Source organism: Tiliqua scincoides, chromosome 1 (genome assembly GCF_035046505.1).
Source record: "Tiliqua scincoides isolate rTilSci1 chromosome 1, rTilSci1.hap2, whole genome shotgun sequence".
In the NCBI taxonomy this organism is placed as follows: Eukaryota; Metazoa; Chordata; class Lepidosauria; order Squamata; family Scincidae; genus Tiliqua; species Tiliqua scincoides.
Genome location: NC_089821.1, coordinates 177,462,963 through 177,666,125, shown reverse-complemented (window position 1 = coordinate 177,666,125; position 203,163 = coordinate 177,462,963). Strand labels below are relative to the sequence as shown.

The 203,163-nt window shown below is 42.7% G+C and overlaps 1 protein-coding gene and 1 pseudogene across 2 annotated transcripts; one reads left to right on the top strand and one right to left on the bottom strand.

Annotated features, from left to right (window-relative positions):
- Nucleotides 1-60,936: 60,936 nt before the first annotated feature.
- Nucleotides 60,937-61,053, top strand: LOC136638457 (5S ribosomal RNA; annotated as a pseudogene).
- A 21,349-nt stretch (nucleotides 61,054-82,402) lies between these two features.
- Nucleotides 82,403-198,458, bottom strand: LOC136637824 (regulating synaptic membrane exocytosis protein 3-like). 2 transcript variants are annotated; one of them, XM_066612434.1, is made up of 12 exons: nucleotides 198,406-198,458; nucleotides 176,092-176,163; nucleotides 165,238-165,350; nucleotides 159,046-159,075; nucleotides 142,556-142,668; nucleotides 132,195-132,361; nucleotides 111,410-111,645; nucleotides 92,109-92,250; nucleotides 89,499-89,611; nucleotides 86,918-87,019; nucleotides 84,191-84,330; nucleotides 82,403-82,621 (listed from the first exon to the last, which is right to left on the bottom strand). In XM_066612434.1, the coding sequence occupies exons 1-12, from the start codon at nucleotides 198,456-198,458 to the stop codon at nucleotides 82,403-82,405; spliced, it is 1,500 nt and encodes a 499-aa protein (XP_066468531.1). The 2 variants fall into 2 exon arrangements, with proteins under 2 accessions (XP_066468531.1, XP_066468532.1); XM_066612435.1 differs by lacking the exons at nucleotides 111,410-111,645; nucleotides 132,195-132,361; nucleotides 142,556-142,668; ... (2 more) ...; nucleotides 176,092-176,163; nucleotides 198,406-198,458 and adding an exon at nucleotides 152,421-152,453 and having other exon boundaries at nucleotides 92,109-92,248.
- Between the last annotated feature and the right edge of the window lie 4,705 nt (nucleotides 198,459-203,163).

Here is a 203,163-nt window from a genome sequence, read left to right as displayed (position 1 = left end):
AAATCTATCTATCTTTTCTAGGTGTTATTTACATTTTCCCCCTACAAACAAATTATATTCTAATTTAGTAGAATGATGTTATTTTTCAGATCATTATTCAGAGCATCACATGGTTTGAACTAGTTGTTAATCAATAAACCAATAGATCCAATGTTATAAGGACTCCCACTTCCTTGTTTTATGACCAGCATCTTTATATCTAATTTTGTTTATTGTTTTATTATTTAATCTCTGAAGATTCAAGGCAGCTAACAACATGAATAAAAACTACAATAAAATTTAAAAAAAGAACAACAGAGCAGTCAATAAAAACAACCAATGCTCAGGAGAGAGAGAGGAAGAGAGAGAGAGAGAGAGAAATCTGACCCAACTTTGGAGTGGATGGATGGGGTAAAGTTAGCCATTACCTGGGTTCTCCTCCTCTAGCAAGGCGGCTTCTCTGGATCCAGCAATGTGCCTCCCTTCCTTGGGGTTGTTGCTGGAGCCTTTGGCCTCTAGCCCCAGTGCTTTTTCCTCATCATTAGCCCAATACAGGCCTTTTGAAGAACTACAAATTTCTGTGTAGGCTCCTTCACACTCTCCTTCCCCCATGAAACCCAGAACAAGCATCTTCACTGCTATGGTAATGGAACTGCTGATCTTATCAGTATTATAAGCCACTCAGGGTGTTCCTGAGTGGCTCCCATCACCAGCTGCTGTGGAACACATCCAAGGAAGGCTGGTAAGTGCTGGACAGGGCAAACTGGATCAAAGCATCTCCCACCAGTGCAGGGTTCCCCCTGCACTACAACAACACTAGTATCCCAAAACCCAGTGGGCAGAGCTGGGAGAGTGCAATTTCATCCATTCCATCCTACCAGGTCTCACTGATACAAGCCAGATTGGTCTGCTCCTCAAGACAAGAGCCCTGACAGCCAAGATTTTATTATTGATCATATTGGCATTAAGCAACAGTATTAACTTCTGTTATTAACTCATTTCTGCCCAGCCCACAGGTGTACCCATTTGATCCCTGTTGTGTATATGCAACATTGTGCAGAAATGGCTTAAGGTCTGGCTGCCACAAAGTGGCAAGCCTACCATTTCCCAGAATGGTACGTCCCTCTCTCACCGCCATATCTTCCTCTGTCTGTCATCCTATGAATGGTGAGAAGCACACATTGCAGAAAAGACATCTCTTCCTCAATCACAAAAAAACTCCTGAGCAGGAAGAAAAAGGAAGATAATGATGAGATGCAGAAAGGAGCCACAACAACACACCTCTTTTCTGAGGCAAAAGCAGTGACAGTTGCCAAGCAACAAAGATTCAGACTAGCAAACAATCACGTACAGGTCATTCATATTTGTAAGGGCACCAAAAATATGCTGAAATTTTACATCTCATGAATAAGTTGTAGGCAGATATTAACAATGATGTAAATGTATTAGCACAGCCTAAAAAGGATTCAGCCTCTCCAATTTTCCTGTCAGCTCATAATAATAAGTGTTTGTAGTGTGTGATATAGGCAAATTTAAGGTTACACATGATTAAGTGCTGCCCGTTAATGGTACCCTAAAATTTACCTGAGATGAACCATCTCACTCTGATTATTGCTAGGGCCAATGCTGTGTCCTTGAAAGTAGCAGTAATCCTCTAAACCAGTGGTTTTCAAACTGGTGGGTCACAACCCACCAGCCTGAGAATCCCTGTCCTTTTCCCCTTAAGGGTTGGGGGTAGGGGGAAAGTAGCAACACGATCCCCAACTGCGGGGGAAGGGGATGCTTTTGTCTATACTTACTTGCTGCCAGGGTGCAGGAAGCCCCACGGAGCACTCTGCAGGACTCCCTGAGGCTTGTAGAATGTTAAAAAAAGATCGCAATCCACTTCCGGTTTAGTGGTTGCAACAGGGAAGTGGGTTGCAATAATTTTTTTTAACATTCTACAAGTCGTGGGGAGCCCTGCAGTGCACTCTGCAGCGTTCTCCAAACCCCCTGGGTGCCGGCAGCAAGTAAGTAATGTAAAAAACAGCCCTCCCTCCTTCACAGTGGAGTGATCCTGGGGGTCGTATCGTTGCTTACCATCCTGCCCCCACAAAGACTTACCCTGGTTCTCCTGGAAAGTTTGAAAACCAGTGCCCTAATCAAAAGGTTACCTTGAACTAGAGTGCTTAGCACTGTAGGACTGATGACACTGGAGCCCCCTGTGAGTTCCTGAAGCGTCATGCTGTAGCGTGGCCAAGCAAAATCACTCCTGTTCCTCCTCTGGCTTCTCCCAGCTGTCATTGGTAGTATTAGTGACCCCTCTGTAATGAAATCATAATGTGAGGTGGAGCTCTTAATGACTTTCAACATCAAGAGTTATTTAGGAACTGAAGAATGAATCTCTTGACTAAAATATGCAACTTGTTCCTTAAAACAGCCACGGGGCCAGAAGATTGAAGGATAGCAAATGTCACACCAATTTTTTAAAAGGGAAGGAGAGAGAACCCTGGTAATTATAGGCCAGTCAGCCTGACGTCTGTTCCAGGTAAGATGGTGGAATGCCTCATCAAAGATGAAATCTTAAAACACATAGATGAACAAGCCTTGCTGAGGGAGAATCAGCATGGCTTCTGTAAAGTAAGTCTTGCCTCACGAACCTTTTAGAATCTTTGAAAAGGTCAACAGGCATGTGAATGTGGGAGAACCTGTGGATATTATATATCTGGACTTTCAGAAGGCGTTTGACATGGTACCTCACCAAAGGCTGCTGAGAAAACTCCAGTCAGAGAATTAGATGGTAGGTCCTCTCCTGGATTAGGAACTGGTTGAGGTTCAGGAAGCAGAGAGTGGGTGTCAGTGGTCAATTTTCACAATGGAGAAAGGTGGAAAGTGGAGGTCCCCCAGGATCTGTCCTGGGACCTGTACTTTTCAACCTGTTCATAAATGACCTGGAGACATGGTTGAGCAGTGAGGTGGCCAAGTTTGCAGGTGACATCAAACTTTTCCAAGTGGTAACCAGAAAAGATTGTGAAGAGCTCCAGAAGGATCTCTCCAAACTGGGAGACTGGGCAGCAAAATGGCAGATGTGTTTCAATGTAAGTAAGTGTAAAGTAATGCACATTGGGGCAAAGAATCAAAACTTCACATATAGGCTAATGGGTTCTGAGCTGACTGAAACAGATCAGGAGAGAGATCTTGGGGTGGTGGTGGACAGCTCAATGAAAGTGTCAACCCAATGTGCGATGGCAGTGAAGAGGGCTAAGTCCATGCTTGGGATCATTAGGAAAGGCATTGATAATAAGACAGCCAATATTGTAATGCCGTTGTACAAATCAATAGTAAGGCCTCTCCTGGAGTACTGTGACCAGTTCTGGTCATCGCGTGTCAAAAAGGATATAGTGGAGATGGAAAAGGTGCAAAAGAGAGCAACCAAAATGATTACTGGGCTGGGGCACCTTCCCTATGAGGAAAGGCTACAGTGTTTGGGCCTCTTCAGTCTAGAAAAGAGGCACCTGAGGGGGGACATGATTGAGACATACAAAATCATGCAGGGGATGGATAGAGAGATGCTCTTTTCCCTCTCACATAACACCAGAACCAGGGGACATCCACGAAAACTGAGTATTGGGAGAGTTAGGACAGACAGAAGAATATATTTCTTTACCCAGTGTGTAATTAGTTTGTGGAACTCCTTGCCACAGGATGTAGTGATGGCATCTTGTCTGGATGCCTTTAAGAAAGGATTGGACATATTTCTGGAGGAAAAGTTCATTATGGGTTACAAGTCATAGTAGTTATGTGTAAGCTCTTGGTTTTAGAGGCAAGCTGCCTCTGATTGCCAGATGCAGGGGCAGGCACCAGGACGCAGGTTGTGTCTGTTGTCTTGTGTGCTCCCTTGGGCATTTGGTGGGCCACTGTGAGATACATGAAGCTAGACTAGATGGGCCCTTGGTCTGATGCAGCAGGCCTCTTCTTTATAACATGCATAGTCCACAGCTGTGAAAAACTGTACTAGGCTATTAAGTACTTCATCTTTGATAGATATAGATAATGGCTCAAATCAGGCATCATGCCAAACTATGGCATGTGCTAATCACAGTTAAGGGCACACCCCGTGGTTTGACCTTCCAAAAGTAGAGCAGACAAATCAAGGCTTTAGAGCTGCTTGCCACTATCATTTTTTCATATGTTCAGTACACAGTTTCATATATCCATAAGCTGATTTCTGTTCCCATGGTACAGCCAACTGTTGAGGCCCAGCAATGGCCATCATTGTGGCGTGTCAATGTTTGTGAATTCAGAAATAAAAGCAAACCACACTGTGATTTTACGAATCAGTTTCAAGCTATGGGTTGATACCCTGTTTTGAAATGACAGATTCAGATGTACAAACATGGTTAAAACCATGTTTAAAACATGGTTAAAAATGACAATGGTACACAGCCAAAGTAAATTGTTGTGTATTGAAATCTGTTGAAGCTAGTAGAAAAGCAGAATCTTTGGGTTATTTCTTGGTGTAATTACAATGGTTTATGAGCAGGTTGGAAAATTATCTGAACAAATGAAGCAAATAAACTCCTCTCTGACAAGCATGCAAACAAAGAAAGTATGGAGGGGATGGAAAAAAGAATGGATCAAATGTCAGATGAAACTAAAGAATTGGAGATTTTTGTCATGAGACAGGAGATGGAAAAAGCAGCATTTATTATCAGAAGTCAGAATTTTAGGGAAGAAAAAAGAGGGAACTCTCAGAGAGTTTGAAGAAGAAGAAGAATCTTTGGATTAAATCCAAAAAGAACCGAATGGAGAAAACGAAAGAAGAAAAGAGAGGGATCAAGAAATACAAGAGAGTCAAGAAGAAGAAGTGGAAGGAGCAGTGGAAGGAGCAAGAAGGAAACTACCAACAAGACAGAGAACAAAGAAAGTACTAAGAGAGAAAGTGAAAATGGCTGAACAACAAGTGGAAATTTTCTTTGTAGATATTAATGGACTGAATTCTCCTCAGAAGGGAAGAGAATTCCATTAATTATATCAAATCAAAGCAGATGTAAATGAAAACAAATTTGGAACACAAATATTAAGATAACTAAAGTGGTATTAAGATAACTAAAGCGGTATCTTTTTAAAGAGAACTTATATAAAATGTTATATAGATTTTATAAATGGTATTTAATTCCAGAGAAAATAGCAAAAAGGTACCCTGGGTCGTCAAATAACTGTTGGATATGTAAAGAGATTGAGGGAACTTTTTATTATATGTGGTGGATATGTGGAAAAGCAAAGAAATATTGGAAAATGATATATAAACTGTTACAAGAGATATTGAATTGTGTAGTACCATTCAAACCGAAAATGTGACATCAGAAATTAAAGACCAATATAAGAAACTTACCTCCACACCCGCAATAAAGACACGAGACTTCGGCTTGGATGAAAATGGGCCACTTTTATTGAACTTCAACTGCAGCAGGGCAAATAACTCTGAACATCAATCGTGCGGGGCCATATGGGGGAAGCGGTCCTAGCCGCCTGCCTCCCCCTACGTTCTCACTGGGCGTACCACCTGGCTCGAGGCCCCAGCTGTCAATTGCCAGCTTAGGCCTTTCACCGCCACCCCCAAAGGGGCAAGGCAGCCGGACTTCAGGTTAGCCGGCCGAGCCATGCCATCCTGTCAGTCCAGGCCAGGGGTCTGCCTGCCTGCCTCCTGGAGCCGGTCAAGCATCATGGGAGCGGTTCAGACTTACCCCTAACCCTGCTGCCTTGGATAGACACCAAGCCAAGTCCCTACCTACCCAGCCCCGCACGTACCCTGCCATAGGGGAGGACAGCCTAGCGCTTGTCCTCACCGCTCCCCAGAAGGAGAAACTCCTTCAAGCCCTGCTGCAGGTCTGACAAAAACAAATCATTGCCAACAGGTGACAGAGGCACCCCATCGCTGTGGAACAGGGCAGGCTCCTTAAACACAATAGCCGGGTGCCTGATAACTGCCCCACCCTGCTCAACCACTACCCTCCCCAGGTAATCATTAACTCTTTTTCTAGTAACATCTATCCTGCGCACACTACATGCCCCCTGCCACACGCGCCGTGGGAGGAGATTCAACCAGAGGATAGCCATCCCCGGGAACCAGCTACGAAGAATCGAGAACTCCCTACGTGCCTGGAGCCAAGGACATCGAAGTCCTCTGGCCCAGGTCATTCTCCCCTAGATGTACTATGATTACCTGAGGAGGGGGATGCCGGTCCAGATAATGCAGCAGCATAGGCATAAACTGGCCCCAACACATGCCCCTTCTGGCAACCCAGGAGACACTGGCAAAACCCCCCAGTCCCAACTGGGAGCCAAAGCTGCTGGACACTGCTCTTTTCCAGGCCCAAAAGATAATCGAATGTCCGCAGATCAGGACCCTCACCGGAGGCAACCAACGCAGACCTGAAACAGAAAAGGCAACACAAGCCGTTGAAACAACAAAACACAAGATGCCCGCAGGCAACACTACCAGGGACTCCCAACTTACAGCCCCCACACTGCACCAAGGCTGGCAACGCCAGTCAACACACCCCCCCACCACAGGGGGAGCCCGTAACAACTGCCAGCCAGGCCCCACCGACCCGCAGGCCTAACGCACATAGTACCGAAAGGCACCGGAGCGCCACCGGCCGATCTTTTTAATGGCCCCCGCCGGGAAGCCAAGCCTGGCTGCCGTTGAAGCCGCACCAATCCGAAAGGAGTGCAGGCCGAACAGGTCGGGCGCCACGCCGCGTCCCTGCAGGGCAGCATGAAACACAGCCCTAAACTGATAAATGGTCAACGGAGAGGCATTTTCATGACGAAAAAGGGGGCCCGCACCCTGCGACGCCACCCTGCGGTAAGCGATAATCGCATGTGCAGGGCAGATCTCGACAGTAGCCGCCCTCTTCAAATGGACCCACTGTCCTTTACCTCGTTGATCTGTCTTAGAATGCCTTAAAAATAAAGAAACATGATTAGATCCCAACACACAATCACCCCACCACAGGGCTCTATCCCCAGGCTTAAACTTGGAAATGGACAGCACCTCACTGGGACGAAAAGCCCCCCAAAATAAAACCAGACAACAAGCCTTAAACAACAGTGCCTCGTACTGAGACGTACAGAGCGCTTCAAAATCGGCACAAAGGGCCTTCAACATACCAGGAGTGACAGGTTGATGGACGTCAGGGGGTCTGGGGCAACTCCTTCTCAACCCCTCCAGCATTCTCCTGATCCGAAAATCAGAAGTGCTATCAACCCAACCTAAAGCCCTAGCCTGAAACGAGAGGGCAGCTAAATAGACAGCGATCAAACACACTGACAGGTCCCTATCCCTGAGGGTGATGATGAACCTCATCAGGTGATCCACCGGCAGAGGCCACGTGTCTGCAAGACGCTGCTGCTTGCAGAAAACCACAAACTCTTGAATCTTCCTGGCATAACTAACCCTGGTGGCTGTCGCTAGAGAAGCCCAGATCATGTCCTGGGTGGTTCTGAGCCAAGGCTCCACAGCCATAGGGGCATTGGGTCTGGGTCCAGCCGCGCCTCCGGTGCCAGCTGCCAAAAACGCTCCTCCTGAAAACGAGAAAAAGCATTGGCAATGCTGTTCCGCACCCCAGGCACATGCCTAGCTGAAAAAAGGACCTTAATTGATAGGCACTGGAGAACAAATGCTCTCACCAAGCACATAACCCTAGGTGACTTAGATGTCTGACTATTAATAATTCTGACCACCGCTTGGTTGTCACACCAGAAGCGGACAGAAGAATTGGCAAACTCCTCGGCCCACACATGCACAGCAACTAGGATGGGAAAAAACTCAAGGAACGTGAGGTCCCAAGTGATGCCAGCCTGCACCCACTCAACAGGCCAACGGGCAGCGCACCATCTGCCTCTAAAATAAATCCCAAACCCGTGGCCCCCGGCCACATCAGATTGGACCTGGAGCTCAGCCTCAACCAAATACCTCGACCTCCAAAAAGACACCCCATTGAACTGGTCGAGGAAAGCGAGCCATACCACTATGTCTTCCCGAAGGGACCGCGAGACACGCACGCGGTGAGATGGCCTACGTAACCCTGCCATTGCTTCACACATACGCGTAAGGAAGGCCCTGCCTGGAGCCACCACCCGACAAGCGAAGTTGAGGTGCCCCACGAGCACCTGCAACTCCCTGAGGGTAAGTTTTTTGGCTGCAAAAGCCTGCCGAAGCAAGCCAGACAGCTTGACCAGCTTTGCCTCTGGGAGCCTACTACACTGATTAACGGTGTCCAACTCTATGCCGAGGTAGGTCAACCTGGCTACAGGGCCCTCGGTCTTGTCATGTGCCAGGGGAAAACCCAGTTGCTCACACAGCGTCACAAACGACTCAAGAAACAGTTCGCATGTTCCAGTACCTGCTGGTCCCATAAATAAAAAGTCATCAAGATAATGCGCAGTGGTCACATGACCAGTCCAAAATTGGACTGCCCACTCCAGAAAGGTACGGAAACATTCGAAATAGGCACAGGATATCGCACAACCCATCGGCAAAGCCCTATCAATGTAGTAGGCACCCTCGAAGCAAAAACCAGGTGGCAAAAATCATCCGGGTGGACAGGCAACAGGCGAAATGCTGACTCAATGTCCGCCTTTGCCATCAAGGCCCCAACGCCACATGACCGCAACCTCCCCACGGCCTGGTCCAGAGAGGTGTACCTGACCGAACACAGTTCGCCAGGGATGTCGTCGTTCACAGATGAGTCCTCTGGGAAAGACAGGTGATGGATCAATCAAAATTCCCCTGGGGCCTTTTTGGGAACTACCCCGAGAGGGGAGACCCGCAGGTTGGGAATAGGCGGGGTTGAAAAAGGACCAACCACCCTGCCCAGGTCCAACTCCTTACAAATCTTCCTTCTAACAATGTGCTCTAACCCTTTAACAGAACGCAAATTCTCAGCTAGCACAGGCGCAACGGGCCGCACCGCCGGAATTCGAAAACCCTTCGAAAACCCCTCCACCAAACGACCGGCAGCAACTCTGTCCGGGTAAACTCTTAACCAAGAACACAGCTGTGGCAACTTAATCGGTGTTGGCCCCCTTTCCATCTGAAGAATTGAAGGGGGCGCCCCGCCCCTGCGGCCTCGGCCTGCCTGCCGCCCAGGGGCCTGTCTTGGCCCGCCCAATTTTGGGCAAGAGGACACGGGATGCTTTGCTCTGCACAAGCCACAGGCGTGCAAGAAAGTGCAGTTGTTTCTTCTGCACTTTCCTGACGCATTGTACTCGAAGCAGGTTCTCAGGTTCTGAACCCACTGAGCACCGCTAGGTGCCTTGCCAGGTTCAGCCTTATTCCTGGTGATAAGATGCCCACTATCAGAGTGGTCACCCCATGCCAGCCTGGATGGCAGGACTAGCTGCATCCACAATTCCAATTGTGGGATGCGCCAGTCCAGCGCAGGATCGTGTGATGCGCGTATGTGAAAATGGTGGTCATACGCCACCCAAGCACTACCCGTATAGTCCCTGAAAGCCCTGTGTACTATGCCCAAGTATTTGAACAGAGCCTGGGCGCGATTGGGATACATCTGGAGTAAGACCGAGGCATAGATGACATATCCATTTAGCCAATTGGCCCAGTTCTTGTCTATTTTATGCCTCCGAACAGACTCCTGATCCCTAACTGGTTCCCCTACCTTCAGCACCGGCTCAGGCTCCATCTGTAAAAGGCTGAATACATCCACGTACTCAACTTGCCAGATTTTCTCTTTCACAGACAGAGCCAAATGTCTCCCAAGAGGAAGAGCAATGTCCCCATAAGACACCCGGGGGTGCTCACCTGCATCAAAACAGCCCCCCATCTGCATCCCAGGGGCAGCCAAAGGACCCAAAATTGACCCATAGGGGCAAACCCAGCATGCCCTGTGCACCAGGTGCCCAGGCTGAAGGTGGGGGGGCGCCAACCCCAGCAGCAGCTGCCAGGGCCTGCGCACCCCCACCCAGCGCCCCCTGTTGGTAAGGACCCCATGGGTAATAAGGGTTAGCAGTCCCCCACTGAGACCAAGGCAACCATTGTGAAGCAAGGGCCGCTGAAGGGAAAGCAAAGCCCTCCCTTTCATCCCAGACAGTGCCAACATTGTTGCCCACATCCTGCACTGCCTCACCTGAAGGACCTACAGCCGGCTGCCCGCCACTGGGAACGGCCTGCGAGGCACCCGTAATCTCCACCTCTGGCACCTGGGCAACCGGGGCAGGAGGCTCTGAGCCGCTCGCCCCACCTGGCTCCTGCACACGCCTCCTGGAAGGTAAAATCTCTCTCAGTCTGGCACCACGCCCCTTCCGAGTTGACCTATGCAGCGGGGTAAAAACACCCGAGACCCCACCATCATCACCCTTCCCCGCCCTCCTCAGGGCCTTCTCCTTTTCCCGGGCATCAAAACGGGCAAGCACAGCCCAAAGCTCATCGGCCTCACCCTCAGATGAGGAGGTGGGAAGGGAAGACAGGCTGGTAGACAGTGCTGGGGGAGAGGTAGCGGCTGTGGTGCATGTCGGCACCAACGACGTGGGCAAGTGTAGCTGGGAGGTCCTGGAGGCCAAATTTAGGCTTTTAGGCAGGAAGCTGAAAGCCAGGACCTCAAAGGTAGCGTTCTCTGAAGTGCTACCTGTTCCACGCGCAGGGCCAGCTAGGCAGGCGGAGATCAGGGGTCTCAATGCGTGGATGAGACGGTGGTGTAGGGAGGAGGGGTTTAGATTCGTTAGGCACTGGGGAACATTTTGGGACAAGCGGGGCCTGTACAAGAGGGACGGGCTCCATTTGAACCAGAATGGAACCAGACTGCTGGCGCATAACATTAAAAAGGTGGCAGAGCAGCTTTTAAACTGATCCCTGGGGGAAGGCCGACAGGAGCCGAGGGGCATCCGGTTCGGGACTCCTCATCCCTATGGGATGAGGATGGGGAGGTTAGAGAACAACAAGACAAAGGCAGGGTAGGAGAAGAAATTGGGAAAGGTAGGGTGATGGGATGTGATAGACGGTTTGGCACAATGAGAGGATGCAGGGACAAAGGAGCGAATAAGCAGCCCATCCTGGGGCATTCCGTGTATAAATGCTTTTATGCGAATGCCCGAAGACTACGAGCAAAGGTGGGAGAACTGGAATGTCTGGTGACAAGGGAAAATATTGACATAGTGGGCATAACGGAAACCTGGTGGAATGCGGAGAATCAGTGGGATACCGCAATCCCGGGCTATAAACTCTACAGGAGGGACAGGCAGGGGCGTGTTGGAGGTGGGGTGGCCCTTTATGTTAAGGAAGGGATAGAATCCAGCAAAGTAGAGATTGAAGGTGGGTCCGACTCCACCGTAGAATCTCTGTGGGTTAAATTACCAGGCTTGAGCAGCGATGTAATACTGGGGGTGTGCTATCGTCCTCCAGACCAGAAATCTGATGGTCTGATGGTCAGATGGCTAGTCACGGAGCCCACCAGAGGACAGGTGACTCTGGATTTAATTTTGTGCGGTACGCAGGACCTGGTTAGAGATGTAAACGTTACTGAGCCAGTGGGGAACAGTGATCATGCTGCGATCCGTTTTGACGTGCACGTTGGGGGAAGAATACCAGGCAAATCTCTAACAAAAACCCTTGACTTCCGACGGGCGGACTTCCCTCAAATGAGGAGGCTGGTTAGAAGGAGGTTGAAAGGGAGGGTAAAAAGTGTCCAGTCTCTCCAGAGTGCATGGAGGCTGCTTAAAACAACAGTAATAGAGGCCCAGCAGAGGTGTATACCGCAAAGAAAGAAGGGTTCCACTAAATCCAGGAGAGTGCACGCATGGCTAACCAGCCAAGTTAGAGAGGCTGTGAAGGGCAAGGAAGCTTCCTTCCGTAAATGGAAGTCTTGCCCTAATGAAGAGAATAAAAAGGAACATAAACTGTGGCAAAAGAAATGTAAGAAGGTGATAGGGGAGGCCAAGCGAGACTATGAGGAACGCATGGCCAGCAACATTAAGGGGAATAATAAAAGCTTCTTCAAATATGTTAGAAGCAGGAAACCCGCCAGAGAAGCGGTTGGCCCTCTGGATGGTGAGGGAGGGAAAGGGGAGATAAAAGGAGACTTAGAGATGGCAGAGAAATTAAATGAGTTCTTTGCATCTGTCTTCACGGCAGAAGACCTCGGGCAGATACCGCTGCCCGAACGGCCCCTCCTAACCGAGGAGTTAAGTCAGATAGAGGTTAAAAGAGAAGATGTTTCAGACCTCATTGATAAATTAAAGATCAATAAGTCACCGGGCCCTGATGGCATCCACCCAAGGGTTATTAAGGAATTGAAGAATGAAGTTGCAGATCTCTTGACTAAGGTATGCAACTTGTCCCTCAAAACGGCCACGGTACCAGAAGATTGGAGGATAGCAAATGTCACGCCTATTTTTAAAAAGGGAAAGAGGGGGGACCCGGGAAACTATAGGCCGGTCAGCCTAACATCCATACCGGGTAAGATGGTGGAATGCCTCATCAAAGATAGGATCTCAAAACACATAGACGAACAGGCCTTGCTGAGGGAGAGTCAGCATGGCTTCTGTAAGGGTAAGTCTTGCCTCACCAACCTTATAGAATTCTTTGAAAAGGTCAACAGGCATGTGGATGCGGGAGAACCCGTGGACATTATATATCTGGACTTTCAGAAGGCGTTTGACACGGTCCCTCACCAAAGGCTACTGAAAAAACTCCACAGTCAGGGAATTAGAGGACAGGTCCTCTCGTGGATTGAGAACTGGTTGGAGGCCAGGAAGCAGAGAGTGGGTGTCAATGGGCAATTTTCACAATGGAGAGAGGTGAAAAGCGGTGTGCCCCAAGGATCTGTCCTGGGACCGGTGCTTTTCAACCTCTTCATAAATGACCTGGAGACAGGGTTGAGCAGTGAAGTGGCTAAGTTTGCAGATGACACCAAACTTAAGACCAGAAGTGATTGTGAGGAGCTCCAGAAGGATCTCTCCAGACTGGCAGAATGGGCAGCAAAATGGCAGATGCGCTTCAATGTCAGTAAGTGTAAAGTCATGCACATTGGGGCAAAAAATCAAAACTTTAGATATAGGCTGATGGGTTCTGAGCTGTCTGTGACAGATCAGGAGAGAGATCTTGGGATGGTGGTGGACAGGTCGATGAAAGTGTCGACCCAATGTGCGGTGGCAGTGAAGAAGGCCAATTCTATGCTTGGGATCATTAGGAAGGGTATTGAGAACAAAACGGTTAGTATTATAATGCCGTTGTACAAATCGATGGTAAGGCCACACCTGGAGTATTGTGTCCAGTTCTGGTCGCCGCATCTCAAAAAAGACATAGTGGAAATGGAAAAGGTGCAAAAGAGAGCGACTAAGATGATTACGGGGCTGGGGCACCTTCCTTATGAGGAAAGGCTACGGCGTTTGGGCCTCTTCAGCCTAGAAAAGAGACGCTTGAGGGGGGACATGATTGAGACATACAAAATTATGCAGGGGATGGACAGAGTGGATAGGGAGATGCTCTTTACACTCTCACATAATACCAGAACCAGGGGACATCCACTAAAATTGAGTGTTGGGCGGGTTAGGACAGACAAAAGAAAATATTTCTTTACTCAGCGCGTGGTCGGTCTGTGGAACTCCTTGCCACAGGATGTGGTGCTGGCGTCTAGCCTAGACGCCTTTAAAAGGGAATTGGACGAGTTTCTGGAGGAAAAATCCATTATGGGGTACAAGCCATGATGTGTATGCGCAACCTCCTGATTTTAGGAATGGGTTAAGTCAGAATGCCAGATGTAGGGGAGGGCACCAGGATGAGGTCTCTTGTTATCTGGTGTGCTCCCTGGGGCATTTGGTGGGCCGCTGTGAGATACAGGAAGCTGGACTAGATGGGCCTATGGCCTGATCCAGTGGGGCTGTTCTTATGTTCTTATGTTCTTATGTTCTAGGATGGCAGAGAGACTTCTGTGCCAGCAGCCCACAGGATGCAGTGGCGGGCCTTGTGGACCACCAGCACATCACATGAATAGGATTGGGTTGTTTATCTCTAACATTAAAATTTCTATTTTTAAATGGAATCACATCCTTTGCACACACACACACACACACACACACACACACACTTTTGGATATGTTCTAGAAGAACATAGGTCAGGGCAGAGCCTGCCACCAATTTTACCAGGATTCCAGGTCAAGATCTGAAATCATGCTACAGGGAGCCTTGATGAACCTAAACCGGTTTAGGTCTTTTCTGGTCTGGTCTGGATGGGTGGCTGTCTGGAAACCTCATGCATGAGTTCCATCATAGCAGAAAGGTGGGCTACAATGTAATTTTACCCCTGAACAACTGGAAGGGCTACTGGGAGACTGTGTTTTCCTTTATCCCCTGCAATCTTATTTTCCCCAAGTTGACTTATATGAAGCTATAACACAATTTGGTCTGAGAAGATTTTTCTCTCTCCCTTATCCCAAACAATACAAAGTCAATAGTCATAGCACTGAAAGGGCAAACAGCTCTTTCTCAACCACACTATGAAAAGGCCAGAAGGGTTGGTTAATATCAACTCCATGTCAGCAGGGCATACCGATGCAATCAACCATATAGAGGAGGATGTATCAAAAATGCACCTATATCTATTTTAGAGAATAGAGTGAGGTGACTCAGTTTTTAAGATGCTTTACAAAACACAAGCTTAGCTCTGACAAATGGGAGATGAAGCAGTAAACCTGGGATTGAGTCGCAAATGGCTAGTAGTTAACAGACTTGTGCACATCAACCACCATTCAGGAAAAGTGATTCATGTGCAGAACTCAGCTTTCTATGTGTGGATAATCCTTCTGGGACTAACTGCATGTTGCAAAGCAGTGCTGCACTGGAACACATGCATGATACACATTTGGTGGGAGATAATCATTGTGGGCAGAAATCCTAACCCACTTTCCAGCACTGGCATAGCTGTGTCAATGGGGCAAGTGCTGCATCCTGCAGTTGGGTGGCCTCCTCAAGGTAATGGAATGTTCCCTTACCATGAAGCTGCATTGCCCTTACCTCAGTGCTGGAAAGTCAGTTCGGATTGCGCCCTATATTGGATGTAACTCCCACTAAGTTCAACGCATTGACTCCCATCTACATAGGAGTGCAGCTTCAGCTGTGTTTAGGTTTTGCACACACTCAAGAAAGAAAAATCCCTTCATTTATTGAAAGCAAATAATACACAAGAATAACAGTGATGGAGAGCTGCCCTTTCCCACAGTTTTCCTAAGACAGCTTTCTAGATAGCGGTTGGTGGGTTGTGAGGATTTTTTCTTGAGGATGGATGAGACTTGCATCCCAAGTTAATAATATGCTTTGTGCTTGTTTCTATGTAGTGATTTTAGTGCTGGATCTGAACACAGAATTCTACTGCATGTGGGCGAACCCTTCAGCACCACACCAAAACTTCAGAAGACATTTCCTGAACAAGCAAGTACCATATGGTTGGGAAGACGCTTGTGCCATTGTGGCAGCTTGGGTTGTGTAGACAGCCCAGCAAGAAGTGGCTACATTGTGTTGCTCCTTCTGCCAGGAAAACAGATGGGTGACCAACACAGGCGGAGTCCAAGGCATGTGATACTGGAGCACATCCAATTGCCATAGAAAGCATGTGAGAGAACACTGTAATAAAGTTGTCATTCAACGCCTTGCTTTCTAATCTTTGAATTGATAGTTGAGCTATGACTGAGCTATGACTGAGCTATGATAGTTGAGTATGTGGCTCTTAGCAGGGCTGGCCTTAGGGGCCGAGTGACCCAACTGGAAACATTTTTTGCAGGGCTCCAGGTTCACAGCCAAGGTCTGTAGATTCTTATAAATAAAATGTATCATAGACTTTATATCTCTATGGTAGAATGGAAAGCAATTAAAATGTGCGCTTAAAAAGTGCATGTGAATTAATGGATCTAAGCACATTTTCATATAAAATTGCATACCTATTTTATATAAAACTGCACACCTGTTGTTTAAGTAGATAATAGTAATTGTTTACTTAAAAACCTACAAGTAAACAAACAAAATGCGTAGATTACCTTTGAAAATAGTTACAAAACCACTTTTTTTTTAGTAACTGTGAAACGATTTAGTCAAAATATTAATTTTATTTTTTCTTTTCACCCTTGTGCTGGGCCCAGTTGGGACCAATTAGTCCAATTGGCTTAAAGCCGGCCCTGGCTCAGAGGAAGCCATTTTTATATTTTAGATTGTTTCTGTTTGCCTATTCCAGACAGAATATTTCTCAAGGCTGTTTGACCTATAGATTATAATTTCCAATTTTCCCAGGCAGTGAATGCTGTAGGGTTCCAAACCAGTTCTACTTTCCTGTCAAGAAAGAGTGTCCTCAGAAGCCCTTCTCCATGTCCTGCCCTGCTCTGTTCCTCGCCCCCCACTTCAGAATGAGGCATGTGGTGATGAGAGAGTGGGTCTTTTCCTGAGTTGTAGCAACTGAGGCATCTGAAATGCCCTTCCCAGGGGGACTTGCCTTGTGCTGAGTCTTATATCTTCTCAACTCTTGGTATAGGAACACTTTATTTGCCTCTTAAGATGTTTTAGACATGTCAGTGTTTGTAATCTATGTTGTTTTTAAGCTCATTCTCTTGTTGGTGGTCTTATTGTCAGTATGGGCCTTGTTTTGACAATGAATGTGAAAACAGGTGTGCTAGATGCATTTCTATTATTATTATTATTTATTTATTTATTTATTTATTTTATTAATTTATACCCCGCCTTTTTGCCCAAATAAGTAAACTACTTTAAACTACTATATACTATACTATATATACAAACTACTATAAACTACTGTACACATTCAGTTCCCCCCCCCCCATTCAATTGTACTTTGGTGTTGTCCAATACACATGTGCACATCTAGGTGGTTCTGGGTGCACAAAAAATATGTATGTGGTCCAGAGCAGGTTAATGCCAAGCAAGCATCAGATCTACAAGGGTCTAATAAGAGGTTCACACTTTGGTTCTTTGGAACTCTCTCTCTCTCTCTCTCTCTCTCTCACACACACACACACACACACACACACACAGAAAAACCTGTAGTAAAATTCCACAAGTGTCGGCACCATGCGCTGCCACAGTCAAAATAATGCCACAGTCCTTATGACTCCTTTTCTTATTATGGGTGGCTGGAATTAATTGTCTTCTTCCCAGTTCCCTAACTGGAAGTTTACTTTTGGGTCTTCTGAGGGCCCAATCCTATCCATTTTTTCAGGGCCGGTGCAGCTATACCAATGGGGCGTGCGCTGCATCCTGTGGTGGGGGGACAGTCACATAGGCTTCCTCAAGGTATGGGAACTTTTGTTTTCTTACCTCTGGGTTGCATTGTGGTTGCACTGGAGGTGGAAAGTTGGATAGGATTGGGCCCTGAATCATCTTGTATGAGTGGGCCCCTGGAGCCTATCCCTGTCTAATTTGAAACCATACTATGGATACTTCCAAAAGGGATGTGTGACACTATGGACTTGCTGTCCTGAACAGGTTACTTTTAGAAAAAGTGTTTCCATGGTAACCCTGACACATAAAAGTCCATTATTTCCAGAGTGTCATTTTTAGGACTTGGTTGCAGTTGCCATAACAGCAAATGCAGCATAAATATTTTTATTGAAGTTCAGTGCAGATATTGCAAAGACAGAAACCCAAAACATTTCCATTACATGCAGTATCTGGGGAACACAGCGAGTGATAAAGACCTGCCAAAAAGTAGTTTGACGAAATCTACATTAGGCTACAGCTTAACAAACCCTGGTCTATTTTAATCCATCAAGATGGTAATGCACACAATTTAGCAATGTTCCATGGTTGACTTGGGACACAGAGATGCTTTTAATAAAAACACAGGATTGTACAGGTGATGATAGCATTTATAACTCAAGATGGGATAGGACCTGTGCAATAGCTCACGACAGAGCCTATGTTTTAGACTGAACTACTGTAACATAGGGCACAATCCTAACCCACTTTCCAGCACTGACATAAGGGCAATGCAGCTCCGAGGTAAGGAAATAAACATTCCCTTACTTTGAGGAAGCCTCCACGAGTGCCACCCAACTGCAAATGCAGCAGAAGCCCCCTTGGCACTGCTATGCCAGTGCTGGAAAGTTGGTTAGCATTTGGGCCATAATAACTTACAGCGCAACCCTAACTGCATGCAAGTCCCTTGCACCAGTCTTGGAGGGTTTGCACCTCCTCATGAGCAAGCCGCGCCAGTACAAAGGTGCACTGGCACACGGAAGCTGAATCCAGCCTCAGTGGCAGCTTGTTGGGTGAGCCTTGCGTCGGCCCAGCTGGGCCAACGCAAGGCTCTGGGGTGGGTGGGGAGAAGGAGGAAGGGATGTGTTCTGGGGTGAGGAGAGGGTGGGCAGTGGGCGTCCCTGGGGGCAGGTGGGTGGACAGTGGGAGGCAGGGCTGGGCTTCAAGCTGCTCTGCTCTCCTTGGATTTGCGCACCTCAGGCGGTGGTACAAGTCCGAGGAGACCAATTGGGGCCAGTTTCCCCATGCCTCTGGCTGAGTCACTTTGGGCACCTATCCTGTGCTGGACACAGTGCAAGCCACTTGGCTTGCCTGTTCCAGTGCAGGATAGGATTGCACCTTCAGTCTTACTTCACCCACTAATCCAGAGGTTTGCAAACTGGGCATTGTGATGCCCTGGGGCTCCCAGGATGTCAGAAGTCACAGACCGGCTGAGCTGCTTGACAGTACAAGCGCGGCAGATTATTGGGCAGAGGCTTTGCTCCATGAGCTGAAGGCTATACACACTTTGTTTGTGCCCACATGCCCTGGGGGGGGGGGTTCACAGAGATTTTTAGGGTGTTTCTCCAGGCAGGAACCTGGAAGTAAGTGCCAATGACATTAGCGCATCACACTTTGTTGCATCATTGGCACTTCCTTCCAGGTTTGGTGACGGGCAGCTGCAGGAGCTGGGCATTGCCAGCCTAGTAAGTTTGGGAAGCATTGCACTAATCCATTAGGTGACAGTAGGCAAGCCATAGTCTCCCAACCTCAAGCCCCACCTGTAGTATGGATAAGATTACCGAGATAATATATGTGAAGTGCTATGCAAAATCAATGAGCACCATGAAACTGCTACGATGTCTAGAAAGGAAGATTTCCGCTGGTGCAGCTTTTTGGGTCTCCTATTCAAATTGAAATTCTCTTATTCAAACAAGAAAAGACTTGGAGAAGCACAAAAGTCAGCTGTCCCAACCACTCTAAGAGCACTAAGGAAAAAGTTTAAAACTCCCTCTGACTGGCTCCTATAATGTTCCCAGATTACTGTAGTATATCAACACTGTAAAAACTAGGCCCCAAAGTCTGGCTGATGCTGATCCATGATGCTCAGCTCAGTTTGACTTGGCTTAGCTCTCTACAGCTATAACTATAACTGGAACTATTCTTATGTTGTTGTTCCTCATGAAATAATAATGAGAGACAGCTTGGAGTCTAAACTCTTGGATTTGTTCTTGCTTTTGAAATTAAAGAAACATTAGAAGAATACAATCATGGGGTCTTGGAATATGCATGGCCATCATCATAATGCAAAATGTAGAACAATGAGCTCAACATGTATAAACCAAAGAAAGTTAAACACAAATCATATTAAAATAATAGGACTAAGTCCTGCTTAGTTGTCAGATCTTTAGCACCGGGACCCACTTTTTAGAAGGAGAATCTGTCAGGACCCACCGGAAGTGATGTCATGACCAGAAGTGACATCATCAAGCAAGAAAATTTTTAACGATTCTAGACTGCAATCCTACCCACACTTACCCAGGAGTAAGTTCTATTTACTATCACTGTTAAAAGCATACAAATAGTAGCCTGTTCCACGTACAGATCTGTAACATTTCCCCAGATGCAGTCACATACAATGGTAGCATCAAATCTAATATATTAAAAATAAGATATTGAAATGAATGGGGACCCACCTGAAATTGGTTCATGACCCACCTAGTGTGTCCCAACTCACAGTTTGAGAAACACTGGACTAAGGAAAAACCGAAATGGCTTTGCCTGCTTTGGTGTCTTCAGCAAAGGCCTCGTGTTCCAATATCAGCAGGACAGTCTTTTCACAACATCGATCTAAACATGATTACCTTTTAGTATTTATGATTATATAACAACCACCACCACCTGCTAACTGCTGCAGATCAAGTAGCTGTTAAAGAGAAAGATCTGAAAGTTTAAACATGCACCAGATCAGATTGCATTTTGCTTTTTAAAAGGATGTTTTTTGGTCCTCATCGTTATAGAAGAGACAGCATAATAATCAAATGTGTAACTGAACCAAGAAGCAGGACCATTAGGGATGCAAGGCAGTGGTTCCCAAACTTTTTTCATTTGTGTACCTCTTCGCAGCCCATTTCCATAAATTGCATCCCTCATATTAGCAAAATGTTTGTAATTAATATAGTTTATGTTATTTCAAATTTATATTTCCAACTACCGATCCATATAACTGATCCACAAATTGAGGATCTGAAACTAGCAGTCAGGGCCTAGGAGAGGGGGGTAAAGGGGGTACGTAATTTATACCCAGGCCCAGGGTCAGAAAGGGGGCCCAGAAAGTTACTAGGATGTTACATGTTCCAGTTTCACCCAGACTCACTGCCCATGCAGGATGCTGGGGACATTACTATGGGCACATGGCGGCAACTACTGTCGCAAACCATTCACACCAGGTTCATTAATGCATACATTTCTTAACAGTGTCACATCTGTGAGGAAACAGACCTGCTAAAGAAGCTCTTTGGCTTGTGGATCCGCTAACCATGAAGGAGTGTAGAGGAGCTCAGCAACACAGCTGCAGGACTGCGGCTGCTACATAAGTCAGTTTTGGTGTACACGGGACACTTTCCATTCTAGTGTGAGCCTAAATACAACGATAGTCATCTCCTGCAATGATTTTCTATATTTGAAAGATTTTAGGGAGACTTGGGGGTGTGTTTGGTTTTCCATTTTATGTATCTGGCTGCCGACACTGGGCAGGCAGCTAGACCTGAGGTCTGCACTGGGAACACAGGTAGACCTAGGCTCCAAATGCTATTCTGGCTGTTGCCACTTTCCCCCTGACTGTTTTGCCACCATTCTGCCCATCCCAATCACCACTTTCCCCTCTGTTACACCCCCTCCCTCTTTGGGCCCAAAAGAAACTTTGTACCCTGTGATAAAATTCCTCTCAGAGGCCCTGCTAGCAGTTGCTGGGATGTTCGCTGTCAGCTAGTTGCCTTCCTTTCTGCCTTGCCAGTCCTCCAAGGCATTCTAATACAGACCTGCCTTTTCCTGCCATTCTTTTTTGAGTACCTCTAAGTACCTCTGCCGTGGGGGTATCTGTACCCCAGGTTGGGAACCACTGGTCTAAGGCAAGACTTCCTATTTCCACTCTTCTGTGCATTTTGGGAATCTTGACAGTAACTGAGAAAGGGTTGACATGGAGAAAGCAGGCCACTAGAGGATGTAAAATGTGGGTGTTTATGTCACGTGGATTTATGGGAGAGTCCAGCCATTGGGAGAAATAGGAACATAAAAATCCTTTGCTAGTTGCTGTTTCTGCCTTGTTCATAGTCATAGGCTAAATTTATATCTCTAAAAGTGTAGGCTAAAACTGGTCACAGCAGGATGACAGGTCTTCTGTCTCTTTAATAGTTGCACCATCCAGCAGGAGTCAGGAGTCAGGGGCATTTTCCACCCATTGGGCCCTTAGTTGCTGGCTCCCAATGGCTCTTAAATCAAAAAGTGCTTCATTTACTGCAGTTGTTGGCGTTGTCTTCAGGAATTCTGTGACAGATGCCAAATGTTCTCAAAATTCCTGTGTCAGCAAAATCTTTCAGGCACAAGATACCAGAATGACAACAATCAAGCAACAAGACAATCCCAGTCAGCAACCAGAAAAATGAAAACATTATAGTTAAAGGAAAACTGAAGCTTAATTCATGCTTGTGAGTAGTATGCTCGTGGTTTGAGCACATTAATAAAACATTTTTTTAAAAAGCAAAGAGAGAATCATGAGAGCAAAGCTATGATTTTACCATAGGAGACTTGCAGCCCAATCCTATTCTCCCTGGCGATGCGAACTACAGTTGTGCTGAAATGGTCGCCACTGTATCCAGTGGGGTGCAGACTTGAGAAGTCCCGTTTTGGGCTTCCAAGCATGACACGGGGCACAGAATCTGGTGTAGGAGCCCTCCACCAGTCCAAGCCCCCTCCAAGGCTGGCCCCTCCTCCTGTTCCCCCCTTCTCAACCCAGAACACACTGTTTTTGCATTCCCCACCCCTTTACAGCACATTTGTGACACCAAGTGCCAGCACTGGGCTGTGGCACCAGCACTGATGCCCAATAGGACCTGGCCCTTAGTATCAGTTTGAACACATTTCTTGAGTATATCAATTTTCCAGAATGGGATAATTAAAATTTTTTTTTAAAAAAGCTAGCACACATCACAAATGAAAAGTTACTTTTTTTATACATCAAAGCTATGAATGCAAATGTCTAGAGAAAATGTCACTCCTCCACTGTTACATGTTCAATATTTTATTTCCTTTTATTTTAGTGTGAGGAGACACGACTACAGGACTGATGGCAATAGATCCACAGGCCACAAAGGCCACATTTTGGATTAAGCCATGCAATCACTCCTTCCTAAATTGAACTATTGAGTCCAGAGTTCCAAATTGAAATGCAGGCTTGTTTATTCCTTCAATTCAAATTGAATTTGTGCCTTCAAAATTCTGATGAAGTCTACCAGCTCCAGATTCTGCTGGACCAGCAGATTTGGCATCTTGTGATCATAAGCACTAGGAACTCCTGAGTTTGGTAAAAACAACTTTTAAAAACTAAAGCTTTTGCACTTCCAACGGTCCTCATCGACTTGACTTAAACAGTACCCATAGGATTCAATGGGACAAAAATCTATAAATACCCTGGGATTCAGAACTTCATATTGTTTGTTCCCCACTCCATCCCTCAACCTGCCTTGCTGTCTGTGGATTGCAAATTCACTAGTACTTGTTAAGCCATCCCCATTCCAGCTGCCCCTTGCCTGATTGGCTACTGGCAGAGTTCTTTTCCTCACCTATCCCAGGCTGTCTCAGAGGTGTGATGTGTAGCCAGATGGTCATTTAGATAGAGGTGTGGTGTTTAGCCAGCAGTAAATACTGGCAGGCATAGTGTAGGACAGGGAATAGGGAACAGGTTTGCTGTTTACATGGCAGCCAGCGAAGAGGAGATTCAGCAGTCAATCTCTTTCAAGAGTTCTTGTTGCAAAGAATATCCACTTCTGTTCTAAAAAGTTGTTCTGCCTTTCTACACCAGCTGTACAAAAGCACATCTGTTCCAATCTATCAGCTTCCTCAGCCTGTCAGTCCTTGGTAGGTAGTGTGCAGTTGCAATTTCTGGGCACCTCATCACAAGATGTTCTTCTAGCACAAATTTCAGAGATATTTCCTGGAAAATCAATAACATAAGGGCAAGATTGCATTCTGGAATGTGATACCAGAGAAGGTCACCTGTATATTTTAATACTTAGCATTTGTAAGGTACTTTTTGAGCATGCAAAGCACTTCACACATTATGTTGTCCTTAAAACAACCTGTTCAGTAACTAGTACTATCCGCTTAGTGCAGCTGGGGAGCCAAGGCAGAAATGGAGTGGCTTACCAAGGAGATCATTCACAGCAGCAGTGCAGTTGTAACTAGGAAAGTCCTGAGTGGCAGCATAGGCTCTTAGCCATCACACTACATCAGCTCCTATCTAGCTGTGATACATGCACACATGCTGAAAACCTAACATTGAGAAGAAGTAGAGTGCCTAAGGCCACCTGCTGAATTCATGACAGAGGCAAGATAAAAGATTTTAAACTGTTACTATTTGCTTATTTCACCGATGCCAATTAAAAGAACATTTAACCTGGACTCTGGGTCTGCATATCGTCATGTCCAGTTTTTTCCAATTAAAAAAAAAAATGGAATTCCAGCCATACATTCTGCTATTTTGTCATCTTACTTTTTGCACTGAACATCATAAGACGACCATGATGAACATATTCATTTTCTTTTGCATATTGATAATCCCCCCACTTATAAATAAGAAAAACTACTACACTGCAGAAGACAAAGACTGCATGTGAACTACTATATGCCCATAAATAATAACAGCTATTGCCTCACAGAGTTATAAAAATATTCTGATAGACTGAGCAGCTTAAATGGCCAAAGAAGGTACTTTTATTAGCTGAACTAACTGCACAAAGCCAGTTTTAACGAGATCACAAAAGATTTGATCTCTAGTGAAAAGGCCTGCTACCAACTGTAGGATTTAAATCCCATTTTATCTGCAATTAAGCTTCTGCTTGTTTCAATACTTTTCTGACTCATTGGCTTATCCACTCAGTTCATTTCCAAGTGGTTGAGTATTATAGGGATACAGGAAAAAGAATCAAGCACCCTCTTCCATGCCAGTCTCCTTAGGCCCAGTGGCGTCGCTAGGAGGGTGAGGGGGGTGCGGTCTGCACCGGGTGATGCACACGGGGGGGGTGACGCACACGTGGAGGGTGACACGCTAAAATTGCAGTGGTGAGGAGTAACCCCATCATATTATATACCATTGGATGTGGAATTTCGAGCAGAATGCAATGCAAAAACCCAGAGTGAAACATCTCTTTTCTATCAAAAGTTATGGCCAAAAAACCGGAGAACAAAAATGCATGGATCCCTATGGAAAGTAAAAGTGAGTCACACGTTTACTCGTGAGTAGGCGAACTTGCCTTAGTCCATCAGAAAGGGCAAGCTGAGAGGAATCCAACAGCACCAGAATGGTCCTGATCCAATGAATGCAGCCCCCAAAAACACCTGAAAAGGAAGTCCCTCCCTCCAAGCAGATGAATGTATTGAGCCCTATGGAAAGCGAAACTGAGCCTCATGGTCCAGTCTACTCGTGAGTAAGCAAACGTGCCTTGGCTGGTGTAGAAGATCAGGTGAAGGAGAGTGCAAGGCTACCAGAATGGTCCTGATCCTATGCACCTGCAGCTAAACAAGTGCTACAGAAGGCAGCCTCCCCCCCAAAAAAGGATCAAAACAGGCTTCAGCTGATAAGGTGAACCTTTTTGAGACTTGCAAAGCCAGCTGGATCCTGACAGTGATCTGGTTTAAACAGAAGTTCTTAAATTGAACTGGACACTGGGGTAGGGCTGAAAACCTTACTGGTTTTGGAGGGGGGTGTTATTGCAGGCAGGCTACAGAGGAAATTCACTTGGTGGACCAGGCTGGCTTCTGCTTATTTAATTATTTGTTTTACTTTAATTATTTATTCTTATTTATTTTAATTTGCCTGATGGTGTCACTTCCACCATGACATCACTTCTGGTGGGTCTTGGACAGACTGTCATTCTAAAAAGTGGGTCCCAGTGCTAGTGCTGCAATAAGGTGTTAGTAATTTGACGCCCAGAGGGTGTGTGTGTGTGACACCACTATTATTATTATTATTATTAATAGTATTTATATACCGCTTTTCAACTAAAAGTTCACAAAGTGGTTTACAGAGAAAAATCAAATAACTAAATGGCTCCCTGTCCCAAAAGGGCTCACAATCTAAAAAGATGCAAAGGAATACCAGCAGACAGCCACTAGAACAGACACTGCTAGGGTGAGATGGGCCAGTTACTCTCCCCCTGTTAAAAAAGGAGCACTCACTTGAAAAAGTGCCTCTTACCCAATTAGCAGGGGTTACCACTAGTGACCCAAATCACTAAAATCACAGCTTGGAGGAATAATACCATCATGTTATATATCAATCATTGCATAATTTCATGCAGAATGTGTTCTATTTTTGTTCTATCAAAAGGTACAGCCAAAAAACCAGTGGGGGCGGAGTGGTGATGTACCCACCACTCGGGGTGTTACCCCGCCCACTGCATGGGGGATGACACGCTGGCATCCCGTACCGGGTGACGCGAACCCTAGTGATGCCACAGCTTAGGCCTATGTATTAAAAATACAATAAAATAAAATAAACACCGGTCAATAGAGGTTAAAAATGGGTAAGCACACATCTAGTCATCATTTTTGGTGTGATTGTTTAGCTGAGTCCATAGAAATTGGATCTGAAGTGGAATATAATTGCAGCCTGTGCAACAAAGAAATTCTTGGACTGTATTTTACAATGAATATGTCATCTCAGATAATACTGCTTCTGAGGATAGCACTTTCATTCTTCCAGTGTTTTGTATATTGATGATGATGATGAATTTCTACAGCAGGATCAATATGCATAGAACTGTGCAGAATAAAAATAAGAAGACAGGGTCTTGCTCTGAGAAACCTACAATCTGAAATCTGACAATGGGGATTCAACTGAAAGGCCCATTCATAAGGCTAATTGGAAGCATCATGCCAGACAGCAGATTGCTGGAGGGAGTTCACTTCTGCCTGCCTACCTGACTCCATTGCTCTTCGCTCTCCTCCTCCCACTTCCTTGATTGGAAAAGGAAGAGGGGGACAGAGTAGAAGAGACAGTGTGGAGGACAGGAGAGTGGTGGGTGGGTGGCACTGATGCCCTAGTCCCCCTTTCTTCCACACTTTCTCTTCCAGTTTGTCTCCTCTCTTCTTTTTTGAACTCAAGCAATATGAGGACCAGAGGCTGGCACATTATCAGGGAAAGGGGAGCAACATTTGGCACACTCCCTTGGGCATCAAGACAGCTTGGGCTGGCCCTGGAGTGCAGGGATGAAGGTAGCGGAAAGAGGAAGGAAATATCTGGGTAAAAACAAGGGTACCCTTGTAACATTCCAATTTGTTTAAATGGGATATAAATAGGAGGCAGCATTCATATGTGTCCTGATATGTGTCCTATATCAGAAATACTGAGAATGGTTTGCTAGTTCAAACACCAGAGTGAGGTTTGAAATTGTCAGCATCTTTGGTAGTAATATAATGATTTTATTCTTTAACCTAATACCAGCCCAATCCTAACCCCCCCCCCCAGCCACCACCAATACAGCACCAAAAAGGCTACCACTGCATCCTGCAAGAGAGTATGGACTGGGAGACTTGGGAGAGGTAAGGGACAATATTGTCCCTTACCTCCCAGTAAGCTCCTCGACTTGGACCTGTGCCATCTCTTTAGCTCACAGAGGTCTGAGGAGAGAAAGTGGGCAAGGAGGTTGTTAACCGTGGGGATAGGATCTGGCACAAGCTGTCACTGCTGGATCCAGCCCCTTCCACAGTCTCTTGCCCCATTCCTCCTCCTTCACACCCAGTTTTATCCCCTCCTCACACATTGCCATCCCACTCCCACTGCTTACTTCCAAGTGATGGCAGCTGCTTTGTGTTATAAGGCCATTTACAACAACTGGGAAACACACCCTATCCCTGGAACACCAGGCCCAGCAGCAGGGGAGGGGAATAGGACTGGGCTTTAGAAAATCATTTTTCAGCAGCAGACATCTCAGGAAGGTGTCCTAGTTGGGATTTAGAGACTGAAAATATTTCTACTTGAAGTTCTTGTTTACCAGCTTAGATGAAGATTATAGCTGACCCCCAAAACAGAGGTTAGATTAAAACAAATGTAACCTAGCAGGTAATTTTAATGTAAATCCCCACTGGTATAGTTTTTGACCTGTTTCCTGATTAAATTGCCTGTAGTGTATGAAATTACTTTTTAAAAATGCAAAGCAGTCCATTAGCGACATCCATCTTATCTCCCTGACATTTTCTGCCCTACATTTTGAATTGTCTTTTTCAGTCTAGCAAGGCAGTCTTTTATCATCTTCAAGTACAATGATAAGACCTTTGTTTGTTTGCCTGACATTTGAGGAAACCCTTCCTTTTTGACGGAAAATATTTGTAGTTTACATTTTGAAAATGAGTGTGTCATTTGACTAGCTCAATGATGTCTTCAACAAATTGAGCTTGTTACTGTCATAAATTGAGCTTGTTCAGTGAGCACAGAAAATCATGTTTAATATATGAAGTGCAAAACTTGAAAGATGGTTTTCACACTTACTCTAGATATTGACTTTATATAATGCGAGTACAAGCTTTACTTTGGTTGGAAAAGATGTTATTTTAAAACGCCTTTCTTCCAGTCTCAAATGGCCACTGTCCATCCTTGACTCTGATTTCTGACTCTCTCCAGCTTTCAAGCTCAAAGTAACTCATGTTTAAGTTGTTCATGCATCAACATTTGCAGGCAGCATAGCTCTGACTAGTTCCTGTTGATGGTAAAACCTCACATTTTGCCATAAGCTTGCAGCATGCATAGTAACTTTGGCAATTCTTGTTTTGGTTTGGTGAAAAAATAGCCACATCATCTGCAAAATGGCTAACAGTCCAATCCTATCAGGCCTACCACCCCCGCTCTAGCCTTAATGCCTGCTCCAGGTGTTGTAAAAAGTGTCATAAGGCACTCTGGCACAGATGGTAATGCTGCAGTGCCCACACTGAAGACAGCACTGGTTGGTGCTGCACCTCAGCACCGAGAAGACATGACAGGGACTGCTGGGTGGTATTGCCATTGGTTAGATGTAAGGTTGTTTGGGCAGGGAAAGGCAGGAGGGAAGGCAGAACTAGGCAGAGGGAGAGTGGACCAGAGGGAGGATCGGGCCAGGGAGGGAGTGGAGATACTGGCAGAGGCTGCTGTCAAATCCTAAACTTCCTCCTGAGCTGCAGAAACTAACATAGGTTTTCTCGGTTCTGCGCCTGCTAAATAGCAGGCGCAGATCCGAGTAGACCCATTGGGGCTGCCAGGGCTTGACACGAGATAAGAGAACAGAGGTTCCCTTACCCTGAGGAGACCTCCAGGAGCTTCCCTGGCCCCATCGCTATTTCAGCCCCACTGTCTCCTGGGCACCAGGGAAGCATAAGATTGGGTCATAATTCTCAAAAAAGCACTTGCAATCAGGAGTACTTGAATTTCTACACTTAATTAATAGTGAAGAACTCTAGGGATAGTAAGGAGAAAATGCAAGGGGGAAAGGGGGCATCCCTGTTTGGTCCCTTTCATAGGAATTCCTCTGAGTTGTATGCATTGACTTTAATTAAAGTCATTTATTTATTTATTAATTAAATAAATAAACTTTAATTAGAATGAGGGAAAGACAACAATTATATAGTTGTAAGATTATGTGTAAAATATTTCTGCCCATGCTTACCCTAGTAAGGAGTTCTCTGAGATACGTTCATACCACCATGTCAGATACATGTAAGAATTGTTGGGATTTTTATAACTGCATAATATTTTAATAAATATAAAGTTTTAAAAATTTTACTGTCCCAAACTTTGGACCTAGAGAGCTTATTTGCCAAACCCAGTTTTTGAAGTGTGAGTCACGAACCTGATCAGTGGAGAAGAGACTTTTTCAGAATTAAACACAAAATGGATCCATGGAGTCATTTCAGCAGGGTCAGGGAGTCCATTTTGGCCAGTGAAACTACTCCTACAGCTGCTGTATTCCCCTGGCCTCCTACTAATACCAAATGGGTCCCAAGAAAGCAGATTATTTTATCTTGGCAGGGTAGTAAGCCTCATGCAGGCAGCAGACTCTCGTTCTAGCAGAGTGGCATTCAAACCTAGCTACAAAAACTTCCAGAATCTTATTGTATATTCCTAGGAAAGTTGCTTAAAACAGTACCAGAGCATGAAAGCTGATGTTTTATCAGCTAGAAATGGTGTACTTGGAGAATACTCTGCATTAACTGGTATAAATTAATTCCAAACATGGTGCTCTCAAACAGCTGGTACTCAGGATAATTATATAACTCAGTACAGGCATCCCCAGTTTCCACATGGGATGTGTTTCTGTCCCCAACCCCATGGATATCAGAAACTGCAGATATGGGGGGACCTTATCTCCACACTATGTCATGCTTCCTGCCCCTGTGCTCCCTGCACCCATTACTTTCATTTCTCTGCATTAAACTCATGTGAAGCAATTATGTCTCTTGCTTAACCAAACGCTTTTAGACAGACAAGCAGGCAGTGGAGACTAGAGAGGTAGTAGGAAGTTAACAATCTGCCTGCCTGCTTGTCTGTCTAAAAGCAGAAACCTTCTAGCATTTGGTTAAAGCAAAAGACATAATTGCTTCACACAAGTGTCATGCAAATAAACAAAGAGAATGGACATGGGGAAGGCCATGGGAACCACAGATAACCAGATCCACAGATACTGGATCCAGATACTTGGTGATGCCTGTGTCTGCAAATTAATGTCACAAAGCCCAAGCGCAGTTTTTTTAAAAGAGAAACTGAGGGGGGAGGGACAGTTTAAGCAGAAATGCAGCAGAAACAGGGGTTGGTGAGGGTGCTTGACTGTTTTCTGGCCAGCCATTTCTGCATTTTGCTTTTGCCCATAAGGTTACAAATACAAGCAAATAATAAACACACTATGAAAAGATAATGCTGTTTGTGGATGGGTGATCTGAAGTGGAGAAACTGGCATGGAAAACCTTAAACATTCTAAACTCCTCAGATGGATACAGATGGATTTTCATGTAATTAGCTGATCATACTAAGAAAACTGCTATTAAATAGGACCAGTTGCATCATATAATAATATGCTACAATGTCAAATAACATTATCACTACACCTCTTCAAATATTATTTCATCGCTTTTTAAAAAAAACTCTTCAAAGAATAAGATGTTATTCTCTGAAGAGATGCTGTTAACTTTCATTAGTACTGGATGTGCCTCAGATGTTTTAGACTGTGAACAGTGATAATTGAATTTGGGGATAGCACTATGTGATTTTCTGTGGCAAACCTGAGAATGCTTGACACATCTTGAAAGATGGGAAAGGAGCCATTTGCTGAGATGGCACTCATCATGCCTGCAATCCATGGGGAGGCATTCGTATTAACTCAGAAAAGGCTGTTTTAAGCTGCCTTCGTTGCCAAAATGAAGTTGCCAAGAGAGAGATATTTTAAGCTCTTGATGCTGAATCTTTCATGATGTGCTGCTTGTCGTTGATATATGCTTTATTTGCCTGTTACAACATCTTATTTGATTAGCTTTTCTTCTTTTATATCAAGGCAGACCTCTAAACTGGGCCAGTAGCCCTACTGCAGTGACATGCTATCTCACTCTATTCATGGAAATGGACTGATACTCCAATAAATTAATTTTCAGATTTTGCTCTGCTTGACTATATTTGACTGTTTTGGTCTTTCATTGCTTATTTGTCTTGTATGAAGCAGAAAGTCCAATCCCCAATATGATACGGAACTATGGGACTTCTGGGGACTTCCATATTACCATGAGAGAAGGTGTTCCAGATTTTGCTGCAGGCAACTATTGTGATGCACCCAGGCACCTCCTTTTTGTGGTTCAAAGAAACAGAAGTATCATGGTAACACTCTTTATTTGTGTTCATTCTTTGGCCCACTGCAGTAGCACTAATGCTGTACCTAGCGGTGGGTGATGAGTTTGGCTTCCCCCTTAATCTCACTGTGATAGACATTGCCAAGCAGTCCCCATTTTCTGGATTCTTCCTTATGATCTGAAGTTTAGGGTGCTTTCTGTTCACAAATCCTTTTAGGAAAACCTCTTTGCAGCATCAATGCAGTGAAAAGCTGGAATATGTTGTTGGGAGAATATGTTGGCACTACTTAGGGTCTGACCAGTCACTACAACGCATCTTAGAAAAACCAAAACCTTCAAATTATGGGAATTCAATAACTCTGTCTAAGGAACATGTTCTTCTGTGCTTATTGATATGTCATCAATTTGTACACTATATAGTATATACCTTTTGATTGTCTGCTATTTCTTTCTCAAAGCAATTCAACTTCTTGGGATCACTCAGCTCTGGATGTATAGTGCGCATACTTCTGGATTCATAACTGGACCTCAGGTTAGGACACTAGCACTTGCCACCATCTCCTCATAATGAAAACTGCAACAGTTCATTTCAGAGTCAGATATGATGTGGTTTGTTTCATGCTTTTTCATGCGTCATTCATGCTTTTATCAGATTTGTGATATGTTCTGCAAGGGACAACCCAGGGCCTAGGAAAGTTGGGTAAAGGGGGTAATTTGTACCCAGACCCAGGGTCAGAAAGGGGGCCCAGGAGCCAAAGGAGGGGGCCCAGAAAGTTCCTGGGACCTGACATTTTCCTATCTTACCTGAACTAACTGCCAGCGCATAATGCTGGGGCACAACCATGTGCATGCAGTGTTAACTGCTGCTGCAAGCTATATACACCAGGCCCAGGAAAGCATCCATGACCCTCCTTAATGCATTGTCAAATCTGGGAGGAAACTGGCCTGCTACAGTAGCTCTTTGGCTTGTGGATCCCATAACCATGAAGGAGTGTATAGAAGCTCAGGGGAACCAGCTGTGGGGTTACAGCTACTGCAGAAGTTCATTTTGATTCATTCTAGTGTGAGCTTAAGTACAATAACGTTAATATTCTGCAATCCATTTTCTATATTTCAAAATTTTTAGAGAGACTTAGGAGTGTGTTTGGTTTTCGCCACATGGTTGGGTAGACTTGAACTCTGCATCAACAAGTGTACTAGACTTGAGCTCCAAAGACTATTGTGGCTGTCAGCACCCTCCCCTGACCTATTCCCCCCCATTCTGCCTGCTCCCTTTCCTCTTTGGGAAGGGACCCAGAAGAAACTTTGTACCCCCTGCTAAAATTCCTCTCATATGCCCTGGGACAACCTTTGAAGACTGTATGGGGTTTTCAGCTTCTGCAGAATTCATCAGCTCAACTCTAAAGGGGTCACCAGAAAAAGTTACATTAGTGCTCCAGGATCCGCACTGGACTCCTGTTGCTTCCTGAGCATAAATCTCATGGTGATCTTTCAGATCAATTGAGGCTGCAATCCTATGTACGCTTTCCTGGAAGTAAGCACCACTGAACACAATGGGTTTTACTTCTGAGTAGACATGCATATGATTGTGCTGTGAGGGAATAGCTTCCTTTGTGTACCATCAATGGACCAAGTTCAGGCAATGGGGCAAATAGTCATTCTAGATGGCTTTCTGGCAATTATAGAATGGCATCCCTTCAAACAAATCCACACGCTATGTGTGGTCATGTTAATTGAACTGGTTTTCAGTGGTCAGGTCTATACTGGGGGAGAGAGCTACAGAAGAACCTCTGGATATTTGGATAACCTGAATATAGACCAGATCTGCAATTCCTGGGTCTGCATCCTTCCCTTTGATTTCAGTTTCCATGCCACTATATCTTCCTTGTCCCCGAGTATTATAGCACCTAATTCGCTCCCTCTTGCCCAAGACCCTTGGTGCCTCTGGCTACCTCTGTAGATTTACTGTTCAGGATAGGTGACCCATCTACCTTGTGACAGGCTGACCTGCTAAGATTTATTATTTGTTGGTATGTAATTTAAAAAAAAACCAACAACCATGATATTTTATATAGAGTTATGTAATACATTTGTTTGATTATGGAGTGCTGTAACCCAATAATAACACTTTGTACAAGTAGTTAATGCATGCTGCTTACTATTGTGGTTGAAACTTATTAAGTTTACCAGATATACCCTTCTCTGCATTTTTCAAAACCAAATCTTTCTCCTTCTTCCTTCCCCTCTTTACCATTAAATCAGAAAAGTTGACACAAATCAATTTGCTAAAACCTTTCTATATCTTACCTGGCATTTGTTACCAGTGGAATTGGAGGATGCAAAATTTAGCGATCAATCCATCCCCCCTCTACCAAAATGGATTAAATCTGTAAAAAGCCAACCAGGTTCAAAGAGTTCATTACACACAGCAATCAGCAAAGCGTTCTGTAGTCTGACCCTGAAGCATGGTCAATTCCATTATCTTCTGGCTCTCTATTATTTTCCTCACCAAGGTAATGATTTCCTGGGCTGCTGAGAATGGAAACTTTCACTGAACCTACTTATATTAGTCCTTCAGCTGGGGTAAATCTATTCAGTGGAATGTTACTGAAATGAAAATCAGAGTTATAAAAAAATTAGAAAGATTTACACAGAAGTACTGTGATCCCAGATTCAATGGCTCCATGGTCATTGGGTCATTTTGCATACTGCCACTACAAGGTGGTGGCCTGGAGTGAGGTTTGCTGCCTAACAAATGATATCCTGAAGTGAGTAGCAGCACCTTCACCAGTCACCAAAGTTGGGCAGTTGCCAGGGATTAAACTAGGGACCTTCTGCCTGCAAAGCATGTGCTCTGCCACTGAGATGTGCTCTGCACATCTCCAAAGTATTCATACTGATTTATAGAGGGGCATTATTATATCTTTACACTGTGTTCTGTCCCCTGCCTAACAACTTGTTTGTTACTGTATACCTTTTACTAAACTTTGGCAAATTCATATGGGGAAAATCCACAATGATTATGACAACATTTTGAAAGAAAGAAATCAGCATTTTAGGCTTTAAGTGATACAAGATAAATGGGGTTCCCCAGTGTGCTGTACCATGCACATATCCAAACTAACTTTTGTCTGCTTTTTGTTGCCTCACAGTCTGTTGTAGGCTGTTATAGACTTCGGACACTTCAGTAATTGCATAGATCTCTAGAGTTTGCCACAACATCACTTTTGGGACTGCTTTTCAATAATGTAAGCATGCATATTATTGGAAGCTAGTGTGTTGCATATGCACTTATGTATACAACAGGGCACATGACCAGTAGCGGACCTCCCCAGCCCCATGTCCCGGGGCAAAGGTTCACAATGGCTCCCCCGTGGGATGTTGCCACCCCCCGTGTGCAAATCCCCACCACTTACCTGGCGCTCATGGAGCCTCGTGTGACTTCAAGAAGTGTCAGGGAAGCCTCTCTGAGGTTACACGATACTTTAAACTGTGCTTCCAGAAAATCAGAAGTACAGTTTCTGACCCCATTGGGAGCCTCAGAGAGGCCTCTACAGGGTCCTAAAGGGGCTCAAAGCTCCATACCCGGGGCATTTGCCCCACAGAATGAATGGGAGGTCCACCACTGCACATGACCGATACCTAAAACCATGAATTTGTGGCACAAGTACATAGACATGAGGTTGCCTGAATGAAACTAGCCTGGTAGGATTTATACTAATGAAAAGATATGTATTAATCATTGATGAGGGGTATTAGCAAATACTGATAGGATCATTCTTATTCAATTACTTATGGGCACACTCATAAACAGAATATTAAAAGACTGGATCCACTAGAATCAATCCCGCCAGTTTTTTGCATCAGTAAATTGCTTACCTGTAGAGTATGTCTGTCAGTTCTGTGCTTTTGAGAGCAAACTAATCTGGAAGGAGAGCCAGGGACACTGGCTTTCGTTGAGGCTTCTTTGATGTGGATACTCTCCCTCTTTCTCTCTGATACTTCCCATGAGTACTCAGCCAAAGTGACTGCATTGCTTAGGGAGATTTGGGGACTTCAAACAACCTTTTCCGGGTTGTGTTTCACAAAACTACAAGCTGACTTTTCATGGCAGCATAGCCTTTACATACAGAGTTATATTATCTCTTGGCAAAGATGTCTGCTTTAGAGTTTCCATGAACTATGAGAAACCTCCATGTAGTCCAAGTACCCAGTGTTTAGGTCCTCCATCCCAGGGATTCTCCCTCTCCAAGGCAGCACTGGAACTGTCAGTCTGGGACTAAAATTCCTCTATTGTGTCCCTGGACATCTCATCCTCCTGGCAGTTCATTCTCTCAGCCCCTGAGCTGAGTAAAGTAAGATCTAATGCTAGAATGAAGCAGAGAGACACGACCATCTCAAATTACATACCTGAAAGTGACATACCATTAAAGGGTAAGCAAATTGTCAGATAGATAGATAGATAGATAGATAGATAGATAGATAGATAGATAGATAGATAGATAGATAGATGCCATTTAGGTTTTCTTTCTCAGGTGCTGAAATATCTTGGGTTGGGTAGCATGAACTCAGTAGGTGAAGCTGCATCTTAATTACAGCAAGACAGATCTATAGAGCAGCAGAAACAAGAAAGATCTTGGTGCTAAACTAAGGCAGTAAGAAATATTCTGTCAGGCCACCTGAAATGCAGCAGATGGATGGGTACTGCAAGCTCTGATGTGGAGGAATTTTGGTTTGGAATTGGAAAAGAGAAAAAATTTTCTTTGCACTTTTGGCACCCTCAGGAACATGATATCTTGCCCAGGACCACGTTGCCCTGAACTTTGCAACAGTTCTGATTTATAACGAGGTCTTCAGCCTGCAAAACCAAATACACTGCTAAATCCATTTTAAATCAACCATATGAACATTTCCTGCTAAAATTTATTCAGTATCTTTGCATTTGCCTCTGCAAACCAGGCCTTTGCACCCTTTCTTTAAATCTTTTTGATAACTGGATTAATTGTGTTGTAAGGTGCTTCCTTAACAACCAGCAACTAATCCATTCCCACTGCACTATAAATAGTTCAATTTCATTAAGAATGACTAACAGAAATGCAGTCGTTCCCCCCCTTCGTTGTAGAAGCTTCCACCTACATGCAGTTTTTTTCTCGCCTTTTAAATTGCTTACACAGAATTTTCCCCTCATATCATTAAACTGTTTGTTGCAATTTTTCAGCCAAGTTGAGCTCTTAAAGCCTGGAAATGTTAGCTATTTTTTATCTACTCTATATGATCTGTCCCAAACCTGAATTCCTCCAATGCATTATTTAAATGCATCCCCCCCCCATCATCTGATTGTCTTTTCAGTAAGAGAGCACAGTATGTTTTCTATCTGTAATGGAAAAGGCACCACATACAATTTCTTTCAACACAGCCTCAAAATGTAATTTAATGTGTCATGAAGTGTATATAATTCAGCTGAGCCAAACATCAGATTGCTTGCATTTCCCATGACTTGCAAACCTAATAAATATAAAGATGGTGGAGTTGAGATCACTCATCCTTATGGAACTGGAACAGCTCCAGATGTTCTTAATTGTGAAGGGTTTTAATGTAATTATGTTTTTAATGCTGATTTTATGTTTACTGTATTTCCCCACACTGTTGTAAGCCACCTTGAGTTTCTTCGGAGAGAAAGACGGTGTAGAAATACAGTAAACAAACAAGATGTTGATGTTGTTGGCAACCTTCAGTCTCGAGAGACTATGGTATCGTGCTCTGAAAGGTGGTTTTGGAACATCGTCTAGTGCGGCTGAAAAGGCCAATTCGGGAGTGACAATCCCTTCCACACTGGGAGCAAGTGCAGTCTGTCCCTGGTCTGTCTCCCTGGCTATGGGCCTTCCTTCTTTGCCTCTTAGCCTCAGACTGTTGGCCAAGTGTCTCTTCAAACTGGGAAAGGCCATGCTGCACAGCCTGCCTACAAGCTTGTTGAGGTCCACTCCTAAGGCCTTCAGATCCCTCTTGCAGATGTCCTTGTATCGCAGCTGTGGTCTACCTGTAGGGTGCTTTCCTTGCACGAGTTCTCCGTAGAGGAGATCCTTTGGGATCCGGCCATCATCCATTCTCACGACATGACCGAGCCAACGCAGGCGTCTCTGTTTCAGCAGTGCATACATGCTAGGGATTGCAGCACATTCCAGGACTGTGTTGTTAGGAACTTTGTCCTGCCAGGTGATGCCGAGAATGGTCGGAGGCAGCGCATGTGGAAAGCGTTCAGTTTCCTCTCCTGTTGTGAGCGAACAAACAAACAGCCACAGTTTTCAGTAAGACCATGCTAACTCCAATGGTGCTGCCATGGTCAAGGCTCTTGCCTGTCACATTGACTACACAATGTGATGATACCGTAATGTTTGGAACAAGAATAAGGTCTGCTGGATCAGACCAAGGTCCATCTTGTCCAGTATTTGGTTTCCCACAGTTTCTGGTCAGATGCTTCTTGGAACATGCCACAAGCAGGACTTGTAGGCAAACAGGCTACTCTCTCTGGTGCTTCTCAGCAGCTGGTACTCAAAGCTCAATGAAGCCTCTGAAACTGAAGGGAGCATGTGGCCATCATGACTGGGTGCACTGATAGATTCATCTTCCATTAATTTAAGTAATCCCCTTTGAAAGGTCTCAATTTTAAAGCCACCCCGAAATAGCTTTGTGTGTGTTCTTGTGCAGGCTGGTGCAGTGACCTAGACCAGGCTGATTACAGTACAGGTCACCAGCATGCATACAACAGCCTCAGTTCCTGGAAATCAGGATGGGATGATCATCTGAGAAATCTGCAAAAATCAGTCCGAAATATGTTCCAGATGAAAGAGGGAAGTAAGGTAAGAACATAAGTACAGCCTCACTGGATCAGGCCATAGGCCCATCTAGTCCAGCTTCCTATATCTCACAGCGGCCCACCAAATACCCCAGGGAGCACACCAGATAACAGGAGACCTCATCCTGGTGCCCTCCCTTGCATCTGGCATTCTGACACAGCCCATTTCTAAAATCAGGAGGTTGCACATACGCATCAGGCCTTGTAACCCATAATGGATTTTTCTTCCAGAAACTTGTCCCCTTTTAAAGGCATCCGGGCCAGTTGCCATCACCACATCCTGTGGCAAGGAGTTCCACAGACTGATCACACGCTGAGTAAAGAAATATTTTCTTTTGTCTGTCTTAACTCTCCCAACACTCAATTTTAGTGGATGTCCCCTGGTTCTGGTGTTATGTGAGGGTGCAAAGAGCATCTCTCTATCCACTTTATTCTTCCCATGCATAATTTTGTATGTCTCAATCATGTCCCCCCTCAGGCGTCTCTTTTCTAGACTGAAGAGGCCCCAACACCGTAGCCTTTCCTCATAAGGAAGGTGCCCCAGCCCAGTAATCATCTTAGTTGCCCTCTTTTGCACCTTTTCCATTTCCACTGTATCCTTTTGAGATGTGGCGACCAGAACTGGACACAATACTCCAGGTGTGGCCTTACCATAGATTTGTACAACGGCATTATAATATTAGCTATTTTGTTCTCAATACCTTTTCTAATGATCCCAAGCATAGAATTGGCCTTCTTTACTGCCGCCGCACACTGGGTTGACACTTTCATCGACTTGTCTACTTGTCTACCCCCCCCCCAAGATCCCCCCAAGATCTCTCTCCTGATCTGTCACAGACAGCTCAGAACCCATTAGCCTATATGTGAAGTTTTGATTTTTTGCCCCAATGTGCATGACTTTACACTTACTTACATTGAAACGCATCTGCCAGAAGGTAAGGACCCTCTATATTATCTTTTTTTATTAATTAAGTATTTTATTTATTTATTACAGATACAGGTGAGGAAAATGGGTTAGACTTTGGGCAGGTACTACACAGGTTACACATAAGGATATGACCCTAGACTACAACATGCATTATTCAAAAAAAAAAAAAAAAAAAAGCAATCAAACGACTGAAAAATAATAACCTTCAATACAAAAGCTATCATATTTGCCATTATAAAAATTTAAATTTATCTAAACACTCGATATTGTTTAACTAAAATTATCTATCCAATCATAAAAAGGCTCCCAATATTTTCTTACTCTACCTAAATCTCTCTCTTTCATTCTTTCTGTTAAAACTTCCATTTCTGCTATTTCATAAATTTTGTCTATTAAATTTTCTCTAGTTGGCAGATTTCTGTAGATTTCTAATTTTGCGCAAACAATATTCTTGCCGCTGTAACAATATGTACAATAAGGTATTTTCTATATTGGTCTTTAATTTCTTATGTCACATTTACAAGATATATTTCTGGTTTGAATGGTAATACACAATTCGACATCTCTTGCAAGAATTTATGTATCATTTTCTAGTATTTCTTTGCTTTTTCACATGTCCACCACATGTGATAAAAGGTTCCTTCAACCTCTTCACATTTCCAACACTTATTTGATGACCCAGAATACATTTTTGCTAATTTTTCTGGAGTTAAATACCATCTATAAAACATTTTATATAAATTCTCTTTAAAAGACACTGCTTTAGTTATCTTAATATTTATATTCCAAATTTGTTTCCAGTCATCCATTGATGTATTATATCCAAATTTTTTTTGCCCAGCACACCATTGCTTTAAATATTTCGTCCTCCATTCTTCTCTCCAGGAGAAAATTGTACATTTTTAAAATATATTTCCCCTCATCAATCAAAAATATTTTATCAAAACTTATATATCTTCTTCATAAAAACCTATTTTTAGGTCTTCTCGTAATCTTGTTCTTATTTGCATTTCATTCCACCAGTCCAATTTTATTCCTTTCTCTCCTAACTCAAACTTACTTAAGATCTCGCCTTTAATATTCAACAGATCGTTATATGATTTATTTTGGTCTTTTTTAATCCAGTTCGGATTAGTTGCTATTTCAAGCGGTTTTATCCATCTGGGTAATTTAGCGCATGTATTTTATCTGTTCCCATATCCAAATTAAAGATCTTCTTAAAATGTGTTGTCTAAAATATCCATGCTGTTTGACTTTATCATAAAACAGGAATGCGTGCCAGCCTATTTGTAAATCATGTGCTTCTAAAATTAAAATTATGGAATTTGGTATGAGTCCCCTGTCTTTTATCCAGTTTAGGGCTGCCACTTGATAATATAATTCCCTGTCTGGTAATCCAAATCCTGCTCTTTTTTTATCCTCTTGAAGTAATTTCCATCTTATTCTCGGTTTTTGACCTTGCCAGACGAATTTTGTCGTAATTTTATTCATTTCTTCAAAAAAAGTTCTCTTCAAAATAATTGGAATAGTCTGGAATAAAAACATTAATTTTGGTAATATTTTCATTTTCAATAGAGCTATTCTTCCCATTAGGGATAATTGCAGTTTATTATATTTCTCCAAATTTTTTTTATTTCTTTCATTAATTTAATATAGTTGTCTTCCATTTAATGTACTTGTCTTTTTGGTAATCATAATTCCTAGATATTTTACTTTGTTATTTGTAGTCCAAATTCTTTCAATCGTTCTATATCATTGTCTTTTATATTTTTAAGTATCATTTTGGTCTTCTGGTAATTTATTTTTAAACCTGCCACTTCCCCATATTCTTTTAAGTCTTCTATCAAAAATTCTATGGAGTTAAGTGGATCTTCCAAGCTAAATACCAAATCATCTGCAAACGCTTGTAATTTGTATTCTTCACTTTTAATTTTAAGCGGTTTCATCCTGTTCTCTTATTCAACATTTCTAGTGTCAAAATAAACAACAGTGGTGAAAGTGGACAACCTTGTCTTACTCCTTGTTGAATGTTGATCTGTCTCATCAATTCTCCATTTAATCTTATTTTTGCTTTTTGATCTGAATATATTCCTTGTATCATCTTAATAAATTTTGAACCAAAATGTAATTCTTGAAGACAGTTAATCATAAAGTTCCAATGTAAATTGTCAAAGGCTTTCTGAGCGTCTAAAAACACTAGGGCTAATTTCTTATCTGGATGCGCTTCAAAAAATTCCAATATGTTTATTATAGTTCTCACATTGTTTTTCAATTGTCTTTTTGGTAAAAAAAAACCAGTTTGATCTTCTTTAATTATTTGATATAATATATTTTTTTATCTTGTAGCTAAAATTGAAGCAAAAATTTTATAATCTCTATTTAAAAGCGAAATAGGTCTATAGTTTTTAATTTCTTTTTCATCTGTGTCTGATTTATGTATCAAAGTAATTGTTCCTTCCTTCCATGAGATTGGTATTTCTCCAGTCTCCCATATATCATCAATCACTTTTTTGAATGGCAGCAACAGTACTTCTTCAAATTTCTTATAATATTCGGCTGGTAATCCATCAGGGCCTGGCATTTTTTGGAATTTTGCCTTTTGATTGCTTCTGTTATTTCATTTATAGTAATTGTATTTTCCAACAGATTATTTTGATCAGCTGAAATTTTAATGCTATTATTTTTATTCAGATATTCTGTTTGTTTTTGGTGTTCTATATTTTTTCTAAACTTCTGAGGAGAGTTCAGTCCATTAATATTTACAGAAAAAAAATTTCACTTGTTCAGCCATTTTCACTTAGAAATTTTTTTTGCCTTTCTTGATATTTTCCTTGTTCTCTGTCTTGTTTGTATTTTCCTTCTTCCTCCCACTGCTCCTTCTGCTTCTTCTTCTTGGCTGTCTTCTATATTTTGATCCATCTCATTCTTTCTTTTTTTCTTTTCTCCATTCTGTTCTTTTTGAGTTTGATCTGAAAATTTTTCTTCTTCTTGAGCGGATGTACTCTCTTTCTCTGAGAGTTCCCTGTTTTGTTCTCCTAGGCTTTCTCCATATTGTGATAAAAATTGTTGAGCTTTCATCATTGAATTTATATTAAATCTTTTCTCTTTATAAACAAACAGAAGGCCTTCTGGAATTTGCCAATGATATTTCGCACTATTTCTTCTTAGTATTGCAGCAAAATTTCTATAAGGTGTTCTTTTTTGGCGAACTTTCCAGGGAACTTCTCTCAAAACTCTCACTTGCTCTCCCTCCACTACTCTTTGTTTTTCCTCCAATCTTTTAAATATATTATCCCTTGAAGTTCTTTTCGTAAACTTTAGCACTATCTCTCTTGGCTTATTATTCAATCTTGCATATCTAGAATTGACTCTGTATGCCGTATCTATTATCTCTTTAATCTGATCCTCCTCCAGTTCCAACTCCATTGTCAACCATTCTTCTATTCAACTTCTGGTGTCTTCTGAAGATTTTTATTTAAGGTTCTGCATTCTGATGATAAATGCTGCTTTTTCCATCTCCTGTCTTATTACAGAAGTCTCTAGTTCATTGTTTTCCTTTGGCATTTGATCCATTCTCTTTTCCATCTCCTCCATACTTTTATTTGTTTTCTTCATATCTCTCTTTAAATTCTTGACATTCTGTTTATTTTTTGTAATCTGATCCTGCATACTTGTCAGGGAGGAGTTTATTTGCTTCATTTGTTCAGAGAGTTTGCCTATGTTTTCTTTCATCCTTGTTGGCATCCTTCAGTCTTGGAAGACCATGGTGTCACGCTCTGAATGGTGGCTCTGGAACAGAGTGTCCTCTCCAGTGCGCGAAGCCTGGGTAAAGTAGGTATGGAGGATAGGCTGTTACCCATGCAGCAAATCCCCCCTCTCCACGTCGCTGAAATGGTCCAATGGAAAGGCAGAAGCCAATACGGTTGGTTCCAGCGGCGTCGCAGGAGTTGCCAGAACGTGACTGTGTTCAGCCATGAACTGCCTCAGGGACTCCGGCTCCAGATTTTGCCTCGAGGTTGACTCCTGAAGCCTTTTCCACAACTGGATGTAGCCACAAGGCAGTGGAGGTTTGGGATCAGAGTTTTCCTTCTCTCAGATGAGCTGCCTTCCCAGGCTGACGAGTCCCATCTACCCGGTGGCTGTTTAGTCGCCTCTTACGACAAGTACAGCCAAACTGAGGGCCTATTCTTATCCCCAGCCCCCAGGGGAATCAATCCCAACTCAAATCAATGTGTCTTTAAAAGCTCTGTCTCAGGTCTCTAGCTATAACAACAAAAATGAATAGTTCCAGCAGTTAAAAAATCCACCAAGTCTTATTTTCTTGCTTCACCTTCTTATAAGGCTAATCCCCAAGTTTTATAATTTGAGTCATCCAAGTCTTATATCCAAAAAGGGTGGAACAGTAGTCCAATTCAAGTCAATAACACTGTCAAATCAAGTGAATATCTCTTTAAATACTCAGTCCTGAATCCAGCTTCAAGCCTCTTGCAATACAGGCCTAAATCCAGTTCCAAGCCTTTTGCAACAAAAACGAAAGTAGAATTATTTCAACTGTTAAAAGTTAGATGTTTATTCCTTTTCCATGCATACCATTACAACAGGGTGATCTTTTATCTTCCCTTATTTATTTAGTCTTATCTTTCGTCTTTTCTTCCAATCACCCTTATTACAAAAAGGAAAAAAAATGCTCCAGCAGGGGCTTCTATACATCGAAGTTCGCTGCTTTCCCTTCTGGGTGGCTGCCAGCCAACGTAAATAATCTTAAAGTTATCTTTCCCTCCTTCCAACTTCTTGATTGCAATTCTTTTATAGCCTTTTAATGAACTGACTACTCATGGTTTAAAACCTTTGTTCGCTCTCATGTTGTATCTAGTGGGCTGTGGGGGGGGAGTCACCAGCTATCCGAATCTCTCCAAGATGGTGACTGGGATGTGATGTGATCCAACATAGAGCAAAATCGGGATATCTCTGAAACTGCTGTCTCTAGAGATAGTCCCAATTCACGCTCTCAGCCTTTGTTCCTTCTTCTTGGCAACGAAGAGTCCCTCATTACTGAGGTCCTCTGGAAAACACATCTATTTAGCAGTTTCCCCGGGAGTCCTCCCAGGTTCCCTGCTACTGCACTCCACCTCCCAGGACCCTCTATATTCTCTTTGTAGTGAAGAGTCACATGAAATGTGAAACTCTTGCAAATATCTTCAGTTTGATTTTCCCAGAGTCACTTCACAATACGCTCAGCCTCTTATCTTAAATTAGGAAAAATGGATGGAGGACAGTTGTAGCATCATTGTGGTTTAAGCCTTTATCTAAGTGAGTCAACACTGCTTGGTATTCAGAAGGCACCTGCATTCTTGGCCTGATGTTCACTTTGAGTGTGTCTATATAAGATATTTGATTCTGCACATCATCACACATAAGAAGGCTTAGAAATGGTAGATGTGATGGTATGTCTGAATCATGTGTTCGGAAAAATGCTATAATAACAATATATATTTATATACTGCCTTTCTGGCCATTGGATTCCTCCTTTGGCTTTATTCAAGGCAAATTATATGGGCAGGCTTTCTCTAAACCCTCGAAGGGTTAACAATGAAGTTCCATCTTCTGGATAGCTTCTGGTGATCTTGATTAGGTGACTTTCAGACCTTCAGATGATATCTTTGGGCATAGTGGCAGCTCTACCCTCTAGACCAGACTTCCTGCCAATAATGGGGGAGAACCAGTCACCTGTGAGATACCAGTTACTCTGCCATTTGATACAAAAATACTATTACATGGTCAACATTTTATTTCTCTTTATTCTGTTTAATTCCAAATGTGCAGGAAACATGCATTTAAACATTTGTACTGTGTGCTAGGTGGCTGTCTGGAGAGCAAAGGCCAGACCAGCAACATGATTCTTAAAAGGGACTGATGACAAGAGGCCAGAGATCTGAAGGCTTCACATTTCATTTAAACCATATAACCCCCCCGCCCCATTAATCCAAGTAATCCATAGAGACTTCACGCTTTTCTCTGTTTCCTTTCAATGCTGATTTATACAGATGCACCACTGCCCCATGTTTTCCCCTGTGGGGTGCATGCTACTTGTGTTTTAAAAAGGGCTACCAGTAACAATACAGCACTTCCCGCCTTAATGTGGAAATGAAATGCAGTATGTAAATAGGGGGTGGGGAGGGAAATCACAATATTCAGTGAAGTGCGAAAGCAGAGCTGCAAAGCCATTTTCATGAATAAATGAGTCTGCACACCTGCCTGGCACTAAGGGACGACTGTGTGAAACCAACCGACATTGAAAATGGGCAATGCCAGGCAGATAGGCAGTGCTGTGGAGTTTCCTTTTCCTGTGTTCTCAGACCCTTATCAACAGGATCAGGATTGGGATACTTTACAAACCTGACACCTTCCCAAATATCATGCTACACAGGAACAAGCAAATAGCATTACCTCAGTGTTAACAGTGAAATTTCCAAACAGCAACTAAAATGGTGCATCAACGCTTACTGTCTATTTTCAATTGATATTTAATGCCTCATGGGAAGAATTTAACTGAGCATTCAAACTAAACTTTGCTGAGCATCTAATTTCTGATGATATATTTCTATCTAGCAGTCTCTGCCAGATGCCCTGAAGTGGAACTGAAAGGCTATTCTTTAGCTGACAAGTGGTTTTTTTTCTCTTTGAAATTATTATTACAAAACAGGCCAAATCTTCATTTTAGTCCATTTTTGTATGGACAGTTGAAATAAATTGCCAAACATTTGAGAGTTGGGGCCAGGTTCTGTACTGAGAGAAATAACTCACAATGTATCTCACTAAGACAGAATTATTCTTTCAGCCCTAACCAATACCTTCAGAAAATCACCGCTAGTATATACTGTAGGTAGGGAATTCAGCCAACTTGCTCTGCTTGCCATGTATACTGGATAAAACGTAGGCTGGGCTTGTTTCTGCTGGTGCAGCCTTATTGAAAATTATGAGCTTGGATCTAGACAACAGATTAAACTCCAGACTGAAGGAACATTTCTGATTCGCCATGGGTAAGTGTCTGTATAGTAAATTTAAAAAGAAAAGAAAAATGTGGGCTTCCTGCCTCACAGGAATTCTGGGAAAGACTACAGCTACAGTAGCCTCCATCTAGAGACCTCTGTATGCTTCGTTGATTGAACAGGAAACATAATTCATTTCAGTGCAGAAAGGGGAAACTGATATATTCACTTTGATCTCTTTCATTTATTAAAATGAACAGAGACTCCTTTTAGGCTGAGGAGTTCTGAATGAGAAGCATCATTCCTATATCTGTAAGAAATTGCTTTCCACAAGGACATGAAGGGCACTGTTGTCTTCGATGGCTCCACATCAGACCCCTTTGACATCCAAAGCGGAGTGAAACAGGGCTGTGTTCTTGCACCAACCTTGTTTGCGATTTTCTTCGCTGTCCTGCTGAAGCATACCTTTGGAACTGCAACAGAAGGCATCTATCTCTGGACCAGATCAGACGGAAAGTTCTTCAACCTCTCCAGACTGAGAGCAAAGTCCAAAGTCCAGCTGAAATGTCTGCGTGACTTCCTCTTTGCCGACGATGCAGCTGTCACTAACCACTCTGTCAAAGATCTCCAGCAGCTCATGGATCGTTTTAGCAAGGCCTGACAAGATTTTGGACTGACAATCAGCCTGAAGAAAACACAGGCCGTGGTTCAGGATGTGGACTCACCTCCCTGCATTACAATCTCTGCGCATGAACTGGAGGTTGCCCACGACTTTGTGTACCTTGGCTCAACAATCTCTGACACTCTTTGTCTTGATACCGAGCTAAACAAACGCATCGGTAAAGCAGCTACCACGTTTTCCAGACTCACAAAGAGAGTCTGGTCCAACAAGAAGCTGACGGAACATACTACGATCCAGGTCTACAGAGCTTGCGTCCTGAGTACACTTTTGTACTGCAGCGAGTCATGGACTCTTCACTCACAACAGGAGAGGAAACTGAACGCTTTCCACATGTGCTGCCTCTGACGCATTCTCAGCATCACCTGGCAGGACAAAGTTCCAAACAACACAGTCCTGGAACGTGCTGGAATCCCTAGCATGTATGCACTGCTGCAACAGAGATGCCTGCGTTGGCTCGGTCACGTCATTAGAATGGATGATGGCCGGATCCCAAAGGATCTCCTCTATGGAGAACTCGTGCAAGGAAAGCATCCTACAGGTAGACCACAGCTGTGATACAAGGACATCTGCAAGAGGGATCTGAAGGCCTTAGGAGTGGACCTCAACAAGTGGGAAACCCTGGCCTCTGAGCGGCCCACTTGTGCAGCATGGCCTTTCCCAGTTTGAAGAGACACTTGGCTAACAGACTGAGGCAAAGAGGCAAAGAAGGAAGGCCCATTGCCAGGGAGACAGACCAGGGACAGACTGCACTTGCTCCCAGTGTGGAAGGGATTGTCACTCCTGAATTGGCCTTTTCAGCCACAATAGACGCTGTTCCAGAACCACCATTCAGAGCGTGATACCACAGTCTTTCGAGACTGAAGGTTGCCAACAAGAAATTGCTGGATTTGGGACTTCAGATACAGCCAACAAGTCATCAGTTTATTTCACTTTATTGTATATGGTTGAACTGTGGAAGGGCATGCAGTCCCCTCATACAGGTTCAGTGGCTACTACAGAACAATTTGAGTAGCACTACAATAAGTCTCTGTAGCCGCCAAATACTAACCCCTTGTCTTGGGCCTGATATACCCTTTTTGTCCTGACAGTTTTAACCCAGCAAAAGAGTTGATGTAGATCTGACTATGCCCATAAGGACCATTGAATGGTCAAAGAGGTAAGTACATTTTTTCTTTACTTACTTCTCCTGGCTGGCCTGGCCACCAGCCAGCCCACAGGATGCAGCAGCCAGTGCATCAGCGGTCCTGCACTATGCAGGCCAGCGGAGAATAGTATTGGGCCATAAAAGAAAAAAACACTCAACATACCCAACATCTGAGGGGCAGCCCAGTTCTAACCAGCACCAGTGCAGTGGGGCCAATTGGCCCATGCTGAATCCTGTGCTGATTAGGAGCAGGCTGGAGGTCTACTTGGGGTAATTTGTGCCCTTACCGTGGGAAAAGCCTGAACTTGCCCAATGGAGCAACTTGAATCTGTTCACACCCAAGAAGCCTATGTCAGGAGAAAAGTCTCAGGAAACTACCATCACACTCAAAATCAGATTCCATCAGAAAACTGCAGAAAATTAAGATTAAAAACGCACATGTACATTTATTTTCAGCAATCCAACATCAGCTTCAGATGCCTGCCGTTTGTCTTGCTAGAACAGCATGAGTTCATCCTGAAATGCAGAATATCTGCAAACTTTGGATAGAAACTAGGAGGGAAAGTCATATTTAAGGGTCTTCTTTCACCAGTTTGCCCTAGAGAAGAGAGGTCTGGTTGTACAAGCTGTTTAGTAGTATAACCCTGGATGCAATCCTTCTAATGATTCAGTGGAAGGGATTTTTAATCAGAGATCAATCAAATCTCTGGTTGATCAGTTGACTGAATAGAACCAATTTAAAATCAATTTAAGCTTGGACGCTGATTTTAAAGTGATAGTAGAGGCAGCAAGCACAAAATTAAGTGTACTTTTCTTTTGTTTCCCCTGAAACAAAGATAGTCAAATAAGTAACTCCGACTTAGTAACTGCTATGGCCTTATCAACAGTTACCAGTGTGCTGAAGTCTTCAACATCCCCTAACATACTGCAGTACTTGCACAATTAATTAGCAGGAGAGGTTGCTACTGGCACTCAAATCCAGGATCCTCCATTATAAAAGCAAGGGCTGTGTCATTGATCTACAGGGAGTTCTCTATTAGCTTTGGCAGCAGGCTCTCTATTATCCTTAACCCAGATTTTGCAAAAATCCATTCCTTCTTGCACTTTGCAGTGACAAAACCCTCAATACTGAAAAGGGGGTCTGTCATATACTTAAAGAGACATCACTAGCAGTAAATGGCTGCAGAGAACACAGAAGCTTGCCGAGTATATTCTCTTTCATTTAATACCAGTGTTAAAACAGAATTCTTAAGCCTCCCCATAGAGTCCTTGCCGGATAGACCAACCCTATCACAACTCCCCCTGATGATTCTGATGTGCCACTGCATTCTGCAGGGGGAGGTGGGCAGTCCTAGAAGTCACCTCCAGGAAAGGGAACATCCAGGGGTAAGCCTCCAGTCCCAGTGATTCAGTTGGTGAAAATCCAAGTGGCCCCAGGAAGGCAGATCCTCAGGTCACTTGCGCCAGCCCAGGAGGATCGCAAACATGCCGTAAAGCATGTTTGTGCCTCTGAGGGAGTAAGCTGTGGCAGTGCACAGGGGTGGGCTAGCCCACAGAGGCCACATCCAACCTCCATGGCAACAGTAGCAGGCTGAGCTCGGCTGGCACAGGGGTCTGGGAGGGCATGGGGAAGGCAGGAAGTGGGCGTTCCTGGGGGCAGGCGGAAAGTGGGAGTTGGGGCCAGGACCCGGCAGTTATGCTGGATCCTAGCCCCGTTCCCGTGCAGCTCTGGGCTGCTCCATTCTGCTCAGATATGTGCCACCTCATCAGGTGGTGCAGATCCAAGTAGACTCATTGAGTTTGCTGCTGCTTTACCTGGGGTAAGGGGAAAAGTTTCCCCTTGCTTCGGGCTGAGCCGCATTCAGCCCCAGCCTTTCACTGGATTCAGCGCAGGCCTCCTGGCCTGCCCGTTCCAGTGCAAGTTAGGATTGTGTTGTGAGGCTGGGAAGGTGGATAGGATACTGGTGGTGCCACTGCTGCCAATCCCAGTGGTATTCCTGGAGGGGGGCAAAACGCTACGTTTTTCAGGCACAGCAATGCCTGTGTAAAGCACACCCTCCCCCTTGCTTTCAGAGCCAGTCACGGCTGCAAAAGTGCAGAGCTCATACTGTGCTCTGGGTGGCAATTGTCCAGTGCTGAGCTCAGTGCTGACTGGGGCTTGGGCTGACACCGGTGCTCTTTCCTCTTTGGGTGTCACGGATGTGCCTCATGGCACGTTTGCAACACCCATGCTGGCACTGGAGCTCAGTGCTGGCACCGGCCCATGATGGGACTTCCTCCATTGCTCTAGTCTAGCCACAAAAATTTAGGAAGAGGAGCAGTGGGGCTCCTTGCCTGGCTTGAGAAGATTCACATTTCTAAAAAGAGCAAGAACAGTCTGGTTGGAGAATGGTGTGGGGAAGGGAGGCTGTAGCCAAGTCACAGGCTTACACAAGAGAACACAGAGTGGAACTGAGAAAATGAATTTTTTTTAAAAAAGATACCAGGTCTTACAAGCAATTAAGGATGGAAGGAAAAGAGGAAGCAAGTTAGGAACAAGTTAATTTTGCTCTATAATGACTTAAAGCCTGTTTGTAGCCAGGGCACTAATTAAATTGAGGTGAAAATGACGCCTGGCTTCTCATTGTCTGTCACTACTTCTATGGGTAGGTATTTTGTGTCTAAAATGAAATTGTTCATACTGGTAATAAAATTACAAAATTTGAGAATAGTCCCTTCTCCCTGGCCAGCTGATGGAGCATCAACATACAAGGAGGGCATGACAGGTTGCTGGAAACTGTGAGCCTTTCCTAAAAAATGTGAATTGTATCCTTCATCTAATGTTACCTTGCAGCAAAATCCTATGCATGGTTCAGTGGGACTTACTTCCTGCATCAGATTGCAGTCTTAATCATTTTCCTTGGTTTGGTTTATACCTTGTGAAGATGACCTAGGTATCTTTCAGGTGACACACAACAACAAAATGTAAGTGTACAGTACCACTATAAAATTTTATAAAAAATTTACTTCCAACTCCACCATGAGGGAATTCTTCTTCTCTCTCTTTAACTGAAAATATCAGCCTAGATGCTAGTTTTGTGATGCTACAGTCAAGCTTGGCAAACTGGAGGATGCTTTGGTACTGCTGTGCAAAGTCTTTGGCCCCAGAAGGAAGGTGGGAGAGATGACTGGAGACTCTTCTATGATTAACAGTGGAGTGAGGGGGTAACATAATGTTGGGGATGTGTTCAGAGGGCTGTAGCCCCACTATGAAAAACGTGCCAAAGTTTGAAATCCTATCCCACTTGCAGCAAACCATTCCCTCTCATGGATACAGTGGTGTAGCTATGGGGGGGTGCAAAGCACTAAGTTTTGCGCAGAGCCCCACTGTCTGCAAGCTGCCCCTCCCCTTTCACTTCAGAGCCTCCCACCACCAGGAATGGCTCCAAAAGGGAGAGGCTGCTTGCATACTGTGGTGAGGCTCCCTGAAAAACTTAGTATTTTGCACCCCCTATAGCTACACTACTGCATGGATGCAGGTGGTCAGTCTGCAATTTGATTTTTAATTTTGGCTCTAAAATATGTGATTAGGGTAGATTCCCCCTTCAAAATGAATAGGAGTTGGAGCCTCTTTGGGCCAGAAAACTTCCTAGCACAGCTGCAATTTTAATGCCTTGTCTGGTAGAAATTGTAATGAGCCATCCTGGGTCCTGTCTGGTGTTTTCTTGTGTTCATGGAAGAGGACTTAGCTGTGAGGGTAGAGAAATTGCATGAGGTTCAGCATGGAAAGGCTGAGCCCTGAACAATGAGCTTGTTATATGGGCTGTCTGGTTGTCAAAATATAGGAGGTGATGCTGCTGCTCAGATATAGTGAGTGGCTTTCTTGTCTGACTATATAAGATACTTGAAACATTCTGTAGCAAGGGTCACCGCAGTTGGTGTAGCAATTACAAGCTTGTAATTATGAGGGGTTGGGGAAGCCTAGTGACACAGGCGAATGCAGAGTGAAATGGAGGAAATAATTAAAGAGCACATAGTCCTTGTGAGTATACTTGTGGAGTTAGAGGCTTTTCGCTTTCAGGGTGAGTGGGGGAAGAGGCAAATTGAGAAAAAGCTGAGGCCAAACCTGGGGAATGTCTTAGGCTTTTAAAAATGTGTGTTAAGTGTTCATTGAAGTCAATAGCCTACTGTATCATTAATAGCATTGCGATTCAGAACAGAAGAACAAAGGTGAAGGAACCCAAGTTGTTCTGATCAAGAATTGAAGGCTGCAGTCCTGTCTACACCAATGCTTCTCTGGTCCCTACTGCTGCAGTTCTCTAGTATCAAGAAAAAAAACATGCACTGCCATGACCTCAACCTCCTGCTCACTGCACAGCCCTGGCAGAACAAGGATGATCATGCAGTGGCACCAGCAAGAACCAACTGAGGTCTTGTTAGCAGGTAGGTGGTCAGCAGAGGCAGCAGGAGAGCCCTCGGTGCAAGCAGGATGCCCCCACCACCATCAATAAGCTACTGCCAGATCAGCACCTTGTAGTGGAGGAAGATGGCCTCTACCAGGCAGCAACGGCAATTATGCTGCTACTGATTTGAGAGAAGCAGCGATGGTGGCAGAAGCAGGAGCAACAGCCAGGGCACCACCGAGGTGGGGATGGGAAGGGAAACATCCTCTCTTCTCCAGCAGTGGCAGCTGCTGCCCACCACTGGTCCTGAGAGGAGTAGTCATAGCAATGGCGAATGCTGTGTAGCAGCAGATGGTGGAGTTGTGTCAAGGCAGTGGCAAAAGTGTTGGATGGCTGCAGGACTCACCATGTGTTGTTGGTGAGGCTGACAGTAGGGAGGGGAGTTGCTGTCCAAAGACCACTTTATGGCTGGCAAGCAGAACTGCAGTCACTTGGATCAGACGGGTGAAAGTGATGTCAATAAACTTCATTGAAGGCAGGTGGTTTAAATAAATTGGGGGAGACTCTTCCTTATAGACTTTCTGCTAAAATCTCATTACAAGAAGCCCTGTGGATATCAAGCACCTTAGCACTGTCTTTCCAAGTGAACAAGCATGGTAGTTAAGGTGCGGGCAATACAAGTGAGTCAATGAGGAAGAGGGAGCAGGTGGTGTGTAAGTTGTATCATGCTAATCATAATGGAAACAGACTAATAACTGAGAGGATTACTCTGGAGGAAAAGAAGGGGGTGATGAGTCCTGGGAAGACTTGGATCATTTATGACTTTTTGTTGTTGGCAACCTTCAGTCTCGGAAGACTATGGTATCGTGCTCTGGATGGTGGTTCTGGAACAGCGTCTAGTGTGGCTGAAAAGGCCAATTCGGGAGTGACAATCCCTTCCACACTGGGAGCAAGTATAGTGTGTCCCTGGTCTGTCTTCCCTGCTATGGGCCTTCCTTCTTTGCCTCTTTGCCTCAGACTGTTGGCCAAGTGTCTCTTCAAACTGGGAAAGGCCATGCTGCACAGCCTGCCTCCAAGCGGGCCGCTCAGAGGCCAGGGTTTCCCACCTGTTGAGGTCCACACCTAAGGCCTTCAGATCCCTCTTGCAGATGTCCTTGTATCACAGCTGTGGTCTACCTGTAGGATGCTTTCCTTGCACGAGTTCTCCATAGAGGAGATCCTTTGGGATCCGGCCATCATCCATTCTCACGACGTGACCGAACCAACGCAGGCATCTCTGTTGCAGCAGTGCATACATGCTAGGGATTCCAGCTCGTTCCAGGACTCTGTTGTTTGGAACTTTGTCCTGCCAGGTGATGCCGAGGATGCGTCGGAAGCAGCGCATGTGGAATGCGTTCAGTTTCCTCTCCTGTTGTGAGCGAAGAGTCCATGACTCACTGCAGTACAGAAGTGTACTCAGGACGCAAGCTCTATAGACCTGGATCTTGGTATGTTCCGTCAGCTTCTTGTTGGACCAGACTCTCTTTGTGAGTCTGGAAAACGTGGTAGCTGCTTTACTGATGCGTTTGTTTAGCTCGGTATCGAGAGAAAGAGTGTCGGAGATCGTTGAGCCAAGGTACACAAAGTCATGGACAACCTCCAGTTCATGTGCAGAGATTGTAATGCAGGGAGGTGAGTCCACATCCTGAACCATGACCTGTGTTTTCTTAAGGCTGATCGTCAGTCCAAAATCTTGTCAGGCCTTGTTAAAACGATCCATGAGCTGCTGGAGATCTTTGGCAGAGTGGGTAGTGACAGCTGCATCGTCAGCAAAGAGGAAGTCACGCAGACATTTCAGCTGAACTTTGGACTTTGCTTTCAGTCTGTAGAGGTTGAAGAGCTTTCCGTCTGATCTGGTCCGGAGATAGATGCCTTCTGCTGCAGTCCCAAAGGCATGCTTCAGCAGGACAGCGAAGAAAATCCCAAACAAGGTTGGTGCAAGAACACAGCCCTGCTTCACTCCGCTTCGGATGTCAAAGGGGTCTGATGTGGAGCCATCGAAGACAACAGTGCCTTTCATGTCCTTGTGGAAATATCTGATGATGCTGAGGAGCCTGGGTGGACATCCAATCTTGGGGAGAATCTTGAAGAGGCCGTCCCTGCTGACCAGGTCGAAAGCCTTCATGAGATCTATGAAGGCTATAAAGAGTGGCTGTTGTTGTTCCCTGCATTTCTCCTGCAGTTGTCTAAGGGAGAATACCATATCAGTGGTGGACCTGTTGGCTCGGAATCCGCACTGCGATTCTGGATAGACGCTCTCTGCAAGTACCTGGAGCCTCTTTAGTGCAACTCGGGCAAACAGCTTTCCTACTACGCTAAGGAGAGAGATGCCGCGGTAGTTGTTGCAGTCACCCCTGTCGCCTTTGTTCTTGTACAGCGTGATGATGTTTGCATCCCTCATGTCTTGAGGTACTCCACCTTCTCTCTAGCAAAGACAGAGGATTTCATGCAGCTCAGTGACGATGATCTCTTTGCAGCACTTTAGGACTTCAGCAGGATGCTGTCTTTTCCTGGTGCCTTGCCAAAGGCAAGGGAGTCCAGGGCCACGTGAAGTTCTTCTAGGGTTGGTTCACTGTCAAGCTCCTCCAGCACAGGCTGGCACTCAATGTTGTTCAGCGCTTCTTCGGTGACTACATTTTCTCTGGAATATAGCTCAGAGTAGTGCTGCACCCAGCGTTCCATCTGCTGCGCCCGATCCTGGATGACCTCGCCTGTGGCAGACTTCAGAGGGGCAATTTTCTTCTGTGTTGGACCTAGGGCCTGCTTGATACCATCATACATCCCCTTGATGTTGCCCGTGTCAGCTGCTATCTGTATCTGGGAACAGAGCTGGAGCCAGTAGTCATTAGCACATCTCCTGGCAGCCTGCTGGACTTTGCTGCGAGCAGCTCGGAGGACCTGCAGGTTGCACTCACTGGGACAGGCCTTGTATGCTGCTTGAGCTCTCCTCTTTTCCTCAATGACTGGTGTCAACTCCTCAGAGTGGGCTTCAAACCAGTCTGCCGTCTTGTTGGTCTTCTTGCCGAATAAGGACAAGGCGGTGTTGTAAACGGTATTCCTGAAATGTTCCCATCTGTTGGATGCGTTTGCATCGGCCGGGCCTGGAAGAGATTCCTCAAGTGCTCATGCAAATTCCTCCACTTTCCTCTGATCCCGGATCTTGCTGGTATCAATGCGAGGTCTTCCTTCCTTTTTTGTGTGATACAGTCGCTTTGCTTGCAGATTCACTCTGCTGCACACCAGGGAGTGGTCAGTGTCGCAGGCAGCATCTTGATAACTGCGTGTGATCTTGATGCTGGGAAGGCTGGAGCGTCTGGAGAGAATCAGGTCTAGCTGGTGCCAGTGCTTTGATCTTGGGTGTCTCCAAGAGACTCTATGTTGGGGCTTTGTGTTGAAGAACGTGTTGCTGACACAGAGACCGTGATGACAGCAAAACTCTAGCAGGCGTTGACCATTTTCATTCATCTTCTTTCATTCATTTATGACTTACTGTCAGGATTAGTGGCTACTCATGCATTTTATGGTGTGCAAATTAATTAAGCACTGGCATATGATAAAATAAGACTCTGTAATGATGAATTGCCAATGTACACAGAAAATAACAGACCTTTTTGATTTGGAAGTGGCTATAACATTAATTGTGTTCTGAATAATTGAAAAATGATATCGCATGCATCCTTTCTTAGATTTTTCTGCCTCTTATTTTGGAAAACAAACCAATAGTTTAAGTAGAAAAATAACCACTTTTTATAATAATAATCTTTTTTCTCCATAGTTCAGATATTTTTTTCTCCATAGTTGCCAGAATGAAAGCTCTCTCACTGTGCAGAGAGAATTGGACTGCAAATATATGGGTCCAAATCCCAGCTTAGCTCTGCACTCATGTCATTATCTTAGGATGCAGTCTTATGCACACTTACTGCGAGAGATCAAAAAGATTCTAAAGTGCTCTGCATGTTAATGCTTTTTTTAATTCAGCCTGACTCTCCATGCAGTGATACAGATGTGCCAGCGCGGTGCCTGCTGAATGCTGCCTGGAGGGTTGGCATCTGGAGGCTTCCTTGGGTAAGGGAACATTTGTTTCCTTGCCCCAGGATAAGCTTGTGCTGGGCCGCCAGGTCTACTTGGGTCTGTGCCAGCTCTAGAACTCATGCAGGTCTGCTTGGAGCCAGATCAGTGGATCAAGGACAGGAAGAGGGTTAAGATTCAATGGACACCTGCTGGCCCTGAACCTTCCTTTCTGGTACCAATCCACTCTCCTCCCCACTCTCACCAGTACCTCATTCTCCCCACCCCTTACTACCCTCCCATCCCCCTGAGCACACTTACTACAGCCAGCAGGTGTCCACTGTGTATGGTGTGCGAAAATGGTCACTTGCTGCTTGAGAAGTGGCTAGGACATGTGCTTCAATGTCTCGCCTTTCACAGCAGCCAGAAAGCACCAAACACTCCAGCTGCATTAGGCACCCATAGTATTGGGCTGTTATTTATTAACTTCATCAGCCAAAGGGCATAGGAAGCAAAAATATATGACAAAATATCTCAAACAAGATAAAAACAGAAAACATTATAATGATCATTGATGTTATCACAGGGGCATAATTACAGTAAACGGCTACAGGTCTGTTTCACTCACCATTAATTTTGGCTCTTTATACATTTTATATAACCAATTATTTTCACACCAAGAAGCTCTTAGCAAAACTACTGTAGTCAGCCAATTGTATCCCTGTATACTTTCTACTACACTATTATGGGAAGTTATTGCAGTTATAGAAATATGTTGTACTTGTAGAGGGGAAAAAAAACAGATTATTACTAATTAAGTTGTGGGTCATGTGTCTGTTTGGAAACCTTATGTCTATTCTTTAAGATCATACCCCTTTGCTGCATGATAGTTGTTGAATCTGTCACTGAATCACCTTTGAAGCTAGTCATTGAGTCTCTTTTATACTGTGAGGTAGTATTGTCAAGTACCTCTCTGCCTGCTCTTATGTACAGCTCTGCCTTCATTCAGTGTAGGAGCAGTGTGTGAACTGTTATTGAAAAGGCAAGCGATGTCAGGTTGGCATTCTTAATCGGAAGACATTGGTTTGATTCTGCTTAGTCCAGTTTAGACCTTGGGTCTCCAGCTCCAGCTCTCTTGTGTCGATGGCTTCAACCGAAAGCTGAGACATAAAGTGCAGCAAACAGAAAATACTGCTCTGTTGACCCAGCAAAGGCAGAAGAAGAAGCATGTAGAATTTATACCAGACCTAATCAACACAGACTTCATACCAGCTGCCAATTACAGCCCCCCTTTTTTTGCATGAAGTGATCTTTGAGGTCTAAGATCTCACATGATGTGTCATAGGATATAACCTAGCCTTAGGTATTAAGTTTTCTGTTTCTAGTCCCAGAGCCCCTGGCAGATGCAAAACTCCCAAATAATCTCAGATCAATCTCAGGAGTTAGTGGTCAGTTGTTCTCCCAGACTTCTCAAGAGGTATGGCCCTTCCAACAGATGCCCTCACATTGGTGGCATCCAAAGATTGAGGTTGCAGAATTATAATACATTTGGGAGGAGTGAATTTGCAAGCAGTTTTGACTTTTGGTTTGCCTACAGTTGGTTTCTCACAGTGAAATTGAAGTCTCTCTGTGAGTTGCAGAGCTGACAAGTCACAGATTCTTCAGATGACTGAGAAAATTGGATCAGTTGGTTGCCGTAATAAGCCCCAAAGTACTCAAAGCTCTATCCATACCAATTCCATTTGACATTTTTTCCTTTTGACTTTTTTCAGTTTTGTCATTTGGAATAGTGCACCAAAGAATAGTACATTTGCATTTTGGCAGTATGGAGTATTTAAACTCACTTTGCAACAGAACTCCGTCTGCTGCTAAATAGAACTAAGCACAAGCTCTGTTTACCAAGAGGAGAGCAAATGTTCCTCCTCAAACCAGTATAGCACCTTCTCTAGTGGCTGATTGAGGATGTTTCTTTTGCATCTTTTGTTAGCTGCTAAGTCCTTCTGAAACTGGGAACTATGTGCTTATTTAAGGAACTATGTGTTATTTTAGCTACTTAAACCATTTTGTGAACTTCTTGTTGAAAAGCAATATATAAATTTTCTGAACAATAGTATAGCAAAATAGGCATACATGCAAAAATACTCACATCCAGAGCATACAGATTTTATATTCTGAATTGGCTTAAACCTAGGCACTTTGAGAGGTAGTGAAAACCTTTGAAGGCTCTGGAACAGTAGCTTCACCTGACACTGTATCTGCTATTAAAGTTCCTAATTCGGACCAATTTTTATTAGGCAGGTTATTTCTCCATGAACTCCATACAATGAATGGAGAGGGTGGGTTTATAGCTTCATTTTTTTTTAAAGATGGAAACATCACCAAGCACTGACATTTCCCCATGATTCTTCCAGTGTTATTCAGTCCTCTAAATGTGCTCCCATGACCCCTGCCCAAATAATTAGTGGCCTTTTTCTAAGAAAGAGTAACCATGCAAATGCACATTAGAAACATATCATCAAGGCCTGTATACCAATGAAGCAGAATTACCTATGACTAACTAGTGCATGATTTCTTGCCCACTTCTGTCAATGATTAAAATCAGCAGGAAAATCCACAGTAACCACAGAAGTCTATGACTGAAGAAGCCATAGTGTATCCCATAGGGAGGGTATGTTAGCCCAGAAAAAGGGGGATAGGATCTTGGAATGTGCTGCTGTTGCCAGAATCCTCCCCCCACCCCTCCTCACCCTAATCCTATCCCCAAATGCCCCTGCCACCACTTTACTTTGTCCAGCAAAGCACCCAGGAGCCACTGGCATGTGTGAGGATTCTTCTACCACTGTTGCTCTGAAGTGCACAGTGGTGGCACACAGCTCTCATACCACTGGAATGTGGCAGCAGATTGCAAGATTCACTGCCCTTGGCCCTGAATAAGATTGGGCCTTGTGAAACAAGTCAGGTTTGAACCATTATTCTTCTCCTGCAAAGCTTTTTCTCACAACTTCTCAATGTGACATGTCTATCACTCTTTTGCAAGTGCTTAAGTCTAATGACAAAAACATGTAACTGTAAATCATGGGAAGAAGTAATTGGATTATCTGCAGTAATATATACGGCTGCAGATGTTTTCAGAAAAATGAAATTTATGATTTCCTTTGTGATCGATGTTGTGCTCTTTAAATTAAGTAACAGAGTGTTTTACCATTACTCCTTTAATTATTCATTTGCAAGTAATAAGAAGGGTAATAAACTGATTTAAAATAAATTTGGTTTCTGATGAGAGGGGGGAAAAAGAAATCCTGAAATTATAAACTTGCTTTCTGCTGTAACTTTTTTCTAGTGTAGTCAGGAATGTCTCCAGGCACTCATGCTAGCAGAAGAAGCATGTATAGTTCATTGAAGCTCCAGTTCACAGCAACCTTTTACTTCCTTCTCTTCCAGCTGTGCTCTCATTTAGGTGGGCACTGGTGTCATGTAGCCAAGACACTGGAAATGTATTCATTTCCAGTTTGATTTGAATGGCGGAAGTACTGCAATAATGGTAGCTGCCTTCTAAGACCTCCTATGTCAGCTGGAGTTGGTAGGGTTGGGAGTTACTTCTGTGTAACATGGGGCTCAGGGCCCAATCCTATACAACTTTCGAGCACTGGTGCAGCCACAATGGAGCCCTGAGGTATGGAAACAAATGTTTCCATACCTTGAGGAGATCTCTGTGACTGCCTCTTCACCACAGGATGCAGTGCATACCTTATTAGCACAGCTACACTGGCACTGGAAAATTGGATGGGATTGGAACCTCAGGCTACAATCCTATGCGCACTTTCCTGGGAGCAAGCCCCTTGAACACAATGGGACTGACTTTCGAGTAGACCCGTTTAGGATTGGGCTGTCAGTCAGCTATAGGTACACATCCTGTGCTGGAGGGGGGAATCATTGAAACATATTCATTGAAACACATTCATGTCACAATTTGCTAATGTGAAAACAGTGTGTGTGTGTGTGTGTGTATGTGCTAATCTAGCCCATCACAGAAGAAAATGAATGAATGAATGCTCTTGACAATTGAGCTACTGAGGCTCAGCTGAAGGGTGTGACTTACAGGAAAAGGGGGGGAGCTTAAGGTTAAGAGTAAATATTAATACTTTTGTCTTCCTCATACTGCATAATCCGTCATTTATGAGCAATCTGCTGGTCCTAGACATGATTTATAGTCTTATATTGTGTTTGCAATGATTTTAAAGCATCCGTCCATCATGTAGCATAGGGCAATAACAGAGAATGTGCTTTTTGTTTGTATTTTTCATCTCCCTCTTTGAGTTGGAGCTTTGATAGTGCCTCTATTTCCTGTGTGAGTTTTATTGCTGACATTAATCTTTGCAACGAGCTTGATGGAAAAGCACGGATCTCCCATAGTTACAGGCAAAATAGATATTTCAAGAAAAAGTGGATTTTAAGAAATCTCCATTGACTCAAGAAATAACTAGTAGTCCAAAAGGTTGTGCCAAGATCATTACCTCATAAGGTACGCAAGATTTGATCCTTTAAATAAGGAAATGAAGGAGGCATTTCACAGAACCTTTCACCCTCCACCAAAGCAGCCACTTTTTGTACAAACAAGACAGCAACTGTTACCCTGCACATGCCTGATCTCGTCTGATCTTGGAAGCTAAGCAGGGTCAGGCCTGGTTAGTACTTGGATGGGAGACCGCCTGGGAATACCGGGTGCTGTAGGCTTATACCATAGTCTTTCGAGACTGAAGGTTGCCAACCAACCATTGACTCCATTGGGCCTGAGGAGAAGAAGCGCAGGGAGGCAAAATCCCTGGGGCCTGGGCTTCTGGGGGTCTGGACCATGACAAAACAAACTATATAGTAATAAATTTATTACAAAATAGATGAAAATTTAGGAATGGGGGGGCAATCAGGCATCTTGCCACAGGTCCAATGCCAGCTCTCAGCAGTCCTGCATATATGTGAAGTCCACGTATATGCAGAGGATTGTTCGGAAACTTCTGGATCTAAAAGGAGGGAACAAACATTCCACAAGAGGAATGCTCCAGCTCACAACTAAGAGGAGATATGGGGAGTCCCTGGCTCACAACTGACACTTTTCAAGCCAGTCCACACTGTATTCCTGCTAAAGGAATGTTGCCTGAAATGGAATCCCTGTTGATGTGGAAAAGTCACCATTGATGAGGAAAAGTCATAATATGATGATGTACTGATGTAGACAGTACAACAAGGAAGGGAATGCCATTTTCAAGGCATTATTACAAGCAGCACTCTTAGCCGTTATGCTATACAGTGGTATGGCTGAAATCCTACGCACACTTGCCTGGAAGTAGGACCTAATGAACACAATGAAGCCCACTTCCAAGTAGTCCTGTATAAGATTGAACTGAAAGACCTATATTCTTCACTTGGATCTCACAATTCATGGGCATGTATAGACATGCATGCATCAAACTAAAAATAATTTTTTACTCTCCAGGCAAGCCCGTTTCTTGCCCAGCTGCTGCCTGCCTACTCAGTTTACACTGACTGGTTAACCCACTCAACAAGGGAAGGGAAGGCTCTCTTCCAACTGCTACAGAATCATTTTCCTGTACTTATGCAAAAGTACACATATACACGTGTGTTTCCTGCCAACCAGTTTGCACCTTGATTGCCTTCTATGGTTCCACCATGCTGGCCATTTCTGCTAGATTCCCCACTTTCACAAAAACTTACGAGACTCAGCCCATTTGGACAGGACAGCTTTTTCTGTGATTTCAAATTTTATTTGGTGACTTTTTCAAAAGATATCACAAACAGATATCAGGTCTCTGCTTAAGATGTCACTTTGCTTAGCTAAATAGTAATTGTTGGTTAGGGTATGTTTGGCAGGCATTATAAATAATTCAAATAGAAAAATGGACACCCCCACGCACCCACTCCCCAGGTTCTTCAAGACATACAGCACAAAATTAGCAATAGCATTTGCAAAAGCTCTGTTTTGAAGCCTAGTTCCTCAGTGAGACTTGTGGGTTCCTTGCTGCTATTTATACAGAGGTGCAGCTTCGGTGCATGTGTTATGTCACAGTAGCTCCTTGTCTCAAAGCTCTCTGTTACTTATTTCACTTCTGTCTGAAACTTTCCCAAGCAACAAAACAAACTACATATCCTTGATTGATAAGGTGTATAAAGTTTATCATTCACCTAGGAGATGGCAAGAAGCGGTGTGGTGGTTTCTTACTTCCTCAGCCTTCATGAAATGAATTATAAACAGTGGGACTGGGACATGCCTGCTCTAAGTATGTATTCCAGCCTGGAAAAGGGTCATCTGGGAATCACCCTCTAAGGTGCACTGGAATTGTGGGCGAACAGAGTGGTGAATGGTGTGTGTGCAGCTGATGTGATGGATGGCACAAACATGGGGAGTTTGTGTATAACCCTACACATACCTGTGTGGATATAAGAGTATTTCATCCACAATGGGAACACATTTTATTACATGTGCAGCAGTTAGCAATTGCTTTAGTCCCAACTAGCCTTCAGCAACTTACAAATACAGTTTCTCTAGTCTAGGCAGTCGCCCTACTGGATTGGAAGAAAGAGTGCTAGGATCCAAAGTGCTCCCTCAGGGCAGAGCTTTAGTATTCTTAGATAGATGATGATGTAGACGAGTGTCCATTATTAATGGCTCTTTGAGACATACTGTAAGAACACCTTATTCAAGGAAATGGCTGATGCAAGATGATTTCAATTAAAAACCAAGAGAAAAGCATGGAAGTGCCCAATACTTGAACACACAATATTAGTAGTAGATACCAATCAACTGCAATGCTAACATATGCTAGCATTTGGCAGGTTTCTGAGCACATTTTAGCAGACCATTATGTGAAATGCTGCAGAGGAGCATCTTCCCCTTTTACAGCGTGAACCACAACTGAGAATACATTGAGCCCTATGGAAAGTGAAACTGAGCCACATGTGCAAGTTTACTTGCAAGTAGATGAACATGCCTCAGTTCTTATTGAAGGCCAGGTGAAGGGAAATGCAAGGCCACCAGAATGGTCCCAGTCTGAAGAATGTGGAGCTTAACAAACACTCCAGAAAGCAGTTTCCCTGCCATAGTTAAAAGGATAAAAGCAGAGGTGTGAGCGGCTGGTAAAGTGAAACTTTTATTTTAAGTCTCATAAAGCTAGGTGGGTCCTGACTGAGTGTTGTTTTAAGAAGTGGGTCCCAGTGCTGAAAAGTTTGGGAACCACTGCTGTACACATTTACCTGGGTGTAAGTCCTATTGTACTTAATATGACTTACATCTGAGTAGACATGCATAGGCTTCTCAATAGTTCTCAAACTTTTAGCACTGGGACCCACTTTTTAGAATGACAATCTGTCCAGGACCCATTGGAAGTGATGTCATGGCCAGAAGTGACACCATCAAGCAAATTAAAATAAATAATTATAAATAATTAAATTGGTTGGTTGGCAACCTTCAGTCTCAAAAGACACAGCATCCGGTATTCCCAAGCAATCTCCCATCCAAGTACTAACCAAGCCTGACCCTGCTTAGCTTCCGAGATCAGATGAGATCAGGCATGTAAGGGGGAGCCAGTCCTGTTTTGCCAAGTGAATCTACTCTGAAGTAAGTCCTATTGTGTTCAATGGGGCTTACTCTCAGGAAAGTGTGGGTAGGACTGCAGCCTGAGAGCCCAATCCTATGCATGTCTACTCTGAAGTAAGTCCCATAGTGGTCAACGGAGCTTACTCTGTAGCCTGCCTACAATAACCACCCCCAAAATGAATCAGTGAGATTTCCAGCCCTCCCAGTGCCCAGTTTAAAGTTCTTCTATTTCAGGCACAGCAGAATAAAGACCCACCTGGCTTTGCAAGTGCAAAATAGAAAACTTTCCCCTTACCATTCAAGCCTCTTTTTTTTCTTTTTTTTTGGGGGGGGGAGGGGGAAGGCTGCCTTCTGTTGCACTCCAGCTCCATCGGATCAGGACCCTTCTGGTGTCCTCACATTCCCCTTTGCCTGACCTGACCACCAGCCAAGAGACGCCTGCCTACTCATGAGTAAATGTGACTGTGAGGCTGCTTTGCTTTCCATGGGGCTCTATAGACTGGGAGGGAAGCAGCTGGGAGGGAGGAACCTCCTTCTTGGTGTTTTTGGGGGCTGCATTCATTGGATGAGGACCATTCTAACGTCCTTGGAGCCTCTCAGCCTGCCTCGATTAAGGCAAATCTGCCTACTTGTGAGTAAATACAGCCATGTGGCTTCATTTCCAGCTCAGACTCGCAGCTGGGAGGGGGAGCTTTTCGAGTGTTTTTTGGGGGGGACTGCATTCATTGGATTGGGACCATTCTGGTGTTGTTGGATTCCTCTCAACCTGCCCTTTCTGGCGGACTATGGCAAGTCTGCCTACTCACGAGTAAACACGTGATATGGCTCACTTTCACTTTCCATAGAGCTCCATGCATTTTTTCCTTCCGGTTTTTTGGCCGTAACATTTGAACGTAACAGTTCTGTTTTTTGCACTGCACTCTGCTAGCCATTCCACATCCCACGGTGTATGGCATGACATGGTAGCTCCTAATCCCACGATGTTAGCGCGTCCTCCCCCAGGGCACGTCACTTGGTGCAGCCTGCACCCCCTGCACCCCCCTAGCGACGCCAGTGTTCCTGAGAGCAGGCCCCATTGAAAAAACTAGGACTCGCTTCTGAGTAGACCTGGTTAGGATTGTGCCCTAAGAAAAATATTGGTCCTTGAGATACATTTGTATGCATTTTCTGTCACTTTTGTAGGCATAATCTGTTGGAATTTTTTATCTGTATTATCAATCATCTTATTCCTAAAGCAATAAAGCAATCTTACTTAATGCACCAACAGATTTTACTTTGAATGGGGCAGGTTTTTTTTTCCTGAAAAATTGTTTTACCGTAAATTAAGCAGATAAAATTGTAGCATTTTGCAGAAAATTCACTGTGTTCTATGATGAAGGGTTAAAGAGAGGAAGCGAGAGAGAGAGAGAGAGAGAGAGAGAGAGAGAGAGAGAGAGAGACACTGAAAACTCCTAGGGATAAGAAATGTTACTGATTCAAATTGTTCCTGCCATTATGCTAGAATGACATCCTCTGGGTCATTGAAAGGAAAGTTTGTATGAAATGTAACAGCAACAATATCAAGCCAATTCCTTTTGATTATCATATTGTTTGTTCCTATACTGCTCTGTAATTTACTTCAATTTGAACTCCTGCAGCGTCTATATTTGGTATTAAGGGAGAAAATATTTTACCTCAGCATCACAATTTCAGTTACATTAAGCCCTGAATGTTCATGTTTGAAAAGTTCTTTCTTTGAGAGCTCAGGGAACACACCTCTCAGCCTTTTCTTTTGCCACGGGCCATTATCAAACCCAAAGAACTCAGGAAACTAGCATTGTTTGCTGGGAAGGTTGGATGGGGGAATAATTACTCAGGACATCCAGTTCTGGGAACTAATACTGGTCAATGTACCCTTTGGCACATTCATTTTTCACCGTTTTAGGTGGTGAAAGAGCTTCAGGTCTCCTTTTCTCTTTTCCTGTGGCCAATATTAAAAGTTTCTCTTGGCCCAATTCTATCCAACTTTCCAACACTAATACGGCCACACCAAGGTAAGAGAACAAATGTTCCCTTACCTTGAGGAGGCTTCCTTGATGCCCCCCTCCCCCACACACACAATGCAGAAGGCACCCTGTTAGCACAGCTGCATCAGCCCTGGAAAGTTGGATGGGACTGGGGCTTCTGTCTACTGTTAACTGCATACATCTTTTACATCTTGTAAGTGGAAGATGGTACATATTTGCTGTACTCTAAAAAAAAACAAAACTGGCAAGGTGGTCTCCATGATAAACACAATTTCAGATGTTTGGGGTTTTTAGTGTCTGCTTTGAGACAAGCTATTATTGACACCTTGTAAGTTACTTGATGCTCCAAAAAAGACTATCATATGGTTCTCAAACTTTTCAGTACTTTGTCCACTGTGGTGGGCCATGGCGTGGTGCTGCTGGAATGCTTTTGGGATGCCCTGGAGGCATCTTCTGGGTTTCACTGGGCAGGCAATTCACTCTGTTGGCCTCCACAGGTCTCAAAATGGTCTGCAGAAGTGATCAGAACTGACTTCTGGTCAAACTAGTTGTGTTGGCAAACTGAAAATCACTTCCTTTTGCTTCTGTGTGCCATTCCAAGGCCAACAGAATGTGTCACTAGCTCAGCATGACGCAGAAGAGGCCTCTGGGACCTCCTAAAAGCATTCCAGAACCACCAGGAGCATCATGTCATGCCAGTGGGTTGCAACCCACAGTTTGGGAAACGCTGGCCTATCATATATTTCTAAATAAAAACAGTCTATTCCCAGAATTCTGTCATATTCTTCCAACATTCCATCATACTCTAGTGCAGTGGTTCCCAAACCTTTTAGACCACTGTTTCTTTGGTTTCATAAACTCATCCCCAGTGACTCCTACCTACCCTATAAAAAGCATGATTCAGAACAATGAGATACAACCTGCTAACAGCCCAATCCTATGTTGGATTGGGCTGCCACACGGAAGTTTTTGTGACAGAGGAACAGAGTTCTGTTGTTGCAAAATGGCTGCTGATAGCATGCAGAGCATTCTGTCAGGGGCCATCTGATGGCAACAGTGCTGCAAAAGGTGGCAGTGTACCACATTCATTGCCAGTGTGTGCTGTGCCTGTCAGACCAGATAAGGCAGTGGTGGGGGAAGAATGGGAGTCAGCGAGGCTGTGGGAAGGGGTACATCTGGTTGCAATGTCCTATTCCCTCTGGGACAATAGCTACTCTTCTAGGTCCTATCCTCTCTTTTCTCAGCTTCCTTGCTCCTTTTTTCTCCTTAGACTTGAGCCAGCTGGCACAGGTCTAAGGAAACCCATTGTGCAGACAGAGGCTTATGAAAGGGTTAGGGCATGATTCCCCTTTCCTCTCTGAAGGGCCCCCTAGATACAGCACACTCTTTTTTAGTCCAGCTGCACCACTGGGGGGAGGGAAGGAGAGGATAAGATTGTGCTCTAAGGAAGATAATAACAATAAAATTCCAAATAGTGTGTTGGAATATTTGCGATAATGCTTCCTCCTCTTGTCCTCTTGAATTAATTACGCATTTATTCAAAATCTAGTTAAAACTTTTTTGTTTAAAGTATCAAAATCTTATAGTCATTTAGCAAGAATCTTAGATAGCACATTAGAGCCTAATCCTGTGGGTATGCTGTACAGCAAGAACTTGTGGTCCAGTGGTGCAGCAGGTTTTTCGGTAGACATGAAAGGTGACACATTAGGCCTCACTGCTGAGGTGAACAATAACTCCATGGAAAGGTAGTACAAGAGGGGGAAGCATTTTTGCAAATATCCCAACACACTGTAACGGTGTGCCTTTTAGGCTTATAACTGCCTGTAGGCATTAGTTATAACAAGGCCATGTTGGGTCAACCATTCTCCTTAAATAAACACAGGTCAGACACAGCAGATTGGCAGTGGAAAAAAACAAAAACTTGTGGAAGGATTACAGGCATGAAGCTCTGCCAAGTGGATAGCAAGGAATATGAGAAACATTTGCCTATGTAACCGTAAGCGAAGGGTCAGAAGTGGAAAGAGGATAGGAGGATGCTTCTGAGGCCAAGCGGATGCAACCTGTGTCGTGTGTCACCAAAGCTATTCACAGCCCAGCTGGAGACAGAGCAAGTCTCAAGGGCAGAGAGGGAAGTCCTTACATAATAATGGAAACAGGGCTGCATTAATCCTGAATCTTCATATATTTGCATACAAGAGTGCAAAAGGCATTGTATGAAGATGCTTGAGACTTGTACAAAAGTACACACACGCACAGAAGAATTCTCCTGCTTGGCAAAGCAAGGACATGTTTCCAATGTGGCTGCCCAAACTCAGGGAATGTGCCCCTGTATTGCTGAGGCAACTTAGTGATGAGCTTTGTCTTCCCACACCACACTGCCAGAGCACAAAGCACCGTCTTACTGCCTCAGTAATGCAACAACACTTGCCTCCTTCTCTACTTCCCTCTTCCTTTCCGTCAGTGCTGATGCTATGTTGACAAATCTGATTGACTGTGTAACATTTTGAGTCACACTTAGGGATGATGTTGGTGTTACTGTATATGACAGAACTCATTTTTGCCCACTATCAGATTTCTAACCAGCTGGGATCACTCTGTATGGGGGAAGAAAATGGCATCAGAGAGAGAGAGAGAATAAAATGGCTGCGAGTAGTCATGAAAAAGCTATTAAAGGAAGGTTGGGGTGGGGTTATATAATATTTGCCCCAATGCCCTTTTAATCCTGGATTACCTTGTAAGGGAAAATACAGTGTAGGCCTGGGTGCCACATATTATTGACAGGGACTGTGTGCCTGTAACTACCAGCTTCATGGTATGGAGATACTGTTAGGGAGAAAGCAGCACTGGCTGAACTTTTGTCTGTCAGAGGCACAGAGCTTCTGTTGATGCCAGACAGTATAAAATCAAATTTTGAGAATGGATTCCTTTCTTTTGTAAGTGCACTTTTATACACGCAGGAATATACATGTTCTTATTTATTTACAAAGAAAAAGGTGTTGCGCCCCATGATTTGCCTTCCTGACCAGTTGCCCTGGCAAATATAATGCACTGATTGGCAGCAGGGCCAAAATGATGCAGGGACATTCACTTCCTTCTTGTGTATGCTGTCAAATATCATTTTTCAGACCCAAATGCAGCAAATGCTTCAGAAACCTAGGCTGGCATCTAAATTGTAATTTGCCAGGAATAACTTGGCCCAAGAACTGAACATTTTTTTCCCCCAGGTATATGCTCCTTCAAAATGTGATATTTCTCCCCTTCCCACTACTGCTAAAATCCACTTGAATTCTCATGTGCAGTTGACAATGAATCTATCCAAATTCCAGCTTTCAGCGGTTTCCTAGGCAACTAGCAGTTGGCACAAAAAAGCCTGTAAACAGAATAAACCAAAACACCTCTTTGCAATTTGCCCGTCCCTCTTTTCAACCTTTTTGCAAAACTTGTACAGCTATAAACTAGAAATGGTATCAAATGAGAATGCCAGTGCTGCTCATTTCTCATTAACTCTTGCACAGAGCTGAGAGAGATTTTTCTTCCCCTGAAGAAATCATTACAAGCTGTTCTCCCCAACCCTGGACCCAAAAGCGAACTTAGTTTACTGCCAAGTGATCCAACTGTGACTATGGCACAGAATCTCAGAGTTGTGCCAGCATGGCATCCGCTCCTGACCAGGTGCCTTCATTGCTGGCTATGCTTAAAAACACACAACAATTTCTGTGTCACCTTTCTGAGCTTCTCACACCACTCTCTTTATCAGAGGGTACAAAGTTTCTTCAGGGCCCCTTCCCAAAGGAGGAGGGGCAGGATGTGGGCAGGCAGAACATGAGGCAAAATAGGGCAGGGGGAGGGTGCTGACAGCCATAATAGTCTTTGGAGCCCAGTCTTCTTGATGCAGAGCCCAGGTCTACCCTACCATGCAGTACTGGCAGCTAGATAAAGTAATATGGAAAACCAAACACACTCCTAAATGGATTGCAGAAAATTAGCATCATGGTATTTAGGCTCACACTAGAATGGACCAAAATAAACTTCTGCAGCAGCAGTAGCCCCACAGCTAGGTCCCCTGAGCTTCTATACACTTTTTCATGGTTATGGGGTCCATAAACCAAAGAGCTACTGTAGCAGGCCAGTTTCCTCCCAGATTTGAAAATGTGTTAAGGAGGGTCATGGATGCTTTCCTGGGCCCAGTGTGTATAGCTTGCAGCAGAAGTTAACTCTGCACACACGTGGTTGTGCCCCAGCATCATGCACTGGCAGCGAATTCAAGTGAGATAGGAAAATGTCAGATTCCAGGAACTTTCTGGACCCCCTCCTTTGGCTCCTGGGCCCCCTTTCTGACCCTGGGCCTGGGTACAAATTACCCACTTCCCCTAGGCCCTGCTGACTGCAAATCCTCTCTTTTGAATTATTTCTTAAAGTTCATATATTCCAGGACTCGGCTATTGTGACTCAGGCCTAGTTCTCCAGTTGTCAGCCCTCCAGAATTGGCCTGGAATCTTCAGCCTTCTGCATCAATCTCCAGGGGACTGTTGAGAACAATCCTGATAATTCTGAAAAGCCTCCAGAAATTTGTAACACTACATCACGGTGAAGAAAAAAGTCTCCAGGAATTGCTTCAAACAGGGCTGGCAACCCCAGGTGATGTACGCTCATGTAGCAGAAAAAGGTGGCCAAATGGGCTACACCACTTCATACTGTGGTGGGGGTGAGAATGCCAAAGGTGGCACAGCTGCTGCCTGAAACAGTAAAGATCCACTGCCCTGCCAGCATTTGCCTTATCCTCACTTCCCCATTTAACTGGTGCTTGAGATAGCACCTAAATTTCCCCCGCCTTGTCCTCGTTTGACTATTTAAAGGCGCAGTCTGGTGAGCAAGGAGAGGGGAGAGCAGCAATCTTGGTGCACCCCCTGGCTCTTTCTTACCTTGACCTCTACCTCCTCCTGCATATGCCTGCATGGCTCTGTTCAGACAAACAGTTTGTTTGAATGGAGATGGCCAGGAACAAGTGGGGGATAGTGGGGGGGTTAAGGTAAGGAGGAAAAGGAGTGCTCCAGGCCCTTGTTGCCCACCTGGCTTCAATTGAACAGGCAAGGAAGTGGTGAAGAAGGAGCAATTCTGTTTTGACTGATTGTGGAAGGGTAGCAATCAGAACTGGATTGCCATGGCACCCTGCTCCCTGTCCCCCTCCCCCCAGCAACCACTTCTGCAACTGCTTGAGACTGTGGCGCGGGAGGAAGAAGTGGGTCGCCAGTACCCCAAATCTCCTCTCACATGCTCTCAGTCACCAAGAACAATGTATTGGAATGCAGGAGGAAGTGGCTGGGTGGATGGCAGACCACAGGTGAGCAATGCTCTGCTGCCGGTGGGGTGGCATCTCTAGTCAGTTTGCCGCTTCCTCCAGCTTACCAGTTGAGGTGGCTGCCACAGACATGGGTGAGTCATGTCCTGGCCAACCCTGGGGAATGCCATGTTTGAACATCCCTCAGGTTAAAAGCATTTGGCAATTGGGACAAAAATCCACAACTCAGTGAGCAAGGAGTAAGGCATCTTTAGCATTATTTGAAGGGTAAGCATTCAAAAATGCTCTCTCCCGCCTTATAATCTGAAGTGCTCCCTTCATTCTTCGGTCTTATTTTGCTGCATATGTAGATCAATCCTGTCAGTAGATTCAGACATAACACGAACTTGGTAGTAAGGAATTATTTATGGATTTTTGGGGTGCTCCCATTCAGTGTTGCTGTTCTTACTGATGGGAATTCAATACCTTTCAGATATCTTTTTTATAAAGGTTTTTCTCCAACTTATTTACCTTATTTTTTTTCCTCACAGGACCCCAGAAAAGTAGTTCTTGTAGAATGCACCAGGCCTCTTCAGTAAGTTAAATGTTAACAGCTAGGCTTTCCTATCATACAACCCACCATACACTGCAACTCTCCACACACTTACTTGGGCGTAAGTCACATTAAACACAGCCGGACATGTCTGAATAAGCATGCATAGAATTGGGCAGTACAAAAGAGAAGAAACCCTCATCTTTTGTTGTTTATGGCTTGAAGACAGAACTAAGTTGCATGCACAGGTGGGTCAGTATGGCTGTTGAAGTTTCCTAATGGCTTGATGATTCTAGTACTGTCTGAATATCTACATAGGCAGTTTCATTTCTAGCCTCAAAAAAACCTCTAGCTCTTACCCAATATATATTAGCACAGCAGGAATAGCCAGACTCTTCACTGCAAATTGGTGCCATTGTAACTGAAGATGTAATACCTTGGAAGCAATTTGGGTTACCAGTTGGCTTGGAGGGGGGGGAGAAGCAACCTAGTCTGACCTATTTTCTTTCCTTTTATTAGAGGTTTGATCTGCAAAAATCAGCAGGTGACGTTTTTCATCACACATAACTCAACATTTATGTATTTCTATTTCTTTATTTAAGAGACTCGTGCTCCACTTCCATTTTGAAATTTTATTTATTGTGTACATTCATACCCTGCCTTGTGCTCCAGGCAACTTAAAAGAGGCAAAGCAACAGTATAAAATGCACCATGCAGTGGCAAAGAGAATAGTTTTTTAAAGCAACCAATATTTTAACAGCACAAAACGTAAACATGCAACCAGCAAACAAAGACAGAAACATGATATCATTTGCAGGGACCAAAACCTGGGAGCATAAATCAAACAAGGGAGGTCTAAGCTAAAATGTGTTTTACAAACAATGAAAAACAGCCAGGGGGAGGATGATGGGTGCTTCACAGGGAGTTCCACTGCCCGGATGCTGTGTGCTCCTGAAAAGCCACTTTCATTCCCACCAGTAATACTTTGGTGAGTGGTAGGACCCTTCAGAGAGCCTCCTCAACTGAATGCAGGCCCAAGGAAGCTTTTGGGTAGTTTTCCCACAAAACGTGGTGAGAACTCACATGATGCAGTACAGAGTATTGTAGCATGGAAAGCTCTTGAGTGAAAGCATCATTGTAGCACTCACTTAGAGATGATGATGATGATGATGATGATGATGATGAATAGGCATTATTATTAACAGTATTTATATACTGCTTTTCAACGGAAAGTTCACAAAGCGATTTACAGAGAAAATCAAACAAGCAACTAATGGTTTCCTGTCCCAAAAGGGCTCACAATCTAAAAAGATGCACAAGAACACCAGCAGACAGCCACTAGAAAAGACAATGCTGGGGTGAGAAGGGCCAGTTACTCTTGCCCTGCTAAATAGAAGAAGAGCACCCACTTAAAAAGTGCCTCTTACCCAGTTAGCAGGATATGCAGTAGAAACACTTGCCCTGCTGAGAGCACGTTGCCCATTGTATCACCAGGGCTGCCTCCTTCCAATCAAAAGGTCCCTTCAGAAAAGTGACCCTTGCGGAAGCACAGAGTGAAGCCCCTCCATGGACTCTGATACTAACTGTCCAACGTTCAGTTCTGCGTATAAGAGTTTTTCTCCTTTGAGAGATTAAGAGAGCAATATGATGTTCTAATGTCTGCTTACTGGCAATATTTAATAATAATACAGGTATTTATGTACCGCCTTTCTTGGTCTTTATTCAAGACTTTATTCAAGGCGGTTTACATAGGCAGGCTTATTTAAATCCCCGTAGGGATTTTTATAATTGAAAGAAGGCTCTATCTTTCTAGAGCCACAACAATTCAGATGTTTTGTTCTGCTCTGGCCTCCATCCTGGCCTCCATCCTCCCACGCTCAGAGCAGATGGAATAGCTTGGTTTCAGCTTGTCAGCTGCTTCAAGGTCGCACGGTGCCAGTGGCCTCGAACTGGCGACCTTGTGGATGTTATCTTCAGGCAAATGGAGGCTCTACCCTCTAGACCAGACCTCCTGCCACAATTGTGGCATCTATTAGTGTCCAAAGGTGGCATCTGATAGTGTCGTTGGCACTATCAGCTTCACAGCCCCCCCCCCCCACTTTTAGGCATATTTATACAGTGCACTGAAAATAAAAAGTTGGTAATTTTTAAAAATAAATACTTATGATTATGCAATAGGTATGATATACATATGCTTCAAGCTGAGAGGAATTCTGGACTGCCCTATCCTGAAAAATCAATGGAATGCGGTACTCAAGACTGTACCTGCAATAACCGTGGATCTTAGACTAATACAGCAAAAAAATATTTTTAGGTTATATTGGACAGAAATTATATCTGAAAGACTGCTGCAATGAACCTAGATGCTGCCAATGTAGGAATCTGAATGCTTTTCTTTCATATATGTTGTAGGCATGTCCCACTATTTTAAGTTTTTGGGAAGAAGCAATTATTACAAAAATATTACAATAAAGAAGTATTACAACAACCTGTGATATTTACTGATATGTATGTTATCTTAAATTTTTTACCTGTTACCTGGAGTTCAACACCGGCTCAATGGAAATTGACTCTTTGCGCCCTCATGATGGCCAAAGGACTTATAGTACTTAATTGGAAGGAAAGAAGCCCACCAACTGGTGCACAATTGATAAATGATCTCTTGTGTTTATTGGTTTTCGAGTGAATGTCATATCAACGTCAGTTGCATAAAGATATATTTGAAACTTATCTGGAGGCCATCCCTCAATAAAAGATCTTAAGTTGGGTGAAGTATGTAGATATTTCTTTTATTTAATATTTTGATTGCTTATATATCCCACTCTCCCCCCTTTTCAACATGCAATTTCTAAGGATCAGATTTATGCAATGTTCCTTCCCCCTCACACACACACATAAAATTTTAAAAAAGTATTAAAAATGAATAAATGGTTGCCTTGAGCAGTGTTATTCAAATGATGAACTAATGTTCAATGGAATGATGTCAGTTACTTCACTTAAAAACAAAACAACTCTGGATGGCAATCATGTGCCTGCAATAAGCACCTTGTGACTGTTCCTTTGAAAATGTGATGGCATTATGCTGGGGAAACTATGTTGTCCTTCCTAAATCTCACAAAATGAGTCTCTGGTGTCACCTTGTGGCAAGGATCAGGAAATGCTACCTTGGATTGCCTTCATAGGATGGCTGTTCTTGGTCATTCCAATGGGTTTATATTTAACAGACCCTAGAAATACTTGTTGAACAAAACATTAACTGGATTTAGAAGCAAACTCAATGGAATTAATTTCCAAATAATTGTGCTAAGGAGAGAAATACTTCATTTTAATCATAGTGAAAAAAAGAATCATCTTTACAGAGGGGAACGAATTGTGCAAACTGGGCCTATTTGCACAGTGACACTTAATATGGGTGGCTAACATCAAACAAGGATTCCGAAAAGGATCTTCACCAATTGATCACTGCGCGGTTTTAGCTCATCTGATTGACAAGTACACAAGGCTAAAAAATCAAAAATTATATGTTGCTTTTCTGGATCTTAAAGGAGCCTTTGACTCCGTTAATAGATCGCTGCTATGGGACAAACTAGTTAAACTCAATATAGACCCTAGACTTCTAAATCTTATTCAGAAACTTTATACAGGCACCACCTGCCAAATTAAATTTACATCTTCGGGGAAATTGACCCCCAAAATTCAGGTCGAAAAGGGAGTGAAACAGGGGTGCATTTTAGCACCCACTCTTTTTAATCTTTTTCTACACAATTTTAGCCCCCTTTTGCTTCAGATAGATGGACATTTTTCCAAACTAGGTTCAATGCATATTCCAGCATTGCTTTATGCAGATGATGCAGTGCTGGTATCCTGTACACCTATTGGACTTAAGCGACTTTTAAATAGAACTTCTGACTATCTGAAATGTAACAAACTTGAACTGAACTCTCAGAAAACCAAAGTTATGGTCTTTTCAAAATCATGGAGTCCAGGCACTTGGTCTATTGGAGGGGAGAAACTGGAACAGGTCAAAAGCTTTAAATACATTGGAATTCACTTCCACTACAATCTTTGCTGGGGTATCAAAAATTGGTTACCAACTTGGCCCGTGTCACTTTGCTGAGCACCAATATATTCTTTTTTAGTCAGGGCAATCGTTATATACCAGCTGCTCTCAAGGTATTTAATGCCAAGGTATCGGCACAGCTCCTGTATGGGTGCCCTATCTGGATTAGCTCTATAAATCACACCCTTGAGAGTATCCAAGCAAAATTTTTGAGGGCTATTCTGGGTTTACCTAAATCTGTACCATACTCTGCATTATGTTTGGAGACCGGACAATCGCTCTTAGTATCAAGAGCATGGCTTTTAACCATACGCTATTGGCTCCAATTACATTATAATGTGAAACCAGGCAGCTTCCTATCCAGAATGCTATCTGAGTCTGGTTCTTCTAAATGGTATAGCCAAATTAAATCAAAAATCGAATCAATTGGTTTTTCATTGGATTTTTTAAGTTTCTATCCATTCCCTGGAGTTTATCAAAGGGTAAAGCAAAGAATGCTAGACATTGAGGCACAAAACCTCTTTGAACTTGCTTCTAGAATTTGCTCCCCTCTTAATTTCTCTATCCCGCTAAAGTATGGGCAGGTGGCTCCTTATCTGAGTATTCTGATTAACCCTTCTGAACGTCGTGCAATCTCTTTGGTAAGATTCAATGTGTTTCCATCCAAGGTCACAGAAGGCAGATATTGGCAAATACCATATAAAGAACGCCTCTGCCCTTGTAATTTGGGAAATGTTGAATCAATCATACACATTCTTTTTTATTGTCCTCGGCACACTAGATCCCGCCACACTTACATGACTCCACTTCTCAGCAAAATGAATGGGCTTTCGGATGAGGCAAAACTGAAGTGTTTCCTAAATGACTGCTCACCAGATGTGCTAGAGGGAATTTCTAAATTTTTACTTTCGGTGATTTCTAAGCCTTCTTAATGTAATTTGTCAAAAATGTTGATATTTTATGTTGAACTGTAAATGTTTTATTAGTAATTTAGTATCTTAACTCCATCTTTGATAAACGGGATTAGGACTAATTATGTTTGCTTTTATGATTTCTCTATCTATGCCTAATAAAGGTTTATTCATTCATTCATTCATTCAACTACCCAAATAGTCTTTTCCCAGCTCTTATTCACAGAAATGCTGGCATAAAAGCAGCTGTGGCAGCACAGAGCAAAGGGAGATCTGTTTCTTCCCTTCCTTCAATTGCCTTGATTGCTGCCTCTGCCATTGATATAAGGAAGAAGGTAGTTGAAGGGTCAGTGGAACAGTTTGGAAGTCCCAGGGTCATTTTTAGAAGTCTTGGAAGAGCTCAGAAAATGATCCAAGTTTTTTTTTCCCCAAAATATTTTTTTAAGAATTCATTTTTGAGTTAATCTGAAGCGAGTTGGAAGAGACTTATGCATTCCTACTTTTATCATTGATGTTGCAAATCCTCTTTCAATATTCTCCTTGTCTGAGGGTACTTATTGGATTGTTACAGAACCTTTCACTGTTTGCAATTTATGAAAGTGTTCACTACTCACTGACAGAAATAATAATAATAATAATAATAATAATAATAATAATTATTATTATTATTATTATTATTATTATTATTATTATTCAGTATTTATATACTGCTTTTCAACTAAAAGTTCACAAAGCGATTTACAGAGAAAAATCAAATAACTAAATGGCTCCCTGTCCCAAAAGGGCTCACAATCTAAAAAGATGCAAATGAATACGAGCAGACAGCCACTAGAACACTAGACACTGCTGGGGGGAGGTGGGCCAGTTACTCTCCCCCTGCTAAAAAGAGGAGCACCCACTTGAAAAAGTGCCTCTTACCCAATTAGCAGGGGTTTTAGATACTAAAATTTTAGATACTATGGTGAGTGAAAACACTGAGTAAAGATGAAAAGGTACACTCATCTGCTTCACTGTGTTATGAACACTTCTGTGGATGACTTTTTTTTTGAAATAAATTCAAAAGCTTTCTATCTTATGTGTACTCCTATTGTTTTGCTAAATAATGAGTCACTAAAGTTGGTTTTTGTGTTTATAGGTTCAAACAGTCAGTTGTTGTTACCCACCAAAAGACAAACAGAAGTTAATAGGTTATTGCAATACCTATGAAAAGTCACATATAAATTCAGCATTGTAAGTATTGATACTGTAGTGACATTTATCCATCTTGTTTGTCACAAGTGCAATTTATAAAAAAATGTTGAGTAAAGATCAAGATTATAAAAGTGACTGCTGTCAACATCTAAAAAAAAGGTCCAGTAAGTCCAGTAACTTCATACATGTACTCTCTCTCTCTCTCTCAGAGGTCTGGTCTAGACGGGCAGGAGGTCTGGTCTAGAGGATAGAGCCTCCGTTAGCCCAAAGATAACATCAGAAGGTCGCCAGTTCAAGGACATCGGCAGCTCCCTGAACGGCTGAGAATGGCGAGACCTTGAAGCAGCTGACAAGCCGAGCTGAGTGATTCCACCTGCTCTTGGTGTGAGCAAGAAGCATCTTGGCTGCCTTCCATGTGAGAGATGGAGCTGCTTGTCAGCCTGCGTGGGAGAACTGAGGCCAGAAGTGAGACCAAACCAGGAAGATCCATTCTGAAATGTTGGTTCTTGAAAGAGAGAACCTCTATGATTGTAAAAATCCCCTTGAGGGATTTAGAAACGCCTGCCTATGTAAACCGCCTTGAATAAAGTCAGAGGAGTAATCGATGCAAATCCTCTTAATCCGAATAGTTAGTTATGGCTGCAATCCTAACCAGTTTCCTGAGAGTAAGCCCCATTGAACAAAACAAGACTTACTTCTGAGTAGACCTGGTTAGGATTGTGCCCTAAATTGCATATTCCTAGCTTTTAACTCTACTTTAAAGAACTTAAGACTTAACATATGCAAAGTATACCTAATATCACCATATTTGTGATAGTGCATATCAGCAGACTTTAATTTTATTAGACTTAAAATCCACTTTTAATTTCAACTGGTAACATATGAGTCAATTTAAATTATTTTCTGCATCTGTCCATCTTTTCCTTTTCTCCCGAGAATGACTAGATGCAGAAGAGGATATCAGGGCTTCTCTGGTTGTGCAGAAGAGAGTTACAGCAAGTGCAGTTTCTCAGGTTAAGATAAGAAAAGTTGCTGGTGAAATTACATCTGATATGCAACTATTGTAGGAACTCTGCATCACTTTTCTCCACACAAGACATAGGGCAGACACCTGTGCCTGAAGTGATCTTTTCAGGTAGGTACTCTAAAGAACCAAGTCAAATAGAAGCGATATGGGATGGAGTTCTAGAATACTGTCAGTCTAGAGTACTGTCAAATAAAAACGTAACAAATTCCTGGATTTGAGTTCTTAAGGAACTCACATGAAATTGCTGTTGTTTTAACAAAAGTATGTAATCTTTCCTTTAAATGGGGTCTAAGTTGTCAGTTATTAACTAGAAAAGAGATCTTGGAATCATGGTTCAAATTCTGTGCTAGGGGTCATTAGGAAAGGGATCAAGAATAAGACAGCCAATATGGTAATGTCCCCATACGCATCTATGGTGCAGTAACATTTTAAATACTCCATATAGTTCTGGCCGCCACACCTCAAGTGCTTGGTGCTTCTTAGCTTGGACAAAAGGTGATTATGGGAAACATGATGAGCTCTCTTGGAGGAGGGTTGCAGTGGTGAGAGTTCTTTGAAAGAAAAGAGAGAGATCATTTTAAATAAAAAAAATGTATTCAGAAGGCAGGAAAGACCAAGCAGCTAACAGAATTGACAGGTAGTATAGAAGCTATGAGCTAACTAATGATTTTCAGATTGCAAAATCACCATACTGGATACAAATGGTCAGCCATTCCACTGATTCATTTCCTGAGTGCGTGTCCTGCTGAGTAGCCCAATTTTTTGGGGGGGGGGCAGGATTCTGCCTCCCCTGCAATGTATCTGTAGCTGATCAATAAACATTGCTTTGCCTTCCTTACTAGCTGCTTGCTGTCTCTCACTTTGTTCTGCCTTCTATTGCTTCTGCTCCTATTTGTGTTCCTGCTGCAGACTTCAGGCCATTTTCATGGCTATCTTTTCCTGAACCAGAAGAAAGCATCTATATGTGAAGGAGGAGACGGTGACTTGCAACTGCAGGGTTGAATGCACTGTTCAATTACCTCTAGCTTTAGTTCCATTTCAGTGGGAGAAACACGAGTAGACACGGGAATGATGAAGAGATACAATGAAAGAGGAAGGTGACAGAGTATAGAGTCAAAATGAAGAACGTATTGAACAGGGCATTTGAGGTCTTGTCTTGTATGCATTATAGTTGTAGGAAGAGGTAAAAAGCCTCACAGTGCAGTTGACTTGCATAGAAGCTGTATAGTTTTCCTTTGGGACCTTAGAACCCTTCACCCTTAAGCCTTATTACCCCTTGAGTTGGAGTCCAGAGAAGGAGCAAGGCAGGGTATACATCCTGACACAGTTCTGCTGTGAGAGGATTCAGGTCTGTGAAGACAACTTTCACACATGCCGAATACAAAACAACAACTACACGTAACATGAAAAGGAAATTTTATTAAACATGTCTACATAACATGAGCTGGAAGTTCATTTAAAAGCACAGGGGAATGTTAAGACACGTGGTCAAAATAGAAAGGTACTACCGAATTCATAATTAGTTCATTTGTTTTGTGGCCACTAGAAGACAGAAGAGAATCTCGTAGTGCACCAATGCTTCAGTTCTTCCTGCTCAGCAGGTCGAGCAGTAATCAATCTGTGCGCCATGGAAACATGGGCAGTATAGTTCTGGCAATGTTAAATAATAATAAATAGTTCACTTGGTGCAGGCAGTTATGTCTATGAAGGAAAACCTAATTGTGTACACAGTTTCTACATGTGTTACAGCCCCACAGTAGGAATTTACACCAAAATATTTATTAGAAGGAATTTGGTCCGTACTACGTCACGTTTTCCATACGGTAAAAAATAAAGTCCATCTATAGACATTTAGCCCCAGACTGACTGACACAGCCTGGCTAAAACCTGCAAAATGTCTATAAGAAAAAATGGATGGCTTAGATTTCTTGGTTATTTCGTTTGAGTAATTACGAGCAAACTGTACAAGTACATGCAACATACGACCTGGCCTATGTGGAACTAACATACATTATTAAATAATCTCTTTTGTTTGTTTCTTTTTTCTTCCATTTTACTTTTTTTTTTTTTTACAAAAACGTGCATGCAGCTTTGAACAGTTCCAAGTCATGCTGCTCTATTTTGTGAGATCACAAAATTAATGACCCATAAAAGGAGGGAGAACTTCTCAATGCACCTGCACATTCTGCAGTTTTTAGCACATTTACAGAAAAACACAAGGGATTTCAAGTCCAAGAAGAACCAAAAGGAACAAAATGCAAGTTGGTTTCTGTTTTACTGCATTTCCCCCACCCCACCCCCACCCAAAAGAAAGATTACCTTTTGTTAAAAAAAATCAAGCTTTGTGCTTGCCTCAGTCTCAAAGAAATGTAAACTAAAATTTGATAAAAACATTAGTAAGTGCAGAATATTTCAACTGGAATTTCCAGTGAAAAACCAAACAACTTATACCATGCTCTAACCAGGGCAGACAAGTGTGTCCAAAGAGACACATATCAGAGAAGCCTGGGTACGGCTGAAAGTGTGGGATGCTCAACTCCATTCCTGGCCAACATTTGGGAAGTCAATTATACATTTATACACATGAAGGGAAGAGACTTTTTGGGTCTACATTGCAGCTTGGACTGCCAATGCTGAAATGAAAACCAAAACTGTTTCTTTTCTTTTTTAAATCCGGTTTTCAGCCTTAGCGGTTGTTGCAAATCTCCTTCATGCAAAATCTCCATGAAACATAAACAAGTGTTTTGTAATGCAAATATCTTTGCTTTTCACAATGACAAATTTTGATAAACATAAATAAAAAGCTAAAGTAATCCATAGATTGGTCTTTAATTTTGGTTCTCCAAGTGAATTAAAACTATGGAGAATCTAAATGTGGAAACAATGAGAGTATTATTGGCATCATGTAATTCTGACAGGTGAACACTTTAGGAGATGCTTACAGAGATGTACTTCAGCCCTTTTTGGTTTGGTTTAGAAAAAGAAAGGAAGGGTCTCTGTTAGCATCATGAAGACTTACAAAACTGGCAGAATAACACAGCAAAAACAAGTGGAAATAACACATACAGAAACACCAGGAAGTTAACACTGTTTGTGGTCTCTTGTGAAAAAGATGGGGGGGGGGGAAGGGAAAGAGTGAGCAGTTTGTGGAAAGAGTGAGCAGTTCCAGTTTAATCTAAACAATCTCTCCTCATTATGATATATTAGAAGTCATCGGGGACATTTTGCTAGATGGATTGGCTGTATTTTGATATACTGCTTTGTTCGGTCAGTTTGAACCACCTTTTAACAAACAACTCAGACATATTTTTGGATAAACTACTACAGGCAAAACTGAAGTGATTGTCTCTTTCAAAAAAAAATGCTCCTCGTTGTTGTAAATAGCTTTTTTCCCATTGTTATCCTGGGTGGTAACGGCTTTATTAGAGAGCACCTGCTGCTATGTTCACTAAGATCGAATGCAGGGAGGCCCAGATGAACTTTCCAGAGATGACTGGGAAGCCCTGCGAGTCAGAGGAGTCAGCGTTGGATCCACCAGGGAGGAAGGTGGAAATAATTTATACCAGCCTATTACCACACTAGACAAATCAAGTTCTTCCAGTAGGATCTGTGCAACTCCCATGAAGCATTTGTGATCCATTCGGCCATAGTCTCCCCAGACTATTACCTGCAAGTAAGGACAACAGATAGAATCAACACATATCCATTGTTACACACTCTCCACTTCCAAGAGGTAAGAAGTTCTACAGGTAACATTAGTTTCTTCTGGATCAGGGGTGGGCAAACATTTAGGTAGGAGGGCCACATAATCTCTGACACTATGGCTTGAGAAAAAAAATTAATTTAAATTTCAAATTTGAATAAATTTACATAAATGAACACATTACAGACAGAACTTATATGAATGAATGAATGAATGAATTTTACTGAGCTTATTTATAATACACATGAGAACTATAATACATGCATGTAGAACCACATGAGAACTATGAACTGTTTGCCACACACTTCTTGCACAGTGAAAACATACAGACCAAGCCAGAAACACATAAGTTGTTCAGAGGCAATTGGGGGGTGGCGGGTTTAAAATAATGCTCAGGGAAAAACTTTGGAGACTATAAAAGGCCTTACTCTAACTCAGCCTGCACCTTGCGTCTGGAAGTTGCAGGCCGGCACGGGCTCCAACAGTCTTCAACGGGCCAGAGGCTCATTGGAGACTGGGAGCTCCCTGTGGGCCAAATTGGGGGAGCCCAAGGGCTGCAAACAGCCCCTGGGCAGGCGTTTGCCTAGCCCTGTTCTGGATGATCAGAGCACCAGAGACTTATGGCAGCTTTGAAATATTTCCTTTTTTTACAAATATAAAAGTAGAGGCTATTGGAAGCAAACAGAATTCTATAATGTAGTTAATTAGTAAGTAAGTAAGCAAGCAAGCAAGCAAAATAAATAAATGCAACAGCGCAACAGCTAATTCTGCATTCAGTTTCCAAAGAGAAAAATTGTATTCCGAGGATGCTTCAGCATTAGCCAACTCATAGTTCTGTATGCTTCTGACCTCAGTTTTCTATAATACAAATGCCTCAAACATGTAAGTATGTAAGTGGTTCTCACAGACTACAATACTATACATGTCTACTCCACTGTGTTTAATGGACCTAATTCCCTGCGTGGTTATACAGCAGTTGTGGTACAGCTCCACTGTATCCTGTGGGGGAGTTGTGCATGCTGGAGGTCTCTCTGGAGTAAGCCCCACCAGCTGCTAGAGGTCAACTCAGACCTGCACCAGCTCAATTGCTGGCACAAGTCCATGTTGACTCAGGAGGGCAGATCAGGGCCACAAACGGGGTCAGGATTTGGCATGTGCCACCACCACTTCATCCACCCCCTTCCAATGCCCTCCTCCCCACCCCATCACCACCCTGTTCTACCCACACCTCCACTGTTCTGTCCTCTTCTCATCCTGTTCCATTCCCTGCATGAGCTTACCTGTTCTGGTGGGTCTTTGAGGATCCACTGGCATAAGCAGGAAGACTATGGCATTCCCACTGGTGCTCTGGCAGCTAGTGCTTCTGGCTTCTTTGCAGTAGCCACTGCCAGCGGAACACATGGCCCAATCCTATTGGGCTGCCCCTTACACATAAGTGTGTCTAAGATTCCAGCCTCAGAATGATTTGGATTAATCATACCCGTGCAGTCTAGCATTTTTTAATTAGAGGCTGTAATAAGATTAAATACTGACCTGAAGGACTTTACCCTGTGGACTTTCATCAAAAACCAGTGTCTGTTGGTATAAAGGGTCCAGGGTTTTCCTTGCAATCCTTGTCTTCTTCTTGGCTATACAAGCCCCATTTTCCAACAGATACACTTTGACATACGGTGCTGTGAAATAGCAATAATATCCGTCTTAAACTACTCATTTTCTTGTTTTCAGGATATTTATTTCAGAATAAGAAAAATGTAAAGAAAAGGTAAAAAGAAAAATTACTCAAGCAATTTTTTTTAAATAGTAAGGAATGGGCATGAGGAATGAAAGGATAGCCATTGATTATTTTCTGATATAAACAGCTGGCCCACATCTAGGTGCATGAATTCAATTACATGCATCCAACAATCAAAGAGGGAGAGAGGAAAGGCAGAGCCAGAGCTCTGAAGCTGCTGATAGATTTGTGTGGATGAGTGCAGAGGAGTTAGCTGGCGAGAAAAAACCTGAAGCTGGTTTGCAGTTGCCTGTGAAATCTTGCAAAGTACAAAAGGCTGGCAGCCAGGATGATGACTACACTATGGAGTCATGGAGAAATGAAGGGTTCTATGAGTCTTTCTCACGGAACAATACTTGCAAAAGTATTAAGACTAGACTGCCTGTGTAAACCGCCTTGAATCTATGAGAAAGGTGGTACATAAATACTGTAATAAATCAGATCTGGTTACAGTGGTTCATGCCTTGGTGACATCCCATTTAGACTACTATAACATGCTCTATGTGGGGTTTCCCCTGAAGATGATCTGGAAATTGCAACTAGTACAGAACACCGTGGCCCATGTGGTCGCGGGGGCTTGATGGCTTGACGGTTGAGCTGCTGCCCCAGTGACTACACTGGCTGCCCATTTGTTTCCCGGCCCAACTCAAAGTGCTGGTAAATACCTTTGAAGCTCTATACAGCCTGGTACCACAGTATCTGAGGGAATGCTTACTCCTATATAATCCTGAGTGTGCTGTTGCCTGGGGAAGAGAGGGGTGCCGTGGCAAGAAACGGCCTTCTCTTGTGTGGTACCACTTAGAACTCACTACCAGAAATCTAAAATCTGCCCCTTCAATAGAGAGCTTCCAGTTAGGCCTAAATACATTTTTATTCACATTAGCTTTCAGGGGTTCGTAAGTGTGGGAAACTCCTGATTGTCTTTTATTTTGCCTGTTTTTATTGTGCATTCACATGCTTGTTTTAGCTTGTGTGTTATTTTTTACTTGTCACCACTTACGGGTTTTTAGAACCACTGTATAATACTACTTGCTATGCTAGCTTTAAATGATGTTCTGGAATTGAACTGTTCATTTTAAAATTTTATTCTATATTATATGTATTAAGTTTTGTAAGCTGCCTTGAGATTTGGGAAAGGTGGGGTATAAATGTTTTAAATAAGTGAACAAATAAAATAAAATAATTCACTCTTTGTTTTCATAAAGGTCTCCTTACATTTGGAAGCTCCTCCCACTGTTTGTATGTTGTTATATGTGGGTGTAGTTTGAAAAACATGCCCCTAGAAACTTGTGAATGTGTTCGCCGCTTTCTATGAGCTACAATTACTGTCTTTGTTTTGAGGACTACAAGAAAGGCTTGGTGTAAGTTGCCTACTCCTGATGGCTCCAAATGTACAATAATTTATTTTTTTGATACAGTTCAAGTTGGGTCTATTTATAGAATAGGAAGGAATACATAAGAGAAGCTGGATTTCTTACAAGTGTTTATTGTTTTAGTAGAAAAGAACTCAGCTAGAAAATGATTTTTTTCCCCCAGTAGAGGAGTCTGAAAATAGTAGTTTTCAATACACCAGTGATTCTGTTTATGAGTTTTTGTGCGCCTAGCCAGGAGACTACTACTTATTGGATTGCTTGCAGCACCATTGTGCCATTATTCTATTGCCTACCCTGCACAACCCTCATTCCTTTGCTTTCCTTTTGTCTTGTATACATCTGGTGCAAGTTTTTTTTAGGAATCTACCTGCATTGCAGTAAAAGATTCTTTCTAAAGTTTTGATGGAATCATTTGGAACCTTTTATCAAGTTTTAAAGACTTCACACCACACCCCTAATGTTAAACTGTTACACTTGAACACCATCCCTCCATCTCCTTCTTTCCTTGTTCTTGCTTCCCCTCCACCATCTTCTCTCCTTGAGCTAGCTGTGGGGAAGGATGTCATCGTCCCACAGCTGTCCTAGGTGGCTCAACTTTTCTGAGCGCCTTAATGTGGCACATGGCATGGCCAGCGCCACAAACCTATAAGACAGCACTAGGCTGGGAAAGAAGGACAGCACAAGATGCAGGATTGGCTCCAAGTTTGTGGGAATCCTTGAAAGGTGACCTCTCCTGCCATGATGAGCCACCCAATGGTAGGCATAATAGTGAATGTAGGTCTCTTCAGGTGGACAGCAGCAGCAACTGTTGACAGAACTGGTACCAATGTAAGGGAGGGGGATTCACACAGTTAGTGTCTGCCAGCTGTTGACTCGACCCAGCCATCCAGGGGGGTCAGGGGAGATCAGCAGTAGGATCCCCCCAGGGTACTTGACTCCTGGCAACTGCCTGAGTGTGCTTTCTCCTGTCACTAGACCTGACAAGGTGAAACTTTTGGGCAATTCTGGCATACAACACTACACTATCAAAAATAATGTAAGGAAATTATCTGGACATCATCAAGCCAAATTAGTGTACACTTTGAATTTTCCTTCATCCTGTAGGGTTTTTCTTACCTGGGGTAGATTTAGAACCAGGCTTTTGTGTGAGGCCTCGAGCTCTGATGACTTCTACTTCTAGCTGGCCTTTCTTATCCACCATTCCAATTTGAATATCACCTAAAAGAGAGGGATATTAGCATTAATCAGTATAACCATGATTATTCAAGGGAAGATAAATTTATTTTATGGTTTTCTGAATGTGAACATTTATTTATTTGTACAATTCCATTCTGGCCTTCCTATGATTCAAGGGATTTGACAAAAACAGGCACAGATTGATTCCTTTATACAAACATAAATATCATAGTCATGTGAGGAATGAATGCTATCTGATGCCTACACGAGAAAAACATAATATTACATAATTATATGCTTATAATAATACATATGCTTATTACATAATAAACATAATCAGGATAATATTGTCAAAAAAAGATATTTTTCTCAATGCCTTTAAGCCTCTGGACCCAGCAGGCCTCAATGGTTACAGAACATCAGGGTCATAATAGAAAAAGACACAGTCTGTCCACTCATAGATTTAACTTCTTGAACTAAACATAATGAATAGGCCTCCTCAGTAGATCTCAGAAGATGAGACCATCTTGTGAAGAGATGCATTCTGCTATGTAAGAACTAAAAAGTACAGATGAATTACAATCAGTACCCTGAATTGTGCCTGGAACCCGACTGCTAGCCAGTGCAATTTTCTGGAGAATATATTAAGGCAGTGTTTCCCAAACATTTTAGCACCAGGACCCACTTTTTTAGAATGACAATGTCAGGAGCCACCAGAAGTCAGGACCCACTAGAAGTGATGTCATTAACCTGAAAGTGATATCATGGCCAGAAGTGACATCATCAATATGAAAATTTTGAACATCCCATATGACAAAATCAAATTAAGTAACTAAATTAAAAGTTTACAATAAGTATATGTGCAAAAAATTATTTAAAAATAAAGAACAACCCCTCCCAAGCTGTTGCTGATCTGTTTAAAAAAAAATCCCCCCAAAATCCCTAAGGCTCCAATCCTATCCACACTTATCTGGGAGTAAGCCTGGTTGACTATTGTTGTTTAAAAAAGTATACATAGTAGCCTGTTCAAAGTACGGATCTGTAACATTTCCCCAAATGCAGTCACGTACCATGTCAAGTCTAATATATTAAAAATAACATACACATTGAAATGAATGGGGACCCACCTGAAATTGCCTTGCAGCCCACCTAGTGGGTCCCAACCCAGTTTGAGAGACACTGCATTAAGGAGGAGCCTGTCTGGCTCTGCAGAAGTCTGTAGGGGTGTGCACCAACTAAAGCTTCTGAACAAACTTCAAAGGCAGCACCATTCCATAGTAGTCAGTTCCAAGGAGGATGGTAGTGTCCAGGTTCACTCACGGAACTGGGATGACCTGACTCAAACCATCCCATTTGAGGGATGTGGCTGCAGGAAACACTGCATCAACCACAGCCAAGGCTAGAAGTTGCATCAGGAGCTTAGTGCCAGGTGCTTTAGTAGTCATGGCAACAGGGAAGCCTGAGGCAATCCAGGAACTAAAGTGGGATGAGTCAGAACCTATACAAGTTACTGGGAGCACCATAAGAGCCCATTTGGACATCTGTGAGGAGAAGGATGGATGGGCAGAAGACTGAGGGATCTGGCACTTGGTGGCTAGATAGTCCTGGGAAGCCACCTGATGAGGATGAAATGGGTGAAGCTTTAAACCCCTCGCCTTGCAAGACTGTTCTATAGCTCCATAGAGAGCCTGTGGGGCAGATTTCTTCACCTATTTGAGACCCTCCTTTCTTTCATTGGTGCCTCCTCCTTCTATCTGCCTTGCTGGCTCATGGAGATAAGCTAGGAGGAGGTGTGGAACTGGCCATCTTCTCACCCCCATGCGACAGTGGTAAGGAAGTGGACAGGTAGCTGGATCTTAGTTTTCCAGGAAGGGCCCAGCCAGCACACCACAGTCAAAGCCCAAAGCTGACCTCCTTTTAGTTTACCTGGAAACTAATCTCATTGAGCTATCAGAGACTGACTTCCTAATGAAGAAGTATTTAAGATGAGAGTCTTAGATTTGCCAAACTGTAGATCAGTTTGTTTTTTTTAAAGGAATAATCAAAGACATTGTTGAATATGGGAGGCTTCTGGAGTTTGAAATTCTGGACTTTTGAGTAGATCTGTATCTTAAAGCAGGAAATGGTATGCATTCTTTCATTATTATGCAATCGTGTTCCATTTAGAAGACAGGAAACTTCAAGAGCAAGAGAGCCTATAGTAAACCAAACACAATTTCGGGAACTTTGCACAACCATGGACAAGGAGGACACATGGATGACATTAATTCAAATTTAATTTTTGGTGCCTACCAGGCATCAGCAGGGGGTGCCATAGCACAGACATTTTTCTACTTAGGACAAACATTCAGATCTCAAGTCTCAGCATCTTACAGGGCAAGCCTCTTATGTCTCCTCAAAAGTAAGCCCCACTGAGTTTGATGAGACTTAGGCTCCAATCTTGGGGAAAATATAGCCTATGAAATATGCTGCATCATAAAACAGTGATTGGGATATCATATTAAGAACAAAGCACCCTTACCCATGGCAGGCGTTGCTAAGGTCTGCCGACCCACTAGTTGGGCAGGCCCAAGCCCATCAAGGAAATCGCTGAACTGACTGTCAGCACCCAGCCGAACTCCAGGAAATATGAGGCTGTAGTAAAAAAAAATGTCACAAATAATTCTTAGTGGCTTTTTATGATCTGCATGCTCCTGCTTCTCCAAATCCATACCTTGAAGAATTTGCAAATGCTAAATGAAATGAAGAAACAGAATCACATAGGTGCTGTGTTCTTGAACATCATCTGATCACAGATCTGGGCTTTATTAATTTCAGCAATTCTTAGGGAGATAATTATTATGATACCAAGAAAGAGATTAACAGTGTAGTCCTGCGGTTTTCAAACCCACAGTAAGTTTGAATCCCACAGTAAGTCTTTGCGGGGCGGGGGGGGGAGGCAGCAGCACAATCCCCAAGATCACGCCACTCAGGGGGGCTGCAGGGGCTTGGTGCACTTGCCCGAGCCCCCTGCGGGTGCGGGGAGCCCTGCATGACCTTCAGCAGGGCTCCCCGGGTCAGGGAAGGTGACAGCGGAGCGATCGTGCCCCGCTCCGCTAAACCGGAAGCGGTGCGTGATCGTTCCACGTTCCCATTTGACCGGGCTGCAGGGACTGGGGTGCACCCTCCAGTCCCTGCAGCAGCTGTACCTGGATGGGGAGAACCGGGCGCGAACGCCTACAGGGCTCCTTGGGTCAGGGAAAGTGAGAGTGGGGTGATCGCGCTCCGTTTCCCACGCTGCCTCCTCCCTGCCTCCTGGCTACCCCCGCCCCTTAAGGGGAAAGGGACCAGGACCCTCAGGCTTAGTAGTCTTTTAGGATGAAAGGGAGCAATACCAGAACACCAGAATACCAGACTTCTGCTCAAGCTAAGTCAGATATAGTGTATTCTCCTCCTCACTGGAACCTCCCCATAATACTTGGCATATTTAATATACATGTTGAATAATGCACTTCTGAGGAGTGTAATAGAGAAGAGTAACACACTCAGGATCAAGGGTAATCAAATATGATATCTGAAGTCTGCAGCAAATTTTAGTATTTAATTGTATGCTATACTCTTAATTTGCATATTGTTTTCATGGGCTATAGATGAGACTAGATGACTGGGTAAATGAGAGCATGTTCAGATTTTAATTTTTCCAAAATGGGAAAAAATCAATATGAATTTTCAGGTGAATAATCATTCACAGATGCCATACTACCCTGAAGGTTTTGTATCCATGCACATGTTTGATTGCAAATGATTCTGTAAGTCCTTGAATTAGTGAGAATCAGATTCACTTCATTGCTCCTTGTTCTAATGTTCTGCAAAGTACATCTGCCCTATTTATTGTTAGCTGTGAACCACACAACTTTCAATTATTTGAAATAAACTCCTGAGATAGATACACTTTTAAAAGTCAGAAAGGGGAAACGAAGGTGGAAGCAGCAGCAATGGATCCTATATAGATGGGGACAGATAGGAGAAAGAATGTAACACTTCTTGACTTAGAAACTTTACCACTTAAAATCTCAGATGAATGGGAGATCTGGTTTCTCAGTACTGTGAAAAATATACTCCATATGTCATCTGAAGTAATTACTTCATATTCTCTTTACAGCTACAGCTAAGGTGCCCAAGGCCAGGCAGGTTTACTAAAGCTCAAATTACAGCTTGGTACCAGGAATAGAATGGAAGAGTGGACACGACCCAACAGTAAGGGAAGCACTTAGGTTTGGCCCATTAAGGGGTGGGGGGAGGGGGACTGCAGCAATGCGATCCCCAGGACCATGCTGCTGCTAGAAAAAAGGGAGGGGGTTCCTGGCTTACCTGAAGCCAGCAACAGTGGCAGGAAGCCTTGCGGACACCTCCACAGGGCTCCCAAGCCTTGAAAATAAAAAAGCAAGAGGAAGCCACTTCCAGTTTCTGATCGCAAAACTGGAAGTGATTCCCAATCACATTTTTTTCCCAAGACTTGGGGAGCCCTGCAGAGGTTTCTGTGAGGCTCCCCACACCCCCTGGACACTGTTTACTTCAGGTAAGCCAGGAACCCCCTCCCTTTTTGGCAGCTCTGCCAAAGTGACTGAAGCTATATCGAGTAGGTGGAGCGAAGCAGTTGGAGGTCTCATCAGGGAAAGGGAACTTTCATTCCCTTCCCCCAGGGAAAGCCCAAGCCCCACATTGGGGTTTCTAAAGTCTACACTGGCAAAGACTTGAGAGACTCCATGTCAGGCCTTCTGGCCTGACATGGAGTTCATGATATGGCAGAGCAGAACGTCACCAATCCCTGCTCACTGTATACATGTTTTATGGCATGTTTATGGCACCCAGCACCGGTGCTAAGGCACTGAGTCCTGGTCCTAGGCCAGTTTAGCATTGGGCCCTTAGTCTGTGTTAGCCTTACTGTTTCTGAGGAGAATCAGTTAGTCCTTGCTGCAGCCTGACTCCTCAGCCACCACCTGTTGTACACCACCTGTTGTAGCAGCTCAAACAGAAGCAGAGTTGCTCACTCAATGAATACTGAGCACCCTGTATTGAACCAGCAGCCAGCACAAATGTCCTGTTCACTGAATGAATAAAGGAGCCCTAGTTATACAATGCATCAACTTACTTTCCCTCTGAGCTGTAACTGTTGATGCTGCCATCAGTTGACTCTCGACTTGGCTGCCGAACCATGCGACTTCTCATTTCTGCGGCCATGCCTGTTTCTGTGCTTCTCTGTATCGTGCTTTTTAGCTTCTTGTTGCCTGTCTCTAAGAGAGCAAAACAAAACCAAAAACGAGAGAGAGAGAGACAGAGTGCGAGCTATAACAGCAATAAACATGTCTTTAAAAATGCGTTGCCACCTGGATCAAAGTGAATACCACTGGTATTTATAAAGATACATGTTTTAACAATGTTATGGACATTTATGTTTGTTCTGTATGTTGAAGAATGTTGTCTGATGTTTGACCAAGACAGTACCATCAATTTGAGCACTCCAATCACCATGAAGAAAAAATATTTATGGTCCAATTCTCTCATGAATTTATCAGCTTTCTTTTCAGAAAATAATATTAATTCTACTAAGCACCTGAAGAATTTATGACATTTTCTACATACTATTTTGCTATGTAGAACTTTTGAAACAAGTTTGCTGCCTCTTATCTTTTTTCACTTAATATCTCTTTTTATGAGAGGAAGGAACACAACAGTTCCCATTAGGTAGTCTTAGTCAGACTATCACATAATCTTACAAGCATTTCGGATACCATGTTAATGTTGTCAGCACAGACAAATCAACTACCAAGATTTCTAACACTTTGTGTAAGTTTTTAGTAGTTTATAGCATGAGTAAATCCTCCACCAACTGAAATCAATGGCAAAACCTTCATTCATTTTAATGGAGCAAGATCGTACCCATAGTTTCCTATGTTTCTACGCTGGAATACTGGCTTCTAGTGAATCCTGAAGCTCATTAGAAGGTTCAGGAATTCCCCTAATCAGAAGTTCAGTAAGGATAGACATGCATCTCTGAAAGAAAAATTGTCCATGACCATAAGCGTGTTGGGTGTCTATAAGATGCTCTTTCCATTTTGTACGGTATTGATGTGTCCAATCAGGCCTAGTCTGCACAAAATGAGTGTGCGACTTATGCCCCAGAATCTTATGCACAACACAGGGATTCGACGTTACTGAGCATTGGGTACCCATTCCCTTTGTTAGGTACATTCTGGTGAGAAGTTGGCTGATGATTCCTCAATGAGAACTAACGGTTGCAAGATAGTTAGCAATCTCTGTGTGTGTTTAATGAGTGTCAGAGCTTGAAGAAGGTTGACCATGCTCCAGGTAAGGGAACGCTGATGAAGGGTTTGTGTGTGTGTGTGTGTGTGTGTGTGTGTGTGTGTGTGTGTGTGTGTGTGTGTGTGTGTGTGTGTGTGTGTGAAAGAGAGAGAGGTATGCAGTTTTTAGCTCCTCATCCCCATCAAATCCTTTGGCTGCACAACTATGCCATGGGTGGGTTGACACTGCTGTCTTCATATATACATGTGAGAGGATGATGAGAGATAGGTCAGAGGATGAGGTATTCCACTGGTAATGGTTCCCTTGAATCTGACTGGCAGTAGAACATAAGGTCAGCTCATTAGTAAATAAGTACATTAGTTTGTCACCTTAACAATCTGTATTCTCCTGCTCTGAAATTTTGCAAACAGAAATTATAATGCATACTTCAAATACATGTACTGAAAATTGTTTTTCACAGATATCGGCTCACTGAGAGGTACATTTCATTCTGTTTATCAGCTCAATTAATTTGATGACAGATATGTGAAAGGCCTTTCAAAACACTTGATAATATGTCACCTGAGCATGTCATTAGCAATCCTGCATATCCACAATCAATGTTCACGACGTTGATATGAGTTACGCTGATTTCTGTGCATTTAAGAGGACATATGCTACACATCCATCAAACACCACTGGTTGTTTGGATACAATGCAGTGGCCCCAATGTTCTAGTTGTGGTTGCCTCACTGATGTAAAGCATTTGAACTGCTGTGATTAATAATTTGAAAGTAAGATGCAGAGCCACCTTCAGCTTCAGGGTTCTGAATATCAGCACAGCATTGTAAATATGAAGTAAAAAAGAACCTATAGAGATATAAAGCCCATTACATTCAGAAATCTAAACATAATTGCAGATCCACAGTAATCGTACATAAAGAACACAGAGCCTAAAAGGGTCATATGTCTGAGCCTTCAGGTCTCTGAACATACCAATATTTGAGCTGCAGATCATATAAAACCACAGTATTCTTCCAGTTTTTTAAGCAGTATTGTATTAAAATAAATTTCAAATTGTTTGTTCCTATGACAGTGGTTAGTTTCTGGTTATTTCTGGTACATTATGTAAGGAACATGAAAGTGAACAAGAAACTCTTGTAGGGAGTGCACAAGAACGTTCACGCTCTCTCTCTCTCGCTACGCTAGGACGTCAGGACTCATCAGCAGACCAAGAGAACTTTTTCACCTCAAGAGAACTGGCATGCAAGAAATGGATTGCCAAACGGAGTGAACGCATAACAGAGATATTGAAAAGGGATTCACTGCTAGGTTAAGAATTAGAATTGACTGATGGATATTAAAAGATGGAAAACTACATTGGCTGGTCTCTTCCAGAAAATGGTGAGGACCATTTACAGGGAAAATGTTTACTACTACAAATAAAAGTTATGTTCATGCATATGCACTCTTGTATGTTACTTAAAATGTACAAAAGTAAAAAAGTAAAAAATAAAAGATAAAAAGTCTGTGTATATGCTCCCTTGGCCTTCTTTTGTGTTACTCTGCTCTCAGGCATCCAACTTCAGAGCTTTCATGCTACATTTAACTGTTACATAAGAGATGGTATGAAATGAATGGTGACAGTTGCAGAAATTCTAAAAAAGATTATAAAGAAAGATACATTTCCATGCGTTAATCATAGGTTACACTAGTATTACTTTGCTGGAATATCTATTGTTCTGTCACATATCGAAGAGTTAGAGTTATATATTACATTTTAGAAGAATAAATATTCATAAGGAAAGTACCAAATATTACAGTCTAAAACAATACTATGCTAGTATTGTATTGGCAACCTTCAGTCTCGAAAGACTATGGTATCGCGCTCTGAAAGGTGATTCTGGCACAGCGTCTAGTGTGGCTGAAAAGGCCAATCCGGGAGTGACAATCCCTTCCACACTGGGAGCAAGTGCAGTCTGTCCCTGGTCTGTCTCCCTGGCTATGGGCCTTCCCTCTTTGCCTCAGACTGCTGGCAAAGTGTCTCTTCAAACTGGGAAAGGCCATGCTGCACAGCCTGCCTCCAAGCGGACCACTCAGAGGCCAGGGTTTCCCACTTGTTGAGGTCCATCCCTAAGGCCTTCAGATCCCTCTTGCAGATGTCCTTGTATCGCATATGCTAGTATACAAAGCAATTTACAAACAAATTTCCAAATAAAATAACAGCTTTTAAGAACACAAACTTTATGACCAAATTTATGTGCCCATTCTGTGGTTACTACCTGATATGAAACAGGTTATCAAGATCTGTGGGTCAATATTGTTGACTACCACACAGAGGACCTTAAATGCCCCACAACAAGCCAACTGCCAGTACAGTAGTTACAAAACAAGAAGATGCCATCATGATTCTGAAGGTTGATTGAAAAAGTAATATTCTTTTTCAGGAACCTGACAAGTATATAAGCTCATCTAATTCTTAACAGAAGGTTTTGACCATTGTCACCACTTAGGATGATATATCCATCGATCCAATACTTGAGGCATTTATATTAGTAGAAAATGGATAACAGGTAAAAATAAGAGTGATACTGTGTAATCTGTAGCCACAGGAGCCTAAAGTAGGACATGAAGAATGCCAAGTTTAGGTCCATAAATGGCTAATTGAACATAATGTGTGACCTTTTCATGGGACATTTTCCAAAGTGGGTGCTGCTGAGCAATTTTCTCCTCACACTGGAAGCTAACTTTAAGTAAAATCGCAAAGACCTATCTTGATCTGCTACTTCAGACACCACAATAGAAAACTGCTTTGGGTGTTCAATGGTCCTCATACGCCACCAGGTAAATTAGGCTCTTCTTGTGGTTCCAGCTGATGGTGGTATGAGGGAACGATGCCCACTTAACCCACATGCTATGTATGATCTTGTGAAATGCTTAGGGATCTGTGGTCACAGGTGGTTGAGCATGTTAGCTTTGCCTTCAGCTCTATGTGCTTGTGGAATTTTACAAATTCAGTAATTGATCATATATCCAAGCTACATGGCTCTCCCAAAGCCACAGGAATTCTGACCATGAAACATTTAGTAATGAAGGTGTGGAAAACCAAGGACCTCCCAGATATTCAAACATGAGTGGCAGAAATGCTAAATTTGGCACATAAGATTCAATTTGCTTATAAAAGTCAGCAGGCAGGCTCTGGAAACTTTTGAGAATATATAGAAATAATTCTAAGAACGTTTCGGCTAATGGTTATACAGGAGAACAGGTTCATTGTGTGTGATGACTACATGTCTCCTCCTGTTTTTTCCTTTCCTTTTTTGCACATAAAATATTTTATCTTGTCCAATTACTTCTTCACATTCTGAAACCTACTTTCTTCCTGTCATATGGAGGCTAATGATTTGGTTGAAGAATTGCTGCTCTTTTATGCTCTTATTACCACTTTAGTTTCTTTGCAGAATTTAGTAGTTGGAGACCTTGCTGTATGCCTCGTTGGGAAGGAGGGAATAATTCTTCTTCACTGTATTCTGAGATCTGTATTTGATTGGTTTTGTATAGGCTAAAATGTATTACAATGATTGACAGAAAATGGGTGTTTGTTACAAATGTAATGATAGGTGCAACCACCATGATGAAACCAGGTGACATTCCATGTTTAAACTGGGTCCTCACTTGCTGTATGTGCAGAATTTGCTAGCAAAATGTCACTCAGTCGATTGATTCCTGATGTGCCTACTCTGAATGCGCACATGAGATAACCAGGTTTAAATGAGATGCACTGACAACCTCAGTACACAGAATATGGAACCCCACATGCTTGCCATCATGTTTAAATCACACCTTACAGGTCAGAACAAATGAGGGATTAAGGGCCTGTAGGGGCCCACCCCTGGAGGGGCCTGGAGCAGGCTTGTTCCACCCCCAGGGAGACCTTAGATTGGCTGGAGGGGGTTCTAGCATCCTTTTCCTCCTCTCTAGCAGAGCTGCCAGACCTGGCCTAGGAGCAGGAGCTGTTTACCTCACAGCTCCCTGCTTTGCACTGACCACCTCTCATCCCTGGCCTCCCTGTTTTATGGAGCAAGCCCGCCCCCTTTGGCCCCTCCCCTTCCTCCAGGTGGGGCAGAAAAGGCCTTTCATGTTCCTGGCTTGTTTCCTTCAGTGCTCCTTGTTTGTCCTGCCAGCCCCCTCTGGCTAGTTGGGGTGAGCCAACCTTCTTTCCCCCTTCAATGGCAGGGAAGTCTCCTCACCCTGGGCATGGGGTGCCTGCTCTAGGGTAAGTCAGCGGTCAGGGCATCTGGGAGGGACCCTGACAGGGCCTAAACCTAAACAGTGCTCTCCAGCTTACTGCTGGTGCACACTGTCACCAACATGTCATAAGGCATGTTTGCAAGGTTTAGCACTGACCTGGTGCTGGGCTAGCAGAGAGATAAGTGGGGGCAAGGGGGAGATGGGGAGGAGGTATTCAGGGCATGGGGAGGCATAGGGAGGGCAGGGAGAAGGTGAGCAGGAGGTGTTCCGGGAGGAGGGAGTGGGGTGGGAGGAGCGCGGGACTGGTGTAACTCAGCTCCACTGGATCCTGAGGTTCATGTCAGGCTGTGCGGCCCAATATGTAGGCTCTTGGCTGCTGTAGAATTAAGTAGCCCCACTACTTGCCTTACCCGGGGAAAAGGGACGAATGTCCCCTTCCCCCGAGGAGCTGCCAATGGCACTCAGGATGCCGTGGCAGCCATTTGTATGTTGCACATTTTCTCTGCAGAAAATCATCCCCTAAATTGTGATTTATACTGAAGCACCTACTGGAGGAAGACAAGGAGAAGCCCAAGCACAGTATTCAAGGACACATTGAATGTTATGCCTGAAACCAAGTAGACAAATGGGCCTGGCTTTCTTTTTTCAAAGAAGGCTGTCTTCTAGAAGCAAATCTACACAGCACTCTGTGAACTGCCACTTCCTCTTAGATGCTGTTCAGTGACAGTGATCATAGACGCATTTCTACTCCACTTCACCAGACACGGTTGTTCCTATTTCTTCTAGTTATAAAGTATTAAGGTGCCAAAGTATCATGTTGCTGACAGTCTTTTCTCTCACATCTAGAGTGACAGAATACAAAATACTCTAAACAAGACCTTGGATCAGCATGCGCATTCAACAACAGGCATTTTGCTTCACTCAGGACATGACCATGAACTCTGTTAAATGCGGACTGGTTTAATAAAGCTGACTCTTTCATGAGACCGACTCCAGCTAGGATAGAATAGTTGTGTGACTATTTTGCAGACATCTGTTTTTTCTCTCATCCTGGTGCCCATTAAGGGAACAGGAAAGAATGGCTAATGGCAAGAGATTTAGTGCACGGCTGTCGTGCTTACAGCAAAGGCTGTCCAACTATAAATTGTTATGATGTTGTTGTGCCAGATAATTTCCAGAATGAAACTAGTATTGCTTAACATTATGACACTGGCAGAGTGCCAACACAGCTGCCACTGAGTAGCAGAGAGGAAGATGATATCTGAATGGAACAGAAACTATTTGACAGGTTTTTACCAGAAAGGGCACCCAGTAAACTAAATGGAAATATTTGCATTCTACTTTTCAGTACATTTCAGACTCCTCCAATTCCACCACCCCATCGCTGGTAACCTACTGATCATTTTAACAGCTACTTTTCTTTCTGTTAGTACAGGTATCCCCCGCTTTCTGACGGTTTGTTTTCCAACGATCTGCTCTTTCAGCACATTTCAATTATTCCAGGAACCCATTCATTCAGTGCATGCCCCGTTCTTTCCACCCCTCTCTGCTGTTCTAAAGGTTAAAATTGCCCTCCCCATGTTGATGTGCATATGACATTGTGAGTCAAACTTTTGGTATGTGTGTGTGTGTGTGTGAGAGAGAGAGGAGCACATGCCAACTTTAGCTCCGGGTCTATTCTGATTCTCAAAGGCGTTAATGAAAGTCCATTTGTAGAAATCTTTGTGTGACAGCAGGAATTTGAAAGATAAAAAAGGCACTTGCAGTTTGCTAGCTAGAAAAGCATTGGAAGCAACATTTTTAAACTAAAAAAGACTGGGTTCTGCTTTTCAAATGTTTCCGCTTTTCAACACTGCTCCAGTCCGTAACCTGTCAAATGAGGGGGGACGTCTGTATTGTAAACGTAAAGTCTTCCTCAGGCAAAGCCTCAACTGTCGTTAATGTTTAGACAGTTATTTTAAAAGTTTGAAACAGCAGCTTACAATTGGAATGAAGACATGTTTATGAATGGCAGTGTAAGTTGGGCAGTGCAATCCTAACTTGCATGGGAACAGGCAGGCCAGCAGGCAGGCCTGTGCTGTATCCAGTGTAAGTTTGGGGCTGGCTGAGGTTCAGCCCAAGGCAAGGGCAAACTTTTCCCCTTACCCTAAGGAGAGTCACAGTGGCCCCAATGGATCTACCCAGATCTGCACCACCTGATGAGGTGGCGAGGATTCAAGCAGAATGAAGAAGCCTGGAACTGCTCCGCACTGCCTGGGAACAGGGGCTAGGATCTAGCATAACCACCAGGTCCTAGTCCTGTCTCCTGCTCCCCGCTGGGAGGGAGGGCAATAAGGTGGCAGATTGGGGGTGCCCTTCACCACAAATCCATCACCACCACTACTGACTCCTTTCAGCCCGCCATAGATGCAACCCATTTCTGCCCTGATCTATTTCTGCTTGCTAAAAGTGAGTGGAAAGTGGATCACCCACCTCCTGACTGTGCTCCTCAAGTGGGTTCTTCAAACATGGAAGCAGGATTTCTGGTTTGATTGACAGGGACTGCATGAATGAACTAGCTCCTTCAAAGAAAAACACAGATGTCCTGCACTTCTGCAACTGAGGAAATCATGCAAGGAGTGTGGTGAGTGGCCACTATTTTATTTTTTTATTGTGCAGAGGTGGAGAACCAAGGCAGCACTGGGTGGCATTCCAGGGTCACAATGTCACTGCCCATGACCTTACCATCTACTGAGCTTAGGAAAGGAGCCAGCATAAGACTCGAGGAAAGTCGACACATGATTTCCAAGACTGCTTCAGTGCTGATGTTCACTATCAAATATCTTATCAGGGACAGATATGAGCACTATGTTTGCTTGGGCTTCTCAGTTCACTAACTTACTACTGTTAAAAAGATCAATTACTACAAGTGAAAAGGGCATCTAACTACCAGGCACTGCCATGACTACTCTGACAGATAGCACAAGCACTCTAAAGGCATTCAGGGTTACTATTACACCAAGAGGAATTTCTGCAGTTTTACCAGAATTGTTTGGTCCCATTTACTTTTGGTTCTGAGTTCCCTCAGCTACACACTGCAGCAATAAGACTTTTGTTAGCAGCAGCTTATAAAAGAGAATATACATGGAAATCCTATTCTTCTCCCATACCATATTTGTCAGATTTTGTTTTCAAAGTTCTCTCATCTGAGCAACAACAGCAGCTATTGACCTATTTTCATTTGAGAAATAGGATGTTGTCATTTTGATTGAAATATTAAATATAGGTGAGGGACCATAGCTCAGTGGTAAAACTCATGCTTTGCAAGCAGACGATCCCAGTTCAGTCCCTGGTGTATCTAGGCAGAGTTAACTGTTTCAAGAAAGATGGGTGACTAGTTTGATCCAATATATAGCAGCTTTCTAGACAAGAGGGGTTCCTAATCATTTTATGATTACAGACCCTCCAATGGATTGCCCAATATGTCCCCATACCCCCTTTGCCAGACATCTTCATCACCATTCCTATTCAGTACCAGTATGATTTCAAAAGACGTCAATAGCTTGGTTTTACTTTACATACAGATACATCAGAACACCTCAATCTGTATTGATAATAGTAATAGTTAAGAATAGTTAAGAATAACAACAATTTTTTTTTTTTTTACATTGTTCAGAGATGGAGTCCTATAACCCCATCATTTGGTTCCCATACCCCCAAGAGACATGGTGAGGGTTGGTGCCACTTGGGAAAAGAAATCATGGTTACACCTCCATGGACCTCATCCCATATCAGATCAGACAGAATCCTTAGTAATGTTTTTTGTACTAATATTATTAATCAATCATAATTCCTGTATGCCAGTGAATGTAATGGCAATAGTAGTGACAAAAAGTAGCAAAATTAAAATTACACCTTTAAATTACAATATCATAGACATATTTAGGATCAAGCTGCACATATATCTAGTAAGAGGATGCATGCCATCTTTCACTTTAAAATAAATGGTTTCCTTGTTACATTTCACACATCTTATTACTTAATAGATTGCTTTGAGAAAACAAGAGCTCTTGAATATTCAGTGTTGAAAATTATTTGCTAAATTTAAAAACTGTTATAAACTATTCTGTATTTTTAATCATTGATTCTAAACATTGATTTATTAAGGGCACAATCCTATGCATGTCTACTCAATAGTAAGTCCTATTGTGTTTGTGGCTTACTCTAAGGAAAGTGTGGATAGGATTGCAGCCTAACTCAATGTTTTTAACCATTTTCTAACACTGGTATGTTTTCATACCACCAGTAACAAATGCAGTCATTTTGGTGCCACCCCTCCCTGGGGTGTCATCCTGTTCAGTCCTTCCTACCCCCTAGAGACACCCCGATAAATCCTTTGGTTAAGAATCATTGGTATTCTTGGAACAGAATTTACATTCTTAAAGTAGACATGATTGCAATAACAGTTTGATGGTGATGAAGCCACACTTCTGGTTTGATATATTGTAGAGGCTACATCAAGTTGCCCATTCTAGTGGAAGTGAAAAGAACCTTTGTACATGCAAAAGCCGATCAACATTTTAATCTCCCCAACCACACAAATGCAAGTGCAAGCCACAGAACATCAGAAGGAGCCTCAGGCCAAACAGCAGTTCAACAGGGTAAGCTGTTCAACAATACTCAACTTTAGTGGAGAATCTGTAGAAGAACTAGAACTCAACAGGATTTATTTTAAGAATACCAAAATATTTCGTTAGGAGGTACAAATAAAGAGACAGAATGTGTATATATTTGCCTGCTGGCTTCAAAGAAATAAAAACGCCTCTCAAAGAGTGCACATCAGTAGCATAGCTGGTCATAGCACTAGGTTTTGCAGGTGTCTGAACCGCACCTTGCAAGGAACATTCTGGTACTCCCCTGTTTTCCTCTCACAAACTGGAATAGCTCTGAAGGGGAGGGGAGGGGCTGTTTGCAAGCAGGGCCTCTGGGAGGAATTTTATCAGGGGGTATGAAGTTTCTTTTGGGCCCCTTTGCAAAGCAGGAGGGGTGAAACAAAGCTGGGGAGGGTGGTGATGGGCAGGCAGAATGGGGGCAGGGAGGAGTGAAAAGGGTGGAGGAAGGGTGGAGACAGCTGGAAAAGTCTTTGGGAGCCCGGGTCTACACACCCATGTGGCATCTGCAGCTAGATACAGTACTATGGAAAACCAAACACACTCCTAAGTCTTTCTAAAATCTTTTAAATATAGAAAATCATTGCAGAAAATTAGCATCATCATATTTAGACTCCAACTAGAATGGAAAGTGTCCTGTGCCGACCAAAATGCTTCTGTAGCAGCTGTAGTCCTGCAGCTGTGTCCCTGAGCTCCTATACCCCCCTTCATGATAAGCAGAACTGCAAGTCAAAGTGCTACTGCTGCAGGCCAGTTTCCTCCCAGATTTGACACTGTGTTTAGGAGTGTCCTGTATGCATTCCTCAGCCCAGCATATATGGCTTGCCAGTAGCTGCAGCCACACACCCATGGTAGTGTCCCCAGTATCCTGTGTGGGCAACAAGTCTGAGTAGATAGGAAAATGTAAGATCCCAGGAAATTTCTGGGGCCCCTCCTCTGGCTCCTGGGCCCCCATTTGACCCTGGGCCCGGGTACAAATCCTCCCTTTACCCCCCCCCCCCCGGCTCTGTTTGCAAGGAGTGGTTCAGCTGCCAGCAAAACTTAGCGCTGTGACCCCCTCCAGCTTTGCTACTGGTGCACGTTTTACAGAAATGAGAGGCCCTTTTACCAAACCATCTTCAAACAAACTCTTTTTGCTTAGGATGGCAGGGAAGCTTTCAGCTTCTGCACGTGTTTTGCTTTGATTCACTTAGAATTCAGTCCTGTTAGATAATCCATTCCAAGTACTGTGGAGTATCTATTTTTTCTTACTGGTGCCAAAGGCAGCTTCCCTCCTGCTGCAAATACAATCTGGGCCAGCTCCAACTTCAGTCAGTAACATGGAAGAAGGTAAAATGTTACAAAGTCTTCATCCCCCCCTCAATGGTCCCCTTACAGCAGTTGTTCATAAGTTACTGTTTACAAAACAATGCACATGCAACAAAAAGCCAGATTAACATAATGACCAGTTTAACCCTAAGAAGAATATCTTCTTACCACACCCAGAGCTTTTATTCATGTTTTAGGGACAGGAGCTGCTACAGCAGAGCTGGACTAACAGTTACACAGGCACAATGTGCCTACAGCTAAGCGATCTTTCTGTGCTGGACTTTATGAACATTCTCCACAGCTCAGAACATGTTGTTTGTTTTTTCCTCACATATCAGGGAAACAGAGGCCATGTTCTCTGCTGTCAGGAAAAGTAAAGTACCATTAGTCATTAGAATAATATTACAACATGCAACCAGCAGCACCAAGGAAAAAATTTTGTCTGTATATTTTGTGTATTTTCAAAATGTTATACCACACTCTCTGCTATAAATATGATATCCAAAGCAGCAAACATATGAAGTCGTCTTGATTGGATGGCAACCTTCAGTCTCAAAAGACTATGGTATAAGCCTACAGCACCCGGTATTCCCAGACGGTCTCCCATCCAAGTACTAACCAGGCCTGACCCTGCTTAGCTTCCGAGATCAGACGAGATCAGGCATTTATACCAAGTCAATTCAGTATGCCTAACTTGACTAGCGGCAGCTCTCCTGGGCTGGGAAATTTGATACATGTGAAGATACCAGGTATATTTGAGACCCCCCACATGCCAAGCATGTGTTTACCAACTGAGTCAGAGCCCCTTTCCTTGCTCCAGGCACAGATGACAAGGTTGGGTTGAAAGTAGTAAATGGCTATTGCCACTGAGTGGATATAAGAGAAAGGGGAGCCCTTTGCATTCAGTGGCTGGCCTTGTTGGAGCACCAAGAAGGGGGCAGCTTACACAGCAACATGCAGGTCTACTGCTAGAGACTGGCCAGCAGAGCCACATGTGGCTACAGACAGCTGATGCCATTGGCTCATGCCAGACAATACTGGCCACTTACAAGCTATCTGCCAGCTTCTGTGAACCGACCCTTGCTTAGGCAGCCTCTACCAGGTGTTTGCTTGCAGGAGGGGCTCCTAGCCCTCTCAGCTAGTCCTCCAGGGGTGGCAAGGATGACTGCTTTCCACTTCACCTTACTAGTCACTGCTGGCCTATAAAGGTCAACTTCCTTAGATTCTGAAGACCCCAATGCCCACTTCTGCAATAATCATAAAAGGATGCCACTCCAGAACAATAAGAGTGTATTTACTGGGCAGTGACAGATTTGCTGTTTTTAAAGGTTTTTCCTACAGCCATTCACTGAAAGCACAAAGTAATACAATCTTGAAAATGCCTCTTGGTATCCCTCTACTCCATCCAAGTCAATTACATAATAAAGCTAACCTAGAGAGCTGCTAAGGATTCACAGTTCCAAAGGGCTTCTCTACTCCAGGGTGCCTCTTTAGTCCCACATGGATAGATCTGCAGCAATCACCATCTCATAGCTAAACAATAAGCTCAACAAATAAAAACAGCAAGGCAGGGAGAAAACAGATGAGAAACTATGGCTCAGCCAAAGATAAAACCTGAAGAAACAAAAACAAAACATGAACTTAAGAGTGCAGTCCTGACCCCAGAGTTGGGCTGGAACAAGTTCCTTGCACCGGCCAAAGAGGGTTGAAAATGTGCCGTAAAACACATCTGCGCCTACTTGTGAATTGGCTGGGCTGGTGCATGGACATGCGCCAGCCTGTGGAGGTTGAATCCAGCCTCCATGCTGACTCGGGGAGGGAGCTTAGCGTTGGCTGAGCTTGGCTGATGCAAGGCTCTGGGGTGGGTGGGGAGGAGGCGGGAGGGAGGTGGTCCCGACCAGAAGCGGGGTTGGACCTGGCTCTTATGCTGGATCCCAACCCCCATTCTCAAGCAGTGCAGAGCAGTTTCAAGCCACTCCGCTCTCCTTGAACTAATGCCACCTCAGGAAGTGGCGCAAGTCTGAGGAGACCCTTTGGGGCTGCAGTGGCTTACCTGGGGGTAAGGGGAAGAGTTTCCCCTTACCTCTGGCTGAACCACTTCGGGGTCCTATCTTGCACTGGATACAGTGCAGGCCTGCTGGCCTGCCTGTTCCAGCGCAAGATAGGACTGCGCTGTAAATGTGCAATGAATAGGTCCTTTAAAAGTGCTCAGCTTTGTCTGGCTCATGGTCTTGTACATCAGCAAAACATATACTTGCTCTAAAAGACCCAGCTGCTAAAACCTACTTTCCCCAAATAATTCTAATACAGGAGCCTGGATGTATGTGTGTGCATTTTCACGGAAGAACTGACAACTGAGAGAGACTGATTCTTCCTCCAAATGTCCCTGGGCAGTTTTCAGTTCTTTCCACAAGTTAGTTTCTGAAATTGGAAGTGACCCTAGGTGCAGAAAATCTGCCTTAGAGGGTTATGGGACCACATTTGCAGAGGACTACTGAGGAGTGGGGGTTTAAGTACACTTCTCTCTCATTCCCCTGCAGCATCCTTCTTGAGGTTAGGATACCATGTTTGTTGGGATTGTCAAGTCTGCTCCTCTGGAACTAGTTTTCTGGGGTTTGTTCCTATTGCCACACCAGTAATTATGGGAAAAGGAACAATGTGGATACAGATATAGTTATGATGTTTTCCCTTCCTGAATAAATGTCCCCCAGTCATTTCAGAGCAGGGGAGGGTGGGCAGCGGGCGTTCCCGGGGACAGGTAGGCAGGGGCAGGAGGGAGGCCAGGATCCGGCAGTTACACCAGATCCTAGCCTGGTTCCTGGGTGGGATGGAGCAGCTCCTAGCTCTCTTCAATAGCTCCTAGCTGCTCCATCCTGCTTAGATCTGTGCCACTTCGTTAGGTGGCACAGATCTGAGTAGACTCATTGGGGCCGCTGCAGCGTGATACAGAGTAAGGGGAAACATTTCCCTTTGCCTCAGGCTGCACTGCTTTTGGCCCCACTCTTGCGCTGGATGCAGCACAGGCCCACTGGCCTGCCTGTTTCCTGTGCAAGTTAGGACTGTACCCTTATACCCTTCCCTCCCATTGGCCAGTGCCTATCTGATTTTCCCCAAAGAGAAGGCTAGGTACATAAGCTATCAATGCAACTACTACTTGTACCTGTTTGGTTAAAAAAAAAAAAAGTGTGAGGTTTGGCCTGAGCAAGATATCTGCAACCTCCCTTCAATAGAGATCACACATGAGCAATTTCAGGATCAACCAAAGCAAAAAATAAAATAAAATAAAATACAGTGTGTTTAAGTGAGACAAACTGTGCACTTATGTCCAGTTGATTTCCTTGGAGCCTAGGCATCCTTCTGTGAATGGTATCCATAAACTGCAGTGTCCCTCTGCTGGCCAGAGAGAAGCTGATTCATCAGCTGACAGCACAGCTGGAGACCCAGATGTAGACCAAGATCCAAGAATAACTTTTTGACTCTTCCTCATGGAGTGAGGCTACCAATTCCCTTCCTCCAGGTAGTAGCCACTTTCACTGTCTAGTATGCCAATCCCGAAACTCATGATAGCATTTCCAACATCCTTCATTGAAGCTCAGAGCAGATGTTGGGAACATGAAAAACCTTGGTAGGTAAATGCAAGGCCTCTTACGCACTTAGAACATCCTAAATTGTTTGGGACCAACTACCTTAAGAACAATCTCTTCCTTGACCAAACAATGAGATCTTTAGTCTAATCCCTGCTCAGTGTGCCGCTTCTATCAGCTGGTGGTAACTCAAGCCGCTTCAGTGATGATGATGCCTACCCTGTGCCCTTCCACTGGAGGTTTGTTAGGATCCCTCACTGAGTGACCATCTGACAGACTGTTTTGTTCAGGCAGGAAGATACTGTCTGTTGGTTTTAAGTTTTGTTGTGGTGGTTATATTTCTGGCTTCTTTTGTTTAGAATCACATTTGTTTTAATTGCATTCCAGTGATTTTTTTCACTTTTATTGAACACCATGTTGAGCATTTTTTTTAAAAAAAAACAGTCTATAAATTAATAATATAAAATAAAATAACTCTGCTTTCCAGTCAGGGAGAAGAAGGATAACATATGAATGTCAAGTGTCTGGCTTTCATAGATTGAGTGTCCCATCCTCCTTCTGGGTTAACAATATTATTTTTGCCAAATGCCTCTATTTTCTTGGTTCATAGCATTTAGCAGTATTTTATATTTCAGCATTCAAATTCTGCCAGTAATTTATAAGTGAAAAGAATGTAGCTATAACTATGTATGAAAAATATTGTCTATGCTTTTTAATATATATGCAAAATGCAAACTAGCTATAACATAATTCAGTGTAAAGTATCCTTAAGACAGAGTCTAAAAACTTAGGCAGCAATTCTGCAGACAGTCTGTTTAAATCCACTGAAGTAAAATGGGATTTTCAATGAAGATTACAGCTTTACTTAAGAGCAAATCCAATCAATATTAGAAGGATTCATACATGGGCTTGGGTTAGATATTCAAGTACTTTAAATTATTGAGGTAAATCCTTAAACTACCCTAATCTTTCACTGTAATTCCTGGTCACATAATTAGATCTGTTGAAAGGATTACAGGCTTTCAATGACAGGTAAATGAACATAGCAAAATATTTTTACATTCCCTCTAATACTGTATAAGCACTATAGAAAGAAAATGAGATTGAACCCATTATGATGAATTTTCCATTCAAAACATCTGATACCTTGGGATGTTACATTTTTCAGTGGTGGTAACCCAATGCCTACACTGTCACAGAATATACAAACGTACTGCTTCTGTACCACCTCCTGTATTATAGTCTTCCAAAACATGTCCTAAATTTATTGGCTAGAAATAAACCACATACAAGATACAGTTACATTTCCATAAAGAATGCTTCATCACATCCAGAAGGAATTGGAAAAAAAAAAAACACATTGTGGGAGGTGGCTCACATATAAAGTGTAGACTGAAGTTGTGCTCTGTAAAGAATCTAAATGAAGAGAGAAATCTAAACAAGAATCAGAGCTGACCCTTGGAGCAAGGGAGCAGTGGGGGCAAGTAGGCGGAGAGGTGTTCACCCACCAATCTGCTGCCTGGATCAATCACTTCAATTGGCCTCGTGGATGGGCCTGCCCTAGTAAAGGTACCTGTTTACTTCATCCAAATTATGTGCCTTTGACTCAGTCCAAGAGATGCAGGTCAAACTGTGATCATTAGGAACACCTGACTACAAACAGCAAACTGTACCCTTTGTTCACAATTTGATTTTACCAAAGGGACCAACCAACAAAACTGTGTTTTTGTTCAGGATCTGCCACCAACCACCAACTTGAACAGAATATAACAAACAGCTTGGTCATTTGAAGTGTCCTGACTTTGACATGCAGATGCAGTAGTCCACCAGAGTACATACAAACACACACACACAGATTCACAGACCACATGACCCACCTACTGTTTTTGAACATGCAACATGCTGATGTTTAGAACTGTGTGCCATTATAGCACTTCTCTTTCTTGTTTACTATCACACCAGCAAGACTATGTTTTATAAAGACAAAATATAAACATGATCCAAGTTCTAGGGATGTGCAGAAATCTCTTGAGAAATTCCACTTGTCTAATAGAAACTCACTCTGCTTTTATTGAAGTTCTCAGATGTTTGACCCTGGTATGAACCCTGATATTTGCTTTAAATTTCATTTTTTTTTAATTTTTGTTTCCAGCCTAAATCTAGTACAGTCTAAAACTGTAGTAGAAGGAAAAGCTTTTCCTCTGAAATCACTATGATGAAAATAAGCTGGGGGGGGGGGGCACAAAACTTTGAAAATACAGAAATTGCCCAGACTCCAGTGAGAATTTGACTGCAATCCTATTCACACTGGGAGTAGGTCTCTTTGAACTCAGTTGGGCTTCCTAGACATGCACAAGATTGGGTTGTTTGTTACTTATTTCATCAAAAGAAATGATCTCACAGAAAATTGACAAGAAGCACACAATGCAGAATAATAAAAAAGCTCAAATAAAATCAGTTGAGGAGACATTAAGAATGTTCTTGTCATAGACTATCCTGTCTCTAATATTATACATGGTTTTTATGTATTATTAAAACCTTCTTTATAATAATGAAGGGCAACTGTATAGAGAGCTATATATGTGAGAACTTAAAATGAGCATGCACCCTTACATGAATGTTTACAGATTAAAAAAGTACATCTTTACCAGCAGGGAAGAGAATGCAGAGAAGCAATGTAATGAAGATGAGTCTCACTTCATAGACTAGGCTGCAAACACTTTTACTTCCAAGCAAATTCCACTGAAATCAATGAGACATACTTCCAAGTAAATATATCTCAGATTGGGGTGGTACAGCCCAATCCTAGGCATGTTTACTTGGAAGTAAGTCCCACTGTGTTCAGTGGGGCTTACTTCCAAAAAAATGTGCATAGGATTGCAGCCTCCAAGATCTATAAGGTCTCAATTTTACATTGTCTAAAGTTGATCTTCAATGTCCTTAGTAGTAATAGCAATAGCAGTATTTGATCAAGCAAAGACTCCTAAAGTGCACTATAATGTGCGGCTCCTTCCTGAAAGCAAACGGCACCAGCAGGTTTGTGAAATGCCTCTGAAATGCTGACTGAAAATTAAGGCCTTTCATCTCAGTCATTAAACTCAGAATAACTGATTGCTTACTGGATCCATTATGACCATGTATACATTTAATTTTTCCCCCACACCATTTAGAGCATTGCTACTCACCACCACCACTACTACAGTCATTCAGAAATAATTTTAAAATGTGATCAGTGCTCAAGTATAGCTAGGGGCATTATTGAAAATAAAACACAGAGAAGGAATATTTCAGGTAAAACACTTCTTGGTATAAGAACATGTCCGATGTTTCCTATTTATTAATTGATACAAATGCACCATTTATCCCACAGGTTTATTTGAAACCCAGAGTTGTAAGAGGCACTTAATATTATTTAAATAACTTGCAGTGCAATCCTATGCATGTCTACTCAGAAGTAAGTCCTGTTGGGTTGAATGGGGCTTACTTTCAGGAAAGTGTGTATAGGGTTGCAACCTTAATTTGATTTCACCTCACTGATGCCCAAAGAATGGGGATAGGAGGAAGGTTGACTGAAACAAAAAAAAGACAAACAAAAATTAGGTAACGCAAATAAAAAAAAATATTGGACATACCTTCAGACTATGATTATCTTGACCATGAGACTGTTCCAAGTCTGACCGAGCTGTACCCTTACATCAAGTTTTTCTGCCTTTTTAAAAAAGTCAGTTAAGGACGTCTGTTCTCATCAGAATGGAAGGCAAGCCCCCCTCACTGATTTCAACAGAACAGTAATTCTTAAAACATTTCTTCATTCGCTCTGTAGTAGCTCTACTCTGTCTCTAGGCTATGGAGATTAGGCTTTTAAGATTTCTAAAGCAGCAAGAAAGAACAGGAGCTTTAAAAGCATGTACTGTAGCATCATGTTACTCTCTTATAATTCCCTTCACTAATAGCAGGATCCTATGCATGTTTACTCAGAAGTCCCAGTGAGTCCAATGGGGTCTACTGCCAGGTAACTGTACAGAACTGCAGCCTATTTGTCAGGTTTCTTAATATAAAGAAAGGAGTCAGTATTTCTTATTCTCAGAAATGGTACATTTGTTCGAACATATTATGTATTGCACATTAAAATTGCGCAGGTGTAACTTGCAGATCACATTTGAGCACCATCAAGGAACAAAACAAGGTTGTTATGCCATTTATTTTATAATGTATACCTTTGGTGAGACTCATGACTGTACCATGCTTGACAGAACAAACAAAAAACCCTGTGTCAGGAAACTATTTTCCTGGACAACATCTAAACTCTCACGCATATGTTGAAAGAGCCCCGTTCCTACTGAGCATAATTCACTCACCTGTTTGGCTAAGCTGGGACGTGCTTCTGCTTCTTCGAGACACCATGGCAACCACTTTGGCACTAAGACTTGATCGTCTTTTCTTCCCACCTGTTCCAACGGTACCAACTGCTGTGTCTGATTGACTCCCATCATTATGTTCCAGTTTATACACCTCTCCACTCACACTTGTGCTCTTTGTGATGGTTCTCCCTGAAGTCCCCATCCGTCTGCCTTGCATTTTAGGAGTAAAGGTACTATATTTACAAAGTAAAAACATACATGTACATTTAAATTATGCTTATATTTAACAAAGTCTTCAAATCTAAAAAAAATCATAGTAAAATGTTATTGATTTTTTTTTCAGAGTACAATCTTGTTAAATATACTTTCAACTTATTTGATAAAAAATTACAATAATTTTCATATTCCTGAAACCCACATTTTTGTTCCGTTCCTAACTAAACGCAGTGTCCCAGTTTTCATTTATTTTTAAACATTTCTTATTACTGTTTTGTCTAACTTTGTCAAATCCCTCTTGCTAGTGCATTGGAATGAATGGGATTCTATGAGAGATGACCTTCAAAATGAAAGGTACCAGACTGCTACACAATGCTGACAGTCTATGTAATAATTTTTCTTACACACATAAAAATAGTTGTAATATCCAGAACCCCACCATGGTGAGATACAGAATAAGTACTGAACTTGCAGGACCTATGTTCGTGGCAGATCAAGACTCAGAAATATGCTAAAGTGATATTTCTGCAGACTTTGATAATATAAATCATGAATGGTTGATATTTCTGTGGAACATGATGGGCTTTCACGGAACTGATCTTAGTTTCATATTTTTCTGGTAGGGTGGTCTTTGATGAGTAGTGGCTCATCATTTCCCTGGGACCATCACTGCAGGGTACCATCTTCCCTGTTATCTTCCTTCCCATTTGAAGTACAAGCTACAGTGTGAGACCGTATTATGAAGATATGACATTGGATGACATCCATGTTTACTGATGATACACAGCTGTACCTCTAACTTAAGCCAAAAACTGAGACAATATGGGTGCAATCTAAGCATTTACTGGGAAATAAATCACAACTGAATTAGTTGACTTTGATCAAGTTTGGGGTTGCTAGTCCCTTTATGTCAAGGGAATGCAATCAGTTTAAAACAAAATTCTTTAATTTAATAGGGTTATGAAAAAATCAAACTTCCTGAAAACTGAAGTGTGAAAAACAATACATATCAGTAAGCCTATTTTCTTATTTGCACAAGTATCTGAGAGAGAGTTTTTTTAAAAATAAAATTAGTATGCAACCATTGGCAATGACAACTTTATCTCTCTAATCAAATATCTGATACCAAGGACATTCTCTTTGAGAACATCTTGTTTAATCTTGCATACATAAAGATAAATGCTCTAGGGAACTGTTCCATATTACCAAGAGGAGGATTTCTACTCAAATAATAAAGGTACAGAACATTTGGCAGCTACAACTTCTAGTGCCATAGAGATGCTTAATTTTAAAAGAAAAATCAAGGGGATATATTTCTATGAAAAACAAAGAAGAAAATGGCAGCTTGACCAAATTATAAGTTTTATTAAGCTTAAATATTTGTGCCTGTATGCTAAAGTAAATTAATTGGGTTGAACTAACAAATAGAATACAAAGTACTCCTAAGGTAGAGTGACATATTGCCCAATACAGACTGATGGTAGGAGGACTTCCATTACATATATATTTATAATGTGGAATGAATCTATTTATTGACAAGCACAGTATTTATCTTGTATGTCCCTCTTGTTAAACAGTATTAAGCAATCACTCACCAGGATTACACAAAAGGGACCAACAACAAAACACTTCAGACACTTGTCTGTCCATCTACTTGTCCATCTTGGTGTTCTGCTGTGATTTTTATAAACTGGACTTCAATATTACAGGGCTCCTCCAGGTCACTGAGCATGCTCAATCTGCATCAGGCAGTTTTTTTTGGGGGGGGGGGGAGGGTTACACCTAACACTTTTCCCTTTTCATTTAACTCTCAAACTAATCTACTTTGGCGCACTTAGGGCATCTCCTGAGTATGCAGAAATCAGAACCTTGTCTGTAGATGGTCCCACTTCACATACAAATGAATAGTCACTTGACTGCCTGAATTCAATATGAGTATACACATGAGTTCGCTATCACACAGAGATTACAAAGAAGAAGCCGGGATAATTATTCAAAGTCGGGAAGAACAAGCTTCTGCCTGAGAAGTAAAAATTTATTACTACCCTAGGCCCCCCCCCCTTAAAATAGAATCTTAGAATGTTAGAGTTGAAAGGCAGCTTGATGGCCATCTAGCCCAATCCTCTGCTCAGTACAGGTAACTACTGAAGCATCTCTGACAGGTGGACATTCAGCCTCTGCTTCAAGACCTCTAATGAGGGAGAGCTTGCTACTGCATTAAGCTGACTGCATAAAGCTACTAAATAAAGTCATCAGTTCCAGATGGCTCTTACAGTTAGGAAACTTCTTATTGTCTTGCCTAAATCTACTTCCCTGTAGCTCTGACATAGGGGTGGCACATGCCTCTGCACTGCCTGAATCTGCCACCAACTGCTGCCACTGCTCACAAGCACTCACTAGCAGTCCTCCTATGGGGGACCTGTGGGCTAATGAGGAGACACACTTATTATCCCCCCCTTCCCTGTGCAAAGCATGTGCCATGTAGCTTTCTTGGTCCATGCCTCTTCTGTTTCAAATGAACAGATGCAAGGGTGGAGCGGGAAGGCTGTGTGCAACAATCTTCATAAGTACAGAGAAGGGGCAGGCAGGCACCAAATTGCCTTTCGTTGCCAATTTGGTTCTTTGTAAGCACCAAATTGGTGGGGAGAAATGATTCAGAGCTGTGGAAGTGCTGAAGAGAGAAGGAGGTTGCCACTGCTGCAATCCTCTTCTGACTTGTTCCCAGTAAGTCAGAGGAGGATCAGAGTGCCCAGGGGAGCAGCAGACTGGAGAGGGTGGCAAACAGTTGGGCAGGGGACTCTTCCACTTAGTTCTCCCCTTCCAAGGGTGCCACCATGCAAATACTTCAGGTGGCCTCATGGTTGGGCAGTTTCTGTTCCAACTCATTGGTTTAGTTCCTCCCCTAAGGACCATGGAGACTAAGGGCCCAATCCTATTCAACTTTCCAGCACCAGTGCAGCTGCAATGCAGCCCCAAGGAAAGGGAACAAATGTTCCCATACCTTGAGGAGGGCTCTGCGACTGCCTTCCCACCACAGGATGCCCCACTGGCACAGCTGCACCAGCACTAGAAAATTGGACAGAGCCTTTAGTCCTCACCTTCTTCTGTGAGACAGAGCTTCAGAATCAGTAATGCCTCCAGTAGTGTGGAGGATGTATTGCTGGAAAGTCAAGCACAGGGTGAAACACAGGGAGAGCTATAGGAGACACTGTAAATGAGGAGTCAGGAAACCTGGCCCTGTGTTATCCAAAGTTCACTGCTCTCATTGCCTACAATAGCAGTCCATAATACCCAGGATGAAGAGCATAGTAACAAAGCAGCGCTAAAGGAACGAGCATTATGGGAAGATGACTCTCTCATATCATATTCTTTTCCAAGCTAAACATTCCAAGCTCTTTCAATCATTCCTCACATGATTTGGTTTCCAGACCCCTCACTGTCTTTGTTGCCCTCCTCTGAACCAGTTCCAGCTTGTCAATGCCCTTAAAATGTGATACTTGGAACTGGACACAATATTCCAAGTGAGGTCTGACTATGCAGAGTAGAATGGAATTATTACTTCTCATAAAAAGCAATTAGTGTGCAACAACTTAAATCAGTGGTAACATTCAGTCAGCACCTTATAACATTCACCATCACAACAGCCTTTGGGTAAAACTTTATTAAGACATTTTACAGATGGGAGCTAAGAGTGAAAGTTGGTGACTTGTAAAAGATCTCACAGTGAATCAGTGCTTAAGCTGGCATTTAGTCATCTGTGTCCTCCAATGTCCTATAGTGGGGGACTATTCTGAACAAAGCTTGTGAACTAACCAAGTATGACTCTTGAAAAAGGACTAATTCATATATAATAAGCATAGTGAACCCTTCTTATCCTCAGGTTTGGCACCTGTGGATTTGTCCTAATGCAGGTGCTGATCCACGCTGGAGGGCCTCACATGACCTCCTAGACACAACTGGAAGTCCCTTCCGGTCACGTCTGGGAGGTGTTAGAGGCTACAAGGCTGCAGTCCTGGTTGGATTACATGATGGATGAAATTCTGTAACTATATGTCCTACTATCCTAGTATCATTCAAACTGAGACTAAATTGATTTCTTTGGAGACTAAAACTAGGTTAATTAATTGAGATTGCAGTCAATTAATTAAACCCTCAATTAAAAAGGCAATGGCTGTTTGCTCAGGAGATGCTGAACTTGCTTTCTATTTCTAATTGTCACAGGAATTTTTCTCAATCTCCAACTCATATTAAAGCTCTAAATAACAACAAACAAACAACCCCAAAGCCCTTCAGCTAATTTTCGGCAGCACAGTTCACCAAGTCTCTCTTCAATTATTTAAATATTTTCAGCATGATATCCATCTCTCATTGTAATGGGGGTCTACGATAAAAGCACAGTTAAATATTCTGCTTCAATATGCACTATACTAATAATATGAATAAGAAGCCTAAGCCTATGCATGCACTTCTAAGTAAGTCTCACAGTATTCAATGGGGCTTACTCCCAGGTACATGTTTATAGGATTGCAGCCTAAAAGTCTCAAACTCTTATATTTGTTTGGTAGATGATAAACTGCAACCTTGCACTGAGTTTAAAGTACATGTAACCAATGAAATTACAGCATTATGCTGTAGTCCAGAACAGGGGTGCTCAAAGTTTTTGGCAGGAGGGCCACAACATCTCTCTGACACTGTGTTGGGGGCCAGAAAAAAAAAAATTAATTTACATTTCAAATTTGAATAAATTTACATAAATGAATATATTAGAGACTGAAAATGAATGAATTCAATCCAGTTTATGATTCCATTCACACTAATAAGGGGGGGAGATCTTCAAGTCGGTTTGATTCCATTGACCCTAATTGGGGGGGGGGGTCTTCATGCCAGTTTATGATCCCATTCACCCTAATAAGGGGGGGGAGATCCTCATGCTAGTTTATTATCCCATTAACTCTAATAAGAGGGGGAGATCTTCATGCCAGTTTATGATTCCATTCACACACACAAATGGAGGGGGGATCTTCCACACTTTCACACACATACACCCGCTTGCTTGCCTGCCCCCTCACCCTCCCTCCTTCCCTCCCTCGTTTGCCTGGGCGGTATGTGCTCCTGCCTGGCCGCCCACTCACCCGCATAGCTGCCTGCCTGCTCGCCCAGCTGCATGCCTGCCTGCCCACCTAACACCCCTTCCTCGCTAGCAAGGGTGGCATGTGCTGTTGCTGCTGCTGCCTGCCTGCCAGGCCGACCAGCCCTCCCTCTCTCGGAGACATGTGCTGGGGCTGGGCTGGTCTCCCCTCCCTCGCGCTGGATCTCTCTTTCTCCTGCACTCTCCTGGCTCAGGTTGCAGGAAGGGAGGGGAGCCAAGCCCACCTGAGCGGAGCCCAGCCCAGCCCATGGGCAAGGCAGGAAGAGACCAGCTGGCAAGTGCGCAGCGTCTTTTATAGTGGGAAGTAATGCGAGACCTGCAAGTCTCACGTTACCTTCCTACTATAAAAGGCCCTGCGCACACGCTGGGCTTGTCTTTCCTTCGCTGCTACTGAGCTCAGCGGCAGCAAGGGAAAGCAAGGCATGGAGCTCACGGGGTGGGGTGAGGGCCGAGTGTCCACTGGAGATGGGGGCGCCAACCTGGGGGCCGGATGGGGACCCGCAGCAGGCCGCAAGTGGCCCACGGGCCGGGGTTTGGGCACCCCTGGTCCAGAACACCAGGAGCACTTTGTGCACACATGGAATCCCTGATTTTCTTTAGTTTTAAAGGACATTGATTAATTTCATTAATTTCAAAGGACAACTTCACATGCACACAGCTGCCTCTTGGAAGGAGAAGCTGGGAAGACTACATGCAGAGGCATGGTGTTTTGGATCTTGGCTAATTAACTACGGCATTTCAGTTGTATTGATAGCCAGATAGGAACTGCTTAGAACAGTGGTTCTCAAACCCTTACAGAGTATCACTCCCTAAGTCTTTGTGGGGGAGGGGCAAGGGTAGCGACGCAGACCTGAAGATCACGTAGCAAATGGGGGTGAGGGGGAGTGCTTTCACTTATTGTGGGCTTCTGCAAGCAGCAGGAGGAATGGGAAGCCCCACACAGCCCTCCGCAGGGCTCCCCAAGACTTGGAATGGTTCAAAACAGTGCGCACAAACCACCTCCTGGTTGTGACGTGAAACTGAAAGTGATTAGTGTGTGCTGTTTCTGCACATTCCAAGCCTTGGGAAGCCCTGCAAAGGATTGCACAGGGCTTTCCACACCTCCTGCTGCTTGTAGAAGCCCAACGTAAGTGAAAGCACCCCCTTTCGCCCCCATTAGTGACACAATCCTGGGGATCATGTCGCTGCCTCCCCCCTTCCCCCACCCCTTAAAGCAGCTATTTTCAACCACTGTGCCGTGGCACACTGGTGTGCCGTGAGTGGTTCACAGGTGTACCACATAAATTTGGGAGAAGGTCATGTATTAGTAGGGCCAATGGGGGATGTGAGCCCCCCACTGGCAGCCTGGTGTGCCTTGTCAATTGTCAAAAACTTGTCTTGTCAGTGTGCTCTGAGATGAAAAAGGTTGAAAATCTCTGCCTTAAAGGGCTAGGGAAAGCTTTAAACGAACTGGTGGGTTATGACCCACCAGTTTGAGAACCACTGGCTTAGAAGGATCTTAATGGGATAAGGTCATCATTAGGTCATAAACTGAACTGCTTAAATAGCCAAGATCACACATGAAAGCACTGATTTAAAGTTAAACATTTCATGTAGTTTTTCTAATGGTGTACTTAAGTGGTGTGATCTGACTGACTTGGAAGTACATTAAAAGAATATATTACATTCTTTAACAGCTACCAAAATTGGACATTGTACAAAACCAATCTCATCAGTTCACTTTAATGTTGTGAAGATCACATTTAGATATGTAGGTCATTTATATACTATATATATATTATATATCATACACACACACACACACACACTTTAGACAAGAGTAATCAGTATGGTAAACTGCATAGTCTTGGTTTGAAAAAGGTCTATAAGTTGTACATAAAATTGTCACAAAAATGAAAACAAATATATTATTGATCAGCTACTTTCTAAATAAACTTACCTATGTACTCTATGAAAATACATCTTATTCTGTAATGGAAGTAGTCACAATCACCTTCGAAATAATAGTTTTTACTGCGGACTTTCCGGCATGTCAGTATCTTTAATAATTTTGTCCATTGTAGGTTACTGCTACTCCAAATATTTCTTCAGCACAATAAAAAGCCATCAGTAGGTTACTAATCCATGGTCATCCTATCATCAATACAGAAGTTTAATGACTCCAGTCTTTAGACCGAATCACTGATTATCACCAGTGTCAGTTGAAATGCTCTCTGCCTTCTCTGCCAAATAAAGAATCACATACTAATTCTGAGCCCCTAAGGGCCCTTTAGAAGGTAGCTCATGAATACTAATAACTTCAGAACATGTAGTACTCCTGGACCAAAGGGAAAGATAATCACTTCTTTTTAATGAGGACCATAATATTTCTAAAAATAAACTATGCACTGTTATTCAACGTGTGCCACATTTAAGTGTTACCTCACACTGTCCATAGTGAGATTTTTCGTTCACCTTACAAAAATCATTAGCTAAGAAAAATAATTAGCTTGGTGGACAAACCAGCTAAGGCTGCAATTCTAGGCAAACTTACATGAGATCAAGCCCCATTTAACTAGTTGACCTTACTTCTATATAAACATGCCTAGAATTAGGATGCAAGTAGAAATACTTCTTTAAACTGGTTAAATTTTCAGTGGGAGTAGATGTGATTTAATAACAGTTATTGTTATAAAATGTGTTATTACATTCATGGAAGCAATTCAAATGTCCAACAATAAAGTTTATTATTAATAAAAACTCAATCTTAGTGTTCTAGGGCAGGGCTTTCCAAACCTGGGGGCCAGATCTGAGATTTGGGGAAAGCCCTCCACTCCGTGAGCGGAGCTTACTGTTCCACCTCCATGCCAAGTGTACCATTTGGGCACCAGGACGCTCTGGGCAGTTGCATCTGCCCAGACGTCCTGTTGCACAGCCTTCCGGGATGCAGGGCAACAGACACAACTGTTCAGAGTGTCCCGGTGCCCAGATCTACTGAGAATAAACGTGGTGTGGAGGCAAAATGGTAAGCTCCAGTCTAAACAGGAACCACTTTTTTTTGACACACAGCAGTTGTGAGTTTGGCAACCACTGTCTAGGGGAACAAGCAAACAGTAAGCAACTTGAGAGCATCCTGTGAGGAGACTGTGGACATACTGCCATTGTAAAATTTCTTGTGCCAGAGGGCCCAGTGAACCCTGATGCTGATCATGGAGCTATCCCTCAGGTTGAAAGCAGGCAGACAAGGGTTGTGTATAGTAGAAAATAATTTCAACCCAATTTTCTCACATTCTGAAGGTCAAGGTACACATTGCATTAAACACATAATTTAGTTCTGTAAATGCATTGTTTTCATTGTAAAAAAACAACCATGTGGTGGCAAGGATCAGAACTCTGGCATTGGAGAGTTAAATTTTGGGAAGGGGTAGGGAGGGGGTGAGTTTTGTGCTGCTAAAACCAAATAAAGGAATATGTAGGGTGATTTAAGTTTAGGTTCACCTTTGGTTTAGGGTCAACAAGAGATCTTGCAGAAGTTGCAGTTTAGTTGTTAAAACTTGCTGTTGATATACAAGAATGAATTAGCTGAGATTACTATAAACTGTGTGTCTGGCGAGCTGCAGATTTTTTCATGGCTCATCATCAAATTCCATCTTTGCATCTCATTATGGCCCACATAGAAATGCACAGGGTGGGATTTTATGATACATTTTTTTTTCTAACCAATACTGGATTGTTAATTTCTCATATTGCCAAATGTTCTCTTTTGTCTAGTATTCATACGAAGTATTTTTTTCAGCAAGATTTAAAGGGGAAAAGTGTGTTTTCAGAAGCATTACAATGTGGAGTCTAAATGTCTAATGAGAGGTGTTGGAAGATATAAAAATAGATTTTTTTGAATCAGGTCCTACAATAAATACATTTCATGTTCTACTTATTTTCAAAATTTATGTCCAGTGTTCTTTATCTTTGCAAATTTTTGTACCAGGATGACTATCACTTTAAAATAATGTAGACCCTCTGATGAATGCCCTGCTTTTTCCCAAGGGAAACAGGAAGTGATATTTTTATGCCATATAAGGCATTCTTAGGCCTGGGGAAGCCCTCTTGGGAAACCGGAAGTAGCTTTTTTTTTTTTTTTGCCAAAAATAGTCATTCTGAAGCTGCAAAGGCAGCAGGCTTCAGAAAGTCCTCTGGAAGCAATCAGAGCATAGCTTTGGACTCCTCCAGAAGGCTCAGGTGGGGCCAAATCTGGCTCCATGCGGTTCTGAGGGAAAAATCTGCGAGTATGGAGGCCAGGGCCTAGGAGAGGAGGGTAAAGCAGGTAATTTGTACCCGGGCCCAGGGTCAAAAGGGGGGCCCAGGAGCCAAAGGAGGGGGTCCAGAAATTTCCTGGGATCTTACGTTTTCCTATCTACTCAGACTTGTTGCCTGCATGGAATGCTGGGGACACTACTGATGCCACATGGGTTGGTAGACCTGGGCGCCAAAGACTTTTCAGCTGTCTCTGACCTCCCCCACACTGTTTTGCCCCTCCCTGCCCCTATTTCTGCTCGCCCATCACCACCCTCCCCCACTCTGTTTCACCCCTCTCCTTTTGTAAAGGGGTCCAAAAGAAACTTTGTACTCCCTGATAAAATTACTCTCAGAGACCCTGATGGAGGCCCCACCTGTATCATCATTAAATGCATGACAGGAAGGGTAAGGGGCCAAATGGCTAACCACTATCTTGGGACTCAGGAAGAAGAAGCATCAATTTCACAGATAGTTATCAGCACTAAACAAAATTACTTTGCTAATACTGATTTCCAAAATCCTTCATATTCTATATACCTGTTATTAGGCCCAAAGTGTTGGTAATGAAGGGAAGCAGTTTTTGAAACTGAACAGAAGTCTTTCGTCCTGCACATTATAAGTCCACTACCTCACTTCCTTAGCTGTGTTGGTCCAATCAGGAGTTACATCTGAACTACTCTGAACAATGCAAACCCCATACCTAAAATTCAATGAGCTAATCTACAGTAAACAGGCACAGCATATACAGAGAGGCAGGCACACAGGCACTCACACATGCACAAGCACACACCTCTATAATTGCATGCCAATATTTTTTTAATGGTTGTCAGGAATGAAAAGGTGACAAAAATTATGGATGAAGTGAAGGATGGCTAATCTATGTTTCTGTGTAGAATTCTACTGACATTTAGGACACACTGGTGTAAAAGAACTATTTTGGGAAAACGCCGATCACTGTACAGTATATACAAAGTTCCTAAAATATCAGATAACAAGAAAATAAACTTGACATAATGAAGACATCTTTTTCCTGCTTATATATGTCATAATAACCAGCAATGCATAAACATCAGCTAGCCAGAGAATCATCCAGGGCCCCAGGCTATTGAAATCAGGATGAATAGGATACCAGGGGAAACACAGAAGTGAAGGAAGCCAACCTTTACCTCACATCAGCAACAGTATGCCTTCTCCTTTTCTTGTCTTCCATATTCATTTTTTTGTCACTGTGCCCCGTCTTGTCATCTAATTCCCATGATATCCTTCTTTCTTTTTTGCCATCAGTTTTGCAGATCTCTAAGGACTTTGACCTTTCCATAGTCACAACATGCAGGCATGCAAAATTAAATGCAGACAACTCAAAATGAAAATAAGGAACTACAGGTACTAACTCTATAATCACATCACATACCTAAACAGTAAAAAAAGAAATAAGAAAAAAAGGGCAAAGAAATAACTTTGGATTTCAAAAAGAAATGCTACCTGGATAAGTACAAAAACCTTAGTTTGCTACTTGTAAGAAATAATTTGTTATTTTTTATTTCAAGGTTTCGCTACGGAGGTTGATTGATTACACAGGCCTACAAAATTGAGGGTCAGAAAAGTTTTCCCCAGACTTTATGGTGGTTTAATATTAATTTGGGGTGCCGATTCCAAAAATGGCATCCGTTTTGCCCTATCACGTTGTTAGGATGCCGTCCTTCCCGCCAGACCTAGACTTACCTTGCAAGGCGGCCAAGGAGACAAAAGGGGAAGGCAGCTTGGCCAGGCAAGAGGGAGAGCTGCCTGGCTCAGGCATGTCTGCCCGACAGCCTCCCACATCCCCAGCATGTGGGGAGGAACCTTCTGGCAGGGCACCTCTCCCTGACTGGAGCATCTGGTGTTGGGGAGAAGCTGGGAGGCCAGAAGGACCTGACCCAGTAAGAGGTCAGGAAGGAGGGAAAGACAGGGAAGGTAACACCAGGAAGAGAGGCCCTGGGCGGGGTCTCTTTTATGCCCTTCCCAGTAAGGAAGGGGCTGGTCTGGAGGAGGAAGCAGCCTATATAACTGACAGGAGGCCCATGATGAGGGCACAAAGCCAGGACGGGAGAGGCAGGAGGCTGTGTCTCCAACAGCTCCCGCCAAGGACTCAGTCTCAAGGGCTATGCCAGGGAGGAGGACCAGGGTGATTTAAACCCCTCCCCCTGAGCCAACCTGAGGCCTCCTGAAAGGCTTCAGACAGGGACCTTCTCCAAGCAGAAGCTACCTTCTCCCCCAGCCTGCCTGACACCCCTACACACGTCTACACACGTTTTGGAGATACAGTATAGCCTCATTAGTGAATGGATCAAGCAGTTTCCTCATGAGGAAGTCATGGTGTAGGCTTCCTCATGAGGAAGCTGCTTGAACCATTCACTAAAGAGGCTATGCCACGTCTCCAAAACTAGGCGCGATAGGGCAAAACAGATGCCGTTTTTGGAATCGGCACCCCAAATATACCCAGGAATTGGTGTAACGTTTAAGGAAGCAAAATGTGTGTTGGTCTGTGTCATCACTGTGCAATAAAAATGTATTGTTCAGTTTTAATAATTAATTAATTAATTAATTAATTAATTAATTAATTAATTAATTAATTAATTAAGGATTTGCCAATCAGCCACAAGACTGACAACTATTCAAAAGTAGTTAAATTCCTTAGAAGCAGAGTAAGAATTTATCTGAAACAATTGGCTATGTTGTTCGGTACATTTTTTAGAGATAAACAGCTCAGTATCTCTCATGCTAACACTGTCATTCTTATGCATATAGGAAGAGCCTGCTTGATAAAGATATAAAAATAATTAACTTTTTAAAAATACCACAACAATAAGACCATTTCTGAATGTAGAAATTCTTTTTTCAGAACTGAGAAATGCTATTATATTATCAAAATCTTGATACGCAAGGTATAGGTGCATTTTTAAAATTGGCATTTATAGATAAACCACAAGAAAAGCATTGCATCTGTATTTCAAGATACACTCCAGACTTATTTAATCCCTTTCAGTCTTGAAAGAGAACTATCACTGATAAAGCAGAACCTTTTTCTGACACTTTCAATATATTTCTATAAGGGAATCACCCTTTGATCTTTCTATATTAACTTTACTCTAAAGTTATGAGCAATAACCTACAATTCATTACATTGGAGAAGTTCCTATAGTGCCTATGAAGCCCCAATGAGATCAGGAGCCTCAATGGATCCAGTGCTTGTGTTTGAGGGGTGGGAGGCATGAGCACTCCCTTATCTCCAGAGCTCAGGACAACCAGGTGGGTAGACAGGAGCTCCCAGTTGAGATTATGGGCTCTGTGGCCATTTGCTGGGCAAGTAAATCTGGCTCTCGCCTGGACTTGGTGCCCAGATTTACCTAAGAGGTAGACCTGGGCTCCTGGTTGAGCTTATGGCCTCCGTGGCCATTTGCGGGGTGGGTAGACCTGGGCTTCCTCCTGGACATGGAGCCCAGATCTATCTGCCATTCCAACTGAGCTTCATCAGTCACCAATGCCCTGCCCAGTAGGCATTCCCCTGGCTCCTGACTTTCTTCCCTACCGGTGTGACAGTTTGGGGGTGGGTCATACACCCATGGCCCCCCCTTGGACCTGCCCATGAATGAAACACTACTGAGGTGAGCTAGTTAAACCCCAAAATTACTGGTTGTAGCATAAAAATGTGACAATAACAGGGTTCATAACTAGATGAATTAGCCTAACGGCATGATCAATTGTGCTGCTTCATTTACTTGAATCATTTCCTCAGACCTCTACCTATGCTGATGAGTCTCAGGGGGTGGTTTGGGGCAGGGAAAAGGAGATAGGGTCTCAGCGTGTGCAGCTGATGTCAGATCCTCTCCCTCCTGCTCCTTAATCATCCCCTACCCAGCCCACTTCCCATCCTGAACTGCCCTTGATTCCCAAATTGTCTCCAACCCCTCCTACGATGGCAGGGCATCACAACTGTGGGACCTCTCACATTTGCACTGGTGGCCACAATGCGCACAACAGCAGTGTAGCTTTCATGCCGTTGGTTTGGGACTGATGGTGGCAGAGATCATGAGATCTGCCACCTTAAGCCCCAGTTAAAATGGGCCTGTAAACCTCTCTCCCAGCGTCTTCAAGTTCCCATAAAAGCAGTATGTTCAGATTTGTTCTTAGCAATAGTTGCATGATGCTCCAACATTTTTTTTCCTTTGGTCCTAACACTACATTAGAACAGAGGGGAGCAGAAAAATAGAATATTGTTGGTCTGCATCCCATACTTAACAGTGAGTTAAGACAATAGCACTCTTCTATGGGAGACTGCCTGGGAATACCGGGTGCTGTAGGCTTATACCATAGTCTTTCGAGACTGAAGGTTGCCAACCAACTCTTCTAATAAGTAGGAGGAGATTTGAAATGTTGCAACACCTTTTTCACTAACCTTTATTCAGCGTGTCACAAGCTTTTATGTGAATTTTACTAGCTTCAACAAGAGATAAAACACTTTTGATTTTAGTGCTATTAGCTCAGCTGTTGAACAGCTTCCTCATTCTCTTTCACTGGTTCTCAATAGCTGAACATGCAAATTTCAACATGAAAATCTCAGCTCTACTAGGATAGCCCCCTCCCCCACTTTTGGGACAGGCAACAGTGGTGGCAGGAAAATAGTCCCAATAGTCCCTTCATGGGAGAAGCATGGATAGGTAGCTGCAGCTTACAGGAGAACTGAGAACACCCATGGCTGACAATTAACCATGCTTTCATGCCCTCCCTAACCACTGGCTGAGTTGATTTGATGTCCTAAAAGTTAGAGATGTAGCATTTCAATGAAATGTGTTGCCTTCTATTAGACACATTCCTGCCTTGGAATGCCTCTGTGGTAGTTGCCACCTTTGGTGGCATTCTGGTGATGTAATGACATAATGACATAATTACCCCCTTATGGGCACTCACATTGGTTAAAAGGGAAAAAGTCTGCCTCCTTTTTGTGATTTTTGGGTTGCTTTGAGCCTAGTCATCACACACTCTCACCCGGGAGTATCAAAAACACAAAGGCGAGAGCATGCAGTGGCTAGGCCCAAAGCAGCCTGAAAATTGCTGAAGGGAAGTTTGGACAATGTCATGTTGTTCCCTGCAAGTATCACACCCAGGGTGGCCCACTTCCATTGCTTCTACCCTGCGATGCTACCGCTACTATCACTGTCAGTCTTTAGGTCAAAGGCTTAGGATATTACGATAAAGTATTTCATATGAACCTAAAAAATTAAGCTGTGCTATAATACAATTTCAGGTGCAATTTACAAATTTGATACTGAACCCCTAAATCCAGATGGAGTTTTGCTATTGATTTAAATGAGAGGACGTTGGAGCACTGAGTATGTTATAGCTTATTGCAGTTTTGATGGTACTTATCCCCAAATGACTTTTGCAAAATTGAAACTGAGTCAACTAGTACTCTTTCTGTCAGAGCAAGGATGGGATTCCAGTCTGTTCTATTGGCTTATTTCATTTTTGACATCTAGATCTTGGATAACCTTTCAGTTTTCCATGCCCCCTTGTCATCATAGTAACACTGGATAGATTCAGAAAACCATCTGAGCTGGCAATTTATGAGATGGATTTTTATGGGAAGATTAAGGCTCACCATGTCTTGGAAACATAGTATTTTGGTTTCATCAAATGATTATGAGCCTTGACCTTGCTATGTGTGTGAGGTAAGAGTGTGTCTCATGATATATCAGAATATATCAGAATATTGGAATAGTCAGACATCACATGCACATGCACAATCATTTTATGTTGGGTCTGCTATCTTATAGACCAGGGGTGTCCAAACATTTTGGCAGGAGGGCCACATCATCTCTCTGACACTGTGTTGGGGGCCGGGGGAAAAAAGAATTAATTTACATTTAAAATTTGAATAAATTTACATAAATGAATATACTAGAGATGGAACTTATATGAATGAATGAAGGTCTTGCAGTAGCTCAAGGCCTATAATAGGCCTTGCACAAAGCAAGGCCAGCCTTTCCTTCGCTGCCACTGCTGCATCACAGGCATGAAACAGCAAGCAGTGGAGGAAGCCCTCGTCCCACAGCTCAGGTGAGAGGTCGAACAGTTGTCCTCACACTGAGAGCAGTTGCATCAGATCAGCACGGGCTCCAGCAAGTCTCCGGAGGGCCAGAGGCTCATTGGAGACTAGGGCTCCCTGCTGCTGGATTGGAAGCCCCCGAGGGCCACAAGTGGCCCCCGGGCCAGGGTTTGGGCACTCCTATTATAGACCAATCCTAAAGGCAGTGCTGCTGCTGGGTGCAGCAGTGCCAAAGCTGCACCCTGCAGCACCACAGCAGCCACTGGAGGTCTCCTCAGGGAAAGGGAACTTTTGTCCCCTTCCCCTGGGAAAAGCTTCAAGCCCCACAATGGGGCTTCTCAAGCCTGTGCCACCAATTTTGTCAGTGCAAACTTGAGAGACTCTGTGTCGGGCCGGAAGACCCAACACAGAGTTCAGGATCTGGCAGAGCAGAGCTCCACCACTCCTGCCCCCCTACTGACCCACCCTCCCCCGCCCCAGTACACACACCCCCATCCTGAAGCCCTCACCGCCACTCAGAGCTCTTATCTAGCTCCTACCTGACTGGTGCCAGGCCAGCACCAGTGCTGGCACAGGGTGTTGCAAGTGTGTCAAAAGCACGTTTGCAACACCCAGTGCTGGTGCTAGAGGTCAGCGCCGCTGTGGCCTAGCTCAGGATTGGACCCTTAGTCAACATTTCCAGTGGTCTTTTGAATAATATACTTACTCTGAATTGAGTTTTCAAGTTATGATAGTGAGCAATAGTACGGAAATGGGCACACTAAGAACTTTTATCAGCACTCCAGTTGATTAAGGGCATAATAAGTCATGAAGCAGCATAAAAAACCTTTCTAGGATGCTCCAGCACATATTGAGATTATGGTTAATCACATCCTGGAAAATCTTCAAAAGCATATAAATTTAGGAGCCAGAAGGCCAACACCTCAGTATATGGTGAATATATACTGGGAAAAAATCACAAGACTTGCCACAACATGAAAAAAAAATCTCTCAATTACTCTATAAAATAGTGAGGGTCCAATCCTATGGTCCACACTGTGCCTCCACGGTGCGGACCACAGTCGCAAATGTGTCTTAAGGCACGTTTGTGGGCTTACTGCTGGGCTCCCGCTGGAGGTGGCTCAGCTCTGGCCAGTGCTGAGTGTGGGAGGAGGACCCACGGAGCTCTGCTCCGCAGGATCCTCAGCGCTCGTGGAGGCTGCGTGCCTTACACAAGCACCTTTACTTTAGCTGTGCCCAAAGGGCGCCACTAAAGAGAGTAACACCACTGCAGGGCTGCCTCCCTTACCCGGGGGAAGGGGACAAATGTTCCCTACTCCCGAGGTGCCTCCCGCGATAGTGCGGGAGGCGCTGGATGTGGTGGCAGCCCTTGTGGTGCTGCCGAGCGGGGACACCCCAGACAGCTCAGGATTGGGCTGCCCCTTAGGATTGGGCTGTAAATTCATTCTGCTCATATGTAAGGCTAGTTCTGATGGAGATAGTAAGAGGTTTAACAAGACATTAGGATGTGTACCATGATTGTACAGGATACATGTAGCATATATATTATCATTCTCATACAATTGTGGCCCCTTTCTGTTCTGGGAACCAGGACAACTGAACAGTATTTCTGCTATTAGGAGCAATCTCCATGAATGGAAGGAGTGTTCTCCTCATGCAAGAGATTCATGCCCAAGTGGAATGGATTCTTGCATGAATGGAACAGTCCTTCTGTTCATGGAGAGAGCTCCCAACAGAAAAAAAAAAAAACACTAGTCAGCATGATACCCATAGCTTCTGCCCAGGCTTTGCAACCCTTGTTATCACTATTATTGGAGAACAACTTGAAGATGGCTTAGAGGTCCTTTAAATGTTACCTCAGCTATGTGGCAGCTACTTTTCCGTAAGTGGCTCCCATGTGGCTGGTATAATGTTTAAATGACCCAGCTACAAAAGTGGTAGTCAAGTGTGGGAGCCCAACTATAGAATCTGCATTTTGCTGGAAGGGATAACCCTGTTCCATGGGAAAGGCCCCTGGATTTCTCATTTAAACATTACTTCAGTCACATGAAAGCCACTCATGGGAACGTGTTCTCATGCAGCTAAGGTAACTTTTAAAAGCCCAAAAATGTGCCACAAAAGGGGGAAAATGTAGTATCTCCTGAAATAATATAAGATTTTGTAATGCATGTTTACAAAAAAATAGAGGTATGCATTTGATTAATGATAAAGGAACAATTGGATCAAACTGAGCCCATTCAGTTCAACTTTCATTGTGATGAACCAAATATAATGTGCAACACATGGATGTGCATGGTGTTCATTTTTGGAACCCCATTCACCCCATTTTGGAATACCCATTCAGCACTGGGTATGTGTATGGTTGCTTCCCTAGTGCAGTGGAACCAGAGATTCTCTGTGTGCTGTTTTGTGGCAGCTCCCATTTTATTTTCCTCACAGTGCCCCAGACACAACATTGGCACAGAGCATTTGGAGAGAACAATATTATGTGCCACAGACACACAGAGACCTTCAATGGCAGCTGCCATTTTTTCCCTTGGAGTGCCCTGGATTGAAATTGCATCTGGAAATGTGTGGGAAAATGAGATGGTGACTACAAGGAGGCAACTGCACAGAGAACCTTTGTTGCCCACTGAAGCCACCAGTAACACTGAAAGCCAGGAAAATAAGAAAAACACAAAAAAAGCAAAAAGACAAATGGGAGAAATGAAGCAAAGGATGAATGAGTAACTAAACAAAAACATTGCAAAATGAATAACTACCATAGGTACTTGCCTACAGGGCAAGATATTTTTGCCAATAAATCACCTCGCCTTATCTCTGAGGTCACTGGGCAGAGCTTTTCAACTTTTCAAGCAGCACCAGCAAGGAAGAGATAATTAGAGGCCCTTAATCTCCAAGGCAACCAAGGCTGGAAAGCTGCAGCCAAAGTTAACCTTTTCACTGCTCCTGAGACTTCCACTGAATTGAAGCCAGCCTCTTTCTCTAAGTTTACTGATCCTGCTGCAGTCTTGTTCTGTTTTGCAAATGCTTGCATTTTGCAGAGGTCGGTTTTTTAAAACACCAGGATGTCATCCTTGTTTCCATTTGAAACAAAGACCCAGGCTACAATTCAATGCATCATTACTTAAGAATTACACCCAGGGAAAGCAATGGGTCTCCTTCTGAGTAAATAGGGTTGCAACTATGTGGAGCTGCACTTACAGTAATACCTTGTTGCTTGTCTCTCTGCTGTGAATTGAATTGCACACTCCCAGTTATGTGTTATGTTATATGTTGAGCCTCTGGCTTAACACACCAGGCACCTTAAAGAAGGATTTGATTCATGGTTCTCCTGCAGTGCTTCCCATCCTTTTTTGCTTGCATACCCCTTGGCAGCTCATTTCCATACATTTTACCCCTCATATTAGCTAAATGTTAGTAATTAATATTAATATAAGCCCTCATCTCTGCCATATGAAAACCCATACTTCATGTATTCATCACAGTATTTTCTCTTTTTGTCTGTTTGAAGAACAGAAGACTATGCCTTTGCACTGTTTTGCACCAGAAATGTCCTGAGAAATTCTTGGTGATTGATCGCTTTCCATATTATGTTTCAGCATTTTTACTGTGCTGGTTTTCAATCACTGATTCATACATGAATTGATCACCAAAAATTAGCTATTGGTGGGGCTTTCACAGTCAACTAGCTACCTCCATTCCAGCCTTGCTGGCCCTGCAAGGCATTCTGGAGCACTACTTGCCTTTTTCTGCGATTACAGGTTATGCCTCGTTATCCACTGGGGTTCCGTTCCAGAACCCTCAGTGGATTAAAAAATAATAATAATCAGTGGCTACCAAAGCAATGGAAAAATAACTTAAAAGACCCACTTCTGGGTATCTCGCTCCTCCATTGTCACCCCAGAATGCATTGGTATAGACACTATACTGCATGCAGCCACTAGATGGAGTACATAATGGAATTGATTGGAATGAAATTATAATTATTTAACAGCATGAAGGTGGGAAATTGGATTTTGGTGCTTTTTTTCCTTCTTACAAGGCATTTAAAAGTGGTCCTCAGTGTCAGTGGCAAGTCATATCAGTGGATAACAAGGCATGACCTGTATTCAATTCTTTTCCAAGGATCCCTAAAGGTCCTGTTGAGTGCCCTTGAGGGTACATGTACCCCAGATTGGGAACCACTGTTCTTACAAAAAGGTTGTGAAGACCAGAATTAAAAAAGTTAAAGAATAAAAAAGTATCTTATGATCTTGCACTATGTTTTTAATAAATTAGAGACTGTACAGTTCTTAGGTAACAATTACTGGGAGGCTATTTTTCAGGATATGCCATCAGGTAAAATCAGACAAAATTATAGTCAGACACCTCCCTAAGTGTAACCCCCAACTTATCAGGGGGTCATAGAAAATTCCATGATTTTGTCTCCAAAACCTGCCCTTGACTTATCTGTGAGACCGCTTACAGACGAGTATCTATGGTAAATGAAAGCTTTTGAGTTAAATTAACAATGAAATGAAACTATATTCTTGCACACCTCTAACAAATGTTCATATGGTTAACTGAACTGTGTCACAGTTCAACTTGCCTAGAGTAATTTCAAACCCTATCACCTGCATTACAAGAAAAGGCTTGAAATTGTGGTAGTATTTTGCTATTGAGAAATACCTTTTAAAGACAAACTTAAGATTCCTAGCAGCATTCTTGAAACATTTATTTCCAGAGTTTGTTTCATAAAGTTGTCCTACAGATGTATCCAACCACATTCAACCTTCTCTACGTGATACATGCCATAGTTATTTTATTGCTATATGGGTTTATAACTATAAACTACATGAAAGCTTTGGTCCTAGCTGACAAAATACTTAATGCTGCTCAGATTCAGTTTTCCTGGTTTTGGAAGGTTAAAAGAATTCAAAGTTTGCTTTGATTTTGTTTTTGTTTTTTGCAGCTGGGAATTGTTATTTTCTATATATTATAGAAAAATACATACAGCTGCAACTGTCAAATTTCAGTCCAAAAGAATTGATTGTTTTAAAACTCTACCGCAAACTCACCTGATTCTGCCCCTGGGGCGCTCAGATTGCTCTGACATAAAGCTTGTGCTGCTGAGGCGTGAGGCACTGCTGGTGCGGGAAATGGCGGACACATCACTGACATCACTATCTGATGATTTGGCTGAGATGTTATCACAACTTCTGTACTGATCTGTTTGTATGTTATACTAAAGATTAAAAGAGAAGTGTATGAGTGGGAGTGTCAAAGAAATAGACCCATAATATTACAAATAACAGTTGTAACACTGATAACCTGAGAGAACTTTCATAAGTTTTAGAAGTACTGTATATCAAAAAGGAACAGACAATTTCATGTGGTCTTGCTATTTCAGAGAATAGCTTTGAGAAAGCAGAGCAACAAATGACTTTTAAAAAGTGAAATACACTGACTTCTCTGTCAATGTTTGTAATTCCTTCCATATACTTTTGTCCTCACAAAGGACTCCTATGAAATTTCTGTGTCGTCAAGTAATACTGTGTAAGCAGAACCACAAAATTTCTATTATCACTAACAGCATGACCTGGTATGTTTTAACTTCAGCTGAAAACACCATCCTTTAAGTATTCTGAGAAATTTCATGGATGTCATTAATTCAAGATATACAACTCAGGAATTTTAAACTGTGGTGACATTTGTTTTAGGGTTCCCCCCCTCCCAATATAAAGCTGTTTCCAGGCACAGATTTTTCTGAGTGACAGAATAGGCTGAATTAACTGGCTTGATGCCTACAATTCACATGGGAACTGTGCTGAAGACTACAAGTTAGCAGAATTGATACAGGTGACCCAGCAAGTGTGGTGCAAAACCAGTGTCAGTAGCACCAAATTCTAGTTTGAATTGGTATTATTGTAAAGTTACCTCCATTTCCTGGTTGGCACTATTATCCCTGGGGAAAACCATCATTTCATATCTTCTTAAATATGAAGAGTTCATACTATTTCATATAATTCTATGGCCAATTCTATGCTTGGGATCATGAGAAAAGGTATTGAGAACAAAACGGCTAATGCCATTGTACAAAACAACGGTAAGGTCACATCTGGAGTATTGTGTCCAGTTCTGGTCGCCACATCTCAAACAGGACATAGTGGAAATGGAAAAGGTGCAAAAGAGAGCGACTAAGATGATTACTGGGCTGGGGCACCTTCCTTATGATGAAAGGCTACGGTGTTTGGGCCTCTTCAGCCTAGAAAAGAGACGCCTGAGGGGGGACATGATTGAGACATACAAAATTATGCATGGGAAGAATAAAGTGGATAGGGAGATGCTCTTTTCCCTCTCGCATAACACCAGAACCAGGGGACATCCACTAAAATTGAGTGTTGGGAGGGTTAGGACAGACAAAAGAAAATATTTCTTTACTCAGCATGTGGTTGGTCTGTGGAACTCCTTGCTGCAAGATGTGGTGACGGCATCTGGCCTGGATGGCTTTAAAAGGGGATTGGACAAGTTTCTGGAGGAAAAATCCATTACGGGTTACAAGTCATGAAGTGTATGTGCAACCTCCTGATTTTAGAAATGGGCTATGTCAGAATGCCAGATGCAAGGGAAGGCACCAGGATGCAGGTCTCTTGTTATCCGGTGTGCTTCCTGGGGCATTTGCTGGGCCACTGTGAGATACAGGAAACTGGACTAGATGGGCCTATGGCCTGATCCAGTGGGGCAGTTTTTATGTTCTTATGTTCTTATGATTTCAGAATAACCTGCTTGTCTGGGATTAAGTTGGTGACCAGGTTTTTTTTTATTAAAGAGGCTGAAGCCATCCATTCATCTTACATCCCAATTTGGAAAGCAGTCTGTAATCCAGTGTGGCACTTTTTGAAGCCTGTAAACACATACTAAGATTCTCCAAATCCTGCAATGATTTCAAGAAGTCAAAAGAATTTGTCACCATAGTATATTCTGTGACTCTTTCTTATTCCCCCATTCAAATTCTATTTCAGATCCCAAACACTGGGGGAAAAAAATCTGACCTAAGAAAAGTAGGGTTACTATTTAATGTGTTTACTTTAGTCAGATTATGGAGTAAATTTAATTTTCTTAAATTATTTAAACTTTGGGAATTTTAGGAGTCTTTCCAATCCTATCCAAATTTCCAGCACTAGTGCAGCCACAATGCAGCTCTGATATAAGAGAACAAATGTTCCCATATCTTGAAGAGGCCTCTGTGACTGTCTTCCCGCCACAGGATGTAGTGCACACCCCATTGGCACGGCTGCACCAGCACTGGATAACCAGATAGGATTGGGTCCTTAGTTCTACCGTTTTAATAATTTCCTTCAGAATAAAAAGAAATCCAGAATGCCAGTTAAACCCATGTGCTTTTAGAAAATGAAAAGACTGATATAAAAGTTAGGAAAGGGTATAGGACAAAATCTGGCAACATACTAAGGCTTTCCTGGTTGGTATAGCTATCTTTAAAATTAAAATATGAGACCTATTTTTAAGCAACATTAGGTTTTGCATTCAAAGATCCTAGACACCCCCTTGACATGGCAGGACTGTATTTCGCATTCCATGCAGCTGCAGAAAAGTCTATACAGGAACCACAAAAAGGACTATAAAATCTCGATGAGAAGAGCATGAAAGACACTGCTGATTGGTGCAGTTGGAAAAATCAGCAATGGCAGAACATGCGAAAAGAACAGGCCACCCGATCAGGTTTGAGCAGACACAAGCTTTATCCAGGAATCAATAATACCATACCCAGATATGAAATGAAATCCAGAAACACCATCAAAATATGAATACGAAGGAAGAAAATTAAGTATAGGTAATGCTAGGCTTCCTGCATTAAAAGGTACAAGAGTTTTGTACTTTAAAAACACAGGGGAGCAGAGGATGTTAGAATGGTCAGATACCCCTTTAAAATCCCAATGAGTGAGTGGAAAGCAGGGCTTTTCAAAATGGGGCATCGTGACGCCCCAGCCTGTGGGCCCTGGCCACTGACTAGATTGGGACTTACTTCTGAGTAGGCAGGCATAGGACTGGGCTGTCAAGTTACAATCCTCTCCACACTTTCCTGGGAGTAAGCCCCACTGACTACAATGGGGCTTACTTCTGAGTAGAAATGCATAGAACTGGACTCTTAAAAGCTCAGCATCCCACCTGTGAAAGAATGGGGGACAGCTGGCAAGGGGGAGGGCTGAGTATGGAGCAGAGGAGGGGGAGGCTATTGAGAGCAGCTGCCTTAGTTTCCTTGCATCCCCAAGTGTCAGGCTGCAGTGTATTTGCGTAACTCTATGCAATTTAGCACAACGCGTTTTTCCTTAATCGCGGCGGGTCATGGAACGGAACGCACGCACATAAATAGGCTCCACCTGTAGTCATAATCTCCAATGCCATATTCCTGTAATTATGATCACAATGAGAATTTTTTCAAGGAAAATTGAGGAAACATCTATTAAATAATGCTCAAATGCATCAGCTTATGAATTGACTGTAATGTGCGCTGCCAATCTCAGCCACTGTCAAAGGTACTTAAGGTTTGCAATGTTCATTGATAATGGCTGAGATTAGCAGTGCTTAGTAGAGTCAATAAGTTAGCAGATACATTTGACCGAAGCTTATGGGTATTACACAAAGAGATTTCACTGAAAACTACTCGACTCCCAATAACTGCTTTTCTTTCATGGATGCAGCAATTCTTGTGAGGTGTGTATGTGTGTATAAATCATCATTCCTTTTTTTTTTTTTTATTCATATTACATTCATACCAGGTGATCCTAAACAAAAAACAATGCGAATACATTAGGACAAATTTAGTCCAGTGCGATGATTGTTTGAAACAGAAACACTTGCCAGTAGAAACAGGTTTCCCCTTTGTTTCGTGACAGTATCTGTGGGAGAGGGATATTTCTGGAGGCCATGGGAAGAGGCAGCCTGCTTTGGCTTCAAACAGTGAGGCTTAGTGGCTTGACCAAAGTATCATGGGAGCAGAGACTTGGTTCTGTGCTCTTGCCAGGGAACTGGGCCTATACAAGATCTGTTTCTATCTGACCTCTTGTTATCCGGTATGCTTCCTGGGGCATTTGCTGGGCCACTGTGAGATACAGGAAGCTGGACTAGATGGGCCTATGGCCCGATCCAGTGGGGCTGTTCTTATGTTCCAGTAAAGCCCTGTTTGGTACATAGATTTCTCATCTCAGGCTATTGTTCCTTCGTCCTTCTTCTACTCAGAATTCTTTTCTAGCTAGATAGCAAGCATGTAAGATCTCTCTCTCTCTCCCTCCCCCCCATCCAAGTATGGAGCTCCTTTGTAAAACATACAGAATTTCCTTTGATATATAATCTAAGGCTGTGTTTCTCACACTGTGGTTTGGAACCCACTAGGTGGGTCACAAGCCAATTTCATGTGGGTCCCCATTCATTTCATTTCAATATTTTGTTTTTAATGTATTAGACCTGATGCTACTATGGTATGTGACTGCATCTGGAGAAATGTTACAGATCTGTACTTTAACAGACTACTCTGTATATACTTTTAACAATGATAGCATACGGGACTTACTCCTGGGTAAGTGTGGGTACGATTGCAGCCTAGGATTGTTAAAAATGTTCCCACTTAATGATGTCACTTTTGGTCATGACATCACTTCTGGTGGGCTCTGATAGATTCTCATTCTAAAAAGTGGGTCTTCGTGCTCAAAGTTTGAAAACCACTGATCTAAGGCTTTCATGGCTGGTACTATTAGTGTTGCAGTGAGAACTGTTTGGGCTTAATGAACATGGTCTATGAAGGATTTCATTTCCTAACATTTTGCTATGATTTTGGTGAGCATTTTCAAAGGACTGGAGGTGAGAACCTCCAGTCCTTTGCAAATGCCCACCAAAGCTGTGAGCGAAATGTTAGCAAATGAAATCCTCCATAGACTGTCGCCATTAAGCCCAAACAGTTCTAACTGCAACACTAGTTTTTCCTTTCTTTATAACTACATGCCTGAAGTGGTTTTCTTAACAGAAGGCTTTTAAACTCTGCTCTGTAAACAGGTTGTACTAACAGCCTGGAACAATCTATCAGACTACTTCATTGCTCTCTACTTGACCCTTCTCAGCTCCTATTCTTCCCTGATCACTCATAACCTCACTACATATAGTTGCCCTCAGCTTCTGGTGATATAAATAATGAAATTCACTTTATTCCGAATTAGACTTTGTTATGGACCTCACAGCAGCCCACTGCATAGCCAGGTCTCATTGCCATCTATCCATGAGCTTGGTCCCTGGCAAATAATTCATATCAATATATATTGCCGCAGCCGGGCAATTTTCAGCGCCTTGCAATCTCAGCATTGCTTTATGATTTAAAATGGAACAGATTGTCTTCATAAACTGACATTATATTGTCTCAGTTATGGTTTCTGTCCCAGATGAAATGCTGCACAAAGAAAAGTCAATTTATTTATCAAATGCTGCTGAAGGAACATGGTTCTTGGATTGCAATGTCACCACTCAAATTTATCTGGTCATATTACTGAGAAAACCACATCAAAGCAAACCATCCAACTGATAACAGCAATTTTAAAAGGTTGGGTGACACTACATGCACAAAAACTACAAAAGATACCCATAAATCAAGCAATGCATTGGCGGACAACGACACGCCATTTCAGTGGCGTAACTAGCCAGCCTGGAAGCCTGGAACAAAGTTTGAAATGCTGCCGCCGTGATGTCACTCCTGGGTGTGATGTCACACCCCATAAAATATATGCTTTCAAATACATTTTTAATTTTTTTTTAAAGCCAAAAGCTAAAGTGATCAGCTTGCGGGGGAGGGGGGCAACTGGGAGGGCAGTGGGACAAGGAGGTGGCTGGTGAGCGGCCACAGACTGTGAATGCTGCTTTTGGTTGCAGCAAAAAAAGCACCATTTTAAAATGCCACTTTTTTCTCTGCAGCCAAAAGCAGTGATCACAATTTGTGGCCGCTTGCCAGCCGCCCCTTTGCTCCTCGGCTCTGGACAGGCAACTGGGAGGGCAGTGGAGGAAGGGGATGGCTGGTGAGCAGACCACAATCGCCACTTTCAGGAGTTCCACTTTTGGGAGTCCCATCACTTTTGGGGTGGTTCAATTAAGGACAGGTGGCCAGACTAGTGCCTCCAGGCAGTTTGCTGCCTGGAGCAATTGTTACCCCTGGCCCTAGTCTACTTACGCCACTGCCCCATTTATTCATACAGAAATCAAAAAGTAGTGCTTAAAGTATTCAGCAATGTTGAAAGTATTGCTTCATTTAATTGTTTATAAGAAGGATTTTTTTTTGTATTATTGTATGTCTACTATCAAAATAAATTCAGTAACGTATATACAAACACTGAAGAGCAACTCATTAACAATAACACAAACAAATACCACTTATAAATCAAAATCAATCATGCCAAACCTTGAACAGCAGTGACAAGAGAACAACAAATTTCTCCAGATTTCTCCTAGCATCTTTCTGGGATCCTCGCTTCTCAATGTCAACATATGTAGAAGCCAGTTCCCAGAGTTCCATTGTGCCCCAGTGGAACAACAAGAAACAAAAGCTGGAAGAGGAAAACAGCAATACAGGTGGAGCCTGTTTATCCGTGGATTTTACATCCGTCAATCTGGTTCAACACGGGTCCCCCAGACCCGCATTGAGCCAGTCTCCGCTCCACCTGAACCCTCTGAAGGCGACCAGAGCTGTGCTCTGGTTGCCTTTGGAGGGTTTAAGGAGCAGAAAACCACAGATTTCATTAGCTGCAGTTTATGGCATCTGCTGGTGGTCCGAGAATGGATTCTTTGCAGATACCAAGGCCCCACCTGTACCTTGCACTTTCATCTGGCTAGGGACTAGAGCATGGACAAAAGTAAAAAAAATGGATGAAAGCACAGCCCTATTTAGCTTGCAATTTTATTGCAAAAAAATAAATAACCAACTGTGTAACACATGCAAATACATTGGACTGAATGCTAAATAAACAGAAAGAAAAGAACATCAACAAATGTCCTGGAAGGTTGGATGAAACAGGACAAAAGAGGAAGGCACATGGATGAAATTTAAAATGTGGCTATAATTGAAAACGGTTGAAAGAGCAAACCAATGTAGGTGAAGGTATTGCTGTATGTGGGACTCTCATTCTATGGGGCAAAGTATTCTATAGGACCAAGTAAGTGAGATCCAACCTAGGACATAGTTGAAAGAAGGCAAAACACTCCAGATACCATGGATCCCAGGGACAGTGGGCAGAACTGGGGATCACACAAACTATATAGCAGAGAATAGTACAGTGTCAGTGTTGCGCTCATGGACTATACAGGTGAGCAACACCTTTTCACCACAATTTCAAGGGCTTGCTGGTCTACAGTGACATATGCTAATATGTTCCTGTGAGAAATGGGACCCACATTGAACTGATTGCTAAAGTTCAGGTAGCTTGGCATAGTTAGCTTTCAACACAAAAAGGCTAGCAATGAAATTTCTGAGCTAGCAACATTGGCAAAGAAGGTAGTTTCAGCCACATTGCATGTAAATACGTATATTCCATTCCTTTGCTTAGATTCTCTTCCACATTTTTTTGTGGACTGCCTGGCCTCCTGTTCTCTTATATACATGATAATGAGGTGGTCACCACCAGAACTGCTTTGCTTAGTTCAGGCATTCAGCATTAGCTCAGCCTTGCCAGGGTCCAGACTGACTTTTCACAAGTCTTCCCTCATACAGCCTCTCTAAGCCCCCAAAGCCCTTAAGCCACACCACCTGGGATGGTATTGGATTGGACCCTGTCTGTCTCTCTGAAATATGGTTCCTACCTATTGCTCCTTCACCACAGGAGGCAGGCAGTTCAGTTAGCTTGCCTCCACTTCAAGGCTCAAGGGGCAGGCCTGGAAGCTTGTCAGCAATGCCTGGTGCTGAAATTACTACACAGTCACCACTGTGGTCAGAAGTACAGTGCTCCATTTGTTATCCTGTGCATCGGAAAATGGTGCATCAAATTTCCAGCCATGCTAGAAGATCAGATAAAAAGCCCTTCATGGCTGTTTTCTTCTCAAGCACCAGGAGGGACATGTGGGACAAAGATCTTCTGCTTCTCCTTAAACAAGAGCCCTCCCATAGCTTCTTTCCCCATTTGACCTCACAACTCATCAATGTAATGGATGGACTATTGGAAACTCTTGGGAGAATTTGAAAGCTTTCTTCTGATAGAGAAGAGTCTTCAAAATGCACACTAAAGGAACCAACAACACCGCTATCATGTAAGTCTTAATGACTTCCAGTGAGTTTATCAAATCTCCAGATATGAACTTTCATGATAATTTTAAGGGTCATTCTTGTAGCTTTAGGAAGGGTATTTTTGCCTGTGTTTCTTGATCTTTCTTATCCCTCCCTCCCTTCTTCTTATCTTTCTTATCCCTCCCATCCACCTCCATGTGTAAATATTTCAGTGCCTTCCCTTTTGTAGTGTCTCTGCATCTGCCTGACAGCCCAATCCTCTCCACACTTTCCTGAGAGTAAGCCCCATTGACTCTAATGGGACTTACTTCTGAGTAGACTTGCATAGGATTGGGCTGTGAATCTCCTCTACAAATGTTCATGTCTCCTTAGAAGTTCCATCTCACAACTTAGATTCTGTGGTCCTGGCTATAGCTTTGGAGTACCTGTAGGTCATTCAGTCTGGCCCATTCCAGGTTTTATACTGTGCAAGAAATATAGAAGAAAAAATTGTGGAAAGAAGAACCAGTCAAGTGGTTTGACTACCTGTTTATAACGTGACTTGAGGCACTGAACTCCCTGGTCTGTTTCACAATTAAAACCATCAGGCCTTCAGACATTGTGAGGAAGCACAAGAGCCAAGATGGGAGTGATTTACCCAACCTTGTTTCAAGTTTCTGGTCAGAGGCGTGCCTAGGGTGAGTGCCACCCGGTGTGGCACTTACCTGAAGAAGCCTTGTGTTCTGGAAGTTCAGGGGTGACACAATGACATAATCAAGCTGCCCCCAACCATGAGAGCTATTAATTTCCTTTAAATGTGAAAAACTGCCTTTGGACTGCCTCCGTTCAGTGATATTTGGCTTGCTCTCAGCCTAGCTGTGGCGAAAATAAGATCTCTGGCTAGAGCATGAGGCAGCTGGGTCCAGAGCAGGCTGAAGATCACTGAATGGAAGTTCACGTGGTGTGGTGTCACCCACCCCAAGGGTAGCATCCAATGCAGTCTGCACCACCCGCACCCCCATAGTGACACCACTGCTTCTGGCACACTGTCCAAAGAGAAAAGTTGCAAATCTTCCCCTTGATTTGATGCGTAAATATAAGCTGCAAGCCAGGGGTGTCCAAAGTTTTTGGCAGGAGGGCCGCATCATCTCTCTGACACTGCGTCGGGGATCAGGGAAAAAAAGAATTAATTTACATTTAAAATTTAAATCAATTTACATAAGTTTACATAAATGAATATATTAAAGATGAACTTATATGAATGAATGAAGGTCTTGCAATAGCGCAAGACCTATAAAAGACCTGGCACAAAGCAAGGCCAGCCTTTCCTTCGCTGCCTCTGCTGCATCACAGACATGAAACAGAGAGCAGTGGAGGGAGCCCTCATCCCACAGCTCCCGTGAGAGGTCAAACAGTTACCCTCATGCTGAAAGCAGTTGCATCGGGCTAGTGCAGGCTCCAACAAATCTCCAGGGGCTCATTGGAGACTGGGCGCTCCCTGAGGGCCACATTGGGAGTGCTCGAGGGCCGCAAGTGGCCCCAGGGCCGGGTTTTGGACACCCCTGCTGTAAGCTACCCATGGAGGATCCAGGACTGTACCACATTAGACCCACTCCACCAATGAAGCACACACTAAACCTCACTTTCTGCCCTATTAAACACTTGTCTGTACTGACAAACAATGAACATGGGGAAAGTTTTCAGCATTTGTTGCTGTGGACAAATGTGGAACACATGGAGGTGAGGAGGCGTGGTTAAGCACTGCATCATCTGAGAGGGGAAAGGATTCAGTCCTGGAGGCCCTTTACGCATTTCCAACACCATGGGCAACATCTGCAGAGGGTTTTAGAAAGCAAATACTACACTGAAAGCTTGCAAAACAGAAATGCAAGTCACTTGAACATTTAATCTTGACACTTTCTTGGAATGTCAGAAACCATCTTTGGCTTATTAATTTAGGGCTCCCCATGCTTGGGAATCAACAGCCTGTAACAAGATTATTATTCAAGGAAGTTTTCCTAGACTGTAAAGACAGTATGGATTAAATTCTGGCCTCAGTGTAAAATCAGTATTTGTAGCAGACTCAGATCACAGTTTCTTCCTATGTACTTTTGTGCTATATCATATTTTTAACAAATATTTTAATGCTTCACCTTTCCGAATAAAGTATCATGTTAATACTATCTTTACCTTGGTATATTGCTCACGTTCCAGTTCTTGACTAGAACCAGACCCTGTTGTCTGATTATAACGATGCATTTTCATTTTCATCTGTCTCGTTCGCTCCTCCACTACTAAATTTGCTGTAAAAACACATAATGGAAGCCTATTAAAAGAGTTGAAAAACTTTTGAAGCAACAATTGGTTCAGATGCAACTTTGACCTTATTTCAGCCTGAACAAAAAATATTCAAACAACAAAACAAGCACAGTTTTGACACAGGACGCAGGTATATCAATATAATCAAAAGACTTGCCTGGAATACTTTTTTTTTTTTTAATTTTCTGCCCAGTTTCCAATGTCCTATATATTAGTAAGTGGTGTAATAGGTTTTAAAACCAGAAAATAACTTGCTAATAATTCTTTGAGGCAGATAGCTCTTGACATAATTGTAACTATCATCTTAACAAATAAAAACCTTTATAAAACTTTACTTCTATAAAAAGAAGCATTACATAATCAGTTCCGTGTAAACTTTGCATCATTATTTCTAAAACAGATCCATCTGAGTCAACTTGTGAAAGTCTTGCAGCTGAATGGGACTTGGATGTGTCCCTTTCATTTTAATGCTCTATGTGCAGGAGAACATCTTGGTGGACATTTGATTACGGAATTGTATAGTCCTGCAAAATATCTTATTTAATTCCTATATCACAGAGAACATTTATTATTCAATGCCATTTGTGTGCATAGTCCCTTATAGTTTGATGAGCAAAAAAATATGCAGGTTCCTGCCTCCCAAGAGCTTACAATCTAAAACACATAACAGAGAAATGTAGATGGAGACACAAAGGGAACTAAGGAAAAGGTGCAGGCAAACGCAGTTACACCTACTTAAATTTTGACTACAGTTAAATGAAAGCCCTTGCAAAATAAAAAAATGATTTGAGAAAAGATATGAAGAAACAGACAGACATTCCACCATGTTCTGGGCACAAGGAGCTCCAAAGGAGAATGGGTAGAGTCATGATAGTGGGGGGTTTGGACAGCTGATGATTGAAAATATTTACATGATGTCTCTATGTAGTCTGCAACCCTTCCAGACTAGAACTGATTTAAGCAAATGCATAGCATTGATTTAGAAGGTGTTTAGCAACATATAAATGGATTGTTGAATGAGTATTGTTCATTCAATATGGCATAAGTAGTACCTTCATCAGTATGTCTATTTTAAATTCTAACTACAGATACGCATTTTAAAAAATCTATAAAAAAGACATCAAGAACTAATTATTTGCAAAACATTTTCCAGGATGGACAGCCCAGTCTTACACAGTGGGCTTAACTTATGTGATAACAGAGGTTTCTCCCATGTACGTCTACCGAGGACAGTAGCCTTCAACCATTATTGCCCCAATCCAAAGGAGGCAGACAGAATATACGTGCAGAACACTTTTAAAAAAGGGTAAAATCCTGCTGCTCAGCTCTTTAGCAGAGAAGGGAATCTACCTGAACAACTAACTGGCAAAACAGCAACCTTTTTGAAAGTGATCAGCACTTACACACACACACACACACACACACACACACACACACACACCCTATTCGTGCATGCATGTCACTATCTGGTTGGAGATATGGCAAATTAATTCTGCTTTGGCACACATGTTCATTTGTTGCTGTAGCTGGACAGACCTCACTGAGTGACTCACTCACAGGTGTATCAAAATGGTTAGAGTACCTTCTTGATGAACAAAAGCCCTGAAATTAAAACATTTATAATGTAAGACAAAGGGCTGCTAAGAGCTGGTATTGAGCCCAGGTCAAGATGCCTGATGGTCCCCTCTGTCCTAAATTTTCCTACAAACCAGATGTTACTCCCTTTTTTAAAACAAGTTTTTAAAAGACAGTTTTGAGTATGAGCACGATTGAACTGAAACACTAGCCTTCATCAAGGCTGTCTGAAAGACTGAAATCTTTTGTACAAGTTTGCACAAGACGGCCTTCTATCATCCCCACTGACATCCTAACTATGAGTAATGCTACTGAGTTTTTTTTTCCTTCCTACCTTAGCAAAGTCCTCCTCATCTGCTTTTCTTCTAATAATAATGCACTGACATTTAAAGACTGGCTTTAACTATGTGATGATTTTTTGAAACAAAGCCCAATGAAACAAACTTGACTGACATTTTTTTAATTATTATGTTTCATTTTTCTCCCTTTTTTCTTTCCTCTTCTGTGCTCCAGACTTGGTATTTGTACCCCACACTGTTAATTTTACCTTCAAACAATGTCAAAACACATATAGACTTGATCCAAGGCCAAGTGTTCTAGACACACACTAAACTAGAAGAGATGCAGCTGACCTGTTACTGGGGCATAGAGTTCTGACCTGAAAGTGTAAAATTCACTTCCCCATGTTTGAATTATACTACTACATGTTGGTACTTATGGAGAAAACCTGGGCTGTATTTCCACTACAGCTTTAATCCAGTTTCAATGCACTTCTATTCCCTCAATGCATTTTGGAGGGAATGTGATTTGGAGGAATCTGGAGCAGCCTTAACAAACTACAGGTAATAGAAGTGCATTGAAACTGGATTAAAACTGTAGTGAAAACATAGCCCTGGATAGGCTAAGGTTGAGGCACCCAAATGTATTTTGTAATAAATTTGTTTTGTATTTTATAGATTTGTCATGGCCCCGGCCTCCTGGAAGCCAAGGCCCAGGAATTTTGCCCCCAGCCCCCCCCCCAGACCTGCCAAGACACCCAGATTATTAAAACCATCTGACCATGGGACAGCTGAATATGTCTCCCAATAAAGGTGTCCAAACGGACTTCTGCTGCCCAATCCTATCTTCCACTATTGGCACTGATGCAGTCATACTGATGGGGTGTGCACTGCATCCAGTAAAGGTGATGTTGGGGTGATCAGGAGATCTGCTAGAGATGAGTTAAATATTTTCTGCTTACCTCTGTATAGACCTTCTGGTAGCCAATTGGTCTCCTTAGACCCACACCAGCTATGTAGCTGGCATAAGTCCAAGGAGAGAAAAGGGGAGGGGCTGGTCTAAAATGGGGGGGGATAGGATTTGGTGTGCACTTTGAGATCCACTCCCACCTTGCTCCTGGCCCCAGCACTCCCCCCTCTGCCACAGAAAACTCACAATCCTCCCCCAATGTACCCAACCCCCCCATGTACCCAACTTCCGCCACCAACATCCCAGGGTTGGCGGAGCCTCCTGAAGCCACTGCAACATGTGCCACATAGCCAGCTTTTTCTGGCAGCAGCCTAGCAGTACACAACAGCTTTCAGACTGTCATAAAGGGCCTTGTGTTACTGGAATGCGGGGTCTAGCAGCATAGAACCTCAATAGGATTGGGGCCTTAGATGTTAAGATACTTCTAGGCAACACACAGAAGGTTGATATCTAGGCAACATTGATTGAACATGTTTTGATTTCCCCCAGTGGCTCAAAGGGTATCCTCAAACCCCAGCCAACTAGGCTAAGGGGTAGCCATCAAAAGTGGTGGTTCTCTGATATTTAGCAGTGGGGGAGCAGCTGTCCCTATTCAGTTCAACACAGACTTTATTGTTGAAAAGTGGTATATGATTATTCCAAATAAATAAATAAATAAATAAATAAATAAATAAATAAAGAAAGAAAGAAAGAAAGAAAGAAAGAAAGAAAGAAAGAAAGAAAGGTTAAGCTACTCTTATACTAGCTAGGAAACAGATATATGTTACACTTATCAAATACATTCTGATTTCTGTAAAAGCCAAAAATAGGTCATTTGCACATCTCTCTTTAAAAATAGGGGACTCAAAATGAACCCCCCCCCCAAGGGTAAGGTACTTTCAGGTCATTCAGAAAGCTGAAATTTGACAATACATAATGAATGACTAGAAGATTCTGAATGAAGTCATTTGTCATTCTCTCTCTAGAAATGGGGGGGAGGGGAGAGAAGAGTTTTGTCCCAAATGTAGGAACATAGCTCAAGAAATTATTAGGACAGTCTAAACATAGAATGTTTATACAACTAACATTTGAAACTAGTTTACCTCGCGAGGGAAGCCAGCATCCCAGCACAGAAGAGAGGAAGCAGCACACAGGACAGAATTCTTTACTGAAAGCATGTTCCATTGCCTCTTCACGCACTTCAGTCAAGCTGACTTGCTGATCGAGAGGAACTTTCACTAGCAGCTAGGAGCATGTATTATAGTTTGTAGAATGCAACCTTATCTTGAAGAGTTATATTGTTATATTTTCTAATATACTATATGCCAGAAACACAACGGGTTGGATCTTAACCTTTCATGCTGGGGTGTCCTTGGCCAAGAGCTCCTTCTGTGAAAGGAGTCTTTTGCTCTTGAACACAATTTTCCTTCCATTCTCAGAGGGTCTTCTGGGCCAGGAAGTGTCACAGCGCAAATGGTTAGGATTCAAGCCAAGATGCCCTCAGTCAATTATGAAGTCTGTATGGTATTATTTTTTTTCCACTTGAAAAAACCTGTATCAGACATGAGATCTGATCCCCCCCCCATATTTTCTTTCCACATTTAGAGTGCCGTATTGTGCCCAACCCACATATTATGCAGAGTCATATTTTTGAATCCTCCCCCAGGCAAAAATCATCCTGCATGTCATGTTGTAAACCAGTAAATTCAAGAGAGATCTGTGCTAAAACTTTCCTCAAGTGTGCTAATTTATTATAAGCAGCGAGGGTTTATTTGCACAGGGAAGCATTCCAAATAGCCCAGAATCCTACCATTTCTGCTTACCACCTCATTCTTCAGAAATGTGTACACAGACAGCCTGATCCTACTGCTACACAATGCCAGTGGACCGCATGCTGCCCCGGCAACAGCAGTCAGAAACATGCTGTAAGGCACCTTGCAGCAGCCAGGACATGTACAGTGCCAGCGGAGAGGCCAGTGCTCTGGGCCTCAGTTCCGGTAGGATGACCAGTTGAAGCCCATGGCAGTGAGTAGACTGCTGCATGATGGGGAGGCATTCCAAGGTGGAGGGAAGGCAGAGAGAGGGCAAAACTAGGTGGGGGAGGGCAGGCCGGAGGCAGTGTAAGCCTGGAAGTGGCGGGGACATCTGCCAAATCATAAGCTGCCTCTCAGGCCTCAGAAGCCGACATGGGTCTCCTCGGTTATGCACCAAGGTGGGATGGGGTATGAGTGGATTGGGCCCAGGAAGGGGGTAGGATTAGCAGCCGTATTATGGGCCTGATCCACAGACACAGCTCCACTCAGACTTACAATGGTGAATTAGCAGGTGCAGGTCAAGTCAATTAGCAGGCACAAGTTGAAGTAGTTTCTTTGCTGCAGCTGTAGCTTTCCCTGAGATAAGGGGACAAAATGTCCCCTTATCTTGACAAGATCAGGGGACACCTTATCTTGAGGTGACCTCTAGCCTGCTTAATTCCCACGAGGATACAGTGTGGTTGTGCTGGCCCTGCTACAACAGCACCTTTTAAGATTAGGCTGTAAGCTCCACTGCAATGTAGGATCTTCTTTAACATATTTTACTGTATATATGATTGTGTTTAGCTGATATACGAGTAGTTTTTATGTACATCACTGTACATACATCAGGGAAGTCCAAGGCATATCTATTCAGAAGTAAGTTGCATTAAAATCAAAGGGGCTTTGAAATAAGTGTGCATAGGATTGTATCCTTTGTTTAGTAATTGTGAAAAAGCAGTATGTGTGTAAAACAAGTCTAAGTCCTGAGAATGACTCGGGATGGGCCACTACTTGGTGACTCTGACTCAAGTCATGAAAATTTTTTGCAATTTGTACGGACTCGAGTCACATGTGTCAAGAATTTGGGCACTGACTCAGGACTTGGAGGTTTTACCCTAAAAGTGAAAAGACTCAAACAGACTTGAGTCAAGACTTGCTTTTGTATATACTTGCAATTCTGCTTTGTGTGTGTGCCTGCTTGCTATTTTTTCGCTGCTTCTCCAACTGCACTTGTTTCTTGAAAAGACTCAGACCAAGTCAAAATGACTTGAAAAATGGTTCTGGATGAGTTGAAACAGCTGCTGTTATGACTCATGGGTGACTTGAGTCATGAAGGGCGGAGACTTGAGACTCGACTCAGGTGTGTCTCCAGCACATTCCTGGAATTTCCTATTCCCAAAAAGGTAATATCACTCTGAATTTCTGAGTATCAGACATTATACTGTATGTATAATGTACATATTTTTGTATGAAAATATGTTCATTTTATGAACAGAATAGTATAGCTTTATGCATTACAAAAAGTGGCTTTCAATAATAATCCACTTTGTACACATTCTATGCCAAAATTACTATCCTTTGAACATAAACATTGCACATTTGTTTCAAGAAATATGAGCAGCTGGCCATGTGAACCAGGTGCCCACCGACACAATTTCAAGCCACCTCCTTGTGGCAGCTGTACGGCGAAAAACAGCCTTAAGAACTTATTAGCAAATTTGTAGATGATGATAGATTGAGTCAGATGTATGGAAATAAACATAAGGGTTTTTAAAATCAATGTAATAGCAGAAACATTAAAAAAAAGTCTATGACCTAGTTAATACACTTACCCATGATCTTCTTCAAACGGCAAAGGGGCAGGTGTGCACCCCCTCCCCTCTCATATAGTATGTGAGGCAGGAAGTCCACATGGAGGCCCAGTTTGCATGATTCTTCCCCCTGGAAAAAAGATGGGGAATCATGCAAATTGGGCTTAAATGTATATAGATCTTCATGAGGCCTCAGAAGCTAAGTGCTTGGTGTTCAGAAGAGTTGTTAGCTCTTACGACACCTTGCTCTATAGGCAAAGTACACTTTGCCAAGGGGTGCGTAATTCAAAAAGGACAGAAGGCAACTGTGACACACATTCCTAGAAGACTTCTTTTTTATTGCACTGAAAGCCCCACTATCACCACTCTGTTGAATACTTATCTAATAGGCAGAGGTATCTTGTTCATGCTTGCTGCTTGCAATATGAGGACAGTGTGTTCAAGGAGAGGCAGCCTGAATAGCTTTACTCAAGTTTAAAGGGTGTGGATATAGAAAAAATATTTGGGGTTTTACAAAATACATTAATTAAAAGAGCACAAAACAGACCTGTTCTATTTTCTCTAAACTAAACTATTGGTTTTCTCCAGTCAGTTAATCACACAGGCCAATACACATTTTGCTTCCTTAAACGTTACACCAATTCCTGGGTATATTTGGGGTGCTGATTCCAAAAATGGCATCCATTTTGCCCTATCACGTCTAGTTTTGGAGACAAGGCATCGCCTCTTTAGTGAATGGTTCAATCAGCTTCTTCATGAGGAAGCCCACACCATGGCTTCAGGAAGCCTACACCATGAGGAAGCTGCTTGAGCCATTGACTAATGAGGCGATGCCGTGTCTCCAAAACTAGACATGATAGGGCAAAACGGATGCCATTTTTGGAATTGGCACCCCAAATTCATTAAACCACCATAAAGTTTGGGAAAAACTTTTCTGACCCTCAATTTTGCAGGCCTGTGTTATCAGAGCCACAGTTAAGCTGTCACTCCTGACAGCTGTTTGGGGGAGGATTGGGCTGGGCTGCATCTGCAAGATCCGATGACTGGAGTGAATCTGAGTCATCCCACTGGGGCCCAGAGAGCAGCAGAGCAGATAAGTAAAACATTACTTATGTCTCTGCCACCGCCTGGTCCCAGAAGAGGCTCTTTCAGGACCACTGCATCATGTAGACCAGCGTTGGATAGGATTAGGCCATTAAATATATAAATACTGGTGGATGAATGGACATGTGCACAACCAGATTTCTTATTAGTTCCAAATGTGTGGACATTTACATACATTCTTTGCTCTTGTAATTAATTATTTGCTCCTGTAATCAATGCATTCCACTCAGTTTGCAGTCTTTTGCCTCAACATACACAAGTGAACCAAATACCTACATTCCAGTCTCCCCTGAACACTGTGTATGTCCCCATTGGCTCATTCTCAATTCTTATCCACCTCCCACCTACCTAGCCCACTTTGAAAGCTATTATAATTTAAAATTATAATTTATAAAAATGCACCCTTGGAATAAAAACACATAACACTGCTTTCTGCACTTCTAACTTTAGAAAACACCAAATCTGCAAAAAAAGAAAACCATTTTCATCCACCTCTGCCCACCAGATTAGGTTTAAATTCCCAGTGCTGTAGCAAGGGTATATATATGCAGTCTAGTAGTCATATCAGTACGGTACCTGCTATGAGAGGAAGAACTACAGGAATAGAAAGCAAGCAGTGTTTCCTGTGTGTTTTTGATTCTCTGTCTGTGAAACTCTCCTGATAGAAGAGTAGATCCTTGATTTTTAATCAGTATTTTCTTAGTTTCTGTTTAGTACCTTGTGGTGATTCAAACATGAGTCCTAGTTTTTTGTATTGGCAACCTTCAGTCCCAAAAGACTATGGTATCGCGCTCTGAAAGGTGGTTCTGGAACAGCGTCTAGTGTGGCTGAAAAGGCCAATTCGGGAGTGACAATCCCTTCCACACTGGGAGCAAGTGCAGTCTGTCCCTGGTCTGTCTCCCTGGCTATGGGCCTTCCTTCTTTGCCTCTTAGCCTCAGACTGTTGGCCAAGTGTCTCTTCAAACTGAGAAAGGCCATGCTGCACAGCCTGCCTCCAAACGGGCCGCTCAGAGGCCAGGGTTTCCCACTTGTTGAGGTCCATCCCTAAGGCCTTCAGATCCCTCTTGCAGATGTCCTTGTATCGCAGCTGTGGTCTACCTGTAGGGCGCTTTCCTTGCACGAGTTCTCCATAGAGGAGATCCTTTGGGATCCGGCCATCATCCATTCTCACATGACCGAGCCAACGCAGGCGTCTCTGTTTCAGCAGTGCATACATGCTAGGGATTCCAGCACGTTCCAGGACTGTGTTGTTTGGAACTTTGTCCTGCCAGGTGATGCTGAGGATGCGTCGGAGGCAGCGCATGTGGAAAGCGCTCAGTTTCCTCTCCTGTTGTGAGCGAAGAGTCCATGACTCGCTGCAGTACAGAAGTGTACTCAGGATGCAAGGAGTCCTAGTTATTAGGGGGCAAAAGCAGGTATTCATTCCACACTAAATCATCTGAGATGCAGGACTTGACTTGACCTACTTGACCTACATCCACCAAGATGAATGCAGCCCATCTACTAGGTGCTTGATAATTCCGTGATTTTGTAATTCCAGCTGGACAGCAAAGCCAGTAAGCTATCATGCTCTTATGGGCTGGCTACTGTAACCAGTGGGCTATAATCAGCTGGAAGAAGGAAGCATGACATCACAAGTTGTGCCGTTCTGAACCAGAGTGATCTAGTTTCCGAGGAAGCCAGTATCTTTAAACTCAGTGCATCATCCAAATTCCCCATAAACATGTCGGCCCAAATCTTATGGGAAGTTTATGTCCTCGGGTCAGTGCATAAAGCCAAAATTCTATACAGTTGAAAGTTGCTTAAACCCAAGCACAACTCCAAGAAGCCCCATGTAGGGGCTTCCCATAATCTCTGCTTCTCTCTCCACCCTCCCCCACTTCAAGCAGCCCCTTCCCTGCCTCCGTTTCGTCCTCTCCACGCGCCTGTGCTGCTCAGCGCTGCACTTACAGGCATCACTGGCCAACAGGCTGGGTTCAGAACTGGCAGGACAATGCAGGCCTTTCCACTAGCGCCGCCTACTCACAAATCATTGTGAATGTGCTTTATGGCATGTTTGTGATAGGTCGCGATGGCACAGTGGCTGCTGCACCAACACAGTTCTACAATAGGATTGGGCCAACAGTCACTTCTGTGGGTGCTGAATCTGATGTGGATCAATTCCATTCTTTGGAAAACATACACAAATAAGGGTTCCAGTTATAAGTCATGACCTCAAGACACTACTGCCTTGGATCTCTGGGTTGAGTCTATCTCCTTTTTGACTGATCCTATTGCAGATAACACATGAAAGAGCCAGCTCCATCTCCAGAGTGAGACTGAGAAGTTATAAAGCTCAGAACTGGTGTAGCAGCTCCAAAAACATCCCAAGTGACATAACTTACAGCATAAGCCTATGCATGTCTACTCAGAAGTAAGTTCCATTGTGTTCAGAGGGGCTTACTCCAGGAACTGCAATCTTAGGAAGTTAAACATGTGCACTGTATACTGGGATTAAAATGACTCCTGCTGTATATTCAATCCATTTTCATGAATCCTTTCCACCATTACCAGTATTAGTGATGACAGGCTTAGAGATGGATGTTGTTATTCATCTGCTATGAGACAGATACTTAAACTCAAAATGATAACGTGGATTTTTTTCCCTAGTATAAATTGAGAAGAACAACGGCCCAATCCTAACGGGGGTGTGCACGGGGAAGAAAGCACTATAAAGTGCATTGTGACAGCACAAGGCCCAGGCGCACCGGTGGGAATGCCAGAGCCTTCATGCTGGCATTGATGTAGCAACAGAGGCCCGCCAGAGCAGGTAAATCCAGCACAGGGGCAGGGAGAGGGGCTGAATGGGGCGGGGGAGGGCAGAACAGGGTGGTGACCGGGGCAAGTGGATTGGGCCTGGGAGGGGGGATTGGAGACACTGGCTCAATGATGGACTTGCATGGATCACCTGCATGTTGCATGCTTGCACACTGAATGCCTGCACAGATCAATGTAGATTTGTACCAGCAATATTGCAAGTACAGGTCCAAGTTGATTCATTGCAGCTGCTAGGGCATGCCCTGGGGCAATGGGACAAATGTCCCCTTACCCCCACAAGACTTTCCACAGCTAAAATTCCCCTATGTGGTGCATCGCCACATGGGAATTTAGGTTGGATTGATCTGTAAGACTGCTATTCTAAGTACACTTATTCAAGAGTAACTTCTACTGAACTCAAGAAGACTTACTTCCAAATACACATTTAAAAAGCTGGACTGTTAATGTTTAGTGTTCTTTTGAGCACTGTCCGGGGCGACCCTCCCCAGGGCCCCTGACTTACCTTCTCAGGGGAACAACCCCCAGGTCCGCACCCCAGTGAACCCCCTAAGTGGGGAGAGCCCTCATTGGCTCCCTCCCCTGCTTGCCAGGCCGTGCCAACAACAAGGCAGGCAGGACACGCCCCTTCCAGCCCTGGCAGCTGCTGGGGTGAGAAGGGAGGCGGTGACCCACCAGGTCTCCCAATCTGATGGATGGGAGAACTCACCGCCCTCAAGACGCCCCGCCGTCGTCCAGCGAGCAGCGCTCTGCCCAACCGCCAGATGGGTGCGGTCATCTCCACCCGATGATGTCAGCGATAGGCAATGCCTGCCGTGTGCCTGGTCCACTGATGGGAGCCCCTGTACACCTCGGGGGGGGGAGGTCAGAGCCCAAGAGTCCCAGGAACACAGCAAGGTGCAGCCGGGGAGAGACAAGCTGGGAGCCTCTCCCTACACTCTCCTCAGACCCTCTCTATGCAGGCCTAGGGCAAGGCTGCAGGCCAGCCCCTTTTACCCCACCCAAGCAGGAAGGGCAGGAGCTGGGCGGAGCCTGGAGCCTCCTTAAAGATTGGGCTGGCCAGTGATGAGGGCAGACCACAGGGAGCAGGCTGTCGTGAGGTAGGAGCTTGGAGCTCCAGCTTACCTACCCATGACCTGGGAAACCTGTCCTGAACCAGAGAGGGGAATCAGGGTGCAGTTAACCCCTCCCCTGCACTGGGTACTTGAGGCCAACCCGACCTGCTCATCTCAACAACCCGACGTGAACGGGGGAAGCCCGTTGTGGGGCTAACCCCTTTCCTGTTCCAGACAGAAGCCTTGGGGGGTCACTACTCCGCTCCTTCCTCCGACCCTGGCCCAAGGATCCCACAAGCACTCTTGGGGCCACTTTATACAATCAGCTCAATCGAGTGCTTAAGTGTTTCTTAGACAGTATCACTTCAGGCTCCAGGGTTTGTACACTGGGGGGAGGGGGCGCTTGTTTGAATGTTCCCTCATGAGGAAAAAAAAAACTGTCAGCCTATAGAAAAGAAGATCAGATAGACATTTTTGTCTAGCCTTTTCCCTAACTTTATTATGCACAGGAACCTTTTTTCCAACAAGGGAAATTACTCTAGAACTCCCTCTGCATGCAGCGTGAAGTCGCACAATCCAGTAAATTTAGGATCGCTGTCTAAAATTTCCAATGACATAAAATGCTGCTTTTTGGCCTTTAGTAAGATCAAATCTTGTTATTCTTTGACTGAGAAGAAAACAGGTTTGTCTCATCACCGAAAGGAAATATTTTGAAATGGTAAGTATGCCTGGTTGGTGTTTTAGAGCACATAAGTCACATTGTGCCAAAACACAACAAAGCATTTAATGTGGAGATGCAGATGTAGATAATCAGGAGATTTTTTTGAAAATGCGAAAAGATTTAGATTCAAGTAATAAGAGGAAAAGTTAAGAGACCAGGATTTGTTCGTTCTATAGTAAAACAGATCCCAAAGTTTTTAGCAGATTTTCTTTAAACTTTGTCAGGCTCTTCCGGCTCACATCAGATTGGCTTGGAAACAAGCTATGCTAGAATTCCTAAAGGAGCTTCTTATACCTGTATCTTCATGGATATGCCAGCCTATCCAGTTCGGTAGGGCATGGTTTTTTAAAGGTGCTGCCACTACAATTGCCACCACTGCGCACCTTATGACCAGTAGGACCAGCATCCATTGCAACTACTCTTTGAATTCTTGTATCCCACCCATTTCTGCTCTTTCCAATCAACTGTGGCAGTGCTAACTTGTTTGCAAAGGGATCATGTACAGTAGCAGTGTATCTACTGTCCTGGGCAGTGACTCCTGGCATCACTTGTGTCGCCCCTCCCCCAAGCATGCAGATGCAGAACTAGATGATACCACTGCCAATTACTTCTGGGCTGGTAAGCCTGCAAGCGCAGTGACAACCTGCTGCAGCAGGTGGCGACAGAGGCAGCACTTTGGGATTTTGCTGCCATGCTGTTCTGGAGTTTCCTTTGGAGGCCAGCCTCCAAAGGAGACACACTGGAATAGAGAAGCAGCAAAATCCCAAAGTCGCAAAAGGAGGTGGGGGGGGGGCCTTTGGGATTTTGTTGCCAGCCTCCAAAGGAAAACCTGGAACTGCACAGTAATGAAACCCCAAAGCTTGTCATTGTCCCCACAGCCTCCTCCTGTTTCAGCAGTGTGCTTGGAGGTTTGCACTGACTTTCAGTGCTGAGTAGCTGCAAACCTGACCACTGACCACAGTGCTATGCTTGGAGGCTTACAGCCACTCCGTAGAAACCAAAAATCTGCTGGGAAGCCAAAGGGAAGAAGCCACTTGGCCCAGCAAGGCCGCTGCTTCTCCGCACACTCCCTTCTGGTGCGGTGCAGCCGGGGGGGGGGGGTGCCAGAACATGGTGCATGAAGTTCAGAAGCTGCAGCTCTGAGCTGGGCTGAGTGGCTTCTTCCAAGGTGGCAGCCACCATCTTAGATGGCCTCACATGGCACACTCGCGTGACACTCCGGTCTGGAACCTAGGGTACTATGTCTTGTATCTCCCACTTGGTACACTACTGATGTAGTTTTCTGCCTGATTATAGCAGTGTTATACCACCTCATAACAAATCCTCTCATGCTACAGGGCCTTCCCTTGGATTCTGTTTCCTGTACAGAGAGGCAACTTCAACATATGAGGTCTTCTTTCTCAGGTAATTCTCAACACTATCAACATTCTGCCTTATATGGCTTTCCCTCATCTTGGAACTCTCCAGATTTGTTCCACCCACTCATGTCCATATCACTAAAGTAAAGCCAGAGGCACAGGCATTACTGAACTTAGTGTGAGTATTTCTGAAGATTTTTTTTCAATTTAGACATGTTTTGCTCTAAATTTATTTTTCTGCATGTCTTCAGTGTTATTTCATTTAAGTCCTGAACCAAATCTGTGTGACATCAAGGACATGTCATAGCATTGTGCTGAGAGAGGTCTTGGCATGTTATTATTTGTAAACCGATTTCTAATATATACAAATCTTTCCGTAAGCTATTTCTTTACAGATTCCTTTAATCATAGATGGAACTGATCAATTTGCAAAAGTTGCCCATTCAGATATACAAACCCCTCACTGGAGATTTTGTCCTATACATTTTTCTTTGTATTTCCAAAGTGGTTGATTCACATGTTGCAAAAATCCAATAATTTCCTACAAAACTTAGTAATGAGAATTTGGGGAAGCAAACATCCAGAATAACTTACTGACGAATTTCTCTCTAGGTTACTCTTTGCTAAGGAAAAAGGGGCATAGAGTCACCATCCATTAAATGAAGGCATAGCACCATGACAGTGGAGACAGACTTCAAACTTTTGCCCTCACATCCTGGGTAGTACTTTACCTGGAAAGTTCGAATACTGAAGAATCCTGATCCCTGCCTCCTCAAGCTTGTACATCAAATTTGTCCAACCTCCCCATCCACGTGTTAGTCCAGTGAGGCATTGGTGGCAGGTAAAAGGTGGGTGGAGCTTAAGCTTACCTAGTCATTTGTGCCTCCCTTGCTGGCCATTCTGCATGCATATGAGCTGTATGCTACTCCTCATACCCTCCCATACTCCTGTTGCTGCAGTCTGGGCCTGGCTGGTTACCATTTGGAGCCAGGTAGGAATTTTTCTGTCTTACCAGATTGGCTATCGGTAAGCCGTTTTTTCACCTACCTCAGATTGTGGGAATTTTTCTATCTGTGTACTACCACAGTCATTTTTGCACTGCAGGTTAGTGTAGGCACAAAGGCTCTTGGTGAGCATACGAAAGTCAGCGAAGACCGGGCAGGACACACTTCCACTCCTCAGTTGCTTCCCAGCATGAGGGGCTGGCAGGGATGCCCCAGCCTGAATCACTTGGCCCACTTCAACTGCTCTGCAGCCTGTGGCAGGCTTCTGTGTTTCAGCTGTCTCTGCCCCTTTGTGGGGTTGGTGATGATAAGCTTGTGAGCCCCTTACAAAGGGGAGTGGCTTGGAGTCAGGGTGGGATTGCCCACCTAGGTCGGGCTATCGTCTGATGCCTCTGCAGCAAGTTGTGTATGCACTACAACCTTCTTTTAGTTACTTCAGGTTTCAAGCTTCCCTCTGAATCTGGCTATCAATGAAAGTGGCACTTCAACCCATATGTCATTGTCTCGTGTGGTTATTGGGGAGTGCACGGGCAAATGAGATAATGGAAGAGCAAAAGGCCTGAGGTTCCACTAAGATATCTTTTTGTTACAGACAATAACTGCTGGCAGAGAACACACCTCTTATGTCATTGTACATTTATGATAACTGGTGCACTTAAATGGAGAAATACACTGTGATAACCTACCCGGAGTTGTTTTTTTTAAGTGGCAAAAAAATTACCCACATACCCACTCATTGTTGATTCCCATGATTAAGCATACTTTTTAGAGCAGGGGTGTCAAGCTCATTTCATACAGAGGGCTGCACAGCATTCATGATGCCTGCTGAGGGCTGGAAGTGATGTTATCAGGCAGCAAGTAATGTCATTAAACAGGTCATAACCAAAAATAAGCACCTTTTCTCACTAGCTGCAAATGACAGAAGAGGAATTACACAAATCTTGACCATATTTCAAGATATGGGAGAGCCCAATTTTCATGTGGGCTTTCCTCAGCACTGCTCAGCAACTGAGCCCGAGGGCTCAACAAAAAGCTTCCGTGGGCCGCATCTGGCCTCCAGGCCTTATGTTTGACAACCCTGTTTTAGAGGGACAACAGGAGGTAAGGACCTTGTAATGTGGATTCTTCAGCCATCCCTTTTGTACTGAACCCAGAACTACGAGATGTATTCTCATGTTCTGAAAGATGACACTTGTCCCAGGAAGTGAATATACCTAGAACAACCAAACTGGCACCAGGTTAAATGTTAAGATAATGGCTGTATCTTAATCTTGGGTGAAGTTCTGGTCTATAGTCAGAAGCTTCTTCTACTCATGGAGAGAGTGTTGAGCTCATGTAAAGAGTTATTGCAACAGGTTGAAGGGATTCTTTCCAAGAGTACTGCACTCCTTCAGCGAGCAGAAGAAGATTTTGACTTGTGCTCTGCCAAATGTTAGGAGACAACCCAGTGGCTTGGTTCTAGTTACAAATGGGAAGGTACTTCCACTTATAGAAACTGGGGGAGCTAAGATTCTCTTCTTCCATTTGTAGTTATTTGCACAATATCCCACATCATTCTCCAGCTCCTCTAGCCCTCAGGACCAGCTTTTCAGGAGGATACTGGGAGCTGCCGAGCAAAGTCAGCGGAAAAGTGCCATGCTTTAAGTGGAACAGGATTCATGGTGCTTAGTATCCAAGCCATAATTTCATTAATAAATGTGAGATTTTAAAAAGTAATTTGAGAATTCTAAAGACACATGAACTGAATGATGTTTAGATACTTGAGGAATAATCTTTTCCATGGATTTACATTCTTAATTGAATGTAACCTACATAAATGGACTGACATGAAAATTAGTGCAGGGTAAAGGTAAAAATAACATGACGAGTGTTAGTAAAATTGACATGAATATTTACCTTTTGATGATGAGCTATAATTCTCTTGTTCTTCAATGAATAAAATGCACGGAATGATGGGAACAAAAGAAAGAAATCAGCAAATTTAAAGTTAGACAAAAAAAGGTGTTACACATGAAAATGGCAAACACTTCAGGCTCCGTTGCAGCATGCATAAAATTAATGTGTGGAAACTTCAATGACAAAACCATGGTAAATTATAAAGTTTGAGGCCACCAACCAATACAGAATTATGCATACTCTTCATTGAAATTTACTGTCTTAAGCACACTTAAGACTCAATGTTGGACTGTGGTCTGGAATTTATTTTTTTTACAAAGTTTTATATTGCAAGAAGTGTTTCACAAGCTACATTCCTAATTGTCTTGATGAGAATTTAACAAAACAAGTAGCCCCATTAGAATGAAAAGGGTTATTCATGCAAGAAGATTCTTTACCCATCAAAGTTTCCATATCATCTACCATTTAAAGCTATCACAATAAAATTGAAATCAAGTGTGCCAGGAATCTAAAATGTAAACTGGAGCACATATCTTTTTTAATCCATTCCCGATAACAATACTTATTGTACTCAATTAAAGGCATTATATGGTGCTTTCCCACTCTATGAGAAAGGATTCTTCACCTAGTTGAATATAACTACTGCAAAGCTCACCTTGCTAGCACACCCAAGGGATGAAGCATTTATTGAAGCATGTTAACAAAAGATCAAGTGAAGATATAATAGGTATTCCTATCAACTCTCCAAGAAGTAATTGTCATTTAATAGTTACAATTGTATTTTCAACAATAACAGTTAAAATACCTTGCTTTCTTAAAAATCTTACTAAATAACTTATTTTCCTTCGAAATTCTATAGCACCCTCAAAAAAATAGTGGGATTTTTGAGGGGTGTGTATGTGTCTCTTAGATAGCACCCAAAAATACTGGCATATAAGAAAATATGTCAAGCGGCATCTTAAAAACGTATGCAAATAAGAAGCTATCCTATCTGAAGCTAGACTACAGAATACCTGGATAAGATTACTCATCTGCCCAAATCCTAACCAACTTTCCAGCACTGGCATAGCTGTGCCAATGGGACGTGTGCTGCATCCTACAATTGGATAACACTCACAGAGGCCTCCTCAAAGTAATGGAATGTTTGTTCCTTTACCTCAGAGTTGCATTGCCCTTATGTCGATGCTGGAAAGTGGGTTATGATCGCGCCCTAAGACTGCAATCCTAAGCACAGTTTCCTGGGAATAAAGTCCCATTGAATTCAGTGGAACTTAGTTTTGAGTAGACAGGCATAGGACTGCACTGTAATATTGTCAAATAATCTGGAATCAAATATTGTCTTAAATGCATCTTAGTTCCACAGAGAGTTGTGTGTTCTTGTCATTGAACCAGGTTCAACTGCTTAGTGTAAATGAGCAGAATAGCAACTCCATTCCAACAACCACATCTTCTAAATTACTATATTTTAATAGCGACATTGTAGTGCATGTGATGCAAGTAACTATGGGCAATTGTGACAGAAAACTGATGAGGCACCTTTTCTGGGCAATGTCCATTCATCTAAACGGGGCTTCTGAGTGTCTCCAATAGAAAACTTGCTGGGTTGCACTATCTGTTGTATCAAACATGAGGAAACCAAAGAAAATTCTGAAAATTTGAAATATTCTCCAACATTAGTCTCATATATAATCACCCACATACTTCACTGGTTTTGAAATTTCAAGATACCCACTGCTGACAAACCAGTGTAGAGTTGCATTCTTGTCCCATTATTTTCATGGTCCACTACACATTGCGGTCCAACTACTTTTTTCATATTCCCATGCATTTCTCTTACACTCATTGCTATTAGGTGGTACACTTTAGATAAAAGACACTGAGTAAGAAATAATGCAGAAACCTCTTCTGAATGATTAATTTGAACTTGAGTAGTAATGATGGCAGGTTCGTATCTGAAACCACAACATTCATTCCAGAAAGGTCTGCACTGTCACAAGAATAAATACAATAATGATCTTTTTTTGCAAGAAAAAACTATACGCCTTCAACATATGCTTCATATATACTCATACACTGAACATACAGAGTCCATTTTTCCATGGGATACTATGCTTTTGCTCATCAAAAATTATAACATTTTACTGTGCTTAAAATAAAAAATAATGCTATGCCAAAGTACAGTGTACTGTACAAACTCAAGAAGTTTAAAAATTGTAATTAAATACAGTTGTAGAATAGTATCTGAAGGCCTTTTTGATATGAACCTCTAGTATTATTGCAGAGGAAAGTAGGATATAAAAGGAAGTGCTTAAGAAACCCAGTTGTTTGTCAAACAATGGAACTGAACTCTACTTTCAATTGCAAACCATAAATGACAAGTTAATTCCACTGAAATCAGTGGAACTCAAACCCAAACACGTGGTAAGGACTAAAGTATAGCAAAGCAGTTCTGACATTCTAGATATCAGTAACCAAGTCTCAGTCTGTCAATAGGTTCAGAATGGTGGAGGGCCACCAAAAATAAAAAATAAAATAAAAATCACATAATCTATTTTCTTAAGCCATTTTTGTCCAGTGTTGCATATACCAGGGGCATATACCAAATGTGTATACCTGTGGGCTGGGCAAAAATGGGTTAACTTTGTATTTTTTTCTGTATTTATTCTTCTGCATTTAAGCCATTTCTGTTCAACGTTGCATATATGCAACAGGGACCAAATGTGCACACCTGTGAGCCAGGCAAAAAAAATACACTCTCCTCCTCCCTATCCTCTTTCATGCACTTCTTTCATCTTTGTTACTCTGAATGCAGTTTGCGAACGCTTGCATAGTATAGTTATTTCTCTAAATATAGTGATAGTAAAGACACTTATAAATATTACAGTGCACTACAACAAGGACGTAAACACAGAAATCTATTGCATAATTTGTCAAATTTTTTACTGTAATTTGACGGCACTTTGTCATCCCCAGTAAAATGGCTGGGCATTCCTCATTTCACCCTGAATGTCCCCTTTCCCTTCCATTACAACAGTACAACTGTTTCACTCACACTTGTTATAGTTTCTCACTCAGAATTTAGCTCTTACTGCAACAATTCATAAGGGCTATTTTAGTATTCATCATGCTAGGACAAGAAAAATGACATACTAGATAGACATCTTGTATGATAGAATTAACTTCTTGAGTTTTAAATAATAAAAGTATTATCCCACAGTATTTATTTTTAATTAAAAATTATGCCAGTCTTTGTTGAATAGCTAGTGGAATGTAAATAATGGAAAACGGAAATACTCATTTTTGTAACCTCAGTAGATTGATGTCCATCACCTATAGATAGATTCTGCCATCAGCTATAGATATTTATCTCTTTGAAACCTGCATATTAATCTAAGTTTAGTTGTTATGGAACCAAAGCCCAGTACATGAAAGAAAACTTCCCTTAGTCTTCACCATACATTATTCTTAAACAATGCTAAATCATAAACTTAGGCTTTCCTGAACTTCCCAGCACCAGGATCAGAACGAAAAGTTTCCACCATGCAAATGTCCACCTACTTCTAACAGAATTTTTAAAAAGTTATTATTAAGAATATTTATATGCCACTTTTTAACAAAAGAGTTCACAAAGCAGGCTATATAGCAAAAGTAATTAGAAAAAATTCATATCAATATATGAGGAATACATGTTAAGGTCAGATGTTTGATGCCCGTTTCCTCCTAGAACAAATAATATTGGGAAACTATTCCTTAACCAACTGAGGGCCCAATCCTATCCAACTTTCTAGCACTGGTGCAGCTGCAATGCAGCCCGGAGCTATGGGAACAAATGTTCCCTGAGCCTGAGGAGCCCTCCATGACTGAACCCCCACTGCAAGATGTGGCACACGCCTCACTGACATGGCTGCATTAGCACTGGAAAGTTGGATAGGATTGGGCCCCCAGATACCTAAAAAAAATAATTAAATGCTGTTAAACAAATCTTGCAATAATGAGTTGTTCCACGGAAATCCATGGAAAAATTTATGTGAACAGAAGCCTCAAAATCAAATCACTTAAAATACTTTTAAAGTAATTCAGAGTAACAATTACAATAGTATCATTTCCATACTTTTAAGAACTGACTGTACTGCTAAAGAAATAACCTTTGTGGTGGGATTCGTACATTTTCAGAAATTTGCATGATACGATGGATGCATGGTACAAGATGAATGTATGAAACCTCTCTCAGTTACCATAAGCTGTAAAGTTACTCTAAAAGAAAGATACAACTTAAAAGTACATTTTAAAAAGTTTCCAACACAAAGCAGAACTATACTTCAATAAACTAGTCAGGAATATTTCACCCACACTGACAGCATATATGATTTTTAGCAAAACAAAAGCTATACAATTCAATTCTGATAAGAAATGAAATTACTGTATATGAATTTAGTGCCTAAAAGTACCAATGTAAAGAAACATTATGGGGCTTTTCATTTGTTCTTGATTGTTTCCTATATAACAACCACCACACCAACTAACAGCAAATCATTTTACAGTCTTATGATTTGAAACAGGCTGATCCCAGATTTAAAAAAAACCCTGACAGCATAATCTGAACTGAACGATATTACTACAACTTATTTTTCAGTCATAAGAAATTGTATGACAGACTCTCAACAGTCATAAACAATTCAACTACAAACCCAGAGTAGACCCTGAGTATTTTCTTATTATGCATTATACCATGAAAGTGTATAAAACTTCAGACAAAATTGTCTCTTTTTACACACAGAAGCTTCTAAATTCTTTGCATTCAGAGAAAACAGAGCAGGTTGAACTGCAATGTAGTTTTGTTCCAAGTTCTTGAATGAAATCTAAAGACAGCATGTACCCTGAAGAGCAAATACAAAATACATCCCATGGCATGCGCAGAGTGTTAGAAATATCCAGGTGAAAACAAAGGTATGGAGGGGGAAACCATGCATATGTGTATACCCAGGAACTATGGATACCCAGTAACACATCAATGAGAGCTTTCACATCTTTCAATTCATGTAACCAGGCAACTCTTTCATTTGGAAACTCACATCTATAGAATGCATATCACGGGCAACAACTGAACATTGGCTAGCCATCTCAACAGGTAAACGTATATTCATTTCGGGACACATGGAATACAATCCTACTTTGCAAAAACAGGCAAGTAAAAGTTCTTCTGTAATCCTGTAATTTGGCTGTTGTAAATACAATAAAAAACACAAATATTAGTACTAGTTTGACAGAAGCTTCGTTATAGCAGCCCTTTCCTCCACCTATCTCAGTGCCAAACTAGATGTGTTAACGGAGGTGCATCTTAGTCATCTTTAAAGAGTTACAAATAGCAGCCACCAGAGGCTGGGCTGGGCTGGAACCATGGCACAGTGGGGTTAATTTCTTCCCTCTAAAATTGCCTGCCTGCAGCTGCTATTTGGTGTGAGTAGAAAGAAAATGTGCACCAGCATGTTTTTCCAGCTGGGGCGAACAGCAGCTTTAGGGGAAGGGAATGGAAACAAGTTCCCCTGTTTTCACTGGGAAAACAGCATGGAAGGAAAGTGTTAACATTCCCCTCCCTCACTGTCGCTGACTGGTGCCCTCCATGGTTGCTATTTGGAAAACAGTATCTGCAGATCTCCATCCTCAAGCCTAGTTTGGCCCTCATATTTTCATGGAATTGAATTGCTCATGAGTTTCTTTGACGCACAACAGTGGATTAATTGGGTTTTCGTATTTACCACATCAGTTTACCCCACGACTGCAATTGACTTTTGACATGCTCAGAAAGCAGTGTAATTAGCATTGTCCACATTTCTGTCATCAAATTATGTTTAGCTATTTCCAGCTAACAAAGCAGAATTAATGGTGTGAATACATACGATAGGCTGTTCTCAACAATATTAATCTACTCTTTGCCTAGGACCCATAAAAAAAGACTATGCGTGACACACAGCATTTGCACAATAACCATTAAAAAGCATACAAAAATATTAACTACGCAATTATCAATGGTTGCAAATTGCTATAATTTGAAAGCCATTTTTATTCAATTATATGGTTTTGTTGGTAGGAACCAAGAAAACACTGAACATTTTGTTAAACATGATCAAGATATCTTTGGAAAGCAGGAAAGAAAACAAACCCAAGAGTGAACTATAAGCTTGTATTTGATACCTTGCTCTATACTGCTGCTCCTGATAGGAACTTGTGGAAGCTGTCTTCCCCGACGACTGCTAAAGGGTGTGTCTGCTGGAGATGACTGCATGGGGCTTCCGGGTTGATGCATCCTGCAGGGAGAATTAAGATTATATGGAATAAGGCATCAGAGATACTACAAACACAAAGCTCAAGGCCTGTAGTGAACATGAATAAAAAGAGAAATATCTTACTTTGCATGTATGCATAAGTTCTTAATATCTGCTCCATTCAGAAAACATTCATTTTAGTCCATTGAGGTGAACAAAACCAGAAGGCATGTTCAAGTAGCTTATTTTGAAATCATAGTTAGGAGAAAGCCACTCAGCTATGGACACAATTTATCACTCATCAGGAATCAGTGAAATTATCAATACCAGCATGAATCTGGAGTGAAACGTTGTTCGCTTTTATTCAAATGTCTAATCCAGTGGTTCCCAAACTGTGGGTCGGGATCCACTGATGGGTCAAGACCTGATTTTGGGGGGGGGGGCCACCAAAGGATGATGAAAAATCAGGTAACTAATTGACGCAAGCCCTGAGGCTATTCAAAAATTAGATACTGTAGCTGCTAATTACCCTGCAAAGAACTCTGCTCCTACAGTTTGCAAGATAGCTGCTAACTGCTCTGCAAGGAGCTGAGCTTCTGCATTTTGCAATCATGCACAAATATAGAGAGATAAAGTTTGAGGGTCTTTTTCTGGTTGTTATTATAAATAAATAAATAAATAAATAAATAAATAAATAAATAAATAAATAAATAAATCCATTCTAGATCTCATTTTTAAAAATGTGGTAAACCTAGGTGGCTCCCAATAGAGTATTGTTTTAAAAAGTGGTTCCTGGTGCTATAACATTTGGGAACCACTGGTCTAGTCTATTCAGAAAAGTTTATATTACAATGGTGGAAGCAGTCTGTGCGTGTACATCTGTCTGTCTGTGTACATTTAATTTATGTATACATACGTATAAACAAAAAATAAGTTGTATGTATATTTGCATGCCCATAACACTGGTGTTCATGGTTTTGCTTGGGGCAGTCAGCTATGAACGTATTACTGATGTTCTATAACAATTGTTGAGAGACACAAGAATTGTAAAATTGGCAGTGTGTGTATGGCAGTAGTTATAAAGAATGAAAATACTTGGAACAAAATTTAATGTTTTCCATCCAATTGGAAGTTTGCATACATTTTCAGAAATATTACCTGTGTAAGATGATTAACACAATTTTATAGAACTAGATAGAATGCATACAAGTACAATATAAGAAAACTAATTTTTTAATTAACCAGTGTATGAAATATTCTGAAAGCTCTCATATGAATGCATAACACAACAAAACAATGGGAAGACAAAACATAGGCAGATTTCAACTATTATGACAAGTTCCTTCATATGATTAAACAGTTCAGATAGTGGAGATAGACTGAGCGGAGGATATGAGAAAAGTGTACATATCATGGGGAAAAAAACAGATTTTCTTGGAGTGCCAAAATGAGTGAATGCACTGCATGTACTCTGAAAGGTACACCACATTAACATCTAGGAGGCAGAAAACAAATGTTGTGCTCTGCATTTAATAGCAACCTTGTCAGATGTGGAGAAGGTGATGCCGACCCTCCAGGAGCTAGGCGGTGTACAGAACATAATGGTCTGATACTAGAATGCTCACTCGACCTTGACCGAGTGTGATGTTTTCCCCTAATGACTGGCTGATCATTGATTCTTGGGGTTGGAAGTCCCCTTCTAGAAACACATGGCAGTAGAACCCTAAAACATTAGGGCCAAAAAAAATGGGTTCAGTCATTAGCCACATATAAGGTTTACACACACACACACACACACACACGCACACACACACACACAGTGGTCTCCATATGCATTGACTTTCAGACTCAATAATTTCAATTGTCTCCATAAGTCTGCTTTCTAAATGATCACACAACGTGTTTTCCACTCAGTGCAGATAAATATGTTTGTACTTTTGGAACTGGTAAAATGACAAGAGAGATCTGCAGGTAGCTGGGTCCAGACTTCCTTCCAGTTTAAAAAAATAAAAATAAATACCTTGCACATCTCACAAAGCTTATTGTTAAAATTGTTCATTAATAAAAAATATGTCACAGTCTGCCCCGCAGGCAAACATTTTCAATACACACAGACCTATTGTGCTGCAGTCCAACTTGAAAATGCTAGCTGCAGTTATTTTGAGATAATTGTTTCTGGGCCATTAGAGGCTGCCATGTCCCTTTCTGTCTGAGACAGGGCTTCTGTTCCTTTATGCGCTGAAGAATACAGAGGTCCCAGAAATGAGTGTCTCCCATTACAGTGGTTAATAAGAAAATAAGAGTCGTGCTCTATCAGGCCAAAGGCGCATCTAGTTCAGTTTCCTGTACCTCACAGTAGCCTACCAGGTGCCTCAGTGAGCACTCAACACCACAAGATACCTGCATCCTGGTGCCATTCCTTTGCATCTGGCGTTCTGAGGTAGCCTACTTCTAAAACCAGGAGGCTAAACATACTTATCATGGCTTATAACCTGTGATGGACGTTTCCTGCAGAAATCTGTCCAATTCTCTTTTAAAAGCATCTAGGCCAGATGCCATCACCACATCCTATGGCAAAGAGTTCCACAGACTAATTACACGCTGACTACAGAAATATTTTCTTTTGTCTGTTCTAACTCTCCTGACACTCAGTTTTAGTAGATGTTCCCTGGTTCTGGTGTTCTGTGAGAGGGAAAAGAATATCCTTTTATCCACTCTATCCATCCCCTGCATAACTTTGTATGTTTCAGGCACCTTTTTTCTAGACTGATGGAGTGACGGAATGCAGTGATGGAGAAAATCATTCCTGACAAATATAACCCTGTATCACTACTGTAATACACTATGCAAGTTGAGGTTGAATTAACCTGAAGATACAGAGAGGGAAAAGATGATTACAGGCCAATCCTATCAGCGTTGCTGCTGAAGTGTACACTGCATGCTATGGGGGCATGAACCTGATAGTGCAGGACAGGTAAGTCAAACTGTTTCTTACATATGCCCCTGTAGGTTGCTTGGCCTCCAATAGACCTCCTTGGACCTATGCAAGTTTTTTTGCAAGTGTATGATATGACTCCAAGGAGACTCTCGGGGTGTTTTGGGATGGGGAAAGGGGAACAGCAACTGTTGGGATGAGGAAAAGGGAATAGGCTGCTGTCTCCCATTCCCAAACTGCTCCCTGCCCAGCCTGGTCCTTGACCTATTTGCTCTGGCAGGGCATCTGGGAGCTGCTGTCACATACGGTTTGCAACAGTAGTACAATGGCACTGCAGCTTTCATGCCAGCATCCCAGGTTGTACGGTGGCAGATCACAAAATCTATTACTGTAAGGCCCCCATAGGATTGGGCTGTTACTGTATGGTTACCATGTAAAAGTATTCCGCATGGCTGCTCTTGAAAAGCAGTTCTCAGATGTATTTGGTTCAGTTTCCATTTGTTATGAAATGAATGGGCCAGGAAGGAAATGGACCCCCATTTTGTGTCTGTGTGTGGATATATGTTCAGTTTCATTTTACTTTTAAATCCAAGTTCCAGTGTGCAGCCTCCACCAGGAAATGGTGGTTGTTTTCACCCTGGTTTGCAATCTTTGGAGTGCACAGCTCTAACCTACATTTCAGTCATTCCATATGGTAAGAGTTACCATGTTTCCATCATATGGTAACACTTAGCCTGTTGCATGGCTGGGAAGGGATGAGCGGCAACAGACGAGATAGAGGCAGAATGGGTCCAGGATTGGTGGTGAGTCCTGAGTCTCATACATTAATTTTGGGGGGTCATGGCACAAAAAAGGTTGAAGACCATTGAGGTATTTCATAAGTAGTTCAGTGAAATTAGCATTTGACCCAGGCTTTTAAAATAAAGAGCTGAGAGTTACATGGCTTGTTCATTTGTAATAGTCGTTGGCATCCTTCAGTCTTGGAAGACTATGGTGTCACGCTTTGAATGGTGGTTCTGGAACAGAGTGACCTCTCCAGTGCGCGAAGCCTGGGTAAAGTAGGTATGGAGGACAGGCTGTTACCCATGCAGCAAATCCCCCCTCTCCACATCACTGAAATGGTCCAATGGAAAGGCAGAGGTCAATACGGTTGGTTCCAGCGGCGTCGCAGGAGTTGCCAGAACGTGACTGTGTTCAGCTATGAACTGCCTCAGGGACTCCGGCTCCGGATTTTGCCTCGAGGTTGACTCCTGAAGCCTTTTCCATAACTGGATGTAGCCACAAGGCAGTGGAGGTTTGGGATCAGAGTTTTCCTTCTCTTAGATGAGCTGCCTTCCCAGGCTGACGAGTCCCATCTACCCAGTGGCTGTTTAGTCGCCTCTTATGACAAGTACAGCCAAACTGAGGGCCTATTCTTATCCCCAGCCCCCAGAGGTAATAAGCATTTGTAATAAGCATACTGAAAAGTCCTGAAAAATCCAATTAGGAAGTAAACCACCATGTTTGAAAATGGCAAGTTTTATTTGCTAAACGCAGCCATATCTTTGAAAACTAACAAGACAGCTGTGAAGTTAATCAACTGAATTAAACATTCTTGCACTCAAAATGCAAGTTCAGATCCTGAAAAAACAGATTAACAGAGTGCTAAAAACAATTTTATTTTGTATTCTAGAATTTTTAACTTTTTTTTTTTTTAACTCTCTTTCTGTTATGGCTATTGAACATACCCTGCACTTTTCAATTTTAGAGTCTTGATATCCATGTCAAATACTAATTTTGTTGGACTACACAGACACCTCTGCTTTGAGCACAATCTGCAGATTATTGTTATTAAAGTACTGATTTTAATTTCAGGTGTCTACAATGAGTAGTAAAAAGGAATTGGAAGATTTTGCTCATACGTACAGCATGGCCTAAGTTTCATGATGTTAAGAGCATGCAGCTGGCTTTGCTTGCTGGGGATTAAGAAAAAGTTAGCATATCATGGCTTTCTTTTGATATCTGTATCAGGGACATAAACCATGAACCATATACCTTCCAAAATATTCAGTGAAATTAAATATATTTTCTGCATGTCTATCATGCACAGAAAATTTTAAAAAAATTGTTCTTTGTTGTCTCCATTTATGATGTAAGAACGTTAGATTCAGTAACTTAGTTTCCGTTTTGTCTCATCCTTTTCAGAGACATGGATGATTTTAAGACATTTGCCACTTTCCAAAATGGCAGCTTTTTCCAAAGTTTGGATTTTTCAGAACTTTCAGGGTGTTTATCACAACTATCCAAAGGGCACACCCTGCAATATACAGTTTTTGATACTAAATGCCTGGGTTTGGCCTAAGATTTAGCTAATTGTAAAAGGATTAGAATACAAATACGAACATAATATTTTTATATTTTTTGTGCTAATAATTTGCTTCCAGTAGGTGGCTCACTATTCTAGGCAACACTGTAGCAACTTGTAGAACCTAAGTGAAAACTTAGCAAAACTATATAGCCAATTTTTTGATAGGCAGCTACAATGACTGCAAAAGCCCCATGTGCCAAAGACCTCCCTGACAGAAAGCAATTATCAGAGTTCACTTGGGAATTCTAGCAGATGTATAAATTAAAAAAAAACACCATGTAAATTAACAATGACCAATTTTGTTTTTTGCCAAGGGGAAGATAACAACCTGTTCTTTCTACACAGAGAAAATGAGAAAGTTTAAAAGGATGGGCAGCCCAATCCTGAGCTCCCGTGGCACGCAGCTTCGGCAGCACCAAAAACGGTTTGCAGGCGGCACCCTTCTCCTGGGTAAGGGAAGTAGCCCCGCAATGGGGCTACTCAATTCACCGCTGACCAGAAGTCGGCGGTGAGGAAAAGACATTCGTGTAAGGCGCTGAGCTCCACATGAAAGGGCAGGATTTGGTGGAGCAGAGCTCCACTGGACCCACCTCCCTCCCTCCCCGCTCCCTCCCCCAGCACGCCTCCCGCCCACCCTTTCCCTGCTTCCCACCTCCCCACCACACCTCTTCCCCGCCCTCCGCTTGTCTCTCCCCTCCCCGGAATGCCTCCTCCCCGCCTACCCCCCCACCCCTGCTTACCATGGCGCAGCTCAACGGTCCATGTGACTGCCAAGCGGTGGAGGCTGGGTGCCCACCCAATGCTAGCCCAGCGCCAGCCAGCACTGGGCTAGCACGGGTGCTTGCAGCACGTTTGTGACAGTGCGCACCGGCAGTAAGCCGGCACGTCAAGCCCAGGATTGCATTAAAAATAGAAATCTTATAAGGCCATAATCCAAAACAGATTTCAATGCACTTAGAGCCATTGGAAATAAATGGGCTTAAAGCAGGTCTAAGGGCCCAATCCAATTCTCTACACACACACCCCAACAATGCAGCCACTCCAAAAAGGCACATGCTGTATCTAGCATGTGTGTGTGGAGGACCCAAGGGTAAATGGGAGGAGAGTGTCAGATATTTATAATTATCTCACGGTAAGCCTGGGGTTGCCTATGGGTCTCTTTGGGCATACACTATCTTATTTGGTAGAGTATGTCAAAGGAGAGGAAAGGGGTGGGGAGCCTCAAAAACAAGAGGACAGGATTAGGTATACACCATTGCCACTGGATCCACCTCTTTCCACTACCTCCCTACCCCACCAGTTTCACCCCAAGTGTGTCTCCTCCCCACCTACCCCTTGCCCCCACTGCTGCCTTACCTGGTCCTGTGGGCACAGTAGGGTACAGCGGGAAGGCTACAGCACTGCTGCACTTGCTTGTAGTGCTTGCAGAATGGTCACTAATGGAGTGCTGTGCACTTCATCAGCAGCCATTTTACGACAGTTAATATCTCCTCCACCATTTTAATGGGCACTGCGTGGCAGCCTAATCCACCACAGGATTGGGCTGTAAGTCTGTCCTGGATTGTGGCATAAATGTAACATAACCAAAGCACAGACTATAAGTTGTATGTTGGTTCACTTATGCATTCCCCGGGAAACAGGTTAACACTGGTGGTGTTAACCATCATTACTCATGATTATCTTAACTACTTAAGGAGGAGGAGGTCTTAACTACTTAAGGGCAGGAGGTCTGGTCTAGAGGGTAGAGCCTCCGTCTGCCTGAAGATAACATCCACAAGGTCGCCAGTTCGAGGCCACTGGCACCGTGCGACCTTGCTCTGAGCGTGGGAGGATGGAGGCCAGAATGTGAAGCCAGATTGGAATGAAACACCTGAATGTAGTGGTTCTTGAAAGAAAGAACCTTCTTTCAAATTGTAAAAATCCCTATTTAATAAGGGATTTAAATAAAGCCTGCCTATGTAAACCGCCTTGAATAAAGTCTAGAATAAAGACCAAGAAAGGCGGTATATAAATACCTGTTACTATTATTATTATTATTACTTATGATTGGTATACTTTAGTCCTGGTAGTGGATACAGGAACCACAACTCCCCCCGTCACCCAAATCTTATGATGTACAGTTATGGGTTCTTTTCAAACCCTTCATCATGGGTGCCCAAATCCCAGCCCAGGGGCCACTTGTGGCTCCAGGGACTCCCAATCTGGCCTGCAGGGAGCCCCCAGTCTCCAATGAACCTATGGCCCTCCAGAGACTTGCTGAAGCCATGTTGGTCCAACACAACTTCTCTAAGCATGAGGGCAATTGTTCGTCCTTTGTGTGAGCTGTGGGACAAGGGCTTCCTCCACTGCTTGCTGTTTCACGCCTGTGATGCAGCAGTGGCAGCGAAGGAAAGGCTGGCCTTGCTTTGTGCAAGGCCTTTTATAGGCCTTGAGCTACTGCAAAACCTTCATTCATTCATATAAGTTCCCTCTCTAATAAATTCATTTATGTAAATTTATTCAAAATGTAAATGTAAATTAATTCTTTTTCCCCCCAGCCCCCAACAGTGTCAGAGAGGTGATGTGGCCCTCCTGCCAAAAAGTCTGGACACCCTTGGCCTACACTGAAATGATCTGTTATATCTAAGGAGGTTTACCTGTCACCATGTTTGTATCAAAGCCTTACAACGATAAATTATGTTGACAAAGAACAAACAGGCACTTCAGGTAACTATTTTCATTTTTAGTTATTAAAAGAATTGAGGCTCATATATGTCAATTCACACATTCACCACAACCCAGTTTTTTTTCCTTTTCAGTTTTCCTATCCTGTTTCTTAAATACACCATACACTGCATAGGAAGCAGCCCATTTGCCTTTTGAAACACCTGAAAATGCAGGTCTCACTGTAGTGCGTGTTGACTTCTCCAAGGACAATGGAGATGGTGCAATCTTTTTCTCCTGATCTCCAATCCCATCCACCACCACCACTGTTTCACCTGAGAACACATTGATGAGCCTCATAAAGCTGCCTTCATGACATCTCTATCTTGCTTGCTTAATGCTGCTCCCCAACACTTGGCCCTAGAATCTCAGATGAGCTGTTGCTTCATACCTGACTCATACCTTACTCTTCACCCATCCCCTTATGCCACATGCTCTGAGTAAGAAATAATAATAATAAATACATGCATGCATAAACGGCTAAGCACTGTACATTAAGTGACTAGACATAGTCCCTGCACAGATGTGACACAAGAGAAAGTTAAGGAAGGAATGGTAGGGGAAACCGTAAATAGGAAATGATGGTTTGCGCCAAGGGAGAGCAGGAGAGAGGGGGGAAAGGGTTCACTTGGAAAAAGCAAAAGGAGGAAACAGAGAAATTATGAGGTTACTTTCTTAAATAATTGATGGAGCATATGGATTTAAGAAGGGAAGTTCCCTTCCACCTACATTTGTACACAGAATGTATACAGAAAAACAACAATCATCCTTACATCAAGAATAAAAAACTACAGATCTGACACAATGATCAAATTTCACAGTTAGGGCATTCTAGAAAAGTAGAAAAAGGACATTTTTCAAAATTCTTATGGGTTCCATGGGTGGCTCACTCATGAGACCCACTGATGCAGCAGCTTTGAGTGGTGGGTTGGGTGAGGTAGCTGGCTGGTGCTGGGTATGTTGCAACTTCTGCCCACTGCTCCCCCAGTGGCCTGCCACCTGAATACCCACTGCCCCATCTTTTTATTGTTCCCTCAAGCAAGAGGTGGATCAGGTGGGATGACTTGCTTTTCTCTTCATTGCAGCTGCTGAAAATCGCAGACATGGTGCTGGAAAAGAAGAGCCACTGCAGCCCTATTCCTGATGGCTCTTCCAGAAGATCACTGCCAGGTTTTAGAAAGGGATTAGGATTTCATTTCACAGACCCAATTCGCTCTCCTCCATGCCCCATTGCTGCCCTCCCTGCCTCTATTTTGCCCTCAGCCCAGTTCCGCTAACTTACTTGGGTTGGTGGGCTGTTGCTGTGTATGAGGACTCTGCAGCCTTTCTTCTGGTGCTCTGGGAGTGCAAGGCTTCATTGTGCTGCCAGATGCCCTTTTGCAACTGCTCTAAGGCAGTCTGCACTGGTAGAACTCTGCAGGGCCCTATCTTGATGGTTCTCGAACTTTTAAGCATTGGGACCCATCTTAACAAAAAAATTTCCTTTATTCGGTCACTCAAGCCTCTGTGGCTATAATGGTGATAGGGCAGCAGTGCTCCCCTCAAGCAGCAGGCTGCTAAACCCTTGATGCACATGGCCTAACCTACCCTGTCAGTTTCGCAAAACACCTCAAAACTGAGTTATGACCAACTGGTGGCCATGGACCCACAGTCTGAGAACCAATCGTATCGGATATGATTGGGCTGTCAAAATCATTGATCCATCTAACTCAGAATTGTCTACCCAGACTGACAATGGCTCTCTAGACAGAAATCTGTTTTAGACAGAAATATCTCTCTCCTACCTGGGAACTGAACTCGGGATCTTCTACATGCAAAGTACTGAGCTATAGACCCTCTCCTGATTATGGAATCTGCCATCCTCATAATGGAAAGATGTCCTCTTAAAGGCTATTAAATCATTCTTTGAACATGTCTATACACAGAAAGACTGAATCTCAACTTTCCTATTTTATTCTTCTTTCAGTGACTTTCATATGACAAAAACAAAAACATTGTTCTGCAATCTGTTTGTGATGTAGGGACTTTACTCTATCATCATGAAATTAGACGGGCTTTGTCATTCATAGTAGCATTAAAATTTATCTACAGGGTGAACTTCCTTCCCAAACATGGACACGCTCTCTCCACTGAAATGAATGGGTGCTCTTTTGATAGAAATTCTAAAATACCTAAGCATATGTAATTATCTCCTGATTGTTTTTTAACAGAGGTGGAAGCAAAAGACACACAGCAATACAACTGTAAAATTAGGTGACAATGAAATTCAGTTTTGAACAAAAGTTCTAGGAGCACTATTAACATTTTTATTTCATTTTATGTAAATAGTTCATTACTTTTCTGGTCTGTTAAACACACAGGGAATGAAAGAAGCACACAGTATATAATTTCAATGATAAAAATGAATTTGCAGAATGTATTATTACAATTTGATGATTCTTTTTAAGCTTATTGACGCCTTTGCATATTTTTCTGACGAATATATTTTTGCTTTCTAAAGAAAATAGCAAGTAAAGTTTTTCTGGTGCAAGAATGAAGAACAAGGAGGGCTGAATTATCATTGAGGATATAGCAACATCCTTTTCTTATGCTCTTTGGGTCAAAGAAGGCAAATCATCCCTGGCTGTCCTTCAGGATCTCTACCACAGACTGACCATTCTGGGAACTGGTTTTCAGCTCATTTGTCACATAGGATTTCATAGCTGTTCCTGCCAGATTGGCAGCACTCAAAAACCTAGCAATTCCAATAAAGCAGTTGAACTGATCAAAATGATTACATATTATAGAATCAGTCCTACCTTTCTGAATCAGATGTGGAGCCTTTCCTAGTTTGTTTTTGGTTGCTATATCTTTCCACCTTTCTGGGATGCCTGTGAAATGAAATGCCAGAAATGAAAAAAGGAAGGAAAGCAAGCAAAACAGAACATATATCACAAAGTTAACGCAAAGTGACTTCCAGATGGACATGTGAAAACTGCTTATATTAACATGAGAATAGAATAAAACACGTTTTCCCAATTGCATGGCATTGAAAGAAACAAAAAGATAATTGACTCATAGCACAATCCTATACATGTTTACTCAGAAGCAGGTCCCCTTGTTTTCAGTTGGACCTACTCTTGGGTAAGTGTATATAGGACTGCAGGCTCAATGTCTTTTGACATGGCTACATGAAACCAATTCCTGAAGGCCAAGAAATGATCCCAGAAATTACAGAAGTCACTTCATAGCAAAGCATATTCCATTACTAATTAAAGATAAAGCCTACCTATACAGTCTAGTAAGAAATAGGTTAAAATCTGAGCTGCCTTTGTATCATACTTCTAAGTATTACAAAAGGCAAACAATACAATCAAATTAAACTGCTATGATAATAAAACTACAGTTTAACTAATCTAAGCACATAAAAAATGTGAAGAATTTTTGAATGCCTTGTTATTTTTGAACCAACAAATATCATTAGCGCAACAATGCACTTACAATTTCTAAACCAATATTGAATTCATAAGGGACTGAGGGCCCAATCCTATGGTTCAAACCGCGCCTCTGCAGACCAAAGTCTCACTCACAAAGTGCGGGACTCACTGCCAGGCTCCTGCCAGAGGTGGCTCAGCTCTGGCCGGTGATGAGCCACCGCCTGGCAGGCGCCCGCATTCTGCAGCTCGGCGGTGCCTGCCACTGCTGGGCTGCAGAACTGCAAACGGGGTGGGGACAGGGCCGTTCTGGGGAGGGGGTGGGGAGGCTGGCGTGACGTGGGGTGGGGGTGTGCCAGAGGTGTGCCTGGGGGTGGGCGGACCTGCGGAGCTCCACTCTGCAGGATCCTCGGCGCTTGTGGAGGCTGCGTGCCTTACACGAATGCCTTTACTTTAGTGGCGCCCAAAGGGTGCCTTTATTTTAGTGGCGCCCATTGCGGGGCTGCCTCCCTTACCCAGGGGAAGGGGATGAACATCCCCAACTCCCGAGGTGCCTCCCGTGGTAGAGCGGGAAGCGCTGGATGCGGAGGCAGCCCTCATGGTGCCGCCGAGCGGGGGTGCCCTGGGCAGCTCAGGATTGGGCTGCCCCTTAGGATCGGGCAGTGAGTGCCCAATCCTATCTAATTTTCCAGTGCTGGTGCTGCTGTGCTAATGGGGTATGAACTGCTTCTTGTGTTGGGGCAGCAGTCACAGAGGCCTCCTCAAGGTATGGGAACATTTGTTCCCTTACCTTGGGACTGCATTGCGACTGTACAGGTGTTGGAAAATTGGATAGGATTTGGCCCTGAACCATAACTTTTCAATATGTAGGTCAAATACAATAATGTGTTACATTCCAAACACTTATCAACAGAAGACATGCAAACTGACTGTAGCTCTCTGACCTACAGTGTGTTTTGGGCATGGCTCTTGGAACTAAGCAAGCAGTTTTCTGCTGCTCTTGTTATCTGAGATGGTTTTTTTCTTTTTAATGATCAAATATCTCTGAGCAACTGAGAAGCTATTTGGCATTATGGACTATATTTTAGAATCACCAGTGCAATGCTTTTGCAACATTTTGTCTCATTTTTTTATGGAGACTTCTTGGTATTGCTCAAATGGGGGACCAGAAATAATGTTTCATTTTTCAGACGCTTCAGGAGATGTGCCCAAGTTTGTGATTATTTAACGCACGTGATGGTTTAGGAAAATGGAACACCTATTCAATGAACCCTGGGCAGTCTCTTTGTGAAAGTTCTGGAGTTGTACAAATAAACTACAGAGTTACACAATATGGGTCTCTGAAATTACAATTACTTGGTGTAAATACATGGAACACAGCGTAACTTACTTCTGATTGGTCATGAATAGGATTGCACTGTAAGATATGACATTTTATGTCATGGATCTTAGGCATTCAAATTGCAAGAAGGGACCTGCATGGTAAGTGAATAACGAAATTCAGATGTTTAAAATCATCTGCTCACCATCCAATTCTGGTTTTGTATATACACTGCCAAAATCCTGCATCTAATGATTGAGTTTAATAGGAATTGGTTAGTTGTAGCCATGTTGGCCACCAGAATCTGAATATACTTTTGCTAGACTAACCAATTGACATGTTCTTTTAGGACCAATATTTCACTAGTATCCAGGGAATACCAGATACTAGGCACTGTCTCCAGAACAATATTGCTTTATGACACCCTGTGGACACCTTGGGGCTTGAAATAAACAGAAGCGGTGATTGCTTCACTCCACACCTCTTGGCAATGATGTCATCTCCATGCTTCCCGGAAGACAGGACAAGGGAAAAGATGCCAGTCACCCTCTGTATTAAAAGTGGGTTTACAGGAACAAGAAGATTTGAGGGAGGAAATAGAGAGGAGACGCAAAAATGGAGCAAAGAAAGGAGACAGAAATGGACAAAAGAAGGGAAAGGAGAGAGGAGATGGGAATGGAACAAGCAAGGGGGGCAGATGGGGAGAAGGAAAACAAAGGACAGATGAGGAGAGTCTGGGTAGGGAGGGAGCCTGGTTGGTGGAGAAAAGTCTTATATAAGGACATTGGGAAAACATGAGAGGCAAAGGAAACTGGGAAGAACTGGGGAGAGGCAGAAGAAAGGAGTGAGTGGTAGGAGAAGTAGCTCAAGATCTGAGGGCTGGGCAATGGGCACCCCTGCTGCCTAGTTATAGGTGGTCCCTGGCAAGCGGCTACTGAGCCATTACACACTCCTTCCTCCCTGGAAGTGTGCCTGGCCAACAGATGTCAACAACGGCCACAATAACCCCAGGAATACTATAACTGGGTCCAGAAGATCTCAACTTCAGCTAACCCCTACCTAGGGGTGAAGAAACCCCCTGTGAAGCACTCCAATGAAAGAACTGGGGGAACTTTGTAGAACCGTGGGAAAGAGGGTGGCTCAGGCCTTAGTGACTCAAGCCAAAGAATAAGGCAATTCTTCAGTAAAGTTCTTGATAGCATTACTCAGGACTCCTTAGTCTTTCATATCCTCCCCCCCTTCCCCCAATTTCCCAGCCCAAGAAGTCCTATCCCAAGCCCTAGGGCAAAGGAAAAGATGCCAGCCACCCTCTGTAGGGCTTATAGGAGCCAGAAGATGTAAGGAAGGAAAGGGAAGCAAATAAGGAAAAAAAGAAGAAAAAAATCCCACCATAAAACAAAAACAGCTGGTTCCTTGGACGTTCTGTTGCCCAGACCAAATGAGGTGAGAGCAGGCCATCTCATCTCCTTTACACTCAAACCATAACCAGCCCAAACTGCAACCAATCATCAGGATAGGTATGAAAAAGGTGCAGGGTTTTAACATTTGCAGATCAAAGAAACACATTTTCAGCATCAGTGGTCCTTGCATGCTCATTTTTAAAGCTGTTAAGAAGAGCTGCAAAGATGGGGGCAGTCAGGTTCCCCCGGTGCTGCAGTTCTGATGAAAATAACTCCAAAATGGTCTGCTGTTTGCTCAGTAGGGAAGCCACCAATGATTGTTTCCCTTTCACTCTAAATAGCAGCTCTATATTGCAGCATTGGAGAAAGGGTTACAAACTCATTCATTACATTTTCAATCACCATCGGACTGCTCTGCACAATGTTGTCTATTGTCGAAATCATGCAAGAGTCAATGGCATGACTGACATTTTAGTTTGGACCTGAGCCTGAAGGGGCTCTGTGCTTGCGCCATAACGCCTTCTCTCCTCATGTGTAGTGATTTTACCATTAGCCACTCCTTGCAAGCAATGGTTTGTAAGATCCTTCAAACTATGATCATTCCTGGTTTGCCTCGAATTAGGTTCAAAAATCGTGGATTGAACATGCAAAAGGAGGCAAGATGTGGGAGACAAAAAGGATTGCTTGAGACTCGCCAAGGCTCATTCCTGTATTGCCAAACTATGGTTTGACATTATATGTGAACATAGCCCTTGTGCCCTGCTTCAGAGACCAAACATTAAGGACTCCACATGCAGGTCTTCACTGCTCCAGATTGATGCCTCAAATTTACTGTAATCCAAGACCTGTATTCCTTATCAGAATGTGTACGCTCTTCTAACTGATTGACTGGGCCATGATACTGCATGTTGGGCTGGTTCTCTGGGAGACAGAAGGTAGATTTCTCAACAGGAAATACATATGACTAGCAAGCGCTGGTGTCTTATTTTCCATCTCAGCTCCATTTGGTTTTACCTTGTCCTATCCTACTTCCTTCTCATAAGATACGCAAAACTCCAGGAACTGTCTGGTGACTTTTAATCCACAAAGCCTTTCTTGATGGCAACTTTTGCCATTCTTCAAGAATCACTGAGGCTGTTTATGGTGTCATTCTTCAATTCCTGACTTGCCTTAATCAGATGTCATGCAGTTGCATGTGCCATTTTAGGCAACCCCGTAGAAATTAACCTTTTCACGTTCTTTATTGCCTAGGAAATTTACAGACTGATCTGATTGGGCTTCTCCAATGCTGGAACTAGCATTCCAGCAGTGGATCCTGCCTAATGGCAGTCATAAAAAATTCTGGCAGCTTGCAAAGCCACATGCTGCTAGAATACCAGCAGAGAAGCTGGAACAGCACTACACGAGGAGGCAGCCCACTGACTCAGGTAGGTCGGCAGGGAAAGCAGATTGGGAGGGGGGCAGAACAGGATGGTGGGGAGGGTGGAACATGGCAGAATAGAGGGAGAGCAGGGGCGTGATGGAGGCAGGAGAGTTCGGCACCTTGGGCAGGTGACTTCTGCTGAATGCTATCATGTCTGATAGCAGCTGGCACAACCCCTTTGTCTCTTCAGGCTTGTGGCAGCTAAAGAGCATTTTGTGGCAGAGTACAGTAAGTAGAACCTTGCTCTACTTCTCTCTCCTGCATCATTGCAGCCTCCCTCCCAGGATACAGTTCAAGTTTCCTTGATGTGGCTGCATTAGTGCTGTTAGAAGCACAATGCATGAATGATGCAGAGTGTATGTAATGATGCTGCTGGTTTTGTTACTCTCTGCACATATCTCCCTTCCCCCTAACAAATCTGAAATAACTATTATGGCTTCACGACCATTTGTATTACAGTGGTTCAAGGATAGCAACCCAAAGATAAAACCATTATGCATTACATTTGTTTTAGGCAAGGGACAAACCATCTTTGCTGCTGCTCCATGAACCCACATCAATTCCCATGAACTCAACTTGCAAATGTCCTGAAGCTCTACTAGAAGTGGAGTCCAAGTAAATATGTACCCTTATGGGTTATATAAAGATGGGTTAAATATACAACTCAGTAAGGATACCTCTGTGTTTCTTCTGGATTAGCACTTAGGTGATTTAAACTGTTTGGTTTTGCAATGCAAGACTCCAGCGTTGTTGGTCTTCACACAAGTTTTGGAAACATGAAGTAAAAGTTGGATGCAATGGACAGAAACAGATAGAAACAGAGAGACGGTCACATGCAGTGAAGATGGAGACATGCAGTCAAGTTATTTATATGAACCAAGAATGTGCCAGTAAGTCAAGAACATCTGAGCAATATTTTTAATTTCTCCTTTCCAATGTCTCAGAAAGAGGAGCTTGTAGAAAAAATCTGTGACATAATCAGAACAGAAAACAGTCCTAACAGTTAAAGATGGAAATAGCAAAGAATAGTTCATTTACTGTGAATAACAAAACGCTTTACTGTTTTCATTAATCCTGAGGATAATATAACGTAACTTTCTCTTTGAAATGAATGGGGCATTACAAGAGTAGTGTTTGATGGGCTTAGGTTTGTGCAAACAAAGTTCTGTTGTACATTATTTTGATAGTACTTTCTCAGGGAAATTCTCAAATGGATTATACATGCCTGGCCACTGATATTGTGTCACTTGACCCAGCACCATTTCACACATTAATGTGTGAGGCTGGGCTGGCTTATCTAAGGCTGCCAAGTGCGTTCATAGGAAAGGTGAGATTTAAAGTGGGAAGATCTGATCCCACATCTCGGTCTCTTAGCCACTAAGCTCTCTTTCCAGAGAATAATGGAGACGTAAATATGATAGAAGGGGGACTTCAATTCATCTAGTAAATTCTAAATAAACAGGCTGCAATATTACTTCTGACATTTGTAAAGTTTTTACAAGGAAATTTTAAATGTATTTAAAATATTTGGTACTAAATTGATAACAACTTTTAAAGCGAATGGACATCCTGTTGAGGTCTTGTACAGACAATGCAGGAGAATGACTCAGAAGTGTAAAAAAACTTTAGATATTTTAAATTAGGATTCCAGTGGCCAACTATTAAGGCTGCAATCCTATACATGGTCCTGGGAATATGACCCATTTAACTCAATGAAGCTTACTTCTGAGTAGACACGCATAGGATTGAGCTATAAATGTGATTAGGTTAGAGACTCAGATATAGAAACATACATACAACAGAAAAAAATGGTCATAATTGAAGAACCATGTGGCACGAAGATTCAAATAACAAAAGAACAATACAAAAACAAAAAGTCAACAAAAGTGGTTATATATATATATCACATTTAGCCAATCAGCATATAAAGAGAAATCCAAAACACTGGCATTGTTTAGCAAACCCTACTTGGCAGCAACAACCTGCTCCCAAGGTTTTTATTAGGAAAATGTTAAAGAGCCTATTGCACAGAACGTGTAATACTATCCTGCACTGAACTTTCCATATCTTTTCAGAGATTATGCTTGAGGACACATCACAGAGGCCCACATCACAGTCTGGGTCAGACATGCTTAAACCCACTGATTTAAAAACAATGTGTGCCTGTCTCTGAGCAAGACTGTGACTTCTAGGTACTCTGAAAAGAAATAGTCTGAACTCCAAGTATAAGAGTATTATAAAGCACCAAATTAAAATAAATCTCCATAGCAAACCATAAGTAGTCCTGATAGTCTTGTTGATAAGGGGGAGAATACCAGGGCCTGCCCACCCATGTGCTGAATAGAAGCAGCTGTTCCACACAATGGGAAGAGAAGGGCCTGCCACCATAACTCCTTCAGCTTGCCAACTGCCTGGGTCCTCCACTAGACTGGTTTCCCATCCTCTGCTCACTTGCTCTTCATGGAGACTGAGTGAGTGGGGGATGGTGGCTCTGCCGCCTCTTCCAGGAGACCCATCAGAAAGAGGCCTGTCATCTCATCCTCCGAATGTTTCTTCTAAACAGTCCTGGTGCAGAGGAACTTGGAAGTCCCAGGATCTTCCCTTTCCAGCTGGTTTTGAAGAAGCACCAAGCAGTGGAGGAGGTAAGGAGATGTTCACAATTGTTGTTACCGTCACTGCTGCTGCTCCACAACCCTACTTTCTCTGCCACCTGGTGCTTCTTCAAAACAGGTCAGGTGCAGAGATGATGGTAAGGATCCCAAGAATTTCAAGGCCAGGTGGCAATGCTGGTAGGGAAGTACTTGGTGATGTGGGGCTCACAAAAAAGGGGTTCTGGTGGCATAATTTCAGAACCACTTCAGATGCCAGTTCAGCTTCAGCCAGGCCTAATTATAGCACTTATTATATAGGGATTAGAGAGAAGCAAAGCCAACCTGATATTCCATAGTATGTGGAATCAAGAGTCAGTACTTGACTGTTTAATACGCAGAAGGTGGTGCGTGAATATTGCCTTTGTTTTTCCAGGATAGCAGACTATGGTGGATCGGGCTATTAAACATTTGTTCCACTGAACAGACATCAGAGGTGCTTTATAATAACTGCTTAGAAATCAGGAACAAAATCTGCTTTAGGGCCCAGTCCTATCCAATTTTCCAGCACACGTGCAGCCATAATGTAACTGCAAGGTAAGGAACAAATTTCCAATACCTTAAGGAGGCCTCTGGGACTGCTGCCCCCCACAAGATGCTGTGCATGCCCCATTGACACAGCTGCACTGGCACTGGAAAATTGGATAGGACTGGGCCCTGAGAAACCTAACTGAATTCCTGGAAGTTACATACTTTTACATACATGCCTTTAGAAATTCTCTGCAAGGTTCATCAAGCCACTTTTCAGTAGGAGGAATTGACTTAGTACCTGTCATCCTCCGGTGATGCATGTTGGATATGAATCCGGGGACTAGTGGGTCGTCTCCTAGCTAGGGAGGGGGACCATCTACCTCTGTTTGTTCACCCAACAAAATAGGAAGAAAACAGAACATTTAGTGTGTGATAAAAATTTAAAAGATTTTGGGCAAAGAAACTGAAAAGTACCCCAAAAAGTCAGTGTTCACATTTTTGAAGTCTAAAATATTGCCACTTAAAATTTAGATCTCTTTCACAGACAAATTTGTATAATACTATTATTGTGTAGTATATTCATAGCACATCCATTTTTTAAAAGCAATGGTTCTATCAACAAATTTTAAAAAATTGACATGACTTACAGCCCAATCCTATCCACACTTTCCTGGGAGTAAGCCCCATTGACTCAAATGGGACTGACTTCTGAGTAGACATGCATAGGATTGGGCTGTTAGATACTAATTGCAGGAACAAGATTCTTTATTTTTTCCAAATATTTCTATTTAATGTATTATGCATTTTTAGATAAGTTTCAATTGGTTTAAATTTGAAAGGTTATTTTCATTACTTTGATCAGTAACAGCATTTTTGCTTGTTTATTCATCCAAATAACCTAGACTGACATCTTGGTGTGGGTGGAACGGAAACATCACATTACACTGCTAGACACAGAATATGGCTCTGAAATAACCCATTTCCCCCACAGCTGAGGTCTATGAAATTAAAAAAAAAATTACACTGACTTTGAAATGGTTCATGCAGGCTGCAATCCTATACACACTTTCTGGGAGTAAGCCCCACTGGACTCAGTGGAACTTACTTCTGGTTAGAGATGCACGGGATCAGGCTGCTAGACAGAACTGTCAGCATTAACTGGCAGGTGGTATGCAGAGACCCACCAAAGGCCGTTTCCAGCTCTGCTATCTGCAATTCTGCAAATGGAAATGCTGACGCCTGACTCTGTGATCTTGCATTACACCCTTGTCCTAACTTCCTCTCTTCAGAGTATTTTGGTCACTACCATCTGTAATTTCTCTCTGCATTAGAGAATATTTTTCCATTGGCCACTGAAGTGCTATGCACAAATTCTCAATCTGTCTCTTTCCAATAATGTTACATAGTGTTGCCTTGTGTCAACTACTTATTTGTACTTACTGCATTATTGCCACTGAACATGGTTTACTGTCCTACCTGTGTCATCAGCAAATATAGGATTTCCCCCCCCAATTGATTGCTGTCACAGAATGAGGACAGAGGTTCAAAGAGACTAGTTATAACAAGACAAAAGTTGTATTAATCTAAGTGTTTGTGGAACTGGAACTAGGAAGTCTTTTCTCTCCTACCATTTTTGATTAATGCAACTTTTTTAAAAAAAATTAAAGTTTACTGTTCGTGCTGTACCAAATGATTGAACTGATACACAGAGAAACCCAATGAGGCTTCATGAATGCGCACTCACACACAGAACTTTTCTGATGGGAGCATGCAGGGGAATGTAGAAGATAAATTCTTACTACTGTACTATGGTTGGGGAGCTTCTCTTCCTCTGCACCAGCTCAAACAATTGTCAGGTTTATGGTGCCTATGTTTGGAAGCAGGGCAACAGTATACAAAATGAGCAACTTCTGCTCAGGTGGTATGTTCATGATAAGAAAGCAGCTGTTATGGTCTGGAGCAACCATTTTCAACCACTGTGCTATGGCACACTGGTGTACTGCAGATGGTCCACAGGTGTGCCATGGGACTTTGGGAAGGGTCATTTATTAGTAGGGCAACCAGGGGGTTTGAGCCCCCTACCAGCAGCATGGTGTGCCTTGACAATTTTAGCAACTTGTCGGTGTGCCGTGAGATGAAAAAGATTGAAATCGCTAATCTGGAGGGTAAAAACAACACAATCCTGACTGCCACACAATCGTTGACTGCCACAATCCTGGTGATCATGTACATCAGTCATTGACCCAGATCTAGTGCTTTATTCTGCACGCATCACCAGGTGATGTTGTGCAAAGAAGCAGGGAGCTCCTGAAGTCTGGCTGGACCACACCTCAAATAACTTAACAAACATGTTGGTGGCAAATATCAGGAACATACAAGGGACCTAATTTTTTCCTGGGGGAATGGTGACAGAAGTAAATCATCATACAGATACATTTCAGAAAGAATTCTTGGAATAGTATTGCTTTTCTTCCCCACTTCATGTCAGATCTTACAGCCCAATCCTGAGCTGCCTGTTGTGACAGGACTGCGCAGTGCCAAAATGGCTGCATTGGCATCCTACGCACAACAGAGCAGGCACTAGCAGCTCCTTGGGGGAAGGGCACTTTCATTCCCTTCCCCCAGGTAAGGCAAGTAGCCCCACAATGGGACTGCCCCAATCAAGAGCCTCCATGTACGGCCACCAGCCCAACATGGAGACTCTGGATGCAGAGCTTCTGGATGCAGAAGCGGAGCTCCTCTGGTCCCACCTCCATCCTACCTCACTCCCTCCCCAAGCACACCTCCTCCCTCCCCCTTTCCATCCTCCAACCTGGAACGCCTCCTACCACACCCCCACCTACCTCTCCACCACCCAGTGGTTCGGGCGACTGCAGAATGGCGAAGCAGCAGTGGTTTACTGGTGGTGAGGGCTGCAGATGTGCCTTATGGAACATTTACAACACTCAGCATCGGTGGTGGACTGGCATTAAGAGCTCAGGATTCGGCTCACAATCATTTATCATTTCAATAGGACGTTTTCATTGTATATCATGCATGATAGTGGGCTACTCATCTCTTTATACACTCTGAGTGGTGCTGGTTGAAACAGTTGCTTGCCCATGGACCCTCAAACTTTACAGCACAGCAAGAATGTGAATCTTGACCCAAACTCAATGTCCTATACCATGACCCATTATTTCTGCAGCTTCCCCTGTTGGCATATAGCTAAGTATTCACAAGTAAGATTGTGAAACTCATTATAATCTCCACTAAGCAATTTCCTCCTTAGATTAAAGAGCATCTGTGAGGGAGACAGATCGACTTCCCAGGAAGTATAAACCTGGAATGGGCCACTTTCAAAAAGCAAAAATGATATTATAAAAACAAAGGTATATTCTGTTAGCAGTGTAACATTTAATTCTTCATAATTTTATTTCATTGTACTTTTTGAGGTACCTTCCAGTTCATGGATTAAGGGAGAGGTTTAACTTTGAGAACATGCAAATTACAAAGACTTCAGGGGGATTTAGCAGTGCAGTAGATTAGAAAACCCGTTTAGGTATTTTAGAAGGTTGTTAGTAGATAGCAGCTTTTTCTCTCTAAGCCAAATGTTAAAAGGAAAAAAGTAAGGCACCAGTGCATCCAAAGCCCTTAATATGCTGATGTCCTGTATAAACATGAAAAATAATAACAAAAGAATGGCATTACCTGCAATCATGCATTATAATATGATCTCTCTCAATATTTTTTAATGGTTAGAAATGTACTCTACACATTAAAATGTGGCATAGCATGCAACAGACTATTTTTCCAGGTTGACTGAAAGGATAGATAAAAAAGAATCACAGGAGAGTGCAAAATTAGCATGTGCCCCTGCCATACTGCTAGAGAACTACATTCAGTGACAGAGGTCATATTCAGACAGGAGTTTCCAGCAGTTCACTGAAAGTGTATCATAAAGAAGCTGTATCATTAAGGATTAGCTTAAGGTTATAAATTACATTATTTAATGTAATTAAATTAATTACATCCTAGATTACGCACTGCAGAACATCTGGGATATTTCAAAGCAATGCCACAAGCCTCTGGAATACAAGACATCGTAGTGGACACAACTTCTACATCAAGACATAATATCTCATTCATACGTTGGGTGGATCCAAGCAGAGCCTGACACAAACAGAAGATACGTCTAATAATGTAAGGGAAAAACCATGATTTTTTGCAGATCTCTTTAACTACAACACATCTCATATTGCTCCCCAGAGTCCCTAGCCCTTATGGTTGCCTTCTTGGGGGTACAGGGGACTGCAGTGGGGGAGAAGTAGAAAATCTTCTTTCCTTGAACAGAGCTGCACTCATGGTTTGTTGGATCCAGCCCATCATGCTTTTTAGCTATGCACATAAGTGCAAACCTAAAAACATAGTGTGGAATAACACACACATGCATGGAAATATGCATCTTCGCATCAGAAAGTGACTAGTTGCAACTTGTAGTTAAGTGTGCACTCCGTAGCCAACTCAAGTTTGCTGCCAAACAATGTGTGGAAAGTTCTAGAACAGTGGTTCCCATACAGTAGGTAGGGATCCACTGGTGGATCGCAAACTGATTTTTGGTGGGTCTCCAAAGGGTGATGGAAAGATCAGTTAACTAATTTCCTCAAACCCTGAAGCTATTCAGAAGGCAGACTCTGTAGCTGCTAATTAACCTGCAAAGAGCTGAGCTCCTACAGTTTGCAAGCATGTGTAAATATGGGGAGATAAATCTTTGAGAGTCTTTTTCTGATAGTCTTAATGAATGAATGAATGAATGAATGAATGAAATAATTTCTAGTTCTTCTTTATTAAAGGTTGGTAAACCTGGGTGGGTCCCAAAAGAGTGTCATTTTAAAAAGTGGGTCCTGGTGCTAAAAGGTTTGGGAGCAACTGTTCTAGAAACAAGTCCAGAACACATACCCTTTGAACAGTCCCTCAGACAAAGTTGAGAGTTAGTGATCTTGAGTCTTCAAATGCTAGTCAACAGAAGTGTTACACCACAATAAAACCGAAGTGTAAATAGTGACACTGCTGAAGTTTACAACTATCCTCATTCAGAATGCAAACCTGTCTAATACATATTTAAAAGTATTAGGAATCAAGAATCATTTCCTTCATTACAGATTTTAAAAAAATCATATTCAGCACATGCATGGCATTATACCTTTGGTTAAGTCCCGGACACTAAACACAGCTGTACTGTAACAACTACAACTGCAGCAGAAAGCATCAAATTTACACTTAACACTTACAGCCCAGTCCTACCCAGGCCAGCTGCCAACAGAACACATGTTCCGCTGGCAGTGACTGCTCTATGACAGTCATAAAACATGCTCCAGCAGAGCACAAAATCACATGCTGCAGGAGCACCAGCAGAGAGGCTGGAGTGGCCCCTTGTACACCAGCGGAACATCACTGGCCCACTGACGAAGGTAGGCCAGCAGGGGAGATAGGACAGGGAGGGAGATGGCAGAACGGTGCAGGAGTGAGCAGGAGGAAACAGGGACAGACCAGGTCAGGGAAAGGGACGGGTTTGGGTACAGATCTGCGCCAGTGATTTAACTGGCACAGGTTCAAGTAGACCTATCTGTGCCACGGAGGATTACCCCCAAGTAAGGGAACATTTGTTCTCTTGCCTCAGAAAAACCTCCAGTCTCCAGAACAACTTCCCCCTGCAGGATTCAGCAAGAACCTTTTTGGAGCCACTGCAAGAGCAGGGAGAAAGGATAAGATTGATGTGTTAGACTTGGAATAGATCGGCACAAACACTTAAATAACATGTTTTATGCCCATTTCTTTGCATAGTAAATACTTTGCATAATATTTAATTAGCATCTAACACTGAAATTTTAGGAGAATAATAATAAATAATAATAAACTTTATTTCTATCCCGCCCTTCTTCCTAAAGGGACCCAGGGCGGCTAAGGAGAAGGTTTTTTGCTTCACTATAGAAGGAAAAGATTAAGATAACAGATGGTAGAGGGAAGGCTAACAGAGACAGGGGTAATAGGCATTTGCGTAAGGTACAGATTATGTGAGTTGTGGATATTTCTGTATGTCTATACTCATCCAGAAGGGAAAGGGATTGGTTAGCTCTGTATGGGTTGCAGTACCCAGAACAAAAGGAAAAAATAAAACTACATAAAATGAGATGGGGGGGGGGGCATGACAGCAGAAGCAACAACAAAACAAGGCAATATAACACCCCTACATCATGTCAGCTAAGAACTCTTCAATAACACAGGCCAACACACATTTTGCTTCCTTAAATGTTACACCAATTCCTGGATATATTTGGGGTGCTGATTCCAAAAATGGCATCCATTTTGGCCTATCACGTCTAGTTTTGGAGACACGGCATAGCCTCTTTAGTGAATGGTTCAAGCAGCTTCCTCATGAGGAAGCTGCTTGAACCATTCACTAATGAGGCTATACTATATCTCCAAAACTAGACGTGGTAGGGCAAAATGGATGCCATTTTTGGAACTGGCACCCCAAATTCATATCAAACCACCATAAAGTTTGGGAAAAACTTTTCTGACCCTCAGTTTTGAAGGCCTGTGTACTTGATCTAGGATCTTCCAATAATGCTTATAATGCAGCAGGTGTAGTCTGGTGGTCAAGTGGAAGGCTGCTCAGTGAATGCTATTCAGGAGTGGTCCCGGCTGAATTTTGGATGGGAGACTGAAAGCTGATAAAGCTGTCCTGAGAAAACAGAGCCAGGAGGAGTCAATGTTTACAGCTAGGCGGATCTGAAACTGCTCCTGCTGGAAGTTCAGGAAGCATACCCAGGTGACATATGTGATGACCACACTGTGAAGGATTCCATCTGGAAGAGAAGGCTTCTACGAGCTGCCCATAGAACAATTATTGTAGAAACTCATTTTATTCTACTATGGAGCTCTGTGAGCTGTTGCTTTGGCATGGGAAAGGTGGGATATAAATTTCTCAAATCAATAAATCAAGAAATAATTGCTGACCTAATTTCAAATTGAGCTGAAGGGAGTTTATAGTCCATCTTGTGACAAGGTGGAAAGTTAGGAGCATATCTTCCACATATATACTGTATTTCTACATTCTTTTGGGAAACACTCCTCCCTCAAATAACCTTCATGTTGAAGTTTTCCTATCATACAGAATTAACACTCTGCCAACTGAATTTCCATGCCAGCTGAAACAAGAGCAATGCATTTATTTACATTTATTTACATTTATAAAATATACATTCCTTTTGTATGGAATGTAGCACTTCAGTGTGTTCAGCCAAGTGCTGACTGCCATCTGTACAGACCCATGGCCATATAGGGTAAAAGATGGAGGCTTGCATTGATGCCTTTAATGGGCAGAGGAGGCTAACTGCCAGAGTCATATTTCACATGAGATTACAATTACAAGAACACAGCTTTGCTAAAGTTAAGCTATAAAATTCTTGTGCCATAAACACATATAGACCAATGACACTTTAAAGTTTGATTTATATATCGCGTAAAGTTATATGCAGTATTCTGCAGCCTGCCTAAAGCATCTGAACTAAACACTGTAGAATATCTTTGATCTATTAAACGGGAGATGCAGTTTGCCAAACAACAAGCAAAAAATAAATAAAAATTAGACATGCTTGAAGGATCATTACTGCCTCCAAAATATATCACAAGCATATAAAATGCTATTGTCAGCTCATATAATTCTGTTGAGCAGCCAAGGAGCTGTTCTAAATCATACAAAATGTTTCCTAAGGAAAGCCTCCAGCAGAATTCTACCACTTCAAGGACTTTTACATATACACTCCTTGTAAAGGAGACATATCAAAGAGGAGATCGGCTCCCTTCTTTGTAATCCTCATCACTCAGAGAGAAAGCACCAGGACACTTTTAGAATAACTATAGCTCAGTTCTGTCACTACTTACCCCGGTGGCCATAGCCTTCAAGTGGCAGAAGAACAGGCAGAGACAAACCACACACGTACATGTGCAACATGCAATAGAGGCACTTTGTGAAAAGACCTAGACATGCAAAAGCCAAACTGATAAGACTTTTCTTCTCCTGCTTTTGAAGGAGAAAGAATTGGGTGACTTGGCTCACACATATTTGGCCCACTGTGGGAAAAGCATCACATATTACGATAGGTGTGTGATAGAAGGGAGAGGTGTGTCTTGCTCCTTCACCATAAAGATTGTCACAGTCATGTAAGTTCCTGAGCTGGGCCTGTGTATGTGACCAATGACAGGAAGCCTTTGTAAAGGTGCTCCCTCTCCCACAGTGTCAGACGAGCAGGGCCTATGAGACGAACTCTGTCAGGGGATACAAACTTTCTTCTGGGTCCCTTCCCAAAGGGGAAGGGGGGCAATGGGGGCAGGCAGAACGAGGGGGGCAAAATAGGGTGGGGGAGGGTGCTGACAGCCACAATAGTCTTTGGAGCTCAGGTCTACTAGGTTTCTTGATGCAGAGCCCAGGTCTACGCAATCATGCAGTATTGGCAGCTAGATAAAGTAATATGGAAAACCAAACACACTCCTAAATCTCTCTAAAATATAGAAAATCGATTGCAGAAAATTAGCATAATTGTATTTAGGCTCACACTAGAATGGATCAAAATGAACTTCTGCCCCACAGTTGGGTCCCTAAGCTTCTATGCACTCCTTCATGGTTATGGGATCCACAAGCCAAAGAGCTACTGCAGCAGACCAGTTTCCTCCCAGATTCGACACTGTTTTAAGAAGAGTCATGGATGCACTCCTGGGACCGGTGTGCATGGCTTGCAGCAGCAGTTAACACTGCATGCATGTGGTTGTACCCCAGCATTACGAGCTGGCAGCAAGTTCAGGTGAGATAGGAAAATGTCAAGTCCCAGGAACTTTCTGGGACCCCCTTTGGATCCTGGTCCCCTTTCTGACCCTGGGCCTGGGTACAAATTACTCCCTTTACCCCCCTCTCCTAGGCCCTGCAGCTGAGGAACATTCCTTTTCACTGCAGCTGATTTCTTGGGCTATGGTTCAGGTGGGTTCATTACATGATCCTCATCATGCCCATCTAAAGCCAGAAATGTCTCAGCCCTAGGAATCACTGAGCTGACACAGCAGAGCAGGTTTGCACATATTGGAAATCAGCTCACATTTTATCCCCATAAGCTGTGCAAGCCACATAATGGTAGCTTTCATTGCTTTTGTTTATATGTACATAAGATAAACAATTCTTCTTTTTCTCTGTTCCTTCCCGGATCTTAAATGTAGACTGACTTTTTCAGATCCCATCAAAATGTACTGAGCTCTCAGGTGTGCGAGACAAACAGAGATCCAGTGCAGTAGGTGGCAGAAAGTCTTCATTTCTTATTGGTGAGAGTTGAACTATTTGTTATCAATCAAAGGCTACTATAACATGAAAAAAAATAGGCTACAGGTTTGGTTTAGTGACTGGGTGCCTGAAAAACAGGAGTTTTTCACAAAAAACTGAGATAAGGATCCGTATGTCATGAATACATGGCTAAGATGAAATCTGAATTAGGTTAAGGGGGAGAACCTTCCTGACTCATAGCTTATGCTCTAAATCAGTACCCTACACTACATAAAGCTCTCAAAAGATTTCAGCCTGCAGCCACAAATCAACATGGAGTCATTTCAGTATGCGTGGATCTTTCAAGATATTTTTGAAGTTGTTACAAGGAAAAAAAATGAGGGTAATTTCTCAAGCCCAAATGGGGATGTCTCCTCAGTGTTTGATCAATACCCTATTGTTGCTCTTGTTTGAAGCACATCTTGAGTCCTGGCCAGTGGCTCTGGTAGATACTGACATTGTGAAAGAGAACTTCAAAGCGCAAAAGCTGGTTTATCTCTGCAGCCATTAATGTACTTGCATGAAGATCCAATTCCCCTCCCATGTGGAAGTAGAGCCCTTCCAAGCAAAAACAATCCATCTGCTTCTTATGTTTTATTTTTTTACTATTGTGGATAGAGGAAAAAAAACCATTTATCTCACTTATATACTCCTGTTTCTCTCTCACATGAAGAGTGGGAACATTTGGCTCCCAAGCAGTCTCCCATCCACAGCTTGCAGGGTTTCAGCAAGACTGTTTGGAAGAAATAACAAAATCTTGTACTTAAACTAAGCTCTGCTTTTTAAAGTCATTGCAAAATGTATTTAACCTTTATAGCTCTGATTGAACAGGGCCTAAGCACAGCAACTGGGACTGCACACACCCCAAACATTTTTGGGGGGTTACCGATTTCAGCCTCCTCCCCATTGTAACAACAGATCAAAAAGATTCTAGTCTTTCTGAAAGAGATACACACATGTAGCCCTGGAGACTGAATCGGGAAGGACAAATGTGTGCAGAGCACCTATGATTTTCCCAATCTGCATCCAGCTAAGAACGCATGTGGAAAATCCTGCTTCCATAGTTATATGGTTCATAGCTGGATTGCAGCACAAAAGCATAAGCAGTAACACAGCAAGCAGTTTGCAAACTGATCCAATTGTTTTGCTTTTTGAAGGAAACTCTCCTAAAGAGGCCATGATTTTTGCTTTCGGTGTTTTGACCGAAACTTTTGAAGACCTTATTGCCCCGTCTTTTGCAATTTGCTGAATGAGCAGAAATTGCAAATAAAAAAAATATTCACGACAGATCTTAACAATAATTCTGTATAGATACTGGCCATCCAATGAAAACAAGGAAGCATCTCGTGGCACTTCCTGGACAAACAAATTTATAGTGATGCAAGTATCCATGGGCCACAGCCCACTTGGTCAGGTGAAGAAACAGTGGTGCTCAGTAAAACTATCTCAATTAACACAGAAATGTTATCAGCATACTGAGGACTATTGCGAACAATGGCATCGGCTTGAATTTAAAAGAAAAAGAAAAAGGAGAAAGAGAGAAAGAAAGAGGAAGCCAAGAGTTGTTATATGCAACATCAAGACACAATAAGCATGACACCTATGGATACCAGAGCAAAAAATGTCTACAGTATCAAAGCCGATATGAATAATACAGGCAGCTCAGAACGATATGGAAAAAGTAACAAACGCATATGGACCACCAGCACGGATGACAAGAAACCGAAAAGTCTTGGTTGGATACCTTTCTTGTTCTGGTGAATGCAAACTAGTATCAGGCCTCAAGCAGTTGGTACTAGCACTCCTAGCCCTGTCAAGCGAGGGCTGCAGTTCACTAGTGCCAGTGCATTGCATCCAATGGAAGAAGAGGAAAAATAAAAAGAAAAGAAAGAAAGAAAGGAATACAATGTTAGATATTAAATAATAAAGTAATGTTCTTGTTACATAAGATGTATAGTTATAATGGTCTAACAAAGATATAATGGAATAGGCTGGATGAAAAATGCCAAGATTTTTTAATTTTTTTAAAAGAGAGAACCTAAAAGAAATGCTTGAGTTTGGCTGTTTAAAGGAACCAAACTATATAAGGTTGCAATCTAAATCACTTCAACAGGCCTTAATAGCCAAGACTGCACTTCAACAAGCATAAAACAAGACTAACAGTGACCTATGAAAAAGTGGAAAGGATATGCTAAAACAATGGCTAACAGTACAATCCTATGCATGTTTACCCAGAAGTAAGTCCCACTGTGTTCAGTGAGATTTACTCTTAAGAAAGCATGCACAGGATTGCACCCTAAATTAATTTCATTTTAAAATACACAAAGTAAAGGAATGCACTCAACTCAAAGTGAAAATACTTTACAATGAGTATAATCTTGTATAAACTCACAGGTATAGGAAAGGATACTTTGACTGAAACCTTACCTAACCAACAGTTCATCTGTCAGTCTTGGTATTCGTGTGTTAAGGCAATTACGAAGAAGTGAAATATCCTGACAAAGCACTGATTTGGCCTTAACGCATGCAGGCAGGGTTGAGCTTTACAAAGCAAAACAATTAATAAAAGAAAGAAATGTAAGTTTCATGCAGAATGCAAATCGTATAGGAAAAAAGAAAGAAAAAATAAAAATATGTGAAGTGATGATAGTTAAATGTCAGTGGAGTTTAAGCATTATGTATTTAGGACTTAATACTGGAAGGTGGGCAGACAACCCAGTCTCCCACCATTTGCAGCCATGCTGATGGTGTATGTGCAACTCACTAAGGGGGGAGGGATTGCACAGATGGCCTGGAAGAGGTAAGTAAAACCATTTTTAATTACCTCTCTGTAGGCCACCTAGTTATCAATGAGAGACCTATTCCAGCTATTTTGCCTAAGTAAGTCTGGGAAGAGGTAGGGGGTGTGCCAGGCTGGGAAAACAGGGATAGGATTCAGCATGTGCTGCTGCCACCAAGATCCATCCATCCCACTCCTTCCCCTGCTCAAGCCACTCCACATCCTGAACTGTCCAAGACATGCTCCAGCTGGCACCTTACCTGCTTCAATGCAGGTGCCCTGCATGCTCTAACAGGCACGAGGAGCCTCTGGCCATTTGCACCAGTGCTCACAATAGCATATAGTCTCCCAAGACTGAAGGATGCCAATGAAAGAAGACTTACAGCAGCGGACTGGGAGAGTAGAGAAAGTCATAGACTTTCTATAGAATTGGGCCGTTAGATTCCTGGGATAAATATGGAACACTTGCTTTGATCTAGAGATGATATCAGAATGAGAGTTTAACGAAATTAGTATATGTTCAAGTCACAATTACAGTGCTTTGTTGGAAGAATTTTACTTTGTTATCTAACAAAACAAGGAAGTACATACATGGGTTGACTGACATTTCTTTATAAGAAACATGTCAACTATTTTGTTCTCCAGGAATGTATATTTATCATAATTTAAGTGAGATCTTTAAAGGGACATTAACAGATTTCTTACCTGTAAATATTCCAATAAGTGCCATTCTCTAATAAAGGCATCTTGGGTGGCAGTGTTTTATAATGCCTAATAGAATTTCTTGCGTGTTGCAGAAAAGTAGAAGAAAAAGAAAAGGCCCATGCAAGAAACAAAAATAATGCAGGTATAGATGAAGCAGTCCTTAATGAAATGTTGAAGACATAGCACATTCATTCAATTAATTTTTTTTAAGCATCTGCTTTGTTATTTAGCTACTGCTACTGAAGATTAAAGATTTCCCTGCTCCTTTTTTGGTTTTAGGAATCTAAAGAAGTTGCAAAGAAATAAAGAGAGATTATAAAGCAGCAGTTCATAGGCAATTGAATCCTATTACAGTACTGTACTTTTTCAGAAGGTCTCTCAAAAACCCATTGACAGAATGCTGTTCTTTTAGTATGGTTCTTAACCCAGTTTCTCCCAGTTAGAAACTATTTGGTTAATAAATTGTTGCCTGGATTAAAAAAAAAAAAAAAAAAAACATTTTAGGCATGCCCAGAGAGATTTTTTACTCTGAACATCTAAATTCTTTGCCATATCAAAAAGGGTCAGGCCTGGTTAGTACTTGGATGGGAGATCACCTGGGAATACCGGGTGCTGTAGGCTTATACCATAGTCTTTTGAGACTGAAGGTTGCCAACCATTGTAGAGACAAAAGCTGTGACTTTGGCTTTTAAATGGGCCGTGATGAAAGAAATGCTAACAAGGAAACTTTAAAATGTAATTGATTTCATTAGAGCTTTAAGGGAACCGTAGTTAAATGCCCTAGATCGGAACTCTGTGCATATTCATACACATCCTAATCCTATCTAACTCCCTGTACAGCAATGCAGTAGCACAGCACAGCTACCGCTGTTTCCTGCAGGGGAGCAAGCACCAGCAGTCACTACGGATCAACTTGGAATTGTGACAGCTAAAATGCTGGTGCAAGTCCGAGCTGATCCACACAGGTGGATTAGGCTTGGGAAGGGGGTTAGGATTCAGCATGCACGACTGCTGCCCCCCCCTTTCTGGGCCCTTATTAGCTAGAGAGCACTTTATATGCATTGGAGCATCATAGACTATCAGTGGATGAGGATGTTTAATTTAGTATCTGAAAGTGCATACAAGACACAAAGCCAAATATTGTAAAAAGAAATATTAAAAAGGAAAACATTAACAGAATATAAAATAATGGTACTGCCATCTTTTTTACAGGCCTTTTGTAGCATTGCTTGAATGACAATACACAGTGTGTGAATATTTCACTTCTAGACATTGAAAAACAGGGATTCTATTGTAACCTAGAAACTATAAGGTTCATTAATACACAGTATGTGTATTAAAATCCATAGATCTGGATATGTTAGGCTCACTGTCATCCTCCACTGATGCTCTTACAGAAGCAGATATTTAAAATAATTCAATAACATCTTGACAATGGCCTTTTACCTACAATACTGCTTATACAGAACTAAAGGATTATTACAATAGAGAATCAAAATGGATTGTAAAGTAAAAGCAAAAAATTAAAAATAAAAATTAAAAAATACATACACCAGAACCATCCATAAGGAATCTTGATTACCAAACACCTGGTGGTATTTACCTGGTGGTATGTAGGCACTCTGCACTTCTTCCTCGTTTTGCTCTGGGCAGCATAAGAAGCTCACTGTACAGACAGGATGGACGATGAATGAAACAGGTATAAATATGAAGCATTAAATGGCATGAATTATGCCATGGTATGCCAATGAAAACATAAAATAAACCAGCAAGTTTGAACCAAGACCTTGGAAAGAATTATGGAAAGACATATTAGAACACTCCTAAATGAGAGCCAAAGGGACTTTTGACTGTTTGGACTCATCCTTTAAAACAAAGGCTGCAACCTTGTATAAAGGTTAATGGGAAATCTCATTCACTTCAAGAAATGTATATGGGATTGCAGCCTTTAATATCTGGACTGGTCTACAGATATTTGTCTCTTACATTCACAACTGACAGGTTTCTAAATTATATTGCATTTATAAACAGAAAATGGTTACTTAAAATAAGGCAATACATTTATAGCAAGAATATAAAAGAAAATATAAAAGAACAATGTTTTTCTTCTTAGAGAATTCTGGAAGTTCAAAGATTGCTAGTAATTTGATACAATTTGATTTGTACATGCATTACAATGAACTTCTTTTTATCTATTTATGAAAGTAAAAAAAACAAATCTACTGCATACACCTCTTTAAATTTTTAATAAAAGGTGTTATTTTTTGGTTAAGAATTCATCACATGTTCTGAAAGTCTCCTTTCTACACATTTCAGCACTATAGAGCTATATGTTTCCACTGGGAAGTGCTATACATTACAAGAAACAGTGAAACATTACTATTCTATATATTATATAGTTATATATAGAATATACTATTCTATATATAACTATATATAACTATATATCACTATTCTATATAACTATATAGCTATTCTATATAACCTATGTTTTCACCAGGTCTATAATTAAAAATTGGATATGTATGTGGATTTACTGCAACACAAATCACACAGATACATTTCCAATATCACCAAAGAAAAGTTTGTAAATTGTTCATGAAGATGTGCCATTTCAAAAATAAGCAAATGCAATACTATGATAACAGAAAGAAAAAAGTTTAAACATTAACCAAAGTGGTAAATGTGTTATCTGTCTGTTACCGTATTATCAGAAAGGCATATATTTCATTGTGGCTGTACCAGTATCATCTCAAGGACTACAGTATAAAATAGAAAAAAAAATTAACCTTAATTTATATAGCTATCTGCTGGAATATTTCCTTACGAATGTCAGTAGGATAATGTGCATGTATTTCTCACAAAAGAAGGCCTAATGTTCCCATTGCAAGCTGTCATATAGTAGGAGAGATAAGAGAGTAATGGTATACATTTTTTCCCCTCAAGTAAAGCATTTAGTTCAATAGACCACAAAATGTTTCTTAGAAACAAAGACACTGAATGGAAACGCTGTAGCGTAAACTAATTCCCTCCCCCAAATAAAGGGAAGACGTCAAGTTTCACATTTCCTCTTCCGCTGAGCCCCTCAAAGCACCTTGGTGGGATTCAATCTGCGAACGTTTACTAACTACACCCTTTCTGCCACTGAACCCAGCCAGGCTGTGGCTGAAAAAGGTACATAAGAAAGTATAGGCTTTAGCTCAGGGAGAAAACTTAGGGTTGTACATGGCAATCAAGAGGTCATGGATATTGCAAAGTATCATAGGAAACATGGAAAGAGATAGTGTGTATGAGATAGTGTGTGAAATAGTGATGGAATGGTGCTGAATGCTGGATTAGGATGCTGAAGAGTATAATATGAAAAACCTGGAATAGTGAGTGGTCCTAATAGTACTGAGTGGTGGAGCCTGTTTGTCTTACCAGATTAATGTGTCACTCAGTGCCAAATTTGGCCCACAGAGTTTTGGTAGAAGGCTAGTGTACCTTAATATACACTCAACAAAAAAAACTACAGTAAAAACTCTAGAGGAGTTTCAACAATAGAATCTACAGCTAAGGGAAAAGAACTAAAATCACAATTTTGATCCAAATTTGGATGAAAAGAAAGAAAACAAAAGTGTTTATTTCACTGGTAGCCCAATAAACACGGATATTTGTGTCCTGAAGTTTGATAGCTTCTGCTTCTAAAATATTAAAAAAAGAATGTGTAACTGCTACTAATTCAGTATTGCAGGAAATATAGATGCTATATAAGGTCCTGGCTGCAATTTTTGCTATTGCAGTTCCAGCACAACAGAGAATAAAAGGAAGAGTTGTGACATGCATTGTACCACTACAACCAGATATGAACGGTGACCCAGCACCCCAGACGGATGCTGGAATAGCCATTGCATTTACCCAATATATAGAAACTTGTAATACTTTAAGATCTACAACAACGTGCTTGTCCTGACCAGATTAAATCATTGAACAATATTAATAGTGCTGGTCCATGGTAACCATTAAAAGAAACTTGTAGCTAACAACCAAATTCAACCGTCCACTGGCCCAGAGTGTGAAGCACTGCTGACGGGGTGCATGCTGAATGTTGTGGACCGGCAGGAGACGTAAGTAAAGACGATCTTTACTTCCTCACTATAGGCTGCCAGGTACCCAATGAGTTTCCTCAGAACTACACCAGCTCTTTAGCTGTGGTAATTCTGAGGAGATGGGAGCAGGTCCAGGCCAGGAAGGGGGAATAGGAACTGGTGTGTGCTGCTGCCACTGAGATCCTCTTCCATCCTGTCCCCAAACCCCACCCAGCCTGGTCTGCTCCTTGCCCCAATCTGCTCCTGGTACCAACTTACTTGCAGCAGCAGAGGTTCTACCGGCCACTGTCACCTATGTGTGGTCTCTGAAGCTTTACACTGCCAGAGGAAGCCTACAGAACAATGGAGTGCCTGTGATATCAGTGGCTGGCGATTTATGTGGTGGATCATGAGATCTCCTGGTATAAGACCCAGATGGGATTGGGCCCAAAATAAAGCAACATTCCTGCTTTGTTTTCTTTCTCTTATTTTATGTTTTCCAAAATATTAGGCATTTAAAATTATTTTTAACTGAATTCCATTACTTATCTTTGTTCCTAATACACTTATTAAATGCGGTCTTAAATAAATCCTGGTGGTGTTTTTTTTCTTTCTTACCAGCCTGACAGTTATGCACCTCCTATTTTAGACAGCATAAAACGTATTCCAACAGCCAACATGACAGATATTTTACTACAGATTTTGTATGCTTAAGATGAAAATCCATACCTTTCTTGATCTGACAAATACTGACTATCTGAATCTCTGGACCTGCGGTCAATTGGGCTTCGGGAGGCATCATGGTGTCTAGTTGGAGAACGTGATCTTCTCATTTGATGAATTTCATCTAAACTCCTGAAAATATTTATAGACACATGAGCATATGTATAGAAGCATTGACATACATAATAATGCTTGTTACTATTAAAGATTAGTTCCTCAGTTCATTTAACATAAACTCTCAGAGATGTAAGAGTGTCCATTATCTCTCCGCAGATGAATATATAAAAGGGAATGCAACATTCACCTTGAAGATACTTATCCATTCAACAGGGCCCATGTGGTCAATGATGACCAAGCTTATGCAACATGCACATCTTGGTCTCTCTCCTCCCCTTCTGAATGGGGATAATTGAGGCATTTGCATGAGCAAAGTTTGGCCCTGTTGAACCAAATGCATGGCAGGAAGCAACTAAACCTTAGGCACAGTCGGATGATGTTATTGGGTTCTGCTTCCTTCAGGAGAGTTGTGTTCATATAAGGGGCCCTTTTGTGAGTGGAAGGGGTCCTTCCATGAGCACAACTCTCCTTCTGCTCACAGAAGGAGCCTGCAATGATGATGTATTGTATTGTTACACCAGCTCCTTGATATAGGGGACTTGGCTGACCAAGAATAGTAGCTTGATTCTTTTTCAACTGCACGGAACAGTTTAGAGATCTAGATTCTAATCAGGCAGGAATCTAAACACCTGCTCACAGATATTTCCAGCAAAGTGTCAGTTTGGGCAATACCTACCTGCCAAACTGGCCCCATGTGGTAAAAGATGTGCGCACTCATAGAGTGCACAAATCCTGGCCCCTCCCCGCCTGTCCAGGGAAATGGGGAGCATTTTTCTTTAATTATAACGATGAACCTCCCCTCCGCATGTGTCGATAAACCTACTTTTAAAATAGATAAGTGTGGTTTTGCATTTACAGGGACACTGCCCTCCTTCCTGCTATTGATTCATATTCCCAAGAAAAAGAGTCTACACACTATTAAACTAGTATGTATTCTAAAGGGTCTGAAGAGATCTTTACTTGATTTATAATTACTGTTGTCTGATTAATCAGTCCATTGTTTCCATATATCCTGGGTAATACCAGGCCTTCGCTCTCTTGTGAACTTGTTCCTTTTTCAACATTGGCCCTTCATCACATTCAGCATGACTAGAAAATTACTAAGTCATTCCTTCTTATTCATGCCTCTTCCAGCATTTGTTCTTATGAACTCTACTCCTTTCCTGCATCAGAATATACCAATTCACTCCTTCTGCTCTGCATAGAAACCTCTGAAAAAAATACCCACTTCCCCCTTCAGTGGCTCGACTTCTCCCCTTCCTTTCCCACTATAATAAGCACATGGCAGACTTGAGGGCAATGCCAGATTGCTGTAAGTCCTTCACTGGGGCCCCCATGGTGCAACCTACACACTCCCAGTGCCCCCAGTAGTCAGGGGGTGATCCCAGTCAAGTGGGCCCTCTGACAAGCAAAGCCCAACTTCTGACATCATCCCTGCCTGAGAAATGTTTGAT

What these genes read in the sequence shown, in the direction of transcription:
- LOC136637824 (XM_066612434.1), bottom strand. Translation starts at nt 198,458, where the DNA reads ATGCTGCCCAGAGCAAAACGAGGAAGAAGTGCAGAGTGCCTACATACC. An exon ending in TCCACATCTGATTCAGAAAG is followed by an intron (nt 165,351 to 176,091) that starts GTAGGACTGATT and finishes TTCTCCCTGCAG; the next exon opens with GATGCATCAACCCGGAAGCC. An exon ending in AGTTACAGCTCAGAGGGAAA is followed by an intron (nt 89,612 to 92,108) that starts GTAAGTTGATGC and finishes TTTTTACTACAG; the next exon opens with CCTCATATTTCCTGGAGTTC.